This window comes from Diceros bicornis, chromosome 5 (assembly GCF_020826845.1).
Source record: "Diceros bicornis minor isolate mBicDic1 chromosome 5, mDicBic1.mat.cur, whole genome shotgun sequence".
Classification (NCBI taxonomy): Eukaryota; Metazoa; Chordata; class Mammalia; order Perissodactyla; family Rhinocerotidae; genus Diceros; species Diceros bicornis.
Genome location: NC_080744.1, coordinates 67175998 through 67454987, shown reverse-complemented (window position 1 = coordinate 67454987; position 278990 = coordinate 67175998). Strand labels below are relative to the sequence as shown.

Sequence of the window (278990 nt, the reverse complement as noted above, 5' to 3'; positions counted from 1 at the left end):
GGGTCTCTTTGAGATCATCTTACTTGGAGTTTGTTGAGCTTCTTGGATGTTTATATTCATGTATTTCATCAAATTTGGGAAGGTTAAAACTATTATGTCTTCAAAAATTCTCTCTGCCCCTTTCTCTCTCTCTTCTCCTCTGGGCCTCTCACAGTGTGCGTGTTGGTCCCCTTAATGGTGTCCCACAGATCCCTTAGGCTCTGTTCACTTTAATTTTTTTTCCTCTTCCTCAGAATCAATAATTTCCATTGTCCTATCTACAAGTTTGTTGATTCTTTCTTTTGCCCTCTCAAATCTGCCTTTGAATCCTTCCAGTGAATTTCTCATTTCAATTACTGTACTTTTGAGGTCCAGAATTTATCTTTGGTTTCTTTTTAGGTTTTTTGTCTCTTTATTGATATTTCTATTTTGGTCATACATCGTTTTCTTGACTTTCTCTACATATTCCTTTAGTACTTTGAGCATCTTTAAAACAGTTCTTTTAAAATCTTTGTCTAGTAGATCTGCCATCAGCTCTTTTTCAGGGACAGTTTCTGCTGATTTATTTTTGTCCTTTATTTATTTTTAAAATTTTATTTATTTATTTATTTTTTCCCCCAAAGCCCCAGTAGATAGTTGTATGTCATAGCTGCACATCCTTCTAGTTGCTGTATGTGGGACGCAGCCTCAGCATGGCCGGAGAAGCGGTGCGTTGGTGCGCGCCCGGGATCCGAACCCAGGCCACCAGCAGCAGAGTGCGTGCACTTAACCGCTAAGCCACGGGGCCGGCCCTATTTTTGTCCTTTAAATGGTCCATACTTTCCTGTTTCTTTGTATGCCTCATGATTTTTTGTTGAAAACTGGACATTTCAATCTAATAATGTGGAGTCTCTTTAAATCAGGTTCTGCCCCTTCCCTAGCATTTGCTGTTTTTTATTATTTATTTATTGCTTCTTGTAGGCTGTCTCTTTGCCAAGGCTTGACCTGAGGCATAAATTTAAGGCCTTTTCTGAGCCTCTGCCTTTCCTTGAGCATGCATGGTCACTTCCTAATTTTCCCTATTTATGCAGTTGTTTTTGAATGTCCTAGTTTTTAATGTCTGGCTCCCAAAAGGGGAAAAAGAGAAAAATGAAAGAGGGAGGGAAAGGGTGCTGGCTTTTTAAATCCCTAGAAGGTCACTTCAGCCGGAGGTGAAGGGACTTTCAACAATGGGGGTGGTACAACAATGGCTGTCCTCCTCTTTGTCTGCACGTATGTGATCAGAAGCAACAATCAGTGATCAGAACATAGCTCCCCAATATTTGGAGGACAGGGTCCTTTTTGCCCACCCTGGATCCCGTAAGCTGTGTGCAAGCTGCTCCTATAATACGTGCACAGCTGCCTGCCAAGGGGCTGGAGCTTGAGGGTGGGTAGCTGCTACTATGCTAGGAGCTGAAATTCACTGATATTAACTGCAATTTACTGTCCAAGCCTTACCCTTGAACTTGCAAGCCTTCAATAGACTCCAGAGTTCAAAACAGTTACATCAGACAGATTCTGCCAGTGCAATTGTCTAGGTGGGGAGGCAGATTCCCTGTGCTTCCTACTCTGCCATCTTCCTGGAATCCTCTACGCCTCCTTTTAAAAGCCCAGGAAAAGTAATTTCACACAAAAATGAACAACGGAAAAGAAACAAAGTCAAGTCTCATACAAGATTGTTATAAGATAAAAGAGAATACAGAGCAGAATTACATTCCTATGGACAATAAAAGCATACCAATAAGACACGAGCAAGAAACAGATAAAAACTATAATCATATATTTCAAAATGAACTAAAATATATTAAGAAAATGGTATAAGACATGAAAGCACAACATCAATTAGAACTAGGAAAACTCAGAACTGAGGTGACAGAACTCAGGAAAAAAAATTAGAAATAAAAGAAAAAAAAATCAATGCAAAATGAAGTCTAAACCAAAAGGAACGCAAGAAGAAATAAATACAACAGATAATGCTGTAAGAGAAATACAAAGTGAAAAGGAGGAACATCTTAAAAATAAAAAAGAAATGAAGAAAGAGATATAAAACATTTGAGAAAAAATGACAAATATTGAAGAAAGACAACAAAGATCCAATGTATGGATAACAAGAGTACCCTTAAGAAGCAAACCAAAGCAAGAGAACAGAACTATTCTAAAACCTATAATTCAAAAAAGCTTTCCTGAAATAAAAAATATTTGAAACTATATTTTGAAGCATCATACCACATGATTGAGACTATTGACCTAGAACAAACAATACTAAGACATAATCTGGTAAAATTACTGAACCTTATAGAAAAAGAAAAAAATTAGTTGGGTAACTAGGCAAAAAGAGCAAGTAAATGGGAAAGAAAATAGGTTTTCATCATCAGAAGAAAATGAGGGCTGGCCCCATGGCTTAGCGGTTAAGTGCATGCGCTCGGCTACTGGCGGCCCGGGTTCGGATCCCAGGCGTGCACCAACGCACCGCTTCTCAGGCCATGCTGAGGCCATGTCCCACGTACAGCAACTAGAAGGATGTGCAACTATGACATACAACTATCTACTAGGGCTTTGGGGGAAAAAATAAATAAATAAAATTATAAAAAAAAAAAAGACATCTGTCCTCTAAAAAAGAAAAAAAAAAGAAGAAGAAAATGAAATATCTCAAGGAAAGAAAATCTGAGCTTAGGATTTTATATTTAGAAAACTGATTTTTACGTGTAACGGCCAGAGACAAACTGCTTTTGATATGAAAAAGTTCAGGGAATATTGTAGCCCTTCCTGAGAAATCTCGTAGAGAATGGGTTTCAATTGTCAAAATCTAGTGGTGAGCATTAAACATAGAATTCTTTGGAGAATTAAAAGGATTAAAAGGAAGAAGGTAAAGTATTTAATGGGTATAGATTCAGATAATATGTAATACATTTGTTAAAATGGAGAGGAGGAGTAGAGGGGGTAGAATGAAAAGAATATATGCAAAAAATTTTAAACTTTTCTCAATAATTATGTTGGAGATGATAGTATTAGTATTGTTATTCTTTAGACTTGTATATGTAATGCGGGATAAAGTAAATGAGTAATTTTTTTTAAAGATTTTATTTATTTATTTTTTCCCCCAAAGCCCCAGTAGATAGTTGCATGTCACAGCTGCACATCCTTCTAGCCGCTGCATGTGGGACGCGGCCCCGGCACGGCCGGAGAAGTGGTGCGTCGGTGTGCGCCAGGGATCCGAACCCGGGCCGCCAGCAGTGGCGTGCGCACTTAACCGCTAAGCCACGGGGCCGGCCCAGTAAATGAGTAATTATGGAATACTCAAATTCTATCATCCCCTATGTTCTTGAGAACTGGATTCTCAGTATGGAAGAAAGGAAATAAACATGTACTATAGAAAAGGTTACATAAACCCCTGTAGTCTTGAATTTGGAGTAGCAGCATAAATTATCTCTATTTCTAGCTCTATCGATATAGATCTAGATGTCTCCCTAGCTCCATTAAAGCAGCTTAGAAATAATGACCAATCCAGTAGCAATAAGCATCCCTAGAGCCCAATTTCCCACTAAAAACCATCTGAGCTTCTTGAAGAAATGGCTCATTCTTGTGCCTGGGGCAGGAAATGTACAAGATGAGCCTGAAACTCTTGTCATGCCAGATAGCCAGGAAACTATCAACTTCTAGGGTTCTATGTCAAAAGGACTCAGCCCCAAGTTGAAGAGGCTCCTCTGTGATAAATCATGGATTTCAACATGAGCAAATGCAAGTAAATATATTGTGGAAAATGGGAGCCATTTTGGAGAAGAGAGGTAAAATTACAGAGGAGGGGAAGGCTGGAAAAAAATATGTGATATTGGCTGGAATTTCCAGTATTGGGGTTAAAACATATATATAACATACATATGAAATAGAAATATAGATGAGTGAGTTTGTGTGTGTAAACATTCATATATTTCCTAGGTCCGTCCACTGAGAGGTACTGGAAATGATGACATCGCAGTGGCAATAAGCACATCTAACATCCAGCCTTTGATTCTAAATACCATTCTCCAATAAAGGGACCAAGCTGTTTGGATTAATGACTGACATGATGGACTTTTTGAAAATCTCCCACATAACTTATGAAAGCAGCAATGAAGTAATCAGCCTCTATCTACCCGGGACAGTTGATGAAATATGAATTACACCTGTGGATGATGGTAGTACTGTATAAATATTAACTTCTTGATTCTGATGGGTTGTACTGTGGCTATGTAGGAGATTGTGTCCTTGTTTTCAGGAAATACCCACGGAAATATTCAAGGGTAATGGGGCATCATATATGCAACTTGTTTTCAAATGGCTCAGCAATGGGGGTGGGAGAAGGACAATATGTATATATAAAGGGTGAAAAAGAATAAGATAAATGTTGTACAATGTTAACAATTGGGACATGACTTTGGTCATGACGGAGTTATTTTGTACTATTTTTGCAACATTACTATAAACTTGAAATTATTTTAAAATAAAAAGTAAAAGTATCACATTCTTGAAGACAATTTGAGCATATGGGGAAATATCCAAGTTAAGTGAAATATGCAGATTACTAAACACATGTGTAGTATAATCTAAATTTTGTTAAATACATGTATTTATTTAATTCAATAAAATTAAACTTTTAGAAGCATAAAAAAGTTAACAATTCTCATCTATTGGTGATAGATCCATCTTAAAGCAAAACAAAGATGCTACCAGCTATCAAGACCCACACTAAAGCTACAGAAATCAAGGTGCATAGTATTGGCATAGATAGGCATGCCATAGGTGTATGGTATTGGCACAGGATAGAAGAATACATCAACTGGACAGAATAGAGTCAGAAATTGACCCATACATAACAGTCACCTTATTTATTACAAAGCTGTCACTGAAATTCAGTGGGGACAGGATTAAAAAAAAAAACAGTGCTGGATCAATTGATACCCATATGAAAATAAGAACTTTGATTCGTATCTCACTTCATATATAAATATTAATTTGAAATTGACCATAGACCTAAATGTGAAAGATAAAACTCACAGAAGAAAACATAGAAAAATATCTTCATAATTACAGCAGTTTCTTAAATAAGATACAAAAAGTGCTTTTCATCAAAATAAAATTTCATAAATTGGACTTCTAAGAAATTCTTAAAAAATACCATTAAGAGAGTAAAAAAGCAAGCTACCAACTGGAAGAAGATATTCACAATATATATTTTTGGAAAGTACTTACATCTGTTGAATTCTTAATTTCAGTGACAATATTTATTTCTTTTTTTGTTGTGAGGAAGATCAGCCCTGAGCTAACATCTGTGCTAATCCTCCTCTTTTTGCTGAGGAAGACCGGCTCTGAGCTAACATCTATTGCCAATCCTCCTCCTTTTTTTTTCCCCAAAGCCCCAGTAGATAGTTGTATGTCATAGTTGCACATCTTTCTAGTTGCTGTATGTGGGACACGGCCTCAGCATGGCTAGAGAAGCGGTGCGTTGGTGCACGCCCAGGATCTGAACCCGGGTCGCCAGTAGTGGAGCGCTCGCACTTAACGGATAAGCCACAGGCCGGCCGACAATACTTATTTCTAAAAGTTCTTTTTGGTTCTTCTCAAATATGCCTGTTCTTTTCTCATCATGTCTTATTCTTTCTTAACGGCTTGATATCTTCTTCAGTGTCTTTAACAAATTTTAACATGCTTATTTTATTTCTCTTTTTTATTGACTTCCTAATATCTGACATTTTTGGTGTTGTGACTCGTTTGTTCTTCTGCTCTTTCTTACAGTGGCTTATTTCCATGAATATTTGCTAATTCTTTGTGTACAATCTTCAGTTTAGCTTTCTTCTTTCCTGTTGGATGGTATGGGTTTTGGTAGTCTTGCTCCAAAGAGGACTTATATTTTTTACCAAGAGCCCCAGGACCAATAAAAAAAAGTGTACATTTTATGTAAATTATTTCTAAATAAAGTTGACTTAAAAAACTAGAGGTTAGGGCTGGCCCGTGGCTTAGCGGTTAGGTGCGCGCGCTCCGCTGCTGGTGGCCCGGGTTCGGATCCCGGGCGTGCACCGACTCACTGCTTGTCCGGCCATGCTGAGGCCGCCTCCCACGTACAGCAACTAGAAGGATGTGCAACTATGACATACAACTATCTACTGGGGCCTTGGGGGAAAAAATAAATTAAAAAAAAAAAAAACTAGAGGTTATACTTAATCAAGATAACACTTTGAACATCCTACATTAATTATTTTATTTTCATGTCTTTAGTCTTTATATTTTTTATTCATATAGATCTAGGTTTTTTTGCTTTCTGTAAAAGAACAAACTGGATTAAAAGTTGAAATTTGTAGCCACTCAAATGACATATTATTTGCCTTTTTTCCTCTTATTAAATAGCAGACCTCAGTCTAGTCGAGTTCACTCACACAAAACCCACCCAACTATATATTTTATCTTACCATTGAACCTTTATTTTTTTTAAAGATTTTATTTATTTATTTCCCACCCCCCCCAAAGCCCCAGTAGTTGTATGTCATAGCTGCACATCCTTCTAGTTGCTGTATGTGGGCCGCAGCCTCAGCATGGCCGGAGAAGCAGTGCGTCGGTGCGCGCCCGGATCCGAACCGGGGTCCCCAGCAGCGGAGCGTGCACACTTAACTGCTAAGCCATGAGGCCGGCCCGCCATTGAACCTTTAATCTCTCAATAGAGAAATTAAACTCTCAATAGTTCTGTATCCATTCATTGGACATTATATGTTACTGTTACTGTATGTTAAATTGCAGACCCCAGGACCAATTTTTGATGTTTCTGCGCAAGCTTGCACAAAGGATCAGTCTGGGGTTTCAAATTCTCAGGAAAGGTTATTCTTGCACACATCAACTGCCCTGCCCTCAGAGCCAAGCAGAGAGATCTTTTCTTGCCTTCTATTAGTGCTGATACATGGTTTTCTGTTTGTTTGTGTTTGTAGTCTGCCCTTTCACTTAGGGTGCAAATCTTTTAAAGGTTTCAACTTTATGCAGTGGTGTCAGTTTCAGTCTTTGAGGGGCCCAGTGCTTTGGTGTTAATACAAAAATCTCCAAGCAAGGTTTCCAGGACCACTAATCTCTCTGGAGAGGTGCTCATCAGCTCTCAAGCTCATTGCCTTGTTTCCAGTTCCCCCTTCATTTCTGGCATCTGAGGAGTTCCCCTTTCTCCTGTGACCACACCCATGTGATTTTTAATAAGTGTATTATTTTATACATTTGTTTGTAGGAGGAGTAGTTACAGATGATTTTCATTTGCTGCCTTGCCAGACCCAGAGATCCCCATATTAATTTTACAAACAGAAAAAAGTTAAAAATGCAAATGTACATCCTTATAATTTGTTTCCCAATAGTTAATGATAGGGCCAAATAATCTCTTGAAGGTTTAGTGAGTAATTGTTCACCACTTTCTCAGAGAGAGCTAATGAGGGTGTCAATGTCTCCAGATATGTATGGCCTGGCTGAGAGACTGGGCCCTAACTCTTTCCTTTTTACCACGTCTGGTCATTCATCTTTGTCTTGCGTCCAGGCTCTTCTAATTTTATCTAGACTCTGACCCTTGCTTCTGAGTATAGTACGTACTTGGTAAACTGGATCTCAAAGAACCTGCTTGGTCCTGGGTTATTCCTTCATTCATCTGCTCATTTAATAATTTATCATTACAATATTTCTGAACATTGTAATGATTCAGAACTCAGAGAGGATTACTTCCTTTCCTGGGAGCAACAAGCTACAGCAAGACAACCACATTTGGAAGACAGCTTTGGCCTGAATTATTCATTCAACAAATATTTACGCTCAACTGCTATGTGCCAGGCCCTGGTCAACTGCTGAAGATAAAGTGGAGGGCAAGATAGTCATTGTCCATTCCCCTGTGGAGATTATAATGAAATCAACCCAAACAAGAAATTCATGAGCACCTAGTATATTCAGTTCCACTTTGAGGAAAACAAAATGAAGACAGGGTCCTTGTCTTCTGCAGGCAGTTAAGGCAGAACACTGAACAAAGTTTAATAAAATACTAAAGTATGTAGTTCAGGTGCAAGCCTTAGTAGATAGGAGAGGCAGGAGCCTAAAGAAGACTGGATAGCCAGGAAGGATTTCTGAAAGAGAGGTTATATCTAAAGATGGGTAGTACAGGGAAGGGGGGACTTTGGGGACAGCCAGGAGGAGTCTGGGCTTCAGCCTGAAAGACGGAGTGGCAGACTTTGTGAAACTCTCCCACATATCTCATCGGAACAGCAGAGGGGTGATTAGCTTCCAATGCTAGGCCCTCCCAGACTCTGCAGTTTGTCTGCTCTCCTCAGTCAAGCTGTCCTGCTCAGTTGCTGCCCTAGTTCCCCGCCTACATTGGGAAGTTCCAGAGTTACGCTTTTACATTTGTGCACAAAGGCTGGCTATGATGGACTTCATTCTTTTCTTTTTTTTTTTTAGTTTTTTTTTTGAATTTTACTTATTTATTTTTTTCCCCCAAAGCCCCAGTAGATAGTTGTATGTCATAGCTGCACATCCTCCCAGTTGCTGTATGTGGGAGGCGGCCTCAGCATGGCCGAGGAAGCAGTGCGTCGGTGCGCGCCCGGGATCCGAACTCGGGTGGCCAGCAGCAGAGCGTGCGCACTTAACCGCTAAGCCACGGGCCGGCCGGACCTCATTATTTTCTTATATTCACCTTAGTCCTTCAATTAATTCCTTGAGTAGAGTCCAATCAGAAGTAGCCCCTCTTCAATGTTTTAGCTAATCCTAACTTCTGTGCAGACAATCCAGTTCTAATTGTGCATCTAAACTAGGCAGTTTCTCTAAGAGAGTTCAGGGGAAATTCCCCTCCCCAAGCTGCTTCGATGAATGGCTGTTCTATAAACCCCACCACTGCATGTTGGGGCGTACCATGAACCCGACGTAGTAGCTCCTCTCACAAACCAACTTTTAGAGCAGTCATCGTTCAGATCCTGGTATGCCCCATAGGGAGGTTCGCGCGGGAAGCAAGAAGAGAGGAGCATAAGAGGCTGACTTCACCCGAGGGCAAGCCGTTTTCACAGTGAGGCTGCGAGGACCCGCTGGGGCGTGTCTGGAGAAGCCGCTCGGGAAACGGCCTTCGTGGAGGGAAGGGTCGGAGCGGGTGGGGACCCGGGGTCCGCGATCCAGTCGAGGGCCGGGCAGCGGGCGTTCCCATCTAACAACCCGATAGACTCCGCAGGCTTCAAGGCCAGTGCGGGAATCACGGGGCTGTAAACCGCACACCTGGTCTCTCTCCGTCCCCCCATTCGCGCCTTAGAACACTGACAGAACCCTCTCGCGCGTAAGCACAAAGAGGGCCTCGCGCCGAAAATTTCAAACGGAGCAGCAGCCACGCCCTCCCCGGAACCGGAAGCTTTGCAACTAGCGCCCCTTGCCGGCCGGCTATTTATACAGGGTGGGGCTGCAGCAGGAACTGCAACTCCCAGAATGCAGCGCGGAGCTTCCGGTTTCCGGCGAGAGGACCGGAGTGAGTGTTTACACCGGCGGCTCTGCGGCCGGGTTCCTTCCGCGGGACGGGTGAGGGCGCTGGGTCCCGGGGCGCGCGGGCTCGTCGTGTGGTGACTAGTTCCCTGGTCGCGTGGGAGCGGTGGGGTCGTCACCAAAGAGATAGTGTCGTTACCTCACGACTGTCTTATGTGTGACCTTGGGCCAGTGGTTTCACCCTTGTGAGTCTCAGTTCTTCGTCTGTAATATGTGGATGATAATGTCTGCCTCAGGGAACAATTGTGAGGATTAAATGAGATCTGGTATAGAAAGAGACCTATTCCCTTCCGTGTCATAAACCTGGAGACGGAAGGTACTTTAAGATCTCCCGGGCAGCCTCGAGGCCTCACAGCCTTTTCTTTTCTTTTCCAAAGAAGCCTCTTTGGAAGCAATAATGATTATAACAAGGGCTTATCTTTCTTTACAAGATTTTTCCACCCTCGGAGTTTCTGATTCATTTTCCGGGCATCCGTATGTGCCAGGCATTGGGACAATAAGGGCAAAAAAAAAAATCTAGTCTTTGCTTTCAAGGGCCTCCAAGAATGGTATGCGGGGGAGGTTGAGAAGTAAATAAATATTTGTAGCCCTTTGCCCTGAGGGAATAGGGGGAGAACAGAGGAAAGGGAGGGGACAGAGGAGGCTGGATTTGGGCTGGTCTTGGTAGGAGTTTGCTAAGAGACCAAAGAGGGAAGAGGCATTACATGCAGAGTTAGCAGTTGAGCAGAGGTGTAAAGCTGGGGAGAGCTTTGTTATGAATGGAGGCTTGGGGGGGGTGGACTTAAGTGTTGGGGAGGGTGGGGCAGCCCAGAGCTCTTAGGGAGGAAGGCTGGCAGAGAGAACAGATGTGAATGTTTTTGTAAGCCAGGCTGTGGAGTTGAGACTTATTCATAGAGGTGGTTTGGAGTCACTGGAGGAGTTCTAAGTGGAGGAGTGACTTGATCAGATCTGTGTTTTAATATGATGGGTTGGGTGGCGGCATGGATATTCGATAGGGAGAGGTAAGAGGCAGGGAGCTTGTTATAAGTCTGTTGTAGTAGTTCAAGAGTTGATAAAGGATATAGAAAATAAGGAGTGTATGTAAGTGAGGGCGTTGGATGATCTCATTTGAATCTCACAACATTCCTATTAGATGGGATGGTGTTGTTTTTTTTTTTTTTGAGAAAGAGTGGCCCTGAGCTAACATCTGTTGCCAATCTTCCTCTTCCCCAAAGCCCCAGTAGATAGTTGTATGTCATAGTTGTCTAGTTGCTGTATGTGGGACGCCGCCTCAGCGTGGCTCAATGAGCAGTGTGTAGGTCCATGCCCAGGATCCGAACTGGCGAACTCCAGGCCGCCGAAGCGGAGCTGTGAACTTAACTGCTACACCCCTGGGCCAGCCCGGGATGGTGTGGTTTTTTTTTTTTTTTTTTTTTTTTTTTTTTTGTGAGGAAGATCAGCCCTGAGCTAACATCCATGCTAATCCTCCTCTTTTTTGCTGAGGAAGACCGGTTCTGAGCTAACATCTATTGCCAATCCTCCTCCTTTTTTTTTTTTTTCCCCCAGAGCCCCAGTAGATAGTTGTATGTCATAGCTGCACATCCTTCTAGTTGCTGTATGTGGGACGCGGCCTCAGCATGGCCGGAGAAGCGGTGTGTTGGTGCGCGCCCGGAATCTGAAACTGGGCCGCCAGTAGCAGAGAGCGCGCACTTAACCGCTAAGCCACGGGGCCGGCCCCGGGATGGTGTTTTTATGTCCACTTTAAAGATGAAAAACCTGAGGCCTAGAGAGCTGAAGTTCCTTGCTGTGCGTCATAGAACGCGTAAAGAGAGGACCCCAGATTTTAGTTCTGGCCTCCTGATGCTGCATCCTGTGCTTTTCCAACAGTGTCACACTGAATTCTCTCTCATTCAACTCCTTGGTGGGGTGGGGGTGGTATAGGTTGGTGGTCTGCCCTTTAACCACTAAGGCTTTGTTCCTTTACAGGGAGAAAGAGAGAGCGTGAAAGAGAGAGGATGTCTCTCTCAGATTGGCACCTGGCGGTGAAGCTGGCTGACCAGCCACTTGCCCCAAAGTCTATTCTTCGGTTGCCAGAGACAGAGCTGGGAGAATACTCACTGGGGGGCTATAGTATTTCATTTCTGAAGCAGCTCATTGCTGGCAAACTCCAGGAGTCTGTTCCAGACCCTGAGCTGATTGGTGAGTCTCTGTGGACTGGGGATGGGCTGCTGCTCTGATCTCTTTTTGGGGAGGCTACTTCTTGAATTACATGGGTAAATTAAATTAAATGGGTAAATTCGTTGCTTCATAATGTTAACACTCTGGGGAAGAGGTGGTTATTAGGTGAATAGAAACACAAATCATATAATAAAACTATTGTTTGCCATTTCAGTTGTGCATTATACTGAACTACTTTATGACAAATTTCCTTAACTATGACCTTGTTGAATTCTTTCTCTGAAAGCAAGAATTTGGGGTGGGCTAGGGAAGGAGGAGCTGGTCAGGGAAAGCCCCCCAGTATATGGCATTTGGGGTGGGTCTTAAGGGATGATTAGAAGGATTTTGGTTGGTTGGTTGGTTGGTTGGTTAGGGGGAAGGCAATAAAAAAGGAAAGGAAGATGACAAGGACATTCTAGGTGGAAGAAGAGGGAATTTAAATATAACATAATTATATTATAAACTCATGGCTTATAAACTGGCAAAATGGTGTAACTGACAAAAAGTATGTTTTCGGTCACAAAAACACTGGGTTCATCCTTTTTTATTGTTGCATTTTCCCATCTGTTTAAGTTGAGCAGTATCCGTGATGTTAAGCTCTAGAGCTTTCCTATGCGTGGATTCTATATTTTATGAGTTTGTACTTGCTAGTGATTGTTATTGACATGTTTATTACATAAGAACACTTTTTAAAGCATATATCATTCCCCAGCTGTCTGTCCAATCAAGATAAGGTTTTTAGGGGACAGAAACCATCTAAATTGTTTTGAGGGGCAACGTATAAATGGGCAGTTCTTTTTTTAGATCTGATCTACTGTGGCCGGAAGCTAAAAGATGACCAGACCCTTGACTTCTACGGCATTCAACCTGGGTCTACAGTCCATGTTCTGCGCAAGTCCTGGCCCGAACCTGATCAGAAACCAGGTGAGTGAGGGTTGGCCATTAGTCAAACAGGCGGAGCTTATGGAATATCTACAAGGGAAGGAAGAGTCTGCATATTCCTGAGGCACAGGCTTGGGGGGAACAAAGGATGATTTACTGAGATGGTGATAGAGGATATCTTTCTTATTGGATTAGGCCACATTGATAAACAGGGTGCGGTTTTTACTTTCTTGCTGCCAACACCACTGACAGAAGGGGATGTGTTTCTCTACTTTTTCTATTCATTACCCACTATTTTAATGGGGTGGGGAGTTTGTGTCTATTTAAATTCCTTTAGGTTAACAGTTTATTTCTCAGTGAACTTGCTATCTTTTTGTTACTGTTATTACCATTCTCATTAGAAAAAAGCTGGAAACTCCTCTAATGCCGTAGTTGGTTCTCTTGTTAGCAAGTCTTCCCACCAGCTGCTTCAGGTGGTGATGTGCTCCGTCAGCTCACCCCTCCTGCTCTACTGGTCGTTTATTTTCCTGAAGCTTGAAAATATTCAAACAGTATTAAGGTAGCTCTTGGAAAATACATACAAAGCCTGTAGTGCCATTTTGATTTATTAATAAAAGGTGCTGCTTGGAATTCGTAATTTAACTTTTGCATCTGTGTTTTAAAAGCCTCCTCAAGGATAAAGCTAAGCTATCTACAAAAGATTAACTTTGCTAAACTGGCAGTTTGACGTATTTTTATAATGTTCATAATTTCTGTGACTGGTTATCAGCTTGGAATTTCCTCTCTTTTCAATTCTAAACATAAAGGACAAAAATATCTTCTTTTATATCCTGATGGAAAGTGAGAAAGAGAAAGGCAGAGAGTCTCTGACATCCAGGGGTTGGCCTGGCCTTCAGCTAGGCCTTGGAACATGAACAATTTCACAGATCACCAACATCTACAAGGCTACTCACTCTGAGACCATAACGGTTCAAGACAAAAACAAGATCCCTCTCATTTCTGAATAAAGACAAAAACTTGAATGTTGTCCAAACCACAAAAGTGACTGACTATCCCTCTGTCTTGGCTATTATGAATAACTGTTGCTCCTTTACCAATCACAGCTTTTGCTTTGCTCTAGTTTTCCTTCCATCTAGATAAGAATTATTAAGAAACCCAATCATAAAATCACCCCCACTTCCTGACAGCATCCAATCCAGAGCAAAACCCTACTTCCTTAAACTTTCTCCCAAATCACCCAGCCAAAGCCCAAATCCTACAAGTCCTTTCTAACATCCTCTTATTGAGATGCCCCACACTTCCGTGGTGTGCATTCTCCTCTTTGGAAGGAGCAGCAAACCCAACTTGTTCACCTGCACGTGTGCCCCTCTGGTCTTTGGCTGGAGGGCATTGACAGGAGGGATGTAACATTTGTTGCTTCTTTGAGCCAGATTGTTTCTCTTTGATATTTCATTTATTCATTACAGTGGCCCCGCAGGGTAGGTAACAGCATTGGCGTTTTATAGATGATGGAAAAGTGAGTTAGAAAGGTATTTATTCAAGGTCACCTCCTTAGAGAGTGAATGCAAGAGCTGGGATGTGAATCCAGGTTTTCTTGGCTCAAGAGCCCATGTTCTTTCCACTGGGCTGGCTGCCTCCCACTTTCAAAGGGTAAGATTAGCTCAGAGATGTTATAGAGACAACCATAGCTCTTAGCTGGTTATCAGCTTAAGATACTAAGAGTCCTTTTCTTCCCCCCTTCTGCCTGGAGATTTATTTTTAAAACAAATGGATTTTTTATTGGAAAGTGAAAGGAAACTTTTAGATCTGAAAAGAAACTGTTTTGTGATGGCATTTTAGATATTTTATCCTTGAGTGCTCTTTCAAAAGGAAGCACATTTTTTGATCTCCCAGTAGATTAGCGCCTGGAGGAGGAGAACCTGTCAGCTCTTCTCTCCCCTCCTGGATCCCTTTGGTGGTTCTCCATGGAGGGTTATAAATCCCTTCAGGATCTCACTTAGCCTGCTGTTTGAGTGGGGATGTATACCCCAAGCTCCAGCCACAAAAATAACTTATCATTCCTTCAAAGCACCTCATTCTTTTATTCTTGCATGCCTTTGCACGTGTTCTCACTTAGGCCTGGAATACCGTCTCCTCCCAGTGAACATCTCTTCTACCTTAAATACCCTCTCAAATGGTCTCCTCTGGGAGGCGGCTCTGTGTGGCCCTCACTCTCAGTGGTGGCTGCCTGCCTCCATGTTCCTACCACCCTAGCTGGGGTCCACATCTCTGCTGAGGTCCTCAGCTGGTACCTTGTAATTGTGTTTGTGTGTTAGATTGAGTCTTGTTTCTCCTGCTGTCTTCAGAGTTCCTTAATCGCAGGGACTCTTATTTTTTGCATTCCTGTGCCTTGCCCAAGACCAGGTATGGAGTAAATACTTAGTACATGTTTATTGAATGAATAAATTAGATAATTTACTTAGATGAATCTTTTTCAAGAGCGACAACCCTTATGATTAGAACTATAGGTAAGGATGTGATTGCCACACCGAACCCCAGGGGTGCCATTCACCTTGTTATGGGAAATGGTGCCCCTGCGGTTGGCCAGTACACAGTCTGTAGAATCACAGGTAGCCGTCCTGGGTGAGGGTAACCACACTTTTAAAAGTGTGACCCAGGGTGAACTTCCTATTTATGTTCCCTCCTTTTACCCAAATTTCTTCACTTATGAAATGGACTGATTTCCTAAATAGTAAAGTAACCAAGTAAAATTAACACAATCACTAAACTTCCCCGTATATATGAATCATAGTGTCCAAAGATCAAAAAGAAGTACAGTGTATTTTCTTGGTCCTTCTTGTTTTTTTTAAATTCAAAATAATATTACAGAAGTCTGAAAGAAAATATCAAAGAGAAAATAATTACCCCTGATCCTGTCACCCTACCTAAGTGCTGTGCTTCCATTTCTCCCCTTCCAGCCTTGGACCACATGCACGCTGACACGTTTTACGTAGTTTCACTAGAGAACGCACATACAACTTTGTGTTCTATTTCTTTCTCTTAACATATTGTGTCAGCATGGCTCCATATTGTTCAGATGGCTTGCAGCACTTATTATAAATCACTGCATAAGTCTTCTGAGTTGATTATACCTTCCTCTTTTCAAATGTAAGAAGTCTAGAATTCCTGCAGTGAGATATTGGTCAGAGCAGCGTCTTTCATGTGGTGAGATTCCCCTCTGCTGGAACTTGAATTTGTTTGTTTTATCTGCTGAAGATACTTCAAAGAGAGGGCAATTTTCACGTCTGTGGCATAAATGGGTGTTTCTGAATGGGCAGTCACATTCTTACTGGGGTGATGAGGGAAGGGAGCCTGCAGACCAAGCTGCATCGGGCCACATGCTGAAATGATGTTCTGCGTCTGCGGCAGGGGCAGAGCCCGGGCTGTAGGGTAACTAAGTGTCTTGTCCCCAGAACCTGTGGACAAAGTGGCTGCCCTGAGGGAGTTCCGTGTGCTGCACACTGCCCTGCACAGCAGCTCCTCCTACAGGGAGGCGGTGAGTGTGTGCCGTGGCCCCCTGCCCGAGACTCTTGCCAGGCCTGCAGGAGAGGATGTGAATGCTGGCGAGTGGTGTAGAGTGGGAGCTGGAAGCCCGTTGCCATGGCTACCAAGAGTTCCTCGGGGAGTTTTTGCCGTATCTGTGGGTCTCAGTAGAGCCCTATCTTCCCCCAAAGAGGCTCTTGCAGCTAGGCATTGTTGATTCCCTCTAATGATAATGATACAACCTCTCCTCCCTCTAATGATAATGATACAACCTCTCCTGATACCGGCCTCATGGAATGAATATGGTGACAGCCAAAGGATCCACATACCGTTTCTGCTGGGCCTCATTCTTGGACTTTGGCTAAACTGCCTGCCCACCACTCCTTACCTGGATCTCCTCACTGGGAAAGCAGGCTGATGGCTTTCTGTAGGAGAGTTGATAAGCAAAATTAATACAGCTGTGAACTTCCCAGTATATATGAATATGAAACGATAATTGTATGGAGATTGAAAAGGACTTTTGGGACCTAGGGAAACCTTTGTTATTGGGCTTGTAACGAGAGCCTTTATTTTGGAAGCATTAAAACTGTAGATGAGAGAAAGGACCAGAGATTGAAGGTTTACTGTGGTCTTGCTTTTTTATTGTTTGTTTCTCCTCCAGTAAGCCACAATCTCAGAGAAAAAAGAGGTTCATCTATTTCCTGGGGCTATTGTTCCGTTGTGGTGATGTCTGTGCAAGCACTTAGGGAGGAAGTACTTCAGTAGAGTGTGAGTATTTGCTGAATGGATTGAGCTAGTTTGAGTGCTCAGACCTCCCCATTTCTCCTGCAGGTCTTTAAGATGCTTGGCAATAAGGAATCTTTGGATCAGATCATTGTGGCCACCCCAGGCCTGAGCAGTGATCCCATTGCTCTCGGTAAGTGCAGGATTGAACTTGAGGAAATAGTTGTTGTTGGAGAAGGAGAAACCAGGAGAAGGCAAAAACCCTCAAGAGTTTTTGACCATCTTTTGAAGAATCACTGGTCTTGGGGGGGAGAGGAGTAACCAAACAGATACCCAGCCCTCCAAGAGCTGTCAGTCTCACAGAGAAGTCATGGCCTAACTAACATCATAAATGAGACTATGAGGATGCCAAATGAGGGCAGCGGTTAGCCCAAACCACAGCAATCCGGGAAGACTTCCTGCACACATTGATGGATGAGGGAAGAATCCAGAGATGTGGGGAAAAGAGGCTGGTGTGTCAGTACTCAGTATGTGACCTCGGTGCAGGGGGAGGTGGCGGGTAGGGAACAAGATGGAGAGTACTTGGTTTGTGCTGTGTGGTGCTTGGTTTCCTCCACTTCTCATGAGGGCTGCTTTGGGGTCCTCTGTCCCTGTTGAGCTGGTTGCTCTGAGGCCTGAAGCCTCTTCTCCCTCCTGGATCTGGCTAGATTTCCACTCTCTGAGGTGAGCACTGTTCTCCTTCAGGGGTTCTCCAGGACAAGGACCTTTTCTCTGTCTTTGCTGATCCCAACATGCTTGATACGTAAGTATACCCGTCTGTCTCTCCTCATATGGTCGGGCCAGAAACCTGATTGTCGTCCTGGATTCTGCTCTTGGAGCCCATCCCTGGTCTACCCCCAAGTCTACCTTCTAAATATGTCAACAGGTGAGAAAGAGCAGGGGGTTCTGGGGGAATGACAAGCCCAGGGGCAGGGGCATGTGGAGATGCCGAGATGAAGCAGGGTTCTGAGGGAGGCAGTTTTGCAGGCTGGGTTCAGTTTAGATCTCATTCAGTAGATATTAGGGAGCCTTTGAAGGCTTTTAAGCTGAGGAAAGAAGCAGGTGCATAGATCCCTAAAATTTTAGAGCTGGAAGGGACCGTGGGGGTTATGTTCCTTATTTTGCAAGTAAAGAAAACAGCTCCACCCTGGGAAGAGAAGGGACCTGTCAAAGATTGCCCAGGGAAGTAGTGATGGAGTTGAGACCGGAGACTGACCGCAGAGCCTCCCTGGCTGTACATGTCCCATCATGCCTTGTGGAGGGGAAGGTGAAGTATCTGAAGTGGATCCCGGGACTGAAGGCCTTGCCACTGTTGCTGGGGGCAAGCAGCAGGAGGACAAAGCCAACTGGAGAGAGGTGCTAAAGACTGAGGAATTTAAGGGCAGGCACAGGCGCTTGATCATTGTGAGGGGTACCCAGAAATCCAATCATGGCTGAGGGTGCTCTTTCCTTCTTAGTCACCCTTGGGTTTCTTTCTGCCCCTGTCCCAGTTTGGTGCCTGCTCACCCAGCCCTGGTCAATGCCATCATCCTGGTTCTGCACTCGGTGGCAGGCAGCACCCCGCTGCCAGGGGCTGACTCTTCTTCCCGGAGCATGCCCTCCAGCTCATACCGGGACATGCCAGGTGAGCCCCAGGAGAGCAAAAATTGGCATCCCATAGAGTGGGCAGTGGCCCAGGGATTTGCTTTACTCAGCAGCTATGTATAGCACTGGCAGAGGGTGTTCCTTGGGAACTCTCGGTTTGAATCAGGGAGTGCATCTGTCCTGTAATTTTCCAAAGGGAGAGAGGAAAATACGAATTTGGAGAGTATCTCAGCTGAGATTCTGGAGCTACGCCTGTGCCTTTCTGTTCTTCCTCCTGAAATCTGTTCTCCCTCCTCCAGGTGGCTTCCTGTTTGAAGGGCTCTCTGATGATGAGGACGACTTTCACCCAGTAAGTGGCCTGGCTGCCTGCCCTTTGGGGAGATGGTGCTGAAGCTGGTTCCCTCCCTGGGACCTTTCACGCCCACGCTCTGAGGTGGACATAGGCCCTTTGGTGGCCAAGTCTCTGTCATACTGTTCCTTTCTGAACCTGCCGCTTGGGGAGTCTCCCCAAGAACAGTTCCTGGAGTGGGGTGGGTTCACCTGGGAATGTCACAGTGCTGTTTCCCTGATTCTGGTGCCTCCCTTCTCCAGAGCGCCAGGTCCACGCCCTCTAGCAGCACACCCAGCTCCCGCCCAGCCTCCTTGGGCTACAGTGGAGCCGCTGGACCCCGGCCCATCACCCAGAGTGAGCTGGCCACCGCCCTGGCCCTGGCCAGCACTCCGGAGAGCAGCTCTCACACACCAACTCCTGGCACCCAGGTATGGAGAGTCAGAAGATGGAGATCAGGCCCCCAAGACAGAAGCTCCCAGGCAGTAGAATGGTTAACCTTTGCCGCCCTTGTGCTTGATCTGGTAGGAGCTGAACTCTGCCCGGAGCCCTGGTGGTTTTCTCAGTTCACATCCCCTTCCCTTGCCTTTAGGTCTCAGAAGTCTGGGGTTCAGCACAGCCCTGATTGATTCCTCCTCCTGGGAGTTCAGAAGAACCTCCCCTGCCATAATGTGCTCTCCTTCATCCCTGACAGGGCCCAGCCATCACTGGCTTAAGCATTCCTGGTGATGGTCACTCAGGCTTCTCCCAGGGCTGGGTCCCAGGCTGGGTCAGGGGCTCAATTCCATTTCCCTGGAGCAGAAGAGAATGGAACCGTTTGTGCCCACGTAGTGAGCTTTTAGGTACCTCTGTGTGGTTGTCTCACGCAGGCCTCTATTGGGAGGCACCCTAGGGGACGATGGGGTGATGTGACAGCAGTGGGTGTGTGCTGGGAGATGGAGATGGCTCTGAGGGTGGCACTAACCACTGATTTGTGTCTAGGGCCATTCCTCAGGGACCTCACCCATGTCCTCCGGTGTGCAGTCAGGGACGCCCATCACCAATGATCTCTTCAGCCAAGCCCTGCAGCACGCCCTGCAGGCCTCCGGGCAGCCCAGCCTTCAGGTCAGTCTCCACTGCTGCTGTCCCCGAGGCTTCGTAGTTACTTTGGGTACTGAGCTTTTTTCTGCTCTCTGGAGGGCCTTCCCACTTGGCATGCTTCACTCTAGGAACAGCTGGGGCATGGCAGAGCGACAGGAGAGGATGCTTCCATGCCTGCACCCAGTGACCCTGGCCTGACTCCACTGACCTTCTGGCTTGGATACTTATGGCAGTTTTAGTCAAGGAGCCATTCATTCATTCATTCTGTGAGCATTAATTGAGTGTTGAGCAGGTATATACCAGTCCTGGGTCCAGCTCCTGGGGTAGAGATGAGCCAGGCCTTGTCCCCGCCATGGAGGGGCACCAGGCAGCTACCGAACCAGGGGAGCAACAGGGCGAGAAGCCCAGCCCAGGCATGAGGTGAGGGCCTAGTTCAGACAAAAGTCTTCTGAGGAAGGAGTGTTTAAGCTGATTGTCTAAGAATTAGAGGTTAGCCAGGCAGGGAAGAGGGTGTTGGAGGTGGGGGGAAGGTGGCCAGGCAGAGGCAGCTACCCGTTTGAGTGAATGTGTGGAGGTCCATGTGACATACTCAAAACTGCAAGGCCAGCAGGCAGTGTCCTTGTGTAGAAGACCCCGAGATGGAGCCAGAGAAACAGAGAGCAGGAGCCTGAGTTGAGGGCCTTGAGTGCCTGGCTGAGGAGATTAGCTTTGATCCTGCAGTCACCAGGGAGCCATGGGAGGTTTTAAGGAGGGAGTGACACCATCCACTCTGCTTCATGGAAAGGTCACCCCAAGGGGTCAACGATCTCTTGCATGGCTCTGCATGAGCTGTCTGCTCCCCTCTTTCCTTTGCTCCTCACAGTGAGCTTAGGGGGTGAGCATCATTTCTGGAACTTATCCAGGGTCATACATCCTTTAAGTGGTTAGAGACAGGGTTCCAGCCCGTGTGTTTTCTCTACCCCATTTGGCCCCGGTGGACAGTGAGGGGCACAGGAGCAGGACCCATGGACAGCTTGTCTTTTCTGTTCCTTCATCTGCCCCAGCTAGAGGCCTGTTCACTCTGCTCTCCAGTTCAGGAGCTTTCACTGGCTCCATCTGGCCTGTGAACTGAATCCGTGTTGGTTTGTGTGGTTTTTTAAAAGCCCTCCACATCTTCACCCTTGCTTGCCTGCCTCTCTGAATTTGCATCTTTTCCCTATAGCCTTCTCCTTCCCACATGTGAACATATCATATCGTTTTCCCTAAGTTGTGCACTTCCCTCCTTCATGACATAGAGATAGTAATGAAGCTTTGAAAGTACTAAAAGAAAATGTGGGTTAATTTCTTTAAACCCTTGTGGTAGAGAAGGCCTTTCGTAACTGAAAGTCAAAATCCGGGAGCCATTATATAAAGATTGATAAATTTTGAGTTCATAAAAGTGAAAATTTATGCATAGCTGACCAAACCAAAAAAAAAAAACCAAGCAAAGTGTGAAGACTAACAACAAACTAGGAAAAAATCTGTAACACATATCAGACAAAGGGAAAAACCTCCCTGTTACGTGGAAGTTCTAGTAATTTAGGACCAACAACTCCATAGAAAAATGAGCAAAGAGTACGGACAGACTATTTATGGAAAAGGAAATCCAGATGGCCCTTAAAACAGTGTAATTCCTTGCAGTCCCCTTTCTTGGAATTTATCCTGGAGATTTACGTGCATGTAGAAAATGACGTTTGTACCAAATCAGTCACTGCAGCGTTGTTGGTAATGGCAAAAGTTCGGAAACAGCTCAGTTATGGTACCTTTCAGGACATCCACGAGTTGGAATATTAGAGAGTTATTAAAAAGTTCTTTATGTACTGGCATAGAGAGATCTTCAGGATACATTAATTATGTTAAAAAAAAAAAGATGGGGCGGATGTAGAACAGGGGTACAAGAGAAGGGTAAATATAGGAATATATATTTGTATTTCCTCAAAGAAAATAAAATAGGTTATCTGGGGTAGGAATGGGAGTGGGTGAGAGTAAGACTTTTTACTATGTATCATGCTCAAACCAAAACTAGTTTTAAAATTTATCCCCCCTCCCTATTTGTGTGTGTGTGTGTGTGTGTGTGTCTGTCTGTCTGTCTATACATAGCAAGAGAAAGAAAGTAGTTGAATTTTTTGAAATTTAGACATTGAGTAATTTTGTGCTTTCTCTTTTGATTATTATGTTAAATTTTCCTTTTGTTATTGGACAAACTTTTAATTTGTTCTCTAAACCCTCAGGCCTCTCTTGTAGTCCTCCTAGAAGCCCTGTGTCCTGTGGAACTTCACATCAGCAACTTTGCTGTAGGAACCCACCGTCCTCTCTCCCCCTGAAAGGATAGACCTAAGTGAGTGTCCATAGGATCCCAACTAACAGCTTCTGCCTGGTCCTGTCTTTCTGCAGAGCCAGTGGCAGCCCCAGCTGCAGCAGCTGCGCGACATGGGCATCCAGGATGATGAGCTGAGCCTTCGGGCCCTGCAGGCCACTGGCGGGGACATCCAAGCAGCCTTGGAGCTCATCTTTGCTGGAGGAGCCCCATGAGTTCCCTGCTCCTCCCGAGCCCCTGCAAACTGCCAAGGCAGCTGCCTATGGGAAGCACTCCTGAAGGTGCCCCAGCTCTCCTCTCCCCCAATACACCTGATGGTCAACCTTCTGCTTTGTCCAGTGCTTGGCCTCTCTGGCTAGTCTGAGCTGGTGGAGGCAGTGGGGCAAGCATGGTGTGTGGGTCTTGCTGCTGTGGCATCAGGGAGCAGGGCTGGCCCCTGCTTCTGTGGAGAATTTTAGACCCATGTCATGGGATGCTGTATGATGCCCACATTCTCTTTTGGGAGAAGTTTCCAATGATAGCCCCCAGACCCTTTGGTGCTGTGGGGTGTGGCATCCTCAAGATGTGCCCAAGGCTGCTGCCCAGTCTCCAGGGTGGCTGCTGTGTTATGGCTATGGCCAGAAGAGGCCTCTGCTTCTGAGATGACCACAGTCTAGGGAGTGGCCAGGTGGATTTTCAGGGGGAGCAAGTAGTGGCAGCTTACCCTACACATTGCTCCCTCTCCCAAAAGCTTCCAAAAGATTCCTTGTCCCTCCCCTGGCCTACTGTCACCAGGCATTCTTTGACGCCTATTCTGTAATGATGCCAGAATCCAGGCCTCAGAGCTGTGCCAGGAAGCAGGGCCCTCTTCTCTGTCCTGAAGGCATAAATACAAGAGCAGTTAAATAACAATACTAAACAACAACACCAACATGAACAAGGCTCAGCTTTCCTATTGAAGAAAGGGCACCAACCCCCAAGCTGCTGCTCCATCTGCCCAAGCTCTTGTTCTCCTTGGCACACCGTTCCCTGCCGCGTCGCAGACATGGCCAAGTTGAGCGAGTGGGTTTCATGTGCTTTGAATACTTCGTCAGGAAAAAATCCTTCCCCTCAGATGGTATTTCGGTAGAAAGACCAGAGGTCTGCTCCTGCCCTGAGGCTCTGGTAGACGTTCCATCTGCATCATCCGCGATCATGGTCATTTGGCTTCTGCCTTTCACCTCCTGGGACAAAAGGTTTACCACTTAGGACAAATTACTCTGTCCTTTGTTCCCCAGAGTGTTTACCCCCTAGTCCCCTTTCTGCCCCAAGGGACCACACAGAACAAGCCTGCTCCCTCTGCTCCATTGGCAGGGCTTCAGTTAGGGAGACTTGCCCCTCTGACCTCTCCACCTGGTTTTGGTCCCCAGCACATCCTGTTCTTCTCTCTGGATGACCTCCAGCTTATCAGTGATACTCCTAAAGGGAGGTACGCAGGAGGACCCACTAGTCCAGACATAGCCTGAATAGCACATTGTTCTTTCCTTCCTCCAGAAAATATGAAGTCTCGCCACACTTCCCTCTTAATCCTAGAGTTAATGTTGAGAGGTGTTTGCATTGGCTGAAAAGACTCAACTCACCAGGCTTCTTGGTGCCAGGCCTCTCTGTGCCTCAGTGGTCTGCCTGGAGCCCAGCTGCCTCTTTGTGGTTGCGAGCAAAGACCAGGAAGCTCTGTCTTGAACCCGATGTCTCTGGCTTGTTTGTGGTGGAAACAAAGGCCAGTGCCATCCTTCTGGGCCTGCCTTGGTCAGATGGGCTGACACAGCCCTTGTCCCTGTGATACAGCCCACCTAGAGCTGGTTTCCATTCTGTGGCAACTTGCACCCTGCCCCCAGAGACTGACTTCAGAGGCGCTGGGGCTCCTTAACTTCCCCACCCCATTATGCTGTGGAACATTTGGGTAACCCTGCCCTGTCTCTGGAACTGATCCCCAAATACCAGTTACACTGCTTCCCAGAATTGAACTGTCCTCGCAACTTCCCTTTCCCTTCTTTGTCAGCTCTTTCCTCCATGGCCTTGGCAAGTTGGCTTTGCTTCCTGTGCCCATGTTTTAAATATATGTTGAGTCTGATAAGTGCTCCCTCTGAGCCTGGGGCTTTCCATGGGCCAAGGACTCCTTCCTCACAATTGCCCCCTTCACCCTTTCAACATTCATTCATTCAGCCTCTACTCTGTGCCAGGTAAACATGATGGGGTCCTTGCTCTCACAGAGCTGTATCATTGGTAAGACAGACAGAGGTTTACACTAAAGCCTGATGAGAACCAGGCCAGGCAGGTCTATTGGGCTAGGGGCTCATAGGAAGGGGAGCTCACTTGGGTTAGGGTGGAGTGTGTGTGTGAGGGAGGGCTTCTTGGAGAAAGTGGCATCTAAGCTGAGACCTGAAGCTTGAGGAGGAATTGGGCAGGAAGGTGTCCATGCTGAGTGGGCTAGGGGCAAGGAGAACATTGCTCCTGTAGCCTTGTGTGTCAGGGTGGATGGTGAGGTAGGCAAGGGCTAGATCGTTTGAAGTCATGTAACAAGTTTGGACTTAGCCTAAGGACAATGGGGAGTCACAGGAGAGTTTGAGTCAGAGGAGAGAGGCAGGTTTGCATTTTAGAAGATTCACGGGCTGCTGTGTGTGAAGAGATGGAGAGTGGGGCAAGCTTGAGGAAGGAACCAGTGAGGAAGCTGTGATCCACTTGGAGCTGATAGTGGGCTGACCTGGCAGTGTGGCAGTGCACGAGGAGAGAAGAGGGTGGGTGGAGAGAGACTTGAGGAATCCACGTTGATGTCACATCTTGGGAAAGGTGAGTGTACTATTGGTAGCTCCATTTATCAGATGGGGACACCAAGGTTGAGAGGTGATATCGTCTGTCCATAATCTCATGGTTAGGTGGTGGACAAGTTAATCTTAGAAACTCAGGTTTGTTTTACTCCAAAGCTGGCGCCCTTCCCACTGCTGCCTGTGGCTTCTGAATGTGGAAGAGTGGGAGGTGGTGCCAGGTCTGACCAGGCTGAGGAGCTTGGGCTTTTTCCTGAGGGCAAAGAGCACCCCTTGGATGGCTTTAGGCAGGGCATTGGGGGACCAGACTGTGTGTGAGCTAATCTGACAGCTGTCTGGAGGCTGGATTTGTGGGAAGTGAAATTGGGAGTGGGAGACCAGCTAGGAGGCTCACTGCCTCCAGATGGGACATGGTGGGGGCCTCGACTAGAGCTGCAGCAGGGGGGCTGGGAGGAGGGAGGGATGTGAGATATGAAAGACAGACTAGATCTGGGGGGCGAGGGAGAGGGAGGAGGCAGGCAGGATGTGAGTGGGTAGATAGTGGTGCAGCAAGAATAAGGGATTGGGGTTGGCCATTAGAATGCAAGACCAGTTTTGGACGCTGAGCTTTAGGTGCCATGGACAGTCAGTTGGGGATGTCTTGTAGACAGCTGGATGTTTCTACGCTAGAGATAATGATAAGGAAGTTTTAAGTTGAAGACTGTGTTAGGTTTGTGTTATGTGAGAAGGGAGTTCAGCTTTTCAGGGAAAGGTGGAGGAAAAGGGACACCCACTAAGGAGTTAGACTTAATAGGAAATGGTGACTGATGGACACGGAACATGGGAGGGGGTGGGATCTGCTGCTTCTGGGAAGGCGAGAGCAGGAGTCATCAAAGCTGACGGAGTGGAAGGAGCTGGACAAAGGGCATGGTCAGTGGTGTGAGATACCACAGAGAAACCTAGTGACAGAAGGGCTGACCTTGGACTTGCCAACTTGAGCCATGGTGACCTCGGGGAGATGTTACAGTGGAACCAGAGCCCAATTACAGGGGTTGATGCCTGAATAGGTGGGGGCAGTGGAGGCAGGGAGGACAGAGAACTCTGGAGAACCTTGCCGGTGAGAGGGTAGTTGGAGGGGAGATAGTTGGTGGTTGGAAGGGAGATGGAATTGAAAGAGCTTTTGCAGTTCAGCAGAGGTGAAGTTGGAATTGATCACGAGAACTTTTCTAGGAAGCTAAGGGGGAAAAAAAAAAGGGAGAGACCCCAAAATAGAATATGCAAATATGCTGAGACGGGTGAGTTTTCTGAACAGATCCCTTCTCCTGATATAACTCAAATTTGTCTGGGCTGGCATGGGCTGGGCTGGCAGAGCTTGCTGGGCACATGGGCCCCGGGTCTGCTCCTCGCCTCAGCCCCATCTGGCCTGGGCCCCAGACCAAGCTCTCAGAGCCCTACCCTAAGGTGGCCTCTTGTTGCCTCTGCCACAGGCCTTGGCAGTGAATATTTGGTGAGCATGTTGGGGGATTTATTTAGGTCTCCCTCTCTCTGCCCCGCCAGCCTCTCCAAGCCCCTCTGGCTCTGGGCTGGGGCTAGGTCAGCTGGGCTGTGCCCCTGTTTTCCTGGGGCCCTACCCTCTCTGACTCCAGTAGGCTCTGCAGTTGCTGGTAACAGAATCCGGCTTCCTCTATGTTTGAAATGCCTTCTGCAGAGACCCAGGCATTGCCCTACTCAACCCTGACAAAGTGGCTAACAGCAATGCAGTACAATAGTGCTCATTTATCAAACACCCTTTCTGTGCCACTCATTGAGCTAGGCACTCACATGTGCCATCTCAGTTGATCCTCATAACAACCCTGAAAAGTAGATATTATCCCTATTATATCACAGATGAGTGCTTCCTGTTAACAGGACGTGACTGTGGCTGGGAAACTGGCCGTTCCAGGGCTTGGGTGGGATGGTATCAGTACGATTCCATCAGTGTACCCACGTGGGACCTTGTGCCTGGCCGGCAGGCCTGAAAGCCACTCAGAGGGGTGAAGGGTCTGCTCACCACTCATCCTTCCTGGAAGTGGCAGCTTGAGCCTTGGAGGGGAATCAGGCTTCTAAGTCAGACTGACCAAGGTTTAGGTCTCTTTTCCACAGACAGCCTAACCTCTTGGAGCCTCGGTACTGTCCTGTTTGACATTTTCCCTCAATTTATATAAGTGGATATTGACAGTGTGTATATCAGAGATACCAGGGCACTCAGAGCTGTACCAGTGAATGTTCCAGATAACTGATGGAGTCAGGATCCTGACAACGAGGCAACACTAATAAGAGGGACAGGAACAGGGACAATCTAAGGTCCTGCGGTGGAGACTAGAAAACCAGTTGCTCTCATGCAAGATGGGGTATCGTTTCTTCCTCTCCTGGGCCCAGATTCAAACTCACATTCTTTCTCAACCAGTGTCCCAGAAAGCCACTACTGATGGATGGGAATTGGCCTGAGGATGACCCTGGGCTGAGACCAACAGGATTTAACAGCCTGGTATCTCAGCCCAGTAAGGCAGTGCCTTTGGAGGGGCTGTAATCAGGAGCAAAGAAATCAGTCTTTCCAGCCCTTTACTGCTCAGCCTTTCCTCTAGGTGTTGTGTTCTGATCTGACACCGATCTTTGAAGGAGATGGACACAAACCGGACTGCCTAGCCCCTAGGAGGGTCTCAGTAGAAGTTTGTTAAATGACTGACTAATGATGTCCTAGGAATCAACCAGGATTAAAGAGACCAAGCAAAGCCCCATGAGGGACCTAGTTGGAACTGGGGTTATTTACCCTCAAAAAAGAGTAGATTTAGATGGGCATGACCTCTGTGTTGAAATCCCCGAAGGGCTCTATTCCAGGAAGAGGAATTAGGTGTGGCCTGGGAGGACAGATTTAGGGCCACTGGGTGGGAGTCTTCCCCTGGGGAAGAAGGCTTTGTATCAGAGCTAAACAAGATGGGCAAGGCTGCCTTGGGGGTCAGTGCTTTGTCACTGGAGGTATGTAAGCAGAGGCTGCATGACCGCCATAAGGGCTCTGGTGAGGGGCTCCCAGGTTGAACGGAATGACCTCAGAGTTACTTCTAATCCCAAGAAATGGGATTCTTGGATCACTGTGTCCATGAAAGAAGGACTACATCAGAGCTGGGAGGGTCCTGGGATGCCTTCCACCCTGCAGAGATAGTTTTAAAAGCATTTATTTCAACCTACAAACAAGGAAATGCACAAGATAGAATGAGAAAGCTTTGTCCATCTCTGGTTTTCATAGGAGATAGAGCAGAAGAAGAGCTGCTGTTTTAGCTTCTCTTTCTTATTTCATAAACAAAGAAATGGAGGCCTGGGCTGGGGTAGGGCCTTGCTTAACTTGGGTCAGTGGCTAAGCTGGGACTCGATCTTTGGCCTCCCAGCCATATCTAGTCAGGAGACTTTGTTAGTCTAGATGGGTTCCACATGACTCCCACGAGATCCTGCTCTGCCTCAGGCCCTGGACACTGAGAATGGAGGCTCAGAGATGGATTTGGGGGGTGGGGGTAGGGTGGGGTGGAGGGTGGATTTTGTCTCCAAAAAGGCTTGGGAGTACAGTATATTATGTCTACACATTTTGTCTCCGCTAAGACTCCACTCTGTTCTCGAGTGGCCACCAGGTGGCGCTCCCACCATAAGCCCAGTGCCATGTGGGCAGAGTTTTGGGGCTAAGGATGTTGGGCTGCCCCTGGAAGGGACCTGTCGGTGTTTTTAGGTGAGCTGAGTGCCTTGATGGAAGGAGAAAAGGTCTATCTCTTCTCTGTCAATCTCCTTTCCATCACTGCATATTCCCCTGTGGATTTTTACATTTTGACTCTCAATTTGGCTGGCCAGACTCTGATCTTGGCAATTTAGGGTAGGGCCAATCAAATAAAAATGCATCTGGAATGAATGGGACAGAGAACAGAGATACAGCAATGGGATGCTGCTGGGAAGTGTTGACTCTCAGGACTAAGAAGGGTGGTGGTAATTCTGATTAGTTCTCCATTTAGGGTGGGCTGAGCAGACGTCCAGGAGGTGGTGGCTCTGAGCTGGCCTAGGAGGAAGAGGCAGGCTTGGATAGGTAGGGAGGGCAGACACTTGAGGGGAATGTCTTGGCAGAGGTTTAGGGGTGGACAGAACACCAAGGAAAGGGTGAAGTGTGGTGCCAGGGCCTGTGCAAGCAGAGGTGGCTTTCCTCTGCATGCCTCGCCTGGTCCAGCCCTTAGCCCTGACATGGTCTCCCGAGAGTTGGGTCAAGTACATTAAAGCTGTTGTGTCCATGCCCGTGCCTGTGAGAAAGTCAGGAATCTGCACACAGTGAGCACAAGTAAGTTGGAATTCTCAGATATGGCCTATGTGACCATAAATATCTTATTTTTGAATTATTTGCCAATATTTTAAGACTGGCAGTTTCAACAAAAAATCAGTTTTTAGCTTCTCTTGAAAAATCACCCTGCCTGTCACTGGGTGTACTTTACCATGCTCCCCCCCCCCCGCCCCCCGGACTGAAGCTGAGTAGCAGCTGCCCTGTAGACAGGGCATGTGTCCTCCCAGTGTTCCCCAGCCCCGCCCCACCTCCCCAGCCCAATTCACTATTCTCAGGATCTCCCTGGTCTCTGCCCCCTGCAGTGGGTAGTGGTAGTGGTGGTGGTGGTGGGGTGACAGTAAGAGTTGCTGTTGTTAGGAGCCAGAAGGCCCAGGTGGGCACCAAGCTCTGATGATGCCTTATAGCAGGGGTGGGTCTAGCTTGAAGGGGCTGTTGTGGGCTTGGGCTCCTATAAGAATCTCATTCTTATACCTCCCTCAGGCCCCTTGTTAGAGATGGGTCATTCCTTTGAAGACCAAGTGCAGCCATGGGATCAGGATTGAGGAGGTGGTCAGAGGAAGCTTGGAGAGTGGAGGAATGCTGAGTAGGGCCCTGAAAGGCTTTGCTTGGAAGACTGGGAAGGGCTCCCTGGGCCTCTGCTGCTGCTTTGGGACTATGAACCTCAGGTCTGTGTGTGTCCGTTTCTCTGATTCCCCAAGGGGCCTTCTTGGATTTGGCTGTGCCGCAGCTGCCCACAGGGAAGACCCCTTCAAGGTATTTTTCTCCTAGATAGGAGCCCCTGCATCACTTCTTTCTCTCAGCCTCCTCCCCTCACTCCCCCACATGGGGAAGGGGAGGGCAGGAATGTGCCTGCCCCTCAGACCTGTCAGCATCCACATCTGTTGCTTCCTCTGCTGGTCCATTTCTCATCATTGGCTCTGAGTGCCCCTGTCTTTGGTCCAGGCCCAAAAGCCAGCCTTGGCCTCTAATGAGACAGGCAGGATCCTGTTACCACCTATACCATCTGGTGGGATTTCCCTGTGCTGCCTGAGGCAGGGAAGTCCATGGCCAAACACTGGTCCTGTGCTCCCCTCCACCCCCCTGGGTACCTGCTCCCCGCTATGCCTACAGTTTAGCTGCCCTCTCCCTCCACAGAGCTACTGCCCAAATCATGGGTCCGGTTCTACCTCCCCTGGCTGCCTATAGCCAACCAGGAATGGCTGCCATCTGGCCCTGGCCCTTTGCCCCTAGATTGGCTGGCTCGGGGGTGCCCATTGGTGGTGAAGCAGGTGCTGAGCTGGGCAAGGAGGACCTCATCCAGAGGCCACCCTGGGACATGAGGTGGGACAGACCTCAGCACTTCCCCCTCATCCCCATCCCAGCCTGGAAAAAAATTCCCCTGGCATCTGCCCCAGTTTCCATCTGCTCTTCTCTTGCTCGGGAGGCTGAGCCCAGCTCCTGGTCTCCCTTCCTGTCCAGCACCTGGTAACCTGGGCCCTGTCAGGGTCTTTCTGAGGATCATTTATATCCTGACTCCAGCCACACACAGGAGGCAGCAGTGAAAGAGTGTGTTGCCTTGAGAGTGTTAGGATACAGAAGATGAGGCTGTGGGCACAGAGAGACTGAGCTTCAATCCCAGCCTTTCTCTAACTAGCTGTGTGACCTTGGGCACATCATCTTCCCTCTCGGTACCTTGGTTTCCTTGTTTGCAAAGGGAGCCAAAAACAGCACCTACCTCATAAGATTGTGAAGATGAAATGCATAAAAATAAGGCTATGATACACGCACAGCACATAGTAACTTCAGCATTAGCTATTGCTGTTTGAGTCAGAAAACCCAGGTTCTTGGCTTCCCCAGCTGACCTTGGACAGATCTCTCCCCCCGTGCCTCAGTTTCCTTCTCTAATATGAGGTTATGCTCTCTCCTCAGTGAGGGAGAGAATGTAGGACTGAAATGGAAAATGTGGGTGGAAGTGGGTTGTGTGTTGTGAGTTGCTGTGCACGTGGGTAGTGTTATCATTAATTCCGAATTCTTAGTTCTTAAAGGCAGGGGCAGGTGATTTAATTTGCTTACTTTTGCAGAGAGAGCAGACAGTGGGGGCCATACAGCTCAGCATATGAGGCCCTGGGCTGGAAACAGTGTCAGTCTTGGAGGCTAGCCTAGGCCATGCTGCTGGCTTCAGGGCCACAGGCTTGGGTGCCTGCCTGGGGAGGGGCTCTTCTACTGTCCACAGCCTGCCTGTCTTGGGGGCAGTGTACCTCTGGGCATCATGAAGCTGTTGGCCCCCTTCAGTGGACCAGGAACCTAGCTCTGCACTATCTCTGGAAGCATCTTGATTTCACCTTTTGGCCTGCTGGGGGTATCTTGGGACTCTGAGGGAAGGAGGGGATAGCCGGGAACAAAATATGGAATGGTAAAGCAAAACTTCCTGGTAACAAAACTTCCCTGGTTGAGGAGCAGGGCAAAGGGCTGGAGCTGGGGCTGGGGCCAGGGCAGCCTGCTGCCTGTCTTTGCTGGTGTCTGCAGTGTGTGAATCAAGTCCAGCTAGGTGTGTGGGTCCCAGAGGCCCACATGCACCTCTGCTACCTCCTCCTCACCCTGTCTCCTCTCAGTGCAGCCTACCTGGGGATAGGCATCCAGTAAGCACTGGATAAGTGGATTTCCCATCCATGGTTCCCTCAGGCCCAGAGGTGGAGGGTCTGGGCCCTTGCTGGCCTGAGGGAGAGGAGACCCCTTTACAAAGGGCAGGCATGTGGCTCTGAGAGGATGAGCTGATGTCAGAGCTGCTGGGGCTGCTCGGGTGACTGCAGGGGGACTAGGCCTGCACCCTGCAGGGAGTCACCACTGGGTCATCAGGTTGCCTGCAGAGCTGAGCCCTATTCACCTGGTGGGCAGAGATCCCCTAAAGCTGATCACGGACGGTGAGTCCTGGGCATGCAGGACGCTCCCTCCCTTTCTACTTGGGGAAGGGGCCTTCTTCATTACATCCCCCTCCACTCACATGGAAATGAGTTTGGATTTTCTGAGCATACACCAGCTGGCTGGGGGGAGGCAGCCCAGAAGGCTGCTGGCTGGGGAAGGGGGAGAAGAGAGAAGGGAGGGGAGGGAGCCAGGCAAAGATAAAAATCCCCAGTGTTCTCACAGTAGAGCAATGATGGGGTGCTGAGTGCTCCCGACAGCTCATCGACCCTCTGTGCCACCCCCCACCACCATAGGGGAAAGTATCTTGTTCCTGCTTGTAGGTTCAGAAGGAGCTGTGACCACTCAGACCAGCCCATCTTCTGAGAACCACAGCCCTCGTGTCCAACCCACTTAGCTGGCCATTCGAGGTTGCTGGTAGTAGACTTGTCCGTGCCCTCGAAGAGGTCTTCCCTGAGTTCTAGGCCAATCCTTTCATGGGCTTGGAGAAGTGGATTTGAGGCCCTGAGAGGGGACAGGGCCTACCGCTGATCACAGAAGACAACAAGTCTGTCTTGTCCCCGCCTGCCCAGGTTCTCCCCGTGGAATTGCCGGGGAGGGGATGGCGAAGGTTCCCTGGGCGGTGGGCACTGCACACCCCTTGCGCAGCCGGGACGCGAGGAAGGCTGCCGGGGCGGGGGAAGGGCGGGGTGGGGTCAGGCATTTGACTCCGCCTCCTCGCTCTGGGATCAGCCTGCGGTCGGGCGCTGGCTCAGTCTAGGCTGCTCGCCGCTGTCGCTCCTGGGCTGCGGGATGACACCGCCTCCGTCCGGATGCGCCGCCCTCGGCGCCCCGGGCACCCGCGTCCCCGGCCCGCTGGATCGGTTTGGGTTCCCGCTGCGGCTGCTGCTGCTGCTGGTCTGGACGGCCGCCACCACCCAAGGCCACCCGAGGAGCGGACCCCGCGTCTCCGCTGTCTGGAAAGGTAGGTGGCGCCGCGCGGCTGGCGGCGCGCGGGATCGGATGCCGCGCGGGGCGGGTGCGGAGTGTGCGGCACCGGAGGGAGTGCGTGAGCGCGGCTCTGCGGGTCCCGGGCTGTCCCCGCAGGGAGCGTACGGGTCTAGGTGAGTGTGTATGTGTGAGCTGGCACGCCGGAGCGGGCTGTAGCGCTGCGGCGAGCGAGCGGCGGGGGCCGGAGCCCCGGCTAAGTCGCTCCAAGTCCGCCCGCAGCCGGGAGCCGCAGCGCCGGGGCGCAGGGGGAGGGAGCGGGCCCCTCTCTCGGCTCAGAGCCGCTCTCGGTTCTCCAGCGCCAGGGCCTGTGTGCAGGACCCTGTCTCCCGCCGGGACCCCCACCCAGGTGCCCTCTTCCTAAGCTGCGGGCTCCGCTGTCGCGCCCGGCGCAGGCTGGGCCGGCAAGGGGGGCGCGGACCCCTTGCCGCCGCCGCTGCGCTCCGGCTGCGGAAACAAAGACCCCGCTGCCTGCCCCCGCCCTCGCCCCGGCCCCGAGCGCGGGCCGGGTAAAGGGGTGGGCACCCTATGGCGAGCCGGGACACGGTGCGGTGCAGAGGCTTGGGGCACCCGGGCGCTGCCTCTGCAATGCCAGGACCCGCCGCTCCCCCCTTGTCCGCACGTGGCAGTTGTCACTAGGAATCGGCGCCAGCGTGGGGGGCAGTGCCCGTTGGGTGGGGCGCGGCCGTTGGGACCCCCAGGCGGCGCAGCTGGGGCAAGAGTGCAGCTTTCAGGCCAGGGTGGATATGTGAACCTGGGGGACCAGAGTCTCCCCCAAGGGGCGCCTCAGTTTAGAGCCTTGTACAATGGGACAGAAAGCCGGCTAAGTGGGGGTTTGAGGCTTTCGGACGCGAGAGACTGAGCTCCCCTCCCCTGCATTGCACACAAATGCCTCCCTGCCCACAGGCCGACTGGGCTCTGTCCCCAAATTTGGTGGCCCTGCAGCCCCCCTGTGGTGGTGGTGGCCTCGCGGTGGGGGTTGGGGGGACTGGTTGGGTCTACCCCCCCCCCCCCAGCCCTTTGATGTTTGAGGCGGTTTGCAGGGATTGCCTGAGCCTGAGCCTTATCTGGGGCAGGTATTCTTAGCAGAGAGAGGAAAAAAAAATCCCACGCACAAAACCAGTGGCCCGAGCTGCGACTGCAGCGGAGGGAATGTGACTGGCCCAAGGTCACTGGGCAGCGTGTGAGCTCGCAGTGCAGACAGGGAGCTCTGATCTGGCAAAGGAGCAGCGCTTGTTCTGGGTTAGGGAGGAGAGAACGATTTAGGCAGTTTTTTGGCCATGATGGAGGGACTCTGGGGGGCCAGCTCTGCTACCCAGACGGGGGTATTCCTGGTGAGAGTGGAACAGGGCAGCTGGACCTCTGGCTCTCTAGTCATGGTGGAGTCCTGCACACCCCTCAGTCATACCAGCTCCGGCCCAGGCTTCCTCTGCCTTCCCAGCATCTTTGCTTTGCCTCCGTCCCCTTGGCTCTCCTGGACAGCACAGCATTTGGGCATTCTGAAGAGGACAAATGGCCACGTCTGAGTGTTCTGGAATCTCCCCCTGCACCAAACCCCTTGCATTTGGCTCCGCTTGCCCCTATCCCGCTGTCTTCCCAAGACCCCTCCCCCCACATGATGCACCCCCCACCCTCACCTCTTAGCACTTAATGTGTCCCTCTCCATCTCCAGCACTTAGTCCCCAGCCTGAGGCTATTTAAAGCTGCTTTCAGTCCTCTTAGCCACTTTCAAAGCTCCCAACCCAGCTCCACCTCTCGTTCCCCTGCACACTGCTTTCTACTGTAGCCACACTGGCCGTGCCCTCTGCTTGGTAATGGCCCACTGGGGTCCGCCAGCCCCTCACCTATCTTGTCCAAGGGCAATCTGTGGTCTTCTTCACTGGTGCCAGGTGCCCCACTGGCCAGACAGACCCTGCCATCCGCTTGTCCCCCAGGACCACCAGCTGGTGATGGTATGCCTGGCTGACAGCTGCCTTCTATTTCCTATGGGGTGACACATGGCAGTCGGACAGGAATGGGCTTGGGCAGGGCAAACCCAGGAGTAGGGTGAGAGGAGGACCCTCCAGCGTTGCTGTAGTGTAGGCCTAGGTCCTTGTCTACCAGTGAGTGGGGGGTTTGGGGGGGTGGTAGCCTCCAGGAACAACTAGATCAAGGATAATGGTGGTCCTGGTGCCACTTCTGTTTGAGGCATAGATTGGAGTTTTAGTTTTAAGGCAGGACAGGTGTGGGGACTGGAATAGGTATGGAAGGTTCTTCTTTGTCACTTAGTTTCTGCTGCTTAGACCCCTGAGCCCTAGAGAAAGATTAGATCGGGGAGTTCTGGGAGGGTCCCAGCCTGCACTTGTCAGGAGGTTGATGCCTCTCCAGCCTGATGAGTCCTGGCCCAGAGCAGCTCTGGACAGAGAGAGGGATGTGCCAGCACTAACTTGCTGGGTAACTTGAGCTCTGCACCTGTCTCTGACCCTCAGAGCTCAGGAGAGCAGGAAGGGCTCTGGAGCTTGTCCTCCAGGGGCTGTCACTGACACGTGGGCCAGTCAAGGATATGAATGCGTGGGCCTGACCTCCCTGCAAGCAGGGGCTGGAGGGGACTGGGTTGCAGGTGAGGGCAGGAGGTTGGCATGCCTATGTAAGCTGTACATCCCTCTCCTGTTCCATCCTTGTTTGGGAGAGATGGAGAAGCCCAGGAAGGTCCTGACCCCCAGTGTCAGAGGTGAGCCAGCCTGTCCACAGTGAGAAACAGCCCAGCCTCCAGTCTCCACCCGCCCAGCCAGTTCTGCCCTCTTCCTTGTCCAATTAAACAACAGGATGTTATTGTTGACTTAGCTGCTGCTGGGGGAGCCATTATGGGGCTGCTCCCCAGGGCAGGGGGTTGTTGTCACCTCCTCCAGGGGATGAGGTCATAGCTGGGGCTCCCCAAGCATCAGCATTTCCAGTGGAAATCCTTGCCCCCTTGGGGACTTAGCTGTGCTCATCACCTTCAAGGTGAACTTCCCCTGCAGAACAGGGAAGGCGGGCAATTCTCAGGAGGAGAGGGGGTGTTTCCTAAGCTGGGAGAGATGGGAGAGATGCCCAGTGATGTCACCAGGAGCTTTCTGCCAAGCTCTGTGGCCTCTCAGTCCCGGAGAGTGAAGATTCTGAGAGCAGCCTGGGGTGGGGTAGATGCTGGCCCAGGCTGTGACCGTGGTGTAGGGAGAGATGGGAGGTCATGAGCCTGGTTCTGGTCTCAGCTCGGGCCTGATTTTCTGTGTGACTCTGGGCAAGTGCTTGTCTTTTTCTGAGCCTCAGTTTCCTCAAATGTCCAAAGCAGGTGGAGGGAGGAGCTTGTACTTATCAGAGCACTAACCCCCTGGGATTCCTGCCTGTCTGAGATGGGCAGAGGCTTTGGTGACCTGTTCAAACGTTAGCAGTGTGGAGAAATGGAAACCTGGGAAGTCAGGGAAAATCCTTGAGTTTCGTATTCCTTCCTGTCTTTTTCTGTCCTGAGCCAAAGCCTGAAGGTCAGGTGGAGGAAGCTGCTCGTTGGTTTGTGGTCTCAAGGGTGGACATAGTAATTCAGCATTTTTGACATTTGGCATTTGCTGCCACCAACCTTGTGCTGGTCCCAGTGCTGGGCTTGGGGATCCAGGGATGAGAAACTAGACAAGTCTGTAGACTTCTTGTTGTAGGTGGGGAGACAAACAGGCAGGTCAGCCTGCAGTTACAATGAAATGTGGCAGGGCCTGTAACAGAGGCCAGCTGTGGGAGTTGAAGAGGCACCTAACCCAGTCTGCTGCATCAGGGAGGGCTTCCTGGAGGAAGTGGTAAGCCAGGATGAGCTGGGGGAGGGGAGAGACAGGAGGAATGACATGACACCTGACATGTCAGGATTTCAGACCCGAAAACCTGCGACTAGGACCAGGGAGAGGAGAGGAGCCAAGTGGGGGCCCCCAAGAGGGAGACATTGAGTCAGCCTGGCTCTGGGGGCTCCAGGAAGGTTTCTTGCAGGAAGGAACATCTGAGCTGGGCCACCTGACCTTCCACAGCCAGCCCAGCAGTCGGGAAGAAGGACCAGGGCAGGCAGGGAGGGCCTCCCATGTCACAGCTCCCTGATGGGAAGCTGGGGCCCGGTCCAGGGAGACCAGGGCTTTCCACCTGACCACAGGGTTCTCCAGGTGAGGAGGCCTGTCCCTTAGCAGAGACTCTCCATGGAGGCAGAAGCTCCCCCAGCACCAGCGAGGCCCTGCTGGCAGGGGAGGGGCAGAAGCCCTTCCTCTAACCAGCTTCCCTTCCAGGAACCTTCGCCTCCTTAGCGGGGGTGGATCCCTCCCCGGGCTGAGAGCAGCAGGGAGAGCTGGGCACCCTTTGAGGAGGGCCAGGCCAGGGCCCCTAATGTGCAGGTGGGAAGCTGATCCCGTGGTCCTGTGGTCCTGTGGAAGTGGTCCCATGGCCTGCAGGGGGCAGTGGTGGGAGTGGGTGGCCCTCTAGTTGACAGCTGGGGCCCCAGCTGATGTCCTGTCCTCCACCCCCAGCCCTATGTCATTTTAGCCACTGCAAGGCTGTCTGGCTGTGTCACAAGAGACTGACTATACTTCCCCTGCTCTAGTTGGTGGCTCTGGGGTCAGAAAGCTTCCCTTTCTCTTGGTTTCCTTTTTTGGCCAGGACTGGCTACCCCAGAAGTCTCCTCTCTTCCAGGGTGGGGGAGGAAGGGGTCCTGCTGGAGCATGGAGGACTGTGACCCCTTGTTGGCCCCTTCCTCAGAGAACATGGGCTTCCTCCTTCCCTAGCTAGCCCAGGCCAGGAGGGACCAGGAGAGCCATCCCCTCCTTGCCCCATGGTACTACACTCCCCCTCCAGTCAGCCTCCAAGACCTTTCCTGCCCCTGGCCAGGGTGCAGGCCCTGCTGTGTCTCTGGGATGGTGCTCCAGCCTCCTCGGGGCCCCTCCATCCCTGCATGTCGCTGTGCTGAGTGATCCTCCTAGAACACATGATGACAGAGCTGCCGCCTTCCCAGTCCTTATGGTGGCCGGGGCCTGCTCCCACCTTATCTCCCACACTTTTCCCCTCCCCACTCCCCAGCTCCCCACATTTTTCTGCCTCAGGGCCGTTGCCCTGCTCGTCCCTCCCTGCACCCCATTCACCCTCCTCCTCCTTTCTGCCATTTCTATCTCACTTCCTCCCAGGGACCTTCTGGGATGACTCCACCCCACACAGCCTGATGGACAGAGGTTAGGACGTCAGAAAGCAAATGTCAGAGATGAGCTGGGCCACCCACACGTTCCACGGATGGGGAAACTGAGGCCAGAGATGACAGGGACTGGCCCGAGGTCACCCAGTGAGACTGGCAGAGCTGGGACCAGGGCTGTGTCTTCTGCCCCGAGCCTGCTCCTGGCCTCAGCTCTTGGCCCCCTGCACTTGTCTGTCTTCACGCTCTGTCCCCCAGGCTTGGGGCTCCCTTTCCTCTTTGGCCAGCTCAGCTGAGTCCAGGGTCTTCTTGCCCCAGCGCCATCTGCTCCCAGGAGCCCCACTGGCTGTGACTGTCCTCCCTTCAGGACCTTAGGTTTGGGCCGGCTCAACACACCTCTTCTGGTCTTTTCCTCAGGGCAGCTGGGCCTTGGGTCTCAAGGGCAGGTTGATCTGTGTCACGGTTTGGGCTAATCTGGGTTTAACCATCACGGCAGCCTGAGATTAGGCTGATCCTGCTGTGCCTCCTGCACCCTCTACGTCCAATCAGGGGCTCAGGCTCTGTGCCAGCACCCCGGAGGCAGCCCTCATCGTGGAAGGCAGCCAGCCCCCACCCCTGTGCCTAGGTCTGTGTTCAGCTCTTCTGGGGGAGAGAGGAGGAGAAACCCTAGGTTTGCCCTTAGGGAGCATGCAGGTGCCCGGAGAGGTGCCTGCTGCCTGTGACTAGGGAGGGCACCTAGGGATGTCAGGAACCTCTAGGTATAGCCAAGGACTGTGACAGGAGGTGAGAGCAGGAAAGGTCAGTGTAGGGTGGTGCAATCAGGGAAGACTTCATGGGGGAGGGGGAGGAGCCAGGCTAGAGCGAGGGGCAGGGGTGTGTGGTAGGGGCAGAGTGTGGCACAGAGAGCTGGTCATATTGTTTGTCTTCTGAGCCTGGGGCTCTGGGCCAGCCGAGTGAGGAAGGAAGGTCACCGTGATAAGCTTGGCACCCTGTCAGCAGCCCAGGAACCTGGTCTAGGATGTCTCCCACCCCGGTCCTGCCCCTCTCTACTATCTGAACTGCCGCCACTTGCCCAGCCCTGGCCTCGGCTTGGTCTGGGGACTGTGGAGTGAGAGGAGGCCTGGCCTTCACCTTCAGGACCCCACGGTCCAGGTGAAATCCCCCCAGACAGCGTAGTCTGAGAGAAGATGGTGTGTGCCAGATGGTGTGTAGCACAAGGTAGGAGGGAGAACGGAGCTGTGAGGGCTGGAGCAGTCTGGAGCACTTCCTGGGGCCAAGGGGACTGAGGCTAGATCTTCAAGGACAGGTAAGACCGCGTGCACAGAGAGAAGGGGAAAGGGCAATCCGGGGGGAAGGGAGAGCGCGAGCAAAGCTGTGTGGGTGGGAAGGAGCTGTGGCAGAGATGAGCAGAGATTGGAGGGCCTGAACTGCCAGGTAGAGTTGAGCCCTGCTGGGACAGGCAGTTGGGAGCCATGGTGGGTTCTTGAGCTGAGGAGCCAGGTGTGGAGGCGAGTGTTTCTGGCCCGTACTGGCTGGATGGGAACCTGGCTGGGCGGATAGTAAAGAAAGGCTCGTGGGCATACTCTGTCCTTTGCTGTGGTCTGCCCCAGACCACACGGTGTTTTCCGTTCTGGGCAGAGATCTCAAGAGACTTATCTTCCCGATTAGTTATGCTGGTCAGCACTCAGTGCCCTGCTGTACCTGCAGATCCCTGCCCCCACCCTGGGCCTGCACACCCATGCTTGCTTACACATGCTCTCTTTAGGGCATCCTGGATGGAGGTCAGGCCTTTATGGGCCAGGTGGCCTCTGACCAGGCTCTACCCTCTCTTGGCCTCACTCTCCTCATTTGTATGGGAGGGGCTGGCTTGGAAGCTTCCAAGGGCCCATTTATGGAGCACAGTGTTAAAGCATATATTCCAGAGTCAGCCTGCCTAGTTTCAACTTCCACTCCACCACTTAATAGCTGTGTGATCCTGGACAAGTTACTCAACTTCTCTGTGTCTCACTGTCTTCATCTGTAAAATGGGGTTAATAAGAGAACCCACTTCGTAAGAGTTCAGTGATGATTAAATGAGTTAATATATCTAAAAATCACTTGGAATAGTCCCTGGCACATAGTAAATGCTATGGAGAGTGGTTAGGCAGTAGGGGTATCATCATTGTCATCATCATGCTCCTCCTCCTTCAGCATCTCTGATTTCTGATAAAATGCAGCCCTGGCAGCCCAGGCCCTGCCAGCTCTCCCTACCTGGCTATACTGGCTGGCTGCCCTTGCACTGGGCCCCTCCCACCCTCCCCACTGGCCCAGGCGAAGGCTGAGCTGGGGAACAGTCTGTTTCTCAAGTCTTCCCATCCTGCCTGCCTCCCTCTGCTTGGGGTGGCTTACCATCCTCTGTCCTCTTTTCCGCCTCTCCGCTGGCTCTGGGCCCAAGGGCAGGCCCTGCACTCTGCCCCTCCTCTCCTTTGAAGGAGCCACTAGCTGACCTTGGCCTCACTTTGGGGCTTTTGGAATCTGCTGGAACAAAGAACGGGCAGAAGGTGGACAGGACATGGCGTTCATCCTGGGCTTGCTGCCCTCCCTAGGCTTGGAGCCCCTTCCTCGCTCCAGCTGGGCCTCAGTGCCAGCCTTCCTTCCCTGAGGCTTGGCCTCCCCACAGCTTGTTCTCCACGCTGCCGCTTCCCCCCGAGTCTTTGCCGCAGCTGGTCTCCCCAGCCACCAAGCCTTCTGGTCCCTCGAGCACAGTGGTGCAGCGCAGAGAGCACACAGGCCTTGCTGGCTTGGAAGGGCCTTGGTTTTCTTGTCCATAAAATGGGGATGCAGACTCTCATCCTGCCTTCTTTACAGGCTGGTTGGGGGATTTGGTGGGCTAGTTGGTGGAAGCAGATGAAGATGTGGCTACTTCTGCTGCCTCCACCTCCAGAAAGCCGTCTTTGACTTCTCCAGCACTCACAATCCCACACTTTCCCAAAATGACCCATGAACTTAACCCTGATTGTTTTGTGATTTGTTCCAAGAATCATGGTGGGTCATAAAACCTAGACCTTGGCGAGTGTCAGCCCCTCCAATCCATAGGGGACGAAACTGAACGCAGGAAGGCCCTGGTCACAGTCACAGCCAACCAGCTGCCTGGCTGCCAAGGGCAGCACGAGGCTTATTGGAGCCAGGGCTGAGCCCATATGGGAGATACGCTCCCATCCTACCCACGGCTGACCTTGCGGGCGGGAGCATACTCCCCTCAGCCCAGCACACAGCTGTCCGTTCCCTGGCTGATAAAGAGAGAAGGACTCTCACCTCGTGAGATAAGTACAGCCTAGAGGGCCTGCCAGCTGCCCCAGCACACTGGCCCTGCCCCTGCCAGCGGCTGTCTGAAACCTTGCCCTGCTGAGTGTCGCCAGCATCCCAACAGCAACCACAACCCCTCCTTGGCCCGGGCCAGAGCCACTCTGGAAACTGGGTTTCTGGGTCTGAGGAGCGGCTTCTCATGCCCTCGTCCCTGGCTACATAGGGAGAGACAAACTTGGTGAAACATTTGTTCCCTTGCCCCAACCCCAGTGGAAAGGTTTCCCTCCACCACTCTGCTCTGACACAGTGGAGTTCCACCATTCGTCACTCCTTTGGATTTAATTGCTAAAAACCCCTGGGAGATCAGAGCCCCACCTGGAAGGTAGGTGGGTGGGTGATTCCCTTCACTTATCAGGTTAGTGACTTATCACCTAGTGGGCAAGGGAGGGAAAGGTAGAGAGCAGGATATGATACAGAAAGGTAGGGAGAAGGTGATATACTACAGCGAGTCAAGAGGGACGTGGTCCTGGAGGGCTCGAGCTGGGTGATGGGTACCAGAAACCCTGAGCTTTGGCCTGGCCTTGCCCCTACCTCCCTTGCTGTGTGCCTTGGGCCAGTGGCACAACCTCTCTGGCCTCCGTGCCCCCTCAGCTCAGTGACTGTTAGATCTTCTCCTTTCCACCTTGACCTGTGGAGTGAGGGTTCCAAAGGGTGGAGTGGCTGCAGGCTAATTCTGGGGTCCCACATGGGTCTTCCCCCCTCTCTCTGCCAGGATATGGTAGGCAAGGGTCTGAAGTGGGCTGGGCCATGTAGGGTGGGGTGCAGCTGTGGGAGGAGGCTCCTGCCAGATGTAGAGGTTGGCCTGACCCGTGCCCTGTGCCCCGGGCCTCCCTGGCTGCCCTGGCTGCATTCCCTGCGGGGTGCCCACATTCCTCCCTCAATGCCCACTTTCAAAGGGCTCCTTGAGGTTGGCATTCAAGGCCCATTGGGTCAGTGGGTCAGGTCAGAAGGCTGTCCCTGCCGAGACCAGACTGTGGGGCCTGTCTCTTGCTCCTCCCTTGAGGACAACAATAACCCCCCTATTCCAGCCCCCACTCTACCCTCCCCTTGAGCTGCCCTCCTTTTTCACAAGCAATGAGGATACAGGGACAGTGGGGACCAGAAGGTGACAGCACCCAGAGTGAATGAGAGGAGGATTGGTGCTCCACCAGGCAGGCCTGCTTTAGGAAAACCCACCCTAGAGAAGTCCAGACTTGCCCCCGCCATTCGGCCGCTGGGACAGTGGTGGGAGGGTGGGGGCCACGAGAGGAATCTGATCCTATTCGTTCCAGCAGGATCAGAGTCCCATGGCCAGCCTGGGGGCCTGCCTCCCACACCCAGCCATCTTCTTGATCTTGGTCTCTGGCTGGGGCTGGGCCTGGGCCTTGCTGGTCTTGCCATTTGAGTTGGTGGGGGACTCAGGGGGGGCCATGGAGTCCGGCTGGGTAGGGGGCAGCTGAGTGTGCTCTTTCTCCGTCTGAAGGAGCAAGAACTGGCTCAGAATCACATGGGGCTGGGGGGTCCTGTGCCCATCTTGCCTCTGGGGCCACGCCTACCCCGTGTGCCCCTAGCCCCCTCCCCTGCCTGAACCCCTGGTTATTCTGGGAGCTTTTAGCTACCACTTAGTCAGCCACTAATGCGTCAGGCCGGGGAGTGAGGGGGGAGACACGGTGCCAGACGGTGCTCCTTTTAGACATCCAGGAGGGGAAGCAGAGGGGGCTGGTCAGGCAGGGGGAGTGGGGAGGCGGGGGGATGCTGGAGGAGGGGAGGCTTTCCCAGCCTGGCCAAGCTTGATCCAGGCCCTGCTAGAAGAGAGGAGCGGGCAGCACCGGAGACTGACAGGCAGTGAGTCAGTGCATCCTTGGCCCCCCTCGCCAACTCAGGGCCTCAGCCCACCTTCCTGATTCTTCTCTCGTTAGGTCTCTGTACCTACCATACAGTCAGCTCCCCCACCTTTGCTCTTGCCTGGAATTCTCTTCCTGCCTGTTCCTGACCCATCTAGCTTTGATCTGCCTCCCCCATCCCTTTGGATTCCTAAGGAAGCAAAAAGATGCATTTAGGGATGCGGCACTTGCTCCCATGGCTGGGCCTTTTTAGGGCTAGCCCTGGCCTTGCTCAGCCCCTGCATGGGCAGAGCCTTGAAGGCCACCCCCTCCCTGGCCCAGCTCGCTCCGTGTCGGTGCCATGGGGCCACGGATCCTGGCCACGAAGGCTTGGTGCTGCCTTCACTTCCAGGCAGCCCTCCTGCCCCTGAGCCCCCAGCCCCCTGCGACCTGAACAAAGCTTCCTTTCATGTATTCATGGAGCTGCTGCCGCTCAGACACTTCCCGGGCACAATCAGGCCCTTTGAGGGCCTCGGGCAGTGCGGGAGCGGGGCTGGAGCTGGGGTGGAGAATGGGCCAAGGCCTCATCCTGGGCCCGAGCTGGTGCCATCCCCCCATACACATCACCAGGCGCAGAGCCGGCAGGGGTGGGAGCTTGGGGGTCATGGGAGGCAATGCTTCTGGGCTCCTATTTGTTATTCTGCAAAATGGGGTGAGCAGTCTCTGCCTCCCTGCATCCCGGCAGCTGCAGCCAGGATGTGAGGGGACCTGGGCTCAGGCTTGCAGATCCACGCAGGACTGTCCTGGCCCTGGCACTGCAGCCCCCACACTGCACCCAGCAGCGGGCAGCCCTTGCCCGCCCTTTGTGCCCGTGGAAATACTTTGTGAGCAGCCGAGTTCTTCACCAAGACAGTTTTGCTCAAGAGTTGTGGAGGCTTGTTCCAGGGTAGGGCCAGGTCTCCCCCTCAGACCTTGTTCTCCAGGGCTAGGCCATGCCTTTGCCATCAGGCTTGATTCTCCAGGGCAGGGCTCTGTCTCCCCAGCAGACTAGATTCCTCGGGGCAGGACTGCATCTCCTCCCTTTGACAGCCCCGCGACCCCCACACAGGGGCTCCTTCAGGGCCCACTCCAGTACCTCTTTCCCCCTGACTAGAGCCCGTACGTTGGCTGTGCAGGCCTCTTCTCTGAGGCCTAGGGCTGGGGTGACCAGTGGAGGTGGCCAGCAAGGCCTGAGGGGTGTGGCTCCCTTTGGCCTGGGGGTTGGGGGGCTTCAGATCTTAGGCCCTAGCCCAGCATCTCCAGATGCAGACACGAAGCTTTTCCTGGCCGCCTGGCTGGCTGGGGAAGTGGGAGGGGAGCGGGGGCTGCAGACTGTCTGGATCCCTGGCTGGGCCGTCGGGATGGCTGCTACTCAGGCTGCGGGTGAAAGGGGAGCCGTGCGAGCTGAGTCAGGAAGGCTGCCTGTCTGCGGCCTGCTGACCCCAGCAATTTTCCAGCTGGAAAAGCCTGGGGGCCTGAGACCTGCCAGCCCTACCCACACCATTCCTACCACGCAGCACGCAGCAGCTGGGATCTCAACCCCTGCCCTGCACAGCTGGGGCCTGGGGGATTGAGCCTTGGGGTAGGGAGGCCTGACACCCTGAGCTGCTCAGGCTGTTTGCGGAGTGCCCAAGGAGAGCCAGGTGAACCCCAGGGCAGTGAGCTCAGTACTTCTCAGTGGCCCACGGTGCTGGCATCTCCCTGAACGCTCCTGAGAACTGACAGTCTGGACGAGCCAGTCTGTCCTGCCTCCTGGTGTGACCTTGGGCTAGCGTGTTCTCCAGGGGCCCTCAGTTCCCGCCTCTATGCAGTGAGCCAGGCCGCAGCTGAGGTGAAGAGTGAGAATATCCCACTTCCAGGGATGATTGGCCATGCAGGGGTGTACCTTAAGGAAAGGGAATGCAGGTGTGGGTTGCACGGGGGTGTAGTGCTTCTTGCCCCCATTGAATGCAGAATCAGTAGGAATGGCTCAAACGGCAGCAAGAGGGATTTAGGGGAGACTCGAGAAAATGGCAGTTCTTTTCTGTCTGGACTGGAGTGTGTCCTGCTTGAGTGTCATTGCTAAGCTGGCTGCCCCTGAGTTTGCTGCAGTTGAATAAACAGTGGTCAGGCCGATTTCCTGGGTGAGGCCCCAGGCTGGTCAGAGGTGGGAAGATGCTAGCCGTAGCTGATTGCTGGGGGCACAGCCACAGGCCGTCCTGTCTCTATAATTTAGTCCTGCAACCAGGACAACCTCAGCAATGTCACCGGAGATGAGACATCTTCTCCCGGGAGGCGGTGGCTGCAAACAGTTTCTTGTTTGGACAAAATTGTCCTGGTCAGCCCTTCTGCTTAAAGGCCCAGGCTGTGCCCTGTGAAGGGCTGCCTGTCCCAGAGTTGCTGGGGAGCCAGGGCTGATCTTTACCCCCATGGCAAGCTGGCGTGTCTGTGAAACCAGGCCAAAGCCGGCCAGGCCAGAGTCCAGCTGGGGGGCAGGAGCATGGATTCTGGTTCAGGGCCTGCTACTGACTGTGTGACCTTGGGCTGCCCCTCTCTGGACCTCTGTTTTCCCGTGTAAAATGGGAGGGAGTGGACATTAAGATTCCTTTCCAGCTCTGATCTAAGCTGACCTGCTCACCAAGGGGCCACGGTGGGCCGGGAGGGGTTGGAGAGGGCTTCCTGAAGGATGGGATGGGGTTCTGAGCAAAGTGATTTGTGGAAACCTGGGCTCTAAGTGGGGTGCTTAGAGGCCCTGCTACCTGCAGTGGGTGGAGGTGCCTCTTGCTCTGTCCTGGGCAGCAGAGAATCTCACAGAGCAGAGCCAGGGGGCCCTGGTCCCTCCTGCCTGAGCCCAGCCCCTTAGGAATAGCACAGTATGTGTGGGGGTCTGTTCTCCCCAGGGGTCCCTAAATCCTCCCCCCACCCTGAGGTCACACATATTGTAGAGTAGGGACCATGGCTTTGGGGTGAGGACAGCTGGTTGCTGGACCCCGCTAGGGGGCCCCTTGCTTCTCCTGGTTCTGAGTCCTGGTGTCATCCCAGCCCAGACCCAAGTACTAGCTGCCAGGCCGGTACTGGTGTGCCTGGGGGTGGGGGGACCAGGATTTTCCTGCCCAGGACCCAGCCTCAACATTTCTGCCAATTGCCTCCTCTTCAGGCCACGCAGGGCAGGACCGGGTGGACTTTGGTTCAGCCGAGCCTCACACGGTGCTTTTCCATGAGCCGGGCAGCTCCTCCGTGTGGGTGGGTGGACGTGGCAAGGTCTATCTCCTCAACTTCCTCGAGGGCAAGAACGCCTCCATGCGCACGGTGAGCCTGGACCCCTCTGCCCGCCCTGGGGACACAGCTGAGCCCCTCCCTCCCCCTTCCTCCATCTCTTTTTTATCTCCCCTCTGGCCTTGATGAGGGGCTTCAGGGAATCTGAGGGAGCTGGCCTCTCTTCCTAAGCTGGTCCACCCTCCATTATATCCCATAAATGGTCCCTGGGGAGGTTCCCTAAAAGTAGTCCAGATTCGGGTGGGTATTGAGGTGATGTGGAGAAAAGCCTGGATCTAACGCTCCATGGCCCCTGTCTTCTGAGATCTCGGGCTGGCCCTGAGCTCCCGGCTTTGGCTCCGGGCTTCAGGCCGAGCAGCCTGTGTGATCTTGGGTAAATCACTCACCCTCTCAGAGCCCTGGGTTCTCATCTGTAAAGTGAGCTTGTCGTGGGGATGCATGGAAAGCACTTACGGAGGTAGCTGGCACTGGCACAGTGGACTAACGCTTCTCCCCTTCCTTCCAGGTGAACATTGGCTCCACAAAGGGGTCCTGCTTGGACAAGCGGGTGAGTGGGGTGGGGGAGTGCAGAGGGGAGGCTGAGCCCCTTGGGAAAGGGACAGGAGTCCCTGAGAGTCTAAGGAAGGAGTCTTTGCCCTGCCTTGGGAGCTCCGGTCTGGGAGGAGAGAGGCAACCCTGCCCTAGGGTTCTGAGGAGGAGGCACAGTTCTCTGAGGCCTCTGTGTCCTTCCTCCGTTCTTGGGGGGCTGCAGTCAGCTGCACCCCCTCTGGGCTCTCCTTGGAGGCTGCCTCCTATGCTCAGACTTTTGATGCCTTCTTCCCTAAGGCTGAGGTTCCAGTGCTAGGCCTGCCACGGCCTCCAACCAACCTGTCTCCTTTCTGTTCCCCCAGCAGGACTGCGAGAACTATATCACACTCCTAGAGAGGCAGGGCGAGGGGCTGCTGGTCTGCGGCACCAACGCCAGGCGCCCCAGCTGCTGGAGCCTGGTGAGAAGGCCCCTCTCCATGTGCCTGCTCAGCTCACCCTCGTCTGGCCCCCATGGTGGGAAGGAGGTGGGGGGGATTCTGAAGCTGGCCTCACCTTGTATAGTATCCCTGGGAGAATGGGGACCCTGGCTGAGAAGCTGGTGTCCACGGGAGGCAGTGGCCATGGGATCACGTGGCTACCTGACCCCCTTGGTCTTCCCCAGGTGAATGGCACCGTGGAGTCGCTTGGTGAGAAGAGAGGCTATGCCCCCTTCAGCCCGGATGAGAACTCCCTGGTTCTGTTTGACGGTAGGGCTGCGGCTGGAGCAGGAGGGCCCCCTGAGGGCTGCTGCCCTGGGCTCGGGGAGGGTGGTCAGCTCGGTGTCTGGTGGCCCAGGCCCGGGGGAGGGACTTCGGGGAGCTGTCTGCCCTTACCCGTGCCCCTCCCACTGTGCCCAGGGGACGAGGTGTACTCCACAATCAGGAAGCAGGAGTACAACGGGAAGATCCCTCGGTTCCGACGCATCCAGGGCGAGATCGAGCTGTACACCAGTGATACTGTCATGCAGAGTGAGTCAGGCTTGGCTGGCCTGGGGTGGATGAGAGGGTGTGAATGCCCAGGGCGGCAAACAAGATCCTCATGTTCCGTGGGAGGGCTCCTGGAAGGCTGCTGGGGCCACAGGCCATCAGGAAAGTGGGAGCTTCGTACAGGCCTGAGTAGCCGAAGAGGTTGGCCTGGCAGGGAGCAGGGGAACAGCAGAGAAAGGAGTGGAGGCAGGATGGGCCCAACACACTCTGGGAACAAAACAGAGGAAGCCCCAGGCCCGGTGTGGGGTCCCCGGGTGCCATAGTGTATCTCTCTGCTGAGCTCATCTGGGGGCAACACTCCCGCCCTCCTCGTTAGGGCACTGCCAATTAGACAGAAGTGACACAGGGGTCCCCAGAGATCTCCCCCAGTCCCCAGGCATGAAGTCATTGCTCCTGGGCCGATGACGTCTTTGTATGAGAGAGCAAAACAGGTGTGGGTGGGGGTGCAGAGTCTCAGGCCCCTTGGGGTGTTGGACCTGATGTTCTGAGTTTTATTCTGGGTCTGATTTGCCCCATAGATGGGAGTGTGCAGGGTCGGGGTGCATCCTCTGAGCGGGCTCCCCAGCCTCACACCCATTTGCCTGTGTCCCTGGCAGACCCGCAGTTCATCAAGGCCACCATCGTGCACCAAGACCAAGCCTACGATGACAAGATCTACTACTTCTTTCGAGAAGACAACCCTGACAAGAATCCCGAGGCCCCTCTCAATGTGTCCCGCGTGGCCCAGCTATGCAGGGTGAGCGAGTGGCTGAGTGAGCAAGAGTGTGTGTCTGTGCCTGAATAGGAGTGAGTGAGTGTGTGAGTGCCTATGTGCAAATGTGCATACATGTTTGTGTGAAGGAGTGTGTGAAATGTGTGAGTGAGTCTCTGTGTGGGATTGTGGGAGTAGATGTGTGTGCACATGAGTGTCTATGCATCTGTGAGTGGGTAAAGATAGTTGGGCTCATGTGCTTGTGTGATAGTGTGCAAATGTGTGTATTCGTGGGAGAGTGTGTATGAGTGCGCGTGAGTCTGAAAATGTGCTTACATGTGTGTGTTTCATCTGTGTGAAGGTGCTGGGATTGTGAGTCTGTGTCATGTGTGGGAGTGTGCATGTGTGAGAGTGGGCAAATGTGTGTCTGAGCTGGTCTGCTCTGTGGGGACCTGGCATCCTCCCCCTGCAGGTCCCCACTGCTGGCCCTGTGCCCTGGGTCAGCCAGGCCTGCCGGCTGGAGCCTGGCCCAAAAACCTGGCCTGAGTCGTGGGGCACCTCTGCCTCGTCCCCTGGCAAGTCCTGGCCCCTTTCAGAGCCTCCCTTCCTCCTCTGAAGCCTGGGTGCTGGCATGCCTGGCAGCAGGCACCTCGGGTGTGGGGTAGCCCGGGCGAGTGCTGAGGGGCCTCCTCTCCCCTCTCCTCTTCCAGGGGGACCAGGGTGGTGAGAGTTCCCTGTCGGTCTCCAAGTGGAACACCTTCCTGAAAGCCATGCTGGTGTGCAGCGACACTGCCACCAACAAGAACTTCAACAGGCTACAGGATGTCTTCCTGCTCCCCCACCCCAATGGCCAGTGGAGGGACACTAGGGTCTATGGCGTTTTCTCCAACCCCTGGTGAGTGCCTCGTCCTGGGGCTGGCGTTGATTAAGTGTCCAGTAGGGGTCGGAGGGCTTGGGCCCTGCTGAGGGGATGACTGATGAGGCGTGAACAGGGACCCCAGGCTCAAGGGACAGGGCTGTTGCTGGGCCTGGGGCAGAGGACAGTCAGTATTCAGGGAGAAGTGTGTGCTGGTGTGTTTGTGAGTCTGTACACACGGGTGTGCATGCATGTGCCGTGTGCGTGCTCGTGCTGCCTCTGTGCCTGTGTGTCCCCCAGCTGTGTGCTCAGAGCAGGTGCTGGGCCCTGGGAAAAGGCTGCTCAGGCCCCTCCGGGTGCTGGGTGCTATCACACTGCTCGGGCCCTGCCGGTGCCTGAGAATTCACACCTCTTAATCACTCTTATTGATTGAAAACAAGGCAGGCAAAAGTGTTGAGTGTGTGTGGGGAGAGGTGGGGGACTGGGTAGGGAAGCCAAGGCCCTGTGGCTCCCGTGTGGGTGGACCCAGCCCGGCTGGGAAGGGGACGCGGGTCTGGCCTGCTTGGGCCTCAGCGTCCTGCAGCTGTGCCCAGAGAGGTTGGAGGATCACCCCCAGGGAAGCATATGTTGGGATTCCTCCTGCCCTGGGCTTGGCCTCTGAACTCAGTGATTCCGTGACAGAGCACAGGTGTAGTTTTAGATGGCAGCAGAAAGAAATTCAGTTGAACTTCCCTCCCTCCCTCCCTCCTTCAGTAGTCTTTGAGAACTCAGGTACCGGTCTTGGCTCCCAGGATAGTCCCGGCCCTCATGGAACTCGTAGGTCAGGGAGCTTGGTGGGAAGGCTGTGGTTGTGCCCTGTCTGGTACTGGGCTGGCCTGGGTGAGTGGGGGTGGGTGGGTCGTGGGCCCCCGCACTGAGGTGGTCTCTGTGTCCCCACAGGAACTACTCGGCCATCTGCGTGTATTCCCTTGGTGACATTGACAAGGTCTTCCGCACTTCTTCACTCAAGGGCTACCACGCGGGCCTTCCCAACCCTCGGCCTGGCAAGGTGAGCTGTGACACCCACCATAGCCCAGGCCCCAGCCCCACCTCCCAGCCACCTCACTGACCTGGACCTGTTCTCCTTGCCCAGTGCCTCCCAGACCGGCAGCCGATACCCACAGAGACCTTCCAGGTGGCCGACAGTCACCCTGAGGTGGCACAGAGGGTGGAGCCCATGGGGCCTCTGAAGAGGCCATTGTTCCACTCTAAGTACTACTACCAGAAAGTGGTCGTCCACCGCATGCAGGCCAGCGGCGGGGAGACCTTCCACGTACTTTACCTAACCACAGGTGAGAGGCCACCTGCAGCCCCCCAGGTCTGCTTTGTAAAAATGGCTATGAAAGGTATAAAGAAGAATGTAATAAACATCAGATTGGATCTTATACCTGGAAGGAAGATTTGAGTGACTAAGTGCTGTCAGGGGTTAGTAGGTGTGGCTGTGGAAGAGTCAGGCGGGAAGGCTTCCTGGAGTAGGTGGGGGCTGAGGGAAAAGGGGAAGGCATCCTAGGATGGGAGAAGAGCAGATGCCAGGATTCGGAGCAGAAATGTGGTGAGTCTGAGCAAAGCTGGCGCAGCTTTGGTCCAAATGTCTGACTCATGAAGATGGTAGGAAGAGATGTGGAAAGTCAGGAGAAAGGACCTGGTCACTGGGTATGCTGTGGGTCTCTGCCAGGCAGAATGAGGAAGTCAGACTCTCTCCCTGTCTTTGGGATTATGCAGGTGAGAGGAAACATTTGATGTGGGATGGAAAGAATTTAGTGAGATATGAGGAAGGACTTCCAGATGACAGAGCCTTTGCAGAGGACTGCAGGGGCACCTCATTTTCCCTGGAGGGGGCTTTCCTGGGGGAGCAGGGTCTTGCTGACCCCAGAAGCTGAGTGGGTTGCCATGAGAGATGCCCCTGCGTTCTGGGAAGCCACTGGCCATGGAGCCATCCCCAAGCTGGGTTTATGGTAGCTTCCTGGTCCCAGGCTGTGGGCAAAGGGGGCTCCTGGCAGCAGGCGTGGAGATCAGAGTTGGCAGGGCCACAGGCCTTCCTTGAGACTGGGTGGTGCTGCCATCAGAAAGAGCAGTGTCTCCCCCAGGTGCCTAGAACCTCTTGGGCCACACAGTCCAGGCCCCAGGCCATCTCCTCAGTTTCTTACACCAGCCACTCCCCTCCCCATGTGACTTCCCGCTGTTGCTTTACCTTGGCGTTTTCTAGATGCCATGGTGGCCTCATTTGTTTGGCTCCTAGAAGCCTCTGGGAGAGTAATTTCCCACCAAGCAGGGCCTGGTTTTTGGGTCCTGAGACCCCCACCTCTTCACTCCTCTGTTCATCCTCGCTGCACCCACTGGCCCCTGTCTTTGCTCTCCTCCAGCAGCAGCTGGCCCAGCTGTTGTGGTCAGCCAGAGGGCCGTCGGGGCTCTGGGGTACAGGAGAGGAGGGGTCACATGATGCGGGACTGGGAGCAGGAGCCAGCACAAGGAAGGCTGGGCTTGGCCCGAGGGAACCGTGGGCTCCCTTCCTGCAGACGTGGGAGGCCAGCGTACTTTGGGAGGCCAGCGCACTTGAGTGCTGAAGGCAGTTGTCTCAATTCTCCCTGAGGGCCATGGGAGAGACACCATTTTGGAGCCTGCAGCAGGAAGAATTGGGGCCACATAAGAAATAGAACTTTCTGAGCCCTTTGCAGAGAATAGGAGGCTCTCACAGCCAAGAGAAGCTGTAGGAGGCCGTCACTGGGCTGTTGTGGAAGGAGGTGAAGGGCGGTGTGTGTGTCAAGGCAGTGCCTGGGCTGGGAGCTTGTCAGGTCAAAGGAGCATCGGGCTCCATCCCAGAGCCTGCAGAGGGGCTCACTAACGCTAGGGGAAACATCTTAGGCAGGCAATCATCTGCTCGTCTGACTGCTTTTTTGGGGCAAGTGATGCCCTGGGAAAATGGGAGGGAGGGAGGAGAACGTAGGCTATTCTAGAAACTGGGACAGCAGGTGAGGTGGGATTAGGAGGACGCAGGGGTCAGGATGCCCATTAGTCCCCGACAGGTGTGAATGGAGAGAGCACTGGCCTCGGAGGCAGCAGCCTGGTATGTGACCTTGGCAATCCCTATGTGGACTCTAAGGTCCTTTTCCAATCTAAGATTTTATAACAATTAAAAAATCCCCTAAGACTAAATGCAGTGTGGAGTCCTGGATTGGATCCTGGAACAGACAAAAGGACATTAGTGGAAAAACCCGTGAAATCCCAATAAAATCTGTAGCTGAGTTAATAGTAATGCACCATGTCATTTGCTTAGTTGTGACAAATGTACCACAGTTACATAAGATGGTGATGTGAGGGGAAACTGGGTGAAGGGTATCCGGGAACTCTGTAATATCTTTGCAACTTTTCTGTAAATCTGAAATTGTTCCAAAATAAAAGGTTTATTTAAAGAAAACATATCCCCAAAGAGTCCAGGAGGCAGGGGAGTCAGAGAAGAAGCTGAGGGATGGCGTTTTGATGCTTATGGGTTCCAGTCACCAGCTGTGTGACCTTGAGCAGGTTGCTTAGCCTTTCTGAGCTACATTTCCTTGTCTTCAAATTGGGGAAGATGATCTCTCCAGGGGTGTGGAGGATTAAAGGAGGTAGCGCTAATGCGGATAGGCGTAGGGCAGGGGTAGGGCACCTGGGGCTGCTGGTTCTGTTCTTCACACTTCGGCTTCCCCTGCGGCCTTGGGGAGCCCTGGGCCTCCTGAGATGGCCTGCCTGGCCCAGCCTTGGAAGCTTCGGGCTCCCACGTCGCTCCCCAGTCATGCCCTTTGTGCCTCACCCACCCCAGTCCTGTGACCCTCGCCTGAGCCATGACTTCCCAGCCTCCCCCACCCATGTCTTTCCCCTGGTCGGCCCGGCCTAGAGAGAGGCTGCCTGGCTCTGTGGTGGGACTCCCGCCCGCTGACCTGCTGCCTCCCACTCACAGACAAGGGCACCATCCACAAGGTGGTGGAGTCAGGGGAGCGGGAACACAATGCCTTCAACATCGTGGAGATCCAGCCCTTCCGCCGTGCAGCTGCCATCCAAGCCCTGTCACTGGATGCTGAGCGGGTGAGCTTCCCCACCCCCACTGCACCCCATGGGGCTACCCAGTGGTGACCAGCTGAGGACAGAGCTCCTTTGCATGTGATTTGCATGTCCTTTTCAGAGCCCTGGGCCCCAGGGCCTGCCAAACAGTTGGAACTGTGTCCTGGGGCTTAGCATTCAGTGTGGAGTGGGGGATCTGGCCTGACTGAGTCCTGCTCTCTTTTCAGCGGAAGCTGTTTGTGAGCTCCCAGTGGGAGGTGAGCCAGGTGCCCCTGGACCTATGTGAGGTCTACGGTGGGGGCTGCCACGGCTGCCTCATGGCCCGAGACCCTTACTGCGGCTGGGACCAGGGCCGCTGTGTCTCCATCTACAGCTCCCAAGAGTATGTTGCCTGGGATCCCTTGTCCCCGGGAGAAGGTGGACACGGGAGTGCGGGTGGTGTTGACAGGCTGCAGGAGGTGTTGGTGCTGGACCATTCTGGCCAGACCCTCCTCTCATGGGCACCACTGCTGCTACTGGGTGGGGGATGAGGATGGGGAAGTGGCCAGACCTGCGGCTTCCTGTCTGCTTAGCCTCTCTCCTCCTTCCAACTCCAGGCCCGTGCTGCAGTCCATTAATCCCAACGAGCCACACAAAGAGTGCCCCAACCCAAAGCCAGGTAAGGGAGCTGGCCCTGCCAGGGCCCCAGTCCAGTCAGGGTGGTACAGCCAGGCCCGATTGCCCTGCCTGGGAGGACATGGTGTGGTCCTGGAGGCAGACCCCTTGGTGTGGGGTTGTTGTGAGAGGGGTGGGGTGAGGGAGGCAAGGGAGTGTAAGGAGGAGACTGGGCGCCAGTTTCCCCGTGTTCATTTAGAAGCCTTGGCCTTGGAGGCCAGTCAGTGGGGGAGGATACAGCCTGCCCTGAGAACCCTCAGCCCCTCCTCACACTCCTCCCCATCCCTCCCCAGACGAGGCCCCACTGCAGAAGGTTTCCCTGGCCCCGAACTCTCGCTACTACCTGAGCTGCCCCATGGAGTCCCGCCACGCCACCTACTCGTGGCGCCACGGGAAGAGCGTGGAGCAGAGCTGTGAGCCCGGCCACCAGAGCCCCAACTGCATCCTGTTCATTGAGAACCTCACGACTGACCAGTACGGCCACTACCACTGCGAGGCCCAGGAGGGCTCCTATTTCCGTGAGGCTCAGCACTGGGAGCTGCTGCGCGAGGACGGCGCCACCGCCGAGCAGCTGCTGGGCCGCGCCCGCACCCTAGCTGCCTCCCTGTGGCTGGGTGTCCTGCCCATGCTCGCTCTTGGCCTGCTGGTCCATTAGGGCCTCCTGGGGCTGGGCATGCTGCAGGCTTCTGCAGCCCCAGGGGCACTGGAAAATTCTCACACCCAGAGCCGGCTGGGCCCGGGAGCTCCTTACCCACCACTTCTTCCAGGGGGACTGCCTAACCCAACGGGGGATCCCAGGCCTGGAGATGGCCAGCCGCAGGCGGCTGCTGGGCCCTGGTGGGGTGGGGGCGTGGGAGCCGGAGAATGAAGGCACTGACTGTGAAGCTGGGGCATCCATGACCCAAGACTTTATCCTCCGGAGACTATTTTTCAAAAACTCCTCTTCAAACTTGACTAAATGCAGTGATGCTCCTGGCCCAAGAGCACGTGGGCCAGAGAGTAGAGTTTGGAAAGGGGAGCTGGGACCCCATCTCTGGACCTTGGAGCTGAGGCCTGAGTCCTTCTGGACTCTGTATACCCAAGTTGCCCCCTCATCCTCCCTCCTGCCATGGCTGGGAGTGGCTGGTGTTCCTGCAGGCCGGGGGCTGCCCTCTGCGGCTCCCTCGCCAGCCCTGGGTCCCACTAGGCAGCTGCCTTGCATGTTTATTGAGGGATGTTTGCTTTCCGGACAGAAGGACGGAAAAAGCTCTATTTTTATGTTAGGCTTATTTCACGTCTAGCTACTTCTGACTGCATCTGTATGAAAATACCAAAACTACATGCTGGGGGTGGGGTGGGAAAGGGAGGGGCTGGGGAAGGGATGGATTGTGGGGGGGTCCTAGTCCGAGGCTCCTGGGGGTGGGATAAGAGGCCAGGGTTGGGCATGGTTTCGAGGAGAACGGCAGGAGCTGGCTCTGCCCTGGAGCCCAGTCTGAGGGGGCATGGTCCAAGCTCCCGGTGTGCAGGTGGTTATGGGAGGGGGTGGGGTGAGGGAAACAGGGGAGGATGAAGGAGAAAACTGAGCCCTAGTTCACCAAGTTCATTTAGAAGGAGGAGCCAGGTCCTCAGGGGGAGGTTCCAGGACTCTGCCCTTGGCGTTGTGGGTTGGGGGGTGGGGGGGGGTCCCTCCCCTCCCCCCAGCCCCCTTCCCCAGGGGCTGTGCTTCCATGCTCCTAGCCTCCCACCTTCAGCTCAGGACATGTTATAACTTAGGCTAAACTGTGAATTCCGGTGGGGACGGCCTGGGCCGAACTCTCCAGGTGGACAGCTCTGCCCCCAGCCCTGTCTGTGGGTTTCAGCAGAGAGCTGGGCCCTTCTCTGGCTGTGTCTGGCCAGCCCGGGGCAGAGCCTGGGGCCAGTGGCCTTCCAGCTTCGGCCCCTGCATCTCTTCTCAATGCACTTTAATAATGTAACATATTACTAATAAACAAGCTATTTATTTACCTGTGCCTGCTCCTTGCTTTCAAAGCCATTCTGGTCAGGGGGTGAGGGTGGGGGTTCCTGTTTACGCCTCAGCACCTCCTGCCTGTGTGAGCATCACCCCCTCTCCCTGGCCCTCTCCTCAGAGCCTCAGAGCTGAGGAAACGCTCGGCGGGGCTCCCAGCCAGTGAGAGCCAGGAACAGGATCTGAACCCACTGCTTCTGAGCAGGGCACAGCCTGCCAAGCCATTGACCCTGGAGCCCAGGCAGCTCTTGTGCCCTACCTGCCCTCCTCACACCTCAGGAGCTGGCCTTTCCCCCTCCTGGTGTCTCCCACCACTTCCCCTGGGAGGCCTAGCCAGCCATGCTAGAAGCAGTCTCGGGCCTCCCTGCCTTCAAGGGGCCCATTCTGGGAGGGAAAGCTGATCAAATAAGACCCCATGGGATAAATGTGTGGTGACAGAAGTGTGTGTGTGTAGGAGGCTAGGGGGCCTGGGAGGTGGTGCCTAAGTGGGGATGAGGTACTCACTCCAGGCTGGGCCGCCAGGCCAGGGCAAGGGTCTGGGAGAGGGCCGTGTGCAGAGGGGATCGGGGGGAGAGTAAAGGGGGACTAGTGGGTGGGGTTTGAGTGCTAGCCCCAGAGCTTGGCTTTTCAACACCCGGGGCAGTGGGGGGCTGGGGTGGGATTTGTGCCTTAGAAACTCCTCCAAGATAAAGCAAATAGGTTTCAGAACCCAGAAGTATGTGCCAGAAGGGCTCTTGAGGCTGGGGTGGGACGTGGACAGGAGAGTGAGAGGCTGTTCAGGCGCATGGGGGGCAGGACAGTGCATGGAAAGGAGGCCAGCTGGGGGATGTGGAGAGGACCCCGGATGTCCCCCAGAGGCCTCCCCATCTTCTCCTCTCCCCACCCTTTGTTCCCTTCTCGCCTGTCACTTGCCACAGGGACTCAGGCCTTTGGGGTTTTGCTGGGAGTTTTTCCTGAGCAGTAACTGCTGGAGAGGGGAGTGCGGCAGACTTGGGACAGCTCCCCTCTCTGAGTCTGAGCCCAGCTTCTGGGTGGCTCTGGCAGACCCCACGGGGCCAGAATAGTCCCCACCCAGGACACTCCCTCCCCCCTCAGTCTGCCCTGTCTCTCCCGGGCCAGCCTGCGCTGAAGATTCTGCCTGGTTCTTTCCTCTCCCACAACCAGCTTCCCACAGTGGCCGAGCAGCTCCAGGTCAGGAGTCTGGGAGATTTGGGGGACCTGGAAGAGCTCTGGGCTGGGGGCAGAGACCTGGGGCCGCCATCACCCTTCATGATCCTGGGCAGAGCTCGCCTTCCCTGATCCTCCTTCTCCTCATGTGAGAGGAAGGGGCTAGACCAGGGCTTCTGTGGGGCCCCTTCTTGCACACTGTTCTGGGTTCTAAGACCAATTCAGTTTGTCTTGGAGGGAGCTCAGAGTCTATGTCCTGGCTCCATCTGTCTGCTTTCCCAAGCAGAAGCAGCAGCACAGGGGCTTCAGGGCTCCTCACTCACCAAGTCGCTTGAGAGTGGGGGAAAGGATGGAAGGAGTGGGTTTCGGGAGCGGCTAGTGGAGAAAGTGTGGGCTCAAGCCCTGGCCCCACCTGGAATGCTGGGTGACCTCCGGTGAGGTCCCTGCCCTCTCTGGACTTCAGCAGGCTCCCTTTTTCCTGCAGGGATGCTCTTGGATCCCTGATGGTCTCCAGGAGGGGACTTGAGGGATAGAACACATTCCTTTGTCTCTATGGAGGCACCAGGAGAGGCCGGGCAGGAGGAAGCCGTGTGCATGGAGGCATGAAATGAGCCTGTGTAAATCCCATGTAAATGAGCCAGCAGGGAGGGGGCAAGCTGGGCACAGGCTCCTGCCCTGATTTCCCCTGGTGGGCAAGGAGTACAGCGGGCCTCAGACAGAGTTGGGTGGCAGGACCATTAGGCGGGCCCTGGGGGGCACAGAGATTCACACGATATCCCTGTGTCAGCATCAGCCTCTTGGAGGCCAGGCTGTGGAGAGGCGCCAGGCCCATCTTTCTGCCCTCTGTCTTGTGCATACCCCCTTCACCAGGGAGCGGAGACCAAAGCTGTGAAAGACCGAAGCTCAGCTCCCCTGGGGAAGCCAGCAGGGAACGGGAGACTCCTTTACGCCTCCCTCTGCTTCATAAATCTAAAGGGCCACTAAGGTTTGCCCTGGTTGGTCCATGTCCTGCCATCCTGTCTCCTTGAGGGAAGGCCATTGCCTTCTCATCTCTCCACTGCCTGCTGTCCTGACCCGCCATTCACAGCCCCGCACGCCCCCTGTCTTCTATATCCTCGTCTCCCCTAAGTCTTCTACCCACTTCTGCTGGAAACACTCTGCGCCTCTGCTCCTGTGAGTCTCTCCCCTGGAATGCCAGGAGTAGGATGCTCCCAGGCAGAAGTTTCAGAATGACCTTGAATTCTTTAGAGAAGTCCTGACCATCCCCTTCACCCACCACTGATGCCTCTGCCTGCTCAGTCCTGAGCTGAGGGGGAAAATAGAACCTGAGGGTGGGTGCACCTGGAATCAGGCCCTGGGGTTCCAGCAAGGGAAGGCACAGCTCCGTTCCTCGAGACCCTCGCAGCTTGGTAGGGGAGGTGGATGTGGGGTTGGATGGTGACTGTACGTGCATGTGATGATTCTAAGAGGGAGGGTTCCCAACCCACTGCGGGGGTCAGGGAAAGCTTTGAATGGACCTCAGAGAATGAGTAGAAGTCCTCCAGGTGGAGAAGTCTGAGGAATGGAAGAGGAAACAGTATTTGCAAAGGCCTGGGGTTATGGGCTTGGCTGCAGTAATGTGAGCTCCAGGAAAGCAGAGAGAATCTTGTCAGTTGTGGTTGCAGCTGCATCTCTAGCATCCAGAACAGTGCCTACAATACATTCTTGTTGAATGAATGAGATGACAGAGGGGAGAGTATCTGGAAGAGATATTGAGTAACTCTGTCAGGGCCAGCTCCTGGGAGCTAGGGCCCCAGATCTGTGTCCTGCAGGTTCTAGGGAGCCACTGAAGGATTTTGAGCGGGGGTGGGGTGGATGGTGGTGTTAATGATCATAAGGATGATGGGGGCCTGAGATCCAGTTCTTCTCATGCTTCATCCCTGCCTGCCTCACTCCAAGCTCACCCCCGCATCCCCAGGCATTTCCAGCTGCCTCCAATTTTAGCCTCTCATTGTCTAGAGAAGCAAGTGGTGAGTCTGGGCTGGGCCATCCCAGCCAGGGTTCTGGCCAGGAGGTCTGCAGGCGCGGGCTGGTGGAGTGGGACTGAAATGGCTAATTCAGGCTCAGGAAATACTTTTATGTTGGTATTGGTTAACTCTGAGAGGAAGAGGCCTTGGGAAAAAACAAAAACAAAGCCCACATTCCCAAGGTCACCAGTGGCCACACCCAGCCCACATGATAGGAAAGAGCAGGACTGCACCCAGGAGGCACTTGCCCTGTTAGCATGCTGGTGCCTGTCTGTAGGATGGTGCCCATGTCTGAACTGCTGGATGCACACCAGATTAAAGCCCCAGAAGTCAGACTGGCAGTTTTTTCAGGTTGGGCAAAATTAATGGGTTCGGGTGGGCTTAGGGGCGGTGAACACGTGCTTGGATTTGGGCCTGTAACACCTGGGCAAACACATGGACTGCAACTCTATCCAGCTCATGAGGCCTGCCCCTGCCCATAGCAGACATCACTAATCAATTGTGGCATTCCTTTCTCCTGAGCTCAGATGAGCGATTTCCTCTAGAACTGCATTCTCCAAGGGCTACTGAGCACTTGAAATGCAGCTCATCTGAATTGAGAGGTGCGGTAAGTATAAAAGACACAGTGAATTTCAAAGATGTTATATGAAAAAGAGAATTTATCTTATTAATAAATTGTTATATTGATTACATGTGGAAATGAAAATGTTTTGGATATATTGGGTTAAATAAAATATATTATAAAAGTTAATTGCATCCGTCTCTTTTACTTCTATTTAATGTGGCTACCAGAAAATTTAAAATGATCTGCGTGGCTCACATTAGATTTCATTGGACAGTACTGCTGTAGAATATTTGCAGGGAATGTTGTCTTTTTCGTTCACGGCTAAATCTCCAGCACCTAGAATAGTGCCTGGCACATAGTTGGTGCTCAATAATTATTTGTGGAATGAAAGAATGAATCCTGATCAACATTGCTCTCCAGGGAGCTGCCACCAATTGATCAGATGGGGTGTATTTGCTGCCTGGGGCTGAAATCCTCCCGTTGGTAGTTTCTGATTTTCAAGCTTTGTTACCCTCTCGGGACTCTCTCGACACCTGGGAGGGGTGGTGGGAGGGTGCTCGGGTGAATGCGCTGTGCGTCTGAAAGCGAACTTTCAGTTCCTTCTGATAAGGAAGCAGAGCAGCCTGCAAGTGATAAGGAAGTCACCTCTCATGGGTGTTTGCATGTCTGGGGTGCTGGGGGTGCTTCCAATCCACTTCCTGGCTCCAGCCCCTGGCCCCTAGGGACAAACGAGGAAGCTCTGGAGACTTTGAGTTTCAGGGGGAAATGGGGCCACCTTAGTCTTTCCCCAGCAAGCAAGGGCTGTAGCCTGGAGCATCCTTGTCTCTCCAATGCAGCAGGAGCCTAAAAATAGTCTGCAGTTCCAGCCTCCCCCACAGCCGCCCGCACGGAGTGGAGCCCTGCGCCGGCCAGCTCCTCCGCAGCCAGACTGTCTGCACGGTCTGCCGCAGCCGCGGACCCCCACCGCCGGCTCCTCGGCCCGTCCTGGCTGCCGGGGGACCTGAGCTCAGCGCTCCCACTGTCAGGCCTGCTAAGGGTCTGCCTCCTGCTCTGTGCTCCTAAGCCAACTGGGCCCTGACTCCCTGGACATCCAGACTCCGTGCTCTGTCCACTCTCCTGTTCTTGAGGGGATGCTAGCCAGACACAGAGGCGGGATGAGGGTGTTCCAGGCAGTGGAACCAGCACGTGCAAAACCAAGTGGTGTGAGAAACCAGGGCACGAAGGAAAGGGTTAGCCATTTGGAAGGCTGGTCGAACAAGATGGAGTGGTGGGGCCAGGCACAGGCTGGAAGGCAGTGGGCAGGTCTGCTGGCTCCCACCTGCCATGCGTGGGTCCTCCAGGTGTCTCTGTCCTGCCCCACGGCAAGGGTCCTGCCCCTCTTAGATCTGGCAGCCCGGGGTAGGGCTATTGCCACTCTGTCCACACCATGTGTAGAACTCAGGGGGACCCTCAGTGTCAGGGCCTGTCTCCCTACTCTGGGCCTTCCACATCTGTGATTTGTGGGAAGCCCCGGTGTCTTCCAGATCTGAGCTTCTGGGGTTCCTGCCTGCTCATCAGGGCTGCAGGTGGGCAGGCAGTTCTCCCCACTGAGGCCCAGAGAAAGGAGGCACTCAAGGCAACCTGCAGCGTCTGGCAGAGCTGGGACCAGAACCTCTGTCTCCTGATGCCCAGCGGGGACCCATCCCCTCACTCTGAGGTTCGATGATCACTGTTGGGGGCACATCCTGGTCTGAATCTGAAGAATGGGGTTTGGGGCCCACTCTGTGGAGAGCCTTCCTGGTGGCAAGAGTGAGTGTGCAGGTGACACTGTTAGCCCATGACGGTTTCTCCATTCTGAGCTGAGCAGGGTCCCAGCTACAGGAAGTGGGGGCAGCTGAAGTCACAATTTCCTCTTCTGGGGGGCGACTTTAGGGGAAATGCCGAGCTCATGCGGTGGTTCTTCCCACAGCCAGTGCTGGGAATCCTATTACCAAAGCCCCTCCTTGCCCTGACATCTCCTGGTAGGCTGGTCACCGCCCTCGGAGGCAGAGCGGCAGTATGGGTATCACTGTCCCCCACAGACAGACGGGGACGAGGCCAGGGGTGGGGAGCTTCTCGCCCAGGGCTACCTGGTCCATGAGAACCTGGCTTAGAACCCAGGGCTCTTGCCTCTTCCCGCCCCCACACAGCACCCACCCTCAAGGAAGCAGAGGTGGGTGTGATCTGGATGGTTCTGGGCCAATGTGAAGGTGTTGGCGCAGGTTTCCAGACTAGAGGTTTTTCTCACTCCCACCGCTCCCCTCATTTCCCAGCATGTGGGAGCCCTCCTCCACGTGTACATCAGCCACCATGAGGTGTCAGATAGTCTTAGGACATTTGTCCCTGGCTCTGGGGCCTGTCAGAGGTGCTCCCTTCCCCCAGCCACCTCAAGAGCCCAGAGCCACCTGGAGCTCTTCTGCACCCTGGAGAGTATCCTTGGGACCCCAGACCCGTTTCTCAGCTTGAGGAAACCGCAGCCCCCGGAGAAGGCCCAGACTGGCTCTGTGAGTGAGGAGGTATGGGACTATTGACATCCTAGCCCTGATACCTCCCTTCCTGAACTCTGCCTGCTGCCGACTCACCTCCTCTGGAGGCCCACCTCAATCGTGGGTGGAAACAGGCAGAGTATCAGTGTAATGAGAGGAGAGCCCTCTGCCCTGGCAGCCGTAGCCAGGGAAGATGGAATTGTGGGCTTCTCTCTCTCTATGCCTTTCTGCTGTTCTCTCTGTGTCTCAGTCTTATTCCTTCTCTGTCGGTCTCTCTGTCTCTTCTCCTGATTCTCTCTGTGATGTGTTCTCTTGTGTTCACTCACATGGAACAAGCATGTACACACATAAAACACAGGCACACGGGACCACACACGTTACCTGCTCACATGTACACACGTGCAGGCATGCACATCTGTGTGTATGTGCACCCTCGCACAGAACCCTCCCTCCACTAGTCTTGTCCACATACTCAGAGAAGGGGGGGCCTTGAAGCTCTCTTTTCATGTGTCGGTAGGCTCAGGGCAAACCCATGTCTAATTTCTAGGCTGTCCCTGCCTCCCTGGCACTGGCACCTGGGAGCTGGAAGACCTAGGCTGGGACCCCCACTGATACCTGGGGAATCTAGTGGGGATTCCTGGGCCAACACGACCTGCAGAGAGAGAGAGCGAGACCTGCCTGGAAGGGAGCAGAGGAGAGTGGAACGCGAAGATGCAGCGTGGAGTTGATGATGCACCCATCCAGAGGGTCTCCAGCCCCTATCCCATTTCATACCCCTTCCCCGAGGTCCTGCTGAGATGCCCTATGACCCCCCGAGGAGCTGGGAACAGAGCACAACTGGACCACAGGAAGCCTCAGGGCAAGGTGGCTGACGGGAGGAAGGCTGACTGAAAGTGAACCCTGCCCAAGGAGATCAGGGAACTGGACGTCCCAGGTGGGGGCGGGGTGGGTCATGGTGACAAAGCCCTCTGTTCCTGTCCTTTCAAGACAATGGGCCAGATAAGGCCCCACAGATACTTGGGTTTCCTGGGTGTGTCAGGGCTTCCTGGAATGTCTGAACTTCCTAGTCTCCCAAGGTCGTAGTGATCCCCCGGGGGTGATGTTGGGGTGGGGGGTGGGGGTTGTACAGGCAGGAAGCCCCTGGAGTCACCAAGGACCTGCCCTGCCCTGGCATCTGGGCTCAGGCGGTCCCCAGAGCCTGCATCTATCCACCACCCTTAGCACATGGGCCAGCTCTCCGTTCAGAGCAGTCCACTTACTGAGCCCTATTAAGTGCAAGCTCTCCATGGAGGAGGCTGGTGAAGGGCAGGAGACGGGGCTGAGCATCTGGACACCTCTCACAGCTGGGGCAGGACTTAAAGCCCCTGCAGGGACTGGGGCTACCCCGCAGGAGCCCAGAGATCTTTCTGGAAGGTGTCACTCATCTCTACCCTCTTTGCCAGAGAGGGGCATTGGTCAGCCAGCTGCCTGGCTAGGCTTCCATGGGCAAGACTACGAGGACAACATTATAAATAGTGATGGTGGTGACCATACACCCTATATCACACGTATGCCTGAGATTGTTTTAGAAGTTATACGTGAATTATCTTGGTTAATTTTCTCACCAGCCCTATGAGGTTAATACTCTTATTGTCTCCATTTTATAGTTAAAGGAACTGAGGCACAGAGAGGGTAAGCAGTTTACCAAAACATCACAGCAAAAAGATGCAGCTAATCTTCGTCCTCAAGAAACTGGAGTTTTTGACCATTTTATCTGATCTCGTTCACTCATTCTGTAGTTATTTATTAAGATCCCCTTCTTTGCTGGGCTCGGGGTTGACACAGAGGGTATACATAGTGGAAGTGAACAGACAGATGGGGTCACTCTGGCAAAATGAGAAAGGTCAGGCCTGGGGCAGAGCCAGTGCCGGGGGACCGGGGCGCCTCACACACCATCCTCTCAGACCTGATGCTTGGACATCAGAGGAAGATGATGGCACCACCTGCTCCAAGAGGCTCAGAGAGGGGAGGGCCACCCGCCAATCTATCCTCTGAGGGACCAGAGGCAGGCTGGCCAGGGGCCCAGACCCTCTGCTCTGGCTGGGGGGCTGCTGCAGGGGGCTGGGGAGGGGATCAGCCTTCTCCTTTAGCTGGATCCTGCCAGAACTATCTCAGGGAGTAGCTACTTTGGGGGCTGGAGGGAGCCCACATCCTGTTGGTGAAGTGAGCATCATGGTGAAGTGAGCATCCGGGGGCAAGGACCCCCGTGGGAACCCGAAGCTGAGTAAGGCTGAATCAGGTTGACTCAGTGGAAACCTCTGCCCACTGCTGTCTCCAAGCCAGATGCTGCTGTCAGACCAAAGGAAGAACTTCCGAACTGCCGGTACATATACTGCTGGAATGCATGCCAAAAAAGAGGCCTTTGGGAGGATGCCCCAGCCCTGAGGCTCTGTCATACCTCATCTGGCCCTGGGAAGCAGGCTGCTTATGGGGAAACTGAAGGAGGAGACAGGACCTGTGCTATAGTGGAGACTGCAGCCATCCCCTGAGTCCCCTTGTTGTGGGGGCACCTACCCTGAACCTGGGGACACAAGGAGACGACTTCATCCCTCTACAAGGTCCCCAGGTCTCCTCCCCTACCATCTACTCCTCATAGGCTGCGTCTGGGGAAAGGGGTGGGGTGAGGGGGTGGGGCCTTCCCATGGCAAAGAATGGCTCATGTGGGAATGGTACTTCCAGAGAGGCACAAACAGGCAAGCAGACCAGCCAGCCAGGCAGGTCCAGCCTTCCAGCTCAGCCCTGGGGAGGTGGTTTGCCTTTATTTATTTATTTTTTGAGATAAAAATCACCATTTTAAAGTGAACAATCCAGTGGTTTTCAGTATATTCACAACGCTGTGTGACCATCACTACTACTGGAACTTTCCATCACCCCAAAAGAAACTCCATACGCGTGAGCAGTCACTTCCCCTTCTCCTGCCCCCACTAATTTGTTTTCTGTCTCTACGGATTTGCCCATTCTGGACACTTCATATAAATGGAATCATACAGCGTGTGGCCTCTGTGTCTGGTTTTCTTTCACTTACCATGATGTCTTCAAGGTTTGTGTCGTGACAACATGTCATCCATGTGGTAGTATGTATCAGTACTTCACATCTTTTTGTTGCCAAATAATATTTCATTGTATGGATACGCCATATTTTGTTTATCTATTCATCAGTTCATGGACATTTGGGTTGTTTCTACTTTTTGGCTACTGTGAATAATGCTGTATGAACATTGGTGTACAGGTTTTTGTGTGGACATATGTTTTCCGTTCTTTTTGGTATCTAACTACCTGAAAGTGGAATTGCAGAATCATATGGTAATTCTATGTTTAACTTTTGGGGAACTGCTAAACGGCTTTCCACAGAAGTCGTACCATTTTACAGTCCCACCAACAATCTGTGGTTCCAATTTCTCTGCATCTTCACCAGCACTTGTTATTTTCCGGACCGTGTTTTTTCAGCACATATTTTGTTGAGCACTACTTGGTGCCCGGGCTGTGCTTGGGGGAGGGGAGGCAGGGGCCCTGAGACTCAGGCTGCTCTGGCAGAGCCAAGGGGACAGGGACACGAAACAGCGGCGGCTGCTGATGAGTGGAGTGAGGAGTGATGGAGGCCCTAGGTGTGAGGGACAAGCAGGGCAGGCTTCAGGGGAGGCGACATCTATGCCGTGGTCCCTGGTCCCTGCCCTCACCCCCTTCCCAGGACCCATGTCCCTGGGAAGGGTGGTGGTCGGGGTGCAAGTGCCTCCATGCCACCACCGGAAAAGCCCCATCCTTGGCTGGAATCCACCCGTCAGAGCCTGCTCCTTCGTGTGGAGTCTTCATCTCCAGATCACACGCCGGCAGCCGGGGCCAGATGAGGAAACTGAGGCTCTGAGGGGCAATGATTTGCCAAAGTCACCCCAGAAGGCAGTGGCAGAGGGAAGACCAGAGCCCTGATCTCCAGCCCCCCAGCCTGGGGTCCTTTTAGCTCTGCCGGGGTGAGGCCTGGGGTAGCATGAAGCTGGAGGTGGGGAAGGGGAGGTGGCAGGAGGCTGCAAGGGGGCCAGGGAGGAGAAAGCCAAGCTTCAAAAATTCTCTCAGGCTTGGGGGACGGGTCTCTGGGCAGGCTGTGTGTGGGTGAGGGGTGAGCAACAGAGGCCCCTGGGGCCTGCTCAGACCTGTTTCTCCTCTGCGCAGTTTCAGTTCTGCCTCCCTGCCCCCATGAGACCCCAGGGTTACGGGTGGGATGACTCTTAGTCAAGCACATCTTGATCCCTAGGGGGTGGGGGTAGAGGGATAGGCCCAACATCCGTCAGTGAGCCTCCTCTCTCAGCCTGCCTTCCTTTCCCCACCAGGTCCCGCAGTCTGTGGGAGGAGGCTGGAGGCCTGGCTGCGTCCATCCTCAGCAGGTAGGGGCGAGCTAGGGCCCGGCCTGGCTGGCTGACAATGTCGACGGCTTCTCCTGTTTTCCTCTCTCGGAGCTTGGAGCCGCCAGTGGCAGTGACGGGCCCCCGAAGCGAGGCTTGGGGACTGTTGACTGTTTGCTCAGTGAACTCATACTTTATAGGACTAAGTTGACAAGCACTCACCCCCTTACTCACATACCCTCAGTGACTCACAGGGCCCCAGGTAAGTCCCTGGTCACGTCAGGTGTCAGGGGTGTGTGGGGGGGGGTGGGGAGGGGGGATACAGCCCCCCGTCCTCCTGGACAGCAAGAGAGGCCTTGGTCCTCCTACCAGTGTGCTCAGGGCACTGAAATAGGCAGTGGTGTGGTGCTGATGTGGGTGCCGACAGGTGGGACCAGCCAGACCTGGGCGCTCAGGTGGGTGGGCCGGCTGCCCCAGGCCCTGCCTGAGCCTGTAGGAACACATTCTATCCCACCACAGTGATGTGAGCTCAGAGATTGTGTCACAGATTTACCAAAGATGGTCCCCATTCCAGGCCTTGGACCACGCTTGCCCTTGTCAGGGGCCTTTGAGGCCCTGTGGGGGAGATGTCTGGGGCTGCTTCCATGTCTTTGGTTCTCTGGGGTCTCTCTAGGGTTGGGGTGCATCCTTCAGGGGCTCTGGGCACTGGCAGAGAGACCTCAGGCCTGCCTTGACTTTCCTTCCTCCCAACCCCTTTCGCAGCAGACTCCTTCCAGAGGCCTCCGCAGGCAGCTGGCTCTGGGAGCTGGGAGGGCGCCACATCTCTCAAGCCTACTCCCTGCCCTCTTGTCCCCTTCCCCCCATGCCCATTTCCTCATCTGAGGCTCAGCTTACTCAGGCTGACGTTTTCTTTCTATCTTTTTCCCTGGCAGCCCCCATGCCTATCCCAGTGGCTGCTGTGAAGAAATGCGTGTGGTGGGGGGAAGTCCAGAAGATGATGTTCTCGACGTGCCTGCTGCCACTCTGGCCTCCTGAAGGCCTCAGTTCCCCATCATGGAGCTCCCTTGGGGCTTTGGGGGCAATTTTTGGATCTTTAGCAAAAGGCCTCTGAGGGGCTGGGTTTTCCTTGGGGCTGCCCTGGTGTTGTGACTCTGTGGGGTGGGGGATTTTGGCAACACCAGGGGCTCAGTATGGCTGAAACTCCCCGGAGGGCTTAGCTGCCCAAGTCTGAGCCTCCATGCTGCTCCTGCCAGGCCTGTGGCTCTGCGAGGACAGACATCAGGACATTGTCCGTGCATTTGGGACGAGCGGTCTCATGGGGGCCAGAGCTCCGACAGCAGTGAACCTGGGGCGGGAGGGCATTAAAACCAACCAGGTACTGTGTTAGTACAACAGGTGTTACCCCAGGCTGGTCAAGGGAACCTTGAATTCTGTGTTTGTGGAGAAGTAGGAGTCAGCTGGGCAAAGAAGGAGCCGAGGGTAAGTGCGGGGTCAGAGGCCCAGAGGTAGGGAGCAGAATGACCTGTTTGGGGAACTGCAAGTGTTTCCATATGACTGACTGAGTGGCGTAGGTGCACGGGGACAGGAGGGCAGAGGGCAGGCAGGGAGGCTCAGAAAGAACCCTGAGGGCTCTGCCAGGGAGCAGGAACTTTCCCGGAAGCCAGCAGTGGGGTGGAGAGCCGGAACCCTCCTGAGCCCCTCACATCTGTGCAAGGCCTCCTACAAGAAGCTGGCAGGGGCAGCCCCCACCCCGTGGCAGATGGCAGCTGATTCAGCTCCGCCTCCCTGAGGGCCAGCGAGAGGCGGCTCGCGTGAGCCAGCTGAGCCAGGGCACGGCCTGGGCTGGCTCCTCGGGGCTGCCCTCCACCCAATGTCTCAGAGTTCTGCCATTCCCTCTTCCAGGGATCTGACCGACCGCCAGCTGGGAACTGGCCCTGCAACCTGCTCACTGGCTCCTACCCTGCTCTCTCTCTGAGGGTGCCAACGTGGGGCACTGGTGTGCATTGATGAGAGGCCAGAGGCAGTGGCCAGGAGAGGAGACGCGCGTGAGGAGAACATGGTCAGGAGTCCACACCCCCTTCCCAGGGTGTGTGAAGGCTGAGAGTGTTCTATAAGAGTCTGGGGGCTGGCCTTTCCAACGCCCTCCAGCTGGGCCCCCACTGCCTCCACATACAGGCTCAAGTAGGCTGACCGTGACAGAGGCAGAAAGCAGAGCTGGCCCTCCGTCCCACCCTGGGCTTGGGCCCTACTTCTGAGGGAGGCAGCTTGATGCAGAGGGGAGGGCATGAATTCGGAGTCACCCAGCTCTGGGTCCAGATTCGGCCTCTGCTGGAGCACACGCTGGGGTGGCGAGGCAGTGGGGCAGCAGCATGTCACACATGCCAGTTACCTTTGACCTAGCAATCCCACTTCCGGAATTTTGTCCTACAGAGACACCTGCACGTACATGACATATGTATGAGATCATTCACAGCAGCACTGTGTGACAACAGAAGATTGGAAACACCCTCTATAGTCATCAACGTGGGACTGGCTTACACTCTAGCATGTCCCCATGATGGAATACTATGCAGCTGTAAAGAAGAATGTGGAAGCTTTCCATGTATGAGTGTGCAAAAAAGCTCTGGGGTTTTTGTCAAGTAAAAAAGCAAGTACAAGTCAGTCAAAAGCAGAGAAGTGGTTCATGCCCAGGTGGGGGGCAGGAAGCAGCGTGACATGCTCAGGAGATGTGGGGAGTTCAGTGTGACTGGAATGAAGGGGCAGTGCCAGGCGAGTGAGATGGAGACCAGCTTGGAAGGGCCCCTGGGCTCAGAGAAGAAACTGAAAACTACCAGGAGCCAGGGGACAGTTTTCAGTAGGTGCTGATCTGCTCTGTCTGGTAATGAGATCTGGCAAATGAAAGCAGTAACCCACATTATAACGTGCTTTACTCACGTTGTCTCATTTAGACCTCTCAATAACTCCAAACCCCATGAGGGAGGCGCTGTTATCATCATCCCCATTTTAAAAATGAGAGAATGGAGCACGGAGAGGTTAGGGAACCAGCCTGAAGTCACACAGCTGGTAAATGGCAGAAGCCAGACAAAGAACCCAGCCAGTCTGGCCCTGAGCCCCTGTCCACATCACCTTGATATCCTGCCTCTCAGAGCAGTGGCTGGACTGGAGGGGGCCGGCTGGAGGCTATTATAATAATCCAGGCAAGAAACAATGAGGGCAAGGGTTGGAAGCAGTGGCTTTCGGGATGAGGAGCAGGTGTAGATGTGAAAGTTTTTAAGGAGGCAGAAAGAAGGCCTGGTGGTCGAGTAGGTTGTGGCGGCTGTGGAGGGGAGGATCGAGTGCCTCCTGCGTGCCAGGCACTGTTTTAGGAACTGGGCTCACGTCAGTCACCAAAATAGACAAATATCTCTGCTCTTAAGGAGGTTTCATTCCACTGGGTGCAGACAGACAATACAATACATAATACACATAATAGGTACGTAAATTACATAGTCTGTTAGACCTGTGGAAAACATAAGATAAAGGTAAGGGTGATTGCCAGCCCCAGTCAAGGAGGCTTGTGACGCTGTAAATGGGCTGGTCAGGGTAAGCCTCACCAGGAAGGTGACATTTGAAGGAAGACAAGAAGGTGAGGGAGTGAGACTTACAGATGGGGGGGGTGGGGGGCTTCCAGGCAGAGGAACAGGAGAGGGAACACCCGAGGTGTTTTAGGCCTCAAGTGAAGTGCAGAGTGGGCAACTGGGCAGAGGTCTGGATGGGGGGCGGCGGGGGGCACGTTTGGGTGTTTGGGTGTCGACAGCATAGATGACATTTAATGTCTTGAGAATGGGTGAGATCAGGAGGGAGAGAGTGGAAAGTGATGCTTGGTTTCAGCATCTGGGCCAACGAGACAGAGAGAGAGAGAAGGGAGGACAGGTTTCAGGGAGATGACAAGCTGTGAGTGCTGAGGGACAGCCTGGAGGTGGTGTCCAGCAGGCATTCGAAGTATCTGCTCTGGAGCTCAGGAGAGGAGCCTGGAGGGCCAGTGCTTTGAGGATGTGGGAGGAGGGAAAGCTGGGGGTGGGAGAGGTCTGTGTCCTTGGGAGGAGGGAGCGAGAGGAAAAGGCCCAGGACAGAGCTCTGGGTGGGGGCTCATTTGAAGGAGGAGGAGGGAGAAGCAAGGAGAGGCACGTAGGAGGAGGAGTCCGGGAGGTGGGGGGAGGTCTGGGGTGCTTCTCAGGAACTGAGAGCATACACGTTTCAGGAAGAGAGAGTGAGGGATCAGCAGTATGGAACAATGCTGAGGAGTCAGATGTGGGCAGAGAAAAGCCACGGAATAACAACTGAGAGGCTGCCAGTGACGTTGGTGGAGAGTTGAGGCAGGTGTCAGTTCTCAGAGGTTAAGGGGAGGTGGGAGGTAGGCGGCGACGGAGGCAGTGAGTGGAGAGGATGCTTTCAAGAGCTGCCAGGCAGAGGCTGGAGGTCAGGGTGAGGGGACATTGAGAGAGGGTTCCTGTAGGATGGAAAGAGTCAGGCAGCGGTTTGATGCCAAGAAGCAGCGGCAGGCGGTGGAGGGAGGTTGGGAGGCAGGCAGACAAGGCGCGTGTCAGCAAGTTCCCTGGAGCCTCTCTGGGACGGGCTGAGGTGACCTCCTCCTGCTTCTCTCTGGCTCCTGGGTCCTGAGGAGGGAGGAGAGGGACGCTAAGGAGATTATGGGAGGGCGACCGTGGTCAGAGCGAAGTGACGGACAGAGGCAGGAGCGGAGGGAAGTGTCAGCCTCTTTTACAGATAACACGATGGTTGTTTCCACTGTGGCAAAAAGACCGTAAAGGAAACCCCATGAAAGCAGGGGCGTCTTTTGAAAAAATTTCCTGAACGTGCACGCTCCCCCTCGCAGCCTGAACCTGGCTACACTCAGAGGGCCCCCAAACAGAAGGGCTTCCAGGTCGGGCAACCCTGCAGACACAGAGGTGGGAGGAAGAGGCTGGGCAGGGCGGGAAGGCAGCCTTAACAAAGACGTGGAGGCAGGGAAGCCTTGTGGTACCCGGGAAGCGGGACCAGAGGGACTGCCGGGCAGAGAGGCTGAGGCCTGAGTGTGGAGACGGGCCCGACGGGCAGCGGTGACTGGGCACTCGCTGCTCAGCAGGCCTCGGGTGCCGGAGCCTTTGCCCAACGCGACCTGACCGGAGATGCCCCTGGCCCTGTGTCTACCTGCCGCCCCCGGCCTGGGAGGGCCTCCAGGTGTTCACTACCCTCTCCAGGGCCTGGGCCAAAGGTCCCAGGAGGGAATTGATGTCTGGAGGCGGGGCCGGGTGGGTGAGATTCAGGGGAGAGGTGCTGGCTTTGACTGCTGGTGTCTGGTCGCCCCTTCCCTTTCTGGGCACACCAGGACTTCACCTATTGAATCATCAGAGAAACACTCTCCGGGGGTGGATCTTTCCCGTCTGGTCTAAGGTCTCTCAGGAATCCACCTACTTCCTCTTCTTTGAAAGTCAGAACTACCTTTTGTAACGTCAGGGAAAAGGAACTAAACTTTGTATAGCCCTCCCGCCCCCACACACAGTGTGAGCAGGTGCCGGCAGGAGCTGGTGTTACCCACAGGTGTGAACCTCACATAGACCATGTGGAGGCGACATTGTTGTTCTCCCCATTTCACAGGTGGGGAAGCTGAGGCTGTGGGAGGCACGGTGACTCTCCCAAGACCGCACTGTGTAGTGGATCTAGTGAGGTCTCCGATGTGGAGGTGAGCGTGGAAAGGCCTGTCCCCTGCACATGGCTGGCCAGATGCTTCACATGGCTGGGTAATTTCTAATCTCCCCTCCTATCTCGGGCACTGGTTTCCTGGATGCCTGGGGTTCCTGTGGCTTTCACGAACATATGAGAGAGTTCCTCCATCTCTCGTGACAGGCACTCAGGGCATGAGAGAGGCTCCTAGGGGCACTGGGCACACAGCCTACTTCAGGACGCCCCTCAGTCCCTAGGGCACCCCACTGGGGACTCGAGATAGGCCCCTGAGGGGGTTGTAGGCCGGAGATTGGAGTCTGCGAATGGGACCTGGACCTGGCTCCTCAGCTGTGACTCACAGAGGCCCGCTCTCTGCTTGTCCCCAGCTCCCCACAAACACCCCGGCCACAAATGCCCCACATGTCTCTGCTTGCTTGAGTGCAAAGAGCACAGGCTCTGGGCTCAGAGACAAGGCTTCAAAGCCCACTGTATGACCTTAGGCAAGGCCTGTAGGCTCTCTGAACCTCCATTTCCTCACCTGTAAAACAGGGGTGCTAACCATAACGCCGTCCCCAGAGGGTTCTGAGGATTAGGGGAGCTTGTTCCAGAGCCTGGCTCACCGAAGGTGCTCAGTCAGTACTGCGTCCTTTCCCCCAGGACCCCAGCCTGCAGGGACGACCCCCACTGTCAGCTGCTAGGCGCCAGGACTGAGACAGCTCTGAAAGGAGACAGGGAGTGGAGCTCTAGGGTTTGGCCTCTGCTTCGGGGGCTGATGGTCCAGCCGGGAAGTCTGGGGTTCATGGCCCTTTCAGGGCCTCCTGAAGGAAGGAGGCCACAAGCTCCAGAGACAGAATGAGGAAGCAGTCGGCCGTGGCGTGGGGCCCTGTGTGGAGCACCTCCGATAGGCCCACCCCTAACATTGTGGGGCTCAGGGCAGAAGTACAAATGGAGGCCCACGTAACATGTGTCTAGATATTTAAAAGTTATAAATCAAGCCACCAAACTGCTAAATAGAGTATGTTCTGGCCTCCTACGTTGACAAACCTACCTTCATAACAACCTGGAAGGCCAGGCTGCCTTCAGAGTTCTTGGACTCCCGGGCTCCGGTGCCGGGATGTGGCAGCAGGGGGCAAGAAGATCCCCTGCCCGGCCCCAATCTTGGGCAGTGCATGTGGCCGCCCCAGGCCTTCTGTCCATGGTCCATCCACAGACCTGGCAACAGCTGCCCGCGGCCATCCCTTAGGCCCGGGGTGTGCACATTGGCTGCGGGCCCAGGGGAAAGGCGCATGCAGACTGTGGATCTGGGCCTTGTGGGTGGGGAATTCTGGGGTCCTGCATTTGGAGGAAGGGCATGGGCCTTGGGTGGGCATGTTCCCTTGGCTCACGGACTTTTTGGCCCACTCTTGGGGGGTTGAGGCCCCAGGAGGGCCAGAGTGGGTTCCTCTGGAGTGGGGGGTCCAGGGCAGGGGCCCTTCTTGCCTGGGCCTAACTTCCATGCTGCCCCCGGGGCACTTCCAGGACCTGGCCCTGGAACGAATGTTGCTGCCCTGCTTGCGCCCAGGAGCTTAAGGCATCCTGGAGCCCTGCTGTGGTGAGGCAGACCCCTGTGCCTTGCTGGGCTCACAGCCAGGGAGCAGACCCTCTGTATCCATGGACACCAGGCTCCTCTTGGGAGCCAGCTCCTTCCTTCCTACCCAGAGTGCCTTACTTTCCTCATGCCGGAGGGGAGACGGGTGTCTGCCACCACCTGCCCGCCACCTCTCTGGGACCCTGCTCTTACCCTGCCTGGTCTGGCTCTGCGGACCGCTCAGTGCTGGGCCCTGCAGGCAGTGGGCAGCCCTCCCTAGCTCGTGCAGGAAAGTGGGGCACCAACTCTACTTTAGCCGATGTTTCTCGCTCACTCAGCTGAAAAGCCCAGCTTCCCCCGAGGCTCCTAACCCTCACTGGGCACCAGCAGCTCGTTCCCTGATGCTGTGTGACAGGCCTGACGTGAGGGCTCCCGCACCTGTCCTGGCCCTGCTCCTGTGCCTCCCTCTGGGGGCACAGCACCCGCCACAAGGCTATCGGTGTCTAATCCCTCTCCCCTACTGGTGCTGCCTGCCTTGGGGCTCATGGCCCTGTCTGGGCTCCCTTGTTACTGTACATTCCCCCTCCCACCCTGGAGGGGGCAGTGGGGGGAGGACAAGGGGGATGTGGGGGTGGTGAACAGACCCTGCTTTCAGTGTTGAGAGTCAATTCAGAGACCTTTGCCATTGGGAGAGGAGGGCCCTGGGCCCTGCCAGGGCTCGGGGGTGAGAGGGATTTCCCGGGAAGGCTGAAGCACGCCTTGAGCTGTGGCCATGAGGGGCCCGTACCAGTCATGCAGCCAAGTATGTGATCAGGAACCCGCCGGACTGAACCCTCGGGAAGAGACGACCTCGTGCCTCCTCCCCCAGCCACGTAGCCCGTGGTGCCAGCAGCCACCTCGGGAAGGACTCCTGCACACACTGCCCCATTCCCATCTCTCTTTGTTTACTGACGACCTCGTTCTTGCTGTGTCAGCATCATTGCTGTCCCCTGCCAGGTGTAGCCGCTGTCCTGCAGGCAACACAGCTTCCATGATGTGGGGGCTCCCTGTAACCAGGAACCAGGTCTGGGACCGGGTAAGGGGCTGCCCACCTCATCCTGCCAGGTAATGGAGGGAGGGAGAGGCCCCCATCACCCCCTGAGCAGCTGTGGGCGCCCTGGGAGGCCCCTCCTCCTTCCTCACTGGGACGGCCCTTGTCTCCTTCCTGGCCCACTGGGGCCAGTAGCCTGACCTGTCAGTCAGTGAAGAGACTCTGGGATCGGGGGTGGTGCTCGGGGCAGTTATCACAGGCAAGGGCCCATTCGTGCCAAACTTGTGGAGGGCCACGAGCCCAGATTCTTCCCCTGCAGGCCATCCTACCGGGCTGAGGTGGGACACGGCCAGGGGCATTAGATGGAGAGGGGAATCACTGGGCCCTCCTCCTTTGCACCTGTTGTGCCCCATCTCAATGCCACCTTCCTCGCTGCCCTTGAGCCCCCACAGCACCCCCTTTCTGAGAAGCCCTCTGACTGCACAGCTCCCCAGCCTGAGTCTGGGTGAAGGACCCATCACAAGGGGTCCTTGTTCTGTGAGTTGAGACTCTGGGAAGCAGCCCAGATACACTCTTAGTCATACCCCACCACCCTCCTCAGCACATGCTGGGCCTGTGAGAGGGGGTTCATGAGGCTCCTGTGAGAGGTGAGGGGCTCCCGATGCTCACAGCACTCTGGCCTATGCCTCAGTTGCCCATCTGAGAAACAGGAGCTTTGTCACACCCTGCCCCGTCTCATTTCCCTGACAGAACAGCCCAGCTGCATCCTGATGGGAAGCACCTTCCTTCTCTGGGAAGGGCTCAGGAAGCAATTGAGGATCTGACCTCATGTCTGCGTCCATCCGCCCCTGTCTGGTGCCACCAGATGTCCCAGGAGTTTCTGCAGGGGAGGAGGGAGCGGGCAGGAGATGGGCTGCAGGACGAGGTGCTGGACCTGACCCCGGCCCCTCTTGGGACAAAGCTGTCCTCCATTCTTACTGGGGTCCCAAGTTGAGAGGCACCCCAGGCTACACAGCTAGGCTGCCCACGCCTCCTTGCCCAGAACTATCCCTGGCATGTGCTGGAGATTTGCAGGGGAAAAACTCAGTGGAGATCAGACCTTGAGGACACCTGAGGCCCAGAGACTGTGAGAAGGCAGGTTTGGGGCTGCAGTCGGCATGGAGCGAGGGCTGCCAGGGGCAATGAGGAGCAGGAGGCCGACTGCATCTGGATGGGAAGGGTAGGGGGGCCCTGTGAGGAGAGCAGGCCACCTGCGAGACTTCAAGCCAGGCCCTGGGGAGGGGGCCTCTGGGACACTGCGTCCCTCTGGGAGCATCACTGATCCAGGCTGGCAGGATGGGCTGGAGGCCCAGTCACTTCCTCTTTCTAGACCACACCTTTCTAAGTGAGATCACCTCTCACTTCACTGCCCGACCCACCTGGCTGTTGCAGGAGCAAATGAGGTGATGCAGAGACTGAAAAGCATAAAGGTGGCATTATTATTAGCAGGAGTCATATTTGACTTGCTAATTAGCTTCCTAAATATAGCCATGTTTATTATAGCTCGAGGAGAACCCTAAGCTGGAGCTGGCACCCTGGATTCCTGGTGCAGCTCTGTGGCAGCCTTGCTGTGTGATCTTGGGCTGGGCCCTGACCCTCTCTGGGCATCTGGTTCTAGGTGGACACAGGAGCCAGATGCAAACTCAGGGAGGAGGGCTCCTCCTGTCTGGGGCTGGGTTCTGGGGGACGGGTTTCCTCTGAGTCACTAGGTCAGAACAATTGGTGTCACTGAGGCTATCCCTGGCATCTGTTGGGGAATTTACAGGGTCCTGAGTCTGGCCTTGATCTTGGCATCCGGCGGAAGGCTGCCCAGTCCCCACCAGAGCCCAATCATTGGGCGACTCTGGAGATTTCAGACTAGAAGGGTCACAGAGAGGAGCTGGGGCCTGCAGGTGTGGGGTTGGGGGTAGGAGGAGAGGGGCTCCAGACCCAGCATGGGAGGTCAACTGGCTGGGGATCCATCCATTCAGTGCATGTTTACTGAGGCCTACTGTGCACCTGGCATTGTGCCACCTGCTGCAGAGACAACAGAGGGCAGCCAGACGTGGTGCCCGTCTAGTGGGGGAGGCAGGCCTCACCACTAACCACACAGCTAAGCCTCACAAAGTGCATGCGGCTCTCACAAGGGCTACAGAGAGGGGTGTGTGGTGCCAGGGCACGTGTAATGGAGGATTTGACTTAGCTGGGAGGTCCAGGAAGGCTTCCTGGAGGAAGTGACATGGGTTGAAACCTGAAGAGTAGGTAATGACTAGGCAAAGCAGGGGGTGGGAGGGGAATTCTAGGCAGAGGGAACAGAGGAGCAAAGACTGGTGAGCAGGTGAGTGGAAGGGGCTGAGGAAGAGCTGGGGTGGCTGGAGTGGAGATGGGGACCCCAGGAGGCCTGCCTTTACATCATCAATGTGATGAAAGCCCCAGAAGGGGAAGGAGATTTGTAGAAGCTCTTCCTGTGGTCCAGGCCAGAGGGGATGGAGGTGAACTGGGTGGTGGCGGTAATGAGGCAGGGTATGGTATTCAGACTGTAAAATCGAAAGCATGACGTCATGAACCAGACTCAGAAAGATTTCCGTCACCAACAGCATGTGGCTGCAGTGATTCACAGAAACGCTGGTCTGGAAGTGCACCTGGGAGAACAAAGGCTGCAGGACGGGCTGTCTGGTTTTGGCACCAGGAGGAAATGCCCCTCTGTCAGTCCCTGTGAGTCACTAGCCTCTCAGGGACCTGCCATATCACAGTCCCTGCTGTGTGTCTCCATCTCCATTTTTCTTTCCCTCTGTTCCCAGGGTGCCCGCTGTACTCCTCTGCCCCCTGCCCCACCCTGTCTGCTTTCTGGGCAGAGGAGCCAGTCAGCTTGTGAGAACTGAAGGGTCAACTGTGGGACAACTGGCCCCTACGGGGCTTTCCTGCAGACAGGGCCTGGACTCGGGTATATGGGGACATTGATGGGAACCCAAGGAGGGTCATGCGGAAAGAGGCCCCTGGGAGACCGTTTGGTCCGTCCCCCACAGGGCACAGCCAGGTTGGGTGCTGAGGACCAGGGAGGGTGTGACATTCCACAGCAAGGCACAGCACACCTGGATGAGAACCGCCAGCCTCCTGGGCATCTCAAATCTCAGGGGAGGCAGGGCGGTGGGGTCTTTCTGGCCTGGGGACCCCCAATAGCCTCAATTCCCTGAATCTTGCATTGCCTCCTGCCCTGGAACTTTTGCCCCTAGAAGTCGGACCTCTGGGACTGTGAAGGGAGGCCTTGGGATGTGAGCTCTCTGTCAGGGCGGGGATTCCTGCTGCCACCAGATGTAGAAAACGGGTCACAGGAGCCTCACCAGTGGGAAAGGTCTTAGGGCTGCGGGGTGACAGGGAGCCCTCACCTGGGGAGGCCGGTTGCCCTGTCCTGGGATCTCTCCTGGGTCCTGGAGCAACTCATCTTCCACCCCCTCCCTTGGCTGTCCTGGGGAAAATTCTCTCCCCTCTCCTAAGGGAGGCCTGAGACAGCAGCAGAGGCATGTGGCCCCTCCCTCCCCACAGCAGTCTGACATCCTCCTCGCCCCCCAGGGCAGGATTTTGGTAAAAGGACAATCCCAGAATCCCTCAGGGACGCTGTGAGGAGACCTTAGGAAGTTCCTCCTTAGGTCTAGCCTCCTCTGCAAGACAACTTTCTATGCAGGGCTGCAGCCTAGGACACATTCTCTTTTCCAGAGAGCAGAGGTTGAATGGAGCTGGGTGCATTTCCAAAGCGTTCTCCAAGCTAGTGGGCATGTAAGGAGGGGGAGAGGGCTTATCTTCTCCAGCACTCAGGTGGGGAAACAGGACCCTGAGGAGAGGGACCGGCATCAGGATGGGCCCAGGAGTCCTGACATTCAGCCCTGAGTGCCCTTCCACCCCTGGGAACCCTGTCCCCGCACCCCCTAACCACCACCTGCCCTGGGACCTTGGGATGCCGTTGGGATGTGGCTGGGAGCCTGGGAGCTTCCATTCCTGGGGCAGCACCACTCCCTTCCGGCCACACAGAGAGGCCCCAGGGGTTGGAAGTCTCATCTGGTCCCCCCCCGTTGGTCAGCCCACTGCAAGCTTCTGGGGCCCCACAGGGGCTGCATCCTTGTTTCTCCGCAAGGCCAGGCTGGGCATGCCCTGGGAGCCAGCCTTAGCCTGGCCTCCTTCCCCAGGCCCCAGGCCGGCTCAGGACATACTGAGAGTGGAGGTTGAGCCCCAGCCTAGGAGACAGGTCCCAGCTTGGCCTCTGCCAGGCTGAGTGACCTTTGGCAAGTTTTTGTTCCTGCCTGGGCCTCAGTTCCCCCATCTGCACAACGAGCAGGGTGACTCAAGGAGGTTCCCCAAGACCTCGGCTTTAGAGCCCTCTCTCAGCCTACCTCTCGTCCCCATCCCCACCTCTCTCCCCTCTTGCTCTGGGAGCCCTTGCTAGAGGCACACCTCCCCTCTTCCTCTCTGTGACCCCTCCCGCCCGCAGCCCCCCACACTGCTCTGGGCCAGGAGTGGGCTTAAGGAGCTTCATCCTCCCACCCACCCAGGCACTGACCGCTCTGAGCAGGCTCTGATGGGTCCGTAATGGGACCATAACATTATTCAGTTTGCCTGTAGTAAAATGGGACAATAACACCCAACTCCAGAGCTGTTATGGGGATTACAAGTTAATAACATGTTTGTGAAAGAGCCTTGCAGGGGCTGGATCTGTGTCAGGGCAGGGGTGGTGAGTAACTCTGAGAGGCTGCGTGGCTGGTCCCTGAGGCCACTCTTCCCTGGACCCCTGCCTGCAGGGCCACGCCAGGACAAGTGGCACTCGCTGGCCCCAAGCCCTCCTCCCAGGGCTGGAATTCAGGGGGGATCCCTGTTGTCCAGTCCTGGTCCCTTGTGGTAAGAGGCCTGAGGTCTGTGAGAAGAGAGGACAGTGCTGCCAGAGCTCCGTTACCTACTGCTCCTAGAGTGGAGGGGGGCTGGAGGCAGACCCCCAGCACCCCGGGGCAGGGCGGGCTCCCAGCTCTGCAGGAGAGAAGACAGGTCGTCCCCTAGGCATCATCTAAGATACAACATTGATCACAGACTTCATCCTGAGGGCTCTCCACTCATCGCAGGAGCAAGTTCAAGGGCCTTAGTTGAACACTGCAGGTCTCAGGCACCTGCTCCTGTGCCCCTCCTGCCTCACTTTATCCCCCTTTCCTCCATCCCCTATCGGTCACTCAGGATTCCTTGGGAAACATACTGTTCACAGGCAACCCTGGGAGATAGGTACTGATATAAAGAAAATGAAGCCCACAGATGTTAAGTGCTCAAGGCCTGTGAGCCCGGCTGAGTGGAGGAGCTGGGAATGGAATCCACGGGAACCAGGCACCTGGTCTCCCCGCTCTGCTGCCTCTTGGGACTCAGGTGGGGAGACCAGCTAGGGGGCTCTGCAGTGTTCCAGGTGACAGAGGATGGTGGCCTGAGGGGGCAGGGGTCTTGGAAGAGAGGGATGGGATTTGGCTGCACTTGGAGAAGGAGGAGGAGGTATGGAGTCTGAGGCTCTGAAGACTGGATACGGAGGGGGCAGCGCGAGGGGGCTGGCGGTGCTGAGTTTGGGAACGGTGTGGGGGCAGGCCTGGGGCTGCCCAGGATGGCTGGGTCGTGGGAGGCGGTAGGAGGCAATGGTCTGGGCTCAGGAGTGGAGCCCCTTGGGAGTTGCCAGCCCAGGGCGGGGGGACTGGAGGAGGGCATCCGGGAGCGTGTGTACAGAGAAGCCCGGGGAGCCGCAAGTCAGAGTCCTCTCAGAAGCTAGCGGGGCTGAGAAACCAGGCGAGGTTTGGGGAGCTGGACACCTGGCCGGGAGAGGTCCAGGGCACCAGGGTCCATCAGCACCCCAGGGCAGAGGGAACAGCAGCCCCAGAGGGGGGTGAGATGGGACCTGTGGGTAGGGAGCACACAGAGGGAAGTTTCTCTTGGTTTGAGGAAGAGCTTTCTCATAAATGGAGCCCCAAAGATAACACAGGCTTCTTCTCGGGGTCCTCTTGGGCTCCTGAGCTCCCTGTCAGAGAAGGTGTGTGAGGCAGGGGTGGATGGCTTCTCTGCCGGTGGGGCTGTTTCTGAGGGGAATTTTGCAGTGGGTGGGGATAGATAGGAGGCTGGAGAATCTGCGTCTAGTCGGGGTGGGGGCACATTGCCTCCTAGATGTTCAATAGCCCCCTTCCCTGATGGCCCCAGTGCAGCTGCTGTGTAAACGGTGGCCTCGTGCGTCGCCAGCGAGAGCTCCGGCCCTCCCCAGGTCTCAAGCCCTGCTTCTTGGGGTGCTTCCCCTGCCCCCCTTCACCCCACGCCCCCTCCAGGGCAGGCCTCTGAACCAGGCCTTCCTGCCTGGCCTGGCATGAAGGGAGCTACGGAGGGAGGTCCAGCAGCAGTTGCCAGCCCCACATGCCCGGCCCCCCTCAGCCCCCACATCCCGGTTGGCCTGGGGGGCTGCAGTTCTGCAGTTGATGGACTGGCCCTGGGGAGAGGGCTCTGAGATGTTTCCTTAGACCTGTAATTGGCATTGCATGGCTTGGTAATTAGGAGAAGCAGCACACTGTTCGAGAAATGACTGTAATTATGGTTACTTTCTGCAGCCAAACCTGGCATTTCGGGGATCACCTGGGGGTAAAAGGGGGAGGGGAGAGGTGAAGACCTGGTTGCGGAGGGTCTGATGGTTCCAGACCCCACCACGAGCTTTACTTACCCACAAGGCCCCTCAACAGACCCCTGGGCTCGTCTGGCTCAAGGCCTCAATTAGACAGAAGGGAGAAGCCTGGAGAAGGGAGGGACTTGCCCCAAGTGACAGAGGTGTCAGTAGCAGAACCTACCTGTGTTGGAACCCAACCTTCCCTCAGCCACACAAGCCTGTCATTTCGGGTTTTGGGTCCATGCCCGGTGCTTTCTCCTCTCCTGGTCTTTCCTGGTACTCCCTTCAGCCTGGCCCACTCCCCACCCCTCTCTGGACACTTTTACTCTCTCCTCAGGTCTCTGTGATACCATCTCCCCCAGGAAGCCTTCCCTGAACCTCTGGGTGCAGTCTGTGCCTCCTCAGGCTCTCCATGGCCCCACTGTGTCCCTCTGTCCCTCACCAATGACCCCCCTCCCCGGGTGGGCCTGTCTCCCTCAGGGAGTGAGGCCTTGAGGGCAGGAACCACATTCAGTTCCCAGTGGGGGCTGGAGCTGGCTTGTACTGACTTTCAAGAGTTGGTTAAACTTTCAGGAATTTTATGAACTGGTTGTTAAATGCAGCCATTGTTAATAATTAAATTACATAAACTTATGATTCAATACATTTTGTTAAAAAGGGAAATGCATGCTAAAACTCATCACTTCCTAGTTATTTTACTGTTATCTACGCTCACGAGGTTATTTATGTCTATTGTTCCTGGTGGTGGAGACACACTATACAATGGTGTTCAGCCACATCACACTGGTGGCTTGACACCTGCCCTGGTAGGAATGCTGACCCCACAGAAATGGGCAAATGCCACAGATCAGGGCCCCTCACCTCATCCCAGAGAGCTGGTTGCCAAACATTTTTTGGCAACTGCTGAATTCAACTCTGACCTCTGGCCCTACAGCAGGACTTGGCACACAGCAGTGCTCAGGGAAGGGCTGCCCAACAAGAGGAGAGAAAGAATGCAGCTTTGCCTTGGAAAGTGGGATTATCTGCCACCAGTGCTGGCTCTGGCCCCTGCCCCACTTTCCTGCCCCCCTCCTGTGCTCTGGCTCCCATGGGGACACAGGTGAGGCCTGTGGCTGGGGCCTGCATCTGTGGGCACTGAATCCACAGTTCAGGGGAACCACCTTTCCCAGGCAGGGCTGAGGGGCCCCAGAGAGCTGGCAGGTGTGGGCGGCCTTGGCAGGGTGCACAGAGAGCTGGGCCCTGAGGGGGTCCTGCCGCTTCCTCTCCCAAACGGTCCATGGCAGGGTGCCACGTTCCTGCCCCCCTCCCAGCCCAGCAGGAGGGGCGGGAGAAAGGCCATGTGGCTGGGCTGGCTTCAGAGAACCGGGTGCCTGAAGGCCTCTCTCCCGTAGAGCTCTGGGTAGGAATTTTAGGTTCTTTCTTAAAAGTGGCAGCCCCTGTCTTTGGGTAGCAGACCCTTTAGAATCCCAGAAGGTTAGGGACAAGCAAGGGGAGGGAGGCCGAGCACTTTCTACCAATGCCTCATCCAACAGTCACCGCACACGAGACAACCCCTCTCTGCCCTCGTCCTGCAGAGGGGTCCTGACGGCCCAGCAGTTCACCAGCCCATGGCTTCCTGCAGCTCTTTACAATCGTTCTCCACCAGGGACACTTTACCCCCTGGGCACATCTGGCAATGTCTGGAGACATTTTTTTATTGTCCCAACTGCGGGGGGGTGGGTGCTACTGGCGTCTAGTGGGCAAGGGCCCTGGATGCTGTTGAACATCCTACAATGCACAGGCAGGCCCCCAGAAGCAAGAATGATCCAGGCCAAATCATCAACAGTGCCGAGGCTGAGAAACCCTGGCCTAGAAAGAGGCACTCGGACACACACACACCCACACACACATCCAGTATCAGGGGACCCTTCAGGCCTGAGTTAAGACCCCTGGTCTCCAACCTCTGAATTTACAGAAGGGGAACCAGCTGAGGGCAGGGTGGATAAATAGCTTCTTCAGGGTTACCCAACAACTTCTGCGATCTGTGCAATCAGCCTGGTGCTGCACACAGCAGCAGCTCCGGAAATGGTTGTTAAACTGGGAAGAAAACCAAGAAAGGAGTGAGCGCTGGCCTGAAACTCCTCCCCAGGTTGCCCTGGACAGGATCCCCACAATGTCCTCTTCGGACCCCCACCTCTCGGAAGCAGTCACCTCTCCAGACCAGCTCCTTCTTGACTGCAGAGAGGAGGCCCGAGCCAGGCTGACGGTGGGAGGGGGCAGGGCTGCCACCGGGACTAGGGAGCCGGGGGGTCAGAGCCAACCCCACAGGTCTAAGCCGGTGAGGCTGCAGTAGTCAGAAGGGCACACCACAGCGGTGGCTGGAGGACTGGGTCCGGTTGTACGTGGTGACAGGTGGGCTGGTGCCACCTCCTCACAGCCTTACCCCTGCGACACACATAGGGTGTTTGCGGAGGGAAGCTCAGATTTTCTGACCTTACCTGACAGATGACCCAAGGTCCTCGATTAGCTAGAAGCCCTTGTCTGGGGCCTGCTTCCGGAACTGGCGTTGGGGAGCCCAGTGGGGTTTTGTCTGTGGGGACCTCAGCTGCTTTCTCCGTTCTCCCTCCTCCCTGCCCTCTCCACAGGAAGCAGAATTGCATAGTGTGAGGCGTGAAGGCTCTACAGCTCCACTCTAGGGTTCATATCTGGGATTTACTCCTTACTGGCTGTGTGGCCTTAGGCAAGTTACTCAATTTCTCTGTGCCTCTGTTTCCTCATTTGTTGAATGAAGTTAACACAATTGTATCCACCTCATAGGGTTGATGGGAGGACCAAATTATGTAATTTTTTTTTTTTTTTTTTTTGTGGGGAGATCAGCCCTGTGCTAACATCCGCCAATCCTCCTCTTTTTTTTTTTTTTTTTTGCTGAGGAAGACGGCCCTGGGCTAACATCTGTGCCCATCTTCCTCCACTTTATATGGGACGCCGCCACAGCATGGCTTGACAAGCGGTGCGTCGGTGCGCGCCCAGGATCCGAACCAGCGAACCCCGGGCCACCGCAGCGGAGCGCGCGCACTTAACCAATTGCGCCACCGGGCCGGCCCCTATGTAATTTTTAATTAATCAGGTAGAAGGCTGCCTGGCTTAGATTAACCACTCAATAAATGTGACCTATTATTGGCATTGTTTTTATTAGGCTCCTCCGGCCCTCTGGGGCGGGTGGGAACTAACCCACCTCTCTGCTGCCCTCTAGTGGACCCTGTCTGCACTGTCCTGAGGGGACACGGTGAACTTGGTGCGTCCGGAGAGGTAATTTCTTCCTTCAAAGGATGTTTGCCATTTAAGGAAACTTTGTGGTCGATTCTTGGATAGAGTTGTACAAATAATTTCTTCCCTTCCTCCCAAATAGAACTTGCCTGCGGGTTGGCTTTTGCATATTGGTTTACTTGAAGCAGCACCCTGCTGTAGTGGAAAGGCAACGAGGGGGCAATTTTTCTTCTTGACGTTGATGGTAATTGACCAATTTCGGTTTTTACAGGTGTGATGACCTTTATCCCAACACATTTCTGCAAACCTCGTTACCCCACCGTTTAATCCAAACACTGCCCTCCCACATTCCCAGCGTGGGGTACCCTGCTAGTTTACTCAGATTCTGTCTCTCTGTCCCTCTCCGTCCTACAGTTTGGTGTGAAGACTGGGCAGCAGCAGTAGAGACCGTGTCTGCTTAGCTCACAGCTCTGTCTTGGTGCCTACTGCAGGGCGCTCAGTACGTGTCTGTGAACGAGCGATGCGCCTATACCAACGAGGTGGCCGTGTTGCCCTCTGCCCCACCCTCCCTTTCTGCAGACACCGTGAGAAGTGAAAGGGTAACCACAGAAGGTGGGGGTGTCTACTGAGGTATTACAGGTGGGGGGGGCTCTGTGCTGAGTGCCGGCTTTGCAAAGCTAAGTGTGACGTGACCGTGGACTCTGTGGAGAGATTTTTTTAAAGGGAAAGACGATGGTAAAGGGTGGGCGTGGCTGCTGGTGAGAGGGGGCGGACGGGTTGGAGAAAGTCTGGACAGCCACCTGGTTCGGCTGGTGGGAGGTCAGCGAGACTACCGGGAGGGGCAGGCAAGATCCCGGGATTCAGGTTGCCCCGGGGCCCCCGACTGGGGAGTCTGAATTCTAAGTGACAAGGCTACCTCAGGGAACCTAGAGCTTGGTCTCTCAGCACACCTGTGCCTGGGGACAACATGGGTGATGCTTACCCCCGACGCCGGATCGGCTCTGCAGCTCAGGCTTTGGCGTCAGGAAGAGGCACAGCACCTGCGCCAGGTCTGTGCCTCTTCCCCACGCATTCCCTCTCCAGGTTTTCACTTGTCTGCCCCGCCCTTGGTCCCGCCCCCTCACCCCCAGCCAATCCGAGACCCCCAGCAACCTTCACGTCCAATGCGGAGCCTCTCGGCCCGAGCCCCCGCCCGTCGCTCCCTCCTGCAGCCGCCGTGCGTGCACGCGATCTGATGCTCGGTCGCCTGCGCTTGTTCCGCCGAGTCCGGACCTCCGTCTGCCCCTGCGGGTGCTGGATGGGACGGCAGCCGGCTGCCTGTGCCAGTCATAGGCCCCGGGGCCAAGCGTGTACCCGGGCAGTGCCCGCTCCTGGGATCGCCCTTTCTGGAGGCAACACCTTCACGTACGCCCTCCCCACGGTCAGGGCATGGATTCCATGCGCTCACGCAGGGGAAGGAGCTGTGGTGCGGGAGCTGGCCTCAGCCTAGTCCGGCCTCCTCTTGAGCCCCTCTCAGGGCCTCGGGCTCCTCGTCTGATAAATGGGGGTTTACGGCTGCCGGGGTCCGCTCTGCGACCATTTTGCCTTTCCTCTAGGGCGGACTTTGTGAGCCAGATAAGTCCACTCTGCGCTGGGGCCTGCTGTCTCGGGCCCCTCGGTAGGACCCAGACTCAGCCCCCCTTCCCCAGCCCTCTGCCTCCCGAGCCCACTATCCTCTTAAACCTGGGCGGCTGTGTCCCAGCCCAACGCTGTTGCCGTGGGCTTTGGCTCCACCTAGTGGCACAATGTTTAACTTCAGAGGCTCCGGGGCGAAGGAGGCGCCTGGTATGCGGCGGATACCTGGACGCCTCAGAGAGATCGGAACGAGGACAAAGTGGTATTTCTCTGCCTCAGTCCTTGCCGCAGACCTGGCTGAGGGCTGCCTCAGCCCAGCCCCTCCCTCTGGTTCAGCGAGGAGGCTGGGGCGCTGAAAGGGGGTTCTTACCAAGTACAGATGCCCCTCCAGACCCCTCTGCCTCCGCCTCCAGAAAGCTGAGGTGACATCACAAGGACCCTCGGAGGAACTGGTGTCCCTGCCACCCCCATCCCCGGGCTGGCCGTGACACCTAGCTGCTGCTGCTGTCCCAGGGCCACCACAATCCTGGGAGATCCTGCTTCCCGTCCACTGAGTACTGGCACCCAAACCAGCTCTCTTCCCGCCTTTCTCCCTGCCCTCATTCCAGCTCCTTCTCAGCCATTTGCTCTCCCCACCCCCTTCCCCCTGCCCTCTCTGTGCACCTCACCACCCCTCTGTCTGATCGTGTGTCTGTCGCTGCGTCGACTTTTCCACGTCCCTCTGTGGAGCACCGCCCCTGTGCCACGGAGAAGCCTCAGCCCGCTAGCTCTCATGTCCACCTGCCCTGAACACAGAGGCTGCGGTCCCTAAATAGGTTTGGGCAACTGCTCGGTGGCTGACTGTGAAACCAGGGCGTGTGGTCCTGATACCAGCTCATCACAAAGTTGACATTAGGGAAGCCGTATTGTAGAAAAGAAACCCTATTGTAACTTTGAATGACCTCTGATTAACCCAGACATGCTCTGTGGATTTTATGGCCTCTCCCAGCTGCGATAAGTTGGTAACTGTTCTTTTGAGTTGCTTAGGAATGTGATGACCCCCAGGCAGAAAGTCTATGCTGATAACCATCATCAATGACAACTGAAAGATCTGGGTAGAGGGCCTTGCTCCAAACTCTGATGTGTATCCAGTAAAACGAAAGACTACCAGGAACTAGGACCAGATGCCTGCCCCACCTGGAGGTCAGATGGATGTACCACCTGGAGAGTAGATAGTTGCCTCCACCTAGAGATCAGATGGATGCCCCCACCCGGAGACCAGCCCTCTATATAACTGGCATGTAGTCTTTGTTCTGTAAGATGGTTTTTTTCAGACATGAGTGGGCCATCTTCCCTCTTGCTAGCAAGCTGTAATAAAAAGTCCTTTCTCTCCTACCTCCTTGGCTCTTGACTATTGGCATGTCTTGCGGTGGGTAGAAGACCCCCCTTTGGGCGGTAACAATCCCTTCCCCTCCTGCCCCCAGGACCCACCCTCCTCAGGAGAGAAGAGTGCCTGTGTCACCCTGGCTGTCTTGTCTCAGCCTCTGTGCCTTTAGCATCTCCAGCCACTGGTTGCAGTGAGGAAGCCCTTCTGATATGATGTGACATGACGTTGCTTCCATCCCTGCTTTTACCTGGAACCATCATCTTCCTCATCTGGAGCTAGACTCTGCCTCCACAGTCCAGCCAAGCGATGTTTTTCCTTTGTGTGTGTGTGTATGTGTGTGTGCGTGTGTGTGTGTGAGGGGGGAGGATAGGGAAGACCCATTGGCCCAGGTTACTTGTGTGCTGCCCGCTAGAGGGGCCCATGGCCTGAGGCCTCCTTGAATCTTTGACAACTGAAAAAAAAAATGGTTGGCTCTAAAATAAGAACACTGCAAAATTGAAATCAATAATTCTTAATCAAGTGTCCAACTGTAACATTATATCAACCTCATTAATTGTTAAATTTAGTATTCATAAAAATTTCATTACATTTGACAGAATGTGTGGGCTAGGTTTTTCTCATTTTTCAAGAATTCCCAATTGTAATTTAAATCAGTTACTTCTGGCCAAATGGTTTCAAAAGCAAAGTTATAAATATCCTTAAAAAATTGTACAGCAGATTTTTAATATTTTAATGTTTGCATTGATGTGGGGTGAAACTATCAAAAATAAAAATGCCAGGGCTTCTGGAGATCCTAAAACAGCCCTTTGTCTCAGCATGAGGTAGTGAGGCTGCTGGGGCTGGGGTGGGGATGGGGCACAGGAAGGCCTCAGGCGACAGGGTGAGGACAGTGGTGGTGATGGGGAGAGGGAGGTGTACTGTCTCATTCCTGCATCCCAGCATTCACCCCTCAAGTTTTGGTGCAGCTGTTACCACACAAAGGGCACGATCTGCTCGCTGCGAGACAAAAGTCAATTGTCAAGAGGCAAGATGGTGGCAGAGAAAGGGCATTTTATTACAGCTTGCTAGCAAGGGGGAACATGGCCCACTAATGTCTGAAAGAACTATCTTAAAGGGGCACAGAATCTTGAAGCAGTTATACAGGCCAGTGGGTTACAGGGGAGGGGGTTAGGAAGGTTGACCCTCTGGTGTTACAGACTGGGAGTGCCACACCAGATAGACTCTCTGTCCGGCGTTCATCACATTCCTAAGGAACTCAAAAGAACAAAGTTATCGTCTTATCGCAGCTGGGAGGTACATGCACAAGCAGGGATGGTAAAATCTACAGAGCAGATAGATCTCCTGGAGGGTGCATATCCAGCTGGGTTAATTAGTCAGAGGTCATTCAAAGTTACAATAGGGTTTCTTTTCTACAATATGGCTTCCTTTATGTCAACCTTGTCTTGAGCTGGTGTCACAGGGGCTCCTCTGGACTTACAGGGGTTGTGGGGTCTTATGGGAGCAGGAAGGGGCCCCAGATTAGCTGAGTGAAGATTAGGGCTCCGGTTTGTGCTCACCTCGTGGGAAGTCCATGTGGGTGCTCCGCCTACGTGGAGTAAGTTCTCACAGGAGGGCTGCGACGGGTGGCGCCTGGGGCCAGCCCTCAGAGGTGCCCTTTGCTGGGACCCCCCAAACTGGGAACACTCCTCTACTGAGCGCTCTGGCCCTTGGCTTCCAGGTCCCATCTTCTCCCCACCCTCACTCTGTTTTACTCCCACCCCAAAAGTTCTGTCAACTCTGTGTCATCTTTCCCTTCCTTTCACTGTCTCTGGCCGGAAGGAATAGCCCAGGATCCATTAAAAGAAACAGTTCCCAAAGTGGGGTCCCCTTTCTTTCATGGCAGGAACACTCCATCTTTATAAACTCTAGCTGTGTGGGCCAGCCTGGGTGGGAGGACAGATGTCATTCCTTCCTGGGAAGATCTCCCTACCCTCAAATGGCCACATAATCCCTCCCAAGGCCAGAAAAAAGAAAGAAAGGAAGGAAAGAAGGAAGGAAGGAGAGAAGGAAGGAAGAAAGAAAAGAATAGTGAACAGCAAAAGGAATTTAGTGTTACTTTAATAATAACAATAAAGCGTTAAGAGTCTGCTACTTAAGATTAGAAATGCCACAACCTTGAAGCCTGTCTCCAGGGCTGGTTTCTCTCCAAACATCTGTAGGTCCTTGCACTCCCCCACCCATCTTTAAGCTATTAGAGTCGGGGTGGGATGAGAACATAGAAGAAACTCACTCTGAGGAGGTAACAGGGTAGGGGCGGGGGTGCAGTTTGACTTAGTGAAAGGTTGACCCAGCCTGGAGTTGTGCACGTGGAAAGAAACAAGAAAAGAAACACGTAATTTTCATGTATGGTATCTGTCCCCGAAGCTGACCCAGAAGAGGGCGATATTAAATGCAATGAAGTTAGGTGGGCTATTTTGCGAACCGATGAATTTTCTGAGTGCTTTATGATCTTACTTAATCCTTGCAGCAATCCTGAAAAGCAGCTGTCGACTGAAATAGAGATCTAGGTGACATTAGTAAAGGAGTTTATTCAATAATCAGGGGTTTGAACCCCGGGAGAACAGTTCAGCTGAGCTCTCAGATGAAACTGCTCCGAGGGGTGTGAGGTTACGTGCAGCTTATCTCTTTCACAATACAGTGTACGTGCAGAGAAGAGGGAGAAAACCTTACAACCAGATTTCATATATGTCAACAGGGATAGGGTACATCTGAGCTTTTCTCTAGATTATCCACTAAAAGTAACATAAACAAGAAGTCCTTGGTTATACATCAAACAAGTTCAGGGATGCTGACGTTATCTGTGTGTGGAGGGGGGCAATGACCAGGGTTGCTAATTATTCCCTTAATCTCTAAAAAATGCGGCTGTGTCTGTAGGTGCTAGATATCCTTTATCTTTTCCTCTAGCTGACTTCTCTGGCTGGCGTCTTCGGTCATGAGATGCAGGGTTGCAAGGTCGTTTTGACACAGGCTCAGGATGGCCTGCACAGCTGCTTCACAGTCCCGCGTGGATTTTATTGTACTGCCTTAAAGCCTATGCAGCTTGCTTGCTGGATTCGCCTGTTAGACTAGGGAGAGGGGTCCCCAAAATCTGTCCACACCGGTATGATTATCCCCATTTTAAAGATGAAAAAATTAAGGCTCAAGGAGCTCACCTAGGATTTGAACCCACAACTCTCTGGCTCCAAAGCCTTTGCTTTGTTTCACAATGCAAAACTATATTATTATTATGTCTGTGGTCTGCCCAGCACCTCCCTGTGTGGTTCCTGAGCCCCCATCAACCACAGAGGCTGCTGGTCCCTGGCTGCAGGGCTGGGCAGTGACACAGGCCTGACTATCAGGCCCAGCATGGTGGCCCTGTCCACTGTGATTGGACTAAGGCTGAGCATGTGACCCAGGCTGGCCAATCAGAGATCCTCTGTGAGAGCTGTGGATGTTGGAGAGGGGGGTCCCTCTACCTCTGGGAGGGTGAGCTGCCTGGACCACAGAGTCTAGAGCTGCCCTGGCTTCTTTCCTGCCATGTGCAGGTGGCTGCAGGAAGGCACAGCCAACATGGGAGAAAAGAGAATCAAGAGACAGGGAAAGAGTTACAGACAGAGCATGTGAGCCCTGAAACACCATTGAATCACCAGCTTCTACTCTGACTTTTCGAACTTATGTCAATGAATTTTTATTTATTTATATCTATGTTTGTTTAAGCCAATTTGAGTTGCATTTCTGCCACTTGCTACTGAAAGAATTCTGACTAATTCTATTCTGTAATTAAATGCGTTTTCAACATGGAAGCTCTTCCCTGTTGGAAAGGGAAAGGTAACTGGAGTAGTCACAGTTCTTGATGTCAAGTGACAGAAACCTAGCTGGAGGTGGGTGACACAGACTGGGGGTTTGCCAGAGGGACAGGATTGTAGCTGGGCCTCTGGGGCTCCGGGAACAGGGACAAGGTCCTGGCCATGACCAGTGTGCTCAGAACTCTTCTCTGAGTTTCTCTGGCTCTGGCTTCCTTCTCCCCATTGGCTTCCTCCCTCTAGGTGGACAGAGCACGGCCTTACATCTCACCACTTGGCCACCAGAGACGGACTGTTGCTCTTTTCTCACATGAACTTCAGAAGGTTCTGGAAAGGACCACAAATGGCCCGGTCTGGGTCAGTTGACACTCAAGCAGAACTGTCATCTGTGGCCAGAGGGGAGGGTTACTTGAGACCCACCTCTGTGTTTTTGAGGTCTTTCCCAGAGAAGAAGGGGTTATCATGAGACAGGGAAGTACCCCACAAAGTGTCAACCACAGAAATGGAAGTACCGGCCATCTATTCTGTACTGGGCACTGTGCTGGATGCTGGGGGTTTCTGAGGTTCCGGGCACATTCCTGCCCCCTGCAAGTTATGCAGTGGTTGAGCAATAGACCCAGATGTCAGACAGGGTCTGATTCTCAGCTTTATTCTTGGGGATGGAAGGGCCAGGCTTCCTTCCCATCCTTTCCTGACTTGGCCTAATTTACTGTGGACAAAACTGCTAGCTGGCTGTGTTGACGCCAAAATGAAAACTACATTTCCCAGCCTCATGTGGCTAGGTGCAATCATGCAGTTAAGTTCTGGCCAATGAAGTGTGATTGGACTTGTGTGGGACCTCGAGGAAGGCTGCTTCAATGGAGCTGGCTCAGCAAGGACCGCCCCTTTTGTCTTCTTTAGCTCTTCCTCCTTCTGGCCAGCAGCGTGGTTAGAGCTCTGGCAGCATCTTGGACCATGACGTGGCCATGGGGATCCAAACCAAGTGCAGGAAGACAGAGCCAGGTTCTCGACAGGACTGACGTGCTAGCCCCGGACTGCCCAGCTCTGGGCTCCCTTCGTGTGAGAGAGAATATGCTCCTATCTCGTGTCAGCCTGTGATTTGGATTTTCCCTTTATCCATCCAAATCTGATCCCAGTCATATAATCACCTTCTCGGTCACAGGCAACGTTTTAGGTGGATCTAAATATGTACTACCTCTGCTCTGAGAGTGCAGGGTGGTTACAGAATGTGGGAGGCAGGAGGGGGAGGAGAGAACACAGGCTTTGTAAGCACTGGCCAGCCCTGCTGAGGGAACCAAGAAGGGCTCAGGCATGCTGGCTACCTGTCCAACCTCACCCATCAGAGAATTCACCTTCCCATCGTGAAGGGCTTGGGGAGGGTGGACCCTAACTTCCTATCACTTTTGAGAGGGTGAAAGTTTCAGTTTGGGCGCTGGCAGGAACAGAGAGAAAGGGAGGAAAAATCATGTAATATACATATGTGTATATAATATATATACACAGGAAATATATATATGATTTCATTACTTCCTGCAGTAGTCTGGAGAGGTAGGTGCTAATTTTTCCGTGAGCAGATGAGGAGACTGAGCATTCGGCAAGGGCCCACAGCTGGTGGGGATACATATGAAACTTGACCACATGTTTGTCAGTCTGCACTCTAAAGTCCACTCAGACTTGAACTGTCTGAGTTGGAGGCTGAAGGCGTGGGAGGCATATCCGGAATGACCTTGTGGGGTTTGGAGGGTATAGTGTAGGACCCATCAAGGCCTGAGTGCACGGACCTGGTCTCATTGCTAGAACCCAACTACTGGGTCTCCCGGTGTTTGGTTTTGATCTCAAAAATTTAGCGTTTGAGCATTCTGTCTGGGAAACAAATGAGAAAATGCCAGGCGTGTGACTGTCTCAGAGTTTCTTCTTCACCTATTCTCCTCATTAGATGGGGGATGCTCCTAGGCTGATTGACACTTAGGTAACAGCACACTGGTAACTCTGCACATGGCAACCCAGGGAGTAGATGAGCAGTGTCCTGGATCCCTGTCCCCAGGCAGTGGGTGGGATTGCCCTTGTAATACACCATGGGTGATTCGTCCATGTGACTCTGTGCCGTCTCCTTTATTCCTACAAGGGGATCAGTGGACATTCGATTCCAAGCAGCAGAAATTCCAACACAAACTGGCTGACACTATAAAGAGGATTCGTTACTGGGAAGTCTCAAAGGAGGCCCAGTTTAGGGCTGATTTAATCCAGCATCTCTACAGTGGCATCAAGGGCCTGGTTTCCTTACATCTTTCTATAAACCGGCTCCCCTTTGTAATTGCGAGATGGCTGTCCCAAATCTCTGGGGCTGCAGGCATCCTCAGTATGGGTTAAAATATGTCCACAAATTCCTTGACACTTCCTTTAAAAGGTGGAGCCCAGTTCCTTTCTCCTTGAATGTGGGCTAGACTTCGTGACTCACTTCTAACAAATAGAAAGAAGCAGAAGTGACCACGTGTAACTTCAGAGACCAGGGCATGAATGAGAATGCAGCTTTCTGCCTGCTGTCACTCAGGTCACTTGTTATGGGGAAAGCCAGTCGCCATGTTGTGAGGACACTCCAGCAGCCCCAGAAGAAGCCCATGAGGTGAGAAACTGAGGCCTCTGACCAACAGCCACTGAAAGGTCTTGAAGGAGGACCGGTTCAATCTAGCGAGCTTGGAAGCTGATCCTCAGCCTGGCCAAACCTCAGGTGACAGCAGCCCCTCACGAGAAACCCTGAGCTACAGCCACCCAGCAAAGCTGCTCCTGGGTTCCCGGCCCACAGAAACAACATGTGTTGTTTTAATCACTAAGTTTTAGGGTAATTTGTTAAGTAGCAATAGATAACTAGCATAGTCAGCCTTGTCCAGGGAGAACGACCTGCTTCTAGAAGCTCTTTCAGAAAAGTGAAGAAGCTACTGTCCCAGAAGCCTCCAGCAAACCCTTCCTCACGTCTCGTTGGCCCAGGCTAATCACAGGATTATCCTTCAACTAAGGACTGGCCGGTGGGTAGGATGAGGCCGATAACCTCTGGCCTGGGCCATTCATGGGGGTCAGTGCCCTGAGACAAACAGGCTGAGGGAGAAGTGCAGAGGTCTGACCAAAGTTGGGGTGCTGCCAAGAAGAGGACCACAGGTCTTCCATGCCACGCAAATCAGGGCTTCTTCCAGGGAGGAATGTGGGGCCACTTAAAACAAACGGATTGGCTTTAAGTCAGAAATTGATGAATTTCACCTTGGTTCTGAGATTCTATGAAGAAAAATGGCTGACAGCTTGTCTCTGTGGAAGCTCATTGTCCCAGTGCTGCCTGTGAGACTCGGCCTTCCTTGCTGATGTCATTCCAGGCTCCAGGCCGTCAGTGAGGCACAGCAGGCTCCCCCCAAACTCTCTCTATCAGAAAGTTGTGCCTGGATGGGGTGGTGGTCCCTCCTCTGGGGAGAACAGTAACCCTCTCGATAAATGCAAATTTATATATTTTTTTTGCTAAAAACTACTGCTCTCAATTTATTGGAAGTGGTCCAACTCTCTTGGAGTCCTGGGTCCAGTGGCTGTGTGGGAACAACTTTCATTGTCACAGGTGATCCATGGGCTGGTAAACATGACAGAAGGGGTCAGGGGGACGTCAGCTCTGTGCATGCATATTTGGGGTAACAGCTTTACTGAGATATAATTCACATACCACACAATGTACCCGTTGAAAGCGTACAATTCGATGGTTTTCAGGATATTCACCGAGTTGTGCAATGATTACCACAGTTGATTCTTGAACGTTTTCATGTTCATCATCCTGAAAAGAAACTCCACACCCTTTAGATATCATCCCCTCAGCCAAAGCACCGCCACTCCACTTTCTGTCTCTTATATGTGTGTTTTAAATATATCCTTTATTTGCTGTCAGATAAGATTCTGAAAAATCTTATCATATTGTCCAATGTAAAACAAGGTATCATGCAGACGGTTGTCAGGAAATGTTGTGCGTGGCCTGTGTGCACTTTCTGACATGCACACTTTTATCAAGTGGACTGTAGTTTTGTTGAAACTCTGTTATGATTGATCCTTGTTGCCTGGGAAGGTGGTGGATGCAGGGTGGGGGTGTGGGTGGGGGCTGACCTCGGCTGAATTGGGTCTGGGGATGTGGTGTGGGGTTGTGTAGGCAAATCAGAGAGCCAGTGTGTGGACAGGGAGGAGTTGACATCCTGGGTTGAGTGGTGACCTGATTTGCCAAGATTTTGGAGTGAGTACAGAGTGGTCTTACCGCAGACCTCAGTTCAAGGGTCCCAGGGCTCCTTCTGAGTCAGCCATGCTGAATCACGGCCTCAGATCAGGGCCAGCTGGGGAGGAATGATGAGGATTGGGGTTCAAGGTGAAATTCCTTTGTTTCTTCAAGTTCCTCCAAGGCCTGGGGGATGAAGGCCTTGTCATCACCTCCACTTCCTCCTCTGGCCTTCCCCTCTCTCGTCAGCTAGGTGCCTGCTCTGTGGAAGTCTGCAGTGATTGCTGGGCTGGCCTCACACAGGGCAAGCCTGGGGGAGGAGCCAGCCATGCCTCTGCAAATGGCCACTCTTGACTTGGGCCCATGTGGCCCTTTGGGGAGCTCAAGGCCTGGCTTCAGGCCTGCTTCTGCTCCTGCTTTGCTCCGGTGACCCAGGGTAGGTCTCTGCCCCTCTCTGGACCTCAGTCTTCCCACTTGTGTAACGGGAGACCAAAGAAATGATACCTCAGGGCTTTTCCAGGTCTTTCAGGCTTGTGACATAGTTCAGTTTAGAGTAATGTGGTCATCACTCTACAGTTTGCAGGGTGTTTCATCACATTGTTACTGCCCTCATTTAGTGTCCTCAGGCCCACTTCTCAGCAGCGTGGTCAGGAGACTGAAAGCCCAGGGCTAGGAGAGGGACCACTTGAGTTTGAATCCCAGCTCTTTCGCTGGTTAATGCTGTGATTTTGGGCAAATGCCCATCCTGTCTACACCTTGGTTTCCTCATCTGTAAAACAGGGAAATATTAGTACCTACCTCTTAAGGGAGGTGGGAAGATTAAATGGAATAATGCCTGTAAAGTCCCTGCACAGAGTCAATGTTCAATAAATTCCATTGATGTAGACATGGAAAGTTATGGGGCTTGACCAGGTGCAGAAATGGAAAACCAAGATCTTCTTGATGTTCCCGAATCCAGATGCTTGGGTGGCTGGTGGCCTGGGAGCACACCTCTCTACGTCTGTTGGGTGCTGGTCTGGTTTGCCTCCCATTAGCAGTGTGTTGAAGGGAGCTATGGAGGATTCTAGAGCCATGAGTCAGGAGGCTGGAATGAGACAGGCATAGGGGTGGCCTGTGGGGTGAGCTTCAGGCAACCGGACAAGGTCATGTCCTGTGCACTGGGGGCGGAGTTCTTCCTTCTTGCAGGGCCACAGTTAGGGAAGGGCAGGGTTCCAGGTGGAGAAATGTGCCCAGGGAGTCATTTCCCTTCTTGTAGTCTGTTTCTCCTGTCCCTTGTCCTGGGCCCTGCTCATCATTGCCAGGCATGGTTGAGTCAGGGTACATTTTACTTTCCTTACCCAGAAAGAACTTTCTCTGGAGCAGATCTCCTTCCTGTCCACACTGGCCTTGCCCCCACTCCCTCAATCCCCCTCCGCCTGGGCTCTGGGACTGCCTCACCTGCTCTCCCGGCCCTGCCTCCCACCTAGTCTCTCCTTTTCCCTCTGCTGCTCTCTCCTGCATAGGTTTCCCTTATTTTTCTCCAAAGAAGCAAAGTAAAATGCACCCTGACTCAACCTGTCTGCCCCATCCGGGTACCATCCGGGTTCCTCCTGCATCACCGGCTCCTCCAAGGGAAGGTCCACACTCATGATTCATGGAGTGCGAGGCCTGTGCAGAGGCTTCCGAGGACAGTGTTCTCCAAGTCCTGGTGACCCTGTCAGGTAACTCATTTCACAGAGGTGGACACTCACTCTCAGAGAAGGTGCATACATTTCTCAGGGTCACCAGCTGGCAGGAGGCAGAGCCGTAGCTAACCCGGTCGGTTTGATTCCGAGCTGTGATCTAACTCCTTTCTGTTTCGTCATCTCCCCTTGTTCTCATTTGTTCTCTGGAATTGATCCTTCAACTGTCGCCTTGGAAGGGAGGAAACTGGCAGGAAACCAGCAGGCTGTGGATGGTCCTTCTTAGCTTAGGCAAACCCTGCCCTGATCAGGCCCTCCAGAAAGCAGCTCAGTGTATAGGTCACAAATGGCACAAAATTCACAGGAATGAAAAGTGCCACCACTGACTGACCCAGACCCAGGACCTCTCCCTTGGTGCAGTTTGACAACATCATCTACTCTCCTCTTGAAGACTCCATCCTCCTGGCTCTCTCCTGCCTTCTCTAAGTGCTTCTCCTTTGTCCTCTTTCCAGGATTCTCATCTTCTCCCATGCCCACCGAGGGGGCCACCAAGCCTCAGCCCGCAAATCCCGCTTCATCCCTCTCCTTGGAGGCCGGAATCCTTCTAGCCTCCCCCGACTCAAGGCTTTCTTGCTGCCACCCACCGCTGTGCTCTTCCCAAGGGCAGGGCCCGCGTGTTCCTTGGACCCCTCCCAACCCCCCATGCCATCACAGCCCAGTGCCTGGAATAGAGATGTTGAGCGTTGCAGGCGTGGGAATAAATAAATGCACCTGTCCCTCCACACCTTGGTTGTTACCCCACAAGATCTGGCCCACCTAACCACCCAAGTGACCTCTGAATCTCAGAGTTTTGAACTTAACAGAATAAGGCATAGATAACCTCATTCACAGAACGTCATGCGGCTTTTCCAAGAGATAGTTCAGGAGCATTCAATGATAGAGGAAATGCTTATGACAATTTGGTGAAAACGCAGCCGCACATAAAATTGCATGAACACGATGACCATAGCTGTGTGCACAGAACACCTGGAGGGCTTCTGGGGCAACGTGTCGAGGTTTGCTTCCTGGATTCATTGAACCAAGAAGGCTCTCGGCCCAGGGACACCAGCCACAGTGAGGCCAAGTGAGAGGTGCCGTACTGATAATGTAGAAGATTCTTCCTCAGGGAAAATGATCAGCCTAACTGCCAAGTCATATAGCTGCTGACATTGGGGATCTGTCAGCGTCCTCCTTGATGACCTTGCCCCAAAGCCACAGCTGGACAAGCCTGGCTCACATGTTCTGAACTGGCCAGCATTTTGGGTCCTGACTCTTAAATTTGGAGTCCGGGGAGGACTCCTAACGGACTGCCAAAAATAAGTAGACATTTGAGGAAACGTCTAACAAGAAAGGCAGGGACCAAAACAAACAGAAAGAAGAACTCAGAGGAAACAGACAATTCAGAGAACAAAAGAAAACTGAAAACAAAAACAATAAAAACCAACCTGAAAAACAATGCTGTGATCAATATCTTCAGAGTTTTGAGAAGCTATCACGTCCATACTGTGTCCACATCCAGAGACAGGAAAGGGCCCCAGGGAACTAAAAAACGCAGGGTGGAAATAAAAATTGCAACAGAAGCGTTGGAAGCTTAAGCAGGGAGTCTCACAGTAGGTGGAATAGAACACAAAGAAATGTAATATGGAAGAGATGAGAAAAGCATAAATAAAAGATCAATCCAGGAGGTTCACATATGAATACCAGAAGTTCCAGAAATAGAGAAAAGAAAAAATGGAAGGGAGAAATTATGAAACAAATCATACAAGAAAATGTCCAGGAATTTGAGGACATGAGTTTCCAGATTGAAAGAGCTTGCCAATCATTCAGCCTGAGGACTGATGTGGCAAGATATATTGTGAAATTCGAAGCAGCCAAAATAAAGAGAAGCTCCTACCAGTGACAGGAGGAGGAAAGAAAGCACATACGCAAGGGTTCAGGAGTCAGAAGTCCAAAAGGCTTTGGACTTCTCAGTAGCAGTTCCGGAAGCGGAAGACCATGAGGCTCTGCTTTCAAAATTAGTGTAAAAGATTGAAAATTGTTTCCAACATAGAATTCCATATCCAGCTAAACTCTCAATCAAGTGTGAGGGCAGAATAAAGACATTGTCAGATGAGCAAGTTCTCAAAATTTTACCTTTCAGGCACTCTTTCTAAGGAAGGCACTGAAAATAAGAGAGACATGGGATCCAGGAACAGGAGCAAGAAAAAGGATATTTCCAAGATGAGGGTGAGGGGAGGTCCCTGGATGACAGCCGTGCGTGGGCTCAGAGATGAGCAGCGTAGATTGGGGAAAGCGAGTGGGTGGAAGGCCCCACAAGGGATGCTCCCAAGAAGAAACAGAGAAGGAGAGGAGCCTCGTGTGCTTGATTGTGTTGAGAAGAGATTTCCATTCTCCTCTGGGAAGTGGCATCAAGAGTTGGGAGGGCTGGAGCAGACAATTGCTCTTTTTCCTTAGAAGCTTAGTAGTACTGTGATGGCTGGGTTTGTATGTCAGCTTGGCTAGGCTGCAGCCCTCAGTCATTCCAACACTAATCTAGGGATTGTTGTGAAGGCAGTTTAGAGGTGATTAAAGTCCATCATCAGGTGACTTTAAGTAAAAGAGATTATCCTGGACAATCTCGGTGGGCCTGATTCAATCAACTGAAAGGTCTTAAGAGCAGGACTGAGATTTCCCTGAAGGAGAAGAAATTCCGCCTGTGGAATGCGGCACCAGCTTGTGTCCGAGGGCTCTGGCTGGCCCTCCTGACGGCTGCCCTGTGGATTTCAGACTTGCCCAGCCAGCCCCACAATTCCATAAGCCAATTTCTTGCAATAAATCTCTTAATACATATCTCCTTCTAGTTCTGCTTCTCTGGTGAAACCTGGACTGGTGCAAGAGCTAAATGAATTGTTAAACCACCCGTATGGATTATTTGGATAAAAGTTTACATCGAAGTAAAAATCAAACAATAAAATTTCAACCACTCAGAAAAAGAAAGAAGAAAACAGGAAAGAATTAATTAGAAGAAGGGCTGGAAGGAACTACATCAACTATTTTTTCCAGGGTTTATGTTTATCTCAGGGTAGTGGAACCACAGGTACTACAGTGGCAGTTCCCACAACAAACCTTTCTGCCTGCCTCTTTCCGTCAAACACGGAAAAGTATTTGTCTCAAGACAAATACTTTGTCTTGAGAATTTCTCTCTTTGGTTCCCAGAATGTCCCCTTAATGAGGTAAAGCATATAGGGCATAAATTAGAAGTAGGATGGTGCAAAATGATCCAACTTAGCTGTACTAATTTAGGTACAAACTATGTTTGAAATGTAGGAGTGTGGTGGACTTTCGGCAATATAACTGGTTGTTTACTGTTGTATCATTCAGAGTTCCTAGTTGTCAAGAACAGAGTTCACTCTAGCTGATATTTCACAGGGAAGGGATTTATCAAGGGATGCCATGTAGTTCACAAAATCTCCTGGAGGGTAGATAATCAGGCTGGACTGCCAAGGTGTCAGGAACATTGTCGGAATCACATTCCAGGGCTGCCTCGGTGGCCACCGCTGACCCCCACAGGGCTCACATGCTGCAGCCGGCCCAGGCTGGAGGTCTCTGCCACCACATGTGCCAGAAAGGGTTTCACATGGTGCCTGCTTCGTCATGTCACTACCTTCTCAACCAAAATTTCACCAGGGGGCATCTGATTGGTGGAGCCCAAGACATCCGCCTGCATCCCAGTGGCAAGGGATGCTGGGAAAGTGAGTTTCTGGCTTCTGCCTTGAGAGGGGTGTGGAGTCATTAGAGGGAGAGTCTCCAAAAAAGAAAGCAATCTGTGGGTATTTGGGCCTGGGCAGCCCAGCCCTGGATGCCCAGCAGTTTTTGATAAAAGCCAGGACCACATTTATCTGCCCCATAAACAGTGAGAGTCCGATTGATGGCTGCTGCCTGGGCCAGCAGGACAGATGTTCAGGTGTGGCTGTGCCGTCACCCTTGCTGGGACCCACTGTGTGAACTGCTGCCCCTTCCCTGCCAGATACATTGCCCCACAGAGCTTCTCAGGGCCAGGGCTCCCAGTACCCCTGACCCTGTTCTCTGTGGTGTGGCGGGATGGGCCATGTCCTGCCCCCGTGACTATTCGCTCACCCTTGAGCCAGGGACTTGCTTCTCCTTCCCATCATATTTGAGGAGGGGGAGCTGTGATACCAGCTCAAGACGAGGTTGACATAAGGGAAGCCATACTGTAGAAAAGAAACCCTATTGTAACTTAGAATGACCTCTGACTAACTACCCCAGGTAGGTATGCAGCCTCCAGGAGATCTAAATTCTCTGTAGATTTTATAACCCCTGCTTGTGCAAATACCTCCCAGCTGCGATAAGATGATAACTTTGTTCTTTTGAGTTCTTTAGCAATGTCATGACTCCTGAACAGAGAGTCTATGCTGATAGCCATCATCAATGAAAACTGAAAGACCTGGTGTGGCAACCTCCCAGTCTGTAACACCAGAGGGTCAACATTCCTAACTCCCTCCCCTCTAACCCACCGGCCTATATAACTGCTGTAAGATCTTCTGCCCCCTTAAGACAGTTCTTTCGGACATTAGTGGGCCATCTTCCCCCTTGCTAGCAAGCTGTAATAAACTGCCCTTTCTCTGCCACCATCTTGCCTTTTGACGACTGGCTTTTGTTTCGCAGCGAGCAGATCGTGCCCTTTGTGTGGTAACAGCTGCACCAAAACTTGATTTGAGTTTAATTCTTTCTTATGGCAGTGTCCTCTTTGTGAAGGCCCATTGTTTTTTACACACAAAAAAGACACATTTTTTAAAAAACATGTTTTTATTGAGGTAACATATTCCATAAAATGCAAAAATCACAAGTGTATAGCTCTGGAGAATTTTCACATATGTAAACACACAGATCAAGAGAGAGACCATTTCCAGCACCGCAGAAATTTCTCTCATGCCCTCTCCCAGTCATTACCCCACAAGAGAACCACTTCTAACACCATAAATTCATTTTGCTGATTCCTGAAATTTGTCAAAATTGAACCCAAGAGTCTGCCCTCTTTTGTGTCTGGCTTCTTTCACTCAACATTAAAGACTCAAGAGGCGCCGGCCCCGTGGCTTAGCGGTTAAGTGCGCGTGCTCTGCTGCTGGCGGCCCAGGCCGGGATTCCGGGCGTGCACTGACACACCACTTCTCCGGGCATGCTGAGGCCGCGTCCCACATACAGCAACTAGAAGGATGTGCAGCTATGACATACAACTATCTACTGGGGCTTTGGGGGAAAAAATAAATACATAAATAAAATTAAAAAAATAAATAAATAAAGACTCAGGAAATTTTAATTTTTCTTGTTTGTCCTTTTCTCAGTGTTCTACAATGAGCAAATATGACTGTAGTTTAGTTTATTTTTTACAGATAGTAGTATCTTTAAATATAGTAATAGCAACACCTGCCAATTACAACATTTTCAGAAAATATAGGGTATTTTTTTTTTCCAAGCAGAAAAAGTAGAACTTTAAAAATCAGGGAACTATACATATATACGTGTATGTATATAGCAGGGCTGCAACTAGGATGTATGCTGCCCCAAAGCTGCAAGATGGCTGCGACCTCCTCTTGGGCCCCTCATTACCCCCGAACCCAGGCTGTCCGCACATCCTCACAGTGTCTGCCAGCAGCTGGGTCCCACAGCAGGGATCAGCAGGAGGCCCCAGCAGAGGCAAAGGCACAAACTTGTATCATTTCTGTGTGCTCTCAGAGGCCTGCTGGGGCTGGTGCTGAGGACAGAGACAGTGGGCTTTCCTTGTGCTCTGGGGAATCTCTCCGCTGCAGAAATTCCAGACTGAGCCTTGGGAGGGGCTGTGCGTGGGCCGGAGCCAGCAGGAGGAGGAGGGAGGCTGATTGCTTTATCAGCTTCTCGTTTAGCCTTGAGCTGGTGGTTATAAGCTGGGGCCCAGGGGCCCAGGGCCAGAGTCATCCCTGCTGCAGTGGCAACAGGGACAGTGGCAGTCGTGGGGACAATATGCTGGTCAGGGGGCTTCCCCTGCGCTCAGTCCTGGTCAAAGGCTGCCAGCCCCTCCTGTGTGCCCCTCGGGAGGGCCTGGGGCATCCCAGGGTGCCCACTGGAGACGGAGCTGGCATCTCCAGTCACAGTCCTCGCCCCTTCAATGAGATCCCTTCCCCTGGTGACAATGGCTGGCTAAACCTGTACCATTTCTGGAGGGAGAAGGGCTCAAAGAAAATGCACTATCATCAACTCCAGAATTTCCAGAAGTATGGCCCCATTTACAGGTAAGCCTGGCAGAGGGTGGGGGCTGGCAGGATAGGGAGGCAGAGGGGCCTGGGCAGCTCTGCAGTGCTCCCTGCTCCCCAAATGATCGATTCTCCTGTTCCAGGCTCTTGTTCACCATGGTTTTATTTCTTCCATGCCTGAGATGGTGGCAGGAGGAGGGATAAGGCTTCCAGACTGGGAGTTCAGTTCCCAGCCCTGAGCCCTCTACCCTCCCCAGGTCCCACACCCTTTGAAACTTTATGGGGTGGATGGTAAGAGAACAAGCCCTGTTAACTGCCTCCCTACATCCACCACCCTCAGGACACCTCGGAAGGTAAGTTTATCAGCCCCATTGTCAGAAGAGCCTGAAGCTCAGAGAGGTTAGGATTCTTGCCCTGGTCACCCACCTGGATCCCAGAGCCTGCTGGGTCCTGTCTAGCCTTCCCTCTCAGCCCTGCTTGTTCTGGTTTAGCAGTTTCTAAGGTGGGTAGCCTTCAAGCCACACCTGGGTTCTTTTCTGAGACCATAGTCGAGGGGGATGGGAGGTAGTGGAGGTGGTGGTTGGGGAAGGGAGGGGACACCAGGAGGGATAGTGCATTTTAGTTTAAGTGAAGGATCAGGAGGGGCCGGCCCGGTGGCGCAAGCGGTTAAGTGCGCGCGCTCCGCTGCGGCGGCCCGGGGTTCGCTGGTTCGGATCCCGGGCGCGCACCGACGCACTGCTTGGTAAGCCATGCTGTGGCGGCGTCCCATATAAAGTGGAGGAAGATAGGCACCGACGTTAGCCCAGGGCCGTCTTCCTCAGCGAAAAAAAGAGGAGGATTGGCGGATGTTAGCTCAGGGCTGATCGCCTCACAAAAAAAAAAAAAAAAAAATAAAAAAAAAAAAAATAAGTGAAGGATCAGGAGGGGGAAAGGGCATCATGTGACACATCGGCTGGCTTGGTGGGTGGCATGGGGGTGAGAGGGCAGGCTTGTTTGTGTAGGGTCCAGCTGCTCACTCCTCAGGCTCACTCCCTCCCTCTCCCACAGCACCCTTGAAGTCTAAAGGGCCTTTTTTTACAGCTGGGTAGAGGCAGGGAGGCCCCCCAGGCTGAGCTCCAGGCTTGAGAGGAGGCTGTTCTGAGTCATTCTTCCTTTCTCTCTCTCTTTCTCTCTCGCTCTCTATCTCTGCTAGGCCTGTCAGTGCCTCTATCCCCAACCTCACTTCATGGAGATCTCTCTTTATTCCCTGCTTCCTGCCCCCCAGGAGGGACTCCTGATTTTGTCAAGCCCCTTTCTGTTTTCTGAGTCACTATCATCCGAGCCTTGCAACTTGTCCTTGAAATTGATGTTGTTATCCCTATTTTACTGATGAGGAAACTGAGGCCCAGGAAGGAGAAGGGTCTTGCAAATGTCACACAGCTCATCAGGGCAAAGTCAGGGCTGGAACTTCAACTGTCTGACTTCCAGTTGGTGTGTCATCATTATATTCTAACTTATAGCCTGGAAATGATAAACTTCTGATTAAACATGAGGAATTTAAAATATAATTTTCATGGGGTTTTTTCTTAATACAAAGGCTGTTCCTGTTCTTTACAGAACAATTTAGAAAATATAGACAAGCACAAATGAAAAATTGAAATCAGATGCAATCTCAATTTTGATAATATTTATGTACCATTAAGAATGTGACTATATTATATACGCTGTTTGGTGTTGTCCCACAGCAATATATCAAGGACTTCTTCCTCTTTTCTCTCTCAATATAATTTTTTTTGTGTGTGAGGAAGATCAGCCCTGAGCTAACATCCGATGCCAACCCTCCTCTTTTTGCTGAGGAAGACTGGCCCTGGGCTAACATCCGTTCCCATCTTCCTCCACTTTATATGGGACGCCGCCACAGCATGGCTTGACAAGCAGTACGTTGGTGCCCTGGCGGGATCTGAACCCGCGAACCCCGGGCCGCTGAAGCGGAGCACACGCACTTAACCACTGTGCCACCAGGCCAGCCCCTAATATAATTTTAAAAGGGAGCATAGTAATCCATAGTACAGACGAGCCATATTTTTTTAGCCAGCTCTTTAAAGTGGACATCTAGCCCATGCTGGGTCATTTTGCTATAGAGACGTTGCTGTGATGCGCATCCTTATCCATCAGGCATCACTGTCTGATGGTGGATCATTGCCTTGGGCTAGATTCCCAGAAGTAGAATTGATAATAATAATAGCAGTTCAACGCTTTGCTGAGCTGGGGTGGGGGTATGGAGCTAGTGGTGTGAGGACACGAGGTGGCTGGAAAAACACTGAGGGCATTTTCTGGGAGGTAGGGGACAGAGGCCGGGAGACTCGGGAGGGAAGGTAGGCCCAGGCTTTGTGGGCCAATGGTTAAGGCAGGCTCTCTCTCCCTGCCACTCTCCCTCCCTCTCCTCCCCCTCTCTCCCCCCCATCCTCCCCCCCCTCCCTCTCCCACTCCTCCCCTTCTCCCCTTCCCCCTACGTCTTCTTCCTCTCCTCTTCGGAGAAGAAGGAATAAGGGCAGGATGGGAGGGAGGGAGGGAGGGAGGGAAAGAGAACTTGACTTGTACCTGTATGTTTTTATGATATTTTGCCTTAAAGTATATCTTGGTTTAACTTTCTAAGGCAAAAGGCAGATGCAAGTGAGCGGTGGAATTTTCTGTTGTTTCTCAGCAGCTGTATTTTATAGAGACGGCCTGCAGAGTGTCTGTGAGGTAGACCTATACTGAGGGCCTATGTTACCACAGTTTTATTTTAATAGAGACAACGTGCTTTGTCGGGTGCCTGGCTCTTGGGGGCAGGGTAGCCACACCCAGAATTTCAATCCTAGAGCCTAGAAGGGGTTGCCTGCCCTGTGTCTGGCCTGCCTAGCAAGCTCCATGGAGTCACTGCCGTCCAGGGCCACTCCAGTGGTGACACGAAGGGGCCGTGTTCTGAGCTCAGGGGTGGGTGAGGGTGGAGGGTGCTGAGGGTGTGATGCATGGAAAGAACGAGCCTGGGACAGATGGAGGACTTGACAGTCCATGGAAGGCCCTGGGAGGGGTGTGGCCCTGGGTCTGGGGACGTGCTGCGGTAGGGCAGCAACCACTGTGATGACAAGATGAGCATCAAGTTGTCAATTGTAGACTGCCTAACAGGAGTCCCGTCCACAGACGTCTTGTCCTCTTATCCTTCAGCAACCCTGCGAGACTATATTTATCTCTGAAGGGGAGGAAGACTATCCTCTACCCACTCTGGGTCCTTTCTGGCTGGGCTACAAAGTAAATTGACATGAGACCGAATAGCAGGAGACAATCAAACAAAGCTTTATGACATGTATACATGGGAGAGACCCAGGGAAACTGAGTATCTCCACAAATAGTGGAGGTTTTCACCTTAAATAGCATATTCGGGTAGACAAAGGAGGATATTGGGGGTGGGGGGGGGTGAGCTATGGGAGATTACCAGAAAGCATGGTGAACAAGAGTATGCAGATTTAAGTCCTCGCCTTCCACACTGATAAGTTTCTAGAGATAAGGTCATCCCCTCTTCTTCCCAGAACAGAGAGAGAGATACCTTTACAAATGGAGATTTCCCTTATAAATGTAAATGTCTCTTACAAATGATAACTTCTACTTTTACTTGGAATGGGCTTAGCAAGGGATGTCCCAGTCTATCCATACCCAGAGTTAAATTCTTTTAGGCAGTTAGTGGGGTGGGGGGAGGTCAAAGTTTCTTTCAGAGAAAATAATCAAGGTAAAGAGACATATTATGAGGTGGCCAATTCTGATCTCCCACATCTCCATTTTATAAAAGAGGAAACAGACTCAGTGGGGGACAGCCTTGCCTCAGGTCACACAGCAAGGAGGTTGTGGCACGGGGCTCCACTCCCAGCCTGTCTGCTCTGCGCTCTCAGCCATGAGGTGGTTACAGATGAGCTAAGTCCCAGGTCCTGATTGCCCAGGGTCTGCATGGCTGTCTTCGAGTCCTTATGTCATAGCCTCTCTCCTCGGCCCCTCCAGGGAGAAGCTCGGCAACTTGGAGTCAGTGTACATCATTGACCCTGAAGATGTGGCTCTTCTCTTTAAGTTCGAGGGTCCCAACCCAGAACGATACCTCATCCCGCCCTGGGTCGCCTACCACGAGTATTACCAGAAACCCATTGGAGTCCTGTTTAAGTGAGTCCTGGGCCATCTCCCAGGGGCTGGAGGAAGACTGTGGGCAGCTGTGACGAGGGCAGAGGCTGGGGGTGAGGGGCTGGGGCCAGGCCTCCCCTGCCCATTCTAGCTGGGGCCTCTGGGCAAATCCCCATCATCTTCCTGCCTCCATAAAACAGATGACAGCGACGGTGAACTGCCCTGCCAACCTTCAGGAAATGGTTGGGCTGAAAATCTTAATGAGTGATTCAAGACCCTGAAAAGCTCTCATTTACTGCCTCGTTGATTGAGTCTCATCTAACTGGGTACCTACTATGTGCCAGTCCTTGTGCCAGGCTCTGGAAGAACAGTGACAGTTAGGACAGGGCCCCTCACAGAGTCCTTCACAGTCTAAAGGGGCAGTGAGAAACATGGATGAATCAGTGTATTTAAGTGTAAGGGATACCGTTTTCCATCAAAGTGCTCATCAAAAATTTAAAATGTGACCATATCAAGTGCTGGTGAGGATATGGAGCAATTAGAACTCTCATAGATTGCTAATGGGAATGAAAACTGGTGCCACCACTTTGGAAAATGGTTGGACGTTACCTCGTGCAGCTGAATATTCACGTATAAGGTGTAATGCTTCTGCTCTCTGGGATATACTCCAAAGAATATCCCCCACCCCAGGGGGCCTGTCCTGGAATGCTGGCAGCAGAGCTGTTCATAATAGCAAAAACCAGGAAACCACCTAAATGCCCAACAGGAGCATGAATGAGCGAGTGGTGGTGTACACATGTCAAAACGATTGGACTCAGGCACCCACAGCTCTACAGATGAGACTTAGAAATATAAAACTGAGTGAAACAAGCAAATCATGACAGCTTTTATAAGAAGTTGAAAATAAGTATATTTTTTAAAAGTATATTTTAGAAATATATGTAGATCAGACGAAACTAGATACAAAAGCAAGCAAGGGGGTCAGGTTGGCGGTCCCCTCGCTGGGGAGGCAGGATGCTGGGGGAGGACCAGGTGGGCACGTGGACATTCCTGTCAAGTTCCTAGTTTTCATGTTGGGTGGTAATTTTATAATAACATTCTTATAAACAAACATAGCCCCCGAACTACAAAGAGGGCTTTGCACTGATCTATTTTCAAGAAAGGGCCACAAGCTGAGGTTTATCATTAACCCAATTCTGGGCATCTGAGATCCTCTCCCCACAAAGTGAGTAAAGGGACGTGTTGGGGTACAGAGGAGGAGAGATCAGTCAACTGTGCTTGTGCAGGGCTCAGAAAAGGTGACAAAGAGGGACCTTGAATGGCAGGAGGTGAGCATCGGCTAGGGGGAAGGGGAAGAGGTGGAGAAGGCATGTCTGCAGCCGAGGCAAAGACCAGACGGCTTGAATGTTGCTTAGAAGCTCTGAGAATATGAGTTCTTAGCTCGCAGCAGCAGCACAGGGAGTGGAGGGAGGTCGGAGCTTTGCGGGGTTCTGTTCTCCTTCACCCTCTTTCTTCCTGTCCCCTCCCCCCGGCCAGGCAGAAGCTAGAGGAGGTGAGAGGCTGAGGGTGTTGGGAGAAGGTGAGGGCAGGGGTGGACGTGAGTGCGGGACTCTGAGCTGTGGCTCGGCCTCCTGGGACAGCAGAGTCAGTCCCCTCTGTGTTTGCCAGGCCAGGGGTTTGTGACCATGAGGGCCCGAGGGCCCATGTTTTCTCAGGAAGTCCAGAGACTGGAAGAAAGACCGGTTAGCCCTGAACCAGGAGGTGATGGCTCCAGAGTCCATAAAGAACTTCATTCCCCTGCTGGATGCCGTGTCTCGGGACTTCGTCAGCATCCTGCACAGGCGCATCAAGCAGCAGGGCTCCGGAGAGTTGTCAGGGGACATCTGTGAAGACCTGTTTCGCTTCGCCTTCGAGTGTAAGGGGCTTGCACCTACCTGGCAGTAGTCCTGGGGGTGGGAGCATGCAGAGTCCCACCTTAAGACCCAGCATAGACCCTGAAGAAGTGTTGGGATTGGCTTCTGGGATGAGCTGCTGAGCCCATCCTCCACCATCAGCTGCACACTCTCATCTGGCATTCATGCTGTGGGGGCATGCGTCTCCAAAATGTAGGTCCCCATTGCCACTATTCTCCAAAAGCCAGAGCTTGGCTCAGCCTTTCCTTCCACTAATCTCCCTCCCTTTCCTGGGACATAGACCTTTGAGGGCTGGGAGGGGAAGAGAGGGTTGGGTGGTTAATCTGAACTGGGTAGGAGTTCTCCAGGTGGGGTAAGGACATGGGGTGGTATAGGCAGAGGGGACAGCACATGAACGGCCCTGTGGCTTGATGGGGATTATGTGATCATTGCAGGAGATTTGGGATGCCCAGAGTTGTATGAAATCAGCATTCAAATTTCTGACCCAGTAGGTGGGAAAAACTTGGGGTTGTTGTGACTTTTTAGGTTCAGCCAGAATGGGTCCTGGATGACCAGTTACTGGGGATTTAAGTCTGCCAGTCTCCTGTCTGATCTGTTTCAGGAAGTATTTGGCCAGTTTGGTCAATTATAGATGAGAAATCTCTCTTCCCCTGAGGAAAGCCCAGAGGCTTCTTGGGGTGGTGGAGAGTGGGTAGAGCAGTTTCCTCCCAGCCTGGGCCCTCTCCCAGCTCTGCTGGAGACTCTGCTTCCCACCCAAGGGATCCCTTTTCAGGGTCTTCCACATGCTCCTCTGAAGGACCTGAGTGGTTGAGAGAAGGGCAGTCTCCTCAGCCCTGCAATTTCAGCCCGTTGGGACTCAGGCCTCAGTTTCTTTACTGAAGAAGACTGAGGTTGGGTGCAGGAGAGCCTATGTGTTGGTGGGGTGGGGGTGGGGTCCTGGGGGCTGAGGCTCTCAGATGGCTGGGTTGGAAGGGGGTCCTCAGTCTCTGCCTCCCCATGCAGCCATCACCAACGTCATATTTGGAGAGCGCCTGGGGACACTGGAGGAGACAGTGGACCCCGAGGCCCAGCAGTTCATTGACGCTGTCTACAAGATGTTCCACACCAGCGTCCCCATGCTCAACTTCCCCCCAGGCCTGTTCCGTCTGCTGAGGACCAAGACCTGGAGGGACCATGTGGCATCATGGGACATAATTTTCAGTAAAGGTGAGGGCTATACCCTGGGCAACCAAGTCTGGGGGCCAAGACAGCTCTATGTATCTCAGAGGGTGGAAAACCCAGGCCTGGGGGCGGGGGGAGAAAGATAGCTGGAAGCCCCAGGCCTCTGCCTGCCTCTTTGTCCTGAGTTATGTCAATGGGCACTGACTTGCCATGTAGGAAACCCACCCCCTGGTGGGTAGGGATGGGTATCAGGAAGGCCCTGGAACCCTGGAAATGAGGCCTGAAGGCCAGCTATTGGGGATGATTAGATTTTTCTGGAGAAAGAGGATCAAAGATGTCCCTCATATTCTTCCAAGGAGTCCATGACCCCTAGAGGGTTAAGCAGCAGTGTTTCAGATGTGGCTGTGCTTGGTGACAGATTAGAACTTTGGGGAAACTGATTGGTAAGGTCGGGTGAAGAGGGGTGATTCGGGAGTGGTGATGATGCCAGACCTGGAGTCAAATCCCGTCTCTGCCCTGAAACCCACGTGACCTTGTGCATGTCACAGCCTCTACGGGCTTCTGTTTCCTTATCTGTAAAATGAAGAGGATATCACTTACCCCATACAGCTGTGGTCAAGAAGTAAATAAGGGGCCAGCCCCATGGCTTAGCGGTTAAGTCCGCGCGCTCTGCTGCTGGTGGCCCAGGTTTGGATCCTGGGTGCGCACCGATGCACTGCTTGTCCAGCCATGCTGAGGTGGCATCCCACATACAGCAACTAGAAGGATGTGCAACTATGACATACAACTATCTACTGTGGCTTTGGGGAGAAAAAGGGAAAAAAAAAAAGAGGAGGATTGGCAATAGATGTTAGCTCAGGGCTGATCTTCCTCACAAGAAAAAAAAAAAGAAATAAATGAAAAACAGATGTGAAATGCTTAGCAGAGTTTGTTCTTAGTAAAACTCAGCCTAGAAAGCGCTGGGCTCCTGAATCCCCACGCCCTTGGTGTCACCTGTCACCAAGGATCACTCTCCTTCCCTCCCACCCGCAGAGACCTCACTCTTTTTTCTTTCCACCTGCCCCACAGCTGAAAAATACACCCAGAACTTCTACCAGGACCTGAAACAGAAAAGAGATTTCAGCAATTATCCGGGCATCCTCTACCGCCTCCTGGGAAGTAACAAGCTGCCGTTCGAGGACATCAAGGCCAACGTTACTGAGATGTTGGCAGGGGGCGTAGACACGGTGAGGTGGCTCTAGGGGCACATCCTGTCCCCACCTGTGCTTCTGTGCCCCTTCCCCACCAGCCCGCCTCATTGTTTGAAAACCTGCCAATGTGGAGTAGAGTTCCCTCTCCTGACTCCATTGCCTAAACACCAACCTCCTAGAAGAGTGAGGTCAAGTCAGGTCACCCATGGAGCATGCCTGGAGGCTGATCTGCCATTTTTCTTTGCCTGTGAGAAGGGACGGACTAGGCGCAGGTGGCGAGCCCAGGTTCTGCATGGAGTCTCTAAGGGGGACGTCCTCCAGTCACGGGTAGGGGACACAGCTCACTTGGATTCAGGAAGGCAGGCAGGACCTCAGAAAAGCTGGGAGCCAGCAGAATTTGCCCTGGGCTCTGCCCTCCAGGGTCTTTTGTTGTCTTCTGTCCTCTGGTTCCAGACCTCAGTCTGCCATGGCACCCCGGACGCCTGAAGCCATCTTCTGTGGTGTCTCCCTCACGCTCTTTCCACAGGCAGTATGGTACAATACCCCAGAAGCTTCTCTTCCTGAACATCAAAACTTATCTGTCCTGTGTACCATTCCTTTTTCCAGTATCTTAAAGTTCCCCATGCTAATGTGACAGTGAGGGTTACTTATTTAGTGTTGATTGATTATAGTTATGACTCAGGCACGGAGACTGTAAAGACAAACACGATAGACCTCAAATGTCCCAAAAGTCTCAGAGAGGAAGAGTGTGTTACTTTGCTGGGGCTGCCATAACAAAGCACCATGCACTGGGGGGCTTAAACAGCAGAAATTTATTTTCTCACAGTTCTGGAGCTAGAAGTCCAAGATCAAGTTGCTGGTAGGGTTGCTTTCTTCTGAGGCCCCTCTCCTTGGCTTGTAGATGCCCATCTTCTCCCTCTATCTTTACATGGTCTTCCCTCTGTGTCTGTCTGTGTCCTAATTTCTTCTTATAAGGACACCAGCCCTGTTAGATTAGACCCCACCCATATGACCTCATTTTACCTTACTTGCCTCTTTAAAGGCCCTATCTCCGCATACAGTCACATTGTGAGGTACTAGGGGTTAGGACTTCAACATATGAATTGAGGGGGTGGGGCACAATTCAGCCACGACAAGGAGGCAACATGTGCACAGATAACCACCACACCATGTCATGGGGCTGGATGACCAGGCACATACCAGGTACTGATAGCACTCAGAGGAGGGGATGGACTAACACCGCCTTGCAGGACGTGGAGAGTGCTCCATAAAGGAGCAAAAATTCAACTTGTGTCTTGAAGGCTGTTGCCAGGAGGAGAGCGGAGGAATAGCATTTCAGGCCTAGGAAGAAGCATGTGTCAAGGCCCGCTGGGTGAAGAACTTTCTTTCCTAGGTATCATATTTATACTGTGTGCTAATGGAGGACCCTGTGACAGGCTGCAGATGGAGCCTTTGAGCAGTTTTAAACATAGTTCGTTGTCAGTTATGTAGAAGAAATCTCCAAAAAATGCTCAACTGTACCAAAGCAGCTATTATTATTAGGAAACATTTATTAATAACGTACTATATGGCAGGCAAGGTCCTAAGCTTTTCACGTGTTAACTTATTTAGTATTCACAAACCACGCTATGAAGTATGTTACTATTATCTCCCTTTTTTAGACGAGGAAAGTGGGGCACAGAGAGGTTAAGTAACTTAGTCAAGGTCACACAGCTAGTAACTTAGTTGACTACCTTATTAAACAAGTATCTCCTGAATACCCACTCTGTGGCCCTCTACTGGCTGGGCAGATGGGTGGGCTCTGGTGACATGAGGGATGAGGGCAGGGACAAGTGCTGCCCCAAACATTCCTGGCTGGGTGTCGAGAAAGGCTTCTTGGACAGTTGCCTTTTGAATTGTGTTTTGTTTTTGTGGATGGTGGTCTCTGGAAACTGGGATGAGGGTGGGAAGAGGTTCTTGGAAATGAAAATTTAGCATGGGTCTAGGTGTCCCAGGAGTAACAGGCCCTCCTGGTCTTCTGCCCTCCCACATTCCCTGCTAGACATCCATGACGCTGCAGTGGCACCTGTACGAGATGGGACGCAGCCTGAGGGTGCAGGAGATGCTGCGGAAGGAGGTCCTGGCTGCACGGCGCCAGGCCCAGGGAGACATGAACATGATGGTGCAGCTGGTCCCACTGCTCAAAGCCAGCATCAAGGAGACCCTGAGGCAAGCCCACGTCCACCCATGCCTGTCCCGCCCACCCCCCCCCCGGGACAGGGCCAGGGTGGTGGCTGGGGACAGGGTTACAAGGATGGGCTGATGGAGGAGACTGGTAGCAGGAAGTGAGAAGTCTGAGGGAGACAGCTGGGAATGGGGAGGAGGAAACAGAACCTGGGCCCTGCCTTCAGATTCCCCAGGGTGCTGCGGCTGGGGCTGAGAGTCCATGCTGGGTGAGGGGCCTTGTCCTGGCCTTGGGGCGTCACCTGAATGCCCTCCTCTGGCAGACTCCACCCTATCTCCGTGACCCTACAGAGATACATCACAAATGACTTGGTTCTTCGAGATTACATGATTCCTGCCAAGGTGGGTACAGCGGGAGGGCTGCGGCCGTCGGTCAGACAGAGGAAGCTGGGGGCAGGCTGCAATTGCATATGGATGGTGGCGATGGGGGCTTCTGTCCTGCCTTTCTTCCTGGAGCTGGCTAGCAGGGTCTTCGGCAGCAGCAGCCCAAGTTTGAATGAAGGACGGGGTGGTAGGCACAGTAGGTGACGGTCTCTGGGATGTTGCTGGAGCCCAGGCTGAGGAGGGAGACCCCATGGGCTGCCTGGGTCTTGGGGGCCCTCTGGGTCTGAGGAAAGAGCAAGACAATCCCTTTGGCCATCCCTGGCCTAGTGTCCTCAGTCGTGCCCATTTGATGGCTGAGGCTCGGGGAGGGGTGGGGCTTTGTTCAAGGTCACACAGTGGGCCGCGTCCTGTGCCTGTGAGCTGGGCAGCCACACTGAGGAGTGGGGAAGCTGCGTGATGCTCCGAGCTGCGAGGAGGTGAGGCCCACTCAGGCCTCTGCTCACCTTGTCCCCAGACATTGGTGCAGGCGTCCATCTATGCCATGGGCCAAGACCCCAACTTCTTCTTAAATCCGCGCTGTTTTGACCCGACCCGATGGCTGGATAAAAACAAGGACCTCGTCCACTTCCGGAACCTGGGCTTTGGCTGGGGTGTGCGGCAGTGTTTGGGCCGGCGGATCGCCGAGCTTGAGATGACCCTCTTCCTCATCCGAGTGAGTCTAGCCTAGGGACACGTGGGCACCCTGGGCTGGCCCTGGCCCTAATGAAGGCACAGACCCTCCTACTCCCATCTCTGTCCAGAGTCCAGGGAGTGCAGGCCTGGGGACATCTGTCTTCCGTTACTTGCCCTTCCCCTCCCCCACAATTCCCTGCTGTCTCTTCTTTGGGGCTAATCCTCTCAGCACCCACTGGTACCCCCTGGCCTTCTGCTCCCCCACAGTGGTGATGGGATGGGGGTAGGGCGGGATAAGGTTTTGTGGAAACTGAAGTGGAAGCCTGAAGCAAGGGGACCAAGCAGTAGGGTGTGTTTTCAGGCACTGTGCCGGGTTAAACAGGCCTGCTGGGACCCCTGGGAGCTCCTCAGATCACAGGCCCGGCCTACAGCTGAATGAGCCTGGCCCAGGGGAGCGAGACCATCCCCACCTCTCCTCTAAGCCCACCTCCTACTTTCTCAGATTCTGGAGAACTTCAGAGTTGAAATCCAACACCTCAATGACGTGGACACCACATTCAACCTCATCCTGACGCCTGACAAGCCCATCTACCTGACCTTCCGGCCCTTAACCCAGGACCCACCCCAGGCATGATCAGAGAGGTGGTGTGGGAAGGCCGGGGGTGGGGCCGTGGAGGTGTCCGCATCTTCAGTCCTGCTCCTTTCTGGCCGGCTCCGACAGGTGGAGTTGGCCCTCAGTGGTCAACTGCCCCGCTCAGCTGAGGCTCTCCCTTTCCCACCCCCACCCGCCCGCCCACCCTATGATGGCAATAAATGGCTGAACTATGTGAAGTGTCTGCACTTCCATTTGACTTCTGAGGTAGCCATCACTCCTGTGGAGATGCTCCCTGACCCGCCGCATCAACGTGGGATCTGAGCACGAATGGGGGACCTGAGGCAGTCACACTTGAAGCCATTTCTGCTGGGACCCACCCACCTACAGCAGCTTGGGAGCCAGCAGGATGAAGCTCCCCACTGCCTGGGGCTGTGGGCGAGGCAGGGCAGGGAGGGCTATTGCCACTGTGCAGCAGGCAGCAGGCAGAGGGACAAAGGACCTGGCGGGGTTCTGCCGAGAGAACAGGGTGGCCTGAGAGGGGTGGGCCAATCTTGGCTCCTGGGGCAGGCCCACCTATCAGGGGTGAGGCTCATGCAGGGCTCTGCTTGGCTGCATCCTGGGTGGGTCATGGGGACTTCCTGCCAAGGTCCAGCCAGAGCCTCGTGCACGGCCAGGGCCGAGGCCTGTGGGTGAGGGGTTGGTGTGAGGTGGCTGACCCCAGGGACGAGAGGCCAGCATGCTTCCTCTACCCCACCTGACCCTTCTCTGGGCTTCCCCAGGCCTCGCCTTCCTGCTCCAGGGGGATGTACCCACTTGTCCAAGCTCCAGGCAGTAGGCAGGGAGAATGTGGCAGAGTCTTTGGTGCATCATTCGGACTACCTGAAACCTGTCCCAATTTTGGCCCCCAGAATCCTCTCTGAGTTCCGTAACTCCTGACCTGACCAGGTGCCCAACGCTTCCCGGCCCTCAGCTCCCCAAGTCTAAGTCCTGCAGGCAGACAGGGGAGCTGGTCCCGCCCAGCCAATTTGGCCTCTTCTACCAGGATCTGCAGGTTCTGAGTCCACTCTTGGAGACTTTCTGCTTTCCTTTCTCTTCTCCAGGCCTGAGTCAGCTTTACCTCAGAAATGTTAGAGCTGGAAAGGGCCTTACCATCAAAGAGGTCAAGCTTTGCGTGGGACAGATGGGGAAACTGAAGCCCAGAGAAGTTGCTCGAGTCACCCAAGGTCACACAGCACGCTTGTAGCTAGAACCCAGGCCTCTTGACTCTCAGTGGAGGCTCCTTTCCCCGGCCCCATCTGCTTTCTTGTCCCTTGGTACATTTGGACACAGCATTGCCAGCTCAGTCTAGCCCTGGTTCAGGGGGTATTTCACACTAATATGCAACTGATTGCCACAGGCAGGCTTCAAGTCTTTCCCTTCTCAAGAAACAGATAAACCAAATGTGAAAGAAGAGATTTCAGATATGATAGATTTTGGGGGCAGGTGGAAAGTCCAAGCCTCCCTCACATCTCCAACAGAGTTGGCCTCTGGTGGTCCCATTTTTTCCAGAGGTCAGGAAGGAGCTTGTCTCCCTGGCTTCTGCTTTGGGAAGCCTCTTCTCCCCACCTTCCTGGGTCCATTATGGCCTTTGGCTCTCCAAAGATGGTAGCTCCTGGGACTGGCAGGATGCTACAGGGCTGCAGCAGAGGGCCTAGGCCCAGAGTGGGGTCTTTAAGGAGGAAGCTGGGCCCCCCAGGCTGCCCTGCTCCAGGAAAGACGTGAATGCTCACGGACCTACAGCATTTAATAAAGTCATTTTAGGGGGTCGGGATGAGACTCCCAGCATACGGAGGGGGGCCTGTCCAGCACTCAGGTCTGCTGGGACTCAGGTCTTCTGGGAGTTCGAGGGCGTGTCGAGCTTGGTCTCCGAGCTGGGCATCAAGGAGTCCAGCTTTGAGGGTCGCCTGTGGTCCTTGGAGTAGGTCGAGGGGTTCTGTGGTGTGCAAAGCAAGGTGAGGTGAGTACGCCCCTGCCCCAGGGGGCTGACCCATTGAAGTGCATCTTGCCTGGCAAGCCACGCCTCAGAGGATCCAAAACCCAGGGGACCACGACTTCTCAAAGATTTCCAAACCCATTTAACCACAGCAGGTCATACCCAACGTCTCTAAGAGTCCCCAGGGCCCAGCAGGTGAGTTTGCAAACGCAGCCCTGTGTCCCCTTATCGCCATCCTGCCCAGGCCTTTCCAGGAGCCTGGAGATGAGCAGAGTGTGGATGGCTCAAGGGCAGGAGCAATCAGGGTTTTTGCTTTGGGGGCTGGGCGGCCTGGGGCTGAGCTGAGGGGCAGTCATGAGCAGGCCTATTTGTTCCTGGGAAACCGGCAATGTTTCTCTCTGGCAACGTGCTCCCATCCCTGGCAGGTCTGCGGCATCGCAGCTGCCCCGAAGAGTGCGCTCGTGGGAGAATCTTAGGTACTAAGGAGTTGGGTGGGGGCCACAGCTACTCTGCCCATGAGCAAATCCAGTCCTAAAGTATAGCCAGTGCCAGAGCACTCCAGAAATGCCTGTGTGGGCGCCACTTCATCCACAGCCATCTCCTCCTTGATTCTCAGCACTACCTGCTGGGGAAGGGGTGGTCTTGGTAGGGTTTTCTATTCCCCTCAGACGGGTGGGGAATTGAGACGGAACAAGGGCTTCTGCTGGTAACAGAGCAGAAGCTGAGCCCAGGTCTCCTGACTTCCAGCCAGGGAGCTGGCCCCCTGGAGAGTTCTTCTCAACGCCCAGTGACTCGGGGGTGGGGTGGTTGTCAGCCCTCCAGAGGGATCACTCACAGGCAGGTCTGTGATGATGGGGTTTGAGGGGTGCCCCAAGCCATATTCTTGCTCCTGCAGCCTTGTGGCCAAGTCCTGCTTCTCTCGCCCCCAGCGTCGAGCTGAGTCCTCTAACTGCGGACATGGAGAGGGACAGATGGAGAACTGCTGGGCAGCAGGGCCCATCCCTGGGAGCCGGGACAACCAGAGCCTGAGCCTGCTCTCGGGGCAGAAAGCAAAACCCTGGGCAATGTGGGCTTGCCACCCTCCCAAGAGACCTCAGGGGCAGCAGAGGTGGGTGGAGAAGAGACAAGTGACAGTCTGACTAGGACACAGATGGACCTTCTCTGAATTCCAACAGCATACTGAGCCCTGACCCTGAGTCCACACTGATCCTTGACTCTGGTCATAGACTGTGCCCTGACCACGGTTAGACACTCAGTCCTGACCCAGGTCACACACTGAGCTCTGACCCCAGTCACACACTGAGCCCTGACCCTGCTCACACGCTGAGCTCTGACCCTGCTCACACACTGAGCCCTGCCCTGCTCACAAGCTGAGCCCTGACCCCAGCCACACACCGAACCCTGACCCCGGTTACACTCTGAGCCCTGTCCTTGGTCACATGCTGAACCCCGACCCTGGACACACACAGAGTCTCAACCCTGGTCACATACTGAGCCTTGACCCTGCTCACGCACTGAGCCCTGATCCTGCTCACGCACTGATCCCTGACCCCAGTTACACTCTGAGCCCTGTTCTTGGTCACATACTGAGCCCTGACCCTGGTCAAGGGCTGAGTGGTGAGCCTTACAACCCCTGCACCTCACCTACCTGGCTCTCTAGGGACAGGATCCGGCTCTGAGCTCGTTCCAGCTTGGCCAGGAGGTTAAACTTGTCTGAAGAGTTGGCAAGGAGATCCTGTGGGCACAGCAGAAACTCACACATGGGTCCAGCTGGGGGCAGCGGCCATGTGAGCTCAGGAGGCCATGAGATGCTGAAGGAGAAAGGAGCCAGGTCTGAGGTCCAGACTTGGCTCCCCGATGCAGAGCCTCAGACCCAGGGCAGAACCTTCTTCCCAAGTTCACACCTGGCGTGGCTCTCTTCATAGCTGTTCTCCCCACAGATTTGGGGTATATGAAATTTATGCACATCAGTTTTTAAATGTAAAATGCACTAGGGAACACCCGTTAGTGCACAGAAAGGAATCTTGACTGGGAGTCTCCTTGTCAAGTGAAGAATCTGTTTGTGAAGCAAGGGTTTCCCTGGCCCCCACACTTTACCTGGATGTCCATGCATCAGGTGTGCTTTCAAACAGAACTCACCTCCTGAGAGTCCTGGGATGAAGAGAAGAAGTCCTGTGCCCCCGCCCACCTCTCTTCTGTAATTCCATGTGTCCTGTCTTTGGGTTTGCACAAAGCAGGGGTGCCTGTAGCAGCCTCGGAAGTGGGGCGGGGCCAGGGCATTCCTGGGGCCTGGGGCACCCACCTGCACGGGTAGGGTCTCTGTGCACTTGGAGTGGCCTGGGTCATCTGTCTCCCACAGCCTCTCTGCCAGGTCTCCTCCTGCTCCCAACTCCCCGGGGTCCACCTGGGATGGGGGAAAAGGGCTCTCCAAGGCTGTACCAATTCCAGGAAATGCTCCAGAAGGGAGTTCTGAGAGGCCTGTGTGAAGTCCAGGTGCAGGCCAGCCAGGTAGCAAAAAGGGTCAGAGTTCAAGGGTCAAAGGCCAGTTAGGGGCTTGCTTCCTCCCAGGATGCTAGATGAAGGTAAAGCTTTCAGACCCATGTGAGTCCCCAGGAGAAAAGAGCAAGGCCTGAGAGCTGGCGCTCCGGGAGACTCCAGGCACACTGCAGACCCTGGGAAGGCCAGCTCCTGGTCTTGGTCTTCAACTTGGATTGTGCTGTGAGTGACTGCTGGGCACCTGGTGACCTGTGCACGCAAGCCCAAGCTGCGCCCGTGCCGGCGGCTCTTACCGGCAGGGCCTGCTGCTGCAGAATGATGGGGGCCGACTGGTGGCGGCTCTTATCCAGCTCTGCCCGCAGCCTCGAGTTTTCCGCCAGGAGTGCTGAGTAAATGTCAGCAGGTAGGTTCTCTCCAGTAGGCCCCGGGGGAAGGCCAGGGGCTGAGAGCTTGGGGAAGGCTGTGAAGGCGGCCACAGATGTTCGTGAGATGAGCTTTCCTGCCTCCGTGTCCCTGGCCCAATCTGCCCCAGCATTTTGTCCCATTCTGCCCCTCCTCTGCTCCCAAGCCTTCAACGGCTCCCTACTGCCAGTGGGATCAGGTCTACACTCCTCAGGCCGTCATTCTGGGCTCTTAGAATCCATGTTCTCCCTAACCACTCCCTCGCCATTTGTCTGGGGTCTATTTCAGCTCTTCACTTCTCTACCTTTCCTCCCTCATCTGCTCTTGGCACTGTCACTCTCTGGGCCTTCGCCCTGGTTGTTTCCCCTCCCTAGGTTGCCTTCTTATCTCTCAGCCCATTCCTGGATGACCTCAGGGTTCCTGAAAGGCAGGCTCAGCTTTCACTGTTTTCCTAAAGGCTTCCATTCCAGAAACGCCCGCCACCAACACTCCCACAAAGTGATGGCTGAGCGCGGGGCTGAGCACACAGGGCCCCTGGTGAGGCTGCACAGATGGGCTCAGAGAGATCCTCTGCTTCGGCTGGCCCGATATGGTGAGTCCTGGTTCCCTCCTGTTCATCAGAGCCACCTCTGATTGGCAGTTCTAGGCACCTTTGGTTAACATCAGTGGAGAAAACAAATCATTGATTTAACCAAAGTATCACGGACCTCTGGGAGCCCTCAGTGCCTGAACGAGTAGAGGAATAGCACCCCTCTTCCCCAATTTGAAGGTGCTCCCGAAACTGGGAGGCTCTGGGAAGGCAGGGCCTCTGGGCTAGGACAAAAGGCGGGGAGCAGACTCACCCACACTGGGCTTTCCCTGCAGCCTGTTCAGCGGGGGCTCGTTCCTATCCCGCAGCTTGTCCTCCAGCACCTGCTCCATCTTCTCGATCACCTGGAAGGAGAGCACAGAGGCTAGGCTGGTCCGGGAGCCTCGCACCTTCCCACTCGTGGCTGGGCCCTGGTGGCCAGGGCCCCTGCACCTGCCTTCTCCTGGTGCCGCACAGTCTCCTCCAGCATCTTCATCTTCTGCAGCTTATCCTGGTACCGCTGCAGCAGCGCAGCCTGTGGCGGCTGAGCCTGGTACAGGAGGAGCAGCTCCTTCTCTCGGTCATTCTTCTGATGGTGGGGGAGGGAGGAGGAAGGGGTACCTGGGCATTACCTTTGGCCCGAGGGTCCACCCCAAGCCCCTCTGCTGAGTCCTCTGCTGCGCTGGCCCCTTGTCTCTCTATGCCCCTCTCCCTTCTGCTCTCAGACACTTCTCTAGACGCACCCATTCTAGCTCCCTTCCCCTAGGCTCCCACACCCTCTGCCCCCCAAGCCCCGGCTCACTCGAATCAGCTCATTCTGCAAATGCTGCACCTTGTCCCTGAGTTTCGTCACATCCAGCTCACTCAGCAGCAGTTTCTGCTTCATGGACGCTGGTGGGGGGAGGGCGAGCTGGCTCAGGGAGGAGCCTCTCAAATCAGCACAGTTGGGGGTTGGGGGCAGGTGTCTCAAAGCCCTGGGGCTTGACACAGGACTACATTCTCTATGTCCCATCCCAGAGAGGACCCAGCCAGCTCCTACCAGCCCATGTCCAGCAGCAGGCACACCTGGGAAAGACTCCCCGCCACCCTGTCCTGCAATCCAGAGCTTGGGCTCAGGCGGGGGCCAGGATGCCCTTGGTGGCCTGTACCCCCTCACCCAGGTTCTGGGACTTGTCAGGGTTGTCCTGCTCCTCTTCCACCTCCTCCTGGGTCAGGTGGCTCCTCAGCACACGGTTCTCTGCCTCCAGGATGCTGGCCTGTTTCCGCAGCGACAGGATGTCCTCTGCCATCTTCTGCATGGCCCGCCGGTAGTTGTTCATCTCCTGTGGACGCCCGACTCAGAGCTGAGCCCCCAGCCCACATCTGTACCCCCACTTGAAAGTCATGGGTCACCCCCAAGGCCAACAAACAGTGTGAACCCCAAGCTGTGCCCCCAAGTCTTAGCAACTCCTTGGGGCGATGGTTATGCCTTGGTCTTCACCCCCCTGGCCACGTGAGAGCAGCATCACCAATGTTCTCTCCAGGGGCCATGTATCTTCTCGTGATGCCACCAGGGGGGACCCAGGGCTCAGACACCAGGTGGGAAGCCCACGAGTGAGAGAGACTTGAAAGGATCAGGGCCAGGTTTCCAGGGCCGGGCTGGATCAGAGCCACGTCTCTGTTTCTCCTTTCTCCTTTTGCCCTTTTCTAATCCTTCTCCTTCCTCATGTCACTGAGAACCCAGGGAACCTCTCAGAAATCCCACTGAATGCCACTTGGGAGCTGACCCCAGGCTCCAGCTCCCTAACCAGCCCAGGGGTCAGGAAGGGATCCAGGGTAGGCCCAGGAGACCCCGATCAGGGGGGCTGGGATCCAGCTACAAGATCTAGGCCAGACTCTGTCATGAGGTTGGGAATAACAGTCATCATAATATCTGGATGTTCTAGGTCAGGCCTTCTTCTGGGGGCCTCCCTCATTTAGTCTTCACAACAAGCCTAGGAGGGTAGGTGCTAAAGTCATCCTCATTCTACCAACGCGGAAACCAAGGCCCAGAGACGTGAGTAATATGCTCAGTCACCAAGCTGACGAGTGGCAGAGCCAGGACCAGACCCAGGCCTGCTGGCACTTGAGTCTGAATCGCTGTGCAATCCTGCCATGATGCCCCGCCACGTGGAAACTTCACAAGTGATAATGGCAGGTTACAAAAAAGAATTATTAGTGTGGTCTCAATTTGGGAAAAGAAAATTCCTGTTTGCCCATATGTATGCATAGGAGAGTTAATAGGCTATATTTACACGCATTTGTGTTATAATCAGAAATTCTCTACTGCTATTTATAGATAGTTTTGTGAAGGGAGTTTCTTAAATCTAAACAGCGCAAAATATAGAAGACGGATCCAAGATGTACAGCCAGGAAGGCCCACAGGGGAGGAGGAGGTGGGAGCTAGATTGAGGGGAGGAGAGTGAGGAGGGGTGTGAGGCCAGCGGGAGTTTGCTGAGCCAGGTGGCTTGTGGCCTTCCTATGGCTGTGGAGGCCTTGCACATGGGGGTGGGAGCTCATGGGCCCAGCGAGGCTCCCAAGTCCTCAGGAAGCAGAGCTCTGCCCCCAGTTCCCACCTGGGCCCCACACTGACTGGAGATGTGGCCTGGCTCCCAGCCACTGCCTCCAACCTGCTGAATGGCGGGCCACTGGCTTCTTGGGGAAGGGTTCCCAGACAGCAGGGGCTCATCAGACACCACTTGTCACCTGCCACTGTCTAGCCTTCTGGCTGGACTCCCTCTAACTGGTGCCAGTGCTGGGTCCATCTCCCCAGCACCTGCCCCAGGGGAGTCCCAGGTCTTGGCTCCTCCAGATCTGCCCATCTGGTGTCCTCAGATGGCACCATTAAGTAGGAGACTCAGCCCAGAGACTGTACACACACAGGCTTTGTGGTCAGGCCATGGTCAGAAGCCCAGCTTGGCTACTGACTTGTTGAGTGAGCTAGGAAAGGCCCCTTCACCTTTCCGAGCCTTAGGTGCCTCGCTGCGAGGCTCAGAGTCATGTGTATGCAGGGGCTGGCACAGGCCCCTGCCCAGGGCAGGTTTGACCTGGAAGCAGCAGCTTTCATCCCACCCCATTGATGTTCTAGTGGCTGCTTTAATCAGCGAGTCAGACCCCCCCTTCTTCCTCCTTGCTGCCCTCACCCTGGGCTCCCTGGCCCCTCCTCTGCTGTGTGCTAAATCTTAGATTTATGGCAGCCCCATGACTGACAGGGGCTTGGGAGGCCCAGTAGACTGTCAAGAGGAAGCACATGATATTTTGGAAAAGGAAATTCATCCCTCTTTTCCTTCTACAGCCTAGTTCAGGCTCTTATCATGTCTGCTCTGAACAATTACAGCATTATCTGAATGAGTTTCTTTGCTTTAGGGTTATCTTTTAGAGGAACACATATCCAAGAAAACATCTTCAAGGATGCTCACTGTAGCTGTTTGTAGTCTTATGCTAGAGCACACTCAGTCACTGGACCACAGGCAGCACTTACAAAGAATGACCCAGATCAATTGTTCTGACACAGAGAGATGTCCACACTCTATTGTTAAATAGAAAAAGCATGTGGCAAATTAATATGATCCCATCCATAACTGGTGTGTGTGTGCATGCATATAGGTATATAGTGACAGTAGCTGCTGCTGAGTTTGGGAAGAGAAAGGAATACTTGTTTCATCTCTAATTTTTGCATTTTTAATAAGAATGTATCCCAATATTAATTATCTAATTAAAAATAATTTAAACCTAAATACATTGAGGGCCATACCATGCTCATGGATTGAAAGATAGATACAATATTTAATGAGTTAGTTCTTCTCTAAATTGATTTATAGATTCAAGGCACTCTCCATCAAAATCACAACACTGTGTGTACGTGTAGAAATAGACAAGCTGATTCTACAGTGTGTGAGAAATAAAAAGGACAAGTACAGCCAAAGTATTTTTGAAGAGAAACAGGTGGGAAGACTTGCTCTATCAGCCGTCAAGACTTATGATAAAGCGACAGTAATTAAGACAGGGTAGGGGGCCGGCCCCATGGCCTAGTGGTTAAGTTTGGCGCACTCCACTTCAGCGGCCCAGGTTCAGTTCCCCGGTGTGGACCTACATCACTTGTCAGTGGCCATGCTGTGGCGGCGTCCCACGTACAAAATAGAGGAAGATTGGCACAGATGTTAGCTCAGGGCGAATCTTCCTTAAGCAAAAAGAGGAAGATTGGCCACGGATGTTAGCTCAAGGTGAATCTTCCTCGGCAAAAAAAAAAAAAAAAGAGAGAGAGAGAGAGAGGGTAATATTGGTGCAAAGATTGATAAATAAGTCAAAGAAACAGAATAGAGAGCCCTGAAACAGACCCACACACATATGGACACAATTTATGACAAAGACAGTATTACAGGGCAGCAGGGAAATGATTGTAATTTAATAAATTGTGCTGTGTCAATTTGATATCTATATGGAAAAAAGGGAAAGACTTCTATCACATATCATAATTAAAAATAAATTCCACATGGATTGTAGGTCTAAATGTAAAAGGTAAAACAATAAAGCTTCTAGAAGACAAGGATAAGAATATCTTCATGAACTTGCTGTAGGGAAAGGTTTTTAAAAACAGGACAGAAAAAACCACAAACCAGAATGGAAAGAAGTGATAAGTTGGGTACATTTAAATGAAGAACTTCTGTCCATGAAAAGATATCCTTAAGGGGGTGAATGGGCAAGATGAGTGGGAGCAGATATTTGTAATACACACAACAGACAGTGGACTCATGTGCAGATATAAAAACTCCTACAAATCAATAAGAAAAAGGAAGACCACCCAACAGAATAATGACAAGAGATCTGAACTGGGCACTTGACAAAATAATTCAATAAGTATCTGAATTGATGCCCACTCTCATTAGACATTTAAAACCACAATGAGGGGCTAGCCCCATGGCATAGCAGTTAAGTGCGTGCTCCGCTGCTGGCGGCCCAGGTTCGGATCCCGGACGCGCACCGACGCACCACTTGTCAGGCCATGCTGTGGCGGTGTCCCACATAAAGTGGAGGAAGATGGGCACGGATGTTAGCTCAAGGCCAGTCTTCCTCAGCAAAAAGAGGAGGATTGGCATGGTTGTTAGCTCAGGGCTGATCTTCCTCACAAAAAAAAAATAAAATAAAAAAATAAAACCACAACGAGATACTGCTATGCATCCACTAGAATGACAAAAACAAAACAAAACAGTCCTGACCATATCAGATGTTGGTGAGGGTGGGGAACAGTGGAGCGCTTATTCACCGCCGGGGGACGTCAAGTGTCACTCACGCTGGAGAGCTGCTCGGATGCTGGATGCTGTTAAAGTGGAACATATGCAGAGCCTGTGACCTAGCAATTATACTCCTGAGTATACACCCAATAAAACGCACGTGGGAATCACCAAGAAGCAGGTGCAAGAACATTCCTAGCAGCGTTATTTGCAATAATCTCCAACTGGAAATAACACAAGTGCCCACTAGAGTAGAATGATGAGATCCATTTATACAATGGAATACCAGACAGCGGTAAAAATGAATGAACGACAGCTACGTGAAACCACATGGAGGAGTCACTCAAGTGTGAGCAAAAGAAGTCGGACACAAAATACCTGCTCTACGATGCCGTATAGATTTGCTTCAAAAACAGGCGAACTTAAGCAATAGAGTTAGAAGCGAGGGTATTAGGTCCATTTATGAGGTGGGGGAGCGATGGGAGACATGAGGAAGCTTCTGGGGTGCTGGCAACATCACGCCTCTTGACCTGTGGGACGTGTGGGACCTGTGGGGGTTATCTGTGTGTGTTCCTGCTGTGATAACCCCTCGCAGTGAATACATTTACGGTTTGTGCATTTTTCTGAATGGCTGCTGTACTTCACGTAAACAAGTTAAAAACATGGAAAGAATTAAAAGAATAAATGAAATCCTGGCTCAAGTCTGGTTAAGCACATGAAGCCTCCGCACTGCCATACTGTGGGGACCCTCCCAGCTCTCAGCAATAATGGGTTCTTCCTGGCCCTGAGTTTTGGAGGCGGGCCCTGCTCCTGGGCCCTCATCGCAGCCTCTTCATCCTTGGAGGCCTTCTCCAATCCTGTCCTGGAGGGCTGGGTGGATTCGGCTCCACCCCCCCTGCAAGGCCCTCTGAGGACGAGCAGGCACACACACTGATCCTCATCAATGGCCTATGACGCCTCAGAACATCCTAAGAGACTCAGATTTGTTCAGTGACGTGCCTGAGGTCAGCCTGCCTGCAAACAGGGAGCTAGCATTCGAACTCAGACTCGGCTCTAAAACCCGTGCTCTTTGCACTTAGTCAATTGAGGAAGCCTGGGGGTTCACCGAGAGGGAAGAAGAGGGAGGTGCCAGCTTGCCTTTGCGGTGAATCTGTCTACAGAAATTGAGGGGCACTGCAGCGGGAGGTGGCCAGTATAGGCACCAATGTCCATCCGATGTCCCAAGGCCCCATTCTGCCCTTTGTGCCTGAGGCCAAGGCTGCCTTCGGGTGGAGGTAGAAGAAGGGGTTCCCCTGTCTGCTCCTTAGGCAGCCAGACGTGTCCAGGCGTCCCTGTGTCAGGTGAGGTGGCATGCAGCCTCGTCTCACTGTCCCCACCCGCACCCGGCCCAGTGCAGGGATCAAGCAGCAGATGTGAAGGAGCAGGCCTGAGCCCATTGCTGGCTCGCCAGCTTCTCCTTCTTCCAGGGAAGAACCCGCCGGACGCTGGAGTCTATGTGTGTGCGGGCGGAAGGCTGAGCTCTTCACGGCCGGGGGTCAGAGTGAGATCCTGAGGTTTGGACCAGCTTCCTCTCCGCTCTGCATCAACTCAGATGCAAGGTCTGAGGCCTGCCTTTAAGGCCTCTTACTAGCCACCCCCTCCTTCACATGGACACAGCCCTTCCCCTCCAGCACATACGCCTACTCCCCCCTCACACCTCCACTCACGCTGAGCTATCTGCAGAGAACCCCCACCCTCCCACTACCTAAACTTTGTCCTTTCATAGTCCACTCAGAATTTTTAATTGCATGAGGACTGACAGTGTGTGTGTGCGTGAGTGTGCACATGTATACGCCTGGAGGGAGCCCCAGGGAAGGGGCCGCCAGCCCCTTGGCCTGCCCCTTGGATCTGATCACCCCTTCTTCTCATTCAAGGGCTCACCCTTTCTAACATCCCGTTGTTCTTCATCTCAGCAGTCCTGGGGGGAGCAAAGCTCTGTTCTTAGCATCCTCCCTCGACAGACAAAGAGAGCTGAGGCCCAGACCAAGGGAAAAAGAGATGGAGGGAGAGCGCGGTTCCAGGTGAAGTGGGGTGTCCTTGCCTGGCCAGATGGTCCCTGCCGGAGGAAGAGAGATGGCTTCTTCGGGACTCCACCCCTTAACATTAGCCCTATAGCCCTTCCACAGGCCGCTCCACAGGCCCCTCCACCACCCCCAGCCTGGCTGCTCTCTGAGGGTGAGGTCTCCCCGGGGATGGAGAGGGACCCTGGCCCTGGCTTACCCCTCGCAGCCTCTACTCTGGCCAGCACCCTGTATCCATGGGACCCAGAGAGGCGGCAGCCTGGCGGGCCTGACCACCCTCCTCAGTGTCACCCACCCCCCAGCTGAGCGGTGCCCTTGGGCAGCACAGCTGGGCAGGGAGGCTGCATCCCTGACCTCTCCGTACAGCCTGTGCTGAGCTCCCCACTCAGGGCCACACTCTGCGTCACAGGCCAGCCTTGAGAGCACGCAGGACACCACGCTCCAGATTCCTCACGCCTACTCCCCTCCCCCACTTCCCGGCCTGTTTTGGAGGTGGGCGGGCAGGATGTCAGCCCCTTCCCCTCCTCTCTGGGCTAGCACATCCTCTGGGGACACTGACTCCACCTGCGCCTCGCCCTGAGTGCCCACTGCGCCCCTCTCACCCGCAGACACCCCCCGCCAGGACCCCGGCTCTCAGTCTGCTGAGGTGAGAAGCGTCAGGTGGCCCTGGGTTCGGATCACCACTGATCGCTGGCGCCCTTTGCTGCACCAGCACCTCCTCTCTGGCTCTGGAAGGGTGGCAGCTGTGCTCTGAGCCTTGGTCCTCATCTGTGGGATGGGAAAATAGCCCCACCTCAAGGGGTGACCACGGAGTGAGGGGCGTGAGGAGGGCCAGCCTTGGCCCTGGGGCACGTAGGGTGCCTGGAGACACTAACTCCTGTCCCTGCACCACCTTTTAAGGTGTGTTTTTTTTTTTTTTTTAATTATTTTAACAACAGCCCTGGGTAACAGGTACAGAAAGTATGATTATCTGACCACTCCCGTTTGACAGAAACAGGCCCAGCATCCTCTTGCCCTCCTTATCATTGATTAAGGAGGAAAGGGGGTAGTTATCTTTCACAAAACCCTGAAGAGGGCAATGCCTACCTTCTGCTCTCCCTCGATAAGTACTTATGGTGGGATCTGAGGCACCTCATCCAAGTGGGGGTGTGCAAATATACCTGTGGCCACTACCAACTCTGTGGACCAGAAGGGCCCCTATACCCTTACTGAACAGATGGGGAAACTGAGGCCAGGAGGAGCAGCAGTGTGCCCAAGGTCACAGAGACTAGTTATAAAGCACAGGCCGGAAGCAGCTCAGTAAATAGCCAGTCAACCAACACTTGCTGAGCACCACTGTGTGCCAGGTCTGTGCCACAATGGGCATAGAGAAGCTCAGAATGTCCCTGCCTGCGGTGGTCTCCTGTCTACATGGAGGAGATGGCAGGAAGTGCCCGTGTCAGAGGGGAGCTCAGAGGAGGCTCTTAACCCAGCCTGGGGGTCCGGGAAGGCTTCCTGGAGGAGGTGGTAATCTGAGCTGACTCTTGAGGGTGAGCTGGTATTACCTAGGGTGGGGAGAGGGCTCTCCAGGCAGAGTAGACACTGTGGCAAAGGCAGGAAGGTGAGAGGGTGTGTGATGAGGACCAAAGCTGGCGAGTTTCTAGAGAGCAGGGTGTGGGGAGGGAAGGGTGGGGGTACAGCTGGAGAGGTGGCAGGGCAGATGGAAGAGGGCCTCGAAGGCCAGCCTCAGGATCTTGGACTCTGTCCTGCAGGCCACTGAAAGGACTAAGTGGAGGGCGGGGGTACATGTGACAAAACCCCTCTGGCTGCCCAGCACAGAGGACAAAGTGGGGAATGGAGGCCAAGAGCACTGAGCCAGGTGACACTGGATGGGACGTGTGCCAGGTGGACGCAGTGGGCATGGAGATGAGGGCAGGAGCTGCAGGAGGGAGGAGAGCAAGGAGGAGCCACAATCTGGGGTCTAGAGGGAGGAGGTGCACGCACGGAGTCGGGGAGGAGGAGCTGGCTTGGGGAGGGAGGAGCATGTTGGGTGTGAGGCGCCTGTGTGGCCTCCAGGTGGTCAAGCTTCGAGAGAACCTCAGCTGGAGATAGAGGGGTGAAGGGGCAGCCCGCAGAGGTGTGATGGAAGCTTTGGAAGGGAGGAGATTTTCCAGAGTCAGGGGAAGTGTAGAGTCGGGGCGCTCAAGGCCAAAGCGAGGACGTGGTGATGGGAGAGGAGCCCTCAAGTTCAGGGGGATAGCCAGAGAGGTGGGAGGAAAAGAGGAGGAAGGTGGCTGGCAAAGCCAAGGCCATAGAGCTTCAGGAAGGAGGGGCGAGGATCATCTGCTTTGGGTAATGGCACACTGAGTAATACAGACCGCCCCCAACCCCCACAGATAACCTAAACACCTGGATACAAAGTAAAAACCACCTCCTTAAAAGCATTAAAGACCCGGCAAGACAGTGAGGAATTCTTGGACAGAGATAAGGGACAAGTGGGGACCCACACAGAGGAATACTACACAGCAATGAAAAAGAGGAACCACAGCACCAAGCAACTGCGCAGACAAATCTCACACATAAAGTTGAGCAAAAGAACCATACACAAACCATACACGTGGCATGACGCCCTTCAGAGAACATTCAAAACAGGGACTATTAGGCCATAGTGATGAGGGAGGGACACAGAGGTGATGACAGTACAGATGGTCTTCAACTTATGATGGTTTGACTTACAATCTTTAGACTTTAAAATGGTGTGAGAGCAATACACATTCAGTAGAAACTGTACTTTGAATTTTGATCTTTTCCCTGACCACCAATATTCGGTATGATACTCGCTCACGATGCTGGGCAGCGGCAGCAGCCACAGCTCCCAGTCAGCCACGCCATCACGAGAGTGAACAACCGATACACTTAGAACCATGCTGTCCCCACACAACCATTCTGTTTGTCACTTTCAGTCCAGTAGGCAATAACTTACATGAGAGAGTCAACACTTTATTATAAAATAGGCTTTGTGTTAGATGATTTTGTCCAACTGTGGGCTAATGTGAGTGTTCTGAGCATGTTTAAGGTAGGCTAGACTAAGCTATGATGTTCGGCAGGTTAGGTGTATTAAATGCATTTTCGACTTACAATATGTTCAACTTAGGTTGAGTTTATCGGGCCGTAACCCTATTGTAAGTGGAGGAAGATCTGTATAAAGAAGCAAAGCAAGACAGTACACCAGCGCAGTGGTCACGCCTAGGAGAGGAGGGGTGTGAGGGGCTTCTGGGAGCTCGTGATGTTCTATTTCTTGACCCGGGCGGTGGTTTCATTGGCATTTGCTTTGTAATAATTTGGTTGTGTTTTATTTTTATGTTCAATGCAATTTTCTCCATGTGGGTTACATTTCACAATTTACAAGGTTTTTGAGAAAAGGAGAGAAGGGTCAATAGCTTCCAAATCTGCAGAGGGAGCCTCTGGGGGTGGCCTCGAGGAGGCGGCCCTGGTGACCTTGGCCAGTGCTCTGAAGGCCAAGGTGCAGAAGGGAGAGAATTGAAGGGGACAGTGAGGTTGAGAAGGGACAGAGGTAGCTGGGGACCCAGGATCGAGGAGAGGCTTGGGGTGGAGAGAGAGGACTTTCTGGAGGATTAGGAGACAGGCAGGGAGGGGTGTATGGGGGGCATGGGCTGGAGCACGGGGGAGGGGCTTCACTCTCCGAGGGGAAGGAAAGAGGTCTGAGGCCGGGGCAGGTGTAGACAGGTGTCTGGATCAGGAGTGCGGGTGGCAGGGCTCTGCAGGAAGTGGAGTGGGTGTAGAGGGTGGGTGGCGAGGCCGAGCCAGGGCAGCGGGTTTGCTGGGAAGGTGCACACCCTCGCCCCCTTTGCCCTTCCCTGGGCAGCCATCCAACCTCTGGGTCCCAGGCCCCAAAGATCCATCGCTAGCAGGCCCAGGCTACCTGCCATGTGGTTTGCCTTTACAGCCGGCAGAGGGCAGCCACCTCCCACAGATGCTCTGGCTTCAGCCTGTAGCAGGAACGAGGCTGGCCTGAGCGGGCCCCATAGCTCATGGTGGGGCGGGGTATGCATAGGGGGCTGTCTTGCTATCCTGCCCCAGACACACATGTTTCTCCTCCAGATGATCCAGCCCACCTTCCTACACCTCCTGCCCCTGAACTCCCATCTCGGTGGTTTTGATGGGTGTCCTCTGCAGAGAACCACCATGGGGGCCAGAGAGGTGCAGAGACTTGCCAGAGGTCACACAGCAAATCTCATCCTCAACTGGGGCTTCTGTCCTGAACCAGCCCCAGAGCAAATGATGGGGCTGAGTGGGGAGGGGAGAGATTTGGGATAAGAGCCACCTCAAAGCTCTGCAGTGACCTGACTGAAGGAACACCTACACAGCAGTGGACAACTGAGGCTGACCCTTGTGCCTCAAGGGTCAACACATGTCTCAACAGTTGAGAGGGACTTGGATGCAGTTTAGAAAGTGCCCCAAACAACCACACACATACACACACACACACATGCACACACGCACACACCCCAACTAAAGCCTAAATCTTTATCTTTGCAATTCTTCTACCCAGCTAGGAAGACACTACGGACACGAAGCCCGGGCAGGGCCCGTAGAGGTCACAGGGCCTCATGACAGCAGCTCCCGTTTGTTGAATGCCCACCACGGGCCAGGTCCTTTATATATTTTTTCTCTAAACCCAACAATGAATCTGCAAGGGAGGCGTTTTCATTCCCAATTTCCCGAGGAGGCAGCTGAGCCCAGAGTGGAAGGGCTGGGTGACTTGTCAAGGCTGCCCCACTCACGGGCAGAGCTGCAGATCCACTTGGGTTTCCCAGGCGTTGCTGAGGGAGTGTCCTACGGAGACCAGAGCGCCAAGCCTGGAGTGGGGTACAGAGCTATGGTCTCCAAGGGGGCAGAGTAAGATGCCACCTGCCCTTGACCTTCTCCTGTCACCAGGGACTGGGGCTATTTCTCCTAGGCAAGGTGTCTTCTGGGGGAGGGGAGGGGAGGGGTGCACGTCACCTACGCCCATCAGACCCCGAGCCCCTTCCAGTACAGGAGGTGCTCAGAGGGCGTTTAGGGGCTGCTTTTCTGAGTCAGGGATAGAAAGATTCCCACCCCCTGGACTTGGCCAGGCCTGTTTCCTGGTGTCTCTGGACCCCTACACAAGGCAAAGAGGGGCCAGTTCTCCTCATGACACCCCCCTGCCCCTGAGAAACCAGTTAATAATGTAGTGTATCCACCCTCCCCCCAGGGATTTCCTCTGCCCAGAGGGGCATCTTCTGGTGGCAGGAAGTGCCCAGGCACCAGGGTAGGGCAGCCCCCTCTCGCTGCTCCTGGTAAACTGGTCTGGTCTCTGTGGCCTCCTCCTCCAGGCCGGCCTCCTAACTCTCTGGCTCCCTTATGCTTTCTTTGTGCTTTGAGCTTTCTTTGTGCTGCCTCAGAACACAGCATTCCTCTCTGGCAGATGAACGATGGCTGAAGATGCTGTGCTACTCCTCTCCTTGAGAGGTGGGGTCTAACTCCCCTCCCCTTAGAGACCTGCAGAATGCAGCGTTGTGACATTCTGGGACTTCTGAAGGCAGGGCATCAGGAGCCTTGCAGCCTCTGCCGTCCCTCCTGGGACACTTGCTGTTCCCTAGGGAAGAAGGCCCACTACCCTGAGACCCCCACGCTGTGAGGAACCCTAAGCAACGGCGTGGGAGAGAGTGAGGTCCACCTAGCCCCAGCGGCTCCAGCCCCTGCCCCATGGGTCATCTCAGCTGAGGATGTCGTGGATGGAGAACAGCCCTCCCCTCTGGGCCTCGGCCTAGCTCCTGATCCACAGGACTGTGAGATAGAATAAAAACAGAAAAATTATTGCTTTAAGTCACAAGTTTTGGGGTAGTCTGCTACGCAGCAATAGATAACGGAACATTCTCCCTGGCCTCTGAGAGCCCTTCAGTGGCTCCTACATGCCCTCATGATAAACTTCTAACTCTGATTTTCAAGGCAGTCTGTGCCAGCACAACTAGACCCCCTTTCAGAATTTTGCCCTGGCCACTCTGCTCACGGGCCAGCCTTCCTGGGCCACTTTCTATCTTCAAATCCTCACCTACCTCTGCCAGGAAGCCATCTCTAACCGCCCCCTCGCAGCCTGGCACTCCTCATCCCCCCAGGGACCACCTACAGACTCTCCTCTAGTTCCCAGGCGACCCTGACAGCACAGAAGGGGCTCCCCTCCTCTCCGCTGCCTCTGCTTGCTGTCCTGAGTTGGGAAAGTAGGGCCAGGCAGACCTCCTCAGGACTGGGGGCCGAGGACCCTGCTCCTGCCAGATTTGCTACCATTTGACGGACAGAGCTCCTACAGGTCCCTCAGGATGTCCAAGAGGCCACTCTTGGCTAACTTTTAACTGGAATTAACCACATTGCTTTAAAATAAAATGGAAACATTCAGCTTGTGCAAACTGGTGCTGGCCTTCTCCAGTCCTTAGATCAGAGCTCTGAGCAACAGCCCAGTTCCAGGGGGCTGCCTCAGGGAGGAGAGGGGGAAGTCACATGGTGCCTGAAGATCTGCTGAAAGAGAACAGTACTTCCCTAGGGGTCAGGGCTCCCGGTGGCTAAGCAGCCCCTCATTCACAGGTACACCCAGGCCAATGCCTCTGGATCCATGGTCCCTGTGCCCTCGGCCACTGCCCACCCAGCTGAGCTCCCTTCCTTCTCCCTCACTCCTTGACACACTGTGACAACAGAACCCCACGGCCATGAGAACAAGCCTCTTCCTCATCACCACCAGAGGGCGGGCCACGGAGGCCTGGGAGCCCCATTGGCAGGTGGGGACGTGGGGACATGAGGCCCAGGGCTGGCAGGCTCACCCGCCCGCCCGCCCGAGGTCAGGCAGTAAGGGCGTGGCCAAGCGGGAGAAGCTGCACTCCAGCCCACAGGGCCAGGCAGGGTGGAGGGCAGGGCAGTCTCTGCGCTGGGGCCCTGGCCCTGGGGGTGGGGGCCTGGAGGAAGTGTGATCCTGGAGCATCACTTCACCTGCCACCACTCTTGAGGCCGAGCCCAGGAGCTCTGCTTCTGAACCGAGAGCAGTCCAGAGCCATAGAAAGTCCTAGAGCCAGGGCCCTGCTCACCCCAGATCCCTGCTCCTGGCTCCCCTTGAATGTCAGCTGAGCCTCCCAACCATAAGCAAACCTGTGCAAATTGCTGTTTAAAACACCTTCCCTGAGGAGGAGGCAGTTGCTTCTTTGTTCGGCCCAAGGTTACAGCAAAGAAACAAAAGGAGTGAATTCCCCTTTCTTTTGTTCTTTCTTCTGCTTCCTGCTGCAGGAGGGATGGTGTCTAGAAAGCTTTTGTGCTTAGCACAGTGAAGCTCCGAGGCGAGGCCTTGGCCCCTTGGCCGGTGCTGACTTCAGCCCCTGTCTAATTGGCCCCTGCAGGAGCCAGGCGGGGCTAATTGGGCTGGGCCGGGACAATAGGGCTGGAGGTGGGGCTGGCTTGGGGGAGGCACCTCCTAGAAGATGCTCTGTCTTTCCATCTTCCCTTCCCATTTCCCCTCCCAGAACCCTGCTTGACCTTCAAGGCTCCACTCTGGGCCCTCCTCCTCCAGGAAGACCCACTGGGCCACCCCAAGCCCAGCCATCAATCACTCCTCCTTGGTTTGTGGCTCAGAGTCGTGCCTCTCCTGGATTCACCTTGGGGCTGGCTCTTGCCCCCAGTCAAGGGAAGTACAGGGCCAGGCACTCATGGGGCTGGTGGAGGGACAGACCCTGGCCCTGGCCTCAACTGCTTACTCTCCCATAAAGAACCCCTGTCCCCAGTGGTCACCTCCCTGCCAGACCTCCCCACCCCGAATGCCCGATGTGGAGTAGGGGGAGACCCCTGGCTGAAGTCCAGAACCTTGGCTTCTAACCCAGCCTCTGCCCACATCTGCCATATGACTTTAAGCAAGGCCCTTGCCCACTCTGTGCTCCTCCTCTGAAAGCTGGGGTGAGGATCCCTGTTAGGGGTGTGCTCTGTGGTTCTTGCCACAATGGAAGAGCAAATGCCTTGGCAACTGAGGTCCGAAAGAGAAGGTGTTGTCACTAAGCCCCCTGGCCTGCGGCTGACCTCCTCCTGATGCTCCCACCTGCCTCACCCCCTCTGCCTGACAGCCCTTGTGAGCTCTGCCCTCCCAGCAAGCCATCTGGCCTGATTGCCCCAGGCTAGCCCAGGCCAGCCCAGGTCCAGGCACTTTCTAGGATGTAGGGCTAGACCTACAAGAGGCCAGAGTCAGGGCCCAGATTAGCAGGAGACAATGGTCACTTTAAGGGATTTTCCCAGAGGCCCTCTCTCTTCCCTCTCTGGGCTCCTGGGGGTGGGCTCAGGTGGCCTGGGCTGGGCCGGGGGCCCCACAGAAGGTTCCTGTGACCACGGGCATCTAGAGGCCAATGCCCACAGGCCTGATCTTCTGGTCCTTCCCCCACCTTGCTCTACCACCACCTCTACTGGTTGCCAGGCAACGCACCCCAACACACCTGTGGGCTAGGTAAGCCAAGCGATCCTCCCAGAACCAGTGGGTATGGGGGCAGACTTACAGAGTGGCTGTCAAGGAGGCCTGGGGCAACCTTGGGGGCTGGAGGGGATGGGGACCCTGGCTCCCCCATCTTTCTCGCCAGCAGTCCTGTTCCCCAGGATAGGTCCCTGGGGACTGTTGCTACAACAAGCGACTGCCTGGTGACGGAGCCCAGCCCTGAGCTGGAAGCAGGCAGGCCCACAGGGCCACTTCTTCTTTGTTCCAGGGTGGGGGGCATCCGGGAGGGGTGGCTGAAATCAGGCTAGGCTCATTCCTTGGCCAGGGAACTGCAAAGAGATGGCAGGGCCTGGGAGGGCTGTGGGGCCAGGAGCCCAGGAAAGGGTAAGCCCTTCTGTTTCCCCAGTCCCAGTCTCAGCATCCTTCCCCCTGACCTGCCCTCTAGCCAGCCCTCTGTCTTCCCCTTGCCTCCCCGCTGCATCTCCAGTCTTTACTGTCTCTGCTTCTTCTTCAGCCCGTACCCTCAGTCTCCCTTCCTTCTGCTCATCAGCCCCTATTTCTGCCCCCGAGTCTCCCCTCTCTCTGCTCCTCCATCCCCCACCCCCAGCAATCCCCCAGCAGTGGCTGGGCTCCTTCCACAGCTGCACAGTGTGGCCTAGGGCCCCACGCCTGCCCCCGGGGCCTTCCCATCTCTGCTTTCCTGATGGTCTGGACAAATTCCTTTCCTTTTAGTTCAGCGGAGACATGGGTGGATGTTTTTAAAAGGAACTCACTGGGAAGCAAAGGGAAAACAAACCCAAACAAGGCAGCCCACCCCCTAGAAACGGCCTGAGTCTCTAAGGCAGAGCTGTCTGTAAGACTGGCCTTGTCCTAGGTTGCAGAGACCCCCTCCCAGGGCATGGAGGGGTCTGTCTGGCCTGTTCCCAGCTGACTTGGGTTCAGCCTGTCTGTCCCAGAGAAGCTTGGCCTCAAAGCCTTTCCTGATAGGCCTCTCATCTGACCTAGCAAGGGGCCTGCACAGAGCTGGGACTCCATAAATATTTGTTCCCCTGTTTAACGAGTGGGTGGATGAATGTTGGGGGTCTCTGGGGCCTCAGTGGAGGCACAACAATAACCTCTGACTGGATAGTCCAAGACAGACAGCTTGACCTGTTCCAAAATCTCCACCCTGTCTAAGGCACCCCTACCCCCGGCCGCTGGCTGCTGGCTCAGGACTCGGCATGGGGGCCTCTGGCCTCTGTTGGTGTTGCAGGGGGCCCTTACTCTTCTCCCCTGCAGGCCTCATTTTTCACTTAATTCACCTGGAGACCCCGGAGAGTCCATTTTTACTTAATGGGGTTTCTTCCTCTACGTACTAGGGCCGGGGTGGGGAGCTGGGCAGGACAAGCCCCATACTGCTTTGTGTCTTATATCTGAGCTGGCCAGGGGCAGCGCCAAGACAGTGGGCCTCGAGTTTGCTCAGTGCTGGGTTCTAGATCCCGCCTGCTAATTATCTGTGTGACCGTGAACAGGGCGGTCACTGAACCTCTCTGAGCCTGTTTCCTCCCCCATAAGGTGGAGATCATCACTGAGCTCATCTCTGAGAGCGGTTGGGGATTTAATGAGGTTGTGGGTGTAAAGCTCCAAGCAGAGTGTCTGGCACAGGGGTGGCTCTGGAAATGTCACTCTTTCCTCTGTGTGACTCATGGGGGCTCTGGAGGGTCTAAGACTCCTCTAGGGAAATGAAAATGAACCTCGTGATGGAGATGGCCGTCCTCTCTTGAGGTACCCAGATGGCATCCCAGACGCAGGCCTAGACCTTTCTGATCCTGCCCTTCAGCTTCCCCACCTGGGAAATGGGTTGCTGTCTTCTGCTGTGTGTGCCCCTCCCATCCCAAGACCCTGGAGCCAGAAGCCATGATAACAGCAAAGCCAGAATGATGCCCCCTCCCAGTCCAGCCTTCAGCGCCCCCTCCCTGAGAGGAGCCAAGGGCTCCCACGCCCACTGCGCTGCCAATCGATTGAATCTGCTTCCATCCTCAGGCGTGACATGAATTTTTCATCAAAGGCCTATAGACTTTGGGAAACGCACAATTAGAAGCCCTGTCAATAATGCACCATGCGGAGGCCTCGGCTGCGCTCAGCCAGGCCCCAGACATGGCTGTCTTCCAGGCCTGCTCTGGCGGGTGGCAGTGGGGGCACTGAGTGGACCCCTCAGGAGGATTATCACTGGACACAGAGCAAGTGTGGGATGCTGAGAGGGAGGGGAAGCCATACCCCAAGAGTTGAGCCTGCCCCTTGAAGCCCCAGGCAGGCCCCAGTAGGACCCGCCTGGTCTCAGGTGCTTCATCTATAAAATGGATGCTAACGGGCCCCTCGCCCCTTAAAGTGTGGTGAGACACAACAGACAGTTGCTATGTGAAGACTGAGGTTCTTTGTGGGGCCTGGGAATGTCCTTCTTCCATGGGGTCCCAGGAAGCAGGGCAGGCATCAGGCTGGGGTGGGGGGGTGGGGAGGAAGGCAGCACAGAGATGCCCAGTGGTATTGGGGGGCTTGATTCACCCAGCTCAGGGTCAAGGTCCCCTGTGATCCCAACCCTACCCCCTCTCCAGCCTCATAGCGCAGCTCCCCTTCCACCAGCGCTGCCTACTCGCATCCGCTTCCCACAGCCTCAGGACCTCTGGGGGAGGAACAGAGGTTCTGTTCTGTCCTGCCTCTGGGCCTTGTAGTTCCTACACCAACAGGATGGAGGCGCCTTCACCCTTCTCTGCAGATCCATTCTTCAGAGACAGCCTCCTGACAAAAGCCTTTCCCACTCTCCTTGGCTAGAACAGATGGCAGCTTCCTTTTCTGGGTTTCTAGAGCCTGAACCAGGCAGGTAATAACAACCAGAGCTCACCACAGGCGGGCACTGTTCTAAATACTTTACATGGATCAATCTAACTTCATCCCTCCAGTAACCCAACATGGCAGCTACCATTACATCCACTCTACAGAGGAGGAGAGCGAGCAGGAAGAGGTGACGGGACTTGTCTCAGTGGGGGAGCTGGTTCCCGAGTCTGCACTCTTACTCACTTGCCCAGACCCTGGGGCTGGCTCTCCTGTCCTCCACTGGCCTTTGAGTCCACAAGGGCAGGGCTCATGCTCCCTGCTTCCTCACTCACTAGGGCAGGGATCTCCCACTGCAAGGCCCAGGGCTCCCCTGCCCCAGTGCAGGGGAACTCAGGGCAGGGCACGCAGGTGGTCGATACCCACTGGCTGCTCTGCTCCCCCACCCCACAGGCTCCAGGTCTGGCTCCTACATTCTGAGGCTGTCCTCCTGAACACTGTCCCTCCCTGCAAGAAAGCTACCACATTGACACACAGGAGAGGAGAAGCAACTGGGGCTCAGGTGGTTTGTACTGTTGCTTCTAGAGTGTTGCCAGATTTCTTTGGGCCCTGACTAGCCGTGGGCCTCTGCTCCAGCCTGGGAGGGGGCTCGTGGGCACCCAGGGTTCTGTGTCCCTGCACATGGGCTGTGTGGCACCCGAGACACCAGCGCCTGGAGGCCTGGCTTCTGCCAAGTGCACACAGCCCCCCATTTCTAAACCCTCTCCAGCAGAAATGCCACCAGTGGGCCTGAAACACAGATGGAGGCCATGAATCACACCTCCTCCTCCACCACCCGGCCAAATCCCAGCCCCAGGCGCCTGGGCAGGATGCAGCTGGGAACTGTCTGAGGCAGAGGTCTCACTAGGATTCCCACACATTCACACAGGGGCCCTGCGATGGGCCGGGGCAGTGGCTGGCGGGGTGGGCAGGGAGCTGGGTGAAGCCCCCTCCTGTGTCCCTCCCCAGCCGTGCGCTGCTTTTGGCCCTAATGAATCCACTGCCACCCGAGACCTCCGTGACTGTATTAGTGGGCATAGGGCGGCAGCAGGAACATTGCCTTTCAGCTTTTGGGGCGGTGAGTCCTGCCTCTCCCCCTACCCAGGCTAAGGACATGAGGGACCATGTGGTTCAACACACGCTCTCCAGCAGCTCCATGTGTCCAGGCCCTGTACTGGGCACCAGGGACACAGACTTGACCACGCTGGGAGCTTGTCTTGTCCCCGAGGAGCTATTGCAGCGGACGGGGCAGCGGGCACCGTGTGACTTGATACATTGGGATGGTAAGTGCAGTAGGAGAGAGCCCCTCAGCCAGGGCCCTGCCCACCCCAGGTGCAGGCAGGGGTGAAAGGGAGGGCACCCCAGAGCTGGAACGAGGTTGTTTTTTTTGTTTGTGTGTGAGGAAGATCAGCCCTGAGCTAACATTCGATGCCAATCCTCCTCTTTTTGCTGAGGAAGACCGGCCCTGGGCTAACATCCACACCAGTCTCCCTCTACTTTATATGGGATGCTGCCACAGCACGGCTTGACAAGCTGTGTGTCAGTGTGCGCCTGGGATCCGAACCTGTGAACCCAGGGCCGCCGAAGTGGAGCGCGCGCACTTAACCGCTGTGCCACTGGGCCGGCCCCTGGAATGAGTTTTGAAGGGTGAGTAGGAGTTTGTCAGTGATAAAGGAGTGAGGAAGGGGTGCCTTCCCGTCAGAGGGAACAGCAGGAGCAAAGGTGTGTTGGTGAGAAGCAGCCTGGGGGGTCTGGGGGAACAGCCTGAGGGAACAGCCTGGTGAGCAGCACACTGAGGGAAGTGCAGACAGTCAGGACAGGTGGTGAGGAGGGGTGGGGAGAGATGAGGCTGGCGTTGCTGCAGGGCCAGACCAAGGCCCAACTGTGGAGCCTGTTATAGTCGGGTGAGGTGGGCTGGGCTGGAGCTGGATGCTGGCACTAAGCACGACTGTGAATTTCCAAAGACCCTCCTAGTATAAGGCCTAGTTTCCTTGTAAACGTGCCCCGTGTGCTGCACAGGACACCAGAGCCCAGAGAGGGCAAGAGGTTGCCAGCCTCCCATAGTACTTCCGTAGCAGAGCCAGCTCAGCATTCATACCCCCAGGGTCAGGAAAGCCAGGCCGTCTCAGGAATCTACGCTGAGGGCCAGAAGCACAGTCTATACCAGGTGGAAGGGGCCAGGACCTTCTGGAGGACAGGGCAGCCCTGAGAGGAGTCGGGCTGGGCTGCTGGCTGCCGAGAGCCTTGGGATGGGGAGACAGCCACGGGCAGGCATCGTTAGGATGCTGCCCTTTCTCAGATGTCTGGGTGGGCCACCTGCTCTGGCATCCTGGAGCCACCAGGTCATGCCCCCACCCCGCTCTGGGGGCTGCCCAAGTCTAGGCCCTTGTGCCACCCTAACCTATGCTGTACAAGGGAAACAGACTTGGCAGGGGCTTCTCAGCCCCCTCCAACCCTGTGACTCAATGACGTCACTGTTCTTGGGGCGGGGACCTGCCAAATCTGAGGCTGTGGGAGCCAAAGCCAGGACCAGAACCGGAGCCCTGGCTCTCCGCCCCAGGGGCAGCCAGCCTGCCGGAGGATGGGGTCTGGGGTCTGGGGGCTTCTTCTGGAAGGCTGAGGCCCTGCCTGGTGGGGTCAGGTTCAGAGGGGTCTGCAAGGGCCTCAGCCCAAGCAGGGCTTCCCAGTGTGGGGAGGGAGATGAAGGAAGAGGAAGACTTGGCCTCACCTGCAGGAGTCCCAGCCTGAGGGAGGAGATAGTGCCCCACCCCGAGGAGCCCCAGTCTGAGAGGGGAGACATGGTTCTGCTCTGGGAGCCCTGACTGAGTGGGGTGCCATGTCCCTGCTCTGGAGCACATCTGAGGAGGAGGCAGGACCCACACACTCCCGATAAGGACACATGAAAAGAACAGATGGTGCCAACAAGTGCAAATTAATTGAGCGAAGCCTGTGTACACAGGCGCTGTGAACAGGCGGGCTGACAGGCCTGGGAATGGTTGTCGGGGGGACAGACCGGGGAGAAGCTGTAACGAGCACTTATCGATGTCTCGCTGGATCTGCAGCCAGGAGCACGGTTATTGACAAAGCCTGTCTATAAATCTCCTGGCCACGTCTCCAGAAACCTTAATTACGGGGCCTCATTACTCCTCACACCTCTAGGCACAGGGGACCAGCCTGAGCCGGAGCAGCTGCTGACACTGCGGCTGGCCTGTGACAGCCAGGCAGAGCCTCTGCACAAGACCTGCCCAGCTGGGACACCTGGGGGGGACACAATTTAGGGTCCTGTGCCCCGTGGAGTGGCCAGGGGCAGGCAGGTGGAAGGGACTTTGGAGTCCGGGGGCTCAGGGTGTACATTCCAGTTTTGCCAGTTACTCTTGACTCTGAGGAGCACTTCGCCTCTCTGAGCCTCAGTTTCATCATCGGTACAATGGGGAGAGGGCTGTGGTGAAGATTCAGTGGGCAAAGTCTGCCCAGTGTCGAGCACGGTGCCTGGCACTGGTGTGTAGGTAACGCATGCCCCTTCCTTAGCTCCTCAGTCACCATGCCGGAAGCTACTGAGAAAGAGAAAAGCAGCCCATGCCGGCTGGGAGCTGGCCTGGTACGCACAGCTGGACCTTGGTGTCCTCTTGTGGAACACAGTTTCACAGCATCAGACAAGGCCACTCTCTGACCACGATGGAGCAAGACAAAAACAAGACCACTCCGTAATCACATCTGAACACAGATGAAATAGGAACATTGTCCAAACCACAAAAACGACCGGACAGCAGCCTTCCTTGGCTAACGCGAGTGCCTGAGTCCTCAAACCCTCCCCCAAATCACCTAACTCAAAATCGTCATTTCCAAGACGCTCCTCCTGATGCCCCTAATCCCCATGGCAGGCGGCCCCTTGGCTGCAATGAGTCAATAAACCGCATTTGGTTTGACCACCAGTGTGTTCTTGGTGGTCTTGGAGGGAATTGAGATTGTACTCTCAGAGGCCCTTCACGGCTCACAGAGCCCTCTCCAGGCACCACGGGGTTTCCGCAGCAGCCTGTGGGGTAAGGGCTGTCACTCTCCCATTTGACAGCTGGAAAGATCGAGTCCCTAAGGTGCTGGGAGCTGTGGGGGAAGCAAACTTCCCTCCTCAGATCCAGACCTGCCATCTCCTGGGCCGTGTGTCTGCTTAGGAAGGGGCATTTTATGCATTCACTGGACACATTTACTGAGCACCTACTGTATGCTAGGCATGGCGTGGAGGGAGGGGATATAAGGCAGAGAGAGCAGAGGAGCTGTGAGCGAGTACCATTAGGGTACATTAGGTGCGGGTTGAAGATTCTGGGTTGGGGCACAGGCTCCGGAGGTCACAGGGGCCAGCAGGCTGAGGGGCTCATGCTGCAGGTGAGGGAGCCACAGAAGGGTTTAGAGCGGGGTCAGCACACCTCGATTTGCGCTTTGGATATGTCACCCGGTGGCTGTGTCTTAGGGTGGAGGGGCCAGTGGGCAGGAGGGCCCCATCTGGACTGTCAGCTCCTGGTCCCTGAGCCAGCTTCCTGAGGGAACCCCTCTGGCCCTCCACAGGAGCCCCCCACCCACATAAAGGAGAAGGCGGGAGGGAGGGGCCTTCATCTCAGCCTCTGCAAGACTCCCCCACTGATGAAGCGGGGTTCCCCACCCAGCCAGAGGAGGGACAGTGAGATGCCTCCAGTCTCCCAAACTGGTCCTCTGAGGGTGTCCAGCCACTAGGCCCTTGCCCTGGCTGCCCCTTCCAAATCCCTGAGCCATCCATCCCCAGGGTCTACCAGGCTGAGGTGGATTTGCATATCTGAGAGCAAAAAAAATTCTGCCACAGAAGCTTAGCGCCATCAGGGCTGCTGAGCCCCTTTTGTCTGTTTTCCTAAGAGCTGGCTAAAGGCTGAAGGATAATTAGTCCCCTGTGGGCAACGCTGTCTCCCTCCTTGAAGATTTAAAGGCACAGCCCACCTACTCCACCGGCTTCCCCTCGCCCACGGTTCCCACTGGCGTCTCAAGCCTTTCTCCGGCAGCCCCTCTGGCCCCATCCTCCGTCCTGGCTCCTGGCGGCACTGAGGAGGGGCCGTCTGCCGCTGGCAGGAGCCGATGAATGGGCATTTTATCTGATTAAACTGGGAGTGAACTGGCCCTTCTCTATTATCTTTGGACCTGATTGGATATTTAACACCAAGCGGATTGTGTGTGTGTCTGTGTGTGTGTGTGTGTATGGACTGGGCTTTTCTAGTCCACGTCAGGAGGAAATTGGATTGTACTGAAAAGCATTTAATCTGAGCTCAGGAGTACACTCTAACAGAGTCACTGAGCTGGGGGAGGGACAGTTATGCCCTTAGCCCTGGACAAGAGGGGCCCTGCCCTGGGCCCTGTGTGTTAGAGGGCCCGCTCTGGCCCTCCTAGGCCACAACACTCCCCATGGGGGAGCAGTTGGTGAGGCCAAGGGGACGTGTCCACCCAGAGCCTGAGCACCCTTCTAGACCACACCTTGGGTACCTGGGACCCTGAATTCCCTCCTGTTTCCAGGGCCTGTCCTCCTGAAGGTGACGGTGTGCCCTTAGGCACAAGGAAGGTCTCACCCGTTCATCAGGTCATGAGGGTGTGGGACTGAACGAGCTGGGTGAGCAGAAAAGGGGGCATCTCTCGGGAGACGTGGAGAGACTAGGGGCAGGCGGCTTGGAGCTGCTCTCTCCATGTCGCCAGGGTCCAGTGCGGAATCTAAGAATTCTCTGAGGTTGTTAACAAGGTGTACTTTTCAAGGTAGAAGAGTGGGACATATTTAATAGTTTGCTAGCTACAGCTTGATTTTACAACTTTCATCATTTGGAATTTAAATAAGACGGTGTGTAGGCCTCCACTTGACTCTCAGAGGTTTTGGGTAGGCCTGGGGAGGGGACCTGCAGCCACAGAGCTCGGTTTTGGTGTTTACTAGAAAACTGAGGCAGCCCTCGCACCCAGACGGGCTGGGAAGACAACGAGTCAAGCTCACCAAGCCCTGATTTCTGAGTCACGAAGCTTGGCCAAGGCAGCTGCAGGAGCAGGTGCTGGGCTCGAGACCCCAGACCTGTGCTGGACCGAGGAATGTTCTCCCTCAGTCTTGCCCTGCAGCCCTGGGATGGTTACTGAGCTACCAGCAGTTTCTCCAACTGTAAAATGGGGATGATAATTGTACATCCTTCATCAGCTTGGTGCAAAGATGAAATGAGATTATGATTAAAATTCTGGGAGCAGAGTAGGAGCTCAATAAAGATTGATGGACCTAATTAGTATTATTAAAAGGAGGGCTGAGCTGGCCATTTGCAGAAGGGATGGGCCTCACCTCCCAGGTTCGCAAAGCCCCCCAGTCACCTCTGGTTCTGTAGTCCCTCCCACCCTCACCAATCGATGATTCAAGCCCACAGCAATTTATGGCCTCATCATCTTAGCCTTATTTACCGAGAGCTGCACTCTGGACCCGCCCACCCACCACTTACTCAGGGGACTGTGATGGATGGTGTCACAGGGCAGCGCCAGCCACCTCGCTAAGGAGCAGAGCCGGAGCTGTCCTACTTCACGTGTCTTGCTTGCCAGGATGAAAGAAGAAATCATCAAGACAGGCCCCTCCCTCCACTCAGGGGGACACTGAAGGTGGGGAGGGGTGCAGCCAGTGAGATGCATCAAGTCAGCGGCAGTGTGGGAACTGGAACCCCAGTCTCCCGGTGCCCCTTCCGCCCAGTGCTCTCTCAGCTGTTCATTTTTTCTCCTCCTGGGGCCTCTGCCCCAGAAGCCCTCTCGTCCGCACTTCCTCTGAGTCCGATCTTTTGGGTGCTTGGGGCTAGCCCCTGATCTGGCCAATCCACTGTCCCACCCTCTCAGTTCTTGCCTCCGCACCCCTGAGACTTCTCATCCCTCACTGGAGGGAGGCATTCTCCCCATTTTACAGATAAAGAAACTGAGACTTAGAGAGGGAAGGGACTGGCCTGAGGGCCCCACAGTGCCTCTTGGTGGGAGAGAGATGTGGAATACATGCACGTAATCTCCACTCAACAGATTCCTCCTGCAGGAACGAGTTCGCCCACCTCCACTTCTCTTCTACCAGCAAATCAAAGCTCCATCATGGTTTTCACACTGACAACCATTGACGATAGTGACATCTGTGAACCGTTGCCTGGCATTCTGTATAAAGTGTGCTCTGCCTGGGGTTGGGGCGAGGGTTAGGTATGTTCCCCTCTGTGCTCCCACAAGCCCCTGAGCAGACTGCACCCCAGTCCTGGCCACACCCTCCCCCACTGATTCCTGATGTGTCTCTCCTCCTGAACTGGGGCTTCCTGAGGACAGGGACCTTTGTAGGGAGTTATCTATGTTACTGTCACTTAGCTTGGGGACGAGTTTCTGGAGAAAGGTTAGAGGGGAAGGCCTGGGTAGATTGTGCTGCTTCCTCCTTTCCCCTCAGTCTCAAAGGGCCCGATGAACACAGTGACTACTGACAAGCCTCCTGCCAAGTGGACAGCCCTTTACAGTTTCCAATGCACTGTCACCCACTCCCTTCTTAATCCTCCCAAAAACCTCACTAGTTGGGTAGGGGGAGAGTGTTCCTTCCACTTAACGGATGAAGACACAGGCCCAGAGAGGTGGGGTGATTTACCCAAGGTCACACAGCTCTTGAGTGGTGGAGAAGGGACCCAAGCCTGCTCCAGCTGCACACATGAGTAGAGGGGTCTGCAGGGGGAGATAACACGGCTGGGCACATGGTAGACGCTCAAAAAGCTGGTCGAATGAATGAGTGAATGAATGAGTGCGTGTGCCAGACTGCAAAGTCAACAGGGAAGGGGTGAGGCAGGAGAAGCAGCTCGGGGTCCGTGGGGGGTGGGGAGCACTTGACATTTTGTTCCCTGTGCTCATGTGCCCCCTCTTGGCTCCTCAAGCAGCGCCCATACTTGGGGTGGAGCTCTTCCCCCTTCTCAGCCCCTGGGGGTGGCGCCCCCGTTCTCCCCGGCTTCCCTCGGCCTCTGCAGGCTCCTCCTCAGTTGGGCTGGGAGGCTTTCTCCATGGCAGCGTGCCTCCCTCCTCCGCATCCACCCCCTGATGTCTGGGGGTCGAGGACAAGAGCATAAGTGGAGGCTCTCAGCACGTGCCCGCCCTCCCCACACAGCCCTCCCCTGGGCCTTGGGGTGCACCCCTGGAAAGTATTTGACGCTCAGGAGGATGGACTTCAGGAAGAGGCCTGTATGGTCCTCAGAAGCAGGCTCAGGTCCATTTGGGCAGGGAATCTGGGGTGTTGGATACCCAGAGAGTGATCTAGAATTGCGGGGCTTGGGCTCTGGGGTGCGTTTACCTGGCCCCACGGATCCCTTGTTCTGTGGGGAGAGACGAGGCTGGAGGAGGCCCAGAAAGGCCCTCTAAATCATCTTAGGATGGTACCCCCTCCCATCCTGTCTAATACTCTGTTCCATGGGCCCTGGGGCCCTTTCCTTGGGCCAGGCCACTTGCCCATCTGGTCAAGTTGATCAGGAAGACAAGCCCACTCCAGCAGCCAGTGGCTTTCCCTGGCTGGGCAGCACTGGGCTCCCCACCAGCTCTGGGGCCCGGGTTGGGTGGGGGACGGTGTGAGGGTGGTGAGCCCACAAGTGCGAGACTATGTGGAGGCGGGGAGCGGGGCTGGCCTGCGGGGGGCCTTGCTCAGCCACTCACACACACCAAGAGACAATAAATTGACAAACACTTAATCTCTCTGCAAATTGAAACGGAGCCATAAATATCTGCTACATCCCAGCAGCTGAGTTATGAGTCTCGTTTATTAATCTCTTTAGTCCCAGGTGATGGATGGAGGAGGAGAACAGCCCACCAGAGACTCAGAAGGATGGGGGAAGGAGGGAGGAGAAGGGGGTCAGGGGTCTGGGAACAGCCCTTCTGGAGAAGGGGTCAGAGTGGAGAGGCCTGGGGGATTTCTGCTTCCTCCCCTTTTATTCTCAGTCTCGAAGGGCCCCACGAACACAGTGACCGTTAATAAGCCTCCTGCAAAGTGGACAGCCCTTTAGAGTTTCCAATGCACTGTCATCCACCCTCTTGTTAATCCTCTCCACAGCCTCAAGAAGTTGGCAGGGGGAGAGTATTCCCTCCACTTAACAATGAGGAGACAGGCCCAGAGAGGTGGAGTGATTTACCCAAGGTCACACAGCTCTTGAGTGGTGGAGATGGGACTCAAACCCGCTACAGCTACACGGATGAGAGGAGGCTGGAGGAGGGGTCTGCAGGGGGAGATAACAGGGACCCACGTAGCACAGAATCCTTATTTCTTCCTTTCCACCTTTCTTCTCTCCCTCCCTTTGTTCCTCAAATGCTGGGTAAGCACTATCTCTCTCTCTCCCCCTCTCTGTGCAGGAACTGGAGGAGGAAGAGAAGGCCAGAGTCGGGAGAGGACGAGGAGCTGGTGATGCTTCTCAGCCTAGCCGGGGAGCTGTAACTGTTGCGCCCTCACAAGATTTATTTTTAGAAAACCCCTGAGTGCCAGCTTGCAGGGCTCACAACTTGGGGGCCGCAGGAGTGCCCGGGAGGAGCTGAGGAGGACTAGAGCCCTGAGAAGACCTCCTGCCTGCGGAGCGGGGCCTGGGAGGGCGGGGGTGGGTTGTGATATGGTGCTTGTGTGTGATGAACACGTGCCCTTAGGTGGCCTTGTGGCGGGGTGGACAGAACAGAGGTGCTTGTAGAGGTGACCGGGAAGAAGACTGACCTGACAAATTGGGGCCACGAGCACTGGGCAGTGGAGTGGGGGACTACAGAGACTGAGGTGGTGGAGCAGGAGGGATGGGGTGGCTTGCGTGGGGTGGCTTGCAGGAGGCACAGAGTCAGGGGTATCAGAGTGGATGCCATTCAGATGGCACCAGATGGCACCAGATGGCCGTGCTTTCTCTGTCTCTGTCTCGCTCTCTGTTTCTCTTGTGTTTTCTCTGCCTCTTGTGGTTCCAAAGGATCAGGGTCCCTAGGTGTGGCTCGTATTCTCAGAAGCCAGGTGATCTGCCTCCCAGGTGGGATCAGTGTCACTCCAGCTCGCAGGCGCCGACCCCAGGCTCCCTAGGCTTTGTGATGACATCATCCCAGGCTGACGTTCCTGCTTCTAGTTGCCGCTGATGTGGGCAGTGTCCATACTCGGGTGACTACCACCATTGCTGCAGGAGGCTCCCGCTCAGGACCTGTGGCAGGTGGTGCGCAGGGAGCAGAAGCCGGGCCTGAGCCTGAGCCTCACCAGGCAGCAGACCCCATCCTGGGCTGGGGCCTGAGGGCCTGAGGGCCTGAGGGCCTGGGGGCAGGACCAAGGCTCCAGTCACAGCTCAGAAGCCCCAGGGGACTTGGGAACATCTGCTCCAACCTCCTCCACCGCCCACACAGGGAGAACTTAGGGCCCAGGGAGGGGAAGGGAGTTCAAGGTCACTTCAAAGAGGTGGTGAGACCGCTGTGAGTACAGGGGACAGTCTGGAGCTGGCCTGGGCAGGCAGAGGGCATGTGCCCTGTGGCTGTGGGGTGCTGAGGGAGCTGGGGATGTGGTAACCTTGAATGCAGCAGGGCTGGGGCAGGGAAGGGCTCACGCCACGTAGGGTTACCCCCATCCGGGTTTGCCTGGGACTGTCCCAGATTTAGCACTGTAAGTTGCATGTCCTGGGAACCCCTGGGTCCTGGGCGGACAGGGATGTAGCAGGTGTCTCTGCTACACTGTCAGCCCCCTTTCTGAGAGCTCCTCCCTGTCCCATTTGGCCCCGAGGCGCAGGTAGCACAGGGTAAGGGGCTCTCCTGTGTCACAGATGGAAAAATGAAGGCTCAGGGACACGGAGCTCTCTGAGCCACCCTGGGGGGTCCCTCTGTGACCTGAGGCCCCATCTCCCCTGCTGTGTGACCCGGGAGATGCTATAGCCTCTCTGGCCTTCCTTCCTCTCCTCACTCATGAAATGGGGCCCTCTTCCTTGGGGGGAAATGGTGTCCAAGGAGCTGAAACCAACCTGCCACCCATAGGGGCAGGTGAGATGGGGTGGGGGCAGTGGGGGGAAGTGGGCCTAAGGAAACAGAGGGATCAGGGATCATGCTGGGGTGCTTGGTCCACAGACTCAAGAAAGGAAGAGAGACAGAAGCTCAGAGGGGGGTGGGCATGTGGAGATGGGAAGGGAAGAGATGGAGGGAGGGGGGAAAGCCTTTCAAAGAGACAGTGGAAGAAATGAGTTATTCCAGTGTGGTGAGGTTGGGAAAACTGCATTGAATCTTTAAACAACCCTTGTCAATTATTCATCTGCTGGTATGAGGGCCCTCTGGTCTGCCACAAATCTCCTCTGAGCAGTGGCGGAAAGGAGGGAGGGAGGGAGGGAAACAGAGGGAGTCAGAGAGAGAGAGAGCCAGAAAATCAGGGAGAAATAGAGATAACCAAAGAAAGACAGAAGCAGGGAGAGACAGAAACAGAGGGGGCAGTGCTGGGGTGGGGGTTGGAGAAAGAGAGAGAGATAGAGAGAGGAATGGAGGGAGGGAGCCAGAGAGAGGAGGGGAACTACCCTGTGCTGTAATTTCTGCACTGGAAACAACACTGACCACTCACTTCTTGAACAGCAACTGAGTACCGCTGCCTCTGTTCATCCAAAGCATAGCCAGCCTCCTCCAGGAGCCTTCCTTGCTCCTCTCTCTCCTTACTGAGGGCTCACTAGGTGTGTCCAGCAATGCTGGGTAAGTGCAGCACTTAAGAAGATACACTGTTTCAGCCACATCTCTTTGCCATTCTTCTCTCCCCAAATATTTACTATGCGCCTACTCGGTGGTCTCCCAGAGTGTGGGTAGCTCCTGCCTGCTGGGGAACTTCCAGAGCTCAAGGCCTTGGCCTCTCCCTTCCCTCGCCCCTCCTGCCCCCTTGCCCTGCAAAGCAGGACACAGGGCTGGGCACCTGGCAGGGGTGAGGAGTCCTGGTTTTCTGGCTGGCTAGGGGAACTGCTGACACAGCTGCTGGGGACGGGATTCCGGGCGGGTGTCTTATCAGCCCTCTGGGAATGAAAGCGGGCCCGTCTGGAGACCGCACGGAGCCCCTCATCTCTCTTGCTCTGACCCTGAGACATTGCCTGGCTCAGCTTGAGGTGGGCTCGGGGGTCTAGTGAGTGAGGGGGAACGCTTGCAAGTTGTTCACTGTTTGGAGAGTTGCCGTGGTCAGGATGACTCTTAACATCTCACTTTTCACCCTCACTTAAAAGCCTACCTCTTCCAAAAAAGACTTCCTGGGCTGCTCAGAAGGGAGGTGAAGGTTTCCTCTAGCTCTGCTGGGCCCTACACTTGACCCAAGATCACACTGCAGGGCCTTGACCCCAGTGGGTCTACCCAGGACCAGAGCTCCGCACTACGTGGACAAAATGGCACTTAAAAGGCCTATGTCAAAACCAGGTGTCCCGGATAAAGGGAGCCCGAGATGGAAGAAACGGCTGGATTGCAACCCGGAATGAAGGCCAATGCAAGGGCAAACTACGGCGGGGGGGGGCGGGCACCCAGGAGGTGGGGCTGTGGGAGCGGGACTGGCAGGCCCAGGGCAGCAGGGAGCATCGTACATGTACAGAGGGTACAGACCCCGCGGCACCTCCCCTCCTTTCTCCATTCCCAAGGTGCTCCTTTCTCCAGAACATGTTCAATCTCCTATTAAGCCAGAGGAGGCTCTGGAGGGAATCAGAGGCAAAATTGTTTCTTGGGCTCTGGGGAGTGTGCACAAGACTAGACACAGACAAAGGCACTCCAGGAGTCAGGGGTTGCTGAAAGGCTCACAGCCCGGATGCCATGGCCGAGAGATGAGGGAGGCGTTAATCATTTGCTCAGTGCACAACCACTGCCGTGTCACTGGGGCCCGCTGCTACACCCCCAGGCTCTGCTGCTGGTGCCCACTCCCTGACGACAGGTCCAAGAGTCATATATCTTATGATGGTGCCATTGCCACCCAGATGTGTTCCTGCGCTAGTCAGCTATCTTCCACTGCTCTGTGACTCTCTCTACGGCTCACACGCGGTGTGTGTGCTCATTACTATGTTCTGTGGTTGCATGTTCCTGTAATACGGTGCTGTCTGATGTCTCTCTATGGCTTGGGTCTATTGCTATGCAACCACACTCCACTGCTCCCTGACCGTGTTCTATTGCTTGTCACTGTGTCTCTTTGTCGCATGAGCTCGTCCATTGCTATGTAATTTTGTTTGGTTGCTATGGAACAGTGACCCATTGCTACATGGCTACCTGGGATTGTCATGGAGCTGTACACTGTTGCTACCCACCCACGTTCTATTGCTTATGACCAGGCTCTACTGGTCACTTGAATGTCTTTCTCTGGGTCCTGCCCTGGTCCTTCAGGGCTCTGGCCAGTGGGTAGGAGCTGGGGCTGGGGGTTGGGTTTCCAGGATCCAGCTAGGGCAAAGTGTCAGAGGAGGGAATAGCCAGCATGGTAAATGTGAGATGAGAGAAAGAGTGTGGGTGGGGAAGGGCAGGTGGCATGATGAGTTGGAGAACTGAAGGCAGGGGTGGGAGGATAAATGGAATTGAGCCAAGAGTCAGGAACAAGGAGGGAACAGGCCAGGCCTGGGACAGGCTGGGATGGGCTAGGGAGAGGGGCAGGCCCACCGCCCTGTATAGTATCTATCTGAGGGACCCAGTGATGTCAGGTTGGCTGAAGGGTCCAGGGATGGCAAGCAGGCCTCTGCAGCTATCTGCTGTTCACTTGGCTATACGCAAGGCAGCATGGAATAGCAGGGTTAGGAAGCCTTCGGCAAGGTCATCCGATCTCTGGGCCTCCTCACTGCCATCCTCTGTGAAGTTAGGAGATCGGACTAGCTATTCTCTAAGGGTCTTTCTGGTGCCTCTGCTCTCCAGCCAGGGCTTCCATAATGTGGCCCAATAAGCATTTACCTACATTTGTGTTGGGCCCAGACAGGCCTGGGCCCTGAGCTCAGAGATGAGGAAGCCAGTGTGCTCTTAGTTCAAGGGCTGGATGGTGGCGGCTGAGTAGACCTAACCCAACAGCAGAACAGGGAGAGCAGCCAGTGCTTGTGGCCTTGCCAGGTGCCCAGCAAAGGGGACAGAAGAGGGACCAGGGATCCCTCTCTCTGGGCCCAGGGCCCACCGATGGGAGTGCTAGGGGTGATGTCCAGAGAGAGCATGCTTGAGTTAGTTCTCCATACAGACCCAACTCACAACATCTCTGACAGTCTGTGGGTATGGGGCAGCCCTGAGTCCCCTTGTTCACACTCAGAGCCTCCCAGAATCCTGTCTTAGTGCCCTTGGGTCACTTGTTTCTCCTCCTCCCCTCTGGCACTCACAATGGCTACTCAACCTCTCGCTCAAAAACGGTTCTTCCTCATGGCTGACCTTGACTTCTCAAGCTGCAGTCTAGTCCCACCTCCTATGGTTTAACCCTTAAGAGAAGATCAAGACTAACTGCAGGTATTGGTTTATTCATGCTGCCCAGAGTCTCCAGAGACAAAGTCTGAATCTTTATTTTCACCCCAACTGATGGCTGAGCTGGTAGGTTAGGCCTGAGAGCTGCTTTTCCAAGGGGCAGACGTGAGAGGAGTGAGTGTGCAAGGGGGCCCAGGAATGCTCTGGCACCTAGGGAGGGCCCTGCTCCAGGGAAGGCAGGGGCACTCCACGCGGGAGCATCCTGGGCACACCCAGCAGACAGCAACCCTTCCTATTCGTCCAATGGGACATGTTCCAGAAAGGTGCAGAAGTGCCAGGGGAAGATGCGGAGGCTGTCAGTGGAGAGGGGCAGGTCCTGAGAGGAGGAGGCCCAGGGTTTCCCTAGGGGCCAGTGGCCTCTGCTGGGGCTTTTTCTCAGGATCTTCCGGAGCAGCGATCCCCATGGGATCCGCTGTGGAAGAAGGGAGGAAGCCACACATGAATTCACCACGGTCACTGGGGTGGGACTTGGCCTGTACTGTCTTTTGGTGGCCTGTTCTTTGGCTCTCTGCATCAAGGGGCTAGGACTCAGCACTGACCCCTCACCAAATTAAGGCCACCTCGGCCACCTTCACCACCGTTTCCCAGCATCTCGTCAACTGGCAACAGGAAGCCACACCAGCTCTCATGATCAAGGACACAGACTCTGTGACCAAAGGTGGTGGCCTCTCTTCTTTGAGCCCCAATTTCCTCTTTTAAAGATTTTATTTATTTATTTTTCCCCCAAAGCCCCAGCAGATAGCAGCTGCACATCCTTCCAGCCGCCGCATGTGGGACGCGGCCCCAGCATGGCCAGAGGAGCGGCGCGTCGGTGCGCACCCGGGATCCGAACCCAGGCCGCCGGCAGCACAGTGCGCGCACCCAACCGCCAAGCCACAGGGCCGGCCCCCCAATTTCCTCTTTTAGAAGTTTAACCTATTCTCTCGGGGGGCTTCCCGTTATCCAGTGGACATGCCCCCGAGGAAGTGCTGAGTGGATGACTTGAGGAAACGGAACTCAGTCTTACAAGTGTTGCAGGGGTTTGTGTTGAAGGCAATCATATGGGAGTCTCACTCAAAAGGTGAAGAAACTCTGTAAGATGAAGAATCCACACCTTCCACCAGTTTAGCTTTGGGGTAATTCACACACAGGGTGTGCCTAAAGGGGAGGTCTACTTGCCACTGGAGGAGTGAACCAGGACCACAAGTGGCAGTCAAGCCCCTTCCCCATGGCCTCTGTCACCGCTCTGGCCCTCCCGGCCGTGTAGGGGAGACACTCACCGCCTCATGGGACATCCTAAGCACCGGGGGCCCTTCCTCTGCTTCCTGAGAGGAGGATGTGCTGGAGTCCATTGTGGAGCTCTCTGTGGCCTTGGACCAGGACTCGCGGATGGTACCCAGCTTCTCATCTAAGATCTTGGGGTCCAGGATGGGCAGAACCTTGCTGTTGTTTGGCGTTAAGAAGTTTTCCGGCCTCTGGAAGAGAGAGTGTGGAGAAATTTCTCTGTGCCTCTCTATCATAAGCATACGTTCTATACCCCCCAAGCCTCTCTTCTTCCTGGCTCAGGAGGCCCTGCAGGCCTGGCTGCTGTCTACCTCCTACCACCTGCCCGCCTTGCTCAGTGAGACCTAATCACACTGTCCTTGCCATTCCTCCAACAAGCCAAGCACTTTCCTGGCTCAGGGCCTTTGCATCTGCTGTTCTGTCTACCTAGAGAGCCTCATGGGTCTTCATATGGCTATCCCCTCTCATCATTCAGGTCTCAGCTCAGATGTGATCTTCTCAGAGAGGCCCTGCCCTTTGAGATAGAGGCCCGCCCTATCGAAAGTAACCCCTTCTCCAATATACTCTCTAGTCACATTATCCCATTTTACTGTATTCAAAGTACTTATTCTACCAGAAAATCAACTTTTAGAAAATGTGTTTGTTTATTGTCTGCCTCCCTCCTCCAATCCCCACGCTAGAATGTAAGTTACATGTAAGCAGGGACCTTGCTGATTCCTAGTGTCTGCCTCACTGTAGGTGCTCAATAAGCATGTTGCAAGAATAAATATCACGCCATCAATGACTCCCACCCTTGGTGCAGTACCAACAGCTTCTGAAATCGCCACACTCCTTTGACATCCTTTGCTGTGTAGACTTGCTTTCCATTCCGTCTCCTCTGTCATCCTCTCATCTTATCACCCGTTAAACAGGCTCTTCTCTCTCTACTCGGATGGGCCTCTTTCTCCTTCCATGTTCTTCTCTCTATTCTCCACTTCCTTCTACCACTATCGCTCTCATCTCTGCTTGTCTAGAACTCAACCCCACTCAATACCAGCCCGTCCAGGAAGCCTTGATGGTCTCTGCCCACACTTGCTCGAAGCTTTTCTAAGTTCTTCCAGCCTAGCAGCTGGCTTTCTCTACACTCACACCATTCTCTAATTTCAGGCTTATTTGCCATTTTTGTTCCTCTGACAAAAACTTTAAGTCCTTGGGCTTAGGGACAGGTCTGTGCTCCCCCTAGGGAGAGGTTACTTTTAAAGCTGCTGGAAATTCATGGTTAGCCCTAACATGTCGACTGTTCAAAGAATCATGCAGTCTCAGGGTTCGTTGGGACCTCAAGGGCAACTCACTTCCACTCTATACTAGCTGTTGGAATTTGTCTTGGCCAAACAGCAGCCAAATATGCCACTGTCTAGAGTGTTGTGTTAGAAGCAAACAGAACAATGAGCACAGTGCCAACCAGGACAGATGTGCTCAGGGTTAGAGGTGCCTGGATGTCTGACCATGAACAAACAGAGGGAGAATGAGCGCAGGTGGGCCACTCCTTAAACGGATGCTCTATATGAAATCCCGCACATATGAACCAGATGAATCGGGACAAGGACCCTTCACTTTACTATTGGGATCCTTCAAATAATGATTTCTTTATGCCCCTTTAAAATAAAATTTGGTGTGCAGAAATTCATTAACATGAAGCCTTTTCAGGCTTGTGTCAGTAGAGTAAGGGACAGTCATACAAGCACAGAGGTATCCAGTCCAGTCTGGGCCTCATTTTTGCCCCCTGTCAAATGGGTACAAGGATAGATAATTCCAAAGAGAAAGCAGCCATATGAAGTTTCTTGGAATGGGAAGAGTGAAGCACTGGGTGACCCTGAGGCTGACTTTGGCACCCACTGCACTTCATAACCAAGACTTCTGGGCCTGTTTTCTCCCTGGGTATTAGGCCTGGCTGTCTCTCTCACCTGCTCCTCTCAGTAGCTGGGGTTCAGGGAGGGCAAGATTCATTCGGAGCCTCCCCACTGAACATGCCCAGTGTCTCTGTTTGGCATCTGAATCAGATGGTTTGGGGTTTTCTGGTTGTTTGCGTGTTTTAGACAGGAAAAAGCACCACATCTGTCTCCACTTTAGATCGGCTGAACACCAGATTGGCTGCAGAAGGAGAACTATAGATGCATATTGGATGGATGAGTAGGTGAATGGATACAGGAGAGAATGAAGGAAAAAACAACTAGCCGGGGCAGGGCAAAGACCAACTCCCCACTGACCAGGTGGCCCGAGGGGCTGGGGTGAGATGCTGATTCAGGACCTGTAATGACATTTCTCCTCATTTCCAGGCAGAAAGCCAATCTCAATGCCCTGGATTTCATAGACTGCCATCTAATCCAGTTAGGGGAGGAAGTAGAAGTAATGAAATCAAGGGAGAGGTCTCCAGAGGTGCCCCCATCAGTTCTGAAAGCAGGGACACATTGCTGAGGGAGTCCCCTCCCCCACAGCCTGTCTCCCTGACATCCACCCTGTGTGGCCCCAGGACCAGCTGGGTCTACTCAGCGACCCAGAGGTGACATTCATTGGGCCCCTGATCAAAGCTGGGCACTCACTAGGTACTTTGATGTGGATTCTGAAATTTATTACGTATAATTCATTTAATTTCATCACAAAGATAAAATAAAAATGAGACTGATCCCTCAGTCCAGACCAGTGCCTTCACCCTGCCAGTCTCTGGCGGGCAGAGAGGTGTTCTGAGAAGGAGGGAAGGAACGGCAGAGTATCTATGGACTTCAGTCTATTCTGCCCATCCCACCTCCTCCTGACCCCCAGCTGCTCTTCCTCTAGCCCTGACCAGACTCAGTGGCTCTGCTCTGCTCTGCCCAATCCCTGGCTGGCCCTGGCCTGTATGTGCTCCCACAGCTACCTCATGCCAGTACCTCCTAATCACACCCCCAGCCCTGCAGGTCTCCTGCCCACATTTCCAATCTCCTGCCCCAATCCAGCAGGATCCAGCCTGGCCTGGGGGTTGGAGGCAAGGTGGGTGGGTGACTTTTATAGAAAAATCTAGATGTCCACATAATACAGACCCCACAGGGAAGTCCAGAGGCAGCTGCTCTTTTCATGTGAGGTGAGGGGCACCAGGTGGACCACAGTGTCTCACACAGTGCCTAAATTCCCCCGATAGTTCCCTTTCTTTGGGGCTAACCCTGCCTCTCCAGACTCCTCAGCTTCAGTCTGCCGACGTTTGGGGAGCGGATCATGCCCCCCTCTCCTTTCTCCTCTTGGGAAGGCAGCTTGTCTGAGATTAGAGGGAGGACCAGGCTGCTGGAGGTGGCAGGTCAGGGAGGAGGATGGGGAGGGGGACAATGCTAAAATGGGGATGGGGAGAGGGTGAAGCCTTGGAGATTAACTCCTCCCTATAAAGGCTCAGCCTTGCCTTGCTCTCCCCCTTTCCTCCAGGTGGGGGTGGGGGCTGCTGGCCCACCCCATAAACCTGCTTATTTGCTTTTCTATTTGGCAGGCCCTTCCCTGCCTGCTGAGGCAGCTTGGGGCTGACAAGTGGCCCCTCACTCTGTGGTTCCGTGGCTGAAGCACGTCCTGCTTCATTAGGGCTGTAATTGGAGACCTACTTTGAAAGCTCAAAGCGATGCATGGCCACGCACTGGCTCAGACTCAGAGCACAGCCCACTGCTGCTTGTGCTGCTGCAGCTGCCCCTCACCACATGAGTGCCATAGTGGGGAGAAGGCACCCCTTCCTCACGCCTCTCAGCCCTCACTGTTGCCTGCAGAGGAGGGTCTGTTGAGACAGACCAGGCCAATAGCATCACAGGCTTGAGGCTTCTTGGGTCACCTGTTTCCCCCTCTCCCCTAACATCTTCTGCCTCCTTCCTACTCTTTCCATCCCCTAGATCCCTGATCATGCAAAATGCAACAGTTCCAGCCTGCCCTGGCAATTACAGACTAGCCGGGTTGCAGCTGCTGTCCTTGGTGCTGAAAACGCCTGCCTTCCGGCCCGCCCGCCTCTGGCCCCGCCCTGAGCCTTCTCGCTAGAGCGCACATGCTCTTAATTCAATTAGCTGGCCCTGAACCCTCCCCAGGGAGCCTGGAGCGGAAACTGACAAATTCTATTTAACAAAGACATTTGTCCCCTGCCCCGCCGGCTTTGGGCTCTGCCCGCCTGTATCCCGCTCATTAGGTATCTAACAAAGTGCGTCCCAAGAAATCTGCTTCCAATCGCTAGTAATTCAGGAGGCCTGATGCAATTTTCTCCCTGATAAGGGTGTCTCGCCCGCTGGCAAGCGCCATAATGAGCCCTGTGCAGCGGCTCCCCGATCAGTCACTGCTTTGTCATTTCCTGTGGCCGCAGTTGTAGGTTCTTATCTCTTCAGCTGAAAGCGAGGCTCAGACAACGGGCCCCTCCAAGAGGGCTTGCTGCCTCTCTTGCATATTGCAAGCCTCATTCATGGCATCCCACATGGTCTTGCAGCTGCGTTGGGGTTTGAAGCTCTGAGTCTGTCTGCCAGCCAAAAGGGCCCAATCATTAATCCTCACTGGGGCCATGATTCATTCTCCAGAAAATGGTGTCAGAGGGTTAATCTAAAAGCAAGTTGTGGGGTAAGGGGGGGGGAGCCAGTGATAAGGATTTTTAAAAATTCTGGCAAGGACTTTAGAATTAAATAGAGTCCTGCCTATGACTCAGTGGATAGGCTGTGGGCTCACTCTTATTAGCCTGAAACCTGGTCTTTCTGCATTTAATCTTTCTCTTTGGGTTCCCTTTATTCACATCCAGAGGGACCTTTCTAACTTATAGGTCAGATCACATCCTACTGCTGCTCAAAGACCTTCCTTAGCTTCCCACCACTTTATGACAAAGTCTAAACTCTGTATCCTGGCATCCAGGCCCTCCACAATCTAGGCCCCATCTAACTCTCCAGTCTCACTGCCCACAAAAGCCTATGTTCCATGTGCTCCAGACACGGTCATGCCTCCATGGCTTTGCACTTACGGTCACGCTGCCTGAAGCACCCTTGCCTTGCCAATTTCAAGCCACTCTTTGAGGCAGAGCTCAAATCATGCTTCTCTGTGACTCTTTCCCTGACCTTTGTATGCTCAATGCACCGACCTCAATGAGAACCCTTAGCAAGATGGGTGGTGATGATCTCTTGAGTGCTTTACTGCTTAGCATAGGTTAGGGATGTAATAAATGGTTAATGAATTCATGCCTGAATTGGTTGGACAAGAGGTGCATCTGGTTTGGCTGAAGGGAGGTCTAGGCTATGGTAGTCTCACTTTGAGATGGGGAGAAACCCAAGAGCAGCCCCTACTTTCTGAGCAGTTTGGTCTGGAAGCTTTTGCCCTGTCTCTCCCTTCGTCCCCTCCCCCTTCTTCAATCCACCGATTATGCACTGGGTTCATGTGGAGAGCAGAGCAGGCCAGGGGAGGGCCTGAATATCCGGTTTCCTTAGCCATCCCTGGATCCTGACCCAATACGCTCCATTTGTGGCTGGGAGTCATAGGCTCACATTCTCAAGGCAACACGTGGTCCTGTGGTTGGTGAGGCATTTGGGATGAGCCTGCAGTATGGCTCTTGGTCCAGCCCTGCCCATCCTGGCCTGGGAGCTCAAAGGCAAGGAAGCAAGTCTTCACTTTCTGCATCTCCTCCACAGCCCCCAGCTCAGGGCAGCATATACTGGGGACTTCAGCAAGTCTGGCCTCTGGAGAGATGATTGTCTGTCTCTTCTCCATTTCTTCATTCTCTGAAAAACTGTTGTGAGACCAAATGTGGTGCTGGTGACGTTTATCTTCAGCACTTGACAAGGCCTCCTGACATCCTTATGGATGTGAATGTGGTGGAGCAGCTGTCATGAGGGGCGGGCGCGGAGAGATGGATTAGCAGGGTTTCTTTGTCTTCCTTCCCCCAGGAGCCCTGTCCTCATCCCTGATGAGTTCAGCATGTTTGTCAGCAACTCAGGTGAACAATACTAAGCACTCTCTTTACTAAGTGTCTGCAGGACACTGTGCTGGGCACTTACACGCTCCCTCATTCGATTTTCACTATATTCCTGCTTGTAGGGGTCACAACCTCCTTCTATGGATGAGGAAAGTGAAACTCAGGGTGGCTAAGATCAAGTGGAATATCCAGGGTTCAAACCCAGATCTAAGGATGCACGCTTGTTAGTGTACACTGCAGCACTGGAAGTGTCCTGACCACACCCACAGATAACCCGGAGCTTGGGGTCGGGGTGGAGGTAGGACTGTGAATGTGATGTGCAATAAAATCAGGGCCCAGAATGATCTCAAGCCCAGACAATGGGCTGAGGAGAAGAAGATGAAATACCCCAGGGAAGTGACACCCTGCCTACATTCAAAATAGAGCAGCAGAGGTTCAAGGTGACAATGTGCTGCCTGACAAGGGCTCACATGCCAGATGGGATTTCCAGGCTCTAAATGGACACTGTGGCCTTGGTTAGTAAAAACAGTAAAGCAAATGATAGACTTTGGCTGCACCAAAGGGGAGAATGTGTTTGGAGAAAGGAGCTGATGGTCCCATTCTACCCACCAATGCTGATCCAGCCCCACGGTTTGGGGGGACATTTTAAGAGGAGCATTGTCAAGAGGTGATAACCATGAGGACGAGAAGCAGAAATGCAGTGTAACAAAGAGCAGTCAGAGGAAGGAGAGCTGGTTAGGCTGGAGATGCCATAATGAGTTTGCAAACACCCAGCAGGGCTGACGTGGGCATGGGAGCTGACTTCTCTGGAGCCTTCTCTTTCTTTCTTCAGGAAGGAAAATGCAGGGCCGGAGGGAAGTGGAGAGAGGCAAGAGGAAGAGGTTTACAAGGGAGCTCACAGAGGCTGGAGAGGGCTTCCTGGGAGGTAACGAGCTCCCTGTCATGAGGAGTGAGCAAGTAGAGTCTGTAGAACCCTATGTGTTGGAAGGAGTGTCAAACTACCTCCCTGAGGTGGGGAGCATGGGGAGAGTTACATGATAACTAAGAGACTATGGGGGAGCAATATTTGTCCCCAAGGCATGGAGGACTACTGAGAAGGGTTCAGGCATTGTGAAAAGCAGGCAGGAGCCTCTTATGGTGGGATGGCAAGCCCTGCCCCAACACTGAGCATCCGTGAGCGAGGGGCCAGGCTGGCCTTGGAAAAGAACAGGCTCTCGCCTCTCATCCACCTGTCCCCAGCTTCCTCTGGTTGCCTGGGAAGATCTCTGAATTGGGCCTAGAACCCGAGCAGGTGGGGGAAAGGGTACCTGTGAGCAGGGGACAGATAGGCCTGTTGGTCTGTCTCCTGCCTTCTGGCCTGGGAGAGTGAGAGGCCAGGGAGGGTAGGGGGTTTGGGGAGTGGAGACAGGCAGGGATGTTGTAAGGTTGTGGGACAGGAAAGAGTCTCTTTCTCTGGATCCATCATCATCTTTATGGCAGTGTTTTCAGAGCTGGAGCCTTGGGGTTGGGGAGAGAACCTTCTAGAGGACAGAACAAGCCAAAGAGGCTGCTGTGCTATCCCGGACACTGGGCCTTCCAGGCAGCTGTGCTTGGTGAGGAAATGGAGGCAGGTTTGTGTTGGGGCTTCTCTGAAGGCCAGCCCAGGGCTGTCATGTGTGGCTTTCAAAAAAATCCATAAAAATTCATCAAAAGCCAGCATGATTCTGCCTGTCCCCTGCCCTCCCCTCCCCATTTGCTAAACAGCCACTTGTCCCCACTCTAGGCTGGTCTCCAGAGAGAGCTTTGTAACTAGTTTGAATAAAAATACCAGAGCAGCCCTTTGCATGGCATCAAAGACCCACCTTGCCCCTCCTTATGAGGGGAACAGGGAGCAGGGAGGGTCAGACGGGACAGTGGGAACGCAGGTACCACATCCTCCTCTCCTCAAATGCACCCTGCCTGTGCCAAAATCCAAGGAAGCCAGTGGGTTTCAGGTCCTCCAGCATCTCTTAGAGCTGTGGGATGAGGAGGGGGTGGCCACCCATCTGAGAGGCCCTACCTCTGCCCGGTGCCCTAGCATCCTGCCCGGGCAAGACTAGATCCCAAATCCCAGCCCCAAGAGCAGACATATTGCTGAAGACCCAGGTAACTGCATGGACTTGTCCCACCTCACAGGAGGGACAGTTCCAGGCAAGGAGGAAGGGACTGACACAATGAGCACCTACTGTGTACATGCCAGGCTACAATCCACATGGGTCAGCTGAGGGAACCTGGTCAGTCGTGGGCCTCACTTAAAAGAGGCTGTCTGCAAGCTGGAGGGCACCCGGATGCTGTGGGATCTTGAAACCAGTTCATTAAAAGAAGCAGGCTGCTTAGCCCAGAGAAGCACAGACTCCTGGGGCATCGGATCATACTCTTCAAAGAGAAGAGGCCGACATCAGAGGGGCACTGGAGGAGACCAAAGGTTTATTCGTGTACGTATGTGCGGAGCAGCCAGAGGCTCACGGATCTTAGAACCTAACAGACCTCCAAGACCAACCCCCACTGAATGCGCAATAAAGGGAAGTTTTCTGTGTCTATGCAGGTGTTTTTCTTTTTTTTGTTTTCCTCATTTTATTTATTTATTTATTTTTTTCCCCAAAGCCCCAGTAGATAGTTGTACGTCATAGTTGCACATCCTTCTAGTTGCCGTATGTGGGACGCGGCCTCAGCATGGCCGGAGAAGCGGTGCGTCAGTGTGCGCCTGGGATCCGAACCTAGGCTGCCAGCAGCGGAGCGCACGCACTTAACCACTAAGCCATGGGGCCAGCCCTATGCGGTGTTTTTCTAGTTTTTGTGTATCCATGTGTAGTTATACGTGTGTTCATCTACACACACAACTCCAGCTTAAGGCAAATCACTCCAAGCAGCAGGTGCCCATAGAGAATCCCACCAGAGGGAAAAAGCTTAACCCATCACCAACAGAACCAGCTTCAAGCACAATAGCCCGAACTAGGAGGCCACCCCCTCTTGCTGTTCACTGAGATAGTGTGCTGGACAGCTGACCCTGTGCCAGTGTCCCCAGAACCAGTACAGGAGGCTTGTCAGGGTTGCACTGCAGCCCCAGAGGGCAGAGCCAGCAGCCTGGGGCAGAGGAAGGGCCCTGGGAGGCAGAATGGGCTCAATGTGGGGTGGGCGTTTCTATCGGTTGTAGCTGAGCCATGAGATGGGCTGTTTCTAGGAGGTAGTGAGCTCCCTGTCATGGCAAGAAGAGGAGAAGCCGGGATGACGGTCCACGGTGGATGTTGTCAGGAGATTCCTGCCCAGGGTGGGCTGTTGAGAGACACCTCTGCAGTCTCTGCCTATTGGGAAATTCCACAATGCTCTTGTTCCTAGATCTCTGAGAATGGGTAATGTGCAAGCAGTGGGTGTGTGGAGACTGTATTCACCAAAATGTCAATTAACCAGGACGGCCTGTGCCCAAATTTCCTGGACGTGGAGGCCTGTGGGAAAGAGGTTGTGTCCTTAAGCGGAAGGTTCTCAAACAGGATATGCTTATGTGTCCCTCCTGAAGTATCTCCTCTCTGCAGCACGTCTGACCATGTGCACGAAGTTGCCCCTAAGATGGAGTTGTTAGCCACATGGACGAAGGCCCCTGAAAGGCCCCTTATCACAAGCCCCACTGCAGCTGGAGTGTCCACAGGACTCAAAGATTGCCAGGCTTCAGGCAGTGGCTCCTGGAGTTCTGAGCAGTGTTTGGTTTAAACAGTGGAAGAGTCCATGGTTCTGTTCCCAGGTCTGCCACTGCCCTCCCAGAGGCTGGACTGCAGAGACAAAGGCCAGGTACCTCCCACCATGAATTAGCAGACGATGCCTTAGGTGGAACAATAAGATGGAAGGAACCTGGTCTCTTTGTTGTGGCAGCTTGGCTCATAACCTTACTCAGATACCACGTCAAGTCTAAATAGCCTGTCACCTTGTCTGGGTTTCATCAGGCCTCTTATCACCAGCTGATATCTGCTCACGGATTGATTTGTTCACTGTCTGGTCCGCACTCTTTGCTCTCTAAGAATGCAAGCTTTATGAAGGCAGGGCCTTTTCTGTCTTCTTCAGTGTAAGATTCCTAAAACCCAGGACAGTATGTGCTGCATAGCAGGTGCCCAGTAATTGTCTGCAGCCGCGTGGTGGACAATGGTGGGTGACAGTGAAGGCGATGGTGAAGGACAGAGCCGGGGATGGGCCCTTTGGACTTAGCTGCATTGCCATCTGACCTATTTCTCAATTCTCAACACTCTCCCACCACCCCTCAGGGAGAAGGAGGCCCAAGGGGCTCAGATGCTAGCAGAGAGCCATGTCCAATCCTGCTGACGGGGAATTCAAGGCAGATGGGCTCCCCGGTCGACAGCCCCTCCCTCTCCTCATTGCAATCCACGAGAGCAGCCAAAATTCTGGTCCTCGTCAAATATATGTGGAATAAAAGAAGGAATGGGTGGGTGCTACGGCTGCAAGAACCTTATGCTGAGTCCACCCACATTAGTACTTCATACTCAGGCCCCCAAATTGGACTTTGAGATTTTAGAATCAAAGCGAGTCAGTTATTGGCCAATTCTCAGAGAGTTTCACCAAGAAACAGTTTAGCCACAAAGAGATTTAGGTTCTGCGTGTGCCAGCGCGGGTGTGAAAACGTCTGGTGTCAGTTTGCATGGGTGTGGGAGCATGTATGTATGCTTTAAATGTGTGCACCCTTGCAAAAGGGTGTGTGTGTGCGTTGTGTGCATGTCTGTGCATATGTGACTGTGTCTGGGCATTTGAATGCGATTGTGTGAGTGTGTATGTGTAGAAGTGTGTGTACGAATTCTTGGCTGCAGAATCTGAATTTCCTCTAGTGCTATTTTCCTGGTACACACCCAGTTTTGATCCCCTTTCTTTTCCTTTCTTCTCGGAAATCCATTACCGAATGTTTTTTTTACCCGCTGCAGGGGGAGGGGGCTGGGGAAAAGGGAAGCTAAAATCACAAGGCCCAGATCAAAACACTCAGCAGCTAAATGAATTCGGCAGCGTTTTCCCGCATGACTTGGAGGGATAATTTAGTGAGGCCGCCAGCTGGAAGCAAAGGGATTAATTCTGCACTTAGCACAGCTCCGGTGAATAATTCATCACTGAGACCTTTGTGCCCAGCCCCTGGGCGACTGGGGAAGTGTCCTGCCCACCTGCCTGTTGCCTGCCTGGGTTCCCCAGTGCCCCTACCAGGGGCACATGGTGCTCCCTTTGGTCCTCTGACACACGTGCCCCAGTGAAGGGGCAGGAGGCAGGGGGGGAGGTAAGGAAGGGGCTGGCAGTGGCCATTGGCAGACACCAGACCTCAAGAAGCGGCCATGGAGGGTTGAGCTCCAATCTGGGAAATTTGTGACATTTTTCTGCAAAGGACCCTGCTTCCCCTTTCTTGGGGTCTTTTGCTGCTTCTGTGTCCTCCCCTCTCAGGACCTCCCGGGTCCTGCACTTGGTTTGGTGCAGGGGTTGGGGAGGATGTCAGGGAGTATCCAAACACTCCCTCCCACCCAGGAATGAGAGGAATCTCCAGAGGGCAGTGCAGAACATTCCACATTGGGGTGTGCTAATGGGAGGTTTCAGGCACACACCACAGGCGTTGTGGGGAGACACTTTGGGGCTGGTACTTTCCCAGATAGACCCCACACGCCCCACACCATGGAACTCCCTGTGTTCTTCACAGGTAAGGTCACAGGGCCAAACACTACCCCAGAGCTGGTGGCTATTTTTCCTGGCATGGGAAGCTGGCAGGAGTGGGCTGACCCAGACATCAGCCCCCGTAGGCATCTCCTGGATTCACGGTCCTAAACTGCTCACGTCCCAGCTTCATGCCTGGCTCAGCATCACAGAGAGGAAAGCAGAAATCTTCCAGCAGGTGCCTGCTAGGTACACTGGAGCCAAAGGACCAGGGTCCAATCTCGACTCAGAGCCCAGGTGTAGCTGGCTAGACAGAGAGAGCCCAACCACTGGGCAGGGCTCAGCCCCTGCTATCTTTCCACTTGGGCCAACCCAGCTGCAGGAGGCAGGATTCCAAGAATGGGCCCCCAAGATTCCACACCCTAATCCCTGGAACCTGTGAATATGATGAGCCATCACTCCTGTGATTATGTGGCACAACTGACCTTAAGAAGGGGCGATCCTCAGGGGGCCTGACCTCATCACAGGAGCCCCTCTAAAAGCACAGTTTTCTCTGGTGGTTGACAGAGGAGGAAGTCAGCGAGTTTTGAAGTGTGAGGGGGATTCGACATGCCTGTTGGCTTAAACACGGAGGAGGCCACTGTGAGAAGGAATGTGGGAGGGCTTCAGGGGCTGAAAGAGGCTCCCAGCTGACAGCCAGCAAGGAACCAGGGACCTCAGTCCTACAGCTGCAGGGGACTGAATTCCGACAAGATCCTAAATGAGCCTGGAGGTGTACTCTTCCCCAGAGCCTCCAGAAAGGATCGTGCCCTTGCCAACATCTTGATTTCAGCTATGCTCTGACGGACTGCCTACCTGTAGAAGTGTGAGCACATAAATGGTGTTGTTTTAAGCTGCTAAGTTTGTGGTAGTTCGTTACACGGCAACAGAAACGGATATCCTAGCTCACCCTTGTAGAACCTTGATCCCAGTGAGCCAGGCTTGGCTTGGGCTGGGTTAGAGACTGACTCCCAGGTCTGGGTGGCCCTCTGCTCTCAACTCTTCTCTTCCTAATCTCAGCTTTCTCTTTGGTTTTTTGAAGCCTCAAATGACCGTCAGACATTTTCACCCAAAGCAGCAGACCCCTCCTTCCAGAAGCCCCTGGCCCCAGCCCCCGAAAAAGACCAGCTATTACGAAGGAGGTTGGAACCCACTGAGGGGCTACAGGAGCTGGAACTTCTCCTGATCCACAGCCTTACCTCGGAGGAGAGCAGCTGGAAGGCGAGATCCACCGTGGGGGCCTCACCATTTATGGTTTTCAGCTTGGTGTCCTGGGGAGGGAAAAGGAACAATTGGACCACACTGGCCAGGGCAGCTTCTGCCTCTGCTCCACCCCCTGTCCTGGATTCCCCAGGAAGGTGTCTGCTGGGGGCTGTGCCTGGAGAGTGGGAGGGACGCGGGAGCTGGTCTCCTATCTCTGCTCACCCTCACCACCTCCACACCACTCTTCCCAACTCCACTGGAGACCTGATTGGCGCCTCCAGACTTGCCTCCTGGCAGAGTGGGGAAGCTCTCACTTGTTGAGGTCTATTACATCAGGATGGCCAGAAGTATTTTAGAGAAAAAGGTAGCATAGAAATAGACAATGATGATAATAATGTATTAATTCTTATTGAGAACTTATTCTGTTTTAAGTGCTTTGCAGGTATTTCCTCAAAAAATCTCACAGCAACCCTATGAGTAAAGTACTATTACTATGAACCCATTTTACAGACAAGGAAACTGAGTCACTGAAACTTTAAGTAATTTTCCCACGGTCATGTAAGCTGGTAAGTGGTGGAACCAGAATTTGGATCCAGACAGTCTGGTTCCAGAGCCTGGACTCTTGACTCTTGTTATGCAGAAAGACCGTGTACAGGCATATTGTTCCCATTTTAGAGATGGGCACTCTGAGGTTCAGGGAGGTTAAATAACTTGCCCCAGCTTCTCCAGTGAGGACTAGGGCAAGTCAGGATTTGAATGCAGGTCTGGCTGGTTCAAGGCCTGAGCTCTTGCTGCCCTCCCCTGGGGCTGCCCTGCGCTTCTCTCCAAGTTGCTCAGGGGCAATTTCATCAAAAGCCTAGATTTTTGGTGTTCAGAGGAGCTCCTCACACCCAAAAGTGGTCAGCTTCCCTGGTGGAGGCTGCTGGAGAAGCCAGACTCACCATGTTGGTGGGGCAAGATGGAGTGGGGCAGGCTAGGAGCAGGGGGCCCGCCATGGGCCTGGTCCAGGGTGGGGGACTTACGGTGATGGGGAGCCGCTCCACGCGTAGCCCATTCAGGCCTTTCCCTGTCAGCATCTTGCGGTACAAACGGCTCTTTAGCGGCAACACGGAGATGCCCAGGGGCTTGCTGAGCGTCCATGGCTCACTGCCTTTCACTGTGAGGGGAGGACCAGCTGGGGCTCCGGCCAAAGCCCCCACTGCGGGCTTCTCGGATCCCAGCATTTGAGTCCCCACCCGGGCCCCATCCTTTGGTACCCAACATCTAGTTTTCCCATCCTCACCGTCCATCTGTTTCCTGCCTCCTGGCCTTTCCTTGCACAAATATCCTCCTTCTCCTCTCTCCTCAGGGCTTCCTGAGTTCAAGGCGAACTCTAAACATAGTTCTGTCTCTGGGTATTTATATGGATCTCTCTTGTCTCTGCCCTTTAGGGGCTTCACTCTTACAGTGTGAAACTAAGACTGTGGATCAGCTGGTCTCTGAATCCTGTCTCCCACCAGGATGTGAGCCCTGAGGGCTCCACTCCCACCCTCCTCACTGAGAGGCACATGGGGGCGGTGCAATAAAAATGCGTGGATCTGGTACAGGAAGAGGGCCCACGTGTCCCGGCCCCTGCCGCAGAGCTGCCTTTTGGACAAGGAAGCCAGCCGGGTCCTTCCTACCTGTCTACATGCACTGGGAGGCTGCCTTGGTACCGGGCCCCTTAACCCATCCCTGCAGGATGGTCTGAACACCCTTTCATACATATGCCCTGATGCGTGGCTGCCCTGGCGCGGCACCAGTGGGCACTCACTTGAGGTCGAGGAGTAGTACTCCAGCACCAGGGCTGTGTCTTCTGAGAAGTTGGTGGCTCCATCTCGGCCTTGGAAGAGGAAGGACTGATTCCACAGGGGCAGCTCTGGGGGTCCCCCGGGCTTGGACAGCTGAAAGGAGAAGGTGGGAGCAGGTGGTGGGGCCACTGCTTCCCCCAAATCAAGGGATGTCTGGATATTTGGTTGTACTTATCTATATATGCCACATACGTTTGTCCCAATTATAAAAGCAACACACACTTAATGAATAAATTTTGGGAAATATGGAAAAGTAGAAAGGTGAAAAAAAATCACCTAAATTCCTACACTGAAGACAGTTCATAAGACTCTGTTCCTTTCTAGCTTTTTTCCTACACCTATTTTGTATAATTGTCATCCTAACATCCCACCTTTTTCATTTACTCTTAGAACCTCAGCCTACCCAGTGTCCTAGTGACACTTGTTAGCCACTACTTTAGTCGCTGCAGGACACTCTGTCATGTCCACATGCCCTGGTCTCCTCCTTCCCATTTTTCCTATATTACACTGCGTTGAATGTTCTTGGACACGTATCTCTGTATCTCAAATTATTTCCTTAGTACAAGTACCCAGAATGGAATTGCTGAGTTAAAGGACGTGCGTATTTTAAGGCACTGGATTCATCGTGGGTAGACTGTTTTCCTAAGAGTTGCACCAGTGTTCAGACCCATGGCTGGTGGTGTCGTAGATGCCAAATTAGACATGACCTCCACCCTTGTCACAGCCCCTCTCTGCCTCACACATGTTTCCCAGACCCTTGCAGAGCCCACAACAGGTCTTCATGGGGTATTTGGGGGACTTGATAGCAGGCGAAGCCAGCGGCTGGGGTACACCTGTAGGTAATATTTAAACAACGAAATAGACAGCATTAACTATAGCCCCCCAATAAAGGGCTATATGAGACATTCCTGTGGGTGATCAGAAAAGCTGTCTTGAAGGAAGCAGGACCAGAGGAAGGGAGGAAGGAGGGTCTTCTCGGTGGGAAAATAGCTTAAGCAAAAATGTGGAGGTGGCACCAAGCGTGGCATGTGCAGAGGACACCTGGAGTGAGGAGGGACTCCAGGTGGAGGAGGCCCAGCATCTGCGAAGGCTGGAAGGGACACGGGGGCGTCAGCCTGTAACACCCAGCTGGCAGCCCTGCATGGTCCCAACACACGGAGGGGCTGGGGGTCATCGGCGTAGACTCTCTGCCCCCAGCCAGGGGCTGTCAGCAACAGCGGCAGCCACTCCCACCTCCCGCTCCCCTGCGGGAATCAGTCACCACTCGGAAAGGTCAGCACAAATGCACCACCAGCTCCTGGAGCTGTTGATGCAGGATGGCAAAATATCAGTGCGGGTCCACCCCCCACCCCGTGGCGGCAGGGCCCTGATGCCTGTCACACTAATGTGCCTGCTCCTGTTCTTGGAGGCCCAGCCTGAGGCTCAGCTGTGTCTGCCCCTGCCCCTGGGGAGATGAGCTGCAGTCACTTTGGGGCCAGGGGGCCCTGAACACAGAGACAGTGACTGGGGTGACTGGGAGTGCTCCTGAGAGCAGGCTCTGGTGGCAGCTGAGGGACAGCCACTTGGCCACCAAGCCAGGCCACAGAAGCTGCTTCTGTGGCACTTGGGAGTGGCCTTTCAGGATTGATCCCCAAACCATGCCCATCCCAGAGCCATCCCATTCTCCTGGGCCGGAGGGGCATCCACATAGCCCGGGCCATCTGCCAGGCACGGGGCACTCAAGGACTGACCCGTGAGTCAGTCCCCTGCTGCCCGATCCTTGCTCCTACCCTGGAAGAGGCGTATTTAATGGATGCTGGCTGTGCTCTCTGGGGCCTATTAATGCATCTAAATGGAGTCTACAAAGCAAGAAATGGTGTCTGCCTGCCCAGTAAGGACAGCTCCTTCCCCGAATCGTGTCCCAGGATGAGTCCCCCAGGACAGGTCCCTTCAGACCTAGAATTGGGGAGGGAGGGTCAGCCCCTCTTGTGTGTGTATGGGAGGAGGCAAGGAATCAAGGTTAAACCCCCTTCAGAGCCTGATGCCAGGGCCCTGGAGAAGGTGCTGGTGGCATGTGGGGGAGGGGCAGGGGCAGGGGGTGGGGGGAGGCCATTGCCCACAGATGCTGATGGGAAAGGCCTTGGTGGGCTGTGGAATTGAATGTGATTAATCCTCAGCTGTGATCTTCAACAAAGCCATTAACCCTCAGCCACTGAGGCAGATCTGCCTTCCCTGGGGACACGGCCTTCATTACATGGGCCCATGGGCCCTCCTCCATTTCCCCCGGGGCGCACCACACCCACACCCACACCCACCACTGCCTGCTCTGCCCAGGTGTAGTGGTGGCATCCTGGGAAGAGTACTGCCAGCAGCTGATGCTGGGTGTGGCCTCGAAGGAGTTAGGACCCCTTGGCTCTGGGCCCAGGTCTGCCTCAACCTCACTGTGTGGCCTTCAGCAAGCCCATTCCTCTCTCTGGGACCTGGCTTTGTCATTGTCCTATGGGAAAATGTCTTATGCTCCATGCTTTGAAAGGCTGTAGTGAGGACTGAAGGAGACAATGGATACTCTGCTGTGAAGGTGGAAGTTCACTTCACTTGAACTCAGCAAATGTTGACTGGGGGCTTTTCCATGCTGGATGCCTCTCGGGTGCTGCAAGGTCTGTGGGGGAGCTGGAGCCAGCCCCCGCTCGCCTCTGGAGCTCATCATCTTCCAAGGGAATAGGACACACACACACACACACACACACACACACACACACACACGCACACGCACATACCTACGACCCATGCAGAGGCCTAAGCAAGTTGTGAGTTTTGGGAGATGGGATGCCTGGGGAGAAAGCTATCACTTGTGACCTGGGGAAGGGGGGACCTGAGGGATCGTGCAGTAGGTAAGAAGCCGGAAGGCCACTCCAGGCTGAGGGGGAGGTGAGAGAGGACAGGGTGGGTGTGCAGAACAGCCAGTCATCCAGCAGAGCTAGAGAAAGCCTGTGTGAGGTGGAACAGTGAGCCAGGCGGCTGGAGGGGACAAGGCCTGTGTACCTGGCTGACAGTGAGGGCTTCGTCCTGTTGGTGATAAGGACGAGGGGTCCAGGGGAAGGGCCTAGCCCTGGGTGGGGGGATGCTGCAGCTACTTCTCACAGGATGGATGAGAGGGGCCCGAATGGAAGCTGCTGCAGTGGTGCAGGCGGGAGAAGATGAGGCCAGCCTTGGGGCAGGGTCTGTAGCATGGAAGGGGCCCCAGGAGAGCTCAGGTACAGACTGGCTGTGGGGGCTGAGACAGGAGGAGATGACAGTGGGCCCAGACAACTTTTTTCACCACTGCTCTGTTTCACCGGCCAGGAGCTCTGCCTTAGCTCTGTAGGAGGCCAGGCCAACAGGAGCAGACTGTTGGACAAAGGCCTCCTCAAAGGTGCCGGGTGCGGGGTTCCGGGTAGGAGTAACTCCTAAGTTCCACGCTGTATCGGGTCCTGCAGGCTGGGTCAGGTCAAGCCCCATGGCCCACCAACCTCTTAACCCATCACAGTGCAGGTTTTGCCATCACCAGGCTCCGAGAGGGGTGAGGGCATCCTACCCTTCAACCATTCCCCTCCCTCCTCCCAGCCAACAGAACCCACTTTGGTCCAAAGTGTCCCCCCTCCACACCTGCTTGCATTAGCTACGTGCAAGGTGATGCCACACCCATCTCGGTGATTGGCTGAGAGAAGTGCATGTGACCCAATTCTGGCCAATGAGGCGAGAGAGGAGGTCTGCCGAGGGGCGGATGGGGAGATTCCCAGTTCCTCACAAAAACCACGTGCAAGAAGGGGAGGGTCCGTCTTCCTCTGGTCTTGGTCACGTCTGGACTGGGTGTCCAGAACATTTTGCCTTCACGAGCTGTTGGCCAGCTGAAGACACCAATTCAGGGATGTTGGACAGATGTTGAGTCCTTGAGGAAGCTGCTGAGCTGGCGCATCAATTAGTTCTGGCAGCATCCTACATGAGGACCCCTTGTGATGTGTGACAATAAACATCCGTAGAGTTTAAGTTGATGCGAGTTGGTGTTTCTGCTACTTGTAGGCAAATGTAACAAGGGCAAAGGCAAGGCCGGCCTCAGAGGGGCATTTGGCACTGGGGGAGAGGCAGCTCCAAAAGGGATGGAACCCACTGAGCTTCCACCCTGGCCTTGGACGCTTTGCAGGGGTTATCCCTTTAAGTTCTCCTAACAGCCCAGTAAGGTAGGAATGAGGAATCGGAGAACTTGAGAAGCTCGCCAAAGGTCACACAGCTAGTTAAGTCACAGAGCAGAGGTCAAACCCAGGTCTGCCAAGCCCTCAGATCGCTGCCCACAGTGCTTGGGCATGAGAATCAAGGGACCCCAGGGTGTCAGAGAGGCAGGTCCCAGAAATCACCGAGTCCAACCCCATCCCCTCGACTGAGATGAGGGGACTGAAGTTCACAGGATGGGGCAGGGGTCTATGTGAGCTCTGAGCCCAGGGCTGCTGACTGGTGCACCTTCCACCCTGGTCACTCCCTCCTTCTCCCCACCTTGTACCACAGAAGCCTGCCCCTGTCCTCTCACTGCTGGCACCTGGGCACCTCTGTGCCGGCTGCCAGTGAGTCCTCAACCTGGCCCAACCGCCATGGTGCTGGGTGACCTTCAGCAAGTGTCTTGCCATCGCTGGACCCCTGGCCTCGAGTCCCACACCTGCAAGAGGCACTGGGCGTAAGTCTCTGTGGTGAGGGGCACCTCCCCCACCCAGACTAGTTAGGCAGCAAAGGCAGCCAGAGAGGGCCTGGGGGTGGGAAGGGGGCTCCCTCATTAAAGCAGCCAGCGCCTGCTGCCCCTCGGGACTGCCTGCTGATTGGTTCATAATTTTCTGGGCAAATGCGGGGCCATATATGAGATGACTCTGGGGAAATCAGGCTGAGGATTGGTTTGAGTTTGAAGCCTCTGTCCCTGGGGTCCCCCCTTCATCCCACCCCTCCCCGCCACCATCACTCTTGTCCGTGTCTGAGCCTTCTTCAAATGTCTTTGCCTTTAAGTGAAGGCTGGGGCTCTGAAGGGGTGTCTCATTCTATATTTGCCATGCCAGACATGAACATTGGTGGGAAGACAACAGGAAGGACTTCCCAGACACCCTTGTCTTCTTTAAGGCCCCTGGGAATGTTGGGACCATCATGTGGGGCAAGCTCCCACTGAAGTGCAGACTATGGGAAGGGATTAATCTGGCCATTCTGCTGGACCCAGCCATGATCTGCACCCCCTCCCCAACATACTCAAACACACTACCCTCCTCTCCGCCCTCCTGCGCATCCACACCTATACTCTTGTTGTTCTCACTTGCCCTGCACCAACCCTTCCTATTAAAAACTCAGTAGTCCTGTGTCTGGATGCCGGCCCTAATCACCCAGGCTTCACATCCCTCTAACCTCTGACTGAAAAAATGTTTTATTATGGTAAAATATACATAACATAAAATTTACCATTTTAACCTTTTTTTTTTTTTTTTGGTGAGGAAGATTAGCCCTGACCTAACATCTGTTGCCAATTCTCCTCTTTTTGCTGTGGAAGATTGGCCCTGGGCTAACATCTGTGCCCATCTTCTTCTACTTTATATGTGGGATGCCTGCCACAGCATGGCTTGATAAGTGGTGCGTATGTCCGCACCCGGGATCTGAACCTGTGAACTCCAGGCTGGCAAAGTGGAGGGCACAAACTTAACCACTGCGCCACCGGGCCAGCCCTCATTTTAACCATTTGTAAGTGTACAATTCAATGGCATTACGTACATTCACAACGTTGAGTAATCATCACCACCATCCATCTCCAGAACTTTTTCATCATCCCAAATAGAAACTCTGTACCCATCAAACAATAACTCCCTACTCTCCTCTCCCCCAGCCCCTGGCAATCACCATTCCACTTTCTGTCTCTGTGAGTTTGCCTAGTCTAGGTACCGCATGTAAGTGGAATCATACAGTATTTGTCCTTCTGTGTCTTCTCTCCTCTGATTTCTACAGCTCTAACTGTCCTGGTTTGTCATTAGATTAAATGTTATCTTATGTTGGTGTTTAACTTTCTCACACGTGACTCCTTTCTTCCGCAGACAGAGAGCTCCTGAGGGCAGCTTCTCCCCAACACAGACATGCATGGCCCTGGGTACACGGCAGGATTCAGTAAATGCTTACTCAACAGTCATGTGAACAGCCGACTGACTGACTGAACGACGGAAGGGGTGGGTGAGTTACCAGAGGTATGAACCAGCAAGAGGGTGAATGAGGGAAGGAGCATACCTGAGGGCACCCGTTCTGGCTGACCCGAGGAACATCAAAGTTCATCACGGATGGGATAGGGAAGGAGAGTGGGGTGATGGGCAGCCCCAGGGAGGCCAGGTCCTGGTTTATCTGGCTGACCCTGGGGAGGCAAGGAGACAGGGGTCAGCACAGGAGTGCTACGGGTGTCACTTGGCTCTGTGCCCAAGGCTGGCAGCCAAGGGCTCCCACATGGACTCTGGATGGATGTGAGAGAGGAGAGTGCAGTGGCCCACCTGGTTCAGGCCTGGACACCTGGACAGGTGATGGACCCTGGTCTTTCTGGTCCCTGGCCCAAGCCTTGGGAAAGCTCATCTTCGTCAGGAGATGGGCTGCAGCTCCCAGGTTCCCTTCCCCAAGACTCACTGTGGCCTTGGCCACATCTGAAGGCCTCAGCTGCCCCATCTTTAAAATGGGCCTTGCATCCCTGCCTCACCTTTGGAAGAATTGAAAGAATCCCACTTTAGGCTTGGGGGGCATGGAGGCTGCAGGGGCAGGATTCAGTGTGTGTGTGTGTGTGTGTGTGTGTGTGTGCACTGAGCTCATAGGAGGGCTGGGAGTGAGTACATCAGTCATCTTCACTCCTCCAACAAACAAGGAGGGTTCACAGCTCATCAGAAGTCAACAGGTGGTACACGAGTCAGGAAGTCTTCTTGGGCCATCATGAGTCAGTGGAAGTGACAAAGGCAGACAGCTGACCCCAGGAGGTAGTGCTGTTACTGAGGGCACATGTCCACTGGGGAACTCACTGCACTGTGCAGCCTCCAGTGGCCAAACTAGCCTGAATCCCCTCCTGAGGATTGCGAATCCACCAAACCCAGAAAGAGATCTGGGGAGGAAGGGGATGAGCCAGGGCTGGGGCCAGGGAGACCTCCAGGAGGAGGGAGGAGACTCCTGGGCAGGGCTAAAGGCCATGAAGTTCTGAGAGGACCCCTAGGCTGCCTCCTTTGGAGACAACCATGGGTTGGAGTCTTGGCCCTGAACTAGAGCAGGAGTGGGGACTGTGGATGTGATGGGCGTGAGATGGGGAGGCAGGTTTGGAGGGGCTGAGACCCCCTCTCCTCCTCCACACAGTGGCTCCCCTCCCAGCCTGCTCTCAGGAGAGGTCTGAGCTGCCCCTTTCCAGGGGCTGTGGGCAGCTTCCTAAGACCTCAGACCCAGTGGGGAGGTTTGAAGGGCCTTGGGGACGGGCAGGTCTCTATGGCTCCTAGAATCACAGCCTGTGGTGGCAATGACAGCCTTCCCCCTCCTTGTCCTCTGCCTTCCCCTCCCCCCTTGCCCACACCCACCCGGGCCCCACTCACTTAAAATCCTTGTAGTTGGGAACCACCCGGGCAATGACCACCATGGGGTTGGAGTTGTTGACTAGGGGCTCGTTGACTCCTCGCAGAAAGACCTGGGGAAGAGAGGAGGCAGGTGAGCCACAGGTGGCCCTCTCAGGGACATGGCCAGCTGGCCTGTCATCTTTCTCCCCAACAACGGGCTCGTCCCTGCCTCCACACCTCTGCACCTCTCCCGCCTGCTCCTGCCCCACTTGGGTCTCTCTCTACTCAGGCTGCCCTACTGCAGGCCCTGGGCTAGGCAGGGAAGGCAGGGGGAGAAGACACGGGTTCCACACCCACACACCTCCACTGCCATCCCAAGCAGCTCCTGACCCGGCTCCCGGCCCTCACCCCTTACTCGCCAGTGGGCTCCTGGTCTCCACTCAGTCCTCACCCCAACCCCCCCAGCTGTGATTCCTGTGGCTCCTTTTACTTCTCTGACCCCTCGCAGGCCTCTGCTTCTCCTCCTGCCCCAAATCCACCCCCTTTCCCAGACAAGTGGATACCCAGTGGCAAAAACTGCCTCCTTAAAAATGAATTGGATCATGTCATTCCCCTGCAATGACCACCCCCACCACCTTCCCGCCCTTGGAATGAATTCCATAATCCTTACCATGACAGCCAAAGCCTGCAGGCATTGGCCCGTTGCCCCTTGGCCTACATCTCCTGCCAGCCCCCAGTCCTCCTCTTTTTGCTCCAGCCTTTTTCTTCTCACTCCTCCAACATGCCCCACTTGTTCTGCCTCAGGATCTTTGTACATGCTGATCCCTCTGCCTAGACTCCCCACCCCCACCCCATTCCCACCCCCACCAACTCAGTGGCTGGCTCCTTCTCTTCCTTTAGAGCTTAAATGTCACCACCTCTGAGAGGCGTTTTCTGACCACTCTTTCTTTCAGCCCCTCAATTGCCTCTTCCATAGCATCATCATAGCTTGTGTTTAATCTAATTGCTTTCTTGTTGATTTTCTGTCCATTTGACTAGAACCATTTGTCCACAGGGGCAGGGACCATGTCCATCTGTATTCCCAGCTTCTAGCAAAAAGCTGGCACAAAGTAGGAGTTCAATATATGTTTGTGGGATAAATGAGTGCTGTATTCATGGAGAAGAAAAGAGAAGAGAAGAGGAGGGAGAGGTTGACTGTGTTTATGAGTGAGAGAGAGACAGAGAACCACAGAGACCTGGGACGGGAGGGAGAGGACACAGGCAGTGGCCTCAGGGAGGGGCGGGGTTGAGCTGCTCTTGGAGGATCGGTGGGATCCTAATTATGTGGTGCTGTTGGGAAGAAAAGCAGGAAGGGGGTAGGAAGGGGAAGGGTCTTGGGACACTGCTGAGGGGCATGACACAGGCAGCCCTCCGGATGGGAAGAGGCCCCTGCCAGGTCTACTCTAGCTGTGTCACTGTGTCACCGTGGCCAGTCCCTGCTCCACTCTGGGCCTCAGCTTCCCAACTTGTACACTGAGGGGTTGGACCATACTCTCCCTGGTCCTTCTAGCTCTGACCTTCAATGGGAGGAGAAGACCTGGGAGTAGGGGCTTGCTCTGGATCCCTCTCCCTTTTCTCCTCCCCACCAGCACCACCACCTTAGCCCCTCTGCCAGGACCCATCTCAGCCAGTCGCCGGCTAACTCCACACAGGCATAAGCTGATAAGGGCTTAACATAGTGCTTAGGGCCTTTCAGCTCTCCTTGGGGCCTCTGGAGACTGAATCCCTTTACCAAAGGCAAAGGACTGGAGTCTCAACGGTGGCATTTCAATCTCTGGATGGGGGTGGGGGTCTGGGCCTGAGAGATTTCACTAGAACCCTACTGCTCACAGGGACTCCAACAGGTGTAAGGGCTGGGAGGGGGGTGTCTGAGAGTGGGGGGACTAATTTACAACTGTTCTGTGCTGAATGGTCAGGTGTGAATGAGACAGCTGCCTAAGCACACCTGCTCATGACAGCCTGGGGAGGAGCGGAGCAATTTCTTCTCCCGCTGTGCCATCAGGAGCAAACAGGGAAGACATCTGTGCTGGGGAAGGGAGGTGGGAGGGGGGGCTGGACGGCAGAGGGGCCAAGACTCTAAGGGGTGAGTCAGAGGGTTGGGGTGGGAGTAGGGCAGAACCACAGCGGGCCCTTTGCAGGCCAAGGTTTTGCCTGGGTCTTGGGGGTGTGGCTTCCTCCCTATGGGGTGTGACCTGGGGACAGCAAGGCCAGGCTGTTGTCACTCTTCCTTGTTGTGTGTGTGTGTGTGAGAGAGAGAGAGAGAGAGCAAGCTGCTGGCCATCCTCAGGAAAGGGCATGATGGAAGAGACTGGGGGGTGGGAACAGAGGGCACCTGTAGGTCTAACACATGCTGGCATCCAAGGGGTGGCAGTGGGGAAGCAGAGATGTGGGTTAGGAGCTCTGGGCTCCCACACCAGGCTCCTCTTGGGGCTCAGTGTCCCTAGCTGTCAAATGGGACTAAAGAACACTTCTCGTCCTGCCAGCTCACTGTGCTATGGGGCAGATCAGATCAGCCATGTTGGGGCAGAGGAAGCCCGGAGCTTGCGCCTCCTGGCTCCACCCTGATCATGCTCAGGCCATGGCTGGATTTGAGTCTGTCACCCCTGGGCAGTTTGAAGTCTGGGGGAAAGGCAGAGGGGCCAGGTCCCTGGACCACATCTTCCTGGAGCATCACCAGTCCTCCTGAGGCTGCTGAAAGGCCTAGGGTTAGAAGACAATGGAGGGGATTGGGGGTGGGGGGCATATGTGGAAGCTAGGCCCAAGATGGGCCTGGCCCTGGCCTGGCTAATGGAAGAGGTTCTATAAACAGATGCTGAATGAATGAATACCTAATTGGAAGACCAGCCAAACCTCGTCAGAAACAGAACTCAAGGAAAGGTAGGGAGGCCCTAAAATTCTCCCTTGGGGGATGTGGGCCCGACGTCAGGGGTCACCACACCAGGAGGGACAGAGCAGAAGAGAAAAGAGCCAGGGAATGTCGGCCAAGGTGGGGGCTATTCCTCCCTCATGAGATTCAGAAAGACATAAGGTTTCGGGAAACTTCTGTCCCTGCAGCACTCCCTGTGTGGTGTGTGAGGAGCAGAACGAGGGAGGACAAGGTTAGGGCAAGGCAGTGTGCCTGGAAAGTGCTGGAAAAGATTAGGTAGGCATCATCAATCACCTTCATCTCCATTCACATCATCCCTGCCGTCCCAAGGCTTGTTCTTCACAAACTGCTTTGACTATTCTTGAAAGGCCTGGTTGCTTTTTCCCTTCTTGATTTCTTCCCCAGACACCCCTGCCCCACACCGTCAGGCCAGCCAGGGCAGCCAAGGGCAGGGCCTGGGGCCCTCTCTGCGCTTGGCCCCTTCCCGCCCCACCCTGCCCTGAGGGTCCCAGTCCTGGCACCTCCAGAGCTGTGTGGTTGCAACCAACGTAGCGGGGGAAGAAGCTGCTCTTCCGAACGACTGTTGCGTACAGTTGGGTCTTGGCAGTGGCTTCGTCGGCTTTCCCAGATGGGGTGGGCTGGGGACAGGGTGGGGGAAGAAGACACACAAGAAGGAGAGTGTCTAGGGGGCAGACCTGGCCATAAATCCTGGCCTCTGCAGACAATCACTTGGCATTGCTCCACTGGGGCTCCGAGCTGATAATTAAAGCTCATGGTCCCTGCGAGCCCTTCCAAGGAGATCAATATAATAAATCTTCCCTTTTCTATTTGAATATTTCATCGCCCTCACAAGGACCACTGCCTGCCTGCTCTCTTTGTAAAGATGTGATAACAAGGCCTGGGTTGTAAGTGGACAGAGAGCCGGGAGGCCTGGGTGATGCTCCTGGAATTACAGCTGAAGTGCCGTCTCCCAGGTGAGTTACTAACCTCTCTGGGCCCTCACTTCCCTGCCTGTCCATGGTGCCTCGTCCTAAGGCCCTGGGCTTGGGGTTCTCCTTGGGGCCTAGGGCAGGTAAAGCCCCCTGGGGCTGTGGTTGAGGAGTTGCAAGGAGAGAAGTTCAGTGCCAGGGCCTTGGAAGGGAGGAAGAAGGGGAACTAACCCCAAGTGAGCACCTACTGTGAGCCAGGCACCTTACTAGGGGCTTTGTGCCTGTCATTGCACGCGATCCTCCAAATGGCCACACTAGGAGGTGTATTGTCTTAATTTTGCTGATGAGGAATGGAGGCCTGGGGGGTTAAGTAGCTCCCTATGGATATACAGCTAGCAAGCAGCAGACCTGGGATGGCAACCCAGACAATCTAACTTCATATTGTTCTTTACTCTAAACCACTATCGAGGTCTGAATGCACATTGAAGGGGGGGAAATGATGCTTCTGCTCATCTCTGGCCCAGTGCCTGGCAAACAGTAGGGGCTTAATAAGTACTTGAGCAGTGAGAGAGGGAATTCTTCTTTCCACCAATCAGCACTGGGGAGAGGGGCGGGCCTGGGAGCTAGCCTGGGGGCGTTCAGGCCATGGACTGAGGGGCCCTGGGGCTCGCCAGTCCAGGCTCATGCCCAGTTCCTGACTAGACAGGTGCATTCCAGGGACCACTGTATCTCCCACATACCCCAACTCTCTTGGGCCTTCCACCTGCCAAGGTAGCACGTGGAGGCAGCACGGAAAGAACTGGCTTGGGAGACAGCGTGACCTGGGCTCACCCTCAACTCTGCTGCTCTCTTGTTCTGTGATCTGGGATGAGAGGGTTCCTCTCTCTGAGTCCTAGTCTTATGTCTGCCAACTACAGTTCACCTTGAGGATTAGAGACCGTGTGTATAGCGTCTAGCCCAGGACCTGGAACAAAGGAGGTACTCCATAAATGCCATATTGCTTTGATCTTTAGATACACTCCCACAGTTTCAACCTATATGAAATCAGAATACATTTTTAGTTGGGGTATTCATTTAATGTAGTAGATGTTCTATGCTAATTGGGCTGTTTTATGGAGATGAATTTGGAGAATTCCAAATTCTTATGGAAAATCATTCCTGTCTACCTGCCAGGCGCTGTGTTTCCTGAGCCCAACGTGGTCCTAGACTTGTCATACTGCAGGGTGGGCATGGGATGCCCTGGATGCTCTGAGGGAAGAGCTGGGGGCAGCAAGGTGGTTCCCACCTGCTTTCCCCCTACCTGTCCCAGGCCCCTGTGGGCCTGGAGCCCAGGGCTCAGACTCACCTTCACCAGCTCGAAGTGGTAGGGGTGGAAGACACGCAGGTACTTGATGGGGATTTGGTAAGACAACAGCTCCTCTTTCTTTTTGTTGTCCACCACCTTGAGGACTACATCTGGAGGCAGAAAAAATGAGCACCGGGTCAGGACCAGGCTTAGCTGACCACCTTCCCTCCCAGTGAGGTGAGAGAGATTGCTGAGAGGAGGGGAGCAGGTGCCACACTGAGGAATCAACATGCATGCACACGTGTGGAACACACACACGCACACTTCACAAGCACTGAGCCCCTGCACAGGGCAAGGCTCCATGCTAGGTGCTGTTAGGACCCAAAGACGCAATTCTCTCCTGCGGTCCAGAAACTCCCAGCCCAGAGATGGACACACACAGAACTGAGTCCAGTCCCGCATAGCAACAGACACGCATGTGCACGCACAGAGACACATGCAAGCACGGAGGACTAAGGCTCCTTTCAAGCACTAAGTCTCCTTCCTTTGGTCACAAACACTCTCACCAGCTCCTCAGGCAGTTAGGGGAGGGATTATCTCCCACATGTTGCAGATGGGGAAACTGAGGCTCGGTAAGTAAAGCGATCTGCTCAAGAAATCTTTCAATGCAAATATCAATAAAAGTTTACTCCAAGTAAATGAAAACTAATCTAAACACTGAGAACAATGCACCACTTAGAAAACGCTCTCCGAAGAGACTACATTTTGTCATAAAATGCATGAACTTTGGGATGAATTCTGAGAAGAACACCAGTGACCTGGAAATAATCATGGCAGTCCTACTTAGTGAGCACCTACTGTGTGCCAGGCATGGGGATGGCTGCTCCTGAGCCATTATTCCAACAAATCCCCACCACAATCCCTTAAGCAGGAAGCACCATCTCTGTTTTTAAAATGTGGACACTGGAGATCAGAGAGGTTATATAACTTGATCAACATCACACAGCTGGTAAATGGCTGATGGGAGAGGCTGGAGTTGGTGACCCTTGAGGCATCTTCCCACTCTAGAAGTCTATGAGTTGAGGAAGAGGGGATGGGCAGGGAGGAAAGGAAAAGAAAGATGGAGGAGGGAGGGAGAAGGAATGAGGGAGATGGAGGAGGGAGGGAGATAAAAGAGAGATCTAGAGAAGAATGGGAAAGGGAGGATTGGGCGGATGGGTGTACCTGAGGGAGACTCTTGGGTGGCCCCCCGCCCTCTACCTCTCTTCTTGAGACAAGGACATTTCAGCACCAGGGACAGCTGCCGGCTCTGCAGGCTTGGCAGGCTGGGAGCCCAGGGCTTCTGGGTCACTTGGAGCTGGGTGGGTCATCTGGATGAGGGCGTGGAGGAGGAAGCCGAGGGCTTTGCTGATTACTCTTCCCTTCTTCCTCCTCCCCACAGCCGCCCTGGATGCATAGAGTGGGAAAGACACTTGCCAAAATCCCTCAAGAGCTGGCCACAGGGGATCCATGCTCAAAGGAAAGAGGGGAAAATGGGCACCAAAAGGACTTGAGCCTGGCTTGAAGAAAGTAGAGTAAGGCAAGGGGTTTTAAGCCAGCAGATCTGGGTTCTAGTGCCAACCTACCAACTTGCTCTGTGACTTTTAGCCAGTCGCTTAACCTCTCTGAGCTTCATGTTCCTGCTCTGCAAAATGCTAATACTTTAAAAAAGAAAATCCCTCTCCTAATATTGTTGTTGGGAGGGGAATGTTTTTCAAGCTATAAAATTCTAAGCAAATGCTCCTCGTAGCTGTCACTATTTCCCTCCTCATTAACCATCTGTAGTGCTCCATACACTCACCCAGCCCTGAGCAGACTGAAAAAACTCAGCTGGGGGATTCCGGTGCTCCCAGCCAAAGCTCCAACAGTAGCTGTGGAGGCTGTAGCCCCTCATGGTCACTACTCATGGGCCCTGAGTCCCCAGCTCTGGCTGGAATTTGCTGAGGCCGAATGAGGGGTGAGCGTCCTGCATTTCTCCCCCTACCCCCATCTCTGGAGCTCTGTGTGGGCAGCCAGCAAATGAACTGTAACTGGGGGGAATGGACAGCCATCCCTCGCTGGTCCTGTCTCCATGCTACAAACACGCTCCATCAGTTTCTTCTCTGGGCACTGTGCCCCTCCAGCCTCCCACCGCTCCCTTTGTGTGGCCAACAAGCCATTTCTGCTGCTGCCTGCTTTGGCCCTGACACAGGCTCTGCAACTCCCCTTTGCTTTTCGTTAACACATCCTTGAGCTACCTCTCGCCCTTCCCCCACCTCTTGGCCTGGCCCCCATCTGCCCCACCTCCCACCACAGACATCACCACAGCAACCGGTTCCAACCAGGTTCCAACAAGCATCCAGCTACTTCAATCTGCAAAGGGGCGCCTGCCAATATTCCCCGCCCGCCCATGAGGCCTCCCCACCCCCCATCCGTCCCTCCTGCAGTGAGTCCTGCTCCCCTCTCTGCTGCACAGATGGGCCCCAAGGCCACTGACTCAACACACCCTTTCCTGGAGTCACCCCAGATGTGTAGAGCTCAGCGCAGGATCCCAGCCCAGGTCCACTCCACACAACCTCTAACTTCCTGCCAGCCACAGAGATGCACGCGTGCGTGCACACACACACACACACACACTACACCTGTGCATGCACACACACACGCAAGACACACAGACATGCATGCCTACAGACACAGTCACAAGCACGTACTCATATACATGTGCTTGCATGCATATGAACCAGCATGTGAACCAGCATGCCGACATTCACAAAGACATGCACACACAGACGCACACGTGCATTTGCATGAAATCCTAGGTCAATTTTTCCTGCTCTTTCACATTTTCTCAAATCATCCCAACAGCCGCACCTCTCCCTTTACAGGCAGGAAAAAAACCCTCTGGCTTGACCCAGAGCTAGCTTCTTCCCCTTTCACTGATGTTCCTCCTTGTCCTTTTCCTCTCTCCCCTTCCACTGTCTTTAGCAGCTGGCTTTCTGCTCTTTGTGAGGTGGACAAGGAGTCCTGTGAGTCCCTGCTGAGATTTCAAGGGGAGAAGTAAAGCCTGTCTTCTGAGAGAAGGACCACCTGCAAGACGGGAGCCTGAGGTTTTTCTGACTAGATGAGTCCAGAGACATGGTGGGCACCTGTGGGTCTGCACCAACAGTGCTCCGTGCCAGGGCCCACAGCAGCCATGGCATCAGTCAGTCACTACTCCTGTGTGCCCAGCCCAAGCTCTGGCCCAAGCATGGAAGTCAGATAGGCCCCCAGTGTGTAAAACACAAATGTGCACATGTATGCATGCACACTGGCACCTTAAGTTGCCTGCAGTGTTTGCATTTGCCGAAACACGGGGCTAGAAAGGCTTCCGGGGGTGGAGGAGCGAGAACTATTCAGCAGTTTCTACGAGAGTGGACCCCAGCCCTCGGAAGCACAGACGCTACTGTCTGACAGTGGGCAGGGCTGGGGGAGGACAGGGCAGGATAAGGAGCCATTCTAGGGAAGCAGCTAGAACACCAGAGCTGCAGTGAGAGCACGTAAATCTGAGTCCTAGGTCCTCAGCTTACTGATTACTTGAGCCTGAGCCAGTTATTTAAGTTCCCTGAACCTCAGTGTTCTCATCGGAGCCATGGGAGCAGCATTGCTCCTCCTGGGAGGGGGTGACTCCAGTGAGCGAGGCGTGGGGACATGCAGGAAGCTGTGATGTGCCATTTCCGTGGGAGACCACGGTAATAACAACCATGAAAATAATAACAATGGTCATAAAAAAGATAAGCTTTCATTGTCTGGAAAATTCATTTATGTGGAGCAACTCATTTTTCGAGCAGACTGGGGAGATGAGGTGTGACAGTATTATGATTTTTTTTCTTTAAAGTGCTTTTAACTGAGCCCAAGGAGGCATTCAGGTGGCTTCCAGCTGAGTTGAGAGGGAGCCCGCCCCTGCCTCACACCCCCTCCCATGCACGCCAGCCCCACCCCGTCCCCCGCCTCACCTTCTCGCCCTGCATTCTCAGCTTGGATCTCCACTTTGACTGTGTCCCCCCAGATGGGGGCTTTGGTGGGCTCCGAGGTCACAGATGTGACTGCCTTGGAGGTCTCGTTCTTCGCTTCCTCAGACGTGGTTTTCCTGCAGAGGGACGGGCAGGCTGAGTCCGAGGGAGGGTGTCCTGCCTGCCGCTCACCCCTCCCAGACTCTACTGTCTATAAATCTGAGCAGAGGGTGGACAGAGCACAAAGAGCTCCCTCCCAGGCAGAAACACTCATGTCATCCCGGGCCCAGGGGACGCCAGGCCTCTCTCCTAGGCTGCCCTGCTGCCCGGGTGACCACACTGTCTCGCTGGCCACTGCTGAGGCCTTCACGTGGACTCAGGCACCAGAGGCCAAGGGGGTGGTGGGGGAGGAGGTAGACGCCTGGCCTGTCTGACCTCCTGCCTCCTGACAGGGCAGGGCTCCCCAGCAGGCGCCTGTGTGCACAGACTCCCCGTCCTGACCCTCTTCTCTAGGCTCTGTTTAGTGGGAGAAGCCTCTGGGCAGGGCGGCTGTGCGGTGCACACCTGGCTGGCCTCCCCTTTGACCTTCATTTCCCGAAGGTTCTGGCCCAGGTAACCAAGACTTGGCCTTGCTCCCCCAGCTCTGAACCCTTTCAATGGAGCACACACATGCTCCTGGCTTCTGCGGCAGCCACTGTGTGCAGGGCCCTGGGGTGGGCACCTGGAGCTGTGTATGGGGTGGGGCGGGGGTGGGAAGGGGTTTCTGGCCCTCGAGCACTCACAGGTCATGCAGGGCTAGGCTGTCCAAGGTGAGGCGGGGCTTGGGCCCTCTGCATCCCAGTGCATCCCACAGGTATCTGAGATAAGTGTCTCTGAGATCCTGAGCCATCAAACAGCTCAGGGAGAGAGTTAATACTTCTTCTGTGGAGGAGGTTGGGCTGTAAACAGTGCTGCTCCATTAACTGCAGCAATCCTGGGTGGGGAATCATCCGGGGAGCTGCAGCAGGGGAGCCACACCACCCACTCGGGAGGGGCAGGCACCTGCGCAAACAGTACCCCAGCGCGGGAAGCAGAGATGGAGCTCCACCAGCCTTGGCCTCAGCCCCAGAGGCCCCCAAACGGACTGTGGGGCAGGCAAGTTGCTCCAGAAGCTCTGCCAATCTGCGTTATGTGTTAGCAACATCACACTGTGGTCCTTCCCAGCCAGCTGGTTCCTCTCCTCTAGGAAGCCTTCTGGGACCCCCTGGCCCTCACTGCTCCCTCAGTCCTCTGGACTTGAGTGACACAGTGGCCTGGCTCCTTGCTGCACACTTGTCACAGCCCTACTCCTGTGGACAACCATTCTTGTGGGAGTCTCGTCTCCAAACTCCGGGGTCAACCGAGGACTCCCCTTCTGCTTTGACTGAGAGGCAGTGTGGCATGCTGATGACAACAGGGTCCCTGGAGTCAGGCCACCTGGGTTCCAAATCCCAGCTCTACACTTTACCAGCTGTGTGACTTTGTGCAAGGTACATCACCTTGCTGTGCCTTACTTCCCTTTGTCTGTGAAATGGGGGTGATAATGCAGGGTTGTAGTGGGCATGAAGTGAGTTAATATGTGTAAAGCACCTGACACACTGTTAAGCACCATGAAAGTGTTCATCATTATCATCATCATCATCATAATTTTAATTGCCCCTGGCCCAGTGTCTCCTCATCATGACCCCAACTCTGGGTCTGCCGCTGGGGTCTCTGGCTGCTGTGACCAAGGTGTGGAGCCCTAGAAAAAGCATAGGCTTCAGAGCCACACAGAACCAGGTTTTGAGCCCACGGTCATCTCGTAGCCAGGTCACCTCCCCTTTCTGAGCCTCAGTTGCCTCCTCCCTCCGAGGGTGGTTGGAAGGACTGGAAAGAAAGTGTGCAAAGCTCCTGGCACACAGAAGGCCCCAGTTCATATTATTCCCTCATTTGTGACACAAAACAGCCTGGGTGTTTCTCAACGGGACCTGACTGAGGGCGGCATGAAGGGGAAAAAGGGAAGCACTGAGGGAGGGCTGAGATGAGAAGGGGTGCATCTCCCAGACTCAGTGCCCATCCACACACATCACCTCCCCATGCCTGGAAAGGGGGCCCTCTGGCCCAGGGGCATGTGGGAGGCTGCCAGGCTGGAGCCCAGAAGCCATCAAGGCTGGCTGGGCAGTCAAGCTTAGCCTGTCCCCCGCCCTCTGGGTCCCTTCCTCTGGGCTCTGTGACCTCTGCTGACTGAGGGATGCAGTCTGCGCTCCTGCTCCTGCCACTCTGGGCCCTGATTCTCCCCCTTGACAGCTGCCCCCACAGTCAGAGGCCTCAGAGCTCGCAGCAGCAGCCTCTCACCAGCTATCATTCCGCCTGCTCTGTCCACTCCCCACGCTGTGTTAGCCTCCACTCCTCCGTGAACTGTGCTGTACAAAGGACGAGGACGGAGGAGGATGACAGAGAGCAGCAGAAAGGTAGAAGCACCAGGGGAGGCAGTGTTCCAGGAAAGCGCATGAGGAGGAAGTCAGTCCTTCTACCCACACACATCAAATCTGCCTGCATGGGCACACAGTATTTTGTATCCCTGGGAGCTTTCCAGTGCATGGAGAAGACGGAACCCAGGGGGTGGGGGATGGACTTAGTCACAAGCAGTGCAGTGACAGAATTCAGGTTGGAACCCATGACCCGTACTTGTCAGCCTGTCTTCCACCCTCCTGATGTGTTCAGCCTCTTGTCCCTTCCCCTTCTCTACCCAAGCTCCTGGAAGTCTGGCAGGAGGAATTCCAGGTGGAAAGAGATGGGAGGGACCATGGGCAAGGCCAAGGGAGCCTACCACGGGTGCTGACTTTGCACAGGCACAGAAAGAGTTAAGCAAGCATCTTTCCTCCCTTCCCTCAAACACACACCAAAGATCATCAGGGCTAGGTGAGTGGAGATGGAATAACTCAGGGAGGGGTGGGGCCCCAGGGGAAGGAGGGAGGCTTTTAGCAGGTGGAGGGAGGCTGTTGGGGTAATGGCTTTTCCTGGCACAGCTGACTCCTCCGGGCCTTGATGCTATTCTAGAAACTGGACAGCTAGGGGGGCCTCTGATTCCTCACAGAATTGGAGAAGGGGACCAGCTCACTCCCTGCTCCTGATTCCTATTCTGTGCCCCCAGCTGGGCACATGGGAGGCTGAGTTCTAGGACCCCCAGGCCTGATGGAGCTCAGGTCTCCCAGTGCAGTCTCAGAGCCCAGGGGCAAGACTGATGTCCTCTCTTCCTGGCCCTAAAGCCTTGGCCTGGCTCTAGCATTCAGGGCCTGGGGAAGCTGCCTGCTGTCCTGGGACTCAGACTTAACCCAGTCATGTGTGCGGGTGGGGGGGGCAGCCACACCAGGATGACACTGGGGTTGGGTTCAGAGGCCCAGTGCAGCAGTCCTGGGTCCCAAGCTGCCAGGAAATGTAAACTCCCTCAACCCAGCCCACCCCTCAGGGTGCTGAGGGTCTGTGTGCGCTTGACAAAATCCAGCCAGGCGGCCCTGGGGCTCCCACCCCACCAGGGGGTGGGGGTCAGGTCCAAGCACAGCTGTGAGTGGGAGGGAAGAAGGACTTTGCTTTCCTTCTGAGGTCATAACTAAGGGAAATGGGTGGTCTGGTTCCAAGGGGCTGCAGCTGTGAGGGAGGTGAGCAGTGGAAAGCACAGGGCATTGATGGAGAGCGCGCAGTGTCCTGAGCCACTCCCCCCCGTCCCCCCCCCCGCCCCCCGCCCCACCGGCCAGCCTGTCCTCTGAATGCCCTCTAAGGCGCATACGTCAGGGGCGGAACCTGTGTGCCACTGTCTCTGCCTCCAGAAAGTCTCCCTTGAACAGCCTCTCTCCTTTGATGCCCCTCCATCAGCACAAGCATGGAGCGTACATGCACGGGTGCACGTGCGTGTGCGCGCGCGCACACACACACACACACACAGGCTGCCTTAGAGAGGTTTGTATGCCACACTGTACCTGATCTCTGGACCTATCCCCCAGTCTGCTGGCCCTTAAGCTGCCTCCGAGGTCTGTAACCTGTCCTGCCTTTCCTCTTGGTTTCCCACACTCCTCAAGGCATCAGAGTATGAACAACTGTCAAGGTCTGGCCTTCTCTGGGGCAGGGCTTTGGAAGGCCAGGATGCAGGCCACCTGGCTTGTCCTGGGTGCCAATCCCAGGGCAGCCCCCAAGAGATGAGGGGGAAAGGGAGGGCCCCAATTTGGGTCAGTTCTGGTTGCTGGGGTCCTGGCTGGGCAGGCCCCTGAATTCTGAATGACCCTGGGGAAGGAGGTGGTTGGGCAGACTTAGAAGGATGGATGACGGGCAGAACTTTTAGGTTGAAGGGTGGTGGAACAAGAGGTCTTGTGACCTTTTGACCTGGTCTACCACAGCCCTGTTGCTCGCTCACCTGGGAAACAGGTTCCGATTAAGATTCCTCCAGGCCAGAGGCTGGGTGTGTCATGATTGGGCCTCATTCCATCCTGAGAAGGCAGGGCAATTTCCCTCTACCTGTACCCTCCATGCCAGCCTCTGAGCCAGGAGGCCAGCCTTTCTCATCCTCCAGAAGGCCGAGAAGCAGCCCGACTCCCACACCACAGGCCTACCTCCATCCCTGGGAGGCAGAGAAAAACCCAACGGCCGCTCCTTGACCCAGGAGCCCGGCCTTATGCCATAGGGACAGGATGGGAGAGTTGGCCTTGGCAGATGTTCACCTAGGTGAGGTGGTCAAAGGCTGGATTCTCATGTTTCTGCCCCTGCCTGGGCTGGGATGGGGAGGGAAGGTTTCCTGGAGGAGGCATGGCTTGAGTAGATGGAGAGGAGAACCTTCCCAATTGGAGGACAGAGCCAGGAGCTGGCTCCTGGGCAGGTCCAGAGAGGGGCTGGCTGGCTGACCCAGGGTTGGTGGGTTGGGATAGTCAGAGAGGAGAGCGAGGCTTGTGGTCCTCTCCAACCTTGTTCTCTCTCCAGTCCCCTTCTCTCCATATGTAGCACCCTCTGAGGCCAGACAAGTAAGAGAGAAAACCCCTGGCCGTCATACCTCTGGCCTTGGCCGCACTTCCCTGGGATTGCTGGGCAAGAAGATGTGGCCAGGGGGATGGAAGGAGGAGCTGAGATGGAGGCAGCTGAAGGGAGGCAGCTCCCTTCTCTCCCCTCTCCCACTTCACCAGACAACAGCCTATCAATAACACCCCCAACTCCGTGCTTGCCCCCTCCCCCAGCCCCCAGTGCAGCTGGTCCTTATGGGTTTTGAGCTCTTGGGAGGCTGCCACTTAAAGCATGAGCAGAGCTGTTATTCTCAGCAAAGTGATGGGCTCTCATCCTGGGTTTCATTTATTAATTGGACCCTAATGAACCATCACTAATTGCCAATGGTACTACACCACTACAGGTGGGCCTCGATTTCAAGAATAACTGACTCTGGAGCAAGGGGGGTGTCTGCTGGAAGCCAGCCAGCTCCCCATCCACGTGGGCGTGGCTCCTGCCCATGTGGGAGTGGGGACTGCTCTGGAAACAAGAAATGGCACATTCCGAGGAACTCTGAGATGAGCACTTTGGCAAAGGGGTGACAGACTATTGAAAAATCACATGGAGACAGAGGCAGCCTCTCCTCTCTGGCTCTGCTAGGTCAGCCCCCGGCCCAGACTGCTGGGATGCAGCTCCTCAGTACTGCCCTGGAAGCAGCTCTTGGGCTGGGAGGAGGGTTCAGATCCCCCCACCCCCAAAAAGAAGAGGGGATGACTCTCAGACACATATAGAGGATGCACAGCCATGGGGAAGTCCCTCCCTGAGAGAAGAGGACAGTCAGCGAAGCTGGGTGAGGAGGTTGAGTCTGAGTGGGCTGATGGGTCAGGAGGGGAAGACAGTGAGGAGAGGCCCAGACCCCAGCTGAGCAGAGGTGTTTGGTTTGCATGTAAAAACTGGCTGATTTCACACAACAATCTGGATTTCTGGCTTCTCTTGAAAAATTGAGAGCACTGACAACCCAAGCCTGCATTCCTCCATGGCAGAAATCAGGGGGAGGTGACTGGGGCTGCTCCTCTAAATGAGCCACGTGCTCTTGAGTTTGCCACAGTCGCTTCTACTCTCTATTGTATCACACACACCTGGCCGACCTCAGCATTTATGAAATTGGCTTAGGCCCTGAGGGCACTGACTTTGCCATCCGTGGTGCCATTCCTTCTGGTGGAAGCTCACATTGGGTGTGTAGGGATGAGAGATGACAGAAATGGGGAGAGCACAAGGGCAGAAGGAGCTGAATTGGAACCCCAGCCCCAGCTCCCTGCCCACTTCCCTATCTTTGATAGACACTAGACAGTGTGGCATCTGACCCTGAAGTCCAGCAGGGCCAGGCAAGGGCAGAGGGAAGCCAGACAAAGCCTGGAGGGGGCACCAAGCCTCCTGGCAGCTCATGATGTCCAGGGAGGGAGGACGAGCCCTGTCAGCAGCCTTGCCCATGCTCAGAAATAAGCAGGCCAGACAGCCTGTGCATAATGCAGTGAGGACGCCAGGCAGGCGCCCACTGGCCTCCTCACTGCCCGATCTCCCCGTTAACACTTGCTTCTCTCGGTAAGCACTGCCCTCTTGGGCTGCTCTTCCAGGATTCCCACACCCATGGGGGAGAGCCCACACTTTTTGGGTCTGAATAAGTGTTTCAGGCATGAGAAGACCTCAGGGGCCTCGGGCGACAGTGATGGGGTAACATCTGGAAAGAATCCTTGTGACTTCAGTCTGGCTGGGACTCTCAGGCCAACCCTCCTTTTAACCACTGACGCCAGCTGTGTTTACAGCTCTGGGATACAGGGACTTTCTCACTGAACAAAAATCCTGATGCTCGGAGCTTCAAGGGACTGACATCATTTGGAGCAGGTGTGGGTAGGTCAGGCCACACCCTAGGCTGGGGGCCTCCAGGGGAGATAAGACCCCAGACGCCCAGGCCCTACCCAGGGCCTCCTCCCCACTGCGTACCTTTTCTCACAGGCATCCTGCAGGGAGGGAAGGAGCCTTGACCTCTGTCAGACAGGGACAGCCATCTTCATCTGCTCCACCCACCTCTGGCCAGCCACGTAACCTCAGACAAGTCCCTGCACTGCCCTTGGCCCTGGCTTCCTTGGCTATCACATGGGGCTAATGAAACCGGCCTCCCAGGGCTGCTGAGTGAGCTCTGAGTGAGCTCAGTGTAGGACATCGGCAGTGGGGCTGCTCTGTTCCTGGTACTGTCCTCTGATCAGTGTCACTGCCACTGTGAGTATTATTGTTATTTTTGCTGAGCCCAACCCTCTGGCTGCTGAGACAAGCCTAGAGGTCACCTGTGAGTCATGCCGGGCCTCCACCCACTCCACCCAAATCCCTGCCCTCTGGGGCCCTGGGCCAAGGCCCATAGCCAGAGGGGGGAGGTGTTGGCATCCAGATCCCGGGAGGGGTCTTCAGACTGGCCACTGGGTCTTCTCTGTAAGTCTGGCTTAGGCCCTGATGCCAACAGTCTCCTTTCAAGAGGGGCAACTGCTGTGTAAAGAGCAAGGCAGGGATGAGTGGGAAGAACTTCTGGGTTTCAGAATCCTGGATCCTGGCTTGAGTACTAGTTCTGTGACTCTGGACAGTCACAGAAATGCTCTGAGCCTCAGCGACCTCACGTGTAGAATGGGGACGATGTTTTACCTAGCTCACACGACCAAGTGATGACTCAATTATGTGAAGCGTGTGCACACACACACTCCTAGCATGTTTGCCAGGTATGTGGCAGGCATTTGATAAATATAACCTTCTTGAACCTTCCTCTCTTGTCAGGACCTTAGACAATTGTCCTACTTTCAATACCTTCTTCGGTCAGTTACCAGCGTCAGGGGTCAGTCTGTGGCCAGGGTTGGGGCTCAGTCTGTGACTAGGGTTCAGTGTACAACCAGAGTCAGGGCTCAGTGTGTGACTAGGGCTCAGTCTATGACCAGGGTCAGGCCTCAGTGTGTGATTAGGGCTCAATCTATGACCAGGGTGAGGGCTCAGTGTGTGACCAGGGTCAGTCTCAGTCTGGGCCCAGGGTCAGGGCTCTCAGTCTTATCCAAGAAAACCAAAGATCCTCTGAGTATGACTTTCTGGCCCTGATCTGTGCCCTACCCCACCCACCTGGGCCTGGGCCAAGCCGGCCCCATGTGCACAGAGGAAGCAGCCCTCCCCCTCCCAGCACTAGCTCTGTCCCTGCTCACTAGCTCTGGGCAGCAGGCAGTGAGAGAAGCAGCTGCCAACTGACAGCCCAGCCATCCAGCCTTTGGCCCAGGGTTGGAACCCCACAAGCCATCTCCTGGCTGGCCCTTCCCCACACCCTACCTGCTGGGCCACCCCCACCTCACTAGGCCACTGCTTCCTGGTCCCTGCTGTGCTCTGACTGGCAGGTCTGTCTGTGCCAGTCACCTGGGAGGCAGGCGCTGCTCAGGCCCCAGGGCCTTGAGCCAGGCCCAGACCAGTCAGGGGAGACCCTGGGCCTCGGCACTGGCCCAACAGACCTGGACGTGGAATCTGTCTTGGGCTGTACAGCTGGGGCTCTTGTTGCCTGTAAAGAACTGAGACTGTTTCCTAGGCCAGAGCACAAACCACCCCAGCAAGCCTAGAACAGCATGGAGGCCAAACCTTATATCCTGGCCATGGGAAGACCAAGACTCAGAGAGGGGCAGGGACTGGCTTGAGGTCACACAGGGAGTCAGGGACAGTGGGCCCGACTCTGCGTTTTCCCGGTCCCCTTCTGGCTTCTCTCCACAGCCCTGTGGCTTTCTTCTGACAGGTCTCATGTGCCCACCGTGAGCACTGCTAAGGATACCCCTCACCCCCGTGACACGCTTTAGACCTGTCAGCGTCTCCCGCTGACCGGCGCCACCATCTCTACAGCCCTTTGAGGCAGGTTCCCAGGTGACGGATTCAGGCATCGAGAGGTGAAGTAACTTTCCCAAAGTCACAGAGCAGGCTAGAAACAGGGCCAGATTCATTCATTCATCTGTTGATTCATTCATTCAACAACTATTGACAGCTTCCTATGTTCCAGATACTGTGTGAATAATAGGGCTAGAATGGTGAGCAAAACAGACCTGGTGGCTGCTTATGGAACTAGTGGGGCACAACGTGGGGAGGCACTGACGAAGAATAAGCCACTAAGCACAGAAAACATGTGAGACTGCAGCTGCAACACTGGAAGAGGGCATAGTCCCATGGAGGCATGTAAGGGGGAGGATTTGTCCTGGTTGGGGAAGTCAGGGAGGGCTTCCTTGAGGAGGTGATGACTGAGCTGAGATCCAAAGAGGGGAGGGGAAGGGAGAATGTTCTCAGGGAGGGAGGGTGCAAAGGCCTGGGGTGGGAGGGAACAGAGTCTGCTCAGAGAACTGAGAGATGTCCAGTATGGCTGGAGGAAAGAGAGGGAGGTGGGGGGTCATGTTGCTAGAGAGCTGGAGGGGCTGGCAAAGACCCAACCATGCTGGGCCTGGAATCCTCCTTACCCTGGGAGCAATGAGAAGCCATTAGAGGGTTCAAAGAATGGGTTCCTTTGGTACTGTGGTACCACAGTATCAAATGGTAACCTGCCTTTGAAGAGGATTTGAAGAGGGGCAAAATTAGATGTACCAAGAGCAGAATAGTGCAGTAGCCTGAGGTGGTAAAGCCAGCAGAAAGACGCCACCAAATTCAAGATAGGAGAGAAACTGACATGACTTGGTGACGGATTGGAATGGGGTGGGGGGGAGGATGTGATTACTGGTGCCGCGATGGGGATGGGATCAGGTGGAGAGAGAGTATAGAGAAAGAAGAGTGACTTAGGCTCGAAACCTGGGACAGGACAACATTTAATGCCATGTAGAAGAGATAAAGAGGTGTACAGAGAGGAAAATAAGAGGGCGGAGCACCTTGAAAGCCAAAAAAAAAGAAAGGGCATGAATGGTCTCAGGAGGGGCTAATGCCACTGAGAGATCATGGAAGATGAGATGCCCACTCGATGTAGCCAGGCATGGCGATCACTGATGACTGTAGAGAAAGCTATTTTAGTGGAGAAGTGGGGTCAGATCGGAAGGAGGTCAATGGTTCAGATGGAAAGAGGCAGAACTACAAGAGGAGCCAAGCAGACCCGCTGGTCTGGGATTGTCACCACTGGAGCACACGTCCTATCACTAGATTGGCTCAAGGCTAGAGACTGCATAGGAGTAAAGTGGCCACGCCCCAAACTAGGGAGGCCCCATCTCTGGACCTGAACCTTCTTCAGCTCCCCATTAGTGGCTTGAATGAGGTGAATGGCTTTGGGGCGCTCTCAGGCTGATGCTTCACCCCCACCCCCCCCCACCCCCCGCCACCTGGGCCTGCCTGCTGGGATGCAGCAAACTTAGAGACCAGGGCAGAACTAGGCAGACACAGGAATCCCCAGGACCCCACTCCCAATCTGAGGTGAGACACTTGGGATGGCAGAGAGCAGGAAACCAAACCAGGAGACCAAGCTGAGGGTAAAGAAAACAGGGGCAACAAAAAGATGAGAAAAAATGTTTTGAAGGAATAGGAAGTTATACGTATATATTTAATATATACTTAATATTATTTAATATATATTAAATACATATAATGTATATATTTTAAGCACTGAAATACTCATCATGAAAAAAGTGAAAACTTGAGTGGACTTCTTATGCCCATTGGACGCTTTGTTACCGGGTCCTGTATTTGGAATCAGATATATGGGGGCCATTCTATTCTTTCCAGGGTTTAGGGCTTCTGAGGGTCTTGGTCCTCCCTCTAGGGTTCCTGCCTGGGGCTGGGGGCTCGCACTGAAAGCTGGGTCCTGACAGCTGGGCCCTCGTTTTCAGAAGCCCGCCCTTCTGCTTTTATTTGCATCTCATTAGCACCCTCGCGCGCTGGTGGCAGCTCCGCCTGGAGCCCTGGGACTGCAGGCTGCAGGCTGGCCCAGGCTCTGCTCCCTGCCCCCTCCCCGGGTGGAGATGGGTGCAGCGATGCGCTCCCCCACAATCCCCCCAACACACACCCTTCACCCAGCCTCGGCCCGCTTGGCTCCCACTGCGCGTCCCCATGGCAACCGGGTGATGGCGCAGGTCGCGGTGCCTGCTGAGGAGCAACGCGGCCGCCCAGCTCCCCGCCCCGCCGCCCAGGCTGGATTGGTGATAGGCAGGGCCTCAATCTCCCGAGATGATCGGCGATAATTGGTTTATGGAAATAGCTGAGGGGAGAAGGCGAGCTCCCTGCCAAGCCTGCTTTCTGCCACCTGTCCTTCCTCACCACGGAATGGAGTTGGGGGAGGGGCGGGCCGGGGAGCTGGGCGGGTGGAAATGGGGCTTTTGAGACAAGCAAGTGTTTCACCTGTTGGTCGCCAGCACACCGTCTATCCCCCTTTCACTGTGTGGGAGTGAGGGGGTTGTTGTCATAGCAACTGGGTGTTTGTGTCAGTCACTCCTTGACCTCTAAGTCTGTGCTCAGGCCTACAATGGATGCATTGATGGGGAAATGGAGGAGTTCTGGGATCTGTCCTCAGGAGCCCCAATTTGGGGAATAGAGGAGCAGCACATAACTTTACATAAACTATGTCAGACCAGTGTGGCCACTGCTATCCGGCTCCAGGAGAGAGAGCTCAAGTCTGGTGGCCGCCTGGAGGAGGAGGCATCGTGAACAAGTCTTGGAAGGTGGGATTTCAGCAGGTGTTGGGGAGAAAGCTGGGGCAGGAACTCCTCAAAAGGAGATGTGGGCAAAAGCCTGTAGGCGGGCACTGAATGATGCTAGTGTTGGTGGAGGAGGGGAGGTGTGGGGTACCTTGGGGGAGGCCCTGGTGGCTCACAATGTGGCTCCTAACCTAAGGGATGACAAGCCTGTGGGAGGAGCTTACTGCACAGTGCTTTATAATCAAGACTGAGGGGATGTCCAACATCCATATAGAAGCTGGCTGTATGGAGACTCTGTTGCCCTCGATGCCCTTCCAGGAGACGTGAGGCCTGTGAGGTGGGCAGCAGACATGGCACAGCAGGCTTCGCTCAGATATCGGCTGTGAGAAATGTGTACCCTGACTGCACTGGGCTGGAGAGGTGTGGGGGGGCGCACATGGTACATTAAAGGACCAGAACTAGGGAAGCCCCCACAGTGACTGGAGAAGTGGTGGGGGTCCAGGAGGAGAATGGTCATGCGGACCCCACCCCAGGGCTGGGTGTGGTGGGATAGGGCACCCAGAGGCTGGGAGAGGCAGCCCCCAGGTCTTCTTCCTTTGACCACCACCTCCTACTGAGCCTAGCCCAGGCCTCTGCATCCAGGGGCCCTGCCCCCGCCGAGGTCGAGTTGTAGCTAAGCCCTGCCCAGCTGGCTGTGGGATAAAGGAGTGGCTCTTCCTTCCTTGGTGAGTAGCTTCCCACGCAGCAGGGAAGATGCCAGGCCTCACATTTGCAAAGCTCACAGCCCCACACCATCCCCAGCCCCCACTCTCAGCCAGCTACTTACACTACCACATAGGGCCACGGCTCGGAGCCATCCTTGCAGGCAGGTAGGTTGGTGGCCCCGTGGAGAGTGACCATGATGGTCTCCTTATTAGAGGGAGACAGGTGGCCAATGACAGATTCCACACTCTGGGAGGTGTTCAGGGGGTCCTCCGGGCCCTCGACAACCTGTGGAGACAGCCAGGGCTGAGTGGCCTCTTCCCGTCTGGTCACCTCCATTTACTGTCCACCTTTAACACTAGCCCCTCACGGCTCCCCTCCAAGCAGCTCTCCCTCCGTCATCCCCCAACCCACTCAGGAACTACATGGGCAGTCGCCTTGGACCCCATTTTCTCCTTCTCTGTCCCACATTCTACATCTCTCTCAGTCCCTCTTGCCTCTCCCCCAGTCCTGGATCCATCACCTCCTGCAGATGAGACAGGCCACCTCACCTTTCAAGTCCAGTCCCACCTGTAAGCCTTTGCCTTTGCAGGTACCCTTGCCTGTAATTCCTAAATCCCACCCGCTTTTGAGGTCCTAGCAGTTGGCCTTCTTCAGTCTTTCCTGTAACCTCACCGCAGTGCACCTGTCACCTCAGGTCCCTTCTGTGCACCCTACTTTACAGTTTACAAAGCTTATCCACATCCATAGAGTCACCCAACACATTAATGGAGATGAATAAACATGTCTGTCCCACATGCCTCATCTATCTTCTACCCAGAAAACCCTGCAGACCAGGAAGGAGGAGAAGTGGCTGCTGCACATGGTTCTAGGTATTTTCGCTGTAGGCATCTTTGCCCCAAACATTTTCATGGCAAACAAAAGATAAAATAAGTGTTGACAGTTTGGTTTCAACTACTTCCCCATTGATGCAGTAGTCCCTTTTTTTTGGTGAGGAAGATCAGCCCTGAGCTAACATCCATGCCAATCTTCCTCCGTTTTAATTTTATATGTAAGACGCCTCCACAACTTGGCTTGACAAGCGGTGTGTACGTCCACGCCAGGGATCTGAACCCACAAACCCTGGGCCGCTGAAGCAGAGCGCGCAAACTTAACCACTATGCCCCAGGGCTGGCCTCTAGTCCCATTTTTATAATATACAAATCTTAACTCTACATTTCCCATAGAACTTCGGAACATCTATTGATGACCTTGTGACAATATGCCAAGAACAACAACAGTGTAGAAGGCTTTTCACAGCGCAGTACAGAGCTCAGTTACAAACATGCGTCCTATATTTGGACATTGACACCTCTCGTAATGAAGGAAGACATTTTAGCAAAAAATAAAAAATGTCACTTAGAAGACAAGTGCTTAGGGACACTCCACAAAATAAAATGTTATTTGCGCAGTACTGCCATGAAGCTACACAGAGGTGGCCTCAAAGGGTTGGGAGAACCTGCACAGGTGGAGCTGGAGGACAAGCTGGAAAGCAGAACACTGGAGGAGGCAGCAGAATGGGAAGGGGAGGGAGTTTCCGAGGCCCGGGGCAGGCTCAGGTTGACTCTGGAGGCAGTGGGGAGTCAGGGAGGCTGGCAGAGACGCTCATTTGTGGTGAGTCAACACCGCGGGGTGGGGCGGGGTATGGACATGCGGCTGCTGCGGCTCCAGGTGGCCTGGTCCTCCCTCTGTGCTGGCTGGCTGATTCTCACTCCCAGGGCCTGGACTTGACACAGTTGACCCAAATGAACCCTTGCTGGGCCCCACGTGGCAGGAGGCCACCCTACCCTTTGTCCTGCTGATTAATCGGCACCAGCTGATGTGACGAGCCACAGAGGGGCCCTCCTGGCCCTGGGAGAGGAGAAATGGACCTCCTCAGGTTGGAGATGGGATCCTGAGGAGGTCACTGGGGGCCGACCTGCTCATCTGGAAAGCTCAGCCTGTCCGACCCTGCCCTGCATTCCGGGGCAGGCCCTGGGGGCAAGGGGGAGTCCTCAGGGTGAGAAGGGTCCATGGAGCCCACCGAGAATGATGTCTTGTTACACAGAAAGGAGACCGAGGTCCAGAGAGCGGTGTGGCCCCGGCAGGCTGGGTCCCCTGGCTCAGTCTTGATGAGCACTGAGTGTCAGGAGAGCTGAGTTTAAACCAGCTCTGCCTCTCACCACAGCCTGGAACCCGCCCTGCTTCCTGTGTGAGGGCCCAGGTTCCCCACACAGTCTCCTCCCGCCTTGAGCCTGGGGGTCCTGGGCACAGTGGCTCCTGGCAGGCTCCAGACAGAGGGAATGGGAAAAGCCTGAGGACTTTTATGACTGTAACATCATTCAGTTCTCACAATAGTGGTGTGGAGTGATCGTGAATATGAGCCCCACCTATGCCAAGCCGTCAGCAGGTCCTGCCAGACCTACCTTCAAGCCGTGCCTCGATCTGACCGCTTCTCACCATCTCCACTCCCAGCACCGGTCCAAGACATGGGATTTCCACACTCATGTCCTAATCGCTTTCTTGTTTCCTTCTGGTCCTACTCACCCTGCCCCATCTCATAGAGTGGCCAGAAGGAGCCTTCACAATTTTCAGACTTGATCATTCCTCTGCTCAATACCTGCAGTAGCTCTGCATCACTCAGAGCCTCACAATGTGTAGGGACCTACATGCTCTGGCTTCACATCATCTGGGGCTCCTTGCCCCCTCGCTCCAGCCATGCTGGCCTCCTAGAGGTTTCTCTGCCCCGCAGACTTTGCCCTGCTGTCCCCTCTGCCTGGACTGCTCTTCCCCTACATGTCCTGCCCTGTGGCTTGCTCCCTCACTTCCTGCAGGTCTGACATTATCAGAAAGGCCTTGGTACAGGCTGTGGTCCTGGCCTAACAAGATGACTAATTAGGAGGTGAGAAGCCCCCTCCCCAGCCCCAGAAGTGCCAGACCTACAGAGAAACCCTCCCCTTCCTCTGAGTGAGGAGCGTCCCCCTCAGGACCCAGCATGGCCTGTCAGCATCTGCAGAGATGTTGAGAATTACCCCCCACCCCCAACCCACCATTTCCCTGTCAGGCCAGCGGGGACGGGGAGGGAGGTCAGTCCTCAGAAGGAACCTCTGCCAGGTGGAAGGGGAAAGGGGGTGAAGCAGCCACAGAGCCACCCTCTCCCCTCATAGGTCAGAGATGCTGCCTGCCCATGTTCCACCCTCACTGCACACCCCATAACCCACCCTACTCCCCAGCAGGTTTGGTCTCCAGGTTTAGTAGAATGGGAACAAGACTAGCAGCCTGGGGGGTGAAGAGACCCAGATTTCAGCCCAGTTCTGCCCTCAACTCGCTGTGTGACCTCTCTGAGCCTTAACTTTCCCGCCTAGTCGATGGGGAGATCTAGAGTGATTTGTAATTTAGTTGTCCCAATAACCGACCTAAGCTTCCTGCAATGAAGCCAGGAGAGGCGACTAATGTTCCTCCCACCCCCAGATTCTCAGAAGCAGCCTAAGATGGTAGCCCCAGCCGCCTCGTGGCTGTGAGGGCACAGGGCCTGTCATGAGCCCCCTAGGACCCCAGAAGTGAGGGCCTAGCAGCACGGCCATTGCCCAAGAGCTCTCACTGACTGCCTGGCAGCCCTGGAGCCCAAGCAGTCATTTTGCAGACAGGCCATGAGTTGTTCCCTCTCTGTGTCCTCCATGTCCTCTACGCCCTCTGTGCCTCCCCCCTCTGGGACAACCTTCTGGGAAATAAAGCTTGCAGGGGGTTTGGCGAGAATTGCTCATGCTTCACTTCTGGGCATGAGGCCAGCTGCCAGGCTGCCGCCTCCTGGTGAGGCCTGCAGGCATGTGCCTGCTGGGCAGGCTGGGCCCAGGGCCAGGGAGGCCTAGGGCCAAGTGAGAGGCCTGGAGGGGGACGATGGGCCAACCTTTCTGCCTTCCCCTCTTTCCTGCCTACGTCTGGATGGGAATCTGCTGGCCTCCCTCAGAGATGTCCCTGCATCAGGACCAATGTCCTCCCCTCCCAACCCCCACCCTCCTGGGCCTGCATTGGAGCATTTACCAGGGAATAGAAAATGCACAGGCTGGGTTACATGTGCGGGAGTGAACTGCGGGTGGTGGTGAAACCCCCCTAAATCTCCGGTTCCATAGACCCATCTGTGGGGGTGAGAGGAGCCCAGGGGAGGGAATCCACTTCCCCTGAACGTCTCCTGGAGGCCAGGAGCAGAGCTGGGCACTTACTCACCCTTAGCCCACCCAACAGTGCTAGGGTGCAGAAATTGGTGGGCAATATTTCCAGACAGGGGTTTGGCCGGAGTACCTGCCCAAGACTACACAGTGAGTAGCCGGCAGGGCCGGGCTGTGAGTCCAGATGCCCACTTGATTCCAAGGCCCAGACTCTCAGCTGCTCCACCAGGGCTGGCACTGGGCAGGCGCAGAAGTTTCACGTTCTAATGCCTCACCTTCCAGACAGTCTGCTTTGCCCTCAATAAGCCAGGATTTGCCAGGTGTCCCAAGGGACTGGGACTGCCTATCACTCAGGGCATTTTGGGACAGTCTGTGGTGGGGGGAGGGGACAACAGTGGGGGTAGGAAGATTGGACAGCAGTGAAGGAGTTAATGGCGCATTCGATTCAGCTCCCAGCGCAGGGGCTTAAATTGGTTCTGGTGGGGAGAGGGATGGAAGGAGACAAGACTCCTCTACCCCTCCAGACCCCTCTCCCTTGCCACTCCTCTGCCCCCAGCAATCTAGGAGGCCACGGGAAGCAAGGAAGCCCAGTTTCACCCTCCAGGAGGGCATTGAGTCTGACAGCCAGGGGCCAGAGGAGGGGGCACTGGGCTGGGAGGCAGGGGTCTGGCTGCCCGTGATCAGTCATTTGGGCAAATTATTAGACTCTAGGGGCCTCAGTTTCCCCAGCTGTATCACAAGAGTTTTGAGTTAAAAACGGTCCCTCATGTTTCTTCTAGTTTCCGCACGCCTGGGAGTTATGAAGGCCATAGTGAGGCCCTTTATAGGTGAGCAAACAGGCTCAGGGCGATGAAAGCCTTTGCACCAAGGCACACAGCTTAGTGTGTGTGTGTGTGTGGGGGGGAGGGTAGAGCTGTAAGTGGGACCAGGTCTGTCGGCCTCCACTTCCTGCTGCCTCTGCTCTGCTCTAACCTGCATTCCTTGGCTGTGAGGTGCTTTCTCTGAGCCACAATATATTTGCCCTCGGGCTCATGACCCGAATGCACCAGCACTCGTTGGTACTAGCAATAGGAGCTGTGGTGTTTGGAGCAGGAGAGGCTTTTCAAAAGATGACACAGAAGTCAGAAGTCATAAAGAAAAGGATTACTTTGATTAAATAAAAATCCATACCAATTTCTATAATAGTCCCAAATTCACCACAATACAAAGAGATGACAAATAGGAGAAAATCTTTGAAATCTATATAAAAGGATTAATATCCCTAATACACAAAGAGCACTGCAATCTATAAACATCACCACAATAAAAAGACACGAATGGAAGAGTCACAAAAGAAGAAATACGAATATGCGATACTATATACACATTCTGAACATCCATATAGGGGATTCTACCCAGCCACTGAAAACGTTTCCAAAGCTATGAATCAAATAAAACAGATCTGGATCCTCCTCAGGGCCCCCATGCACACTCCCTGGGTCCCCAAATCCCGCTCAGGTAGGCAGGTGGGAGTGAGCTTCAGGAACCAGCTGGCAGCTTAGGACACCAAGGTCACGCCAGCCTGGTGCCTGGTCCTGAGTGTGTGACAGACATTCCAGAAGGAGGCTTAAAGGGGGAGGGTAGAGTCAAGGGGAGGAGCCAGCTGTGGGTAGAGAGCACCAGGCACCAGAGACACCAAAGTCAAGGGTAATAGTGGAAGCCACACTGGGGCCTGGGCATTGTAGCTACTCGGGTTCTTTAATCTGACAGTGTAACTGTCAAGAGGGTGTTCCCTAGTTAGCAGGTACCTGCGTGCCTTTGGTCTTAGCTCTTTCCCCCATCCCTGTTGGTAAGCAGCACAGTCGAAGGCACGGGCCCAGCCTTGCCAGTTAGCAGAAGGTAAGGGAGCCCTGGCGTTGAACTGTTTGCATTTCATTGCCCTGAGATTCTAATCCCCTCCTGGCAGGGTCGTGCTGCTCTGCCACAGCTCTTTATTAAGCACCTACTATGTGCACTGTTCTGGCACTGGGGATACAGCAGTGATCAAAACAGACAAGAATCCCTTCTCTGCAGGAGTTGGAGCGTCTGTGGCAGGGGCCGGGCCAGGGCTGGGAGAGTGTGGGATGGTGGGGCATCGGCACTGCCAAGGCAGCAGCCTGGGATGCTCCTGGAAGATCTTGGAGGGTGTTGGTGAGCCATCTCAGGGGGCTCTCTGAGCCTCTGTGACCCCAGCAACAAGAAGGCACAAACTCCCAGGCTGTGTATGGGGGTGCCACACCCAGTTCAAGCTATGTTTCTCTCCAGGTCCCCAGGGAGACGGGGCAGAAACAGCCAGGTAAGGGTAGGAGGGGTTGATAACGCCTGTGACCGAACCATATTTCAGATCCCACACGGCCCAAGAGTACAGGACACCTAACCTGGAAGAATCCCAGAGACCACCTCATTCCCCATTTCACAGATGTGAAAACTGAGACACAGAGAAAGGAAGCTTCTTTGATGATTTAGGAGCAAACAAAACAAGGGACTTGGAAGGAGAGATGAGTTCATGCGGGTGCATGGCCCACAGCCCCAGGCCTCACCTTTTTCTTTTTCCGTCCCATCCTCTCGGGGGCAGGAGTGTTTGGCCTTGTTTAACAATCTTGGGGACCAGTACCTGGTATTGGTGGCTGATCAGGCATCAATCCGGCCCAGACAGCTGGCCTGGGCGTCTTGGAGGCTTTGGGGGTGAACAGTATGGAGCGTCAGTGTGGTCTCAGGGGTGCCGTGCACTGGTTCTGGGAGCTGGACAGAGGAAATGGGGGGTTGGGGTGGGGCGTGGGCAGGTGGGGGCAGGGGCTTGGAGCTTTCTCAGCAGGAAAACATCCTGTGAGTGGAGGTGCCGTGGGGGCTCTGGGCCATGGCCAGCTGGGCAGGGGTCAGCAGCTGGGCAATTGGCTCCTAGCACCCCCAGGAACGTAAAGACAAGGGTGGCCCTCTCTCTGCCCACACTTGGAAAGGAAATGAGCTTTTCCATCCAGTTGGGTCACCTGGGCAACACTGTGTGACGTCACAGGGCAGGGCAGAAGTCACACAGACGCTTGTCCAGGTGCAGTGTGGGGGGATCAGACACCCTTCCCCCTATTCCTGCAGCTGTGTCCTGCCTGCTTTCCAGCATCCAGTCCTCATCCTTCCTGCTCTCCGCACCCCAAACAGCCCATCGACCAAGAGTCACCACCTGCCCAGTGTGCCAGCCCCATGCTGGTCACCCTGCAGGAAAGGAGGAGACCCAGACGCTGCCTGCAAGGAAGCTGCAACTTGGTTGGTAGAACAGCTATTTCTGTTAAAGAATCTGCAGCCATCCTGCCTCTTTGGGTGTCTGTAGTCTTTCAGTTGTTTAATAATAATAAACACAAAATTCAAGAGAATGGTTTCCTCTTGGAGGGTGGTGGGAAGATGGGGGAGAGAGTGAGGAATAAGCAGATGTGTTGTTATCGTAACGTTGCCTCTTAGATTGGGTGTCAGTTAACGGGTGTTCATTACATTATTGAAAATAAATTATAAATAACTGAAGAGGGCCATGTACGGGTATGGACCAAAGATTGTGATTACTCCAGTCCTGAGCTCCACAAGAAATTATCACAAAGAGCACAATCCTTTTTATTGAGCACTTACTACACGGCAGGCATGGTTCTAAGTGCTTTATGTGCGGTGAGATGGCAGAACGAGGAGTGACTGGCCATTGGCCTGGGGTGGGGTCTGCTCCATGTGGGGGGTGAGGCCTGAACTGGGCCTCAAAGGATGATGAGGAATCCTGGGCTGGCAAAGGTGAGATTTGGGGTACTGGGTGGAGTGGAGAGGTGTCTGGGAGACCCCTGTGGCCTGCCTTATTCTTCTGCCTGCTGTTTTAGACCCCATGTTGAGGGTTCTTCCTATCTTCCTTGGTTTGGGGACCAGAGCAGGCCCACCCTGGCAGCAGGAGGCCAGAATCTATTGCTCTGTGGAGGCCTCCTAGCTTCCCTCCCCACCCCCTACTCGAGAGAGAGAGGCAGGGTGATTGGAGTTCTCCCCAATTTAGAGACAGAAAAACTGATGCTTCACCTTTGATTAGAACTGAAAGGACCAGCCGTCACCCAGATGGCTGGGGATGGAAGCCGGGGTCCCAGTTTTCTTCCCTTCCAGGCCTACGAAGGGTGCCCCTGGTTCCCGGGCCAGCACTGTCACAGCCCAGCATGTGAGGAGAGGGTCTCAGCAGATGGTCCCCAGGCTACCTAGAGTGCCTCCCCCTTCTTCTCGGGCCCGAAGGCTGCAGCAGCAGAGCAGGGGGACCAGCGCTGCCCCAGTGCCTACAGGGGCCTTCCCTGCCCCAGTTCAGGGCCCTGCAGCTGGGCTGGGAGAGGCGTAGGGAGCACACTTGACAGAGGCACTGGCTCTCAGGGCTATGTGAGTGCTCCTACCACCACACCTCCTTAAATTCTGTGCCCTAGCCACCTTGCCTGCCTCACTGTGGCCCTGTCCTGCCCTGCAGCTCCTCTCAGCGCCCAAGTGGCCTCCCTAGGGCCACCCTGGGGCTCTGGGCTCTCACCCAGCTGCCCTACCTAGCATCTGAGCTTTCTGTGCTGCAGCCCCAGCCTGTTGGCCTTCCTGCCTGGGAAGAAGATAATACAATTGGGCGCTGGTTCCAGGCCGTCTGGCTCCAGAGCACTGGCGAGCCCTGCACGCTCAGCAGCCACCAGAAGGAGCGCCTTCGCACCACCTCAATCACTGGCTACCCAGCTCCCTGGACCAAGGACCCCAGGGACACTCACTCCTGTGCTACACTAACCTTCCCCCCAGAACTACTTCCTCCTCACCAGTGAGGGGGCCATCAGCCTGGGGGCTGGGTGTGGCTTTGCTGCTTAACACTAAGAACACCAGCTACTCTACCTGCCTCCCAGCTACTCGACTTCCTCATTCCCCTGTCCCAGGAAGGGGAGCTCCACCTCCCCCAGACAAGGGCAATGAGCCTGCTCCCCAAACGTCCAGAGGAAACTTCTGCTCCCCTGCCCAGGAGCCAGCCCCAAGCTCTGATGACTCAGGGAGATTCCAGTGTGAGGGGAAGCAGGTAATGATTGATGTCACAGCTAATAGGTAACCCTTCCCTCTCCCCCCGGAGAGGGCACTTGATGCTGCCTCCTTTGGCGGGGCCAGGGGTTAAACACAGCCATCAGGGAGCCCACAGCTGGGGAGGGGCAAGAGCTGGGCTGGATCTGAGGCTGGCTCTTGGGGAAGGAGGGGTCCTGCTTGCTCCCCTGGCTTAGTGCTGGGCTTGCTGGGCAGCAGGAAGAGTCTAGGCAGACATGTGGTCCACAGTTGTCCACATTCCCTCACACCGCGTCCCAGGGCCCAGCTTCTGGGGAGGCAGCACTTTGGGCCTGACTATCCCTGTAGCAAGTCCCAGGGAAGTGTCTCCCAGAACCCCAAAACTTGGCCTTCCTTCCGCCTTAGTCCTGTCCCATACCCCTTGACACCCCCCACTACCCACCCCCATCACTTTCTCTCCATTTCTTTTGGGCAGCTGAATTGGGCTTCTGGGAAAGAGAGGGGATGGATGAGGTGGGAAACTCAGTGTGATTTTGTAGCAAATGGCAGCTCACAGCTGTGTGATCTTGGTCCAGAATACTAACCCTCTCTGAGCTTTGGTTCCTTCCAGTGGGGAAATCAGGGCTGCTCTGAGGACTACGAGACAATGCAGGTAAAGCACTCAGCACTGACCTTCAGCTAAGTGCTCCAAAAATGCTCTTTTCCCTGCTAAATAACCTTGGACTTCGCAGGTTCCCCCCCGCAGAAATGGGCCAGAGGAGCAAAAAATGTCTGCAGGGTGCCGTGCACATGGTGGAGACGCAGCGCTCGAGCCTTCACACCCACCCCAGAGTCCAGCCCCTCTCTGGACTTCCCCAGACCCACTCTGTCCCCAGCTGCCAGGACCATTCCCACAGCCACACCTTTCTCCAGGCAGCCCCCGTGCCAGAAATGTCTCCGATTTGTCCCTAGGATCCAGCTCCAGACCCTTCATCCGGGAAGCCTTCCTGACCCTCTTCATTCCTGCTCTGAACAGTCCTCTTTGTCCCTGGTGACACCTGCCTGTGTCTGTGCTGCCGAGTTCACTCCCAATAGGTACTAATCTGAGGCAGGGGGGTGGGACCTGGCCAAGTCCCTGCCCCTCCCCAGTTTTTGACACTTGTCAACTGAGGCAGTTCTCTTCGAGGGCCTCCATGCTCCAAAGGCCACTCCTCCTCAGCTCCCATGGTGTATACAGCAGGTGCTCACTTGTTGGCCGAAGGATGGCAGACTCCAGGAGGGCCCCTACTCTGATTACAGGGTGAATCCACAGCCTGCCTGGCCAGGACCTTTGGGGGCTGCTCTGACCTCACATCAGCTATGAGCTCTACCTGGAAGTTTCTGCAGAGAGATCTGGGGGACTGGCTTTGCATTGTGCTTCAATTACGGCTCCCACTGGGCCTCCCAGGGGCCAGTTCACGCACCACCCTTTAAGGTGCTGGGCTGAGTTTGAGCTTAAGTCTCTGCAGCCAGAGCTCTGCTGGGGCACCCTCCAAAGCCTGTCTGTGGTTCTGTCCCTCCAGCCTGTCCTCTTGCGTGTCCTCAGTTCCTTCCACAACAAAGCAGCAGCCCAAGGACGGGACGGCTGCTTCCCCGAAAGTTCAAATGGCCGAGCAGGTGAGCGTGGCTGAAGGGGACAGCTGGGTCTCCTCTCCTCTCGCCTGTCTCCCATTTGTCCTGCAGATCCACTCTCCCTCTTCTCCACCTTGCTCTGTGCCCCAGGAGGTGACTCATATGGCTACATCAGTGGGTTCTGGTTGGGTTTGGTTATGGGAGGGCCAGCAGGGATCTAGGAAGCTCCTTCCTAGCTGGTTCTCTGGGTTGGCTGGTCCCTCCACCCAGGGCCACCCTGCCTGGCAGGCAGCACTCTCCATACAGCTGCCCTCCAGTTGTGGTCATCATTCCCCTTCGTGCCTGTTCAGGCCTCGTGCCTGTTCAGGCCTGGGGGCAGTGAAAGCTCCTCTCACTTACTAGCCCCCAGGGAACCACACTATGTGATCCTGTGATCATAATTACCAAAGAGGATTGCCTTTTCCTTTAATTCCAGGGAAAGGAGTCACATCTTTCCTTCCTTCATCCCGAAACAGGGGCAACATGGAGAAGGTCAAGTCCAGAGATGGAAACACCTGGCCTTTTGAATGAGGCCAGACAGACGGCTCTGTGACAGTGTGGCCCACAGGTGCTGGAGTCAAAGGGGAGTGCGGGGGAACATCCTGGAGGCTCAGCGGGCCACAGCCGGGCCAGGCCCCTGTAAGCCAGGGCAGAGCTGGGGCGTCCAGAGGAGGCCACTCTATCAGCACCAATGGGTGGCAGGGTTGTTCAGTGGGGTGACGGCGCCCAGGGTCTGTGACTGGGATCACTCATGGGAACTTGCTCCCAGTTCCAGCTAAGCCTGGGTGCAGGCTGCCTGTTGGCTGAGTGGGCCATGGCAGGATCCTGGAGGTGCTGGGGGTTTGCCCTTCTGCCCTTCCTCTGGTCCCTTACTGTACAGAGATGACCTGGATCAGTTCAGTCTACAGCTACTGGGCTACATGCATGTGCCTCTACGTTTTGTCATGGCGTACTTAACAGTTCCGACCCTGTCGCTGCACCTTATTCTCGTGGGCTCTGGTCCCCCGGGACTGACCAGCCTGGCCCAGCACCACCACGTTGGGCAGCAAAAAGCGTGATGGCTTGGAATCCACCAGGCCCCACGGTGGGCATTTGGGAAAGTCCCTTGACCCCTCAGGCCTCAATTCCTCATCCGCAAAGCAGCGAGGATAATCCTCTCTTGCAGGGGAGCAGTGAGGATCAGGCGTGAGAATGGATGCCTGGCACATGGCAGGCGGCACAGAAGTGAGCCTCCCCCATGTTCACACCAGTGTATGCCGATCTGGAGCCTCTATGGCCCCAGCTTTGCAATGGGAGAGTCAGGGTGATTGTTAATGATGCACTGTTCTCCCTGCTGGCTGACACCATGTCCATTTGCTCTGCAGGCGCGTTTATTGATTGCCGTATAGAAGGAGCCCTCTCAGTGTTTGGTAACCAGAGCTCTTGTTTGAGGCAGCCCAGGACCATTGTCATGTCATGAATCACTTTGCAAAAGATGCATAGTGGCTTTTGGGCATTTTTCTTTTAAAAAATCAATAACTCGTTAACAAGGGACTAAATAAAGGGGTAAGCAATGAAGGCCACGTGTCATTCCCTTCCATTAGGAGGGGGCAGAAGCGGGACCCTGCCAAGGTAGAGTAGGGGGTCCACTTAGGGTGGAGAGGCCTGGGGGGCAGTAGGCTCAACCAGTTCCGTCACCCCAACTCTTACAACCCACAAATCTGACCAAGTCCCTCCCTTGCTTCAATAAACACTTCAGTAGGGCCCCACTGCTCTCGGGAGAGATTCTCTCTCAGGAGACCCCTGAAGGCCTCTGCTCACCCCAGCCCCTCCAGCCTCATCGCAGCTGATCCCTGCCTCACACCCACGCTCCAGCCACACCATATGCCTACAGTCCCCTGAATGGGCTCTGGTCTTTCCAGCCTTCTGGCCTTTACATATGCTGTTCCATCTGCCTGGACTGTCCTTCTTCCTCTGCCAGCCTGAATAATTCATGGTGCTTCTTCGAGGCACAAATGGAACAACTCCAGCAAATTTTCCTTCCTCCACTGCCCCCATGCCCACCCAGGGGCATCAAATCCACAGCCTCTGGACCTCCCCTTGCCCTGGGTCATGCCCACTACTGACTTCTTCTCTGAGTCCAAGGACTGTGCCTGGTGATCCCCTGTCCCCAGGGCCCAGGCTATTGCCTGGCACAGAGTTGGTGCCAGGTGGGTGCTCACTGAATGAGTGAGGGATGACATGAGCATCAGATGCCTTCCTCCTCCCTGCTAGTTCCCCAGACACCCCCACTTCAGCCTGGGACACTGATGCCTGCTCCCCAAATAACCCTCCCTCCACCAGAGTCCAACCCCTCAGGGGCCTTCTCCCCCTACTAGGACATGAAGAGTTGGTGTGTGAACCTCATAATCAAAGCTAACAATTAACCAGCACTTGTTAGGTGCCAGGCACTATTCTATGCATTTTACGTATGTTAACCCAGTCCTCACAACTGCATTTGAGGGAGGGTCTCCTGTAGTCCTCATTTTACAGATGAGAAGACTGAGGCAGAACCAGGAACAGAAGAGCCAAGCTTTAGACCCAAGCCATCTGGCTGCAGAGCCTGCGTTTGTAATCACAGCCCTCTCCCTTACTGAGGTGCTTGTGGGGAGTCTGTGGGTGGGGGAGACAGCCCAGAGACCCCACCCCCAGGACAGTGCCTCAGGGCTCCCTCTGCAGCTAGGATGAGCCAGCAGGTCAGAGGAGCTCCAGTTACAGGAAACTGCTTCTTCAGGCATAGGACGCCTGGGATCCCTCTTGCCCACACCGCCCACGTCTCTCCCAGAGAGCAGAGCCTCTGGCCCTAATCTCATTTGAAGCCATGAAATCGCATTTGCAGCGTATTAATGCAGTGCGGAGCTGGCCCGGCCCTGCCTGTCTCCTGGAGGAGAGGAGCCTGGAAAGCAATCTCGCAGGGAGGCGTCTCCCGGAACACCCGCCGACAAAAAGCAATTATGCTTTAAGAGGAAGATTAAAATAATATCCAGCCCCTCCCATGCCCACCTGAGGGCCTCAGCTCCACTCCCTCAGCTCCACTCGGCCCCACCGCCTCCCAACAGTAATTCAAGGGCAGGCTTCCCACACTCACCACTCTTACCTCCCGCCCTGACGGCCCAAAAGAAACCAGGCTCTCAAAAAAGAAACCAGGCTCTCAAGCCTCTGGGCCGTTGCTAAGCTGTTCGCTCTGCCTAGAACGCAGCCCTCCCACCCTGTCTGCCTGGCAAGCTGCCATTCACCTGGCATCATGATCATAGCTAACGTTTGGTGAGCTTTTAGTACATTCTTTAAATTGACTGCATATTCAGTTGAACAATCCTGCCAGGGGAGTACTGTTGTCATCCTCATTTTACAGATGAAGGAAGGAGGCATAGAGAGGCCTCGTCCCAGAGCCAGAAGGTGGCAGAGCAGGAATTTAAAGTAGAACTTGCATCCTTCACCCAGGGAAGGCCCAGCTGCTCCCCTCCCATTGCAATGCTCCAGTGGTCTCACTGTGGTGTCCTGTCTCCCTGAGCACTTGGAGAGGCCAGGCCTGGCATAGAATCAGGGCTGAACAAACGCTTCTCGCGTGGAGGAATCACTACACCTCCCTGCAGGGAGGGTAGGGGTGCGGATGTGTGGCCTGCTCCTGCCTCCAAGGCTGAATCTATGGTGCCTTCCAGTCTATCTGTATTCTGGAAGTCTTTGGAACCCCCTCTCCTCCAGGAAGGGCTCCTGGATGCAGTCAGGCTAGCATATTATTTAATCCTCACAACCACACAGCAGAGTAGGCATCATTATCCCCATCTTACAGAGGAGAAAACAGAGGGTCAGAGAAGTGAAGTGACTTATCGGGAATACCTAGTATGGGGCCAAGCAGGGATCTGAATTCATGCCTGAGTCCAAAGTCCAAGTTTATCCACTGCACCTTCCTGGCTGTAACTCACTCTCATTCCTCAGATAGGGTGGGTAAGGGCTTACTTCTGCACCGGGGCTATTTTTTTTTTCTTTTTTTGTGAGGAAGATCAGCCCTGAGCTAACATCCATGCCAATCTTCCTCTTTTTGCTGAGGAAGACCGGCTCTGAGCTAACATCTGTGCCCATCTTCTTCCACTTTATATGGGATGCAACCACAGCATGGCTTGACAAGCGGTGCATTGCTGCGCGCCCGGGATCCAAATCCAGGCCGCCAGCAGCAGAGCGCGCGTACTTAACCACTACACCACGGGGCCGGCCCCCGTGCTGGGGCTATTTATGCAGCACTTTTTTCTAAGTATTATCAGCCAACTCCAGTGGGCCAAGGGGTTTGCCTAGGGACTCTGAGCCATTAACAGCCCCAACCTCATCCCCAGTCCTGCCCCTAAACCATCCAGTACAATGAGCACTCGTGGTTGGGGTCAGCTTAACACTGAGTAATCTGTCCTGGCTGGACTTGGTGTGATTTGGGGCCACCGGGAAGGAATCTGTTCCCCCAAACTGCTTCCTCATGATCCTGTCACACTGCCTGGAAAGCCCATTAAAGTCTGAGTCTCCCTGGGAAAGAATGCTGTAAGTCATCCTCACCTCTGTGCTGACTGCTGTATCAGAAAAACCAAAATATACGGTGGAGACCTGGATTCCAGCCTGGCTTTCTGTTGACTCAATGGGAAGCCGTTCACCTCCTCTCGGGGCTCAGTTTTCTGCTCCAGAAAATGGCTATTATCAAGGCTACTCTGCCCACCTCCCAAGACCCACATGATGCTCCAGTGCGCTCCGCAGGTTTCCTCTTTGCCAGCCTGGCTCAGAGCAGCCTGGGCAAGTATTAGCAGAGGGCTCAGAGCCTGTGGAGCTGGCACCTACCTCCATTCCCTTGGCATCCCCTGCAACTCTCCCTTCCCACACACACGCTCTCCCCACTTCATCCTTTCTCCCTGCTCACTGTTCCCTCTCACACCTCCACATTCCTGCCTCCACACCTTTGCTCACACTGTCCTCTCCACTTGAAATCCACTCTCCTCAGTCTCTACTGGAATCCCACCCATTCTCTGAGGCAGGGATCAGATGTCCCCTGACATCTGTGAGGTGGGTTTAAACGAACCAAGTAATTTCCCATCCTCTTCCTCACTGGAGCCTCATACCCTCCTTGTCAGTGGGCACTGCTCTGCCCATTGTGCAGGTGAGGAACCTGAGGCCCAGGAAGCTAAGTGATTTGCTCCAAGTCAAACAGCTCTTATGCAACTGTGAAATGGGATCCTAAACCAAGGTCTTTGACTCCTGGTCAGAACTAGTTTTCCTACAGCAGACTGAGTCCTTGATGACCACCCAGCCCATGCCCATCACTTCTTCCACAAGCCCCAGCAGCTCTCACAGTCAGCTTGGAAAGTCATTGTCCTCCAACTCCTCCTAGTTCCTCTCCTGGCCCAGCCTGGCAGCTCCCCAAGGGCTGGAGGATACAGCTCCCTTGTTTACTGCTGGGGGAGTGGAGGGAGGGTGGCCGGGCACATTCATGGGTGGATGCATGGGAGGATGGGTGAACACCTTGGGCCGAGGGAGGTTGGACCACTGGACTCAAAAGGGCAGGCTGTCAGATCCAGATGGAGGAAGGATATCCTCCACTCATCTTCCATCTATCCTAGGATGGGGGCTGGTCCCTGCTGGCCTCAGCTGCTCCTGAGCCAGGGACTCTGCAGAACCAGCCCAAGACCCAGGCTGGGGTGTCTCGGCTGACTCCTGACAGACCAACCTCTAACCAGGACCAGGGCAGTTGGACTGGGTGCTGTCAGCCTTCCTTCCCTGCTGCCCTTCTCCATCTGCTGTTTTATTAAAGATCAGTTATTAAAGATTGGCTTGGCATGGGGCTTTAAGCTCACCTCATACATCACACGTACTATGTCCCTGAAGCCTCTTTCTCCTCTGATAGAGGCTGCACTTGGGGGGTTTGTACAGAGATGAAGCCAGGAGGGTCCCAAGGAGGTGTGGGTCTTTGTGTGCCTCATGTGTGTCCATCAATGAGTCGGTGTGAATCTATCTTTGTGATGGGGGGGAGGTCTCTGCATGTCAGGATGTGTGGGTCCGTGTATACCGCACACGCGTGTTCCTGTGCGTCTGTGTGTCCGTGACAGGGGTTGTGTGTAGGAGTCTCTGTTGGGGGTACATCCACCTTCCAGGGGTGTCAGTGAAGGAGAGAAGAGGGAGATGACCCTAAAAGCCCACAATAACTGGACCTTCCCCCCCTCCTTCTTTCACTGTGAAGGTGATTTCCGGAGATGAGAAGGCCACCAGAGTTCCTTGCCCTGGAGCCCATCAGCTGCTCACTGGGGCTGGGCCTGGGCTGGCTGGGAGGATGTCAGAAGCGGGTACCCCTTTCCTCTCCAAATGCCCCTCACCACACACTTATCTCACACACACACACACACACACACACACACAGGGCCTCTAGGAGGTGTGAGTCAGCAGCCCCTGGCTGGGGTGGGGGTGGGGGTGGGGTGGCAGAGATGAGAGAGGGGCAGCAGGGCCATCTGGTGTGCTCCTTACAAGAAGTTGCTAATGGAGCCTCTTCCCACACTAGCACCCAGGCTGGGCCAGCCTCCTCTGCCCTGAAGCCTAGAACCCAGGTCCCGAGACAGTGGGGCTCACAAGTTCCCAACACCCCTCCCCTGGGAGGCTGGCCCAGCAAGGAGCAACTCCATTTTCTCGATGCAGAAACTGAGGCTAGACCCATCTGCTGTGCCTGCTATAGACACCTTGACCCGCTACGAGAGCAGCAAGCATTCGCTGACTACGTCCTGCAGGGCAGGGTACCCGGGAGCCAGCTCACTTAATCTTCCTGGCAAGACAGGACACAGGAATTGCTCCCCCCATTTTACAGATGTGGAAACGGAGGCTGAGGGAAGTTACGTGACCTGCACAAGGTGGCACAGCTACTAAATAAATGCCAGAGACTGCTGGGGACCCAGGTCCCCCTGGTCCCAGTGAACTGCCTCTCCCTGTAAGCTGGCTGAACCCCAAACCTCTCCTACACCCCACCGCACTAGCTCCAGGCCCTGACCCTGATAGGACTCCAAAGGCATATGCAGACGACTGGAAATCAGGCAGCTTGGGGGTGAATGGGACAGGCTAGGAAAAGAACGTAAATATGGGACCCCCCAACTTACATATTTTCAGGTCTTATCCACTATGCCCAGGGACCTCTGAGGTCTCCTTTTAGGTCTTCTTCCTGAAAGAAAGTCTTGAGGAGCAAGAGGGGACAGCAGGCGGCCTGCAGGGTAATTGTGGGACATTTAGCGGATGGCCCTTCTCTTCCTGAGGGGGGCTGGCCATCCCCCAGCCCCTCCTCCTTGGGGCCAGCCCCGGCCAGCCCCGCCTCTCCTGCCAGCCTCAGCCCCCTGCCATGGTGACGGGTCTTCACCCCTCCCTGCGTGGGTGACAGTGCTCTCTGGGAACGCCTTGACAGTGCCTTTGTTCCCCCAAAATAAAAGAAAATCGAGCTACAAAGGGAAACCTCAGGTAGCTTTTAATGGGGCTCAGCTGCCTGGGGCAGAGTGTGTTTAAGCTGGAGGCAGTTGTCACAGGAGCAGAAGGGGAGCCGCCCGCAGTCCCCCTCCCATCCCCTCGCCCCCTCGCTCCCTGATCGCGTTTACTCAAGGAAAAGGCTCTTCCAAATAGCGGCAAAAGAGAAAATCAATGAAAATTGATAGAGAAATGTAAAGCAGCTGTCTGCTGTGTGTGTATGTGTGTGTGTGTGTGTGTGTGTGTGTGCGCATGCTTGCGTGTGTGTGTGTGTGTGTGTGTGTGTGTGTGTGTTAGGGACAGCAAAAGCATGCTGCGTGGACCGACCTGCTCAGGGCCCGCCGCCAGGAGGGCGGTGGGGGGGGAGCGGGGGGGAGCGGCTGGGAGCCACTCCAGGCACATGCCAGTGGAGGGGCAATGGCAGCTGGGGGAGGGGAGGCAGCGAGTCTCTCACTCGAGTTAAGAGAGAGATTAATATATTCAATCCGCTTGGGGTAATTGAGGGAACAATTGGAGTGTTTTTCTAAAGCCCATAAAACTGCCTCATTTGCAAGGAGGAGCTACCCTGCTCATATCTTCTGTATTTGATGGAGCACAGGAAGGGAGGAGGCGGGGCAACGGTCCCAATACAGAGGGACTGGGGCATTAGCCTGGGAGGGGACTAGCAGTCCTGGTCTAACCTGCTCTCACCTTCCCCACCTCCCTCCACTTTGTTAGCAGCAGTGCAGGCCTTGCCTTCCGGAGCCTCTGTTTCCCACCTGTGAAATGGGCCATCAGCATCCCCACCCCCGCACAAGGAGAGTGGGAGGGAGTGGCAGAAGACAAAGCTTCAGGGATGAGGGAAACCGACATGGACACCGACACCAAAGGTCTGGCACTGAGGTGAAGGGACACGAGCAAAGAGGTGCCCAGCTCCCCCAGCTAGGCCAGCTCCCCGCCCACCAGAGATGAAACGGCCATAAAGTTAATGAAATCCACATTGTGTGCCTTTCCCCGCCTGAACCATTCCAGTCTCCAGGGCAATTGAAATAGTGTACGCAATCGCGAGCAATAAAAGGCATAATGAATTTAAAAGCAGAGCAAAGAGGGGAGGAGAGTGAAGACCGGAGTGTGCTGGCGGGCAGGCAGGAAGATGCTTGGGGCCGGGAGAGTGCAAGCCTGGAGCTCCAGCCAGGACTGGGACCAGAAAGGACAGAGAGAATCACAGAGGGGGTCTCGGGAGGGAGGGAGGGAACAAAAGGAGAGAGACACAGAGACAGAGGTTTAGGGACAGAGGGCAGAGGGGAGCTAGGCAAGCCGCTGACTGCTCTGTTCCCCTCCACTTCTCCTTAATGAAAGCCCCCAGCCTGTTGGTGCCAAAGCCACAATCAGCAGCCACAGGCTTAGAGCCAGGTGCTCAGCATTTGGTGACTGCTTTATTAGCTTTTTCTTGTTTTTTTTCCCCCCTCCAGGGCAAAAAAAAAAAAAGGTGTTTTAAATGGAAAGAATAAAAAAAAAAAAGACCCTTGAAAGCGTCATTTAAAAGGCTCCTGGGGAACGGAATCGTTTCCATGAAACAAAACTGCGATTGTTTGGAAGAGGTAAAGCCTAGGAGGGAAAGGGGGAGGGAGCGGCCCACAGCCCTCCTTCTCCCCCCTCTGAGCTCTGTGGGAGGAAGCTCCAGGCCTAGAGGGAAGGAGCCCCTAGGAGGGCTCCCAGAGCCAGAAGCAAGGAATTTTTAAGTTTGTGTTTCCAGAAATTTCATCACTGGGAATTTCCAGCCCCAAGTTTCCCTCTTAAACAGCTCTGCCTATGGGAGGTTGTCCTTAAACCTTCGGGATCTCTTGGAGAGGTGAGTGAGGTACCAGGAGGGATGCAGCCCCTGAGGGCCCTGCGGCTCCAGGCCCAAGGCTGTTGTGGTCTTCCCATGTTCCCCAATCCCCCAGGAGTCTGCATTCACCCGTAAAAGAGTGGAGTGGGGTCCCCCAGCCAGCCCAGCAGCCAGGCTTCAGCCTGCACCTTGCTGTCTCGCTCACCCACAGGGACCCACTCTGCCCCCTCTGCACTGGACAGGCCACTCTCATTCTGGTCCAATAAACTCCCTCTTACCCCAGGGAAGGAGGGCCTCGGGGGCACTGGGATGGTGCAGCCATGTGGTCTCAAACCTGCCAAGACGCGAAGGAGGCAGCCTCAGGGGACAGGATGAGCCTAGTGGAGCTCTGCCTGGAAAGGAAGCCACCAGAGCACCTTGTGCCGCTGGCAGGAAGCCTAGAGCTGGTTCCCTTCCATGCTCCGTAAAGGTCCCGCGGCAGCCCCTGCCTGCCCCTCCCAGTCCAAGAGAGGGGCCAAGGGAGGGGGCCAGGGGCCAAGGGAGTGATCTCTATCCTGGAGTCTGTGACTGTACATGCTAGAAACATCCTGGGGGATATGCCCTTCACCCCACCCCCCCAGTCCCCAACACACACACACAGAGGATGCAACTTGAGGACTGGAGAAGGAAGGTATTCACTGTCTATATACTGTTAGCTCGGGGGAATTGATTGTTCCGGCAGAGTCTCCAGGATACTGGAAAGACTGTGACCAGTGCTGGCGTGGCCGTTTAGGACTATGTAACCTGTGGGCCATGGCTGAAAAGCAAACTGATTGAGATTCAGTCAGCCACTGAAGCTCACTCTCTGAGCCCTGCCTCCTGCTCCCTACTCATTCTTGACCATTGCATTCCTAATCCCCCTGCCCTCTGACCCCCTGCTCCACCCTTACCCCACCCCTCATCCCATGACCATCATCATTTGTGGTTTAAAAAAATGATACACAAGTTGGAGAACAACTTGTGAACTTACAATCAAGTTCCAAATTGGATAGATTCAATGGTTGAAACGCCTAATGCAGACAGGACTGAAGATGATTTGGAAGGGACAAGATCAGTGCAGGGAAGGCTTCCTGGAGGAGATGGCCTTGGGCCTACTCGTTTGCATGTGAAGCCCGGAAATCCATTCCTGGCCTTGAACTGAATATGGCTGAAGTTGGGCTGCAGCCAAGAACACAATTCCCTCCTCTCCTCTCCATCCTTCCTGCTCCCTGCCTTTTCTTCTCACCACCCCGGCTCTACTCCTCTTTCAAGTTGCTTTCTCCTCCTCTTCAGCTGAGAACCAAAGAGAGCTGGGCTATGTCCTTCCCTCCTGGGCTTCATTTTCCCTATCTGCAAGGAGCAGGGGGGAGGATAGCTTCAAGGGTCCCTGTGGTTCTAGGCCACATCCACTTCCCCAGGGTGCTGGCCACAGGCCCAAAGCAGAGCATGTGGCCCCAGCCCTTACTGAGAGCCTGATCTTGCTGTTCTTCCAGCTGTGTCTTTGAGCTTCCAAGTCTCAGCACCAGAAAGGTGCCCTCCTTCCTCAGGCTGAACCGCTGGATGAGTTCCCCTAACTTGAAATGACAGCCCCTCTATTCTCTGAAGGCCACCTCTCCATCGTCTATTCCCCCACCAGCTTCCTGGCCCTGTAGTCAGGGTTGTGATTACCGACCCCCCAGGAGGGAAGCGATTTTCCTCTCCCTTGAAAGCCATTTTCTTGTCTTGGTAGAAGCAGACATCTGACACTTTAAGAGGAAGAATGGCAGGGAGATGATGGCATTAAATAACAGAAATTAGAGCTACTGAGGACGGCTCAGCCTTCCCTGCAGCAGCCCCTCCCCTCCCTTACGTGCATTCAGAGCTGCAGCCTGCAAAGAACTGTCCACGTGGCCCCTGGCTCAGGGTGGCCAGGGCATGCTCGGACCTGGAGAGCGGGGGGCCACTTCTCCCTGAGCTCTGAGCCTCTTGAGTATCTAGTCCCGGGACAAACCGTAGGACAGGGGCCAGGGCCCAGCCCCCGAAGTCAGGCAGCTTGCAGTCTGAGGGAACAGAATGTCACGGAGGAACCCAGGTATCATCCTTCTCACTCACAAGTCAACCACTGTATCCTCAGCACTGAGCAGAGCTGGGCATGCAGTAGGTGGTGAAAAGTATTTGTTGATTGACTGACTAATGAATGAATGGGCAAGAGAAGCTGGTCCCTGGGTCCCTGGTCCGTCCTTCCAGTTCTCCTGGCACATGCTACCAGATCACTCTGTCTGAACCACAGCTCAGATCATGTCTTTCTCCTGCACAAACCCCTCTGGTGGTCCCCCATCGCCTCTCAAACTGAATATCCACCTAGCTCTTTTGCCACTGTCCCCTGACTCTCTATACTTTCCCCCACCCATCAGCCCTCTCCCAGCCCAACTCCCCCACCAGCCCGGGCTCCACTTCAGCCCCAGACCAACGTTCTGCTGGAGGCAGGCACTGCAGAAGAGCCAGGCACCTTCTGCTGTAAACCTTTGGTTTCAACCTCAGATCATTCTGCTGCCAGCCTTCCCCTCAGTCAGCTTATTCTTATCCCTCCTCCTGGAATATCCTCCTTAAAGCCCAGAATTGCCATCCCTAAATCTCACCCACCTAGCATGGGGTCTGACAGAGTCAGCACCTAACAAATGTTTGATGGATGGATGAGTGAATGAACTAACGAATGAAAGATTCATCTCAGATGACATCTCTTCTGAAAAGCCTTTGCTAGGCTGTAAGATCGGATCCACACACTCCCTCACTAGAGCTCTCCTTCTAGCACATGCCTTACAGGACCATATGGTGCCCACGTTGTGCCTGACTGTCTTCACGTCAGGCGGCACCTTGAGCCCAGGGACTACATAGCTTTGGATTCCATACACTACTGTGCACTAAGGTCCCCAGGAAATGTTGTTGGCATTAAATGGAATCAAGCATCCTTGGGGATGATCTTCAGTTTCTCCACCTGTGAAATGGGCTACTACTTGCTCTACTAGCTTCCGCCTGTACTGGCTGTGAGGCCCACCAGACACACTGCCTGGCTGCAGAACATGGCCACACTGGGGAACCCTCCTACAGCTTGGACAAGGATTAGACTCCTGCGCCTGGGCCTGAGGCTGCCAGGGTCCTGGGTCAGCGTTGAGTCCCTCCTGGCTGTGGTGGGAGCTGAAGGGGCTGGAGGGTGGGCACTTCTATCTCACCATCACTTGGGGCCTCCCTCGAAACCTGGTGAGAACGTGTGAGATTGAGTTTGGGGCTGAAGAGTCTCAGGGGACACTCATCCACTGGGCAAAAGAAACCCTACCCAGTGGCGTCCCTGCTCTGTGTGGTCTCTGCTCCATTTTCTTCTCTCCCTTCAAACCGGGACTCCTTGTCTCCATCCTCAGACTGCACTTTCTCAGGAACTGACTGAGGCAACCTAGGGAAGTTCCGCTGCTCTGCTCAGTGAGGGCCTGGGGACAGCCAGTCTTATCAGAGACGCTGGGTCTTCTACTAGCGGGAGCAGTGATGCCAGAACCTGGGCGGGAACCCAGGTCACCCACCTGCAGCCTGGCCAGCTGGGGCTCTGGGCGTGGTGAAACAGGTTCTGGCTGGCCCGGGCCCGGAGAGCAGTTGGAGGAGGGAGGCTGAGGGGCCCGGTGCACGTGGAAGGCCACGCTGTAGGCCAGGCCCCCGCAGTGGCGGGCCGTGGGGTCCGCGCTGGCCTGGAGCAGAGCCAGCCTGCCGCAGTAGCGGTACAGGTCCTTGTGCTCCCGCGCCGACAGGTTCATGCGGGGCTGGTCTGGGCGAGGATAGATGGGGAAGATGGCCTCGCCCACGCGCTGGGCTGCACTTCCTGAGGCCCCGCACAGCCTCAGTGCCTCCACCCTCAGCTGCGCGTCGTGCTGCTCATCGTTCTTGCAGAACCCTGGTGAGGAAACACGGGGTCAGAGAGTCTATGGGGTCTCCTTGCCTCCCCTGGGGGATAGGGAGGACAGCCAGGGCCCTCGGGAAACCTGGGCTGCCTGGCCTTTGCTTTGAAGTCAGGCTTGGCTAAGATTTCCCCGGTGGGTGACCCCCTCTCAGGCCCCACACACGGCTGGCTCCCTTTACTGAAGGGGGAGAGGGGGGCTCTTAGCCTGTGAGATGGTTCTGGGGAAGAGTTCAACCTGTCCCTGATCTCTGGTCACCGGAAGGCCTGGGACTTGGTTTCCCCATTCCCTCATATCCCTCCTCTTCCAGGAAGCCTGCCTGGATGGCCTCATAGTCTAGGCGTGGATCTTCTGCTCCTTCCAGATCACTTAACTATTCTGTTTGGGATTCCTGCCTCTCCACCTGATCTGGAAACTTCCTGAAGGCAGGGCCCGAGTCTCCACCTCTCTGTCCACCCTCCATACTCACAGTCCAGTGGTTCTCAGGGCTGGGCACTCAGGGTGCTGGCTCTAATGTTACTCAGTGTGACGTCCAGTGGGACTGGCCCCACCTGCTGTGTGCTTAGCTTTTGTAAATTCACAAAGCCATTCGTCATCTGTCCTTTCACTTCCTCCTCACCCAACCCTGTGACCAGCATCAGCGTCCCCATGTCACACTGACGGAGGAAGGGGCTCACAGAAGGCCAGCGTTTTCCCAAGATCACACAGGCAGAGCTTTGGGATTCAGTCTAGAGCTCTGATGCTGCCCCTCCCGGTGTCCCTGAGGCTCCCTGGGGTCCCTGACAGGGCTGGGGCAGGAGTTGGAGGGTCCTTCTCTCCCCTCAAACCCTACCCTTGCTTCATACCTTTGGGCAAAGTAAAGATAAACTTGTTCCTGGTGAGGGTGAGGCTCTGGCCAGGGTCCTGCTGCTCAATGACATCGGTGACAGCAGAGCAGGTGGGGAGGGGGTCCCCATCATTTACCTGCAGCTGCACACCAGCCCCAGAGCTGGCCTGCAGGGGGTTCTCAGCTGACAGCCGCAGGGCGTATCTGCCCTCCTCATTAAACCCCACACTCAAGACCTCGAACTCCAGGTCCAGTGTCTTCTCCTCGGTCTTCAGCCTCTGGCTCAGCAGGGATGCAGGGACCCAGGGTTCAGGCCCCCTGAAGGCCATGGCCATATCGGGGACTGACCCCCCCTGGGCTGAGCACTGCCCCTTCCTGCCCACAGTCTCAGCCTGGGCCCAGTCTGAAAGCCCACACGCTGGGTGCTCAGGGCCACACCCCACCCTTCTCTGTTTGTTTGGGGAGAAACCAGGTAACAAGCCAGGAAGCTGATTCTGTCCTGGGTAACAAAGGCAGCCATTGATCTGTCCCTTTTAGCATTTGTTCATTCAACAAATATTTATTGAGCATCTACTATGTGCCAGGCACTATTTTAGGCATTTGGAATGCAGCAGTGAATCAAAGATTTCCTGCACTTCTGAAGCTTATCTTCTAGTGGGGGAGGTAGGTGGGAACAGATGAAAATAAGCACTAAATATAGAAAATAAGTAAATTGTAATATATGCTAGAAGATGATAAGTTCTATGGAAAAAATTAGAGCAGGGTCAGGGATGAGGAGAACTGGTGTGAGGAGCACATGGGTATGGGGTAATCAGGACGTCCAATTTTCGGGAGAGCCTGTCTCCACATGCCTGTTCATTCCCAAGAGTTCTTGAGTTGGATGGGGATGGGATCTCAAGGGGAGAGGGACAGTGTATGTTCCTTGGGAGCATGCCCTTAGCACCTGCTTCTGGAACCAGTGTACCTTCTTATTTAAAACTCACAATATGGGGCACAGCTTCACTTTACAGAGAGCCCAGAGCTTCTCATACCAAAGAGTTGTCAAGCTGGAACCCATCCTTCCTGATCCTGGGTCTTGCTGATACCCAGTTGGGGAGGGGAGATTCTAGACACTCCTTAGTAAGAACCATCTCTACCATCATCACTATTACCACCACTATTACCATCTCTACTATCACCATCATCACCACTACCACCACTATCACCACGATCACCATCACTACCATGAGCACCACCTTCACTATCACCAACACCATTACTACCACCACCACCACCACCACCACCATCACCACCACCATCACCATCACCACCACCACCATCACCATCACCATTACTACCACCATCACCATCAGTCACCACCACCACCACCACCACCACCATCACCATCACCATTACTACCACCACCACTACCACTACCACCATCACCATCACTACCGCTATCACCACCATCACCATCATCACCACCATCACCTCCATCATCATCACCTCTATCATCATTCTCATCATTATCCAGTATCATCATCAGCATCATTTATGATACTCATCACTGAGCAGCTATTGAGTGCCAGGCACTCTGCATGGCTCTGTGAGGTAAACATAATTATCCCCATTATACAGGTGAAGAATCTCAGGCTGAGAGAATCTCAGATCACGTGGCTAGCAAGAAGCAGAGCTGAGATTTGAACCTAGATATTCTAAGTCCATCTATACTTTCCCCTACTAAACATGTCCTGGGACTGGCTCAGAGATTGAAATTCATACTATTAGGGGCTTCTGTACCCTAAGACTGTAGAAGTACAGTTCTGAGTCTGAAGAGTACATTTATGGACAGCATAGATTTCATTCAAAAGAGTTCACTTGAAGTCACCTTGAGTAGAATGCGTCATTTTCATAAAGTAAGAAATAACCAGTCTAAAGATGGTATTGGCCAGCCCAGCTAAGCGCCCCAATGTATATGGGAGTCTTCCTCTGCAATGATGGCGATTCAGTGTCTTCAGGTCCCCCAAGGAGAAAATGAGGCAAACAGGCTTTAAAAGACCAGAGTTCTAGTCACCTGACTTGCAGATCCCTTTCCCTCTCTGGGTGTCAGTGGCCCCATCTGCACGATGGGTGGAAGTCGAGTGGCTAAGTCTTCCCACAGCACCGGCAGTCTGAAATTCTCTAAGTCATATCGGGAAAGGCCACAGTCTGGCCATTTGGGGAAGAGGTTCCAGAGGCTCCCTGGAAACCTTTGTCTCAACAGCTAGGCCTGGCCCACCAGCCTAGGTCCTGAGGCCATGGTTTGCCTCTGCTAGGTCTAAGGTCTTGGAGATTCAGTGATTCAGTAAAAGTGGCCCTCTCCCCTTGCATGTGTGAAATCACCCCCAGAGATGTTACAAGATGGAAGGCAGTCTCTCTGTCCTAGGGCCAACCTCTGTGCACTGCACCCAGCCCCCACCCCTGCAAGCCGGTCCCATGTACACAACCCTTCTTCCCAGTCTGTTTATCTGAGCTTGGAAGATAACACCTCCCTCTTCCCCCCTTGCTCCCTTCTTTCCCTCCCTCCACATTTCTACAGAGGATCTGAGGTGATTGTGTTGGTCTTAGCATGTTTTGAGGGCCCTCCACAGCTGATGCCCCCACGCTTCCCATTGCTAGCCTCCCCTCCCCCACTCAGTCTCTGGGAAAGGCTCATTTTTTTGGTGGGTGTGTATGGTTACTTTCTTAAAAATTGTGGTAAAATATACATAACATAAAATTTACCAGCTTAGCCATTTTTAGGTGTGCAGTTCAATAGTGATAAGTATATTTACATTGCTGTGCAACCAGGCTCCAGAACTCTTTTCATCTTGTAAAACTGAAACTCTACGCCCATTGAACAACTCCCCATTTCCCCTCCCCCAGCCCTGGCAACCACCCTTCTATTTTCTGCCTCTATGAACCTGACTACTCTAGGCACCTCATATGGGTGGAATCACAAAGCATTTGTCCTTTTGTGACTGGCTTATTTCACTCAGCATAATGTCCTAGGGAAGGCTCACTTTTGCCCCAGGCCAGGCCTGCCCTGTCTCCCCTCCCTGCCTTTGCTGGTGCTGCTTCCTCTGCCCAAACTGCCCAGCCCCACCTGATGTCCTCCAGACGGGCTAAAAGGCTCCTCCTCTGGCGCCAGAGTAGTATCTCCCTCCTCTGCCACACTCTGTACCTCCCTCTCCAGTCTCAAATGATGACTTGCCCACACTCGACTGAACATCCCTTCAGGGATCATGTCTGTGTGCCCAGGACAGAGCTGGGCAAGGGGTTGGTGCCTGGAGGACTGTTAAAGCATTATAGAATGAATGAATGAATGAATGAATGGAAGGATAAATGAATTGATGGACAAACCAAACCCAGCTTCTGCTTGTGCAGAAAAGAATAAGAACTGGTTCTTTTGGCTATTTTATCTGGATTCCATCTGTGAGAAGTGATGACCATACCTGGACTCAGATGCATCTTGGTGCCTAGGTGGGCAGGCAGGTCCCCAGGAGGGAGGGCAGCAGCATGGGGGTAAGTGGCAGGGCAGGAGGCAGTAGTTCCTAATGCTCAGGCTTCTCCAGGTCTAATCTCAGTTCCACGGAGAAAGTCTGAAAACCTCAGTGAATTTTAGCAGGTCAGGGCTGGATAGCACTCCCATTTTATAGGTGGAGAAACTGAGCCCAGGATAGCAGAGCAGGACCAGATCCTTACTGCCTTCCCAGGATTCCCTCCACTCCCAGCTGCCTCCCTGATTCAGCCTCCTGCAGTTTTCAGAAGGTTTAAACTCCAGGCAGAGGCCTGGCTCCCACAGAAGGAGTCAAGAAGGGGCAGGGTGTGGGGTGAGGAGAGGAGACGACAGTGCTGACTGTAAGTGGACTTCTGCAGTCCCAGCATGAAAGGCCTTAATGGGGCCCTCAGTCTTCTTTCTTCCCCAGAAGAATGGCCACTCAGAGTCCGCTGGCTTTGTCTGGAAGAGCCTGGGGTTTTAATTAGCCCACCCCAGAGGGCCCCCTTCCTGTTTCCCACAGTGGCTCCTTTCAGCCTCCCCTGCTGACACTCCCCAGGGCTCCTGTGGGCCCTCAGACCCCCAACCTCAAGGACTCACCTCCAACTTGCCCCACCCCACCCCACTCCTGGCCTCTGCTCAGAGCTGAATCCTCCTACAGGGACATCTGTGAGTTCACTGGATGCTCCCAAGGGCCTGGGAGCTGGGACTATTATCCCCTCCTGCAGATGGGGAAACAGAGGGGCAGAGAGATCTGGTGGGTGAGTGAAGGGGTGGACCTGGACCTCAGGTCTCCTGATTCCCAGGCCAGTGTGATCATGTGATCATCACCGCTCCGCACCGGGACTTCCACGTCCAGGCCCCCTCCAGCAACCTCCTCCCCACAGTGGAACCATCCCAGGCGCACCCCCTCTCCCTTCAAGCCCACAGCGCCAGAAGCTTACGGGGTGATAGAATCACAGACTCAGACTGGCGAAGTGCAGCCCAGCGGCCAGCGTCTCTCCATTGCACAGACGGGAAAACTGAGGCCCAGAGCAGGAAAGGGCCTCATTTTTGGTCACTCAGCTGGTAAGTGGTAAAGGCAAAATGAGAAGCCTGGTCTGCTCCCTCCACTGATTGTGGTGGTTAGGGCCGGGGTCTGGCTACCTTGAAGCTCTCCCCTCTGAGTGGTAACTCTGATCGAGTCCCCCTGCCTCTGGCCCCATCAGGTTGCATACTCTTCCCCTCCTGGCCTCAGAGTCTTCCGTCATCCCTGAAGCCCTCTAGCTCTGGCTTTCAGCCAAGCAGGAGCTGGGGCTGCACCCATGACCCCTGGGCTTGCCCTGACAGTCCCCCTCTGCTGGCCTTGGCTCTTAAGGGATAAAGTTCCTAGGGTGGCAGGAGGGAGAGGGTGCCAGCCTCTCGGGCAGCATCAGCAGCATTGACCTTTGCCTTCCGTGTGCCCCAGTCGCCCAGCTGCTCCACTGTCTCCGGGGACTCAAAACCCTGCAGCCTCTGGGGGCTCCGAGACCAGCGCCAGTCCTCCTGCGGCACTGGAGACAGACAGAGCTGGTAAGGGGGAGAGAGGGGACAGGGCCCGGCAGGGGCAGCACCAAGTCAGCACACAACACAGCCCAAGAAAAGGTACTGCCTAAAACCTTTCGGAGGAGAGACACACTTTACAGTCAGGTTCAGAGAGAGGGAGACAGAGAGAGAACCAAAACAAAGAGGAGAGAGAAACAGAAAGGGAAAGACAGAGTATAGAGAGAGACACAGAGATTGACAGAGAAAGAATGAAGCAGAGACAGAGAAGGAGAGACAGAAAGACAGGAGACAGGCACATTGAGTCAGACAGAGAGAGGAGGGGATAGAGAGAGGCAGTAATAGGGATGGAAAGAGAAACTGATGGACTGGGACAGACAGGCAGACAAGACAGAGAGAGACAAAGAGAGAAGGAAGCCAAATAGGAGATACTGACAGACAGACCCACCAGTAGGCACCAGTGGGCAGAGGTTCTGCTGTGTTCTCATCAGACTGAATGCTGAGAGGTGTGTCCCAGGCCTGCCACTTACCCAACTCTGGGGGCCTTCGCCCAGCCCCAGGGACTGGGCTCTATAGGGGGTCCCCCAGCCACAGAATGGAGCAGTGTCCAAGCTCTGGGAAGGGAGGTTTCTGGGGAATGATCCGTGAGCTCTATGTGTGCATGTGGGTGAGGTGGTGGTGGGGATTGCTGGCAAAACTTCTGCTAGCTCTGTCACTGCCCCTGGCACACCATGTGACCTCTCTGGGCCTTGGTTTCCTCTGGATGTGATGGTGACATGGGTACAGCAGGGGTCTCTGAGGTCTCCTCAAGCCCCAAGATCTGGCCTTAGTTCAGGCTCTGTCTTTGCAGCTAACTTAGTGCTCTGTACTACTTAACTCATGACTTCCACCTCATAGTCCAAGAAAGCCTCTTGAGATCCAGCCATCACAACTGCATTTCAGCCAACTGGAAGGAAGAAGGGAGTAAAGAAAACACCTCTGTTTTAAGGAACATTTCTCTTTGGAAGTTATGCTCAACTCTTCTTTTTCCATCTCCGTGGCCAATTCTTAGTCTCAGGGCTGCATCTAGCTTTAAGGGAGGCTGGATACGTGCAATACTAGGCTGGGGACGGAATCCTTTCCACACAGCTCAGTGATACCTTCAGAGCTCCTCACTCCCAGCAGGCTTCAACGCAGCCTTGCAATGTTTTCCTTTTGCTTACTATAGATAGATGGGTAGATAGTTTTTAAACATACATTTCAAACAAGTGAGAATCCCCCTTCATTTTCCTAAACTCATCCCTCCCCTGAGTGAGACCACTGTGAGCAGTTTGCTGTGTGTCTGCCAGATTCATTTAAGTATTTACACACACATAACAACACACACATAGGTATACTTAGTTTAAAGGAATCTACAATGGGATTGCCATTTATGTATTGTTCAGCAACCTGCACTCCTGGTTATTGTCACTTGGCACTCTTGTCTTGGAGGTTCCGCCAGGCCAATCCACATGGAGGTATCTCATTCCTCGTGCCGGCTCCATAGTATCTTCCCTTGTAGACTTATCAAAGCTTATTGATGGATATTGGGTTGTTGCCAATTTTTTGCCTTACAGACAGCCTTGGGCATCTTCTCTGCGTATATATGCAAGTGTTCATTGAGGATAGATTCAGTAAGAATGGGCCAAAGGTTAATTCTCTCTTTGTGCTGTGGGTTTAACCCTTTCTTCTCCCTGGAGAAATGGCTGACCCCTTCCTGTCTTGGCCTGGGCTCCTCCCTTTTCCTCCCTCCCTCCCTCTCTCCCATTGAGCAAGCACAGCCCTGGCACCATGCTGGATGCTGTGCCCTCTGTCCTGGGGTCTTCACCATCATTGGAAGCCAATCGCACATCCTAAAGCCTGTGCTCCCTGGGCTGCCCTACCCTTTTCTTGACTGTACCCCCTTTCTCCTTTGAGGAGGAAGAAGACACCTCCTCAGGTGTCCTTCTCCTGGGAATTCAGGGCCCTGCTTCTGGTCCCCACATTTGTCCCTCCCTCCTCTCTCTCCCTCCCTCCTGCAGCACCACTTGTTAGCACCGTCTGAGCCCTTGCTTCCTGCCCCAATCTTGTTTACACCCCTCTGGGGCACCTTCTCTAGTAGGGGGAGGGGAGAGCATGACGAGCCTGAGCCAACCCCAGCTCGGGGCACAGGGATCAGGGGTGACTGTTCCTGCATCCTTGGGGGTTGCAAGAATGTGCTGGGGGTGAACAGCAGGCCCCAGAACCCCAGCCTCCTTCTGTAGAGAGCTGGGCAAAGAGGAGTTGAAGAGGAAGCTCTCTGAGAGCCTTTTGGCTCTCCCCCTGGAATGGATCATATCTGAAATTCGAGCCCAAAGCCCCATGAAAGTGTGACAAGTTTCCCCTTCTATAGGCAGGGCCCTCAGTCCAGCTAGGCAGCAGCAGGATGCTGATCGGGTTATTAAAAGCTTAGCTGGTGGTTCCCCTCTGGCTTGGTGCAATTCATCAAGCAATGCCCCCCCCCCCCCGGGAGTGATGGATGGTGACAAATGAGGGTAGGTAGGGGGTTCCTGAGCCCATCTAGGGCCACAGCTGGGGAAACTCAGCCATCAAAGCCCTGTGCAGGCTTCTCCACCACGAGGTGACTCTGAGGGCCAAGGAGATCAAGTTTCGGGCAAATGATTTAGGGGGTGGAGAGGCTCCTCTGGAGACAAGCCGCCCTGTGTGCTGTGTGGGGCCCCAGCCCTGCTGCGGGCCTGAGCTGGAGAGATGGGGGTGGGGTGGGCTTCTCTGATCCTGGAATCACACGCGGGAGGCCTGGGGAGGCGGGAGGCCAGGGAGGGGGTTCAGGAAGAGGGGCAGGGCCAGAGCTGGTGGGAAGGAGGGAGCTAGCTGCCTTTCCGGGAGGAGATCAAACACCTTTTAAAGCAGGTGCTGGGGACTCTGCTCAGGGCCAGCTGCTGAGACTGCACAGCCAGCCGTCCCTGTGGGGTCCCAGGCAGAGCTGGTGCTGGCGCTCAGAGGAGGAGGCCCCAGCTGCTGGGGAGCACTCTGTCTGCCTGGAGGGATAGGACTCCCCAGGGTGGTCGATAAGGAGAAGGAAGAGGTACAGAGGGAAAGGTCAAGAACGCCCGGTGGAGGTGAGGCTGGAGCCCAGCCTTGCGGGCCAGGTAGGATGGGAACAGGTCGGGGAACAGGTCGGGGAGCAGGGAGACGGCACGCCGGGGGCGACAGAGCACGAACAAAGGCTTGGAGGCAGGAAGGGGGCAGGAATGGTAGGGTCGAACAATTCTGAGGGGTGATGTTGGAGACCTGGAGATGGCTGTACTTGGGGGACACTGGGGAGCTAGTGCGAGCTCCAAAAGGCAGGGTGACCTCAGAAGAGTCATGTCTGAGTAGGGTTTGCTGGTGAGCACGAGATTGATGGAGAGCCCTGTCCTATGGTCGGCAGAGAACAAGGAGAGAGAACTCAGGGGATCTGCCCAGCAGTCAGTGTCCTCAGTGAGGAAGGAGGGCAGTACGAAGCCTACATCTCAGGGCTAGACTATGGTGGCACCACCCCAGGGGAGGTGTGCTGGGAGGGAGAATCCAGGGCTCTCATAGCTGGGGGAATCTTCATGGCCTTTTGGCCAGTCCTCCTCTGAAGGCAGAAAACCCTCTGTAGCATCTTGATGTTACCAGACTCTCCTTGATTGCCTCCTCTGATGGGGGCCTCACTACTCTGTGAGAGTAAGAAAGCTACCTTTGTCCTGAGCTGAAATCTGCCTCTCTACCTTCCCTCCTCTGAGTCAGTTCTAGCCTAGCACTCTGGGAGGAGAAGACCATGCTGCTCCCCTGGAACAGCTGGCTACCCTCCTCCGACTCCTCACCAGTGTCCACACTCACACCAGAGCAGTCTGGCCTAAATCCCTCATGCTATGATGACACTATTGGCGGAGGGACAGGAGAATTCCAGGAAAGTCATGTCCAATGATGCTTCTGATGCTCCCCTATGACAAGTGGGGAGAGCCATCCACACTTTCCTCTCGTGAGCTTAGCAGCCAACAACACTGCTTTCCAGCCACTGCATGGGGTCAGGCTCGGTTGGAGGCCAAGGTTAGGCACCTGTGTGTGCTAGGGGCTGTTCAATATGTGTGCATGTGAGTGCACCGTGGAGATGAGGGCAGACCCGGAGCTCACTGGCCTGCATGGGTTTGCACCTGTCTCGGCCACTTATCCATGGGCTCATGGGGGGCTGGGCTGTGCAGGTAGGCGCGTGGGCCATCCCCCACTCCTGGACTGGAGCACGCCTTGGGCATTCTCTGCTATGCTGCTGGGGATTGGGGGTGCTGCTGAGGCTCTGAGGTTTGGGTGTGGTAGACCTTTTTCGGGGGGCAGTTGGACTCAGCCAGGCCGGGGCTGGGACAAGAGGGTGGTGAGCAGTGGGGGTCTCTGGGTCTTCTGCAACTGCTGACCATGGTTTCCACCATCTTGCCCCAACCTGTGCTTGATCCACCAGAGGTTGAGGGTCCTTGAATGTGGCCGAGGTTCTGAGGTGTTTCAGAGGTTCTGGTGTGTTACTGGAGTTCTGGGGGTTCACGGGAGGTGATACTCAAGTTCCAGGGGTTCTTGTGATGTTACAAAGATTCTGGGGATATTGCTGAGATTCTGGAGGTGCCCCAGAGGAGCTGGGAGTCCTGGGGGTGTTGGTGAGGTTCTGGGGCCGCTGGCCTTCCCTGTTCCTTCCGGCCCACTGTTGACTCCTTTCGAGCTTAGCACTTTGCCCTTTGAGGATTTCGATAACCACAGGCTGCCGAAGGCACACACGCGGGCCTCTGTTCCTGGACACAGAAATTCCTCAGATTTAATCAACTTGAACAAAAACATGGGGAGGAAGGAAGCCCTGTCCCAAGGCCTTCGGGGGCCAGCTCCAGCCCGAGGGGCAGGCGGGGCAGCTCCATGCCAAGCCCAGCTGGCAGGTGGCCTTAGTCTGTTCAGAGCCCAGAGGCTTTGGTGACCCCCTCCCACAGTGAGCAGGGCTTAGCCACCCCTAGTCTGTGTCGGGCGGGGAGCCCTGCTGCCTGGGCTGCTCCTTAGGTATTGGCGTTGGCCGCGTCTGAATGCGCCCCTATGGGTTCATGCAGGCCACAGCCAGGCAGCCCTGACCCCTGCCCTGCTCTCTCCTTGGCTCCCAGACTCGCCTTCTCAACTCTCCTAAGATGCTTATATCTCATTCTTGCTGCCATTGCTGACCCTGTCTGACCTCAGGGCATTACTCCAGGTCCCCTCCTCCAGGAAGCCTCCAAGACTGCCTAAACTATCTCCTTACCGCCCCTCCCTTCTCCTGTCTTCTGGGAGCTTCTATAGTCTGTCTCCTGAGTACCTCCACTCTCCAGTCTCTCCTCTCCTGATGGCAGGTGCTGATCTCCGACTCTTCTGGATAGAGTCCCCCTCTAAAGCCAACTCCAGGGAGCAGGCCCTGGACACTCAGCCAGGCCTTCAGAGAAATTCTTCAGGAGCAGATCATTACCATCTTTCTCTTCTCAATACTTTTCCTTGCCAGCTTGCAGTCTGGCCAGTTGGCATCCTTCCTAACACCTCAGAGCTAACCCTCCCATTGTGCAGATGCGAGCTACAAGCTATTCTAGCTCTGAGCTGAGGAAGTACTTTGGGGTCCCCCTCCCAGCCTGAGCCATGCGGCCACCAAGTATCCATAATCTTCCACCCAGCCTGCCTCCCTGCCTGCCCCCCCGAGTGGATGGGGGCGTTGGGGGCCAGGAGGGTGGGTGGAAGACAAAGGGGGATGCCTGGGCAGTCACAGCCACTCTCTGTGGCTCTGACCTTCTTGCTACAGCCAGTGCCTGGTGTGCTGGCTCCACATTCTTGGGCCATGAAGTCATTGAGGACAGGGAGTGGGGGCCTTGGGGAGAGGAGAGCCCACAGTCAAATATCTCCAGGCTGGATGACCCACTCCTCCTAGGACAGAGGCAGGGCTGAGACCCAGAGAGGCCAAGGGAATCACTCGAGGTCACACAGCCAGCTCCAGGGCTCCAACCCGGCTAGGCTGTCCCCCCAGCCGTGGTATTTCCCACTGCCATATAGAAATCGTGTTCTTTCCTTCTGGATCTGCCCCTCCCCATTCCCAGCCTGGCCCTGACCAAGGTAACTTGGCACAAGGCTGCCCTCTGCCCGCTGTGCCTATGCCTGGAGAAAGGGACAAAGCTCGCCATTTCCTCACCCTTGCTTAGGGCCTCCCTGAAGGTGGCCTCTGCATCCTGGCCTGTGAGGAGGGAGGTGATACCATGGACACTGAGCTAACCCTGGAGGGAGGCGCAGTGCCCACTGGAAGTCCCTTTAGGGGCAGAGCAGGCTTTGGTTCGGGGAGGCGTGCTGTGGGGAAGGGACTGTGCCTGGACTTGGTTGGGGCCCCTCCCTGCTGGCGTGGCCGCAGACCCTGAGGCTGATGGATGCCCTTCGGGCAGCCCGAATGTCTTTCCTCAGTGCCCAGTTGGGTCCCCCCTTTCCTCCTTCAGGTCTCTGCTCAAATAACGCCTCCACGGCGGGGCCTCTCCTGACCATCCAGCCTCACACACCAGCTCCAGTCCGACGTCTCTTCTCTCACTCCACTTTATTGTCCCTCCTAGCACTCATGACACATGTTTTGTCTCCCCCCGTCCCCCACACGTTAGGTTCCCTGAGGTGCAGGACTTTACCTATTGTGCCCGCTGCTGTCTTCTCAGCACGTAGAACCTTGCCTGGCACATAATCAGCATGCTTCAACATTTGTTGAATGAATGAATGAATCAATCAATCAACCAGGCTGGGGAGGCAGATTCAGGCTCCCTCCAGGGAAGGAAGTGGTTTCTGACAGGCAGAGATGTTCATGGGTAGACATGAAGGGAGAGAGAGCCCCATCACAGACTGGACTCCAATTGTTGGAGGCATCATGCGGGGGATTTAAAACGAGGTAGAGTTGGTTGCTCCCTAAGCTGCGGTCCCAGCAGTGAAGGGAATGCTGGGCTCTGGCGTTGGAGCAGAGGGCTCTGGAAAGCCTGGCTGGAGAAACCCCGGACACAAAGTAGGCTGCAAGGGCCAGGCCCGTGGAGGAGTGATGGTCGCCAGAACAAGTAATGGCTTTGCCAAACCCGCTTTATAAAGTCCCTGTGAGCCCAGTGCCAGGCACTTGCGTCAGGGGAAGGAGGAGGAGGAGGGGAAGAGGCAGAGCTCTGTCGTCAGGAGCTCACAGCCAGGCCTGGGGGCAGGATTCACCCCAGTCCCTGGGATCAGACTGGTGGGCGGGCCGTGTGGGCTCCTACATTGCATCAAATAAAGTTCAGGTTCAGCTCTGAGTCAGCAGACGCTGACGTCACTGTGGGTGAGGGAGGGGTGGTCAGAGCCCTCTTTCTGGAAGAGGGGCCATTTGAGAAGGAGGGGGAGGAACCAGAGCCAGCAGAGCACTCAGGTCCTCGGAAGGCCTCGTGGGTTTGGCTATGGAATTTGGTTGGGGAGCCGTTAGGATTTCAAACCCTGTCGCCTCGGAGCCTCACCCATGCTGTTCCCTCTATCTGGAACATGCTTCCCCCACCCCACTCCCACCCTCAACCCCCACCCTCTGCTCAACCCTCAGATCTCTGCCGAGAGGTTTCCTTCTTTAGGAATCCCTCCATTCTCCCGGACTCAATTCCATCTCCCATGGGACCTGTCAGGGCACTCTGTGCCTTCCCTTCATAACCCTCAGACTCGAGGTGATTGACTTACTCGTCTGTGTTCTCTGAACTGTAAACCCTCACGTCCCAGGGCCCAGAACAGTGCTGGCACTTAGTAGGTGTTCAATGAATTTATGTTAAAAAAACAAATGGATGAATATCTTATTTAAAAAAAGCTTGTTGAACAAAGGCCTTAGCTGGGTAGGGCCATGGCCCAGGCCCCCTGTGGGGTCTTGGAAGGACAGGGACCCTCAAAAGTCCTGGGGGCCAGACCCCCACCCAGGGCTAGGGGCCTGAGAACTGCTCTCTGCCTTTGTCTGCATCTTGCACCCCCCGCCTTCCCCCCCTCCCCCCGGGGCTGGGGCCAAGATGGGGAGGGGAGCCAGCCAGGAGTGATGGAGAGGAACCCCCATCCCCTGCCCAGGCCCTGCCTCCTTCACCACCCCCAACACACCCCGGGGAGGAACAGGAGGCAGGCGGGGTTCTTCTTGTCAACCCGTGGGTCTGGTTCGCGTTTAAAGCACTAATTTCCGCCTTGTGGGGGGTGAGTTATCTCCTTGTGAGATCAAGTGGGAGAAATAAAAAGGTTTCACCAGTGAGACGCATGTTGCCTCCTTCATGGAAACCCAGGAGAAGGGATGGACAGGCTGGCCCCCTGCCTCCGCTGGCCCAGCCCCTGCAGTCTCCTTGGGTTGCCGGACTCCTGTGTGGGGCACTGCAGCTGTGATGGGCGAAGGTGTGGGAGCTTTGGGGCAGGTGCTGAAGGCAGGTATGTGCGTGCAGTCCGGGGCCCTCTTAGCCACACTCCTCCAGGCTCAGGCCGCCTGTGGAGCCTGGGCCTCCTCCTCCGGGAGGGGGCTTTGTCAGGAGAGCGGTGTGTCTCCATCACTGAGGCCGAAAGAGGCCAGCAAGGGGTGGGCTGAGGCTGGGGGGTGGTCTCAAGGGAGCCCAAACAGAGGGAAATTGGAGGGGCCGGGAGTCCAGCCGGGAGGGTCAGGCGGCTGTGCTGAGCCCGCCCACCCTTTCATCTCTGCAGCTCCTTCCTCCCTGGCCCTTCCTCGAGCTGTGTCTGTGGGTCTGTTTGGGTGGGTTTGGTGGGGGGGGAAGGAAGGGGGCGTCTCTGTGCGCAGCTCGGGTTGGACAAACCTTCCTTGCAAATGGTCCCTTGAGCAAAGGCCTGCTGGTGGCCGGTCAGACAGACAGGTGCTCCAGCAGAGCCCAGGACCCCGAGGGGTGCACTCCCTAAGGGGGATAACTACCTCCTGCAGGACCGGGCGAGACTGGGCGGGAAGGGACGGGAGGGGACAGGCGAAGCCCTTCCCCTCCTCCTGTGCCAGCCGCCCAGGCCCTCACTCACTCCCAGAAGGGTTTTTCCCAGAGAGTGAAAAGCAAGAAAGTAACCTTTAGGATTAAAGAGAAACATTCCTTTGTTTTGGTTTTCTTTTTGTTTCCCCCCAAGCCTCTTTTCACATCTGTAGTAGCTTTTTTCCTCTTGTCTGGGGGTCATAGGAGAAGGGCCAGAGAATGTCATTCCAGGCAGCAGGGAACCAGACATCCTCTGGGGCGACAGATGACGACTCCTACGACAGCTGGTATATCGATGAGCCCCAGGGCGGCCGGGAGCTCCAGCCGGAGGGGTAAGTTGGAACGCCTGGCTCTGGGCCGGCAGAGCGGGATATGGCAGAGGTTACTGATGGGGGGACAGGGAAGACCACCCTGGGCAAGGGCTGTTAAGATGAACTCCACCACTCATTTGCTGTGTGACCGTCAGCAAGTCACAGCCTCTCTGGGCTTCAGTCTCCTCATTGGTTTCTTGAGAACAGCCCTTGCCCTGGTGTTAAGATACTTGAGGTGGGGGACCTGGGCCAGTCTGGTCACTTAAAAAGCGCCTGTGTGGTGTATTTGAAATACAGATTCCTGGGCCCCGTCCTTGCAAATTCAGATCCAGCCGGTCTGGGGTGGCTCTCCGGGCGGTTCTGGCCTGTAGCCAGGATGGAGAGTGCTGGGCGAGCGGTTGAGGGAAGTCGAGCCTGCCTTCCAGGGGTTACTGGTCTCTGTGGTGATCATCTGGGGTGCGGTATCAGCAAGTGTCGGGTTCTCTGGGCAGGCTGGGGCAGGGGCGGCAGAGAACCCGAGGCAGAAAGCCTGGTGGGGGAGTCGCTGTAGAAACACGCCGCCCCTGTTGTCTTTGGCTGGCCTCAGAGTCTCCGTGAAGATGAGCAGGTCCTGTTCTCTTGAGTGGGAGTGCTCAGCCCGGCCCAGCATGGCCTGAGGACTCGGCCCTCGGCTGCCTCTGCCCAGACCCTTCTGTCTTTGTTTAGTCTGGGCACCCTGGCCGAGGAGCCCGGCCTCCCTGTGCCCCACATGCCGCCAAGGACGCCCCGCCTGTGTGGGCCCCAGAGCCCAGTTCTCCCTTGTTCTTCCTGGCCCTGGCCCCATCCCCCACGCCCTGCTCTGTCTGAGGGTTTGGGGAACTGGAAAGGTGAGGCTGGGGTGTTGCCAAGCCAGTTGTGTGCACATCTGTTCTCCATCAACAACCGAAACTGGAGAAGGAAAAATGCTCGCGTGCCTCCCCAGGGGCTGGGGCTGCGGCCTGGCCGGCTTGGGTCACCCAGCAGGGACGGAGGCCCCACCCAGGCCTGGGGGAGGGAGCTGTTGTTTGGAGGATTCAGGTTCAGACCACCTGGAAAGCAGCTCTGCTGTCAGCAAGGGTGTGCCCCTGTTCCCCTCCCTGGCCGAGAGCCTGTGGGCTCCCCATGTTCCCGTTGCGCGTGTGTGGGGCAGGAGGAGCCGCAGAGTAGGGAGGGGCCCAGGAACCCCGTGAGGACACAGATCCTGACCCGGCTTACGGCCTTAATCTGAAGCTGCGTCCTTGGGTGCCTCAGGGCCTGGGCATGGGCTGAGGCCAGGCGCCTGCAGCTGGCTGTGTGGCTGGGTATTTAGGATAAAGCTGGGTGCATGGCAGGGCCAGAGTGATGGGGGAGTACTGCCGCTAATGTGGAGGCATCTAAAATTTTCCGCTCCTTCTTCCACTGCAGGGAAGAATGAAGAGCTTTGTTAGAATCCACTTACTTAGCTCGTGGATTAGCTCACTTACCAAGTCACGCTTCCTGCCGCCTCCCCCACCAAAGGTGGGAGCAGGAAGCTGGGAGCCCAGGGGAATCCCAAGGAGGTGCATTTGCACTCACCTCTTCCTGTGTGAGTCAGACACCCAGGGAGATGGTGCTCTGAAGCTTTGGGGTGCTCTGGGCAGTGGTCCCCCTCTGTGCCTCCGTGTGTCCCAGCAGGCTGGAGCTGGGGTTGGCGGGCACTGGTGACAGTGGCTGGGACTCCATCTCCTGGTCCCACTTAACCAGCTGCCCCCATGGTGCCAGGACCAGGCTGAAGAGGTTGAGTCTGATGGGGGTGGATGAGTCATCCGGGGTCTTCTATGGGCACGCTGTTGACCTTTAGAAGCCGAGCTGGCCCTTTCCTGGCCCCGGAGGCCCGTCTGGCCAGGTTATGTGCCCAGCTTGACATGGGCCTGTGTGTTATCCACCCGTCACTAACACTGAGCCTCCCCGCCAGAGCCTGGGGACACAAATAAAGCCTGTGGCAGCTGTCCAGGATGTGACACACCTCCCCACCACTTCAAAGGGCTGCTTGGAAGGCGGACTTGGAGGCTTCCCGCCACGTGAGGCCAGCGCCAGGGTGACCTGCAGGCCCTTCCGTGTGGGTGGGGGACAGTGTCGGGAAGCAGGGCTCCAGGCCCCCCGGGACCTCAGGCCCACACACACACACCCCCACACACACCAAGACAGTCAGCCTTTCCCTCTCGCTCAGAGATGCGCTCTGCCCTGCCCTCTGGACGGCGCCCTTTGCAGGCTCCCGCTCAGAGCCAAATTTCTGGAAACAATTGTCTTGCTCCTTCTCTGTCGTGGTGTCCTCACCACTCTGCAGTCCAACCTCTATCCCCGAGTGTCCACCATCACCTCTGAATTGCCCAAGACCAAGCCTCAGCTTCCTTGGGCTGCATTTGACTCTGGTCCTCACCCCTCGTCTTGGAATAGGCCCAGAACACTACAATCATCCTGGAAACTCCCCTGCCCTCTGCTCCCCCACATCGAGGTGTGTAAATGCTTCCTCCTAAATACCCCTGAGACACGGCCTGGCGTTCCCACTCCCCAGTGACTTTTTCTGATGCACAGAAATGGCGGTTTCATAGGGTTCAACTTAACACCTTCCTTCACATACTCCTCACCTCTCCCCTCTCGGTCAGATGCGGGCACGGGAGCCACATGACCTCTGTTCGAATCCTGGCTCTGCCGCTTTACTAACTGTGGGACTTGGGCAAGATACTTAGCCCCTCTGAGCCTTGGTCTCCTTGTCTACACAAGGGGGATACTAACAGCACCCACCTCTTAGGTAATAACTGAGTTAATACATGGAACAAACAGTGCCTGGTACTTAGTCAATGCTTAGTAAATACTAGTTACTGCTCTTATAGTTATTCAAATCTAGCCACAGAAATCTCCTAAAATCCAGAACACTGCCCTGCTCAAACACCCTTAATGGCTCCCTAGTGCCTCCCATGCCTGCTGTAACCTGCTCTCACCTACCCTCTGGGCTGCAGTCAAGCTGGAAGGCTTGCCTGGCCCCAGGCACACTGTCTACTGCCTGTCAGTACTCCACTTCCTCCTGTTCTCCCTCTACCTGGAGCTCCCTTTCTGTTTCTTTGCCTAAAGAGATGACAAGCATCTTTCAAACTCAAATACCACGCCCTCTGAGGCCTTGCGCCAACTCTCTCTTCCTCCTTTGCATCATTTAACACCTGCTTGTGCCTCTTCAATCAGGATCCACCCTCCCTGAGCTGGTGTTCTTTGTGTCTGTGCCATCCCCTCTGTCCCGCAGCACAAAATCCAGGTCCATGAGCCATCAGCCAAACATTGGCTCTGCCCAATTCCTGTTGCTCAGACCTCCAACATTTGAGGGTCCGTGAGCCTCAGCCAAACTGGGCTAAGGGATAGATGGGGGACCCTGGTGGTACAGACAGGGCCAGAGATCCCCCCAGACAGGGCCCTGGAGGGGATCCATGGGGGTGAGAGTGGCTCCTGGTTTGGGGTGGGTGGGAAATGGTCAGGCTGCTCCAGGGACAGTGCACTGAGCCCCTGCCCTGGCTGGGCCTGGGCAGCAGGATTGAGCATCTAGTCAGGTGACGGGATGCAGGTTGGGGGTCTTGGAGTGGTGGCTCTGAACTCTTGGGGCTGGACAAGGGGCTCCCCCAAACCCCAGCCCACATGCTCGAGAGAGATGCCTCAGAGTTGAAAGTGGGGAGCGTGAGGCCTGAGCTCAGATGGGGGAGCCTGATTGCCTACACTGCACCCGCCCCACCCAGGAGCACAGTTCTACCTGGGGAGAAGCCAGCTCTGCCTGGGCCAAGAAACTGTGCGAAATAGACTCCTGCCCCTCCACCCAAGGGTGAGCCCAGGCAACCACGTTCTTTCCTGCTTCTCTCTCTGGGATTTCCTGGGGGAAAGCAAGCTGTCCCAGCAGAGAGTCCTAGGGCTCTGAACTCGCTCTGGAGATGAGGCCTTGGGGCACCTCTTCTCCACACAGCAGGAGGGTGCCCAGGCGCTGGGTGAGCCTCCTGGGCAGCGAGGGCCCACCTGCAGCACACGGCTTCCTCTGATGCCTTGCCAGCCTTTCCCGCACTGGTGTCCTCACTTGGGCATTCCCAGGCTCCAACTGGGCAAACCCAGTGGTCTTTCCCTCCCTAGGGACCCAGTCGTGTCTGCTTTCCCAGGTCCAGGCCCAGCCCTGAGCTCAGGGCTCCTTCTTGACCCCATTCTCTGCCACATGACCCAGTCGGGGAAGTTGAGACCTTCACTGTCCTCATTGATTTCTTTATCTCCACCATGGGTCTACCTCTGTGCTCAGCTATGATGAGAGCAGGACCTCTGCCAGGCCATATGGAGCCTTTGTGGTCATTAGAAAAAGGGACCCCCATTTAGGTGTATGCAGCTCAGTGGGTGCAGGGCTTGATAAGCTGTGTGGCCGGAATTTCAGACCACACTCATTCCTTTGGTTGGGCATCCTTGTGCAGTGTGCAACCTGTCCAACTGTACATGGAAGCCCTTAGTGAAAGAGAAACAAGAAGAGACGTAAGTCCTAGAAGACTGAGAAAGATCATTTCAGTCACAGACACAGATATCAAACTCAGATATCAGTGAGTGAAGGGCAAATCGTAGGACCAAACTCTTGATTTCTTGACCCAGGCAGTATGCTTGGCCACAGTTCTGAGAAGGAGAGATCTGTGAGGCCAGGAGCTGTCAGGGAGGCTTCCTGGAGGAGGGAGGGATGAAGTGGGCCTTGAAGGACAGGAAGAATCTGGGTGAGAAAGAAGAGGGGTTCAGGCTGAGCTGGCCCACTCTGTTTCTCCTGTGTCTTCCCCTGGGAGCTCCTGTCTCCTTCAGCCCTGGCACCCCAGAGCTTGGCATAGGACCGGCACACCATAGGGGCATGAAAGGCCCAGAATGGCCCCGAGAAGTGGAACTGGGCAAGCTTGTGTAGGAGAGATCAGAGGATTAAGGGAAGAGGGGGGTGGAGCCCCAGTGTAGGCAGCCTGGAACCCCAGACCTGGCTGCACACCTGGGGTGTCCCTCCCCAGGCCTGACCCAGCCTTCACTTGCTCTGCAGGGTAGTGCCCTCCTGCCACCCCAGTGTGCCGCCCGGCCTCCCCCATGCCTGCCTGGCTGTGCTGTCGGTGAGTCCACCCTGGCTTCAACCTATGGTCAGCCTGGGCACAGGGACCTGTGTTCCCTGCTGGGGCTGGGAAGGGGGACACTGGGAGCCCAAAATGTGGGAGTGGGTATCTGGGAGTTCTCCCAGGGTGGGGACCCAGACCAGGATTCAGGCCAACCTCTCAGACCTCTGTCGTCTCTCGGCCAGTCGCCAAGAGGCCGCATGAGTGTGCACTGGGGGTGAGGGGTGTCCTGGAGACTGAGGCCGGGGCACACACGCCCTTCTCTACGCTCTCCTTTCAGGTTCTCGTGTTGCTGCTGCTGGCCATGCTGGTGAGGCGCCGCCAGCTCTGGCCCCACTGTGGGCACGGCAGGCCTGGACTGCCCAGGTGGGTGCCGTGGCCTGGGCACCCCCACTCAGGGGGCCCAGCTGACAGGGCCGCTCTGGGAGGGGGGTGATTTGTTAGGTACCTAGAAGCCAGCTATGGCCTCAGTGAAACCCTCACCTCTCTCAGCCTGGGGCTCTCCCCACCCCACCTACATCTCTAGGTTTAGTCGGCACCCCCAGAGGGAGGGGGAGGGACCCACTCAGGTCTACCTACTCCTGTTTCACCTGCACCTTGATGCTTGAAGGCAGATTTATGAGGGACTGACCTCCAGTCCCTATGGCTGGAACTTTCTCCTCTTTTCTCCTTCAGCCCTACAAGCCCAGAGCCTGGGATGGGGATGATCCTGAGGAGATGGGACTGGGCAGGCTTGTGTGGGAGAGACCAAAGGGTTGGGGGAGGTGGTAGGTGGAGCCCCAGGCCCGGGCTGCACACCCAGGAGGGTCCTGCCGTGCTGGTTTTGTGGGGAACTAGCCTGGGGTTTCTGCCCTATTGGTTGGCCCAGGTAAGAGCTTGTCTTGCCTGGGGGAGAGCTTGGGGGCAGAATGGAGCAGGATTGCTCTCAGAGCATGAGGGTAAGCTGGAAGGAGAAGCAGAGGGTCTGAGTGGCCTTCCCTGAGCCCAGAGAGGCGACTCCTGGGACAGCTGTGCCCGCTGTTTGCCCTCTGCCCCGGGGCCACACCCAGGCCAGGGCGGCGGCGGTTGCACAAGGATGTTGTGACTCTCCGCGCTCTCTGAAGGGCTGCCAGCCCAGACAGACCGATTAGTGTGGAGGCGGCTGTTTCCTGGAGCTTCCAGGGTGGGCGGGGGGAGCAGTGCTCAGGCTTGTTCCTGCTGTGTGTTTGTGTTAGGGGGGACTTCCCGAGTCCCTTCGCCACGGGCCCAGAACTTGGTACGTAGGAGTCATTCCGCAAATGTTTGTGGAATGGATGGATGAAGGGCCTCAGTTCCCCAACTGGAAAGTGGGCCTGGCTCTACCCCTCTGGTTTATGGAACATGGCACGAGGTGAGGGGAGTGCAGGCCCTGAGCGACTCCCTCCTGTCCTGTCCCTGCCTCTGCCCCAGCCCTGTGGATTTCTCAGCTGGGGACAAGCCCTGGACTGTGCCCGCTGCTGTCTTCATGGTCCTCTTCAGCTCCCTGTGTTTGCTACTCCCCACCGAGGACCCGCTGCCCTTCCTGACCCTGGCCTCACCACCCAGCCCAGGTACCCAGTGCAGCTGAGGCCCTGGGCTGGACTGATGGGGTGGGAGTGGGTGGGAATCCGAGCGCTGGCGTGGGGCTCTTCTGTAGCGAGCCACGCAGCCTCCCATCCCAGTCATGAGCCACCGCCAGAGGACACTGTCCCGTTATCCTCCCCAACTGTCCCGCCACGGTGCCTGGAACCTTCCCTTCGTTGGTCCCAGCCTTTGGGTCGATACTGCCCTCTCCACTTCCTCTGCTCCTGTGCAGACTCCCCTCCCAGGAGGGAGGGAACTCTGGTTCATGGGCACAGCTGAGTCTCCCAGACAGCCCAGCCCTGTGTGGGAATGAAGGCGGGTGGGGAGGGGGGCAGGGAGGTCCTGGAGAACTGAGCTGGGCTCCAGGAAGTGAATGTAACAAGGACAGCTGCCATTGAGAGGGGCCCTGTCCCAGTCCTCACAATGACTCCGCCAAGTGTGGATAGTAGCCCCATTTCACAGGAGGATGCTGAGGGTCCGAGAGGGGAACAATAGTGAAGTAGTAGCTTAATTTATTGAGTACTAACTCGGGCACTGTGCTGAGCACTGTACACATACCTTCTCATTTCATCTTGCTAATTTACTACTGTTATTTCCATTTTACAGATGGGGAAACTGAGACTTCCAGAGGTAACTTGCCCAAGATCACAGAGCTGAGACTAGTCAGAGCCTGGATTTGAAGGCAGGGCTCTTGCCCACTGAACCAGCTGAGAGGCTCAGAAGATGGAAACAGGAGAGGCCTGGGTGGGCTGGACCCGGCCCCCACACCTGCCCCTCCATCATGTGTCTCTCTGCCCGTCTTGCCTTCCAGGGCCTTGGAAGATGCTGGCCCTGCTCTATTACCCTGCCCTCTACTACCCTCTGGCCGCCTGTGCCACGGTCAGGCATGGAGCCGCACACCTGCTTGGCAGTGCACTGTCCTGGGCTCACTTTGGGGTCCAGGTCTGGCAGAGGGCAGAGTGTCCCCAGGCACCCAAGGTAACCACTGACCCACGATGGCCTGGGGCGGAGGGGCATGGAGGAGCTGCTTAAACCCGGTGGCTCCTTTCATCTCTGTTTACTTGCCGGGCTTCCCAGCCGCTGTGGATGCCACTCCTTGAAACACGTGCCCATTCCAAGCTCGGCCCCTCTATGGGTTAGGCTAGGGACAGGGCAGCTGGGCCTGCCCTCAGGAGCCTCAGTCTGGAGGGGCAGGGAGGGGGAGGGGCAGAGGAGGAGGAAGAGGAAGCTGAAATCCCCCATTATTGATTCCCCAGCCTTCCCTTGGCCAGGCTGGGTAGGATGAGAGAGCTGGAGGATGGAGAGCACCAAGTTAGGGATGGTCTCAGAGGGCTACAAAGAGAATTCCAGAACCTCAGACCCTGGTTCACTGGCTGCTGGCTAGGGGTGTGAAGCTGCCCAGTCTAGAACCCAAAGGGCAGGGTGTTGGCTTCGGAGCCAGACAACCTGAGTTTGAATCCATCTTCATCACTTCATTCATTCATTCATTCATTCATTCAACAAACATATTTGAAGCACATATTCTGTACCAGGGACATTTGCAGGCACTCGAGTATGGCTGTGAACAAGATAGACAAAGTTCCCATCATCCCAAGTGCTGCCATTCCAGAAGGGGAGACACAATAAAACAAACAAACAAATATGAAAAATGGCACCAGGTGGTGCTAAGTGTTGGAGGAAACCATGTCACCTTTCTGAGACTCAGTTTCCCCCTGTAAATGGAGTTGATGACACCAGTCACTGGGGTGGAGGTGAAGACTGTGGGATTTTTCTGAGAGCAGGGGCTTCGTTGGTTGTTTTCACCACCCAGAACCTGGCACATACTCAGCTCTCAATACAAATGTATTGAATTAACAAACAAAGTGAGTGAACATTTAAGGGACCCAACCCCGGGAGGTAGGGCATGTGCTTCCCTGACGCCCAGGTTGCAAACTGCACATAGACAAAATTAGACCTGTGTCCAAAGTGCCAGGAACATAGGAACAGAGAAAGCGGATGGCGCCGTTCCAGGCCCCATTCCAGCCCCTGGGGTGGGGAGGAAGGGATTACATAACCTCCTCCAAGGGCCTGGGGAGGGGCAAGCACCTCTGCGGCCCGAGAAGGGGAAGGAGGAGGGTTTGTGCTGAGTGGCCCACGTTGGGGGTGGGGGTGATGGAACCCATGCCAGAGGGCCTGTGGCCCCCTAGACCACCCTCAGGGCCCGGCGTGTGGTGGGAAGGGAAATGGAGCCTGGTCTTTGGCTGGGGAGGCAGGCAGAAGGTAGGTGTGTCTGTGTGTCTGTCTGTCTGCCAGATCTACAAGTACTACTCCCTGCTGGCCTCCCTGCCTCTCCTTCTGGGCCTTGGGTTCCTGAGTCTTTGGTACCCGGTGCAGCTGGTGAGAAGCTTCAGTCATGGAACGGCAGCGGGCTCCGAGGTAAAGGGGCAGGGCTGTGGTGGGCTCCTGCTCAGCACCCAAGACACCCTGGACTCCCCGACATCCGTTGGTCCCTATGTGTGATCATGCTGGGTACAGGGCCTGGCACACAGCAGGTGCTCAGAAAAGCTTTGCTGAGTTGCTGAGGGACGGGTTAGTCCTCCCACCCTAGGCAAAGGCTCAGCAGGGTCCTCGGCTGGCCCCCAGGATACCTGGAGCACCAAGCTGTGTGCACAGTGCTGACGCAACAAAGGAGAAGTGGGCCAGAAGCCAGGGAAGTCAATGCTATGTTTCTGGAACACTGAGGATCCAGCTGGAGAAATGAGACAGGCGAGAGGCCTTGTGCCTAATAGGAGCTCTGCAGACGCTGACATGACTCAAGAAGCCCCCGGGGCCGAATCGCATTATGAATCAATTCTAGGTTGGAAAACATCATACAAAGGGGAGGGCTGGGAGAACTAAGGCAGGCTGGGAGGGCTTCCTGGAGGAGGTGAACTTAAGCATGGACTGAAGGACAGGGAGGATCTAGAGTGGAGAGAGAATAAGGAGAAGGCATTGCAAGCCTAGGAAACAGCCAGAGTAAAGAGGCAGAGATAGGTTGTGTCTGTTTTGTTCACATATAATTTGCAGCACCGGGCAGGTCTTATCACATAATAGACCCTCAGGAAATATTTCTGAAGTTTTGGCTAGGTGGGTGGAGGGGGGGTAAGTGGGTGGGTAGGTGAGTAGATGCATCACGGCTAGAGAAAATTCTGACAAGACCTGGAAGTCTTATTAACAAGATTCCTAAGCACCTACCATGTGCCAGGCCCTGGGCTAGGTGCTACAGACTCAGAGCTGCTGCCCTGAGTCTGACCTCCAGGACCGCCCAGTGTGCTGGGGGAGACAGATATGTGCAGTGCAATGTGAGAAGTGCACCAGGGGCTCATCCAGACTCCTGGGAGCACGGGTGGAGCGGGGTCAAGCACTCTTTCTGGTGAGAGAGGAGGCAGAGGAGAACAGCTCCATCGAGGGAGCCCTCTCGGGAAAGGTCGAGGACACAGACGCAGAAGGGCTCGTTACTGTTCAGATGGGGACGGTGCGGGAAAGCCTGAAGGGTGGCATCTGGGACAGACAGCAGGCAGGTGGTGGTGCCAGTTGCTGACACATGCAACGCTGGATGAGAGCAGGTGTGCAGGGGACGATTGCAGTCATGGGGGTGTGGCGCTTAAGGGTCTGGCGGGCAGCTGGACCATCGGCCTGGAGCTCAGGAGAGGGGCCGAGACTGAAGTTGGAGAAGGACTGAGGTCCCGAGGGTGGGTTCGAAGTGAGGGGAGAAGAGGCTGGTGGGCTCAGGTCCTCCAGGGCCAGACCTGGGTCCCCCACGGGCCCACCTGACTGGGTTTGGCTCTCCTGGAAGCAGTAAGGCCCTCAGGACTTGTCACTGCTGCCTTCCAGATGCTTCTGGGGAAGCCCGTTGTCTCCTCATTTTTGCGGTTGGCTCAGAAGAGGGAGCAGCCTCCAGGGTACATGGCGCACCAGGCACATCTCTCCCGCGCCGTCTCCCTCTCCCTCCTCTTCCAGGGCTCTTCCCTGCCTCACTTCTCCCTCCGTTGCATGCCTTTCCTCTTGAGAAGTCTTGGGAGAAATAAAATCCTCTTTGGCCCTTGGTCAAAGAGGTTTAAGCCTCACAGGACCCAGTCAAGCTTTGAGCTAACCCACAGCTGCCCTGGATCCCAGGGTTGCCATGGCAACAAGTGACAATGGCCTATATTTTCCTAATGATCAGGGACCAAGGCCTCACCCCATCTTACCATGGGCCTCTGCCTCTTGGCAGGCAGCTTAAGGCCCGGAATGTGGCTTAGACAAATCTGGTCACCCTTGTGATCTCCCTTGAATAGGAGGAGAGGCCTGGGGGATCTGACCTGGAATGGCCCCATCCTGTGTCCTGGTCAGGGATGTGCCCATGGGACATAGGCTCCCTTTTGCCCCAGTCACTGCTAGCAGAGGCCAGAGGGCCAGGAGGGAAGCAGTGATGAGATGTGACTGAGTAAAGCTGGAGATGGTTGGAGATAGACCTGAGGAAGAACTTCCCAGCATTGAGTCTTCTTAAATAGGAGACTGATTAGTTTGGTTTTCATGGAGGAGGAAAGGGCAGCTTTGGGCGGCATGGACCTCATCCCTATGAGTTGGCCCTTCTCCATACTCCACCACAGCCAGGAGGTTTTCACGGTGCACCCACTGGGTGCCCACTGTGTCCCCTGAGCCAGGGCCCCATGGATGGCTCGAGGCAGGTCCCATCTGCTCGTCCATTTGTCTGTCCCCACAGGGGCTGCAGAGCAGCTACTCTGAGGAATATCTGAGGACCCTCCTTTGCCGGAAGAAGCTGGAAATCAAGTGAGGTCCCGGGCACACGCTCTGGGCCAGGGGACAGGGCTGGGTAGGCGGCTTGTTTGGGAGACCGGCACTGGGCAGCACGGTGGGGCAGAGGTGAGGAATGAACCAGACTCTGGGGCTCGGGGCAGGGGCTTCTCCTGAGGGTCCCGCCTGCCTGGGTCTTTCCACAGCTCCCACACCTCCAAGCACAGCTTCCTGTCTCGGGCCTGGATCTGCCTCAGACACCACATCTACACTCCACAGCGAGGTATGCGGTGGGGGGCTGAGGTCACGAGTGACAGGTGACCTTACCCCTCCCTTGCATAGAACAACTGCAGTGGAAGGCCAGCTCCTGCCCCGCCCCCAAATCCGTGTCATCAGGGCAACAACCCCAGCTTGGGCCTGGCCTTGGTGGTCCAGGGTCCTGTGAGCCCTGGCCCTTCTCCTGGGCCCCTTGGGAGGGATGGGGGCTCCTGGGCCTGAGTGGTGCTGGGGCTCACCATGACCCTCCTTTTGGGGTCTGCAGGATTCCGACTTCCCCTGAAGCTGGTGCTTTCTGCCACCCTGACAGGGACGGCCATCTACCAGGTATGTCCTGCCTCTGAAGTACCGTTTGCCTCTGGACCCCTGCCCCTGCCCCTGCCCTCAAGCCTGGGAGGGCTCAGGCCCAGCTCAGTTCTCCAAAAGCCCCGCCCACCATCCTCTGCAGCTGCTTCCTACCCAGAAGGGAGGGGACGTTAACTCTTGCGGGGCTCCCATCAAGTCAGAGCGTGAGTTTGGAGTCACATAAACGTGGATTTAAATCCCAGCTCTGTTATTTACCTCCTGTGTGACCTCTAGCAAGTTACTCAACATCCCTGAACCCATTAGCTCAGCTGTAAAATGGAGGAAATAGAATTACTTTCCTTTTTGGGTAGATGGGAAGATTTAGTGAAATAATGTGTTTGATAAATCCCCACCAACACTACCATCTCCCTGAAAAAACAAAATCCTGGGAGGGAGGGATGATTTTTCTTCATCTTACAGACGGGGGGAAATTGAGGCTCAGAGAGGTGAATTTGAGTTGGCCAAATTCCTATGGCTAATATCTCAGGGTAGCCAGAATTTGAATCCAGATCTGTCTAGCTTCAATGCCTATGCTCATTTATAGGACGCCTTGCTTTCTCCAACATGGAAAAATTGGAAATTTTATGTTCCAAAGTTGAGGTAGATAGGTGATAGACAGAGGCGTAGATACACAGTTGTGCTGCTTGAAAGTACATTTGTGGCCTGTTAGGCTGAGGTCACATCTGTAACGTGCTGATTAGAGGCCTGAGGATGCTGCTCGAAGGGGCGGGCAAGAACCCTGTGATGGGTGACATGCAGCGTGTGATGGGTGACATGCAGCGTGTGATGGGTGACATGGGCATGAAGCGTGTGCTGCTCGAGTTTCTCCCCTGAAGTCTCCCCGTTAGCTCAGAAAACACTTCTCCTGGGATGGGGAGGCCTGCTGTGAGCACAGCCAGGCCTGGCACCCTCATTCTGGGGCTCTTCCAGGTGGCCCTGCTGCTGCTGGCGGGCGTGGTACCCACCATCCAGAAGGTGAGGGCGGGGATCACCACGGACGTCTCCTACCTGCTGGCCGGCTTTGGGATCGTACTCTCCGAGGACAAGCAGGAGGTGGCAGAGCTGGTGAAGCACCACCTGTGGGCTCTGGAAGGTGAGGCCTCCCGGGAGTCCCCGAGGGCCGGGAGCGAGGACGCGAGCTCGGTCCCAGACTGCCACGGACATGCTGGGTGCCCGTGGGCACGTCCCTCCCCCTCTCTGGGTCTTGATTGCCTCATCTCCAAATTGGGGTGGTTGGAACTTCCAGTTCCAAGTCTCTGAGACCTGAAGGGTCCTCTCAGCAGCCCCTCGTCAGCTTGTGTGGTGTCTCCCGCCTCCATCTGTGTCTTTGCCCAGTTCTGCAGGCATGGAGATGGGGCAGGCCATGCTGTGTGTGAGCTGAGGGGACAGCCCCAGGGCCTTTGCCGAGGTTGGGGAAGGAGGAAAGGAGGCAGGGATGTGGGACAGCAGGCCAGGTTCTGAGCGAATCCCCAGGGCAGGTGGGTGGGGTCTGGCGGGGCGGGGCGAATGCTGTCTCTTCCCCAATCCCTGTCCTCCTGGGCCACCTCCTTTCTCCTTCGTCTCTCGACAATGAGCCCCCAGGGCCAGGGAGCCATACCAGCCTGCCCTTCTGTGACTGATGCTTCCTTCAGCCCTTAGCCTGTTACCCACCTCCCCCATCTCCCAGGCCCTCCCAACAGCCCTGTGGGGGAGGCTGAGAAGTGTCCCCACTTGACATGGAAGGGACTTGCCTGAGGTTGTCCAGCCAGGCAGAAGCGGAGCCGAGAGAAGAATGCAGTCTCCTGATGCCTCAGCTGGGGCTCTCTCCACCACCTTGAGACAAAGGCTGGTGGTCAGAAGTCGTGGGGCCTGCGCCCTTTGCTGATTTGGGAGTCCCTTGCTGGTCTGGGCACCCTGGATCCTGAAGAGTAACATGTGATGGTCAGAGCTTAGGCTGCCAGTATCGCAGGCGGAGGTGTGACTGCTCTGCAACTGTTCCTGGCCATTCACATCATCCTCGTCCCCCAGACCAGGCCTGCTGGGGATGGAGAGGGGCAGGGAGTGGTGGGTGGGCAGAGGTGTGTGCAGGGACTGCTTCCTTCCCTGACCACCACTCCCACCACCTTCCTGAGTGCCTCTGCTCCCATACCAGAGGCTGCCCTGGAACTGCAGCTGTGGCTCCTAAGCTGGACAGGTGACAAGTTCTGGGTGGGCTGAAAATGACATCTCCAGGGAGGTATTCCAAGTTGGCTGCAGTCTGGGCCCCAGGCAGGATCAGACATGGCCCACATGAGCCCACATCCAAGCTTAGGCCTTGCTCACGGCAGCCCTGTTAGGTCAGCATCGTTGATCCCACCTTGTAGAACAGGAAATCAAGGGTCCGAGGCCGGAAGTGACATGTCCAGGACAATGGATCCTGCTTCTACTTGACATTTATAATCAGAGGCTGCAGTCTCCAAGCCCAAATGCTCCCACTTTGGATCTTCTTGGATCAAAAAGATCCAAAATGGGGCCAAACAGAGCAGTGTTTACTCTCCCACTTCACAGACAAGGAAAACTGAGGCCCAGGAGGATTAGAGATATGCTCAAAGCACTCAGCAAGCCAGGGGTGGAACTGGGATGAGATCTGGGCTCGGGGATCCTTTGGTTTGTTCTTAGCCTAAGGAACTAATGTCTTCTGAGCTCTGAGAGCCTGTTTGGGGCTGCCCACCTGGCACCTGGACCATAAGTCTGGCATTGTTCACAGCAAGCTCATGCCCTGAATCAGGCAGACTAGAATTCCTGCTCCATCACTCACAAGCTGTGTGACTGTGGGCAAGCCACTTCCGCCTCTCTGGACCTCAGTTTCCCTACCTGCAAAATGGGTGCTGAATCTACAAAGGCAACCTTGTCCTTGAGGCCATCGATCCGGTGGGGAAGAGAGATGGAGCCACAAAGCAGGGCCCAGGAGGGGGCAGGTGCAGGGCCCCAGAGGAGGCAAAGAGCAGGAAGATTTTATGCGTACCAGCATTTGGAGGGACCCAAGTTTGGAACCAATTGAGGGGAGAGGAGCAGGAGGCAGATAGATGGAGATCAAAGGCCAGGCCTGGGGCCAGGGAGGCTGGCTGACCCTTCACCCCGTGTTAACTTACTTGCTCACCTGCTCAGGCTCAGCAGGCAGGCTCTTCACCCCTGGCAGAAACCGTCCAGGATGCACCTTCGCTGGTGCCGAGTGGCTCCAGGACGGATAGAGCAGGGAAGAGCTGCACATGCCCAGTGCTTTCTCCTAGGCTTACCTCTCAGAAAAGTGCCCCTCCTGCCACTGGAGGAGTGAGCCAGGGGCAGGCAGAGAGGCCCCAGGTCTCTGCAGCAGTCTTTCTCAACCCTGGTAACCCTGAGAATCACCTGGTAACTTTTTAAAAATCCCAAGGCTGAAGCCCCAGGCCAGACTTCAGCAACCCCGAGGGTGGGGTTCAGTGTCTGTGATTGAACAAGCCCTCCTGGGGGTTCTGTTGCAGGCCTGAGTTTGAGAGCGGCTGTAGCAGGTTCTGTATGTGTCAGTTGGGTGATTGATTTCAATCGTCGATAGAAATAAATCATTAGGGCTCCATCTTCGGAAAGCCACAGGGCAGTGGTTCTCAACCCTGGCTGCACATTGGAATTACCGGGGTTGCTTTCACAAAAGCTAAGGCCTGGGTCCCATGCCCAGAAATTCTGATTGAATTGGGCTGGGGGGCAGCCTGGGCCATGGGGGTTTTAACAGCTCCAGGTGACCCTAATGTGCTGCCAGTGCCGAGACTCGCTTCTCCAGCACCTGTGGCTACATGGAAGTAGTGCTCGCCTTGTCTGTGGGTATTTGCTCCCCTCCCGAGTTTTTGGTGGGGATACAGGAACCAGAAACACCTCCCTGGGCTGACTGATGAGATCACGGTGCAGGCACCCTGGGCTCATTCTGGGTCTGCTTGGAAATGATTACACGTCCTGCTCCTTCACTTCCTAGCAGTGTGGCTGGTGGGTCAGGCCCTCTCTCTGTGTCTCAGCTTCTTCGTTGGTCCCATGTCTTGCTGTGCCTCTCCTGTGGGGTTGCTTTGAGTGTGCAGAGAGAGGCTGGATATGGATGTAGGGTGGAAGGCTTGCAGCCCTGCATCTCCGCTGTGCTTAAATACCAGGCTTGTTCACAACACACCGTGTGTTCTCCCCCAGCTGCTGGGGATACAGCAAACTCATGATCCGTGCACATGGCCCAGGGGGGCCGGGAGCTGGGGAGGAGGGGTTACAGCCTGGAGGAGATGGGTAGCAGCAGTCACCTCCTTCTTTCTGATGGACTCAGGCCACACTGCTTTGCACTCGCATCATCTGTGCCTGAACAAAGGCCACTGACACGGCCCAGGTGGGGTTTTATGGCTCATGTCATGCTGGGAGATGGGCAGCCTAGCAGGGTACCCAGCACAGCAAGCTGAGGCTGGGAGACAAAATGACCCCCTGGGGGCCACACGGCCAGGAAGCGTGGAGCTGGATGCAGATGCCAGGTTAGATGGAGTCTCTTATGGGGATCACACAGCAATGGAAGCAGCAAGACCAGGGTGATAGCCAGGTCTGCAGCGTCAGAGCTGGCCTCTCCCTGTCTTGGCTACCATATATCGCCTGGCAGTATGGCTGGCTGAGGTTGGCGACTTATACTGCATCTGAGAATGGGGGATGTGGCAAGAGGCCTCCACTCGGTATGGGGTGTGGGGCGGGGGTAACTCCCACCCAGGCTCCACCCTGGCAGCATTTCGGGGGCTCCCAGGAGACCCTCCAGGCCCTGACCTCCCGTTTTGCTCCCTCTCCACCCCTCCAGTTTGCTACGTCTTGGCCTTGGTCCTGTCTTGCTCACTTACCTTCCTCCTGCTGATCCGCTCGCTGGTGACACACAGGTTAGTGGTAGGCTCTGACTTCCCAGTGCAGATATGGGAAGAGGTTGGAGTCCTAGGGGCCTGCAGGACCCCTGACCCAGGAGGCCTGTGAGGAAAGCCCTGGGGCTGGAGGGAGGGAGAGCCTCCGGAGGCCCAGGTGTCACTGAGCTCACCTGCCGGCTGCCTTGTGGCAGGCGGAGAAGGCAGGCATTCCTGTGTGGTTGGAGAAACATCTGTGAGTGATATGGGGCATGGCTGACTAGGGGAGGGCGTGTGGAGGTAGCCCTCTGAGAAGGGGCCGCCTAGTAGTGCTGGATTAGATAAGGAAGGCACTGGGAAAGCTGGCGTTCTATGTGGGATGGGAAGAAGAGGGAGGAGAGGAGCGGGGAATGGTGCCAGGCGGGAGGAGCTGTGTGAGCAAGGGCGCGAGGCTGGAGTGAGCCTGACCCGTGAGAATGGGAGTGCAGAGGTGGCCTGGCTGGTGTTGGGGCACAGGAGAGATTGCTGTGGGACGTTGAATGCCAAGCTGCTTCGCTTGCCCTTTCATGGTGAATGATAAGGAGCACTGAGGAAATGTGAGCAGAGAGGGAGAGAAGGTTCTAGTTGGGAGTAGGGTGGGTGGGAAGGGAAGATCCAGGCACTTAGCAACGTCAGAGAACTGGTCCATATACCCGGTGCATTTGTCAGGCCTCAGGGTTGCTGCCCAGGGGTCTTTTCTCACCTAGTTGGCCCTGCTCAGGCTGGCATTCAAGGCCCTCAAGCCTCTGCCTGCTTGGAACCTTCCCTCCTGCCCTGCTGGCTGAGCTGCAAGTCACTTTCCATTTCTATGGTTGTTTCTCACTTTTCTGACTTGGCTTAGGTTGACTCTTCTGCCTGAATTTGCCTCCCTTGATCCCCACCCCACCCCCCACCAGCTTACTCTTATTCATCCTTTAAGATTCTATTCAGACATCACCTCCTCTGGGAAGCCCTCCCTGACCTCCCAGCCTGGGTTGGTAGCCTCCGCTGGGCTCCCACAGCCATGAGTTGTAATTAGACTGGGAGTTTAGCCAGAGGCTGGCCCAGAGGAGGAACGTAGGGAGTGTGTGCGCTCCCTGAGACCCCTGCCTTCCTTGCCCTCACCCCAGGGCCAACCTGCGAGCTCTGCACCGAGGGGCTGCCCTGGATCGAGGTGCCCTGCCGCAGAGCCTCCACCCCTCCCGCCAGGCCGTATTCTGCTGGATGAGCTTCAGTGCCTACCATACTGCTTTTACCTGCCTTGGTGAGCCCCCCTTGCCCACTCCACCTGGCCTCAGCAGCCCCAGACACTGGCCTCAGTGGGTGGGGGGAAATGCTCAGCAGGTCTTGGCTACCCCTGGGTGTCTGCCTGTGCTGGGGCAGGCTCTGGGGCAAGAGCAAGAGGAAGGACCCACCTTGCTCTCAGGAAGCTCACTTAGGTGGGGGGCAGGGGTTGCAGGAGCCCTTGGGGAAAGGATACCCCTCACACGAGGATGGCCCCTGGGTGCCACCAGGTGTTTACACAGAGGATGGACCCAGGCCTGGAAGGTGGGAAGTTCCAGGAGGCACATTCCTGCTTGTGTAAGGGAGGGCTATGCCACAGTGGGCTACCTCAGGAGGTAATGAGATCCCTGTCACTGGGGGTATGCAAGCAGGGTTCATGGCCATTGTTGGGGGCTGCAAAGGGAGTCTTGTCCTGAGGGAGTTGAACTAGATTAACTTCCAGGACCCCTCTCGGTGGACTTTCTGATTCTCCTCTTGCAAGCTTCAGTAAATAAAGCTCTCTGAAACGTGAGGCAGCTGGGGCCAGTGTTGCAAAAGCCAGGGCCTGATGTCTCTCCCGCTGGTTCCTTCAGTTCTCACCTCCCCAAGGAAGAGGAGAAGGATGACAAAGGTGTAGAGGAATTACTAGCACTGAACGTTGTAACTCCTCATCTTGGTAGACCTTATACCTCCCAAGCCCTCTGGTACACGTTATCCCACATCAACAATTAGCCAATTGTTTCAATAGACAACTTGCGGGCACCTACCATGTGCCAGGCTCTGGCCAGTAGGAATGCAAACGTTAATTTAAAATGCAGTCTTGTCCCCAAGGACTCGGAGCAACTGGGGGAAAATAATGTTTGCAAAGCACTTTGGGGTTTTCAAAGAGTTGCCACAGACATCATCCCATTGGATCCTCCCGAGAACCCCCGGAGGTAGGGGCCACCGTCCCCACTTTACAGAGGAAGAAGCCGAGGCTCAGAGGTAGAGCGATTGCTCCACGTGGCACCGCCAGGCAGCGGCAGAGCAGGGATCTGAAACCAGGCCTGCCCAATTCCAAAGCCCTTGGGTTCCGGCGAGTGGCAGGGGTGGGCTGGGTCCCGCAGAGCCTGAGCTTTTCCTCATTCCCCTCCCCCTCCCCGTCCTGGCAGGGCTCCTGGTGCAGCAGATCATCTTCTTCCTGGGGACCACGGCCCTGGCCTTCCTGGTGTTTATGCCCATGCTCCACGGCAGGAACCTCCTGCTCCTCAGATCCCTGGAGTCCTCGTGGTGAGTGAGGCAAGGGGTGGAGGGCTCTGGGACCCCTTCACAGAGGGCCACTAACAGTGACACCCTCCCCACCTCGTCGGCAGGCCCTTCTGGCTGACCTTGGCCCTGGCTGTGATCCTGCAGAACATGGCAGCCCGCTGGGTCTTCCTGGAGACTCACCATGGACGCCCAGACCTGACCAACCGGTGAGGCAGCTCCTGGGCTCGTGGCTCCCTCAGGCCCTCAGCCTCTTCTTTGATGTCTCCCTTTTTGTGCCCTTCTCCCTCCACTGCCATCTCTCCACTTTCTCAGGGCACCCAGAGGGTAGTAAAGAGAGCTTGCCTTACACGGGGAAATGGGGCAGCGGCCCAGCTTACTCCAAAATACCTCTCTGGTTACTTGTCAGAAATACTCCCATGAGCCTTCCCTGCTTTGGGGATCAGCACTGCTCTCTCCTGGGTCCTCTGTGCCCTCAAAACCATGTGCCTCCCCCACTGCAAGAAGGAAGTGAACAGAGACATTAATTCCATGTCAGATGCAAGGCTGTGGGTGAACCTCAGCCACAGGAGGGACTCACAGTCAGTGCGCAAGGGGCCCAGAGGAGGAGGTGGGAGACACTGGGGTCGTGGAAAGATCCAGACGGACCTGGACTTAAACTCCAGCTCTGCCACTGACTAGCTAGACAGCCTTAGCTAAGTCACCCAATCTCTCTGGGCCTCAGTTTCCCTTCAATAGAGGGAGTAACACCGCCTGTCTCTCAGGTGGTGGGGAGGGCGAGCTGGGTTGAGAGAGAGCGGCCCCAGCACAGGGTGGGCTGCACAGAAGGTGTACTCAGTAAACGTAGGTACTCAATAAATAGCTAGCAGCTGTGGTCATCTAGGTGACACAGACCTCAGCCTCTCGTCTCCTCCACCCAGGCGAGCGCTCTACGCAGTCACCTTCCTTCTCTTCCTCATCAACGTGCTGGTGGGCGCTGTGGTGGCCGCGTGGCGAGTGCTCCTCTCTGCCCTCTACAACGCCATCCACCTTGGCCAGATGGACCTCAGCCTGCTGCCACAGAGAGCCGCAGCTCTTGACCCCGGTAAGGTCACTGGGCAGGGGCGGGGGGCGGAGGTTGCTCAGGTTGCCCAAGCCGTGAGGGAGGGTCTGGCCTGACCTCGTCTAAGTGCTAACCTGTTCACGGAGGATGTGTGTAACCACGTGCCGTGGGGGTGGGCAGTGGACAGTGTGTGCATGTGTGCCCACGTGCAGTGGGTGTGCCACGTGCTCCGGTGTCCATGTGCTCTCATGCAGGGAGTGCAGGGCACTCCTGCGTGTGTTAGGGGCTCTCTGGGGGGCCCTTCTCCCCCAGCGCTGCCATCCTCCGCCCCCCAGGCTACCACACCTACTGCAACTTCTTGAAGATCGAGGTTAACCAGTCGCATCCAGCTGTGACCACCTTCTGTGCCCTGCTCCTGCGAACACTGAGGCCCCGGCCACCCACAGCCCCCCAGGACGGCCTCAGACTGGGGGAGGAAGAAGAAGGTGCACCTTCCCCTGGGGATGGGGGGAATCGAGCCCACCCGGCTTCTCCCAGGAAGGAGGCATGCCCCCTCCCCAACACACAGCCGAGTGAGCGCCAGGAAAACGCACGTTTCCTCTCTCCCTGGCTGCCTGTGGGAGACAGGAAGTGAGGATATTCCTGGTGTGTCTCAGGGTAATTTTTTCCATGATGTGAGCACACACTCCCTCTCTCCACGTGCGCAGGCACACACACCCTCTCACACAGAGAATTAAACGGCTGTCTTGCTAAGGCTCTGTCACCCCAGGCCACCCCCGCCTCTGCCTTTCAGGGAGTATGTCCTCCCCCTTCCCTACTGCCTGGAAAGTCTGTAGTAGGAAGAGGGACATTCAGCTGGCTCTAGGCCTTTGTCCCAGCCCTGCCTCCAGTCCCCTCCACCAAACTCATCCTCTCCCTCTTCTGTCTGTCACTCGCAGGATGACATCCTGAGCCTTTACAGAAACCCCTCTGCAGCCCCACGCTTCTCCCAACTTCCCACTCTATGAGCCGGCACCTGGAACTCCAGTCTCACCAGCCTCCCCAACACTACAGAAGGGATTTTCAGACTCTGCTCAGGTCTGGGTGCTGGGAGGCTTGGCTAGGTGTTGGTTGAGTGACTCACAGAAGGTCTCTCCCTCTCAGGGATGCAGTTGCTGCAGACCAAGGACCCCATGGCCAAGGGAGCGAGGCCCAGGGCCCATCGAGGCAGGGCCCGCTGGGGCCTGGCGTACACGCTGCTGCACAATCCGGCCCTGCAGGCCTTCCGGAAGACAGCCCTATCAGGTGCCCGGGCCAACGGTGCCCAGCCCTGAGGAGGGAGGCCAAGCCACCGTGTCCTCGTCTGTGCCGGGTGCTTCCCCTCCCCCCAGCCCACTCCCTCCCCGGCTCTCCCAGCATCACCCCAGCCATGGCAGCCTCTCTGCTTGGCACCAGCTCTGCCAGCAGGTCCCCAGTGACCAGCCCCAGAGGCTGAGGGTGGCCACGGTTGGCTGGAGGTCTGTCCACACTACAAGCGTTGGGAAGACTCTGGTCTGCCCCTTGGCCTCGGGGAGCCAGCGAAGGCTCTGGAGAAAGCGATCAGTGGCTTAGCCCTTGGTCCAGGAGCCCATGGAAGTCAGGCAGCCGCATCCTGGCTCCTCCTCGTGCTGGCTCTGCTGCCAGCACCAGGGCCTCCCTGAAGCCTTCTCCTGACCAGGCCTGGTGATTCAGGCGGGGACAGCCTCGTATTCCAGCTCGGCCCCCCTCAGCCTTGGACTTTACCACCATGGGACCAGACACAGTACTTCCTCTCCAGCTTTCCCCCTCCTCTCTGGGGGCCTCGTGGCCTGTAAGGCAGCCCAGGAGGAAGCCATGGGCTCCTACCAGGCAGCAAAGTCAGCTCAAACCAGCCCCGCACTGAGCTGCCCACACTTGAGAGCCTGATATTTTTGTAGTTGGTATGCCTTTAGATATTATGAAAGAGGTTAGTGTGTTCCTGGTAATAAACTTGTCCCTGAGAAGCAGTCCTCCTCAGGGGGAGGGGCACGTGGGGAAAACTGCCCACACTGTCCGTAAGTCAACACTGCATTTATGCGGCTTGTGGGGATTGGCACATTCTGATCACATGCTGGGCTGGGTACTGGGCCCAGGGCAGAGGAGAACCCATAGCCACATCCCTTTGGGTGGTGGAGAGACTGGGGACCCTATGATGGCACCCCTGAGCTGTGTGGGCATTGGTTTTGGAAGTGGGACTTGTTCTGGGTCCTCAAGAATGGGCAGGACTTGAGGAGGAGGAGCGATTTCAGGCAGATGGGGAAGCAATATGAATAAAGGTGTGGAGGTGGGAGGGGCACAGCGAGGGAGCTCTCCTAATGGGAGGAGACCAAGTATGCAGAGGAGAAGGGCAGCTGAGGGGGGTGGGGTCCCTTCCTCTGCTGGGGGCTGGTGGAGGGGGGAGGTATGAGTGAGGATGTGGGGTCCACTGTGGGGCTGGGGCTATGGAGGAGGGCTACAGAGATCTGGATCAGCGGGGCCTCGAGAAATGTCTGCACAGTCAGTGGAGACCAATCCCCTCCTTCCCACATCTCTACACCCCCACTACAGCCTCAAACACACATGAAGCCAGGGGCAGGGCCAGGGAGTTCCAACCACTTTTGAGGCTGCCTGTGAGAAGGGCAAAGAGGGCGGTCCCTGATCGCTCTGCCACCCATTGAAAAGTGTCTTCCTGGCCCTGTGGTAGTGACTGACAGCGTCGCAGGGACAAGAAGGCAGATTGAGTCTCTGCCCTTAACAAGGAAACAGAGTCACGAGAGTGTGATCAGGCTGGGACACTGGACCCCCAGGGCTATGTGAGCCAGAGGAGGGGCCTAGTCCACATTGGAGGATGGGGGGCATCCAGGAAGGCTTTCTGGTGGAGGTGATACCTGAGCCGAGTCTCAAAGGCTGACTTAGCCAAGAGAGGAACAGGAGAAGGGTGTCCGGATAGAGGGAACAGGATAAATAAAGGTGCAGAGGATGACACATCATGGAGCGTTAAGGGAACAATTAAATATCAAATCCAAGAGCGGCAGGTAGGGTGGGCGGTGTCGGAGAGCCAGTCAGAGGGCCATGAATGGCTTGCTGGGGAACTCGGGTGTCACCCCAAGATCAGTGGGGGCCGTGGATGACTTTAAAGCAGGGGAGTAGCTAGTTCATTCAGAGCTCAGTTGTTCCCCAGCCGTCCTGACTCAGGTCTTAGGCCCACATCCTACTCCAAGAAACCAAGCCTGCTCAGCTGTGAATGGAACCAGAGACTCAGGAGTCCAAGTTGGGTTAGGATTATCAAGCCTTAGATAATCAGAGTTGATTGGACTCTTAAGCATTACTATGCCCTACCCTGTCCTTTGTTTTCTGAGGAAATTGAAGCCCAGAGATGGGGAGTGACTTACCCGAGGTGGTACAGCACAGGGGACTCTGCTCCATCCTGCTGCTTTCCATCACATGTGCGGTCATCCTTGACATGCGCTGCTGGTGACATCAGCTCAGTGGGAACTGCAAATTGATGAGGGGAGTGGGGAGGTGCTGTATGTGGACCAGGAGGAGGGGAAGGGGGCTGGCCAGCTGCCAAGACTCACAGCTGCTACCCCAGGCTCCTTGGTCTCCCTGCTTCCACTTTGCTGAGCTCAGCAGTCCTGGGGGTTCTGGGCAGAGGCTGCAAAGCCTCTCCCACGGGGTCTTGTCCCTCTGTGCAGCTCCCTTCAATCTGGAAAGGGGCGGGGATGGAGGCAGTAGGGAGACACCTCTCTGACCCGGCACAGGTATGGGGTTCCACAGTCTCCAGGTTCTGACCCTGTCCCCACCTTCCCCATGCTAAGAGACCTGCAGGTTCTGCCAGGCCCTCACCCCCCAAGGCAGTTACTGATCCATCTCCTCTGTGGGGAAGGACTCCTACGGAAAAGACTTTCCTCCAGGAATACCATTTCCTCTTCCTGGAAAGATAGGAGCAAGTCCCATTCATTTCCTCTGGCTCCTCCCTCAGATATGTCTCTTGTTCTCAGTCTCTCTGGGTCTTGCTCTTTCCCTCTCTCTCCCCTATCCTCTGTCCCATATCTCCCCCTTCTCTCCCCTCCATCTTGCCTTGCCTGTCCCCCGTTTCCTCAATATACCCTAACGTCTCTCCCAGGAGCCGGACCGGGAAGAAGGACCACAACCCAAGCACTTCCATTTCCCCTGCCCCCCAAAATGCCTCCTCAGGCCACTGCTGCATAGAGCACTGCACGGGTCCACGGGGGACCCAGGGAAGCGTCCGTAATGGTTGTCAGGCTCGCACCCCCATTTGTCCTGTGGGCTAGTTTTGGGGAGGGAACATCTGCAGCTCAGCTCAGCTCAAGGCCCAGCCACCACCACACAGTCTGTGTGTGCCTTATAGGCCCCATCACGTGTGGACAGGCAGGCTGGCTGTCCTGACTCTGCAGCTCCCCATCCTATCCCCCGTCCCCACCCGGGGGGCTCCTAGATCCAGACAAAACTCCAGGCAGACACAGGGGAGCATTAGAAATGCTGTTTATTTCTCTGCTGCCCCCAGGCTGGCTGGCCTCTTCAGAGGGGCCGGCTACAGACGCATACTTGGAGAGAAAGGCAGGGCAGGTGTCCAGGATGGAGGGGCACACAAGGAGGGAGGGAGGGAGGATTAGAGGAGATGAAGGCCCCTCCTGGAACCTCCAGTCCTGTCTGAGATGAGGGCAGACTCCTGAACCCCCAAGTCGTCAGAGAACACCAAGGGACAGCAGGAGCTCAAGCAGGTCACCGAGTGCCTCAGAGCCATGCCAGCCACTGCCCCTACATCCTATTCCTCTCTCCTGTGCCCTGTCTGCTTCAAGCTACCTCCCTGCCAAGCTGCAACCCTCCGCTCCCAGCCTTCGCCAGCCTGTCAGTCAGGCCCAGGGCCTGGAGTCCATCAGGGAGGCATCACCCAGGGGGTCAGGGCATTGCCCCGTTAGCCTGCTGCCCTGACAGGGAGCATGGGCAATGTGGTTAGCAGCAATTAGCACCGCAGGCGGTGAGTTATGGGATCAAATTCTGTACAAGTCACCAGCTTTGAGCAAGGCTAGAAGTTGGGGTGGCAAATGTTCCAGAAGAAATGCAAAGGGGAGGTAGGAAGATATGAAGCTCCCATGCAGGCCTCAGGAATTGCCACCCCCCAGCCCCCACCCCTGCAGCACTTATAAGGGACATCTGCAGAGTCAGGGGGAGGAATCTGGGAGGCCCTGGGGCTGCTCCAGCCCAGCCCGGTGGGGGTGGGGCTAGAAGGAAGGGAGGAGGAGGAGGAGGAGGAGGCTCTGGCCCAGCAGGAGCAGGCCTGGGGGCTGCTGCCCACGGACCCCTTCTCCTGCTGCTGCAGTCTCAGGGCCCCTAGCACGGCTGAGGTAGATGATGACCACGTTGTCCTCGGGACCCGACGGCTGCACCTCGTTGTCAACCGTGTAGCAGCCTTTACCCTCGGCCGCTTTGCCGTGGAACCTGCGCCCTAGCGCATCCTCGCCACCCTCACCTGGCGTGGCCAGTGCCACGTTCACTGAGCTCTCTGCACTGCCCAGCTCGTTGGTGGCCAGGCAGCTGTAGGTGCCCTCCTCCAGCTTGCCAAAGTCGGGGATAAGCAGGCTGCCATTGGCAAAGGCCTGGAAGCGCGGCCGGCTGCTGGCTGCCGGGGCACTAGGCAGGGCACGCCCGTCAGCACCCACGTTGGGGCTGGCGATCTCCACGGTGCCGCCGGGCGTCTGGATGTGCCAGTGAAGCTGGGGGGCTGGCTGCCCATCCACATCACAGTGGAGTGCCAGCACGAAGCCGGGCCGCAGCTCGGCACCGTCCTGGCTGGGCTGATAGGTGAGCTGCACTGAGGGCGCCGAGCAAGGCAGCGGCAGCAGGCGGTTCAGCGGGGTGCCCTTGAGCACATGGGGCGAAGTGCAGGTGATGTTGTCCTGCTCTGGGATGGATACGGCCGTGGTCAGGGCCCACGTCTTGAACCACACGATGCCACAGGTACAATCGAAGGGGTTGTCATTAATCTGTAGGTGGGACAGCGCAATGAGTGGAGTGAAGGTGCCCTCGGCCAGCGTGTGCAAGCGGTTGTGGTTCAGCTGCAGCGAGCGCAGAGCGCGGAGGCTGCGGAAGGCATCTCGGGGGATGAAGGTCAGCTCATTGCTGTCCATCTTGAGCAACTGGAGGGCGCTGAGGTTGTGCAGATCGCTCCAGGCAAAGTCAGAGATGAGGTTGTGGCTGAGGTCCAGGCTCTTGAGATGGCCCAGAGAGGCCAGCGCACCGGCGGCCACCGTGCGGATCTCGTTGTGTGCCAGCCACAGCGACTGCAGTAAGGGCACCTCCCTGAATGCACCCGCAGGCAAGCCTGGCAGCTGGTTGGCTGACAGGCTCAACGTGGTCACGTTGGCGGGGAAGCCAGCTGGCACGGCCTCCAGGTCACGGTAGGCACAGTCGGCAATCTGGAAGCCATACTTCTCCCCGCAGTCACAGGGCTCAGGACAGGTCTGCACCAGGCCCAGGAGGACCGCCCAGCACAGCAGACGCAGCTCCTGCATCCTACCTCCTGCAAAGAGGGATATGCCACCAAGGTGACCCCAAGGACCTGCGGAAGGCACTCGTTCCTCTCAGGACCCCAGCCCCGAGCTCTTCCCTATGAAAAGGCCCTGGCCCACATAATCCAGCTAAGACCCAACACCACCCAGCCCACCACTTCCATTCTACAGAAGGGGAAACTGAGGCCCAAAGAAGGGCCACGACTTGCCCGAGGTCATGCAGCCAGGAGGGTTGAAGACAGGAAGGAAGAGGACCCCCGCTCCTCCTTCGAGCAGAGAGGTCTCCCTGCCTCGGCCAGCTCCTAGCTGACTTTATGACTTGAAATCTGTTTTCCAGCCGCCCCCTCCCCCTGCACTCCGCAGAACCTCCCTCCTGCCCTCCCACATCCTGGCCACGGTCCCTCCCACTGGAGCCCCCCATAGGTATGCTTTGCCCTGAACCAGACAAGGCCCCTTGTGCAGTGCACACCACCCCCATCTGCCCGCCTCCAGCTCCTACGGGCCGTGACCACAGCAGACACCAGATCCTTTCTACAGAATCACGCCCGTGGCCTGTTCTGTTCAAACTACGCCAGGCGGCTGCCTAAATAAACCCCCGCCAGGGACCTCTCAGCTGGCTTGGGCGAGGCCAGTGGCTCAACCCAAATGCTGCTGGGATTTCCGGGGCTGTGGTTGTTAGGGGGGCAGATGCCCCCAGACAGATCCAAGCAAGGGCTGTCCCAAGCACCCCGAACCAACAGCAAAGCGCCCAGGGGACCGCAGCCCCTGTGCCCAGCAGGCCTCCCCCTCCTCCGCTAGCCCTAGGAGCCCTCCTCCCCCTGGCTTACCTTCAAACTACTCTTTCTTAGCCAAGCGGAGCCTCTTCTAAGATGGAACCAGAAAGCAACAAAGGACGGAGTTAGCCTGGGACAGTCTGCAGGGCCAAAGGCGCCCAAGGGAAGATAAGGATGCTGGAGGGAGGGGCAGCCTGGTCCCTGCCCCACCTTCAGTTTGCAAGCCTGCCCGTGCCCGCCCTTCCCGGGACAGGGTGCCTAGGACCCTGTCTGCTGAGAGGAGGCTGCAGGAAGGGAGCCCAGACAGCACGTACACTCCCTCTTTCCAGCAAAACAACTACTCTGCAGCAACAAGGACCCGTGTTTCATAAGTGACACCAGAAACTTGACGGGGAAGAGATGCCAAATTTTTTTGAGTTTTTTTCGTCTCTCTCTCTCCCTCACTTTTAGCAGCTTCAACTTCCTTAAAGACACAGCACTAGCTGGACAGGACCCAAGAAAAGATGGGGCAGCAGGGTTTTTATGGAGGGAAGGGTGAGAAATGGAATCTCATGGAAGGTGGGAGACTTCTAACTTCATAGAGGAAGAAAAAGGGGGGGCTTTGTCCAAGCTGGGCCATCTGAGTGATGGCGCACGCATGTGTGCGTGTACAAGTGGGGGCTTGACGGCTCTGGATGAGTTTGTATGTGTGTTTGTGTGGCTGTGGGTGTGAGACCATGTGTCTGAATCTGTGTGTGTTTGGGAACATTTGAGTGTGTGTGTTTGTGTAGGTGTGAGACTGTGTCTTTGTGTGTTAGTGTGTGTCTCTCTCTTTGTGTTCGTGTGTGTGCGTGTGTAGAAGTGAGTGCGTCTGTGTGTCTGTGTGGGTGATGAGTGTGTTTCAATGAAAAGCTGACAAGGCCAAAGTGTAGGAAACACCCACCAGACTCCAGCGCCTCAGTGAGAAGCCAAAATGTTAAGCCTGGTTTTGTAAGAAAATACGTCCTCCTTGCCTGTGTCAGGCCTGTGCTGGCTCTGAGGCTGGGCTGCCCTAAACACATGCTATTGTCCAGGGAAGTGTCAAGGCGCCAAGGCTCCAGACACGGCTCCCCGCTGCGCCTGGTGGGGAGGGTCAGGGAGGCAGGCAGAGAGCTCAGGACAGGAACTAGTTGGGCTTCGGTTTCCCCATTCTGAGACACCCAGGCTCAAAAGATGGTTCCCTCACCCAGGAATGCCCACCTGGCAGGCAGAGATGAGGTTGAGGGGCCTCATTCCTTCTGGAATATTCTCTCTGTGGCCTCCTACAGTGCCTGAAATCCCACCATTGGTGCCGCATGTCTGTGGAGGCAGCATTGCTCTCTGGGGTCCACGGTCCCAATACTAACTGTGTAGAGGGGCCATCTGCCTCCAGGGTGAGGATATCTGACCTTTTTCCCCAAACAGGAGGGGCCAGGGGAGTTGGAGTGGGGGAGAAGAAAGAGGCCCAAACCAAGAGAACTAGAAGAGAAGCTAAAAGATAAGGGAGCCCCTGAAAAGAAGGTTCTAGACTGGATAATTTTGCTCTCCACAGCATAAGCCTATTCATGTCTTTTCAGTGCCCCTCCTCCAAGCTTCCTTTTCCTTCTGTCTGTATACCTGGCTGAATTCTGCTCATGACTCAACTTACCCTCTTGGCAGGGCCAAGGACAAATAGGTATTATTTTTGGCTGTAAGTGTCTCTGGGGAGCCCCATCCCAGCTCCTTGCATCCTCATTCTGCAATCACCAAGCAAGGCTGCAGAAATCCTGGGAAGCACAGTGTGCTCCCTGCAAAACACCCCAGTCTGATGCTGAGGGTATTCTTGTAGTCTAACCAAAGTCCCTCCTACTGCAGGTGAAGCCCTGTTTGGCTATCATTATCGGCCTGGAGAGTTTCTGGGAAAAGGCCTGAATTTGATGAGTCAATCAGAGGCTGGAAGAACCTACATCCAGAGTTTGGTAAATGAGAGGGGAGAATCAGCGACCTCACTGCCAGTAAGGGAGGGCTTCCTAGTGGAAAGGGGCTCACTGTGCTTCTGCACAGCCCATATACCACCTCACCCATGCAAGGACCATGCCACCTCTGAGGTGCTCTGAGGAGCTCACAGTCTTCACCCCGCCCACCTCCTCCAAAGCACAGCAGGATCAGAGTGCAAAGATCCTCCCAGCCCTCTGCCCTCCTGCTGTGGCTGGTTCCTTCTGGCATTTCAGGCTTCCGTTAAACACCACCTCATCAGAGCAGCGCTTCTGAGACCACCGAGGCTAAAGTAGGTCCCTCCATTGCCCTCACAGACCTCCCTGTTTTTTCTTCATAGCTCTTACTATCATCTTTCTTGACAGCTCTGTTTTCCCCAGAGTTAATAACTGTCTTTTCCTTCGGGTTGGGGGAAAGGGGTTTAGTTATTTTTAAAATTTTTTAAATATTTATCACTAATTCAATTCCCACCTCTCCTCTGGTTGGTAAATCTCCTCTTGAGAGAAGTAAACACATGAAGCACACTATCAATTTTATCTTCTTGAAGAAATTGCTCCCTGAGCCTCTGACCTGCCCTGATTTGGTTTATTAGACGCCTGCTGTGCTGTAGGCAGCGGACGGCCGCCTCTATCCCTGGGTTCCTTCTCACCTCTCAGGTTGGATCCCTTGCTTCCGTAGTTTACACTCCCATTTTGGGGGAACACCTCCTCCAGTGGCTTCCAGCAAAGGTGCATGGGAGGGACATTTTTGGGGACCCTGCAAGTCTGAAAACTCTTCATTCTGTCCCAACTCTTGGTTGATAGTCTGACAGGGTATAGAATTCCGGATGCAGAGCTTTTCTCCCCAGGATTTTAAAGGAGGCCCCCATTAAAGTCGTGGCTTTAATGCTGCTGACAGTGCTGGTGTGGAGGGGTCCACACTGTCTGAGATCGATTCCATGAAGCCTACCTGAGATTTTTCTTCCAGGAAGCCTGTAGAACCTTCTCTTTCCTTCCATGTTCTGATAATTCATGTGCTGTTCTTGGTGAGGGGCTGCCCTTCCAGACTGGAAGTCCACATCCTTCAGCTCAGACTGGAAGTCCACGTCTTTCAGCTCAGGTTGGAAGTTCACGTCCTTCGTCTCAGGTTGGAAGTCCACGTTCTTCGGCTGAGGTTGGAGCTCAGATTGGAAGTCCACATTCTTCAGCTCAGATTGGAAGTCCACGTCCTTCAGCTCAGAATGGAAGTCCATGTTCTTCTGCTCAGATTGGAAGTCCACGTTCTTCAGCTCAGGAAAGGCTTTTGATTTACTCCTTTATGATTTCCTGACCTCCATGAACTCTGTTCTCTCTTCCCAGGACCCCAGTGAACCAGATGAAGGGCTTTCTGGAGGGACCCCTAACTCCCTTATCTTTTCCCTCCTTTGTCACTTCTGTATCTTTCTGTCCCTCTTTCTAAGAGGTCACCTCAATGTTGTCATTCTACCCTTCTAGTAGAGCTTCTGATTTCTGCTTTATACATTTCAAATTTCAAAGATTCCTTTTTAATTTGCTGAATGTTCTCTTTAAAATATATTTCATCAGGTGCTTGTTTAATGGATACTATATTTTATGTCTCTGAGGATAATAATAGCTCTTTTTTTTTTAAAGTTTCCTTCTGTCAGCACTGCCTGTTTCCTTCAAGTTGCATTTTTTCAGCTTGCTTGCTTGTTTGGGACTCTGTCTCTCTTATTAGAGGTTTTGCCAATTAATTCACTTGGCAGAAATTTATTCCTGTGTGTTTAATGTGATACCTCCCTACTAGAGAGGAACCTTATTGAAGTCAGACTTCTTGTCCTCCCAGTTGCTGTTAATCCCTGGCACAGAGAAGATGCTTAATGAATATCCTTTGACTAGAATGGATGAGTTGGATTGGCATACCAGATACCAGAAATGAAGGTGCTTTAGAGGTCACCTTCTCCACCTCCTCACTTGGCAGAGGACTCTGAGCCCAGACTGGAGAAGGGACTTGCCCAAAGTCATATGGTTTCTTACTACAGGACATTTAAAGAATATTTTGCACAATCTGGGAGACTCACACTCTGTTAGATGGCTGAGTGTGTTACCAGTCTTCCTGGGGGAGGGGAGCCATTGACCCCCCATTCCCCAACATTGAAGACCTTGATGACAGCTGAACTCTAGGCTGCCCTCAGAATCCCACTGTGGAACAGCCATGGGGGGGCCGAGGGCAGGAGCAGCAAGAGTTCCACCCAGACAGAACTGAGTGCCCACATCAGTCACTGACAGCTCTTCCCATCTGCCCAGATGCCACCACTGCCTAGGGTACAGCCATGCCCCACTTCCACCAGGAAGAACAATAGGACAAGGGCCACCAGGGCCCGGTGGGCCTCAGCTAAGGACCATGAGATCCTCCAAGCACCTCACAGTGGAACATGCAGGGCTGCCCCCTGCAGAGCCCGAGGAGTGCTTGTGCACACCTCCAAGGATGGGGGCTTATTACCTCCTAGGCAGCCCCTCTACTCTCCCAGGGCTGTCATCGGCTGAAAGTTCTTCCTGAAAAGCCCATCCCACAAGAGATAATGCGAGCAGGGGAGGAGACAAGCCAGAGATCCAGCTCCCTGTGGACTGCCTGGGCTGCGATCTTCCCTGTCCTGGCCTCCTCTGAGCTGGGCTCAGGCCTGGAGATGGGGACCCCCGGTGAGTATGTGGATTCCTTGACTGTCCCCAGATCACAGATGGAGGCCCAGAGGCCCAGGACTGGAGGGCTCCTCTCCAGACCCTCCAGACCCTCAAACCCCTCCCCATCCCCGGGTCCACAGCAGTCCCTGCAACAGCGGAAGGGAGAATTAGGGGGTGGGAAGGAGGAGGAGAGGGGCCAGGTCTGGGATCCCCTCCTGCTAGCCCAGGCCCTGGCTCCTGTGGGCCGCAGGGTAGTTCGTTGCAGAGTGACCAACTGTCCCGGTTTGCCCAGGACCCAGGGGTTTTCTGGGACACAGGACTTTCAGCTCTAAAATCCGTACAGTGAAGGCAAACCAGGCCAGTTGGTGCCCTAGCAGGGGAGGTGGTGCTCACTTCTTCCCACAGAGGTTTCCTTTTCTGCTCCCCCTTCCTCAGTCCTCCCTGCCCCGCGCAGAGGCCCTTCTCCTCCCATTCCTCCCGCCTCCCCTCCCACCAGAGGCCAATCCCTCCCAGCTGTGGCTGCTCAGCCGTGACTTCCCCACCCCACAGAGGCCTCACGCCTGCTGACCAGGGGGCTGCTGGCACAGCCACATCAGCTTTTCCTGGAAGGCAAAAAAAGATCCTGGAGAGAGAGAGAGAGAAAATAGAGTGAGAGGGACAGAGCCCAGCAGAGAGAGAACTGGAGAGAAACTGAGAGATGGAGAAATGGGTGAGAGAGGTGGGGAGAAAGAGAGAAAGAAAGCAGAGAAGGAGCAACAGCCAGGGTCAGACCCGAAGGTAGAGAAGGAAGCAAGACAGAAAGTGAGGAGAGGAAGATCTCGTGGACCCTGAAATAGGCTCCCAGGGTAAAGAGACAGTGGGTGTCAGGTGTGTGGCCAGCTATGCTTGTGGGGCTGTTGCCATCGTGCCAAGAGGGGCAGGTCGATCTTGATCCCAGCCCTACTACCCCCCCCCCCCCCCCCCCCCCGCGCAGCTTGTAGGAATAATTCAGGGGAAGCTCAGCACCTCCAGGGCTCCTGGCAGGACTTGTTTAAGCCTGTGGGTCCCCTGGGAGGGGAGAGGCCGGCCTGGGCCCTTGAGAAGATGGGGTAACAGAAGGAATGCTGTGTGGTGCATGTGAGCGCATGTGTGTATGTGCTTGTGCACATTGGCAGGGGGTGGGGGGGTGGGGGGGGTGTCAAGATCTGCCCAGACCACCAGATTATGGGACTTGAGAAAGTCCTTCCCTTTTCTGGGCCTCAGTTTCTCTGTCCTATGTGCGACTTGGATGAGATGGTCTAAAGTCCTTCAGCCCCGATGTTCTGCCATTCTAGAATTTCTAATGAATGTCTACATTTACACGAAGAGTCTATGTGCACGACTGTATTCACATCCGATCATTTCTACTTGCACACACATGAGCCTGTGCTGGTTTTCCAAATGTGTTTATTGGTGTGCACACCTGTGGCTATATGGGGTGGCGTGAGAATATCATGTGTGCACCTGAGGCTGGGGGTGGGGGCAGCAGGGCAGGCCCACCTTCTCTCCTGCGTCAGCCTCAACCCAGAGTCCCCAGCCCAGGCGGAGCCGGCCTGGCCTCAGGCTGACCCTACAGCAAGTGCCCTCCCTTCTGTGGCCTTTCTCCCTCCACACCCAGGTGTGAGGGTCTCAGGTCCTCAGACCTTGGAAACTAGGCGGTGCCTCAGTGATCTGCCCCTGGCCACTTCTCTGCCTCATCTCCACCCTGCTCAGTGTGGCCAGCCCCCACCACCTGCTCTCGCCTTGGGGCCTCTGCTCTTGTTCTCTCTCGACTGGACTCTGTCCTCACTGTATTTGCATGACTCACATCTTCTTGTCTATGGAGACCTTGTTCAAATGACAGCTCCTCAGAACGGCCTTCCCCAACCACCTCATATAAACAGCCTGTGTCACTCTCTGTCCCCTCACCCTGTTTTATTTGTCCCTCTTCCCAACACTTACCCCTGACATATCTGTGAGTGTGTTTCTCGTCCATCTCCCCAGTGTGAATGTGAGCTCCACGTGGGTGGGCAGTTGGTTCTGTTCACTGCATTACCCCTGGGTGGCCAAAGGGCCAGCCGCTTAGTAGGTACCCAATAAACAGCTGTTGAATGAATGAATGAAAAATGATCTCTGGGCATCCAGCAAGAAGCCTTTGCCCCCCAGCCCTCCTCCATCTGCCCAGGGACTCTCCAGCCCCTCCCCTTCTGTGTGTCCCTGCCCTGCCTCTCGCTGGCCCTTCTCCAGCCAGCATTTCTGGTCCCTCCTTCTAGCGCCATTCTCACTGCCCTCTCCCTCAGTCTGCAAGGACCATTTTCAGCAGCAGCATATTTCATAGGAATTATTTTTGTTCTTCCCCAGGCTCATCCCACAACTTCCAGGAATCCAGACCTTGGCCACACACCCAGGCACATAGCAGATCTCCAGTTTTCAGGCCCAGCCCCTCCCAAAGACTAGGGGTGGGATTGGGGAGTGTTATGAATGTGAGTATTTGAGTTAAGGTTCTAGGCTGGGGCTAGAGTTACAGGGTCAGGATCCCAGGCCCTGTGTTAGCTCTGGGGCACTAGGAATGGGCCAAGGGCCATTTGTTAGGGGTCAGCTGGAAAGGCCAGGATTAGATGTGGGTGCAGGTTTACTGGGTGGGGCAGGGGAAGTTTAACACCATGGGTGAAGCAGGGTCTGGGGTCTGAAATGGGAGAGTAGCAATGGTCCTGTGCCCCATAGGGAAAGTGGAATTGAGGCAGTGAGCAGAGGATTGGAGAGTAGACAAAAGGAGAAACAGGGAGACAGGGGCAGAGATAGAGAAGAGCAGGCAATGACGGAGACACGAAGAGAAGAGAGATGGGAAAGGCCTGGGACAGCCAGGAGGAAGGTCGAGCAACTCGCTGACAGCAGAAAGCCATTTGGCATGGCAGACACCTGCTTCTCATCAACAGGTCAGGCTGCAGCGCTGTTTCTGTTGCGACGCTGCTCCACACCAACCACCAGAAGGAGGCGGCAGGCAGGGCCCTGGGTTTCTCCCAACCCTGAGGGGCTTATTGGGGGTTCAAGTAGGAACACTGAGAAGGAGGGAGGAGAGAGGAGCTCCAGCCAAGGCTGCTGACCACGGGGAGGGTGGGGCAACAAGGCCATGCTGACCTCAGCCCAAGGTAACCTCTCAAGGGGAGACGAGGAGACAGGTGGCCAGTCTGCCTGAGGAGGTAGCATTGGCTGCAGAGGCTTGGGGGAGAGCAGCCCGAGCAGGACTGAATGCTGCACAGCACTGAGGGTTGTAGAAGTTTCGAGAAGGGAGGTGAGAGCTGGCGATCAGGAAGACTTGAGGGAGGAGTTGGGAACTTAAACAATTTTCAAAAGTTTTATCAAAGTAAAACATGCAAATCGTAAAACAGAAGATCAAATTGACAGAGAGGCCTATAACCAAACGCTGCAGTTCTCTGCCTCCTCCCTTCCCTTCCACCATCCATTCCTCAGAGGCAACAACTCGGGATGGTTTCTGTATTTAGTTCTGCTGTGGTTGCACACATCGAGCCTGCCCATAACATTTGCAGGGCCTGAGGCAAGAGGACAGTTGGAGGTGTACATACTATGTGTCTAAATATTCAAAAGTTATAAATCCTACAAACTATGTAATACGTTCTATTCTCCTACCTTGACAAATGTACCTTCATAACCACTTAAAGGCCAAGTTGAAATTTAGAATTCTTGGACTCCTCTGAGTCCCTTGCCAGAACTAGACAGGCAGATGGAGCCAGACCCCAGCCCCCAGCCTGCAGCTGTCCTATTTCTCTTCCCACCCCAGGCTCCATCCCGCACCATGAGGGGCCTGGTGCATACATAGGTAGACACCCCAACCCTCACACCCAAGCTCTGTCCACATCCCCCACCTCCCTCAAACTGACAGGGCCCTGGGGAGGGGTGGTCAGGGTGGAAAGACTTATAGAGGCCGTGGAAGCAGGCTCAGGCCGTTTCAAGTGGGCAGAGAATAGAGGGTCCCAGGTCCCCAAAGCCTGGTCCAGAAGGAGGGATGCAGGCTCCCGGTGGAAAGGGCCCCTTGGAAAGTCATGGCCAGAGGAGGATTATCAGATAAAATATAGGACACTCAGTTAAATTAAATTTCAGATAAACAACAAATCATTTTTTGGTATAAGTATGTCTAAAATATTACATGAAACATACTTATGCTTAAAAAACAAAAAACTATTCATTGTTTATCTGAAATTCTATTAAATCTGGCAACTCTAGGCCAGAGGAGGGTCGGAGCAGAGCCCTCTGAAGCAGGGGGCTCAGGGCAGAGGCCCCTTCACTTGCATTGAAGCAATATTGGCCTGCATTTGTTTAAATTATATGCACAGACCACCATGTCTTGATGTAAAAACTTCATACAATATCTAATGACTCTCTGTTATGGGTTGAATTGTATCCCCCAAAAAGATATGTTGAAGTCTTAAACCCCAGTGCCTCAGAATGTGACCTTATTTGGAAATAGGGTCTTTAAAGAAGTAATCAAGTTAAAATGAAGGCATTAGGGTGGGCCCTAATCCAATATAATTGGTGTCCTTATGAAAAAGGGAAATTTGGACACAGAAGGAAGACAATGTAAAGACCCAAGGAGAGCGCCTTGTGAGGATGGAGGCAGATATTGGAGTGATACATCTACAAGCCAAGAAACACCCAAGATTGCCAGCCAATCACCTGAAGCTGGGAGATATGGAACAGATTCTCCCCCCAGCCCGCAGGAGCAACCAACCCTGCTGACACCTTGATCTCAGACTTCCAGCCTCCAGAACTGTGAGACAATATATTTCTGTTGTTTGAGTCACTCAGTTTCCGGTACTTTGTGATGGCGGCCCTAGGAATCCACTACACTCGTCTACGAAAAATAAGGTTTAGCTCAGTTATGCTCCCATTATTTCCTCTCCTATTCCTCCTGAGTTTTGCTGGTTAAAATATTCCTGGTTCTTCTATTGGTTACATTCATGCTCTAAACGATGCACCTTACTTCCTACTCCATACAGTGGAGATGCAATCTAATGACCTCCTAGCATGTGAAATGAGAAATTCACCACTCCTGTCTCTCCTCTTCTGCTCCCCATTCTTCTACTTCTCAACCTAAGTCTGTAATAGTCTTACTAACACATTTAAAAGATAATAATATTTAAATACTCTTCTGAAGCCATAATTACCACAGTTGCATTTTGTCCCTAGATTGACTTTAAAAGTTAAGGAAAAAAATCCATAAACCAACATTCCATTCTCATGCCTGTGTGAGTATAGTTCATTGCTGAGCCAAGGAGTATCCAAGGGTTACATTTCCTTCCTTTCTGCTCCAACGTCATGATGCCCAGGCCACTCGAAGGGCGGCTAAGAATGCATCAAGGTCAAATGCATTCAGGTTTCTTAGGCTCCATCAATTGCTCAAAGACATGCCTCATTTCATTTGCTTTACATTTGGGCGATAGCTTTTTGCACAGCTTTTGATTTTCCTGGAGTTTCTAATTGCTTTCTTTATTCTTATTGTCAGAAGACTAAGGTGCCATCACCAATACTAAGAATGACGCCGTCCTTGTGCTGACATTGCCTGGTGTTAAAAGCCCCTACTTTCCTTAATTACTTGCATTATTGACGTATGAGTGTCTTCTGTTTATTTTTGCTTTTCCAGCAGCTGGAAGCCCTTTGAAACCCCAAAGCCTTCTCAGTTGTAGAGCTCAGAATGAGGCAGGTCTTGAGAAGGCATCTAATCAAAGAGCCCCTTTGAAGCTTCACTTTCCTCCCCTATACTTACGTGATCAAAATGTTCCTTCTAGAATACCGTCAATGCTGGGGAACTTTCCACTCCAAGTAGGCCCATTGCTTTGGAGAAGTTTTGAGGGTCCCCTTCTTGGAACAACTCCAACCATCATTAGTCTTTTCTGGACTCCTCTCTGCCCAGTCCCCGCTCAGTGACTGCCTTCAGGGAGCTCCCAGTCAGGGGACCACATTCTGTTGGTTTATCTTTATCTTCCTCCTTCATGAAGCTCACCCAGGAGATGATCCCAATTGTCCACACTGGGGAATGAGAGTTCTCCTTCACTGGCTGTTCTCCCTGTTGCTTCCTAATGTGGTTTGGTCTTTAAACCCATGAGGAGGAAGGTTGGCCTGGGGGTGGGAACGGGGCAGAGCATCTTGACTGGCCAGCTCCTCTTTAGGGTGTGTGAGCCATTAGGATGGGAGGTACCCTCAATGCCAGGGTGAGGGCACTTAACTCAGAGGCAGCAGCACCCATACTTGAAACATTATCTCTCCCAGGCAGTTCCTTTGTTATTTTTAGGGAAGACTCCTCCAGTTTTTTCGCTGGGAGGGGATCAGAAAAATAATTAATTACACCCCTGTCGTTAATCTTTTTTTCTTTCTTACTCGAGGCAGGAATTACCAAAAATTGTATCTACCTTTCTTTCTTTCTTTCTCTCTGTCTCTCTCTCTCTCCCCCTCCCTCCCTCCTTCCCTCCCTCCCTCTCTCTCTCTCTCTCTGTCCTTCTCTCTTTCTTTCTTTCTTTCCTTTCTTTCTTTTTTGTGAGGAAGATCAGCCCTGAGCTAACATCCATGCTAATCCTCCTCTTTTTGCTGAGGAAGACCGGCTCTGAGCTAACATCTAATATCTACCTTTCTTTAAATACCTACTATGTGCCAGAGCATTTATACATACCATCTCCTTACAACCACACGAAAGGTAGGTATTTTTATTGCCCATTCTAGAGAAGGGGACATTGAGGCTCAGGTTAAGGAAATTGTTAATGTCACCTTGGTTAGGAAATAAGGGGACCAGAGTTCAAACCCACATCCATCTGATCCTCAAGGGGTCTTACAGGCTGGATAGGATGTGGCATCAGCAGGAAAAGCAGGATAAAAGACATAAAGGTGGAATTTGACCTAAATCCCTAGCCCCCAGAGAGACCATGGGAGCTGGGATGAGGGAGCCGGGGCCAGACGGCCCATTGGCTTTTCTCTCGTGGGCACCCAGGAGCCAGTGCAGAAGCTTGGATGTGAGAGCTACAGGATAAGAGCTAGGATTTATGAATTCGGCATCTGGGGCAGATAAAATAGATTAGGAAGGAGGGAGAGAAGGGGGCTGGGGCTGCAGGGAGAGTTGTCAGGAGGCTGAGTCTATTGCCCAGAGGAGAAGCGGTGGCAGGGAGGAGCAGTGGGGTGGACAGGTGTGAGGGGTGGTGAGGAAATGACCAGATGGGCCACAAATTGGGCCTGGGGCGAGCAAAGGGGCTTTCCCCAGGCTGGCAGGATGAGAGCAGTGACTGGTGGTGGGCCATGTTCACAAAGGGAGGGTGAGAGGGAGGCAACTCTAACAGTCCAGGGAAACCTATTCATTCATTCCACAGTGTCTCTGGGCT

At 54.6% G+C, this 278990-nt stretch overlaps 6 protein-coding genes across 13 annotated transcripts; 4 read left to right on the top strand and 2 right to left on the bottom strand.

The window, feature by feature from the left end:
* Window positions 1-9459: 9459 nt before the first annotated feature.
* Window positions 9460-22517, top strand: UBL7 (ubiquitin like 7). Of its 5 annotated transcripts, none has more exons than XM_058542063.1 (12): window positions 9460-9537; window positions 11467-11679; window positions 12502-12621; window positions 16032-16114; window positions 16933-17017; window positions 17569-17626; window positions 17992-18219; window positions 18354-18487; window positions 18747-18796; window positions 19039-19206; window positions 19757-19879; window positions 22268-22517. In XM_058542063.1, exons 2-12 carry the CDS (start codon window positions 11496-11498, stop codon window positions 22403-22405), a joined length of 1371 nt encoding a protein of 456 aa, XP_058398046.1. In that variant the 5' UTR covers window positions 9460-9537; window positions 11467-11495; the 3' UTR covers window positions 22406-22517. The 5 variants fall into 5 exon arrangements, with proteins under 5 accessions (XP_058398046.1, XP_058398045.1, XP_058398049.1 ...); XM_058542062.1 differs by lacking the exon at window positions 9460-9537 and adding an exon at window positions 9590-9686; XM_058542064.1 differs by lacking the exons at window positions 9460-9537; window positions 17992-18219 and adding an exon at window positions 9593-9686.
* A 10420-nt stretch (window positions 22518-32937) lies between these two features.
* Window positions 32938-55880, top strand: SEMA7A (semaphorin 7A (John Milton Hagen blood group)). Of its 2 annotated transcripts, none has more exons than XM_058542061.1 (14): window positions 32938-33159; window positions 46666-46817; window positions 47290-47331; window positions 47678-47770; window positions 47974-48058; window positions 48209-48319; window positions 48934-49073; window positions 49739-49923; window positions 50824-50932; window positions 51017-51215; window positions 53858-53982; window positions 54186-54340; window positions 54555-54616; window positions 54906-55880. In XM_058542061.1, exons 1-14 carry the CDS (start codon window positions 32988-32990, stop codon window positions 55265-55267), a joined length of 1992 nt encoding a protein of 663 aa, XP_058398044.1. In that variant the 5' UTR covers window positions 32938-32987; the 3' UTR covers window positions 55268-55880. The 2 variants fall into 2 exon arrangements, with proteins under 2 accessions (XP_058398044.1, XP_058398043.1); XM_058542060.1 differs by having other exon boundaries at window positions 47675-47770.
* Window positions 55881-104110: 48230 nt separating this feature from the next.
* Window positions 104111-116824, top strand: LOC131406263 (cholesterol side-chain cleavage enzyme, mitochondrial). Its single transcript, XM_058542058.1, has 9 exons — window positions 104111-104428; window positions 108401-108556; window positions 110230-110429; window positions 111430-111633; window positions 112657-112814; window positions 114820-114986; window positions 115265-115343; window positions 115840-116037; window positions 116500-116824. The coding sequence occupies exons 1-9, from the start codon at window positions 104160-104162 to the stop codon at window positions 116629-116631; spliced, it is 1563 nt and encodes a 520-aa protein (XP_058398041.1). The 5' UTR covers window positions 104111-104159; the 3' UTR covers window positions 116632-116824.
* Window positions 116800-225220, bottom strand: CCDC33 (coiled-coil domain containing 33). The gene is made up of 22 exons (XM_058540548.1): window positions 224905-225220; window positions 223691-224055; window positions 200104-200267; window positions 187657-187790; window positions 183707-183816; window positions 181954-182070; window positions 178567-178658; window positions 177245-177365; window positions 170953-171082; window positions 170183-170316; window positions 169157-169228; window positions 156352-156546; window positions 123187-123352; window positions 122833-122921; window positions 122488-122619; window positions 122305-122395; window positions 121354-121520; window positions 120867-120968; window positions 120704-120715; window positions 120213-120299; window positions 119400-119513; window positions 116800-118564 (listed from the first exon to the last, which is right to left on the bottom strand). The coding sequence occupies exons 1-22, from the start codon at window positions 225218-225220 to the stop codon at window positions 118457-118459; spliced, it is 3018 nt and encodes a 1005-aa protein (XP_058396531.1). The 3' UTR covers window positions 116800-118456.
* Window positions 225221-229837: 4617 nt separating this feature from the next.
* STRA6 (signaling receptor and transporter of retinol STRA6) lies at window positions 229838-261722 on the top strand. 3 transcript variants are annotated; one of them, XM_058542057.1, is made up of 19 exons: window positions 229838-229932; window positions 239073-239200; window positions 244239-244305; window positions 244586-244671; window positions 245734-245873; window positions 246493-246516; window positions 246698-246864; window positions 248179-248301; window positions 250610-250677; window positions 250848-250924; window positions 251183-251244; window positions 252193-252355; window positions 256061-256136; window positions 257243-257376; window positions 258527-258644; window positions 258728-258829; window positions 259541-259704; window positions 259998-260147; window positions 260806-261722. In XM_058542057.1, the coding sequence occupies exons 2-19, from the start codon at window positions 239088-239090 to the stop codon at window positions 260973-260975; spliced, it is 2004 nt and encodes a 667-aa protein (XP_058398040.1). In that variant the 5' UTR covers window positions 229838-229932; window positions 239073-239087; the 3' UTR covers window positions 260976-261722. The 3 variants fall into 3 exon arrangements, with proteins under 3 accessions (XP_058398040.1, XP_058398039.1, XP_058398038.1); XM_058542056.1 differs by lacking the exon at window positions 229838-229932 and adding an exon at window positions 232824-233018; XM_058542055.1 differs by lacking the exon at window positions 229838-229932 and adding an exon at window positions 232824-233048.
* Window positions 261723-264351: 2629 nt separating this feature from the next.
* On the bottom strand, window positions 264352-266225 carry ISLR (immunoglobulin superfamily containing leucine rich repeat). The gene has a single exon (XM_058540473.1). The coding sequence runs from the start codon at window positions 266211-266213 to the stop codon at window positions 264924-264926; it is 1290 nt and encodes a 429-aa protein (XP_058396456.1). The 5' UTR covers window positions 266214-266225; the 3' UTR covers window positions 264352-264923.
* Between the last annotated feature and the right edge of the window lie 12765 nt (window positions 266226-278990).

What these genes read in the sequence shown, in the direction of transcription:
- UBL7 (XM_058542063.1), top strand. Translation starts at nt 11,496, where the DNA reads ATGTCTCTCTCAGATTGGCACCTGGCGGTGAAGCTGGCTGACCAGCCA. An exon ending in ATGAGGACGACTTTCACCCA is followed by an intron (nt 18,797 to 19,038) that starts GTAAGTGGCCTG and finishes TCCCTTCTCCAG; the next exon opens with AGCGCCAGGTCCACGCCCTC. An exon ending in CACCAACTCCTGGCACCCAG is followed by an intron (nt 19,207 to 19,756) that starts GTATGGAGAGTC and finishes ATTTGTGTCTAG; the next exon opens with GGCCATTCCTCAGGGACCTC.
- SEMA7A (XM_058542060.1), top strand. Translation starts at nt 32,988, where the DNA reads ATGACACCGCCTCCGTCCGGATGCGCCGCCCTCGGCGCCCCGGGCACC. An exon ending in CGTACTTTACCTAACCACAG is followed by an intron (nt 51,216 to 53,857) that starts GTGAGAGGCCAC and finishes TCCCACTCACAG; the next exon opens with ACAAGGGCACCATCCACAAG. An exon ending in TCCATCTACAGCTCCCAAGA is followed by an intron (nt 54,341 to 54,554) that starts GTATGTTGCCTG and finishes TTCCAACTCCAG; the next exon opens with GCCCGTGCTGCAGTCCATTA.
- LOC131406263 (XM_058542058.1), top strand. Translation starts at nt 104,160, where the DNA reads ATGCTGGTCAGGGGGCTTCCCCTGCGCTCAGTCCTGGTCAAAGGCTGC. An exon ending in GTTTCGCTTCGCCTTCGAGT is followed by an intron (nt 110,430 to 111,429) that starts GTAAGGGGCTTG and finishes CTCCCCATGCAG; the next exon opens with CCATCACCAACGTCATATTT. An exon ending in TGGCAGGGGGCGTAGACACG is followed by an intron (nt 112,815 to 114,819) that starts GTGAGGTGGCTC and finishes ATTCCCTGCTAG; the next exon opens with ACATCCATGACGCTGCAGTG.
- CCDC33 (XM_058540548.1), bottom strand. Translation starts at nt 225,220, where the DNA reads ATGGCCATGGCCTTCAGGGGGCCTGAACCCTGGGTCCCTGCATCCCTG. An exon ending in TGAGAATGCAGGGCGAGAAG is followed by an intron (nt 183,817 to 187,656) that starts GTGAGGCGGGGG and finishes TTCTGCCTCCAG; the next exon opens with ATGTAGTCCTCAAGGTGGTG. An exon ending in TTAGGATGTCCCATGAGGCG is followed by an intron (nt 123,353 to 156,351) that starts GTGAGTGTCTCC and finishes GGGCGTCCACAG; the next exon opens with GAGATGAACAACTACCGGCG.
- STRA6 (XM_058542057.1), top strand. Translation starts at nt 239,088, where the DNA reads ATGTCATTCCAGGCAGCAGGGAACCAGACATCCTCTGGGGCGACAGAT. An exon ending in TACTGCTTTTACCTGCCTTG is followed by an intron (nt 257,377 to 258,526) that starts GTGAGCCCCCCT and finishes CCGTCCTGGCAG; the next exon opens with GGCTCCTGGTGCAGCAGATC. An exon ending in AGATCCCTGGAGTCCTCGTG is followed by an intron (nt 258,645 to 258,727) that starts GTGAGTGAGGCA and finishes CCTCGTCGGCAG; the next exon opens with GCCCTTCTGGCTGACCTTGG.
- ISLR (XM_058540473.1), bottom strand. Translation starts at nt 266,213, where the DNA reads ATGCAGGAGCTGCGTCTGCTGTGCTGGGCGGTCCTCCTGGGCCTGGTG.